Source organism: Pituophis catenifer, unplaced genomic scaffold (assembly GCF_029215685.1).
Source record: "Pituophis catenifer annectens isolate HBS135680 unplaced genomic scaffold, rPitCat1.0.hap2 SCAF_11, whole genome shotgun sequence".
Lineage (NCBI taxonomy): Eukaryota > Metazoa > Chordata > Lepidosauria > Squamata > Colubridae > Pituophis > Pituophis catenifer.
In genome coordinates, this window is record NW_027256891.1 from 23,980,786 (window position 1) to 24,243,535 (window position 262,750).

The 262,750-nt window shown below is 44.0% G+C and overlaps 14 protein-coding genes and 1 non-coding gene across 21 annotated transcripts; 10 read left to right on the top strand and 5 right to left on the bottom strand.

Moving 5' to 3' along the window:
• Positions 1-11,199: 11,199 nt before the first annotated feature.
• On the top strand, positions 11,200-17,019 carry C1GALT1C1 (C1GALT1 specific chaperone 1). The gene is made up of 2 exons (XM_070951911.1): positions 11,200-11,245; positions 15,761-17,019. The coding sequence occupies exon 2, from the start codon at positions 15,766-15,768 to the stop codon at positions 16,714-16,716; it is 951 nt and encodes a 316-aa protein (XP_070808012.1). The 5' UTR covers positions 11,200-11,245; positions 15,761-15,765; the 3' UTR covers positions 16,717-17,019.
• Positions 17,020-17,249: 230 nt separating this feature from the next.
• MCTS1 (MCTS1 re-initiation and release factor) lies at positions 17,250-25,730 on the bottom strand. The gene is made up of 6 exons (XM_070951718.1): positions 25,441-25,730; positions 21,795-21,947; positions 21,299-21,396; positions 20,615-20,748; positions 19,748-19,815; positions 17,250-17,463 (listed from the first exon to the last, which is right to left on the bottom strand). Exons 1-6 carry the CDS (start codon positions 25,449-25,451, stop codon positions 17,382-17,384), a joined length of 546 nt encoding a protein of 181 aa, XP_070807819.1. The 5' UTR covers positions 25,452-25,730; the 3' UTR covers positions 17,250-17,381.
• A 5,763-nt stretch (positions 25,731-31,493) lies between these two features.
• On the top strand, positions 31,494-57,281 carry CUL4B (cullin 4B). Its single transcript, XM_070952136.1, has 20 exons — positions 31,494-32,714; positions 35,012-35,127; positions 39,267-39,369; positions 39,722-39,792; positions 40,618-40,691; positions 42,193-42,355; positions 42,457-42,546; positions 43,482-43,564; positions 45,084-45,151; positions 46,251-46,369; positions 46,979-47,171; positions 48,547-48,651; positions 49,385-49,495; positions 50,648-50,733; positions 51,194-51,301; positions 52,026-52,139; positions 53,132-53,237; positions 53,356-53,528; positions 54,723-54,875; positions 56,011-57,281. The coding sequence occupies exons 1-20, from the start codon at positions 32,090-32,092 to the stop codon at positions 56,104-56,106; spliced, it is 2,757 nt and encodes a 918-aa protein (XP_070808237.1). The 5' UTR covers positions 31,494-32,089; the 3' UTR covers positions 56,107-57,281.
• Positions 57,282-62,941: 5,660 nt separating this feature from the next.
• On the top strand, positions 62,942-86,840 carry LAMP2 (lysosomal associated membrane protein 2). Of its 2 annotated transcripts, none has more exons than XM_070952007.1 (9): positions 62,942-63,116; positions 68,600-68,715; positions 69,885-70,095; positions 71,604-71,765; positions 73,313-73,524; positions 75,642-75,761; positions 77,250-77,319; positions 78,357-78,524; positions 80,642-82,213. In XM_070952007.1, exons 1-9 carry the CDS (start codon positions 62,942-62,944, stop codon positions 80,779-80,781), a joined length of 1,374 nt encoding a protein of 457 aa, XP_070808108.1. In that variant the 3' UTR covers positions 80,782-82,213. The 2 variants fall into 2 exon arrangements, with proteins under 2 accessions (XP_070808108.1, XP_070808109.1); XM_070952008.1 differs by lacking the exon at positions 80,642-82,213 and adding an exon at positions 84,574-86,840 and having other exon boundaries at positions 62,982-63,116.
• A 2,074-nt stretch (positions 86,841-88,914) lies between these two features.
• On the bottom strand, positions 88,915-151,507 carry ATP1B4 (ATPase Na+/K+ transporting family member beta 4). 3 transcript variants are annotated; one of them, XM_070951661.1, is made up of 9 exons: positions 105,405-105,814; positions 105,199-105,263; positions 101,716-101,878; positions 97,654-97,782; positions 96,322-96,429; positions 94,510-94,706; positions 92,959-93,015; positions 91,884-91,976; positions 88,915-90,330 (listed from the first exon to the last, which is right to left on the bottom strand). In XM_070951661.1, exons 2-9 carry the CDS (start codon positions 105,259-105,261, stop codon positions 90,169-90,171), a joined length of 972 nt encoding a protein of 323 aa, XP_070807762.1. In that variant the 5' UTR covers positions 105,262-105,263; positions 105,405-105,814; the 3' UTR covers positions 88,915-90,168. The 3 variants fall into 3 exon arrangements, with proteins under 3 accessions (XP_070807762.1, XP_070807764.1, XP_070807763.1); XM_070951663.1 differs by lacking the exons at positions 105,199-105,263; positions 105,405-105,814 and adding an exon at positions 151,435-151,507; XM_070951662.1 differs by lacking the exons at positions 105,199-105,263; positions 105,405-105,814 and adding an exon at positions 119,933-119,994.
• On the top strand, positions 109,817-128,629 carry TMEM255A (transmembrane protein 255A). The gene is made up of 9 exons (XM_070951664.1): positions 109,817-109,902; positions 113,553-113,695; positions 115,420-115,482; positions 122,733-122,822; positions 123,953-124,015; positions 125,398-125,486; positions 126,778-126,937; positions 127,432-127,572; positions 128,468-128,629. The coding sequence occupies exons 1-9, from the start codon at positions 109,845-109,847 to the stop codon at positions 128,627-128,629; spliced, it is 969 nt and encodes a 322-aa protein (XP_070807765.1). The 5' UTR covers positions 109,817-109,844.
• Positions 135,888-151,499, bottom strand: ZBTB33 (zinc finger and BTB domain containing 33). The gene is made up of 2 exons (XM_070951659.1): positions 151,435-151,499; positions 135,888-138,386 (listed from the first exon to the last, which is right to left on the bottom strand). Exons 1-2 carry the CDS (start codon positions 151,475-151,477, stop codon positions 136,345-136,347), a joined length of 2,085 nt encoding a protein of 694 aa, XP_070807760.1. The 5' UTR covers positions 151,478-151,499; the 3' UTR covers positions 135,888-136,344.
• Positions 151,508-152,110: 603 nt separating the features above from the next.
• Positions 152,111-161,510, top strand: NKAP (NFKB activating protein). The gene is made up of 9 exons (XM_070952000.1): positions 152,111-152,364; positions 154,457-154,537; positions 154,632-154,708; positions 155,415-155,465; positions 156,120-156,168; positions 157,034-157,149; positions 158,450-158,525; positions 158,694-158,843; positions 160,223-161,510. Exons 1-9 carry the CDS (start codon positions 152,150-152,152, stop codon positions 160,395-160,397), a joined length of 990 nt encoding a protein of 329 aa, XP_070808101.1. The 5' UTR covers positions 152,111-152,149; the 3' UTR covers positions 160,398-161,510.
• A 1,088-nt stretch (positions 161,511-162,598) lies between these two features.
• On the bottom strand, positions 162,599-167,189 carry AKAP14 (A-kinase anchoring protein 14). The gene is made up of 5 exons (XM_070952130.1): positions 167,036-167,189; positions 166,857-166,948; positions 164,682-164,861; positions 163,277-163,329; positions 162,599-162,683 (listed from the first exon to the last, which is right to left on the bottom strand). Exons 1-5 carry the CDS (start codon positions 167,187-167,189, stop codon positions 162,599-162,601), a joined length of 564 nt encoding a protein of 187 aa, XP_070808231.1.
• A 4,577-nt stretch (positions 167,190-171,766) lies between these two features.
• On the top strand, positions 171,767-174,561 carry LOC139322592 (putative defense protein 3). Its single transcript, XM_070951735.1, has 5 exons — positions 171,767-171,971; positions 172,933-173,045; positions 173,766-173,878; positions 174,317-174,381; positions 174,467-174,561. Exons 1-5 carry the CDS (start codon positions 171,767-171,769, stop codon positions 174,559-174,561), a joined length of 591 nt encoding a protein of 196 aa, XP_070807836.1.
• Positions 174,562-177,480: 2,919 nt separating this feature from the next.
• On the top strand, positions 177,481-187,720 carry UPF3B (UPF3B regulator of nonsense mediated mRNA decay). Of its 3 annotated transcripts, none has more exons than XM_070951798.1 (10): positions 177,481-177,830; positions 179,924-180,051; positions 180,210-180,316; positions 182,203-182,301; positions 182,827-182,937; positions 183,159-183,202; positions 183,601-183,789; positions 185,011-185,180; positions 186,062-186,368; positions 187,274-187,720. In XM_070951798.1, exons 1-10 carry the CDS (start codon positions 177,672-177,674, stop codon positions 187,418-187,420), a joined length of 1,461 nt encoding a protein of 486 aa, XP_070807899.1. In that variant the 5' UTR covers positions 177,481-177,671; the 3' UTR covers positions 187,421-187,720. The 3 variants fall into 3 exon arrangements, with proteins under 3 accessions (XP_070807899.1, XP_070807898.1, XP_070807900.1); XM_070951797.1 differs by having other exon boundaries at positions 177,482-177,830; positions 185,002-185,180; XM_070951799.1 differs by having other exon boundaries at positions 177,483-177,830; positions 179,945-180,051; positions 185,002-185,180.
• Positions 187,721-191,630: 3,910 nt separating this feature from the next.
• On the top strand, positions 191,631-195,694 carry RPL39 (ribosomal protein L39). The gene is made up of 3 exons (XM_070951754.1): positions 191,631-191,731; positions 193,597-193,700; positions 195,464-195,694. Exons 1-3 carry the CDS (start codon positions 191,729-191,731, stop codon positions 195,510-195,512), a joined length of 156 nt encoding a protein of 51 aa, XP_070807855.1. The 5' UTR covers positions 191,631-191,728; the 3' UTR covers positions 195,513-195,694.
• On the top strand, positions 194,558-194,687 carry LOC139322982 (small nucleolar RNA SNORA69). The gene has a single exon (XR_011600937.1). It is a non-coding gene; the product is annotated as a small nucleolar RNA SNORA69 (small nucleolar RNA).
• A 6,911-nt stretch (positions 195,695-202,605) lies between the features above and the next one.
• On the bottom strand, positions 202,606-203,673 carry SOWAHD (sosondowah ankyrin repeat domain family member D). The gene has a single exon (XM_070952131.1). The coding sequence runs from the start codon at positions 203,671-203,673 to the stop codon at positions 202,606-202,608; it is 1,068 nt and encodes a 355-aa protein (XP_070808232.1).
• Positions 203,674-216,336: 12,663 nt separating this feature from the next.
• Positions 216,337-261,378, top strand: SEPTIN6 (septin 6). 2 transcript variants are annotated; one of them, XM_070951685.1, is made up of 10 exons: positions 216,337-216,462; positions 231,242-231,356; positions 239,820-240,015; positions 242,224-242,410; positions 243,013-243,174; positions 244,442-244,538; positions 245,860-246,028; positions 247,133-247,265; positions 248,224-248,414; positions 261,232-261,378. In XM_070951685.1, exons 1-10 carry the CDS (start codon positions 216,433-216,435, stop codon positions 261,239-261,241), a joined length of 1,290 nt encoding a protein of 429 aa, XP_070807786.1. In that variant the 5' UTR covers positions 216,337-216,432; the 3' UTR covers positions 261,242-261,378. The 2 variants fall into 2 exon arrangements, with proteins under 2 accessions (XP_070807786.1, XP_070807787.1); XM_070951686.1 differs by lacking the exon at positions 261,232-261,378 and adding an exon at positions 250,814-251,117.
• Positions 261,379-262,750: the final 1,372 nt, after the last annotated feature.

A 262,750-nucleotide genomic window follows, 5' to 3' on the forward strand; every position in this document is an offset into this window, starting at 1 on the left:
GGTGGAACGATTTGCCACCAGAAGTTGTGAATGCTCCAACACTGGAAGTTTTTAAGATGATGTTGGATAACCATTTGTCTGAAGGAGTGTAGGGTTTCCTGCCTAAGCAGAAGATTGGACTAGAAGACCTCCAAAATCCCTTCCAACTATTCTATTCTATTCTATTCTATTCTATTCTATTCTATTCTATTCTATTCTATTCTATTCTATTCTCTGTTCTGTTCTGTTCTGTTCTGTTCTGTTCTGTTGTTGATCAACTCACTGCAGTTGTGAAGTTAGTCACACCGTTGTTAATCTGACTTCTCCGGTCACTTTGCTTGTCAGAAGGTCACAAAAAGCAGCTACGTAACCCGGGAACACTGCGACTGTCATAAATATGAGCCCATTGCCAAGCATCTGAATTTTGATCACATGACTGTGGGGAGGCTGCAACCGTTGTAAGTGTGAAAAATTGGTCATAAGTCACTTTTTTCGGCACTGCTGTCACTTCGAACCGTTACTGAACAAATGGCTGTAAGGTGGAGGATTACCTGCATATGTTTTGGATTGTGAAACATTCAGAGTTAGTTGCTGAGATGCGCAGCTATAGAAATCAGAAAGAGGGAGGGAGGGAGGGGGAGAGAAAGAAAGAAAAAAGAAAAAAGGAAGGAAGGAAAGAAAGAAAGATAGAAAGATAGAAAGATAGAAAAAAGAAAGAGAAAGAAGGAAGGAAGGAAGGAAGGAAGGAAGGAAGGAAGGAAGGAAGGAAGGAAGGAAGGAAGGATAGATAGATAGATAGATAGATAGATAGATAGATAGATAGATAGAAGAAAGAAGGAAGGAAGGAAGGAAGGAAGGAAAGAACGAAAGAAAGAAGGAAGGAAGGAAGGAAAGAAGGAAGGAAAGATAGATAGAAAAAAGAAAGAAGGAACAAAGGAAGAAGGAAGGAAGGAAGGAAAGAAGGAAGGAAGGAAGGAAGGAAGGAAGGAAGGAAAGAAAGAAAGAAGGAAGGAAGGAAGGAAGGAAGGAAGGAAGGAAGGATAGATAGATAGATAGATAGATAGATAGATAGATAGATAGAAGAAAGAAGGAAGGAAAGAAGGAAGGAGGGAGGGAGGGAAAGAAAGAAAGAAAGAAAGAAAGAAAGAAAGAAAGAAAGAAAGAAAGAAAGAAAGAAAGAAAGAAAGAAAGATGACCTGTCTAATAATGAAGAGGAGGAGAAGAAGCTGCTACTGGCCGCATCTTGCCAAGTTTCACATTCATACACAAACACAAACACAAACACAAACACACAAAGCCCTCCAAGGCTGCAGACCACCCACAAGCCCCCTAAAATCCCTTTAACAGTGACATCTTTCCCCCCACCACCACCAAAAAATGGGGAATACAAATTAGAAGACATGATAAATAGCTTGGCTTCCGCTTCGGTTCCCCTGATACATCAGCTTCTGCTTTGACACGTCAACCTTCTGACACAAAATAAATTAAATTCGTTCTGTGGTGAAAAGGGGGAAAATAATAATAATAATAATAATAATAATAATAATAATAATAATAATAATAATAATAATAATAATATCCACCGGTGTGAGGGCTCTTTGCAAGGGAAGCACTTTCTAAAAAGCATTGGGGGGGGGGTTTAAAAACGAAAACCAAAATACTCTTTGGAGAGAGGGAGGCTGTATTTCATCAGGCTATCGAGTCACTTTTATGACAACCTTTTAAGACTTAGTAATAACTTTCCCTAACTACCTTCCCAAGCAAAATGAAATCCATACCCTTTTTTTGCTGTACCTTTTTTTTTTTAAAGTCATCTTACAAAGAAAAACTACAGGTCATCCTCGACTTAATGGCCACAATTCGGTCCGTTGCTAAACAATACGGTTGTTAAGTGAATTTTGCCTCGTTTAATGACTTTTCTTGCCACCGCTGTTAAGTGAATCTCTGCAGTTGTTAAGTGAGTGACACGGTTGTTAAGTGAATCTGGCTTCCCCGTTGATTTTGCTCGCCAGAAGTTCACAAAACTTCTGAGTGACCCCGGCACTCTGCGACCATCATAAATACGAGTCTATTCTAGTCTACTCTACTCTACTCTACTCTACTCTATCTAGTCTAGTCTAGTCTAGTCTACTCTACTCTACTCTACTCTACTCTACTCTATATTCTCTACTCTACTCTATTCTACTCTACTCTCCTCTAGTCTATATTCTCTCCCCTCCTCTATTCTATATTCTCTACTGCTACTCTATTCTATATTCTCTATTCCTTACTCTATTCTATATTCTCTACTCTACTCTATTCTATATTCTCTTCTCTACTCTACTCTACTCTACTCTACTCTACTCTACTCTACTCTACTTCTGTTCTGTTCTGTTCTGTTCTGTTCTGTTCTGTTCTGTTCTGTTCTGTTCTGTTCTGTTCTGTTCTGTTGTTAAACAACTCACTGCAGTTGTTAAATTAGCAATGGGGAAACCAGATTAACTATTGTTAATCTGGCCTCCCCATTGACTTGGCTTATCAGAAGGTTGCAAAAGGGATCACGTGACTCTGGGACATGGCAACCGTCATAAATGCGATGGCAAGCGTCTGAATTTCAATCACCTGACCATGGGGGAAATGCTGCAACAGTCATAAGTATGAAAAGACGGTCGTAAGTCACTTTTTCCAGTGCTGTTGTAACTTTGAACGGTCACTAAACGAACTGTCATATGTTGAGGACTACCTGTACAAACCTACCCAGGTTTGCTGGGTTAATGTAAAAAAAAAAAAATGTCCTTCACTAAACCAAAACCTGTGAAGGCACAGATCAGTAATTGTGTTTTAGTAGATTTTTCCTGATTTGGGCGGGAGATTAAAAGCATATTCGGAGATGGATGGGTTCATTTTCAATCTTATTCTCTCTTCTTCTTCTTCTTTTTTTCCACTATGCCACTTTTGACAGTGATGAATGGCTTCCCGGGACGACAGTGTGGCTGGCAAGGATGGGTTTTGAATTTTTTCAAGTGTCAATAATATCCTCCGAGCAAGAAGCGATAGCTGCGGCTTCATTTAACCCAGAAAGAGATGGACAAGATGAAATCTTTTTCACTGATTTATTTTTTGGGGGAGGAGGTAAGAGAGCAAGGAAGCAGAACCAAGGAGCAAGCAAAGCAAAAAATGAGCTAAAAGGGTTTTATTTATTTTTTCAATTTATTTTCTATTAAATACATTTCTTTTTGTTGTTGTTAGTTGCGAAGTCGTGTCCGACCCACCGCGACCCCCATGGACAATGTTCCTCCAGGCCTTCCTGTCCTCTACCATCCTCTGGAGTCCATTTAAGCTCACGCCGACTGCTTCAGTGACTCCATCCAGCCACCTCGTTCTCTGTTACCATGTCTATTCCAGTCTATGAACATTCATACTCTGACAAAGCAGGAGACCCTATACCCGTGATGGTGAACCAGAGGTGGCACATAGAGCCCTCTTTGTGGGCACGTGGGCCATTGCCCCAGCTCAGCCAGCTGTTCACCAGGTTTCCGAGGCACAAATGCACACCGGCCAGCTGGTCGTCAGGTTCCTGAGGCACAAATGCATGCCAGCCAGCTGGTCGTTGGGTTCCTGAGGCACAAATGCATGCCAGCCAGCTGGTCATTGGGTTTCCGAGGCACAAATGCATGCCAGCCAGCTGGTTGTTGGGTTTCCAAGGCACAAATGCACGCCGGCCAGCTGGTCGTTGGGTTCCTGAGGCACAAATGCACGCCAGCCAGCTGGTCATCAGGTTCCTGAGGCACAAATGCATGCCAGCCAGCTGGTCATTGGGTTTCTGAGGCACAAATGCACGCCGGCCAGCTGGTCGTCAGGTTCCTGAGGCACAAATGCATGCCAGCCAGCTGGTCGTCAGGTTCCTGAGGCACAAATGCACGCCGGCCAGCTGGTCGTCAGGTTCCTGAGGCACAAATGCATGCCAGCCAGCTGGTCGTTGGGTTTCTGAGGCACAAATGCACGGCAGCCAGCTGGTCGTCAGGTTCCTGAGGCACAAATGCACGCCAGCCAGCTGGTTGTTGGGTTTCCGAGACACGAATGCACGCCAGCCAGCTGGTCATTGGGTTTCTGAGGCACAAATGCACGCCAGCCAGCTGGTCATCAGGTTTCCGGTACTATGGTGCGCACACGCATGCACATTCTGGTTTGGGCACTCTGTGCCTAAAAGGTTCGCCATCACCGCCCTATACCATTTCAGACAAATGGTTATCCAGTCTCTTTTTGAAAGCCTCCAAAGATGGACCAGCTACAACCCCTGAAGGCAAGCCAATTCCACTGGTTGATTCTTCTCAACCAGAAATGAGGAAATTTCTCCTTAATTCTAGGTTGTGTCAGGTTTTGAGGTCGTCTCAAATAAATTGCATTTCAAACAAAGTCTTTGATAAAAACTCCCATTTATTGACCACGACATTCTACTACTGACCTGGACCAGTTTTTCTCAGCCTTAACTACTTAAGTCTACTGAAACTCCCAGAATTCCCCAGCCAGCATAGGAAGCCAGGAATACTTGACCTTTTTTTCCCCTTCTCATCTCCCAAAAAGGTCAAACCTTGCCAAAGCGGTCAAATTAATGCATAAAATGAGCATGGAAATACAATCAGCCTCAGCACCTTCTAATATTTCCATTTGACCGTTGCGGCTAACTAGGCACAAGCTGGTGCTGAAATTCCCTATTTTGTGGTTTCTCCAGGGTGACTTTGACAACGGTGCACTCCGGTTTTAAATCAATGATGATGGATTCATCAAGGCTGGTGCAAATAGCCTGCACTTTGCCAAAGTCTTTAACTCTGCTCTTCACGCTGCAACGGTTCTCCATTTTAACCAATTCCGTCAGGGATGAAGCTCAAAAAAATACAACCTTGGCTGTTCTTTGCCCCGGGACAATTTGCACAAACCCTTGGAAGACTTTTGAGCAGTAACGGCAAAAGGAAGTTGAGTGAGAAGTGATAAACACAGGCCTTTGAATTTTTCAGCCACCCAGAAGGATCGTGGGCACGGCGACTCATGGGTGTTCATTAACCGATAGATTAACCGGCAATGTAGGTGTTGATCCTTTCTATATAATTGAAAGTTTGAACAATAATAGGAATTTAAAAAGAGACGTGGTGGCTCAGTGGCTAAGACGCTGAGCTTGTCGATCGAAAGGTTGGCAGTTCAGCGGTTCGAATCCTTAGTGCCGCGAAATGGGGTGAGTTCCTGTTACTTGTCCCAGCTTCTGCCAACCTGGCAGTTCGAAAGCAGGTAAAAAGTGCCAGTAGAAAAATAGGGACCACCTTTGGTGGGAAGGTAACAGCGTTCTGTGCACCTTTAGCGTTGAGTAATGCCGGCCACATGACCACGGAGACGTCTTCAGACAGCACTGGATGAGCACCGCCCCCTAGAGTCGGGAACGACTAGCACATATGTGCGAGGGGAACTTTTACCTTTACCTTTAATAGGAATTAAAGCAAACTAATGAAAAAGAAGAAAGAGTGAGTGAGTGAGTGAGTGAGGGAGGGAGGGAGGGAGGGAGGGAAGGAAGGAAGGAAGGAAGGAAGGAAGGAAGGAAGGAAGGAAGGAAGAACTAAAGGTGGAAAAAGGAAAAAAAAAAGGTAGAAGAGAATGCCATTTGGTACCAATCTTACAAAATAGAATGAATTCTAATTATATAAACTTTCCAAAATAGATAAATAAATAAAAATAATTTATACAGGGGAAAGATGCCAGATTTTGGAAAGAGGCTAACATTGCATTAATACCTAAAGAGGGACAAGATTTGGGTTGAAGGAGAAACTATTGGCCAATACTTTTATTGAACAATGACTGAAAATTAAATGCTCAGGCTGAATCTGGGGGGAAGGAAAGAAAGGACAGAGGGAGGGAGGGAGGGAAGAAGGAAGGAGGGAGGGACGGAGGGAGGGAGGGAGGGAGGAAGGAAGGAAGGAAAGAAGGAAGGAAAAGAGAAATGGGGAAGAGGGAGGGAGGAAGGAAAGAAAGGAGGAGGGAAGGAGGGAAGGAAAGAAGGAAGGAGGGAGGATAGGAAGGAAGGAAGGAAAGAAGGAAGGAAGAGGGAAATGGGGAAGAGGGAGGAAGGAAGGAAGGAAAGGAGGAGGGATGAGGGAGGGAAGAAGGAAAGACGGGACAGAAGGAGGGCCCTTGGCAGCTGACTCATATTTATGACGGTTGCAGTGTCCAGGAACTGGACAAGCAAAATCAATGGGGAAGTCAGATTCGCTTAACAACCCTGTCACTAATTTAATGCCTGCAGCGATTCACTTAACAACGGTGGCCAGAAAGGTCGTAAAACGGGGCAAAATTCACTCAAGAAATGTCTCACTTAGTAACAGAAACGTTGGGCTCAATTGTAGTCGTAAGTCAAGGACTTTTATTTCCTCGTCTGGTCTACCAGTGCCACATCTTCCTTTTAATCAAAACTGCACTACATAATCAAATCATCGGACGTATGTGACTGAATGAATATAGCACTCTTGGTTCAGGGGCCTCCATGTCTTAAATTCATCTGGCTCAACCCGTTTTATTGTTTTCCATGCGCTGAACCATAATTTTTCCAGCCAAACTCCGAGAGGGAGGCCGCCATTCATTTGAATGCTCTTTGTCAGCGTCTTTTTTTTCTCCTTTCTTTGTTTGATCCGCCAGAGTCATTGACAGCTGCGAGAAAGAGAGCCAGGAAAATCTAAAGGGTGAAATTACTCCTGCAATTATTTGAACTCATTTGTTTTTTCGGCCCCTGACTGGAAATATTGATCTATTCATTCATCTCAAACACTGGCCGTGTTTGGAATAGGAACTTGTCGATGTAGACAGAAGAGGAGGAGGAGGGGGGAGAGAAGGGGAGGAGGAAGGAGGAGGAGGAGAAGAAGGGGAGGAGTGGGAAGAGGAGGAGGAGGAGGGGGAGGAGGAAGAGGAATAAGAGAAGGAGGAGGGAGGAGGTGGAAGAGGAGGAGGAAAAGGAGGAGGAGGAAGAGGAGGAGGAGGAAGAGGAAGAAGAGGAGGAGGAGGAGGAAAAGGAAGGAGGAAGAGGAAGAAGAGGAGGAGGAGGAAAAAGAAGTAGAAGAAGAGGAGGAGGAGGAGGAAGAAGGAGGAGGAGGAGGAAAGTGCACAAGCATGAAGCCGAAGACACCAGCCTGAAGATGATGAGTGGGACTTTGTCGAAACATCGCCAAGATACTCTCAATCTTACACGGGAAAAGACCCGAATACACCAAAACTTGCATATATACATAGATACATACATACATACATACATAGATATAGATATAGATATAGATATAGATATAGATATAGATATAGATATAGATATAGATATAGATATAGATATAGATATAGATATATACATACATACATATAGGTAGATATAGATCTAGATAGATATATACATATTCTGGAGGAGGGAGGAGGTGGAAGAGGAGGAGGAAGAGGAGGAAGAAGAAGAAGAGGAGGAGGAAGAAGAAGTAGAAGAAGAGGAGGAGGAGGAAAGCGCACAAGCACGAAGCCGAAGACACCAGCCTGAAGATGACAAGTGGGACCTTGTCGAAACATCGCCAAGATACTCTCAATCTTACACGGGAAAAGACCCGAATACACCAAAACTTGCATGCATACATATATACATACATACATAGATATAGATATAGATATAGATATAGATATAGATATAGATATAGATATAGATATAGATATAGATATAGATATAGATATAGATATATACATACATATATATATATATATAGGTAGATATAGATCTAGATAGATATATACATATTCTGTATTTGTTTGGAAGAAAAAAAACAGGTTGAACAATAGACTCGGTTCTGAGTCAGCCAGGGTAGGATTTGCAAAAGTTCCTCTGTGATGTTTTTTTCAGAGAGGGTAGGGGGGGGGGAGAGAGAGAGAGAGAGAGAGAATCTATTGGACTGACACGGAGAATCTGTTGCTGAATTTATCATTCTGTCAAGGGCACGGAGGCTGGTTTTGAGCACCGGCAGGAAAAACAATTTGCTGAAGCAGTAAGTTGCAATTCATTGGCAGCCCCGTTCCCAGCGTCCTGTTCCACACTCAACAGCTGCTGATGTGGAACTTGAAAAATGGGATGTGGTGAGGCAGAGCGGGGGAAATGGATATAATGCACCCTTTCGGAGCTGACCCTGGTGCTAGCAGGATCGCATCCCTGCCCAATACTGGCAGCTCTTGGCAGCCATTTGTGGTATTTCGTGGGGGAAATGGTGTGCAGCCGGATGGGGCCACCCCTGCCCAAGTGCATTGCAAAATAGCCAGCAGGCCCCCTCGCGTGCAAAGAAGCAGGAGCGTGAAGAGAAGTGGGCGCAGGAGTGCCGTTTCTCTTTTTTACAACTGAGGAGGGAGCCCAAGCAAAATAAGCCTTTTGCTGCATGAAGCAGAAGTGAATTCAGACACACCACAATGTTATGGAATGATGAGACCAAACAACATTCCTGGGTCAGCCGGAGACAGTTTATTGCGCAATTTCAGAATTGCAGATTTGTATCTGCAATTCTGAACCCAGAAGAGCTCTCATACAACTGCTTTTATACATATCCAAGACAAAGGATTTTGTGAGCACAGCAGTTTTCCATATATGGTTAACATACATTTGTTACATGATAATTGATACTTTCTAAATTACTAAATTCCTACATTATTTTCTAGTTCATAAGATTATCTTAGCTAAACAGCCTTCCTCAGTTCTGTGATTGCTGATGCGTAGATTCATGGCTGCTTTGGATAATAAGTAACTTTTGTTTCATATGGATGTCCTCGCATCCTTGACAGCTAGGCCCCTCAGAAGATATATATATTACCAAGAATGGAATTTAGCTGTCTTAGTGTAATCCCTAAACAAGCACATTTCTTCCTTATAATAATGTGAATAAAGAGGGTCCTTCAGTGTTCATATAGCTGACCCTGTACAATTCCTACATCATTCACCTTAACAGAACACCACAGTTGCTCAAGCTCTTCTTTGCAGTGAGGAAAATCCTGCAAGGTCTTTTCTCTCGCCCACCCACCCTCCTCATATAGTCCAAAGGCAATAAGGAAGGCCTGTTTTTGGGTTAGTCTGGAAAAACAAAACAAAACCCAGGCGAGGTGCAGCTGGTTTCGTTGCATTTTACTGATTTTCTTTGGTGTTTATTTACCTTCCAAGTTTTGTTTTTTTTTTAATCTGGGTTTTTAGTCTGCAAACTTAGAAGGAAGGTTTATTACATTTGTTGCAATGACCATATGATGGCTTTTGGGATGGGGATGGGGAGGAGGAGAGGGAGAAGAAGAAGAGGGGGAGGAGGAGGAGAGGAGGAAAAGGAGGAGAAGAAGAGGAGGAGAAAGAGGAGAAGAAGAAGGAGAGGACGAGGAAGAGGACGAGAAGAAGAAGAGGAGGAAGAGAGGAGGAGGAGGAGGGAGAGGAGGAGGAGAGGAGGGAGAGGAGAAGAAGGAGAGGAGGAGGAGGAGGAGAGGAGGAAGAGGAGAAGAAGGAGAGGAGGAGGAGAAGGAGGAGAGGAGGGGGAGAAACCATCCTTGTTTGAAATAACAGATTCAACACCAAAAAAATAATTAAATACATAAAACAGTAATCTTCCATTTCTTTTTCTTTTTTTGCCACAAGGTGGCAGCCTGTCATTTCTTCTTTCATCCATTCTTTTTTCTCTCCTGTTAAAAACTCAGTACACAACCTTCTTCAAATCTCCAGGTGTGCCAGACTACAACTCCCATCATCCCCACACAGCAAAAAAAAACCAAAACAAAACGATTGCCGCCAGGTGTCGACCTTAGTATCCTTAGAAGATATTAAACCAGGCAACATTTTCCTTGGAAACTTTGGAAAGAAACCGTTTTTACCGCCCTCCTGACTTATGACCGCAATGAGAAAGGCTCCATTACGGTCATATGATGAGGACTACCTGTATAAAACCTATTCTGCCCAAGATGTGTTTATAAAATCTTTTTTTAATCGGCCGCTGGGAAGGAAGGGGTGACAGAAAAGTCATGCTATGAGCAATTGGAAAGAATGGGGGGGGGGGGAAACCTGGAACTTCAATTGCACCATCCTGTCTGCCATTCTCCTGCTTGGTGAGAACTTTAGACATGCTTAGAGATGCCCAACTTCATGCAAATTTAAATTTGGTTGGAAAGACTTCTGTACATGCTCAGAGATCCCCAGAAAGAGGTGAAGTTCTACTTAGGCGAAGATTTTTCTGTGCTAAGTGAATTGTTTTTTAAAAAATCCATTGTTGAGGGTTTTTTAAGGCAATAGGAGAGAGAGAGAGAGGGAGAGAGAGATGGAGAGAGGGAGGGGGTGAGAGAGGGAGAGAGAGGGGGGTGGGGGAGAGAGAGAGAGGAAGAGGGAGGGAGAGGGAGGGAGAGGGAGGTGAGAGAGAGAGGGAGGAAGAGAGGGAGGGGGAGAGGGAGGGAGGGAGAGGGAGAGAGAGGGAGGGGAGAGAGGGAGAGGGAGGGGTGAGAGGGGGAGAGAGGGGGGTGGGGGAGAGAGAGGAAGAGGGAGGGAGAGAGGGAGGGAGAGAGGGAGGGAGGGGGAGAGAGAGGGAGGTGAAAGAGAGAGGGAGGGGGAGAGGGAGAGGGAGAGATGGACTGCATTACTCCTAAGAGGAAGCAAATCTAAATAATTGTCTATAGACACTTCCGATGATCAATGGAGTGCCATGGATGCAAGTGGAGAGGGAGGGGGAGGGAGGGGGAGAGGGAGAGGGAGGGGTGAGAGAGGGAGAGAGAGAGAGGGGGGGTACTGCTGCGGTCGAGTGAGTGCCGGAGGTGTTAACTCCAGCTCCCTTAATTTTCCTCTTTGATTCCTAGAAGCTTCATCCTCTCCCTGCCCCGCCCTCAGGGTGGAGGAGGCGTGGCCGGAGGAGACGCGGCGTTTCTGCCTCTTCTGCCCCGCCCGCCAGCGGGAGGCGTGGCCAAGAGAGCGACGCTAACGCTTCTATCTCCCCCCTGCCCCGTCCGCCAGCAGGAGGCGTGGCCAAAAGTGACGTTTACGCTTCTGTCTCTCTTACCCCGCCCGCCAGCAGGAGGCGTGGCCAAAAGCGACGCTTACGCTTCTGTCTCTCTCTTACCCCGCCCGCCAGCAGGAGGCGTGGCCAAAAGCGACGCTTACGCTTCTGTCTCTCCCCTGCCCCGCCTTCCGGGAGGAGGCGTGTCCAAGAGGAGAGGGAGGTTCCGCCATAGAGAGCAAGGGGAGAGAGAGCGGAAGTAGATCCGGATTTCTCTTGCTGGCAGGCAGGTGAGTTGGTGGCGTTGTGGTTCGACTCCGGATTTGGGGGAGGTGGGAGTGAGGGGGGTGGGGTGGGGGGCCTGCTGCATCTGTTTGCCTCGACCCTTCCCCAGCTCTGCTGGTCTTAGGCAGCCCCGTCTCCCCTGAGCTTCCCCACCCCACCCTTGCCACCTCTGGGGTTCAGATAGACTGCCCTGGCAGCTGGAGGCTCTACTTCGATTTACAGGGTCAAAAAGCTTTTTTTTGAGGCCTTATGTGGGGGATTCCCTTCTGTGGTTCTCCATACCCGGGAGGAAAAGCTAGAGGTGGGATACCCTAAAAGAATATTCTGGGCTCAGCCTCCAGTGCTGTATCACCTTTTGCAGTAACATAGTTGGGAAGGGACCTTGGAGGTCATCTAGTCCAACCCCCTGCTCACGCAGGACACCTGTATTAGGGATTCGAACCGCCAAACTGCCAAATCTTTCTGATTGACGAGCTCAGTGTCTTAGCCATTGAGCCACCTAGCAGCTTGGGGAAGTAATTTTATTCAATTTGGTTCATTCAATAAATAACCAATCCTTTGGTTTTGAAAACTGTTACAGGTAGTCCTCGACTTACAACAGTTCCACTTAATGGCCGTTCAAAGTGACAGCGTGGGGGAGAAAGTGACTTACGGCCGTTTTTCAGACATACGACCGTTGCAGCGTCCCCGTGATCATGTGATCAACATTCAGACGCAGGGCAACTGGTTCATACTTAGGACGGTTGCAGTGCCCCGGGGTCACGTAATCTCCTTTTGTGACCTCCTGACAAGCAGAGTCGACGGGGAAGCCAGATTCACTTAACAACCGAGTTACTGACTTAACAACTGCAGGGGTTCACTTAACAACGGTGGCAAGAAGGGTCGTAAAATGGGGCGAAGCTCACTTAAGAAGTGTCTCACTTCATAGAAATTTGGGACTCAATTGTCGTAAGCCGAGGATTACTTGTATTTCTTAAATTAAGGACATAATGGGAGATAATAGATTCCCAAAAAAATATTCAAATTTCCCTGTTTTTAAAATTTCCCAGGCCTTTAAATCAGAGACTGTTTTTATATAGAGAAGCTCTTTATAAAAGAGCTTTATAAAAGAGCTTTTAAAAGGCCTCATTTCCTGCTACGAATGCAAAAAAAAGAAACACAATGTTTTTTCAACTTTAGCAACTTTTAAGATGTGTCAACTTCAATTCCCAGAATTCTCCATCCAGCATTGCTGGCTAGGGAATTCTGGGAGTTGAAGTTCACACTTCTTGAACTTACCTACATTGACAAATAGTGGCCTATTAGTTGATAGCAGTTTAAATTGCCTTCTGGCTGATCGGTGGCAGGTGTACTTTCTGAAACAAGCCTAATTTTTAGGGCTTTGGTCAAATAAGCCACTCTAAAACCATGATTTATTTATTTATTTTTTTGCAAAAGGGCTGCTTGTTTAAAACTTAGCTAACCACCGTTTGCTCTTTTTAGATTATATTAACAAGCTTGGCTTACTGGAAACAGAAATGATTTCATATTTCTTTTAGGTGTATTAGAGATGGGGGATAAAAAGCATGTCTAAAGAGTTGTGGTCTCCTAAGCTCCCTTTAAAAATTATTTTTCTCCACCAGAGTTCTGCATTGAAAATGACATATTTTCTCCTGGACCCCTCATTCTATACTCCGTTGTTTAGTTCACATAATGTGTTAGATTTATATTTGCTTTTGGCCCAGTTTGTTTTGCGATTACAGTCATAGTGTGTTTTACACACCCAGTGCATTTCAGTTTAATCAAGGAAATATTTACTTTGTCCAGTTTTGCCTGAGAGTAATGCAAATCCTTCGCTTGTTGTCTCTGCCATATACTGTAATATACTGCAAGAAGGACTTAAAGGCCCTGGGAATGGACATTAACAACTGGGAGACCTTAACCTCCGATCGTTCATCTTGGAGGCTAAAGACGCAACATGGCCTTCTCCAATTCGAAGAGACACTTGTTTGGCAGGCTGAGGCAAAGAGGCAGTCCCAGAACCAGCGAAATCTGGGAGACGTAGCTGCCCTCAATGTGGAAGGGATTGCCACTCTCTAGTCACACTAGATACCAGAGCACGATACCATAGTCTCTTGAGACTGAAGGATGCCAATACTGTAATCCATAACTAAGAAATCCACAATGGCTGTTATTTGCACAGTCCGCTTTAACCACAACGGTGTTAACTGAACCATGATTTATGAAATTAAGTCAACATTTTAGGCCTGGGTTTACAAAATTGTAGCTTTAGCATGCTGTGTGAACCCAGATCATTGCTTGCGGCGTTCAGAAATTATGCAGGTAGTTCTCCTCTTAAAAACAGTTTGTTTAGTAACCAAAGTCATAATTTTAGGCCTGGGTTTTACAAAATTATAGCTTAGTGTGCTGTGTAAATCAGAGGTGGGTTTCAGCAGGTTCTGACCAGTTCTGGAGAACCGGTAGCGGAAATTTTGAGTAGTTCGGAGAACCGGTAGTAAAAATTCTGACTGGCCCCGCCCCCATCTATTCTCTGCCTCCCAAGTCCCAGCTGATTGGGAAGAAATGGGGATTTTGCAGTATCCTTCCCCTGGAGTGGGGTGGGAATGGAGATTTTACAGTATCCTTCCCCTGGAGTGGGGTGGGAATGGAGATTTTACAGTATCCTTCTCTTGGAGTGGGGTGGGAATGGAGATTTTACAGTATCTTTCCCCTGGAGTGGGGTGGGAATGGAGATTTTACAGTATCCTTCCCCTGGAGTGGGGTAGGAATGGAGATTTTACAGTATCCTTCCCCTGGAGTGGGGTGGGAATGGAGATTTTACAGTATCCTTCCCCTGGAGTGGGGTGGGAATGGAGATTTTACAGTATCCTTCTCTTGGAGTGGGGTAGGAATGGAGATTTTACAGTATCCTTCCCCTGGAGTAGGGTGGGAATGGAGATTTTACAGTATCCTCTTGGAGTGGGGTGGGAATGGAGATTTTACAGTATCCTTCCCCTGGAGTGGGGTGGGAATGGAGATTTTACAGTATCCTTCCCCTGGAGTGGGGTGGGAATGGAGATTTTACAGTATCCTTCTCTTGGAGTGGGGTAGGAATGGAGATTTTACAGTATCCTTCCCCTGGAGTAGGGTGGGAATGGAGATTTTACAGTATCCTCTTGGAGTGGGGTGGGAATGGAGATTTTACAGTATCCTTCCCCTGGAGTGGGGTGGGAATGGAGATTTTACAGTATCCTTCCCCTGGAGTGGGGTGGGAATGGAGATTTTACAGTATCCTTCTCCTGGAGTGGGGTGGGAATGGAGATTTTACAGTATCCTTCCCCTGCCATGCCCACCAAGCCACGCCCACAGAACCGGTAGTAAAAAAAATTGAAACCCACCACTGATGTAAACCCACACCACTGCTTGTGGCGTTGAGAAATTATACAGGCCATCCTTGACTTACAGTAGTTTGTTTAGCGACCGTTCGAAGGCTGCATTGAAAAACGTGACTTATGATTATTCTACAGTTACGACTGTGGCAGCATCCCCCATCAAAATTCAGACAGTTGGCAACTGACTCATATTTATGACATTTGCAATGCCCCAGGGGTCATGCCATCACCATTTGCGACCTTCTGACAAACGAAGTCAAGATCCACTTTAAACGACCGTGTTAGTAACTTAGTTGCCGCCGTGATTCACTTAGCGACGGTGGCAAGAAAGGTCGTAAAATGGAGCAAAATGAACTTGTCTCGCTTGGCGACAAAAAAATTGAGCTCAGTTGTAGTCCTAAATTGAGGACGACTTGCAGTTTTTAGATTCTCAGTTCATCCAGATCCTGGTTGTCCCAAAGGTGTTTTTTTTCAAGAGGAAACTCGACTTTCTGGTTTTTATCTTTGAAGGCGTTTCGCTTCTCATCCAAGAAGCTTCTTCAGCTCTGACTGGATGGTGGGGGAACGGAAGGATTTACACTCCTTGCAGGCAGCTGGTATTCCTTTGCATCAGGGATGAAATCCAGCAGGTTCTGACAGGTTCTGGAGGACCAGTAGCGGCAATTTTGAGCAGTTCAGAGAACCGGCAAATACCACCTCTGGCTGGCCCCAGAAGTGGGATGGGAATGGAGATTTTGCAGTATCCTTCCCCTGCCACGCCCACCAAGCCACACCCACAGAACCGGTAGTAAAAAAAAAAATGGGATTTCACCACTGATTTGCATCCTTTGAGAGTCATTGAGGCCCCTTGGAGGTTTATCTGTATCACCCGAGTACTGCAAATGGGTATGGGGTGGGCTCAACAACTCTCTAAAAGGATGCGAATGACCAAGCTGTCTACAAGGAGTATAAATCCCTTCCATTCCCCACCAGTCAGAGCTGAAGAAGCTTCTTGGATGAGAAGGGAAACGTCTTCAAAGAAAAGCCCAAGAAACTCCAGTTGTCTCTTGAAAAAAAACAAACCTTTGAGATGCCCTCGGATGTGCAACCTGTTGAACCTTCATTCAATAATCCTGTATTTTTTCCCCCCCTGGTCCGTATAATATCTAGAAATCATGTTTCCCGAAAGCGCCTCCTTCGTCAAGGGCATGTTGCTTGGAGGAATTTGCTGCGTCTTGGTGACCCTTCTGGGACACATTAAAACGGGCCACACTACGAAATCTCATGAGCACCGACACCTCCAAGCGCCCAGGAAAGAGGACATTCTCAACCTCTCCGAAGAGAAACGCCTGGAGCTGGCCCAGAGCCTCCGTGTCTACTGCATCATCCTGGTCAAACCGAAAGATCTGGGACACTGGGCGGCGGTGAAGGAAACCTGGAGCAAACACTGCGACAAAGCCGAATTCTACAGCTCCGAGAACGTCAAAGTCTTCGACTCAGTCGTGCTGAACACGGACGACATGTGGACGATGATGCGCCAAGCGTACAAATACGCCTACGAGAATTACAGCGACGGGTACAACTGGTACTTCCTCGCCTACCCCACCACTTTCGCCATCGTGGAAAACCTCAAGTACTTCTTGTTGAAGCAAGACCCCGCCCAGCCGTTCTACACGGGCCAGACCCAATCCTCGGGAGATCTACAGTACGTGAACGGCGCGGGCGGGATCGTCTTGAGCGTGGAATCCTTACGGCGACTCTACCGGGTTTTCCAAGATCCGGATAAGTGTCCCGAACACGGAGGCGTGATTTGGAAACTTTCCGAAGATAAACAGTTGGCCTTGTGCTTGAAGTACGGCGGGGTGCACGCCGAAAACGCCGAAGATTCGGAGAAAAAGGACATTTTCAACACCAAGTCAGTGGGCGCCCTCATTAAGGAGGCCATGGCCAATCACCCGCAGGAGGTGGTGGAAGGATGCTGCTCAGATATGGCCATCACGTTCAGCGGCCTGTCGCCGAACCACATGCACGTCATGATGTACGGGGTCTACAGGCTCCGAGCCTACGGGCACGCTTTTGACGATGCCTTAACTTTCCTCCCTCCGCCAGACTCCGATAACGACTGAAAAGTGACCCACCACACACGTCGTCTTTTAACATGTGTGTGTGTGTGTCCCTCGGCAAGCAGCATGTATTGAGGGCAGCTCCAAATTTGAATTTTATTAGCAATTGGTGTTAGCTCTCTCTCTCTCTCTCTCTCTCTTTTTTTTTTTTTGGCACAATCTGGTTTTGTAATCTTTGCAAAAGGGGAGGGGGAGGTCCCGTTTTTTAAACCGACAAGCCCTTTTTATACACCTGTGAATGTCACCTGGAGAGAAGGGGGGGGGAGAAAAGACACTTCCGAAGATTTCTTTTGTTGACAATTGCGTAGCGGGTATGTAAATATTTAAAATCTACTGTAAATTAAATCTATTTTTGCAACGGGGGGCGTCCTGCGCCTTTCTTTAGCGCGGCGCTGGACACCGATGGCCATCACACCAGAGGGAAAAAAAAGAGAAGAGACAAGCTTCCCTTCTCGGCTTTACAATCGCTAAAGCCGCCTTTCGCATTCTTAAAATCGGCCGCAATGTATATTTTATTTGACAAAGCGAACGGGGACTTCAGCATTCACTTGATTTATTTCGCATTAGCCACAGAACAAAATAAATTTGTACATTCAGGTGCACATTTAAAAACAGAATTACAGAGTAGTCCACGCTGGCAAGCAAGTCGCGTACTTCCAGCCGATTTTTCACTTGTAGGTCTTCATATGCCAAAGGCCGTCATTTAAATAGTGAATATTTTCAATGCCAATCCCTTTGTTGACTTTCTCTCTGGGGAAGGGAAGAGGTGGAAAAGACAAGGAAAGATCAGTTTTCCCGCTCTGGATAAAATGCAAAACGGGCAAATGCTACTCCCTAATAAGTAGTCCTGGGCTTCAATCCGTTTAGTGACCGAAGTCACAACGGCACTGAAAAAAAGTGACTTATCACCGTTTTTCACACTTACGACCGTTGTAGCAGCTCCACAAATCACGTGATTTACATTCAGATGCTTGTCAACTGACTCAGAGTTATGACGGGGACAATGTCCCAGGGTCATGCGACCTTCTGACAAGCAAAGTCAAGAGGGAAGCCAGATTCGCTTAACAAACCGGGTTACTAACCTCTAACAACTGTTGTGGTTCACTTCATGTGGCAAGAACAGTTGCACAATGGGGCAGAGCTCACTTCACAACTGCCTCGCCTTTCTCACTTAACAACGTAAATTTGGGGCTTGATTGTGGCCATAAGTTGAGGACTACTAGTCTTTATAACCAAGCAGCTAAATGACTTTTGTGCCTTTTTTCAGTACATTTAATCAGCCTACTGATCTTGAAGTTACAAAAATCCTGGGCTTGTTTTCAGCCTTTTAAAAAATATATGCAAATACTGAAAGAGAAGAAAAAAAGGAAGAGGGAAGGTTTAATAGTGGCCTCCGGTCACATCTTATCTCTTGCCCTTTTAAAAGCTCGCATGGGCAGGAGAAAGGATCCAAAGGCTTCAAGACTACATATCTGTCACCAAGCTCAGAAAATTATTGGGAGAATGTCCCAAAGGTGCTTTTTTCAAGAGGCAACAGGACTTTCTGGTTTTTTTTCTTTGAAGATGTTTCGCTTCTCATCCAAGAAGCTGCTTCAGCTTCCGATAGAGCTGGAGAAGCTTCTTGGATGAGAAGCGAAACGTCTTCAAAGAAAAAAACCAGAAAGTCCTGTTGCCTTTTGAAAAAGTACCTTTGGGACAATCATGCCCTAGATCGGGGGTCTCCAAACTTGGCAACTTTTAAGACTTGTGGACTTCAACTCCCAGAATTCTTCGCTGGCTGAGGAATTCTGGGAGTTGAAGTCCACAAGTCTTAAAAAGTTGCCAAGTTTGGAGACCCCTGTCCTAGATGATGGAGAATTTCCATAGACATTTAGTGATTGACTCATTTGTTCAGTCCATTGAATACAGCAGGGTTAAATCCCGAATATACACAGGTGGCCTATAATGTAGTCGGTCCAGGGAGCAATTCTTTATAAATTATAGAGGAATTACTTTCCGAGCTTGGGTAGGTTTATGCCATTAAGACTTTTTTTTTAAAAAAAATATTAAACATTAAAAGCATTGGATATAGTGTGACCATCCCGGTCTTATCATATCTATACGTATTTTTAACATAACAAATATAATTACTATTTAACATACATTACTATTTTTCTCTTATATACATATTCCTTGTCCTCATTTACACATTTGTCTAAATATTATCCAGTATCCATTTTACAAACCCTAATTCTTTTTTGTTCCAACTCCTTTTCTCCTTTCCAACCATTGGTACACTTTGTTCCAAATTTTATAGTATCCTGTCTTGTCCTTGTTTTTGAGTTCTAGTGTCAGCTGGTCCATTAAGGCATTAATGGAATGAATTTTGCCGTGACCCTACACAGGTTTACGCTAAAGGAAGGTGTTTGAACAGAAATATCCCCATGTGGGCTTTTAAGTCTTAAGTTAATTCATCAGCTGACATTGTAGTTCAACGTTCTCTCAGTTAACATGGTCCTAGAAGTCCCAAAAGTGCGTTTTTTCAAGAGGCAACTGGATTTTCTGGTTTTTTTCTTTGAAGACGTTTCACTTCTCATCCAAGAAGCTTCTTCAGCTTCTCTCAAGCTGCTTCTGCTCTCAGAGCTGAAGAAGCTTCTCAAGGGAGAAGCGAAATGTCTTCAAAAAAAAAAAACCAAAGTCCAGTTGCCTCTTGAAAAAAGCACCTTTGGGACAACCATGACCTGGATGGCTGAGAATCTTCATAGGCATATTGGGAAGATAAAATGAGTTGAAAGAAAACAGCTGTTTCCATACGTTCTTAAGAAGGAAGTTGGAATAAAAATAGAGCCATTCCTTATAGCAATAGACTCTTTTTTTTTTGACTGCAGGCCAACCTCAACGGATAGACCTTTCTTTGTTACCTATTCGAACCGTTTGGAAAACATGCAGTCTGCAAAAACTGGCAGGCTCCGTTTAGAAACCTTGCAGTGCTAACCGCCTAGGAGCACCCAGTTAAAGAAAGATAACGGTTTTCCTTTTAAAATGTAAGACTCACATATCGTCTGCTGCCATCTTCATGACCCCAACGCATAGTGCATGTTGCTTTCCTTCCGCCATTATTGCCTGTTAAAAGTCTGCTAAGGAAAATGTCTTCTGGGTAGTCATTTAAAATCATTATCATGTCAGTAAGTAAAACTACCGAAGGAGCAGCCTTAAAAATGAAAATTGCTAGCCGGCTAAGCAAACCACGTTTGTATTTTATAAGAGCCGTTGTGGAGCAATGGTTAGAATCGGTATAGAATGAAGGCTAACTCTGCTCAACGCTGCCAGCAGTTCGATTCCTTGGATCCTGACCAGCTCAAGGTTGATTCAGCCTTCCATCCTTCCGAGGTCATGAATGGAGGACCCAGATTGTTGGCCGCAATAGGCTGACTCTGTAAACCACTTAGAACAGGGGTGTCAAACTCAAGGCTGGCAGGCCAGATCTGGCCCGCGATGTGGTCGGATCCGGCCCATGAGGCCGTCCTGGTCTACCCAGTGTGAAGGGGAAAGATCAGGCCAACATAGCTTCAGCCTGGTCTACCTAATGCAAAGAGCTTGGCCAGCAGCTTGGGGACTGGCGTCAAGCTTCCCATGCCCATCCAGTTGGCCACACCCACCTAATGGCCACACCCACCCAGCCCGCCGAGGTCAACCACAGCTCTGATGCGGCCCTCAATGAAATTGAGTTTTGACACCTCTGGCCTTCCAATCACAGCGCCACCACGGCTCTAGGTGTTAAGTCTTGGTGGTGAGGTCTTGAATTAAGTCAAAGGTATTTAAAGGGGGGTCGGTCCGTGGTGAAGAAAAGGTTGGGAACCACCGTTCTAGCACATTCTGAGAAAGCAATTGCGACCCACAGACAGCGCCTACTCAAGGATACCACAATCGTATCAGCAGCAGCAGGATAAAGTTTGGCTCCTGGGGACGTCAGGCCAGGGCACATGATATTTGCTCCACTAAGTACAAATTTAATGGCTCCTTTGTCGACTTGTTGATGCGGTAGAATGAAGGGATCTGCGGAGTGGAAAAAGGTTAACGGGGGAGATAAAACATCTGCAGGGTTGAATCGAGTATCAAGACATCTAAAACACTGTTCGCTTAGCCGAGACCAGCGGGAAAAGCCTTTCCAGAGATATGAGGTGGAAAAGAAAAATTATATCCCCCGACATGCTTTTCTCTCCAATTTTTCTCACAGACCTTCAAAACACAAACTTACAAAACTTCCTTCTTGAATGGGGCTCTGATTAGGGTTAGAGCAGGGGTCGGCAACCTTAAACACTCAAAAAGCCACAAAGGTCCTAACCGGAAGCCCCCCGTTTGATTCTGGAGCTGACCGGAAGTCCGGTTCCCCCACCATAGAGTCTCCTCCTAGCGTGGCATCCTTTTTCCTCTACCTGTCCTAACTGAAAGCCCTATCAATTGTGGAGCCGACCAGCAACAGGGAGCCGCAGCATAGGAATGAAAGAGCCACATGCGGCTCCAGAGCCACAGGTTGCTGACCCTTAGGCTGGCTGGCTGGCTGGATGGATAGATAATATCAGCCTTTTTCCTCCAAAATACTTACATTTATGTAGTAACCTCAGTGTGGGATAAAAGGGCCCTTCCCTTTGTCTGAAGAACAGCAGTTCACCATTTACGGTAAGTATTTCTATATGTTCATGACTGAAACATACAAAATTAACACGTGGGTTTTTTTGTTTTTTTTTAAGAAAGAGAAGTATTTCTAATAACCATTTAGAAATAATCACGAAAGATAAAAGTTTACATTTTTCAAATGGGGCACTGGATAATCTGTAACCCCCCCCCCCCCCCGAGTTGCCTTATAGGGGAAATGGGCATAATAAAAATTTAATAAATAAAATAACTCTCCAAAATTAATGTTTCCCACTAAACACAAATATCCTGGTAGCCTCCAATTCAGAAAACATCGTGTAAATATTTGCACAGCATTTGTTTTCACTTTGACCGGTGCAATTTCAATCTAGCAATCTATTTCTCACACCTAAAATTAACAATACAGAACAGCAACTTGTGGAAGGAGAAGAAAAGAACGAACTTACCATCGTACTATCTTAACGGGGTCTTTCTTTGGCATAATTTGGTTTAGCCATGGTTCAATACCCGGGAATTGATCTATCAGTTGGTTCTTAATGCCTTTAATCACCGAGGTTTTCAACTGGATGCAGTTTGATACATTCTCTTTTTCATCAAATCTGACCAACGAATAAAATAATGTTAGAAACAACCTTTGGTCCTTACGTCTTCATCCACTGACACTGCGGTTATGCATATATTTCTTTGCCAACAAAACTGCAGTGGCTAATCCAGATGAAGAAGCAACACAGATTTGAAAGCATTTTAAAAAAAAAACCCAAAAAACATATGCAGAAGTTCTATTTTTCTCACATTTGACTTCAGATCATCTGTTCAGGATTCCTTCTCAAAGACCGTGTTTATGAATACTAACGTGTATTATTAATATTGATAATAACAGTCCATTTTAAATGTTTTATCTTGTTTTTAATTGATTGTAATCGCCTAGAATCCCCTCTTGACAAGACGGGAGGCATATCACTTTTACAGATAAATATATTAAAGTAAGGTCTGCTGGATCTCGCCAAGTTTAGTACCACTATAATCCCCAACATGTCTTCCGGGTACGCTTCAAGGTGTTGGTGACAACCTTTAAAGCGCTCCATGGCTTAGGGCCGGGTTATCTGCGAGACCGCCTTCTGCCGCCAATAGCCTCCCACCGGCCGGTTCGCTCACACAGAGAGGGCCTCCTCAGGGTGCCGTCGGCCAGACAGTGTCGGCTGGCGACCCCCAGGGGGAGAGCCTTCTCTGTGGCAGCACCCGCCCTCTGGAATGACCTACCCCCTGAGATACGCACGATATCAGACCTCCGGACTTTTCATCGGGCCCTGAAAACACACTTATTCCATCTAGCTGGGCTGGCTTGATCCCATCCTCTCAGTTTTAATTGAATTCGGTTTAAATTGGGCTGTTTTTAATATTTTGGGGGCGAAATTATTTAATTGTTTTTTAAACTGTTTTTAAATTTTATATGCAATGTTTTATCTTGGCTGTACACCGCCCTGAGTCCCGCAGGAGAAGGGCGGTATAGAAATAAAATAATAATAATAATAATAATAATAATAATAATAATAATAATAATAATAATAATAATGTCCAAAATAGTCATGTGAACCCAACCTATCTGGGGAGACAAACTGAAGAGGTGGTAGCCTGTATTCAAGAGTGGATAAAAATCTATGATTAAAAAAAAAAAAAATTAAAAAAAAATCTTATTTTTTTTTTTATTTTTATCAAATTTATTTTAATGAAATGCTTTTGGAGTAAAAATCTACCCATAGATCGTTTTCTATTTAAGATACATTAATAATTTAGTTTATTCAGCATGAAACGGAGCTTAGCTATGTAGCATGAGGCTATATATTCTGCAATATTGGGACTGTCGATGAGTCAACAGCGGGACAGAGATGACAGTTGCTCGTTAAAAATTATTTTTACTAGTGATTTAAATCGTGTAAAATTAGCCTTTTTACTAGTTTCCTTACGTTGGATTACAAATCCACCCTGCCTGTATTACAGTGAACTCCCTAGAAAGGGGGACGGGGGATGATCAGAAGTTCTGCCAATGAAACGGATAGTTTATGGTCTGTATGGATGTGGGATTCCCCCCCCCCTTTCAACCAGCCAGGTAATCAGGTGTTATGTAAATATTTAATATATTAATATATCAATACTTGAAGGGCTGTCGCAGCTTGCCTCCTGAAGTTGTAGGTGCTCTAACACTGGAGGTTTTTTAAGAAGAGATCGGACAATCATTTGTCCGGGATGGTATAAGGTCTCCTGCCTTGGGCAAAGGGGTTGGATTAAATTCTAGAAGACCTCCAAGGTGCCTCCCAGCCCACTGGGATCCCACTACTATTCTGATTGCACTGATATTGTATCTCACTATGAATCTGAGAATCAGGATGAAATTTGATGAGAGTGGAGATGCCTTGGGCAAAGGGGCTGGATTAGAAGACCTCCAAGGTCCCACTTCTATGCTGATTGCACTGATATTTTGTCTCACTATGAATCTGAGAGTTGGGATGAAATCTGATGAGAGAGTGGAGATGCCTTGGGCAGGTGGGGGCTGGACTAGAAGACCTCCAAGGTCCCTCCCAGCCTTGTGATCCTACTTCTATTCCGATTGCACTGATACTGTCTCTCGGTATGGATCTGGGAGCTGGGATGACATTTAATGGTAGCGGATGGTGTTTTGGGGCAGGGGGCTGGACTAGATGACCTCAAAGGTCCCTTCCATCCCTCTGATCTTACTTCTATACTAATTGCACCCATATTGTATCTCAGTATGAATCTGAGAGTTAGGGTGAAATTTAGTGGGGGTGATTCCGATTTGCATTGATATTGAATCTCACTTATGAATCTGGGAGTCCGTGTGCCATTTGATGAGAGTGGGGGTTGGGTGGGGGGGGGGTAATTTGGGGGCAGGAGGAGGGCTGGACTAGATGGCCTCCAAGGTCCCTCCCAGCCTCGTGATCCTATTCCGATTTGCATTGATATTGAATCTCACTTATGAATCTGAGAGTCGGTGTGCCATTTATTGAGAGGGGGGTGGGGGGATAATTTGGGGGCAGGGGGCTGGTCTAGACGACCTCCAAGGTCCCTCCCAGCCTCGTGATCCTACTTGGATTTGCATTGATATTGAATCTCACTTATGAATCTGGGAGTCAGTGTGCCATTTGATGAGAGTGGGGGGTGGGGGTGGGGGTAATTTGGGAGCAGGAGGAGGGCTGGACTAGATGGCCTCCAAGTTCCCTCCCAGCCTCGTGATTCCTATTCCGATTTGCATTGATATTGAATCTCGCTTATGAATCTGAGAGCTGGGATGACATTTAATGGTAGCGGAGGGTGTTTTGGGGGCAGGGGGCTGGACTAGATGACCTCCAAGGTCCCTTCCACCCCTCTGATCTTACTTCTAATACTAACTGCACCCATATTGTCTCTCAGTATGAATCTGAGAGTTAGGGTGAAATTTAGCGGGGGTGACGGTGTGGGGGGGGGGTTTCCCTTGGGCAGGAGGAGGGCTGGACTAGAGGACCTCCAAGGTCCCTCCCAGCCTCGTGATCCCTATTCCGATTTGCATTGATATTGAATCTCGCTTATGAATCTGAGAGCTTGAGATGACGTTTAATGGTAGCGGATGGTGTTTTGGGGGCAGGGGGCTGGACTAGATGACCTCCAAGGTCCCTTCCACCCCTCTGATCTATCTTCTAATACTAACTGCACCCATATTGTCTCTCAGTATGAATCTGAGAGTTAGGGTGAAATTTAGCGGGGGTGACGGTGGGGGGGAGGGGGTCCCTTGGGCAGGAGGAGGGGCTGGACTAGAGGACCTCCAAGGGCCCCTTCCCACCCAGAGATTGCCTTTGTTCTCGCAATCAGGCAGAGGATTTCGGCTGGATTTGGCATTTCTGACCCCCCCCAACCCCACCCCACATCCCCTGAGGAGACCCTTATCGCAGTGTTGTTTCACGAAGCCACTTAAGGGGGGGGGGTGGGGGGGATTGGGCCTACTCCTCTCCTCCCAGCCAGGCGGGCAGGCCCTGGATGATGGGAGTTGTAGTCCCTCCCGTCTCTCTCCCCACCCCCCCCCCCCACCCTCGCCCCACTCACTTCTTGAACATCCTGGGGCGACGGGGCGCCGCTCCTCGCGAGGCCGGGCGGAGCGAGGGCTGGGGCGGGGGGAGGACTGGCAACCCCCGGGGGCTCCCGCGTCGTCCCTCCTCGCACGCTCACGCAAGGCCTCTCCGGCCCTCGCTGCTCGTCTGCCCTCCTCGCCGGAAAGGAAACCGCGCGGGCGGGCGGGCGGGGGAGGACGACGCGCTTTACGGCCGCCGTCGCAAAACCGCTGGCGCCCGAGCGGAGGAAAAAGGCAGCGCCCCGGCCTCCCGAAAGACACGAGAGAGAGTGAGGGAGATCCCCGGGGTTGGCCTCGAAACTACCGTTCCCGGCAGGCTGCGCGCGCCGCGAAGGGGAGGGGAGGGGGGGGGCCGAGCAGGCGCCTTGAGCCCGAGCGGCCGTTACTATGGAGACGCATCCGAGTCGGGCCTAAGCGGCCCGGCTCTAGTTTTTAAAGGGGCCGAGAGAGGTAAGTAGGTAGGTAGGTATATATATAGAGAGATCTATAGATATATTTAGATTAGGAGATACAGAGAGAGATACAGAGAGAGAGAGGATGGATAGATGATATAATGGATGGATAGATAACAGTAGATTAGGAGAGAGAGAGAGAGAGAGATACAGAGATAGAGAGAGGATGGATAGATAGTGGATGGATAGATGATACAGTAGATTAGGATAAAGAGAGAGAGATACAGAGAGAGATAGAAAGAGAGAGAGGATGGATAGATGATATAATGGATGGATAGATAACAGTAGATTAGGATAGAGAGAGAGATACAGAGATAGAGAGCATGGATAGATGATAGATAGTGGATGGATAGATAGATGATACAGTAGATTAGGATAAAGAGAGAGAGATAGAGATAGATAGATACAGAGGGAGAGAGGATAGATGATAGTGGATGGATAGATACAGTAGATTAGATAGATAAATATAGATAGATGATAGATAGATAGATAGATAGATAGATAGATAGATAGATAGATAGATAGAGGATGGATAGATGATAGTGGATGGATAGATAAATGATACAGTAGATTAGGAGAGAGAGAGAGATACAGAGATGGATAGAGAGAGAGGATGGATAGATGATAGATAGTGGATGGATAGATAGATGATACAGTAGATTAGGGGAGAGAGAGATACATAGATACAGAGATGGAGAGAGAGAGGATGGATAGATGATAGATAGTGGATGGATAGATAGATGATACAGTAGATTAGATAGATAAATACAGAGATAGATAGAGATAGGTAGAGAGATAGAGATCTATAGAGATAAACTTAAGAGAGAGAGAGATACAGAGGTAGGTAGGTAGAGATAAAAGACAGAGAGATAGATATATTTAGATTATATATATATAGAGAGAGAGGGAGGGAGGGAAAGAGAGAGAGGGAGGAAAAGAGAGAAAATAGATGAGGCTTGGGGCTTTAAATATCACCGGCATGATTTCATGACCTATGGATCTATACTGCCCTTTCACTGGGTCCCATTGTTCCTTTTAACAGGGGCGTCCGATGTAAAGTTCATCCAGTGGAATCTAAGCCCAACTGCAGCTTTTATTATTGGTGTTTCTCGACCTTAGCACCTCCTTGAAATTTATTTATGTATTCTGTCAAGGATCTTAGCAACTGCAAGATTTGTAGACTTCCAAGTCTCAGAATTTCCCACTCAGCATGTTTATTTGGGGATCTTTCGTTAAAACCATGGCTTAATGCACTGTGATATTAGTTGGTATAGATGGTACTAGGTAGCAATAGCAATAGCCCTTATATCTACCGCTTCATAGTGCTTTACAGCCCTCTCCTAAGCGGTTTAGAGTCAGCCTCTTTGCCCCCCAAAATCTGGGTCCTCATTTTACCCACCTCGGAAGGATGAATGGTCAAAAGTCAACCTTGAGCCTGGTGAGATTCTAGTTGCCATTTGCTTCCAATCACAAACATTTTCATGTCTAAATAGGTTGGGGCCTAGGGACAGGAAGCAGTGACATTAGCTCTGGAATCAGCCGTAAAGATCTTTATTTCTCATCCCACTAAGTTAATAGAGAATGCAAAGTTGGTTAACCTTAGAAGCTGATTTTATATCCCACTTTTCTTACTTCGATAAACAATTCAAGATGGTGGACATATTAAGACTCTTTCCCTTTATTTTACCCACAATAAACTTTTGAGGTGGATTGGACTGAGAGACAGGGACTGTCCCAAAGTCATCAGCCAGCTCTCATGCCTAAGGCAGGACTAGAACTCACCATCTCCTGGTTCTAGCCTGCTGCCTTAAACAGAATTGTCTTTAGGCATGTTATTACATTATTAAAATGCAATATAATTCATTTTTAAATGGGGGAAATGTGCTAAGTGGTAACAAAAATCTAGTCTGAAGTTAAGATTATCACTGTTGCATGAGATCATTGGGTTTTTTTCCATCTTAAAAAAAAGGTATTGCCAATGATGGATAAGTCAATATTTATGAATTAAAAATATTCAAATTTGAATCTGCAGTTTGAAGTTTTTATTTTTAAAGTAATGCATTGGATACACGGGTCCCAGAAACTTCAAAACCAACACAGATGAAAATATATTAGCTACCTTTAAGAAAATAAAATTAGAAAGAAATAAGGAAAACTGAAATCAAAATAAATCTTTTAATATATGAAGAACATCAAATACACAGATTACATGACAAAGGCATTCATTCCAAGCCATTAGACCAAGGGTTAATATAATTAATCGACATGACAGAGTCCAAAGACAAAATGTAGTTTTTGATAGTACATATTCACTCTTTTCCAAGCCACTTTCATAGTAAAATTGGATGAATCAGAATATAAACAACTAACAAAACTTCAGTACATAGAAGAACTTGAAAAGTGGACATTTTTTTTAATTTATATCCCCATTTCTGTTCTAGTGAACACACAGAACACCAAGAAAAACCCAGGTTAAACATTCACTTTATTAAAAAGATGAAAGAACAAAAAGTCTCCTACAATATCTTGAAATTGATGTCACTGTGTGAAAACTGAAACCATATTTTTTTACCTAAAACCAGATCAAGTAGTAGTCAAAAAGGCCACCCTTCAAGAACCCTAAAAATTAATCATTAGTCATTAATATTAAACTGCCCTTTTAAAAAAACAGTAAGTACCCACGGGTGCATTTTAGATGTGAATTTAAAACAAATCAGGAATTATTCTCCTCCATCTTGGTTAATTCCTGGCATCAAGAAGCCCATCTTAATAATAATAATAATAATAATAATAATAATAATAATAATAATAATAATAATAATCTTTTATTCATTAAACATGAAACTCAGTCAACTGAACATTTAAAAATGTGTCACAAATACCATTGACTGTTGCTACGGGTTGCTGCCAGCGTCCTAGGTATCAACCAAGTACCTTCTTAAAATATATGATGTTCCAAGTAGCTGAGTTTTTTGCAGTTCCACTGGAGTTATTGCAGGAATCTGCAATTTCTTGAAATGTTTTGTAAAATTCTTGGACATGGTGCCAAGTGCCCCGATGACAATGGGTATCACCGCTACACGTTACAAGCCATGTAGTTTCGATGGCCAGGTCGCAATGGCTAAGCCACAACCGATCCGAAGATTGGCAATCCCATAACCATAGGGACTGCACCCAATAGCTGTCCAGGCCCAGCCACAGGATGATGATGATGATGATGATTTATTTTATTCATTAAACATGAAACTCAGTATATAATTATTATTATTATTATTATTATTATTATTATTATTATTATTATTATTATTATTATTAATAATAATACTGAATGTTCAGTTGACTGAGTTTCATGTTTAATGTTTAATGAATAAAGTTAATAATAATAATTATTATTTTGACTCTACAAAAAAACCACCTTACTTGGAACAGCTTACATCCTCTGACGTTACCTTAACAGTTCCTAGGTCCTTGGTTAGGACTCGAGCTGCTGAGCTATTAACCAGCCTCAAAGGCTGTGAATCTCACTAAAGATTAAATAATAATAATAATAATAATAATAATAATAATAATAATAATAATAGATACTTGGTTGATACCTAGGATACCACCAAAATGTACAATTTATTGACATCGCAGTACCAGGAGATGCCAGAGTCGAAGAAAAAGAATTAGAAAAAATCATGAACTATCGCAACCTGGCCATCGAAATTACACAGCTATGGATTTAACCGTGATACCCATTGTCATCGGGCCACTAGGTACCATGTCCAAGAATTTTATAAGATACATCAGCAAATTGCAGCTTCCTGCAATAACACCAGTGGAACTGCAAAAAACTGAGCTACTTGGAACATCGTACATCTTAAGTACTTGGTTGATCCCTAGGACGCTGGCAGCAACCCGTATCAACCATTAGCACCAGTCAATGGTATTTGTGATGCATTTTTGAATGTTCAGTTGACTGAGTTTCATCTTTAATAAATAATATTTAAAAATGTATCCCAAATATTGACTGGCTCTGATGGTTGATACAGGTTGCTGCCAGCATCCTAGGTATCAACCAAGTATCATTATTATTATTATCATTATTATTATTATTATTATTATTATTATTATTATTATTATTCTTCATTAAACATGAAACTCAGTCAACTGAACATTCAAAAATGCATCACAAATACCATTGACTGGTGCTAATGGTTGATACGGGTTGCTGCCAGCGTCCTAGGGATCAACCAAGTACCTTCTTAAGATGTACGATGTTCCTGAATAGCGCAGTTTTTTGCAGTTCCGCTGGTGTTATTGCAGGAAGCTGAAATTTGTTGATGTATCTTATAAAATTCTTGGACATGGTACCAAGTGCCCCGATGACAATGGGTATCACTGTGACATGTTTCATCCATAGCCCGTGTAGATGAAACCTGTAACAGTGATACCCAGTCATCATCATCATCATTATTATCATTATCATTATCATTATTATTATTATTATTATTATTATTATTATTATTATTATTATTATTATTATTTCCTGTTCTTCCAAATGGAGTTTGCTCGAGCAGTTATGACTTTCCACCAGGTAGAACTGGGGAAGCAATGCATCCAGTTGCGGCAGCCCCTCGAAGCCCGGCCACCGATTTCACCGCCAGCCCACGGAGGCTTCCGAAAGGCAGTTAGCATGGGCCAAGGCAAAGGCGTCCGGCGTCCCCTGGAAGGAAGGGAAGAAAAAGAAAAGCGCGGGCGACCCCGACGGGCAAAACCCAGGAGAGCCTGGAGGCGGAGACCAAAGCCTTCCCCACCCCGTTTCCTCAGTCCCTTCCCGGCTGGGGAAGGAAAGGGCGGCGGACCCGCCTCTCTCCATCCTCGCCGCAAGGAGGGAAGGAAGGAAGGAAGGGGTAGCCGCTTTCCCACTCGGCTTCCGCTCTTCGTCACGTGGGAGGCCCCCAGCTACGGAAGCCGACGAGGCTCAAACCCGAAGGGGTTCGATTTCGCCCCCCTTCCTCCCTCCCGGCATCTAGATTACGCCGAGGGAAAAGAAGGCGAGAAAGCGCAGCTACGGGTGCCGGCGAGGCCCTCGGGGTCTCTCTCTCTCTCTTTCTTCCCCTCCCCCACCTTCTCCCGCCGAGCGAGAACGCGGCCGCCCCGCCTCCCCTCGGCATCCAAGAGGCAACCCGGTCGCCCCCCCTCCCCCCCTCGCGAGCGCGGCTCGGCGCGCCATGGCCAGCCGCTCGAGGGACCCGCCGCTTCAGCAGCCGCCCGGCGACACAATCACTTCCGGTAGGGCAGAGGGCAGAGGGGAAGTGGGTGCCAGGGAGCGGGGTGAGGCGAGTGGGGGGGGGAGGAAACCCCGGGCGGGCTGGAGGGGGAGGGGCGGGGGGAAAAAAAGGGAAGGCGCGGCAAACCGGTTCCTCGTCGGCTTCTCTTCCCTCCCCCTCCCTTCCCCCTCTTCCCGAGTGCGTCGCGAGCGTTGGCGGCGTCGCCGTCTTTCCCCTGCCTGCCGGTGGCGGCGGCGGCGGCGCTTCCGGTCGGGCCGCCTCCCGGCATGCCGCGCGGCCGGAAGTGCCGCCATCTTTAGGCCCCTTGCCTTTATTTTTACCTTTTTTTTTTCCCCTCCCTTGCTTCCTTTCCCCTTCTCCCAGTACTGACAATAACAAGCGGAGCTCCTCGCCCGGCGGCCCTCCTTCCCCCTCTGCGGGCCGCGAAAGAGGCGGGGAAGGGGGAAGCGGAGTCTACGACCTCCCTGCTCCCGGAGGCCGGCCGTGAGAGACAGAAAGAGAGAGAGAGAGAAGGGGGGCGGCCCCCGGGCGGGAGAGACCGAGAGGACCCTCTCTCCCCCCCCCCGCTCCCCCCTCTGCCCGTTTGAGGAAAAGGGGGGCAGAGTTAACGGGGTAGGGAAAAGAAGGCGACTAGGCCCGTCGACACAAGCCAGCGCCAGAGGGGAAACTTCCCCCCCTCCCCGAAAGGCGAAGGGGAGAGACGGCCGGTGGGCTTCTCTCCCAGAAGAGGAGGAGATAAAAAAAGGGGGGGCGAGGAAGAGGAGGAGAAGGCCTCGCCCGTCGTCGTCCCTTTGGGCTTCATACCCCCCTCCCCCCCTCCAGCCAGCAGCGACCTTCCGTGACACCAAGCTCTGCTCCCGCCCCTCTCTGCGTGCCTGTCACACCAGGAGGATTTGATGCCCTTCAGCCTGCTCACCTCTGTGGTGTTCATGTTTCCCACAGGTTTCTCTTCCCCCAACCCCCCAGCAGCAGCAGCAGCAGCGGCGGCGGCTCAGGAGGTCAGACCTGCCACGGATGGTAGCAGCAGCAGCAGCTCTTCCTCCTCCACCACCACCAAGAAGAGAAAGCTGAACAGCAATAGCAACAGCGGCGAAAGAGAAGACGTCGTCGACTCCATCTCCTCCTGTGCCTCCCTCCTGTCGCGCAACAGCGGCTCCTCCTTGCCCGCTCTCATTATCACCGCCTCCACGGCCTCCTGTTCTTCCTCCTCCTCCTCTTCCTCAGGGCTCGCTTCTTCTTCCAACCACCACCTGCAGAAGAAGCTGCGTTTCGAGGACTCCTTGGATTTTATCGGACTGGATGTAAAGATGGCCGAGGAGTCGTCCTCTTCGTCGTCGTCCTCGTCGCCGGCTGCGTCTTCGCAGCAGCACCAGCAGCTCAAAAACAAAAGCCTCTTAATCTCCTCAGTAGCGGTGGGACACCATGCCAACGGCCTGACCAAAGCTGCCTCCTCCACTGTCTCCAGTTTTGCAAACAGTAAACCTGGGTCAGCCAAGAAGTTAGTGATCAAGAACTTTAAAGGTAAAACCGGCTGCTGTCACACGTAATCTCTTTAACGTCTAATATCTGGAGGGGAAACCGCAGCTTAAGGCACATTTTTCACCGTAGCTCCTGCCACAGGATTTATTCCTCTACTACAGCTTTATTATTCCCAAGGGTAGCTGGTTTTCTGCCTACATACAGAAACCCAACTAGCTTTCTTAAAAGAAAGGAAGACATCTTCAGAGGTTATACTTAATCATTGTTTGAGGAAAGGTGCTTTCTTACCTGTATTGTAGCCTTTTTTGTTGAACCCTCATGACTTTGTTTGAGACCATGCGAACCATTGAGGAAGGAACTATAGCCTCCCTTCATTTGTACACCCTTGGATAGGAATTCTATCTTTTTTTTTCTGCAGTTGGAAAGTATGGCAAAATATTGAGCTTTTTTTTACAGGAGACAGATGGGTATATGTATTTTAAATATAAATAGATATTAATGGCAACTTGAAGAAAGTGCTTACTTAGGTGAACACAAATGTTTCTATAGGCAAATGGAAACTGTCCTGCATGCTTTGCCGAATCTGTGCAGTAGAGTTTTAGTTTGTATTAGAGCAGAATGGTACAAAATGAGATGCTACTTAACTGGGTTTTTCCTTTCTACAATAAGTTTGGGTCTCTTATAGGAGTTAATCAGGCAGATGTTCAAACTGGATGTGGCATTTTTATCTACCTGTCAAGCCCTTCCTAAGGACCTGAGATAAGCAGGTGTGGTTTAATAATACTAAAGGTATCCTGATAGGATGTAAGCTGTGTTCTGAATAAAGCTGTCTTTTGCAATTGACTGGTGGTGATTTTGTCAATGCTGCGGTTCAAGTGGTGCTCCAGTTGTTTTGCAATTAGTTTAGTTTAGTTTAGGATGATTTGCCATTGCTTACTTCCTAGGGCTGAGAAGTGAGTGACTGGCCCAGGGTCATCCAGTTGGTTTTGTGCCTAAGCAGTCATCCAAACCAGTGGAAGGGGGTGGGGGGAAGCAGGGGATTCTTTAAATGTCCTTCCGCAACAATTTGCCCCAACCAATCTGAAAAATCTTCTGGAATTGATAGGGAGTGGAGAGGATTTGATGTTCATTTTAAGTCTAGTTGAAACTAGATTATCCTGGCATAATTTTGAAATAATGGATAAAATAACACGTGGATATTCTGGTCCTCTAAGGTTGAAACAAATAAACACCTTTAAATTCTTTGATAATTTTGGGGGGCTGTGAAACTTGAAGAGAAAAGAGTTAGGGTACTTAACTATGCATAATCTAGGAGAAACTCATCCATTTCTAAGAGATTTAAACATGCTTTTCTTAATCAAAAAACACTATATTGTACATTATGTATAATAAACTGACATTTTAAATGTTTCTCGTACATTGTATCACTTCCTGCTTATATAGTTTTTGGTTCTTAAGAATTAAAGCTGTGTTTGTTTTGTAATTCTGTTTCAGGGTATAAACGCATCATATACTATACTGGCTGTCTCTGTTAAATAGCATTTGTATATTAACAAATTACTCAGACATGCCTTAGTTTTAGCCAAAGAAATACAATGAACTTTTTTTATCTGAAAACTTCAACATTAAGCTGTATAGATCAATTTCTGCCTTTGTAGACAATTTGTAAATTTCCTTGTTTTCACTCGATAAGGATAATTTTAATTTCATTTCATATACTAACTAGATCAATATTATGCTGACTGTTCGCTTGTTTCTTTTTTGGCTTATGTAATCTAAATTAAAATTATACATCATGTACAGTGTGTCATTCAAAGCCAAGGTGATCAGCTGTCCCTAGTTGATTTTCTTTATTTTAAGCTGGTACAAAATAACAATCAAGAAAAACTTGTGATTTTAAAGCTGAACAGATTAGGTACATAAGAAGGCATTCTGAAATGGATCTGACAGATTGTGACAAGACATAAGGAAGAAATATCCAAATAGATAAGCATTCCTCTTCAGTTTGCATTAAAAAGAAACTTGAATCAAAATCAGTATTTTGTACTAATATACTGATGCATCCTAAGAAACCTTACTGACTTGTTCATTGGTTTGAAACATTTGAGTTTTTACCAAGGGCCAAATCACCAAAATTACCACTTCTCCTTACAGAGCAAAAATTGGTATTCTTTTTTGTCTCAAAGTATAAAAATTATTTCTTTCTGGATTATGAGGTTGTCCCCTAAAAAAAAAGATATTGAAGTTACTGTTGGGAAGCACAAGCGCTATACCAAATCAGTTTTCTGTGATTTTAAATGGCAATAACATTTGCTGTAAAGAATTCTGTCTTCTTCCAGATAAACCTAAACTGCCTGAAAACTATACAGATGAAACCTGGCAAAAACTGAAAGAAGCTGTAGAAGCGATTCAGAACAGTACTTCAATTAAGTACAACTTAGAAGAGCTTTACCAGGTAAGCCTTCATGGATCCATGAGTAGACTTTGCAACAATTCCAAAGATTTTTCTCCACTTTCTAAGGTGTGGTTGAGATCCCATAGTCACGTTCTAGATGAGATGCCATCTCAGTTTAGACAGATGAGAAAATTAACAAGAACATCTTCAGCATTTATGATGAGCTGATCTTCATGCTTTCCCACTGTAGAAAGTGTCCAATATCAATTTGTTCTTGTGAAGTGTCTCCTTTGATTGTCCACACGCCAGCCACATTTTTGGGATGGAGTGCTGACCTGGGCCACAATTGCCTTGATAGACACAGAACACAATTCTCTATTTGGGGGATGATTGAAGCCCCCTTTGGTTTAGTTATTTTCCAGTTTGTGCCATTTTTTTTTTGTTCTTTGTTTTTTATCATGATATTCTTTCGTTCGGTGTGTGTTTATCTGTGAAGCATCCAGACCTTTGGGGAATTGGGTGGTGTGACATTTTTTTTTATTTTAATAAATAAAATCCACCAGTAAAAGTTCCACTATCAACTAGTTCCAAACCGAATAGTATCCAAATCGAATACGTGCATTCGTTTTATTGAAAAAAAGCAAAGAAAGAAAGGACACTATAGTCTCTCCAAAGGGAAGCTTTCCTAGGAAAATTCAGCCTTTTTGACTATCTATTTGAAAAATCAGAGAACAACATTACAATATTTCAGGCTCTGCCCTTAGTGTACACATCTGGTATCTTATTAGCTTTGTTAAGTACAAGAACCAAAACAAATTGATTTTATTATATAAATATTTTAAATACAGTTAAAATATTAAGACATGGATATGTAGCTTCCTATCATAACATTTAAATTTACGGTAATATTTTACTGCCTGAAAAATTATGGCAATCCTCTATTTTAAAAACTGTTTAAGTATTAAATTATACATACATTTCATGGATATTTAATAGGTTCATTCTCTGTTCTTCATGGTTTAATTATCAGTTCTTTTTTTTTCCATGTGTTGATTTTACTGATTGTCATTGTCATTAAAGTTCTGTACTAGTATTATGAAAAAAACAATGGTAGATAATTTTAGTTTAGATCTACTAGTTACACTGAGAATTAAATACAGCATTTAACTGAAGACTTGGTAAATCAGTGGGACTTAGTAGGTGTATGGCAAGCCTTATTGGTATATCCCAAAGAATCTCTTTGCAGTCGGTTTAACATACTTAGAAAACCCACTAAGACTTTACTTAAGTCTTCATAATATGATTATGCATGCTTCTATAAATTGCCCTCAAATCTTGTTCTGTTTATATCTTCCCTTTTAGTTTTACCTTCCAAGAATATCAGGTGCAGATTTTTGGTGTTAAAAGGTTTATTTGACAGGACGTTAACAGTGCGTTCCCAACCCACCAGGATCATTGTGTAACTGTGTGGGATTTTAGACCTTGAAAACTACTGTTTACTTCAAACAGATGCATTATTTCCTTGGGCCAGAAAACTCTTGATTTTTTTTTTTATATGAAGCACGACTATTTTTTTTTTAAAAAAAGGATTGCATTGGAGGATTTTTTTACGTTGAATATGTTAGAATTTTTTTTTAAAAGGGATTGAAATTTTATAAGAACATCAAATGGTATGAATCTTGTGTTCACTGTTGTGTGATCTAAATGCAAGAAAGTATAGCTTGTTAATATCCACCTTGTGAACCTCACAGCAATCCCCAGAGCGTGTTGAACCAAATTTGGACCAGTTTGTGGGTTATGGATTAAAATGTGGACTTTGCAGATAGGGGAGGCATCTTTTTCGTAGCTGAGTCTTGTTAGAGAAAGCCAGTTTACATACCAGCTTTGACAAGCCATATGATGCTGGAATAGTCTTTGAGTCACTAGTCCTATTAAGGGAGGCATTCAGTTTATCAGGAAAAGCATCTTTTAACTCTTAAAACAGTCTTTTAGCATTTTATCTCACTGAGGTGACCTAATGTGTTTGAAGGAAGTGTGGTAAATTATATTTGCTCTGTCTCTGTTTTGTTCAGGTTCTCTCTTTGTGTGTGTGTGTGTGTGTGTGTTACTGTGTACCATTACACACACACACACACACACACACACACACACATAAAATTCTGTCAAGGCCTTAGCAGACCCCTCTGATTTAGTATGTATTCAGAGTTAAATTTTGGAAGGCAAAGCAGCTGCATTTTCTGTCCATTTGTCTAGGTCTATTTTTAATGCCTTGAGTTAAAAATAGTCATTTGGTTGCTGGTAACTAACAACTAAAATAAAACCATTCACCCTAAGACCAGCAGAACTGGTAAATGGATCTATCTCTAGCTATGCTTTTTTTTAAATACCATTATCTAAATCACGGCAGGGTTTAGGTCCCTCTTTCCCTCCCTCCCTCTCTCTCTCATATCGAAGAATTGAGACATACTTCAATTCTTGACACATTGCTTCCTCTGCTGGCTAAATAAATAAATAAATGTAAAATTAAGATCTTTGCAGCCAATCCTGCTATGGGGATTATATGTAAAGTGGTAGAACTTTGGTCTGAAATAATAATTATTATTATAATTATATAATATAATTATTATATAATTATTATAATTATATAATAATAATAGGTGGCTCAGTGGCCAAAACGCTGAGCTTGTCGATCAAAAGATCGGCAGTTCGGCGGTTCGAATCCCTAGCGCCGCGTAACGGGGTGAGCTGTTACTTATCCCAGCTCCTGCCAACCTAGCAGTTCGAAAGCACATAAAAAATGCAAGTAGAAAAATAGGGACCATCTTTGGTGGGAAGGGAACAGCGTTCCATGAGCCTTTGGCGTTTAGTCATGCCGGCCACATGACCACGGAGACGTCTTCGGGCAGCGCTGGCTCTTCGGCTTTGAAATGGAGATGAGCACCGCCCCCTAGAGTCAGGAACAACTAGCACATATGTGGGAGGGGAACCTTTACCTTTACGTCTAGCGTGCTGATCCCTCTTTCCTTTCCATTTCTTTGTACTTGAAGTTAGTGCTCTGTGTCTTAAGACAGTAGAACAATCATTTTATGGACTGTCTCTCCTAAAACTTGGTATTTGAGAATTTAAAGCTTTTGTTTGTTTGTTTATTCAATTTCTATAGCCGCCCATCTCAGTCAATGACTCTGGGTAGCTTTCAATTAAAAAAACAAAAAATTACAAGTATATTACAAACTTTTGCTGATTCCGTCAAGCAGTTTTCAAGTGATTGGAACCAGACCTGTTGCTAAAGAGCAACCCGGACACTTTCTGAGGATCACATTTGTAAAAACATTTGCAGGTAGTCGTTGACTTAACAACCATAATTGAGCCTGGCATGGTCATAAGTCGTGGTAGTTGTTAAGCAGGTCACCAGATGACTTCATCCGATTTTATGACCTCTTTTGCGGTGGTCATTAATCAGCCGCCCACGGTGGTTAAGTAAATCCATTTTATCAATGAAACTGGCAAAAAAAAAAAACGATTGGAAAATCATAGTCACGTGAGTCATGCCTCAGGCAGCCTTAAATGCCAGCCAATTGCCAAGGGCCCAAAATTCAGTCACTTGGGGGATGGGGTGCTGCCAATGGGATTTTGAAATCAGGTTTGTAAGTATCCTTGGGGAGGGTTCACTGTAATTTCGAACAGTCACTAAATGACTGGTCTACCTGGATGGTCATGGTGAGAGCTATGGTGGCGCCAGGGGTTAGAATGCAGTATTGGAGGCTAATTCTGCTGACTGCCAGCAGTTCGATCCTGACCGGCTCAAGGTTGACTCAGCCTTCCATCCTTCTGAGGTGGGTAAAATGAGGATCCAGATTGTTGGGGGCAAGAGGCTGACTCTGTAAACCACTTAGAGAGGGCTATAAAGCACTGTAAAGCGGTATATAAGTCTAAGTGCTATTGCTATGATAACAACGGAATATATTGGAAAACAGCCTCATTGCTCTCGATGTGTCTGTTGGCAACACAGACTCCCTTGTAACATGCTGTTTTTTTAGGAAGCCTGCATTCGTTAGATTTGTGTTTATTTTGGCTTTTACACCACTCGTATACAGGACATAACAAACAGAAATTACATTTTCCGTTGCTAATGTCATAGGCAAAAGAAGGAGGAGAGTGACGTATGTAATTCTTGTGTTTTCTTTCTTTTTTTTTTTTAGGCTGTTGAAAACCTTTGCTCCTACAAAATTTCTGCAAATTTGTACAAGCAGTTAAGGCAGATTTGTGAAGACCATATCAAAGCACAGATCCATCAGTTCAGAGAATATCCTTTTATAATAAATATTTCACATAAATGGAAAGCATGTCGAGGCCTTGTTAACCGTTTTAGCAATTCTCGTGGATTAAGAAATGTGGCACTTGTAGATTCTTTTGGCAGCTACAAAATACCTTAAAAATATTTCAGCCGAAGAGAAATGTATGTTACCTGCCAACTAATCGGTTTAATCATTAAACTGAATATAAGCACATTCTTACTGGAACTTGCCATTTGTACATGGGTACTCACATTTAAACATTTGGGAGCGAAATATTAAACTACTAAGTAAACTTCCACTAAAGCGGTATCGATGATGCGTCAACCGTTTTAAAAAATATATTCTTAACTGCTTCCTCAAGGATTCGTTGGACAGTGTTCTTTTTCTTAAGAAAATAGACAAATGTTGGCAAGACCATTGCAGACAGATGGTAAGTCTTTTTTGTTTTCTAAATGTTTCTAAAAGCTTAGAACTAAAGATGGGTATCTTCTATGCCATTTGAAAACTTTTTTCCTGGAAGAAACTGAGACTGCACTGAAGGGGTAGATCAGGGTGTCTTACCTTGGCAACTTTAAGAGTTGTGGACTTCAACTCCCAGAATGACTTGACTAGGGAATTCTGAGAGTTGAAAGTCCACAACTCTTAAAAATTGCCAAGGTTGGACACCCCTGGATTAGATGGTTCCTCAGGAGAAGAGAACTGTACATTCCTAGACAGTTTATAACTAATCTTTTTGTATTGTTAACTATCTGGAAAAAAAAGATTCCAGTAATTTGTATTTAGGAACAATTTGGTGGGGGTCATATTGAGGGAAATTTAAGAATTAGATTCAGGTTTATCTCCACTGTATCAGTTCTTTCTGTTGAAAGTTAACCAAAAGCAGGAAGCTTTTAGAAGTTTTTTTTTTCCCCAGGGACAGGAAATGGGAGAATACCTGTGGAGAATACCTTTCACTCTCCTGAAATATTTATCTATGAGCCATTAAAAAAATCTGTGCCACCCACCATAAAGAATGATAAGAAATGAGAGCAGTTTCTAAATGCTTTGTGAAGTGTTTGACTTTTCACAGCGGCAGTCAGCAAGCATGGATATCTGGAAGTAAATTCCCTTAAATTAAGTGGCTCTCCCTTCCAAATTAATATACCTAGATGAAGGCAGTTGAATGATCTTACGTTCTATTCATCCGATAAATATTGTCCTTCAAATCGGTCAACACGTGACGCTTTGTTTTTCTTTCTCTCGTTCTTTCTTTCAGATAATGATTAGAAGTATCTTTTTGTTCCTGGATCGAACTTACGTTCTCCAAAATTCAATGCTGCCATCAATTTGGTGAGGGCGGAAAAATAGGAGTATTGATTTCCCGCTTCCGAACGCTTTGTCGAGCTATTGATTTGTTATTTTTCTCCCCTTCTATCCTGATGGAGCGATGGCCCGTCCACAGTCGATAGAGAACCTTGAACAAAACCAAGAAAATGTGTACTCTTTCCTTCGTATATATTTCCTCCTGCTCAGATCTTTATTAAAATGCATGAGGTTTGGGTTGTATTCAAAAGCCAGTTCAAATAAATAGCAAACTCTTTGAAAATATGTCATGATGAATGTGAGAGCGATATGATGGCTAGAATGTTACTTGGGTCTAACCCAGGGGTCAGCAACCTGTGGCTCTGGAGCCGCATTTGGCCCTCTGCTGCGGCTTCCTGTCACTCAAAATACGCAGCGCAGCCATCAATGTGCGACACCCGTCGGCACACGATTTATTGAGCTTTTCAACCCCCGATAGGCCAACCATGGATAAATCCAAGAAAAGAAAAGTTTCAGAAGAAAACAGAACGTTTCATTCAACTACATAGGCTAGTTTTGTGGCCGCTCAAGAAATAGTCAGGCACAAGAAGGGTTTTGTGGCTCCCGGTGTTTTCTTTTCTGTGGGAAATGGGTCCAAATGGCTCTTTGAGTGTTTAAGTTGCAGACCCCTAGTCAACTGGTAATGTCTGAGTTGGCTTACTGGCTTCCCTAAATTACAAATCTTTGTGGTTTACAAGCCACATTTTATAAATCAAAACATTCTGCCAACCCAGCTAATTCTTCATTAGAGGTAGTCCTCAACTTACGACCACAATTAAGCCCAAAACTTCTTTCACTAAGCAGGGATTATTTGTTAAGTGGGTTTTGCCCTGACTTTTCTTGCCATAGCGGTTAAGTGAATTACTGCTATTGTTAAATTAAGATCACAGTTGTTAAGTGAATCTGGCTTCCCCACTGATTTTGCTTGCCAGAAGGGGGATCACATGACCCCAGGACACTTTAACCGTCATAAATACGAATCAGTTGCCAAGCATCTAAAAATTTTGATCATGTGAAACGGAGATGCTGCAGCGGTCGTGAGTGTGAAAAAATGGTTCTGAGTCGCTTTTTTTCAGGACCGTTGTGACTTCAAACGGTCACTAAACAAAAGGCCGTAATTTGAGGACTACCTGTAATTGATTAAGTCATGTCTGTGGAGATTCTCAGTCCTCCAGGTTATGGTTGTCCGAAAGGTCCTTTTTTTTCAAGAGGCAACTAGACTTTGTGGTTTTTTTTCTTTGAAGACATTTCGCTTCTCATCTAAGAAGCTTCTTCAGTTCTGAAGAAGTTGAAGAAGCTTCTGAGAGAAGCTGAAGAAGCTTCTCGGATGAGAAGCGAAACCTCTTCAAAAAAAATAACCCAGAAAGCCCAGTTGCCTCTTGAAAAAAAGCACCTTTGGGATTAAATCTTGATTTACTGAAACCAGCAAACGCAACAACCGACTCTTATGTTCTTCCTTTTCTTCTTTTTTTCCCTTCCACCGTTTCAGGGATATGGGGCTGGAATTGTTTAGGACTCATATAATTAGCGATCAGAAAGTCCAGAACAAAACCATTGATGGCATTCTTCTCTTGATCGAAAGGGAAAGAAACGGAGAGGCTATTGACCGGAGTCTGCTCCGCAGCCTCCTAAGCATGCTTTCGGATTTGCAAGTAAGAGCCGTCCATCGTGGTAAAATCTGCCTTTAAAAATGAATTGAGACTTGAGCTGCTGGAGCATTCTGAAAGTAATGATCTATTTCTCTTCCTTTCAGATTTATCAGGATTCTTTCGAGCACAGATTCTTGGAAGAAACAAACCGTCTCTATGCTGCGGAAGGGCAGCGCCTTATGCAAGAAAGAGAGGTATTTTCTTGAGAACTCCAAAGCACCAGTTCTCTTAATTCCTTCTTTTTTTTGTGAGCAGATCGATGTCTTTCCCTGTTATCCACCCTTCCAAAGAAACCTCCGTTATTTATGTATTATTTCGTCAAGCATGTATTAGATAACAGATATAAGTATAGACACAATTATGAATACATGAGATGAATACAAATAAATGGGGACAGTAGGACAGGGACGGTAGGCGCGTTGATGCACTTATGCACACCCCTTACAGACCTCTTAGGATTGGGGTGAGGTCAATAGTAGACAGTCTAAGGTTAAAGTTTTTGAGGTTTGGGGAAGAAACCACAGAGTCAGGTAGTGCATTCCAGGCATTGACCACTCTGTGGCTGAAGTCGTATTTTCTGCAATCAAGTTTGGAGCGATTCACTTTAAGTTTGTATCTATTGTGTGCTCGTGTATTGTTGTGGTTGAAGCTGAAGTAGTCATTGACAGGTAGAACGTTGTAGCAGATAATTTTATGTACTACGCTTAGGTCAGACCGAAGGCAGCGTAGTTCTAGATTGTCTTAAGCCCAAAATTTCAAGCCTGGTGGCATAAGGTATTTTGTTGCGAGCAGAGGAGTGGAGGATTCTTCTTGTGAAATATCTCTGGACTCACTCGATTGTATTAATGTCTGATATGCAGTGCGGGTTCCAGACAGATGAGCTGTATTCAAGAATTGGTCGAGCAAATGTTTTGTATGCCCTAGTTAGTAGTACAATATTACCAGAGAAGAAGCTAGACAAGATTAGGTTAACAACTCTTAATGCCCTTTTGGCCATGCTGTTTCAGTGGGCTCTGGTGCTTAGTTCATTTGAGATGAGTACTCTGAGGTCCTTGACAGAGTGAGAGCCATCTACGAGATCGTATCCATTACCTTTATGATTTTTTCCATAACTTACTCAATCTTCCAGGTCCCAGAATATCTTCACCATGTCAATAAACGCTTGGAAGAAGAGGCAGACAGGATTATAACATACCTGGATCAAAGCACTCAGTAAGTTTTCGGCCTCTCTTGACCTGCTGCCTAAAAGCCTGGCAAGTGTGAGTTTCTCTGTGAGTTGTTGCTTTTGGCTAGCGTGAAATTATTAGGTTGGGGGGGTTTTTTGTCTTTACATGTCTTCCCTTATGGAATCTCTTAAATTCCGGGAGGCAAAACCCTTTTTCCCCCTCATCTTACCTGAGTCTTCACGCCGCCCAGTTTCGGGTTGACGTTCGGGGCTCATGACCCTGGACAGCACCCCGGTATTCGGGGAGCTGGTTGGATTTTAAAGCAGATTCGGGTTAATGTCAGGGTTCCAAGTAACAGCCCCAACGAAAGAAAACTCCGAGGCTAGAAGTTCCTCAAAGTTACATTTTATTAGAGATGTCATATTGGCACATCTGGGAAAACCCGAATCTGAAAGCTTCCAGCTTTTCCCCACCCAAAGGAAAGTCCAAGTCCCTGCCCAACACCCACAAGTCCATCACATGGTCTAGTCAAAGCACCATCCCAACTGGAGATGCCTCCCAGTTCCAGCCATCCAGATGCAGGGCAAGATGACCTTGACTTTCTGAGAAAGGAATGTTGTTATGACTACATATCACCCTGGCTCCATACAATCCCCCCTCCCAGTTTCCCACAGTAGTAATTGTGGCAGGTCTGAAGGCCCAACGAAAAACATGGCTTCCAGGCCTGACCCCCTATTTATTTTTGCTTTTCTTCCCAACCCTACAGCACCCTGTACAGATAGTCCTCAACTTAACAACAGTTCGTTTTAGTGACCGTTCAAAGTTACAGCGACCCTAAAGAAAAGTGACTTATGATCGTTTTTCACACTTACGACCGTTGTAGTATTCCCCCCCCCTTGGTCACGTGATCAGAATTCAGACACTTGGCAACTTGTCTCGTACTTACGACGATTCCAGTGACCCGGGGGTCACGTGATCATGTTTTGTGACATTTCTGACAAGCAAAGTCAAGGGGGAAATCAGGTTCACTTACCAACCCCATTGCTAATTTAACAACTGCATGGATTTGCTTAACAATTGTGGCACCAAAGTTCGTAAAACGGGACTAAACTACTTAAGTAACAAATGTTACACTTGACAAGAGAAACGTTGGGCTCCATTGTGGTCGTAAGTCGAAGGACAACCTGTATATCAGTGGTATTAATAATCAGGGATACCTTTGCATACCTGGAAAATTGTGTTTGAAATTAACTTCTTATTAATTCAGTTTGTAAGAAATTATATCCGTCCGCTTGCAAAGAAAACGAATAACGGTATATCCATTCAGTGGCTTTTTGCTTCAGGTCATTTTCTGCCTACTTAAAAGAAGGCGAGGAAGATTTAAAAAAAGAACCTAAAATAGCTTTTTTTTAAAAGAAAAATAAAATAGGATAGACCACAGTAATGTTGTTGGAGAATGTTGATGCTTAAACTGTGACAATTCTTGGTGTTCTGCTTAGATGAATAATTTGAACGGTTAAAGAGTGAGCCAAAAGGGTTGTAATTCTCAACGCTTTCTCCTGTAGGAAACCACTAATCGCCACTGTAGAAAAACAATTGCTAGGAGAACATTTAACATCCATCCTACAGAAAGGTAAACCCATCTATCTCTATAGAAATCTTTTGTTTACTGCTTCTTTGGGGCTTTTTGGTTCCCTGGGCTGGGTGGAAATGACCCAATCGGGTGCTGATTCTGACACACACACACACACACCCTTGTCTCTGTACACCATGACGTTATATTGGAGAGAGGCCTGCAGGTCACATTCTCCTTCTGGGAGGAAAGGAACCACAGGAATGCCATCGGTTTCACTTTGCAATACCAACTCGTGCTAAGAATAGCCATGGGGAGAAAATAAGAATAGAAGAATAGAATAGAATAGAATAGAATAGAATAGAATAGAATAGAATAGAATAGAATAGAATAGAATAGAATAGAATAGAATAGAATAGAATAGAATTCTTTATTGGCCGAGTGTGATTGGACACACAAGGAATTTGTCTTGGTGTATACGCTCTCGGTGTACATAAAAGAAAAGATACATCCGTCGAGAATCATATGGTACAACACTTAATGATAGTCATAGGGTATAAATAATTTTTTTTTTTTAATTTGATTTATATGCCGCCCTTCTCCGAAGACTCAGGGCGGCTTACAATGTGCTCAGCAATAGCCTTCATCCTTTTGTATATTTATACAAAGTCAGCTTATTGCCCCCACAAACTGGGTCCTCATTTCACCTACCTTAGAAAGGATGGAAGGCTGAGTCAACCTTGAGCCTTGGCGAGATTCGAACCCTGCAGTAATTGCAGGCAGCTGGTCTTAATAAGCTTAATAACAGGGTGCCTTAAACCCCTGTACTACCAAGGCTCTTTTAAATATTTATTTACTTTAAATATTCTTCCTCCAAGAAAGTCCAAGAAGCATAGTTATTTCCCTCTCAGAGTATTATTTTCTCCATTTTATTCTATTTTATTAGAATTGCAATCACCTTTTTAAAAAAAAAAAAAAAAACATGTCTTGGGCTTTTTGTAAAGCAAAATAAATCGTTTTAGTTGACAAATGCTCTGATTCCAAAATGGCTTTGGGGGAAAAATTGTTTTCTTGTTCTTGTGTTTCAAACTTAATTTTGAAATGTTTTGTCTCCATCAGCCTGCTTTTAACTTAGCATCATGATGCCTTCATTTTGCAGGTTTAAATCATCTCCTGGATGAAAATCGAATTCAAGATTTGTCACTGCTCTATCAGTTGTTTAGTCGGGTCAAAAATGGAGTGCAGGCTCTTTTGCAACAGTGGATTGAATACATAAAGGTAATTGTGCCCGGCTAATTTTCTTAAATTAAGTTTCAGGAATAAATTTAAAATCTGTTAAAAGCGAAGAAAAATACTTGCATAGTAATAATTGTAGACGTTAAAGAAAATTGCATATATATTTTTTTTTATCTTGCATAGCATGGAACATGCATAAACCATGGAATTTTGAAGTTTACAGATTAACAAAGTTGGAAGGGACCTTGTAGATCATCTAATCCAACCCCCCCCCCCAAAGCAGGAGACCCTACACCATTTCTGACAGATGGCAGTGCCGTCTCTTCTATAATCTAGCTTGTATTGATTTCTCCAAGAAATTTTGAAACTTTTGAATGGGAAGCTTTGATCTTTGTTGAATCATTTGGATTTTGTTGAATCATTTGGATTTTGCTCCCAAGTGGAACATTTTTGTTGCTTGTGTTTTTCAGAAAATCTTGTTGCGTTTGGGAAGCATTTCTACCCAAGTGCAAAGGGGTTTTCTAAACAGCATGAGGATGCTAGCCTATATAAACTTGATTTTCTAATTTTCCTTGCTGGGTTTTTATTAAACTTGCCATCGATTATATTAAGGAACAAATACCCTGTGATGTGTTTTGTGCTCCTTTTTAGGCATTTGGTAGCACCATTGTCATTAACCCCGAAAAGGACAAAACCATGGTACAGGAGCTGCTAGATTTCAAGGATAAAGTGGATCACATCATCGACATCTGCTTCTTGAAAAACGAGAAGTTTGTCAACGCCATGAAAGAAGCTTTTGAAACGTTCATCAACAAAAGACCCAATAAGCCAGCTGAACTCATAGGTACAGCATCATTCCTTCAGGAGCTGCCAAAATAGGACGTTAAAATGGATTTATAAGTCAAAATCCCTGAGGGTGTTTTTCAGGGGTAGAGAATTTCCCAGCTTCGGTATTCTTCATGCCCTTTTCTTCAAAAAAAGAGATGTAAAAAAATATGAGCCTAAATACAGGTTGCCTTCGATTTACGGCCACAATTGAACCCCAGATTTCTGTTGCTAAGTGAGACATTGTTAGGTGAATTTTGGCCCGTTTTAGCATCTTTCGTGCCGCAGTTTTTAAGCGAATCCCTGCAGTTCTTAAGTTAGTAACACAGGTTGTTAAGCGAATCTGGTGTCCCCATTGACATTGCTTGTCAGAAGGTCGCAAAAAGGGAATCACTTCAACCGTCATAAATATGAGTCAGTTGCCAAGCATCTGAATTTTGACCCCACCTGGCCATGGGGATGCTGCAACAGTCGTAAGTCATAGCGGTCCTAAGTCCCTTTTTTTCCCCCATGCCGTTGTAACTTTGAACAGTCGCTGAACGGACTGTCATAAGTCGAGAACTTCCTGTAAGGAATTTCACTTAACCTTTGGGGAGGAGGGCAAAGGCTTTTGTGAACACTGAAGTGATATGATATGAGTAGGGATATGTCTGGTGCAAAACTGAAGGCCAGTTTTCTCTGGTTTGGGAGAGAAAAAGACACTGGAGGTGACGTTTAGTCAATTAAAACTTTTCGAGCACTGCCGTTGTTATAATAATGTCAGGAAACTGATGGTGTTTAGCAGTTACAGTTGGAGAGAACTTTAGGAGCAGAAAAGAAAGATATTTCAGGCTGCAGGCTGCACTCCCTGCTTCACCCACCCACCCCTGGCCTAAACTTAAAAGAATTGGGCTTAAGTAGGTCAAATGATTGGGACGCAGTGGCTCAGTGGCTAAGACACTGAGCTTGTCGATCAGAAGGTCGGCAGTTCAGCGGTTCGAATCCCCAGAGCCGCGTAACGGAATGAGCTCCTGTTACTTGTCCCAGCTTCAGCCAACCTAGCAGTTCGAAAGCACGTAAAAAATGCAAGTAGAAAAATAGGGACCACCTTTGGTGGGAAGGTAACAGCGTTCCGTGCGCCTTTGGTGTTTAGTCATGCCAGCCACATGACCACGGAGACGTCTTCAGACAGCGCTGGCTCTTCAGGTTTGAAACGGAGATGAGCACCGTCCCCTAGAGTCAGGAACAACTAGCACATATGTGCAAGGGGAATCTTTACCTAGGGTAAATGATTGTTGGTTAGATGGACTGTTCCTTGGCTAAGATTAGTTCCCTATCTCTGATCTTGAATAAATATTTGGATCCATTATTCAAATCTGTACTATTATTGTTTTTTTCCTCTTCTTCCTCCTCAGCTAAATACGTGGATTCAAAACTTCGTGCGGGCAACAAAGAGGCAACCGATGAAGAGCTTGAAAAAATGCTGGATAAAATAATGATCATATTTAGATTCATCTATGGTAAGAGCTGGGCTTTGGTTTTAGCAGATTGTAGGTATTGCATACAAAATTATACATACTAATGTCTTACCTGTAAATGATTTTTTTTTTTTTTAGTTTTAACCATAACGTAACACCTGCAGACAACCACTTTAATCTTAATGTAAACTGCTTTAAACTTGATTGTAAAAACTTTGACTTTTGTAACAAAGTTGTCAAAGTCTGGAATATCCTGCCTGATTCTGTTGTCTCAGCTATTAACTTTCACCGCTTTAATTCCAACTCAACTTCTGTGGACCTCAACCCATTAAATTAAAGAGGCTGCTAAGGGGACGTGCGTAAGTGCGCTAACATGCCTATTGTCCTCGGCACGTTTTAATTTTTCTCATTTTGTTCATTTGAATTTGTGATTTTCGTTTGACAAATTGAAAAAAAATGAAAACTGTTAAGCCCACCCTTACCCATTTCTCAAAGCAAATTGGGTTGGGGCGAAGGCAAATTGGCTTTCCATGGTGATGTCTAAAAAAAAAATCCAAAACCAACAAGTTGCTGATGCCTAGAGGTCTATGAGAGGATTGCTTTAGAACAGGGATGCCCAGCATTGGTGACTTTTAAGACCTGTGGACTTCAATCCCCAGAATTCCCCAGCCAGCATGGCTGAATTCTGGGAGTTGAAGTCCAGAAATCTTAAAAGAGTTGGCTAAAATTGGACATCTCTGCTTTATGTGTCAAAACCAACTTTCCGTTTCTACAGGAAAAGATGTTTTTGAGGCCTTTTACAAAAAAGATCTCGCCAAGCGACTCTTGGTAGGCAAAAGTGCATCTGTAGATGCTGAAAAATCCATGCTGTCAAAACTCAAACATGGTAAGGTATTATTATTTTTTTATGCATCTTCCACAAATGTTGCTCGTATCACTTGTAACCTGACAATTTACCCATTTTAATACTGTGTCTTTTCCGACATAAAGTTAAACCTGTGTAAAAAAAAAAAAAAAAAAAACAATCCAGAATTGAAGAAGCATTTCTGCTTGCAAAATGGGTGCAGGTATTCATAAATTCTGTTCCTTTTCTGAGGGATTCATGCCTGATCCCAGTCAAGGCATGCTAATTATGTCACATTCTGCCTCCTAAAAATCTAAGATTGAATCTTCTGAAACTATTTTGTAACCTTCCATCCGATTCCTGTGCAATTAGTTTTCCTAGCTTCTAACCAAAGCACAGAATGAGTGAAATGCTTAGAAATATACTGCATTTTGTTTCATAAAACTATTTACAGCCTTTGCTCACCGTACCTCGTAACATAATAAATATGTCAGTCTTGTAAAACAAAGGTAGGAATTCATTTCCCCCTTGGGAGTTTGAGAGAATTGTTTATAATGGTAATTGAGCGGTTTACGCTTCAGGTTTTTATAATGCTTTCTGCCTCAGAATAGAGGGAACTTTGCCACAAATTTTCAGCCATCATGTCAAAGGATGCCCGGTCCATCTGATGCCACAGGTGGACAGGTTTCCCCGTCTCTCTTTTAGGATGCTTGCAAGATGCTATCCTATACTTTTGCAGTTTGGCCTACTACAGCTAGTCCTCAATATATGACCACAATTGAGCCCAAAATGTATGCTGCTCCAGAAGGCTCTGGAGCCTGGAGAGAGAGAAAAACAGGCCTATTGGGCATACCGGGCCATCGCATGCCAGGAGCGGAGGGTCGTGCGTGGGTGTGGGACGGATAGAATTATGGGTGTGGGCACACGTGTGCGACCCCCCCCCCGCCCCACTCCTGGCACATGATGGCAAAAAGCACTGTTAGCGTCATTCTGATGGCGATTATATTATATAGGTTAGTGATGGCTAACCTTTTTGTCCTCGTGGCCATAGTCTTCAGCTTCCGCTGAAAGAAAGCTTCTAAAAAAGCATCCGCTTGCAGGAGGATTTTTAAAGCATGGCATTAAGCAGGTGATAAATAATGGAAGACGAAATGCTTTTTAATAGTGCTTTTAATCTAAACTGCTCTCTTGCAGAATGTGGTGCTGCTTTCACCAGCAAACTTGAAGGAATGTTTAAAGACATGGAGCTCTCTAAAGATATTATGATACAGTTTAAGCAAGTAAGGAAGCAAAGTCTGCCATCGTAGTTTGTTTTTTTTTTTCCCTTTGGCAAGCCTCTCCTCCGTAGACCTCTTCTTTCTGTTTTTCCTACTATCTTCATTTTTTTTTGTAATGACCTTCCTTTATTACTATGGGGAAGTCATGCCTAAAAGAACTGAGTCACTGATTCATTACGTAATTCTCTAGTGACCTTGCCAGTTTCCCGGCACCCTTAAAAGTGCTGCAAGAATAAAATAGGAAAAAACTAAAGAATTCCTTTCTAAATCATCCTCCTCCTCCTCTTTTAATGACCCAATAATCCCTTGCAGGGTGGAGTCTGGGCAACTGAATCGAGGGAGTGTTTACTGGCCAGACGCCCTTCCTGTTGCCAATTCCTTTCTGAGTAGTTTGGAGAAAACAATGCGAATGTTTTCTTGTAGTTCTGAACAGCCATCCTTTGTGTCTTTGATTCTGTCGTAGTATATGCAAAATCAGAATGTACCTGGTAACATTGAACTCACCGTGAATATCTTGACTATGGGCTACTGGCCTACGTACGTGCCTATGGAGGTCCATCTACCATCCGAGGTAAGAAAATTGTACAGTAGCTTTGAAACAGAAGAACTCTGTAGCTGTCCTTCAAAGATCAGATAAGGAGAGTAATGCCATGGTTAATAATTAAAATATATCAGGAAGGTTATAATGAAGGGCTCAGTGGCTAAGACGCTAAGACGGTAAGGTTTGCTTTGGGGTATTTTTTTTCCCCCCATAGTTGGAAATCGATAGAAAGGTCGGCAGTTCAGCAGTTCGAATCCCTACCGAAAGCACGTAAAAAATGCAAGTAGAAAAATAGGGACCACCTTTGGTGGGAAGGTAACAGCGTTCCGTGCACCTTCGGCATTGAGTCATGCCGGCCACATGACCACAGAGATGTCTTCAGACAGCGCTGGCTCTTCGGCTTTGAAATGGAGATGAGCACCACTCCCTAGAGTCGGAAATGACTAGCACATATGTGCAAGGGGAACCTTTCCCTTTCCCTCTAACGTGGGTGCCTTAATATTTAATTCATCGATCAAGATTAAATATGCCCTGCTGAAACTAATAATCCCGAACTGAAGGTGACCACGTAAATCTCATCTGTTTTTGTTATCATATAAAACGCTGGCATGAAAGTCATTTTAGCTAAGTCAGCACTCGGATTTAAAAAGTGCAGTTATAGGTTCCTCTTGAGTCAGGAGTCAAGAAAGAAAGAAGAGAAGGGGGAAAAATAGGTTTATTTTATCTTTAAAATCTGTGTTTCCATTCTGTTCAGATGGTGAAGCTGCAGGAAATATTTAAGACTTTTTATCTGGGAAAACACAGTGGCAGGAAACTTCAGTGGCAATCAACATTGGGACACTGTGTACTGAAAGCTGAATTTAAAGAGGTAAGGTTTGCTTTGGGGTATTTTTTTCCCCCCATAGTTGGAAATCGTTTTGCAGATTTGAAGATGTCCCAGAATCTTTGAAGCAACTCTTGTATCCCTAAACTTGTGTTCAGCTGTCCTGAGCTTTAAATGCTTTACAGTTAGTCCTCCACTTATGACCTGTAATTATAATCCCGTAATTGGGATTAGAATTTGTATTGCTAAGCAAGGCAGCTGCAGTGGTCATAAGTGCGAGGACCGGATGTAAGTCACTTTTTCAGCACCAATGTAACTGTCATGGCCGGCTGGAGAATTCTAGGAGTTGAAGTCCACGCATCTTCAGGCTACCAAGGTTGAGAAATGCCGATGTAGATCATAAGACCTTTGTTGTTGTTAGTTGCAAGTCATGTCCGACCCAACGCAACCCCATGGACAACGTTCCTCCAGGCCTTTTTGTCCTCCACCATCCTCTGGAGTCCATTTAAGCTCATGCCAACTGCTTCAATGACTCCATCCAGCCACTTCATTCTCTGCCATCCCCTTCTTCTTTTACCCTCGATCTTTCCCAGCATTCAGCTCTTCTCCAGTGAGTCCTTCCTTCTCATTAGGTGGCCAAAGTATTTGAGTTTCACCTTCAGGATCTGGCCTTCTAAAGAGCAGTCAGGGTTGATCTCCTCTAGGAATGACCAGTTTGATCACCTTGCAGTCCAAGGGACTCGCAGGAGTCTTTTCCAGCACCATAGTTCAAAAGCCTCAATTCTTTGGCGCTCAGCCTTCCTTATGGTCCAACTTCCACAGCCATCCATTGCAACTGGGAAAACCATAGCCTTGACTGTACGCACTTTTGTTGGCAGTGTGATGTCATAAGACCTTTAGTGTCGTGATAACAGTGATAATTACAGATGTTATTTCTTCAAATGCTCTACAACGGATAACCTTAAAAGTAAGCATTTCACCATGACGTTCTCACCCATTCGGCTTTGTTCAATTCGTTTTTTTTTCTTTTCCGGCAGGGCAAGAAAGAGCTCCAGGTGTCTTTGTTCCAGACTTTAGTGCTACTTATGTTTAACGAAGGCGAAGAATTCAGTTTAGAAGAAATAAAACAAGCCACCGGAATAGGTTAGTATTTGAGGGCTGCTCGTAACGTCCGAGCGTGCACAGTTCAGATGCTGAAGCGTGCATTTCTCTCCCTCTCTCTTTGTGTGTTTGTCTTCTCTCTTTCTCTTCTCTGCCACAGAGGATGGAGAGCTAAGGAGAACCCTCCAGTCGTTAGCCTGCGGCAAGGCCCGAGTGCTCGCCAAAAGTCCCAAAGGCAAAGACGTAGAAGATGGAGACAAATTCACTTGCAATGATGACTTCAGGCATAAACTCTTCCGGATAAAAATCAACCAGATCCAGATGAAAGAAACGGTAATTTTTTTTCACTTTCAGACTTTCTTCAGAAATACCCTGGGCACCGGTTTAAAACGAGGGGTCTCCAACCCAGGCGCTTGTGGACTTTATGACTTGTGGACTACAACTCCCAGAATTCCTCACCTCAGCCATGCTGGCTGAGGAATTCTGGGAGTTGAAGTCCACAGGTCATAAAGTTGCCAAGATTGGAGATTCCCTGGTTTAAAAGAAATAGGTACCCTTAAAACCCAAACACTGATACTTTTGAACATCCCAAACGTAGCAATAGCAATACCACTTACTTATATACTGTTTTACAGCCCTCTCTAAGCGGTTTAGAGAGTCAGCCTATTGCCCCCAACAATCTGGATCCTCATTTTATCCACCTCGGAAGGATGGAAGGCTGAGTCAACCTTGATCCTAGTGAGATTCGAACTCCTGGCAGAGGGCAAAATTAGCCTGCAATCCTGCCTTTTAACCACTGTGCCACCATGGCTCCTAATTCAACATCCAATCAGCTATAGCAATAGTAATAGCACTTAGATTTATATACCACTTTACACTGCTTTTACAGTCCTCTCTAAGCGGTTTACAGAGTCAGCCTCTTGCCCCCAACAATCTGGATCCTCATTTTACCCACCTCGGAAGGATGGAAGGCTGAGTCAACCTTGAGCCTGGTGAGATTCGAACTCCTGGCAGAGGGCAAAATTAGCCTGCAATCCTGCCTTTTAACCACTGCGCTACCATGGCTCCTAATGCAACATCCAATCAGCTACAGCAATAGTAATAGCACTTAGATTTATATACCACTTTACACTGCTTTTACAGTCCTCTCTAAGCGGTTTACAGAGTCAGCCTCTTGCCCCCAACAATCTGGGTCCTCATTTTACCCACCTCGGAAGGAAGGAAGGCTGAGTCAACCGTGAGCCTGGTGAGGTTCGAACTGCCAAATTGCAGGCAGCCGGCAGTCAGCAGAAGCAGCCGGCAGTACCGCACTCCAACCCCTGCGCCACCGTGGCTCATAAACGAACCATAATTTAAATTAATTTATAAATGAATTCTAATTTAAATTAATCCTGACACCTTGTAGGATTTTTTTAATTACACCTCTTGGTGCCCGGCTGGGAAAGCCTGAATTAATGGATTAATCTCCTGTTCGCTTTTCAGAGGCCAAACTTTTTTTTTTTTGTTTATTTTGTTTTACTTCCACAGGTAGAAGAACAAGCGAGCACTACAGAGAGAGTCTTTCAGGATCGTCAGTACCAAATTGACGCGGCAATTGTGAGAATCATGAAAATGCGCAAGACACTTACCCACAATCTGCTTGTCTCTGAAGTATACAACCAGCTGAAATTCCCAGTAAAGGTCGGTCCCAGGGTTACTTCTGAAGTAGAGTGTATGTTTTAAGATAGAACTCTTCATAATTTTGGCTTGTTGTTCCCAGTGTTTGTTTTTATCCCGACTTCGTTATTTTTATAAATGGCTCAAGGCAGTGGAAGATGTCTAATATTCCTTCCTCTTCCCATTTATCTACAACAACAACCTCTGACTATGAGATGGAACTGGCCCAAAATCACCCAGCCGGCTTTCATGGCTAAAGCAGGACTAGAACTCTCCATCTCCTGGTGATTGCCCCAAAGTCACCCAGCCGGCTTTCATGGCTAAAGCAGGACTAGAACTCTCCATCTCCTGGTGATTGGCCCTAAGTGACCCAGCTGTCTTTTATGCCTAAGGCAGGACTAGAACTCACCGTCTCCCACTTTCTCACCTGGTTCTATTATATCCATTAGCTTCTCTTTATAAACGATGAAACAAAAATGACCCTGTCTTTCATTCAAGCAAGGAACTTTTGAGTTGTTGTTCTCAAGGCAGACGTTTTTGGCCTCCGTGCATTCCGTTTTCGGCCCGTTCCAGGTGGTGGCGGCAATACCCACAGCCTGGAACAGCTGATAGGTGGTATTCCGGGAGGCAGCTCCACCCGCCAATCAGCTGCTCGTGCTAAATCAGGCTGTGCTGAAACGGACCAGGCTGTTCGCTCTTTGCTGCAAGGAGGCAAATTGGCTGGGAGGCAGAGCCAGATTTTTTTTTTTCTTGTTTTCCTCCCCAAAAGCTAAGTGCGTCTTTTGCTTTTTTTTTTTTTTTTAATTTGATTTATATGCCACCCTTCTCTGGAGACTCAGGGCGGCTTACAGTGCGTTAAGCAATAGCCTTCATACTTTTGTATATTTATACAAAGTCAGCTTATTGCCCCCACAAACTGGGTCCTCATTTCACCTACCTTAGAAAGGATGGAAGGCTGAGTCAACCTTGAGCCTGGTGAGATTTGAACTTGCAGTAATTGCAGGCAGCAGATGTTAATAACAGTGCTTTAGTCCACTGTGCTACCAAGGCTCTTACAGTTCAGAGCGTCTTACAGTCCGAAAAACGGTACTTCATTAGTTCTTTTTTTTTTTTTCTCCTTACGCAGACAATGTTTCTGATTTCTCCTATTGCTTTTCAGCCCGCTGACCTTAAGAAGAGAATAGAATCGTTAATTGACAGAGACTACATGGAAAGAGACAAGGAGAATCCCAATCAGTACAACTACATTGCATAAACACAAAATGAGCCTTTTTTTTTTTTTTTTCCTTTTCTGCACACTGATGTTCTTGGTTACTGGTGGATAAACGAGCCTGTTGATCCCATTAAATTAACCTTTTTTCTACTACCAATGACTGAATGAAAGCAACCTCTAATGGGATTGTGGGCAGGGGGGGGAAAGAAATATAGTCGAGTGGTCTTTTTTTTTCAGTGGCTTTACATGCCCATTTAAAAGAGTAGTATTTACATTTTTACGAAGAATGCTGTTGAACTCTTTGCATGATATTTGGTATGAACTGCGGAAGATTGCAAGGAAGTATCCAGTCTCTGTAATTCTACCTTTTTCCTTAAGGGCTAGAGGGACAATCTCTCTCTAGCAACTTTGCTGTCATCCCATTTTGGGGAAAAAACAAAACTTAAAACTGTGTGGCGTTTTTTATTAAGAAAACAAAAACCCCGAGTTACAACCTTTTTTTTTTTAATTAAAAAAAAAGACGCTTAAACTGCATGCAAATTTCTAACTATAACGAAATTATTGGGTTTGTTTATTGGACAACAAAGCCTGTGTGGATTGGCAGTCTTCAGAATGGAAAAGCCGCTCTCGTTTTCCTAAACATAACAAAATTCTTCTGTAGGTGTTAGAAAGAAAAGCACGCCACTGGATTTTTCCCCCAAGGTTGAGGAAAAAAAGGACCTGCCATAAAATGCTTGGATTTGTGGTGCAAATATTACTGTGAAAAAGCTTAAGGGAATTAGGCTGCTGCTTACTTCCTTCGTCCTCAAGTGTAAGTACTTTTTTTAAAAAAAATAAAACAATTCATGATAACAAGAGTTAATTGTGAAGAGGGGGGAAAAAATTTAGAGGCTCATTAATTCAGAGACTCTGAATTAATGAACGTCAGGATGTAATGTGATAGCTGCACTGGGTGTTTATTTTTCCCCCTCCCTTCCCATGCAAAATTAGAGGTTTTATACTTCTTCTGAATTGCACATGTTTTATTATTAGACCAAGAATTTATAAAACAGGTATTTATGAAACGGCGCCTTCCATCCCCGTCCAGCCGCAGCCAAGAGGAGAGTTGTAGCTTCAATCAGTGTTTCTCAAACTTGTCAGCTTTAAGATGTGTAGACTTTGCTGGCTTTGGGAGTTCTGGAAGTCGAAATCCACATGTCTTAAAAGTTGCCAAGTTTTTTAAAAAAAACACTAGCCTAAATAATACCTCTGCTTTCTCTTCATTGAGTCATGCTGGATTCGGGGTGGGGAACGGGGGACCATTTCTGGACAGGCTGGATTTGCTGAACATGGTTCCCATCGTAATGGTACCCTTTCCTCACCTGGTCCTGTTAGTATGGGGGCTATAAATCCCAGACTTCCCTAGTCAGCTAGCATGGAAAGCCTTAAGAGAGCTGCTTATCAGCTCTTCCAGTGTCTATAGTGCTCTTCAGGAGGTACAATTCTAAGAGAGCATCAGGATGGTATTAAAAGACCATCCAAGCCTACCTTCATTGCTTTTAATTTATTACACCAAATATGTGGATAGCCTGAGTTGCTTTTTCCATCAGAAAGTCCTGCACTGTTACCCCGAATGCATGCATCCCATCCAAAATCCTGTTTTTAATCCGTGTTCAGTTGTCATCTCCTCTTTGAACAGCTGAATCCAGCGCTAATCATAATTGTGCAAAGCCTGAACTAGCAGAGTTTTTCTTCCATAACTTGTCCAATCCAGAAAATCTCTGGATTGAAACTTTATTCAGACGTTAAGCCACCTTCTCCCTTCCTGGCACAGACCTCCAGTGGAAATATTTAGCCATCCATGGCCTCCCTAACCCAGTCATCTTGAAAATGAATATTTCCTGCCTAAGAGTGACATTTAAGTACGAGCGTCTGTCTACCTTTCATGTAAGCTAGTTTAGCAAGCCATCTTGCTGGTACATCTGTGCCTGGGAACTCAGGGAGACAAGCATTCCTCACAGAAATTTGGTTTTTTTAAAAAAAAAACCTTTTCTCCAATCATCAAGTGATGCTGGGGTTTTTTTTCCCTCCCTTAAAGAGACTCTGTAAAAAGGAGAAATGTTCATAGTCAGTCCACCGAATCGTTTTCCCTAAGTGATGCTGAATAATACCTATTTTTTCAGCCATATCGGCCAGCAACTTTTCTTTCTGCTGGCATCATGTGCCTGCTTTATGGAGCCATAAAAATATTTATAATAGATATGTATATAAAAATCAACATTTCCCCCCGCCCCCAACTAGGGGCTAAAGCAGAGACCCACAGCTTGTATGGACATAAATTTTTAAAATCTTTTTTTTTTCCTGTTGCATGCAGTTTATAGCAGCCTCCTTTGTATGAAATCGGAATTTCTGTTGATTTTAGTTTGAAGGTTTTTTAACAACAAAAAAAAACTTTATAGCCAACAAAATGATTGTTTTTTTGCTGATTTACATTTAAGTGACCACATGGTTTCAAAATTAATGGCAAAGGTGTTGTACAAAATTATTTGTTCTATAGTATACACAAAGGTGCCAAAGTACGCAATAGTTAATTTAAAGAAAATAGACAATTGTTAACGTTACTTTAGCTGTGGTTTTATTTACCTTTATTCATCATTCAGATGCTCATTTTATCCGTCTAATGTGTGCCCCATTTCTGTGTGTTTAAACGTGTGCTCCTGTCTTCGATTTCTCCAAAACGCAAAACATTTTGTCTTTCTAATTTTCTTCAAAATAAAATGTAGTTTTGTTTGGGGGGGGGCGGGGTCTCTTTTTTTTTTGGTTTTGTGCATTGGAAAAATACCACTTTTACTTTTAGTGACTTCATATATATATATATATATATATATATATATATATATATATATATATATATATATATATATATATATGAATATATATATATATTCAAAAGAACATCTCCTCCACCTCCCAAAATGTTTAAAACTCTAAAAGAGTCCAGCAGCATTCAAAAATGTAATATACTTTTTTGTATAAACACATTCTTTGGAAAGAATAATCTTTGCAACGGGTGGAGGGAGGGAACAGACAGCAGTGGGAGGGGAAAAAGAAAATAATCCTGTTTCTTTGAAGAAGCCACTTCAGTAGGCTATTTAAGATTGTGCTTGTTTATTGCATAGAAGTGTTCTATTTACACAGGTCTGCAAAGAGGACATGTCCGCATTAATTCCTTCAATGCAAATAAAATACCAAAACCTGAAACAATTTTCAAAATGCTTCATAAGTAAAAGTGGATGGGGTACAGAGAGTCTCTTTGGTAAATAATGTAAATACATGTCCTTTAAAAAGAGTGAGTCTGTTATCTAGGTATTTTGTGTCATTTAATAAATAATAAACAGTTTTGTGTTGCTAAAGTCTTCCTCAGTCGTGTGTGGGATGGAAAGAGCTTATGACGATGATGCGTCTCTGGTTGACATCGAGTTACTTCCTCTCCTTAAAACAAAAAAAAAACCTCACAATAGGTAGTCCTCAGCTTACGACCGCAATTGAGCTCAAAACGTAAGTTGCTAAGTCAGGCCTTTGTCAAGTGAGCTTTGTCCCATTTTACGACTTTTCTTGCCACAGTTGTTGAGTTAGCAATCCGGTTGTTAAGTGAATCTGTCTTCCCCGTTGACTTCGCTTGTCGGAAGCTCAGAATTGATTGGTTAGAATAACCGAGTTGGAAGGGCCCTTGGAGGTCTTCTAGTCCAACCCCCCTCTCAAGCAGGAAACCCTATCCCATTTTGGACAGATGGTTGTCCAATCTCTTCATTAAAAACTTCCAGTGTTGGGAGTCGCAAAAAGGAGATCACGTGACCCCAGGACAGTACAACCGTCATAAATATGTTTCAATTTTTGATCACGTTGTTTTGACTTAGGCTTCCCCAACCGCACGAAGCTGAGTCCTCGTCCCGATAAATCCCTTTTATTTAATTTACGGTGAATTCCTTTCCAGCAGTCTTTCCCAGAGTTTTTCAAGATAGTTTACAATTACCGAGTGGCCAGGCCGATATCTTTCAGACGAGGCAATACTTGGCAAGAATGCAGTAATGAACTAACTTGTCTCCTTCAAACTCCACTCCCCTTTTGCTCCTCTTTTATTCCCTCTGGGAGGGGCCATTCATCGTTCACCTGTGGCCTTACTCCCAAGTCGACCCTTGTTCTTTAGCTGTTCCCTTCATCTGGCAACTCTGTGCATGCGCACACCGGGAACAGGCTCCAGCTGTTCATCTGCCTCCCTGATGTCTGACTCCAAAAGCAGCTGATAACTGGCCCCCCTCTCTGCCTCCATGTTCCTCCCCAACCTCCTCACTGTCCGAATCTGCTGCTGGATCCGCTGGCGGGCCACAACAAACGTAATCATGGGGACGTGGCAACGGTCCTAAGTGTGAAAAACAATCACAAGTCACTTGATCAGTGCCGTCGTAACTTTGAATGGTCACTAAAGCAAACTGTTGCAAGTCAAGAACTATTAGGCTGGTTAAGTGCTTTAGGAAGTTGGAATTTTGCCTTTCACTAACTGGGAAGGAAGTTGTGTTTTTTGGCACAAACGAAAAGACACAGGCAGTTTTTCCCTATGGCCTAATTTTCATCCCTTCTTCAATTGCATCATGTGGTTTTAACTTGGGTATAGGGTCCACCTGGAAAAAGAACATGGTGGCTCAGTGGATACGACGCTGAGCTTGTCAATCGAAAGATCGGCAGCTCAGCGGTTTGAATCCCTAGTGCCGCATGATGGGGTGAGCTCCTGTTACTTGTCCCAGCTTCTGCCAACCTAGCAGTTTGAAAGCACGGCATTGGTTGAGTTGCCATCTCAGCCTACGCAGAGCAATGCTGCCTGGCAAGGTTGCAAATAGGAGCCCTGGTAGCGCAGCAGACTAAAGCACTGTTATTAACATCAGCTGCCTGCAATTACTGCAAGTTCAAATCTCACCAGGCTCAAGGTTGACTCAGCCTTCCATCCTTTCTAAGGTAGGTAAAATGAGGACCCGGATTGTGGGGGCAATAAGCTGACTTTGTATAAATATATACAAAAGTATGAAGGCTATTGCTTAACGCATTATAAGCCGCCCTGAGTCTTTGGAGAAGGGTGGCATATAAATCAAATTTAAAAAAAAAAATAGCGAAGTCTCGTCATTAGAATCGTCTTGCAAATGGCCCTTCCTTGATCTCACACAATGGGAAACTCTCTGCAACTTGTAAATGCTGAAGGCTATTCCCGAGAAGAAGAAAAAAAACACCTGGCTCATTTAATAACTTTGATGCTTTGTTTTTGGCTGGTTTTTTTTGTTTGTTTGTTTTTGACTTCTGCTAAGACAGCTCATTGCAAACCTTTTTTTTTTTCCTGAATTTGCTATGAAAACAAGGGCTTCGGCATAGTGCAAAACAGACAGGGTGGGGGGAAATTGATTCAAAGTTGGCTTGGTTCAAAATAGGTGAGTTGGATCGATTCAAAGTTCCTATCTCCCCAAGATTATGGAGGGGGCAGAAAACCAGATACCTTTCTAAGCTGCAGCTCTCAAGTGGCACAATTAAAAAGGGGGGGCAACCTGGCCTGCTTTTCTGCGAACAACTTTTTTGTTGTCGCACAAACTCTGATGAAGTCCGTGCCTGGGTTAACATGCCGAGCCGTCATTTCTTGGTTGAATATGCTGCATATAAAGGCCGATTTGGGTGCTGGCGACACGCTGCTCCTCCACCTCTCCACTTTGATGTTACTTAGTTGGGTCAGGAAACATCTGCAAGAAAACAACCAAGCTCAGCAAGCACCAAGGACTCCGTTCTTTTCTTCTTCTTCTTCTTCTTCTTCTTCTTCTTCTTCTTCTTCTTCTTCTTCTTCTTCTTCTTCTTCTTCTTCTTCTTCTTCTTCTTCTTCCTTCTTTCCTTCTCTTCCTCCTCCTCTTCTTCTTCTTCTTCTATTTCTTCTTCTTCTTCTTTTCCTTCCTTCCTTCCTCCTCCTCCTCTTCCTCTTCCTCCTCTTCCTTTTCCTTTTCCTTCTCCCTTCCCCTTCCTCCTCCTCCTCCTCCTCTTCTTCTCCTCCTCCTCCTCCTCTTCTTCTTCTTCTTCCTCTTCCTCCTCCTCTTCCTTTTCCTTCTCCCTTCCTCCTCCTCCTCCTCTTCTTCTTCTTCTTCCTCTTCCTCCTCCTCTTCCTTTTCCTTCTCCCTTCCTCCTCCTCCTCCTCCTCCTTTTCTTCTCCTCCTCCTCCTCCTCCTCCTCTTCTCCTCCTCCTCTTCTTCTTCTTCTTCTTCTTCTCCTCCTCCTCCTCCTTCTTCCTTCTTCTTCTCCCCCCCCCCCCCGCTTCCGCTCCCTGCAAACCTCAGTCCCTGATGATGTTACCTACTTGGGTCATGAAACATCTGCAAGAAAATAACCAAGCTCAGCAAGCACCGAGGACTCCATAATCGTCGTCCTCCTCCTCCTTTCAAACCTCATTCCCTTCCAGCCCTGATGATGTTACCTAGTTGGGTCACGAAACGTCTGCAAAAAAAAAAAAAACACAAGCAAGCTCAGAAAGCACCCAGGACCCCTCCAGCCCACCCCGCTGACCTACAAATATTCTCCTTTTATTGGTATTTCAAATCATGGCTGATTGGGGTGGGTGGGGGGGTGTAAAGATTTCAAATTTGCAAGCGGGGCGAATTTAGGAGAAAGAAAACAACACAAATAAAAAGTTGACGGCTCCCCCACACCCTTCTTTTGTGATGAAAGCCTCACCGCCCCGCCCGCCTCTTATTACGGCAGAAAGCCCGGCCGTGAACCGCAAGGTCCACGCAAGGCGGAGCCGCGCCGCGATTGGTCGGCGCCGGCCGAGAGGCTCCTCCTTTATCCCCCGCGGGGCCACGCCCCCTGCCTTTGCCATATGACCGGCTTGAGCGGCTGGGTGAGTTTCTCGGCTCGTCTCGCTGCCTCGATCCGTTCTGTGGCTGCTGCTGCCGGTTCCCTTCGCCGCTTCGGCATGGAACCGCCTCGGCTTCGCTTCCGACCGCCCTTCTACGGCTGTCTTCTCCTCCTGCCCCTGCTGCTCGACGGCCTGGGTGAGAGCCTGGGGGGGGGGAAGGTTTTTTTGGGGGGTGGGCTGCCCTGGGAATACAATAAGAGGGGTGACACCCCCCCAAAAGGTGGAGGGAGCATTCGGGGAGGGGGGGTATCCAATGGGGAAGGGAGGGAAACGCCCGAGGGTCTCATGGAAGGAGTTTTTTTGGGGGGTGGGTTGCCCTGGGAATACAATAAGAGGGGTGACACCCCCCCCAAAAGGTAGAGGGAGCATTCGGGGAGGGGGGTATCCAATGGGGAAGGGGGGGGAAGCGGCCCGAGGGTCTCTTGGAAGGAGTTTTTGGGGGACTGGACTGCCCTGGGAATATGATAAGAGGGGTGACACCCCCCCAAAAGGTGGAGGGAGCATTCGGGGAGGGGGGTATCCAATGGGGAAGGGGGGGGAAACGCCCGAGGGTCTCATGGAAGGAGTTTTGTGGGGGGTGGGCTGCCCTGGGAATACAATAAGAGGGGTGACACCCCCCCAAAAGGTGGAGGGAGCATTCGGGGAGGGGGGTATCCAATGGGGAAGGGGGGAAAACGCCCGATGGTCTCATGGAAGGAGTTTTGTGGGGGGTGGGCTGCCCTGGGAATACAATAAGAGGGGTGACACCCCCCCAAAAGGTGGAGGGAGCATTCGGGGAGGGGGGTATCCAATGGGGAAGGGGGGGGGAAGCGGCCCGAGGGTCTCTTGGAAGGAGTTTTTTGGGGGGGCTGGACTGCCCTGGGAATAAGATAAGGGGGTGACACCCCCCCAAAAGGTGGAGGGAGCATTCGGGGAGGGGGGTATCCAATGGGGAAGGGGGGGGAAGCGGCGCGAGGGTCTCTTGGAAGGAGTTTTTGGGGGGCTGGACTGCCCTGGGAATATGATAAGAGGGGTGACACCCCCCCAAAGGTGGAGGGAGCATTCGGGGAGGGGGGTATCCAATGGGGAGGGGGGTGGTGGAAGCGGCTGAGGGTCTTTCTCTTGGAAGCACCCCCAAAAATAGGGGTCCTGCTTGGGGGTCTTCCATGGGAGGGGTGGTGGAAGCGGCCAAGGGTCTCTTGGAAGCAGTTTGGGGGGGGCTGGGCTTCCCTGGGAATGCGATAAGGGGGGTAACACCCCCCCAAAAGTGGAGGGAGCATTCAGGGAGGGGGAGTGGTGGGAGTGGCCCAGGGTCTCTTGGAAGCAGTTTTTGGGTGGTTGGGCTGCCCTGGGAATGCGATAAGTGGGTGACACCCCCCCAAAGGTGGAGGGAGCATTCATGGAGGGGCGTCTCCCATGAGAGGGAGGGTGGAAGTGGCTGAGGGTCTCTTGGGAGCACCCCCAAAAATAGGGGACCTGCTTGGGGGTACCCCAAAGGTGGAGAAAGGTTGCCTGGAAGGGGGGAAGGGAGATGGAGAATTCAGGCATCCCCCCAAAAAGTTTTGAGGATGGAAACAGAGAGCAAAGGAGGAGGGAGTCCCTTAAAAATGGGGGAGCTGAAGTTGCAAACAGGAGTAGGCACACTTTAAAAGTGGGGGTGAAGCTCTAAAAGGGATGGTGAAAGGCATTCCAAATTTGGAGGGTCGATGCGTGGAGTGGACGGTGGAGGCCCCCTCAAATTTGGGGGGTGGCGGTAGAAGGGGATGGAGGAGGGCTCTCCTGAAAGTGGGTTGGCACACTCTAAAAGCAGGGGTGCCGGGGAGCCCCCCAAATGTAGTGAGTGGATGCAACTGGAATAGGGCTGTAGAGGATTCATGGTTGCCCCTTTCCCTGAATTTGGGGTGGAGAAGTCAGAGGGCAACGCCTAGAAGAAAAGTCTAGTAAAATGCAACTTAGACACCCCAAATGTTGAGGGTGTTTGGACTTCATCTTCCAGATGAGTTGATGGTTGGAAGTGAAGAGGATGGAGGCTTCGGTGGTGCGTCCTTAAAAGTTCAGGAGAAGGGGAGGGGAGATCCCATGAAAAGCAGGGAAGCTTCTAAGATGCCTTCATAGCGAAAAGATTGGATGAAGTTGCATCTGAAGTGGGATGTTAGCAATTGCGTTGACCCCGCTTACAATGGAGGAGTTGAACAATGGATGTTAGAGGAGAAACCCCTCCAAAAAGCTTGGAAGAGAAGATTAAGAAGATCAAGGACACACAATATTCTTGGCCACAAGATGTTACAGAACGATAGTTTTCTTCTATTGAATGGTTGGTTCCACTTCCAAGCTACATTGAAGCCCTGGAATTTCTTATCTCCTTTCTAAACTCCAAATCTGATCCAACCTTGGGTAGTTTTTGGGGGATTAGCCAAGAGAAGTCAGGTGCTCTTACTCATCTGAATTATTACAAGCTCAGGGAAATTATACTGTACATACTAAGGCAGCCTTACTCAATCTGGCATCCTCCACTTAGGCTGAAAAGCAAGTATAGCTGCCAGCGAATGAAGAAAAAGATAGAGGTAGATTTCTGCTGACTTGCTCTTGTCTTCTTCTGGCTGATATTTTTCAGCTCCCCAGTTGAGCAGAGACTTTTCTTGTGGTCTCCCAGATCCAAATGTTGACTTGGTTGACTTTGCTAAGAGGTCTGCCCAGTAAATTGAGTGTGTCAAACTTTGGTGGTCTTCAAAAATCACAAGTAGGGAGAAAGCTGGAATGAGCCTTGTTAAAAAAGAGAAAAGAGGTATTTCTAGATTACTTCTCAGAGGTTGGAGAAGAAAAAAGGCAAAACTTGGATGGGAGTAAAGAGGCTCTTCTGTATCCAGCAGGGGTCAACTTTTGTGACTTGTTGTGTAAACAGGGCTGTTGTTTGTGACTAGTTGTGACATCATCAACAATTAAAATCCCTCAGTAGCTTACAATCTCTCCATGTTGTAGAAACTCAGCCTTTGATTTTTAGCTGGATTCTGGATCCTGCAGCCATTTATGATCCAGTTGTCAACCAGAAATCCAGAGAGGATTCCCTGTCCTCGAAGTGGGATCTGATCCATCCTTGGATGAGTTCTCACAAAGCTATTAAAACACGGAGGTTCCTGAAACTCATCCAGGTCTTTTGAAGTTTTAAGGGCATGGGAACCACAATTCTTCAGCCAGTGTTAGTGGGACGTGTTTCTGGGATTTCACCTCCCAACAGATTTTGAGCAGGCTAGATTAATGTAGACGGAAATCAGTTTTCTGGGCTTGTGGGTTCATGTATGACGATCATGGTGACATAATAAATGCGTTGCGTAGGGCTTGAGAGGCTCTTGGTGCAGTGATGGAGGCACCAGGCCACAGATGGAGATATCATAAATTTGAGTCCACTTTAGGCACAACGCCAGCTGGGCAACCTTGGGCCTGTCCTTTTCTCTCAGCCCTTGGAAGGAGGCAATGGCACAAACCACTTCTGAAAAACTTTGGCAAGAAAATTGTAGGGATTTGTCCTGGCAATCTCCAAGAATCAGAGATGAACGAGAGAGAGAGAGAGAGAGAGAGAGAGAGAGAGAGAGAGAGAGAGAGAGAGAGAAGGAAAGGAAAATGAATGAATGAATGAATGAATGAATGAATGAATGAATGAATGAAATAATAAATGGCTGATCTTTACATATAGAATAACTGTCTTGCTTGCGGTTTAGGGAAAGGGGTGTCGTGCCAGTTACATTTTTTGTTGTTGAGTTTTGTAGTAGAATTGGAAAGAATTTGGTCTCTGCATGAGTTCCTGTTCTGGCCTAGTTGTTTTCCCATTCAAACTCTGGCATCTTCATCCGTTTCTTGCAATTTCAGTGCTTCTAGCCTTCCGCACAGACACAGCTGTCATTTCTGTCTCAAACAAGCATTTTTTTTTAAAGTTGCTCTTATTATATTTGTGTGTTAGGTGGGGAAATGTAACTTGCAAGCTGCACATCACATCCAATTTGAAAGGGGGGGGAACCGCATCATTAAAAGATGAGCTTAATTAGGAGGGAAGGACATTCGGTTGCAGAGGTTTAACTGCTGTTAAACCAGCATTTAAACCTGTTTGTTCAGCGTTGTGTCAGGAGTTTTCTCTGGGAAAGACAAGCTGGGACACGTCTTGTGTGTTGCAATTACACCCAAAATTTACTACCATACTGGAGTGACATCCAGTTAATATTAAGTGTTGGGTGGCAGAAATAAAATGGGTTTGGGAGACTTCTAAAGTATGCACGTGCCCTTGGATTTTCCATCCCACCCTCCAAGAAATGGTGAGAATGCATATATTTGTTTCTATAATAGCATCTTCATCAGCAGTGTTTTTTTTCATAGTTAATGAAGCGTGGGTGTTTTATTCATCAGTCTAGATAAAAATCAGTTTTAAACCAGAATGACTGAAAAATAATTAAGGATGTGGAATTTTCTTTCTGAAGTTTTTTTTTTTTTTCATTAACAAGCAGCTAGTTTTACTCCTGTGTTCAAACATAATTATAATCTGAACACTAAGAGAAATGAATTTTAGGAAGAAAGATGATCACGACTCTGTAAAAACTCGGCTTTTATTCTTTCTTGCAATTCATACATAATCATGTAACACCTATATTTAAATGTAAATTAAAACATTCAGATTTTTTTTCCTCCCCACCACCAGAAATATCCTCAAAGATCGACTCTGATCTCAGATTTAAAATAGATTGGGTCTATGTTGTAAAATTTGCTTTTTGCACAATTAATCTCTGAGAAGCAGAAAAGCCCAGAAATTGTTTTCCTCTATAAATTCTGAGCTGTTTGTTGAATGTGAATCTTCTATGGGAATAAATAAAAATTGAATAATTGCTAAATATAAAAATGATCTGAATGAACAACAGAGTTGAAAGGAACCTTGGAGGTCTTCCAGTCCAACCCCCTATACCCGTGATGGTGAACCTATGGCACAAGTGCCACAGGTGGCATGTGGAGCCATTTCTGCGGGCATGCGAGCTGTTGCCATAGCTCAGCTCCAGCCCGCATGCGTGTGCCGGCCAACTGATTTTCAGCTGGCCCCACTCACGCTGCACCTTCCCTCCCAGGAGTTCCACACGGCCCGTTTTGGATGCCAGGGCTCATGTGGAGGTTCTGGGAGGCCGTTTGTGGCCTCCAGGGGGGCAGGAAAGGCCGTTTCTGCCCTCCCCAGGCTCCAGGAAAGCCTCTGGAGCCTGGGGAGGCTGAAAAACAGGCCTACCGGAAAGTCTGGAAACGGGCCGTTTCTGGCCTCCGGAGGCTTCCTGGTGGCCTGCTAGGCCCAAAACAGGATACTGGAGGCGGTGTCATGCACACATATGCAGGGGAGTGTGGGGGACACGCATGTGCAGGGTGATGGGGCGCGGGGGGCATTGAATTATGGGTGTGGGCAATTATGATTTCGGCACCCGAGGGGAAAAAGGTTCGCCATCACTGCCCTATAGCATTCTCTTCTTAAAAGCCTCCAGGTGATGGAGCAACCACAATTTCTGAAGGCAAACCATTCTACTGCTTAATTGTTCTCAAGTTAAATCGATTAAACTGCAGGGTGGCGGGACGTTCTGTCACGAATTGTATCACTGGCTTACTGGGCGAACCATATTCTAGTTGTTTTCCAGACCTACGCGGTAGATTTGGAGGTGAAAGATGACTCTAACGTGTCTTGCCTGTTTGCGAAATGGATGGTGAAATTCTCGATAACCTACGAAGGAACCGATGAATCTGTAAGCATGCCTGATTTATTTGTCTGTTTGTTTCCCGGTATTTAAGCTAGCGGTGGGCAATATGGAGGAGCCTCTGCATCCTGAAAACACAAGCATCTCCAACAAATCCTGTCTGAAATTTGTTTAAATAACCGAGAAGGATGAGAAGTCCTTTGGATTTAATTCCAAAAGGCCTCTGGGGGAGAGAGCAGGTGTGCGACAGCACCTGTCAGGCCGGCAGTTCTTTAAAGCAGCCGTATCTTCTTCTGGGTCCACGGTGCTTAAAAAGCAACAGCTGCTTTAAAGGGCTTCTAAGAAGTGCTCCCCGCGTGCTTGCAAAACACCTGTTCCACCCGTCCCTAAAAACCCACCAAGTAGGGAAAGGTTTGACTTTAAAATTCATGCCATATTTTTTTGTCATGTTAACAAAATGACAAGAGTTGGAAGGGACCCTTCTAGTCCAACCCCTTGCTCAAGCAGGAGACCCCCATACCATGTCAGACAAATGGTTGTCCAATCTCTTCTTAAAAGCCTCCAGTGATGGAGCAGTCACAATTTCAGAAGGCAAAGCTATTCCACTAATTTGTTGTTCCAACTGTCAAGAAATTTCTCCTGAGTTCTAGGTCACTTCTCTCCTTGGTTAGTTTCCACCCATTGCTTCTTGTCCTGCCTTCTGGCCCCTCAAATATTAGAAGACTGCTATCATCTCATGTCACCGCATAAGAGAGGCGGTGGTCGGTGGCTAAGACGCTGAGCTTGTTGATCAAAAGGTTGGCAGTTCAGCGGTTCGAATCCCTGGTGCCGCGTAATGGGGTGAGCTCCCGTGACTTGTCCCAGCTTCTGCCAACCTAACAGTTCAAAAGCACGTAAAAAATGCCAGTAGAAAAATAGGGACCACCTTTGGTGGGAAGGTAACAGCGTTCCATGCGCCTTTGGCGTTGAGTCATGCCGGCCACATGACCACGGAGACGTCTTCGGACAGCGCTGGCTCTTCGGCTTTGAAACGGAGATGAGCACCGCCCTCTAGAGTCGGGAACGACTAGTACGCATGTTTGAAGGGAACCTTTATTTTTATCATGTCGTCACCCAACTCAATGTTTGAACGTGGATACTTTCCAGCGAGAGTTCATCGGTGGTCTCGCGCACATTCGGCTTAAAAAGCTCCTGCTTAGTTTGAAATCTTTTTTCAGAAAACAGCTACGTTTATGCTCCCGGAAAACCTGAGCTACATCGGAACCTCTTGTGGGAATGAGACCTCGGGCCCCGTCCTTTCTATTGAGTTTGGGGACGGGAATTCTTGGACCATCCGTTTTACAAAGACCAAAGACACTTATCAAGGAGTCATCACCTTTGTCTATAACACCGGAGACTCGACGTTCTTTCCGGATGCTAAAAGGAAAGGTAGGTGTGGGGGGGACTTCAGGTTGCTTCGGTTCAGGGGTGGGCTGCTGGGGGTTCACAGGGATTTGGGAGAACCTAAGATTCTGTGCAGTTTGGGGAACCCCCAAATCCCACTCCTGACTGGTCCCATCTACCCCGCCCCTCCCAGGAGTCTCCACGTGGCCTGTTTTGGATACAGGTAAGTGCAGGGCACGTGCAGATACCCAGAGCCTCCGTGATGACGTCTGGGTGAGTGGGAGGAGCCTCCCGCCACTGCTGCTACCAGCTCGCTCAAACTGGTAGAAACCCACTACTGATTACTGAGGATTATGGACTGTCCCATAACAATCCCGAAAGGGGAGAATTGGGTGTCTTAATGTAGCACGAAGTGCTCAGTTTATGAGGAAGAGGTTTTGTCATGAGGGAAAAAAAAACAGGTGGTTGCATTTCCGCCCTCTTGAGCTTATTGCAAAAACCCGAACATGGCAAGATTCTCTTGCAAAACCCCCACTTCTTACTCTTCGACTTCCAGGTTGTTTTACTTATTGCTGTGGTTTGCCTCTCCCTGCAAATTTAAAGTGGCCTGCCCTGAAAGAGAATTTTCTCATTTTATATGCTATGAAGAGGGCAGAGCTCAGTTGAGCAAGACTGAGTGGGCACTTAATTCTTCTTGATCCTCATCTTATACGTAAGACGCCACTTTGGCTGTTTCTCCCGAGTGAGCTAAAAGCGCTTTCCTCCTTCCTTCCCTTAACAGTTCTTTGCCACGGATCTGGATAGAAAGTCATTTCCTCTGTCTGGATTGATCTTGTCACATTAATTGGAGTCTGATTTTGCAAGCCCTGATTGCTAGCTTGCTTCAAATGGGCACCATTGTCTTTCTCAGCCTCCGGGTATCCTGTAAGGAATTTTATCCTAAAGGGACACAGTGGCTCAGTGGCTAAGGCGCTGAGCTTGTCGATCAGAAGGTCGGCAGTTCGAATCCCGAGTGCCGCGTAACGGGGTGAGCTCCCGTAACTTGTCCCAGCTTCTGCCAACCTAGCAGTTCGAAAGCACGTAAAAAATGCAAGTAGAAAAATAGGGACCACCTTTGGTGGGAAGGTAACAGCGTTCCGTGCGCCTTTGGCATTGAGTCATGCCGGCCACATGACCATGGAGACATCTTCAGGCAGCGCTGGCTCTTTGGCTTTGAAATGGAGATGAGCACCGCCCCCTAGAGTCAGGAACGACTAGCACGCATGTGCGAGGGGAATCTTTACCTATACCTTAAACCAAAGGTGTTTTTCCAAAAGGCAACTGGACTTCCTTGGGGTTTTTTTTCCAAGGAGCTGCTTCAGTTCATAAGAAGTTCGCTGAAGTTCATTGGAGAAGCGAAACATTTTCAGAGGGGAAAAAAACAAGAAAATCCAGTTGCCTTTTGGAAAAGCGCTTTTGGGGCAACCACGAGCTGGATGGTTGAGAATCTCCATAGACATTTAAGGTTTCTATATTTGCAAGTTTTGGACCCAAACCTGTTGATTTCTTTACAGAACGAATAACCATTGTGGCCAATTTTCCTGCCAACCCAATTCCGCTAAACACGGCGTTTAGTTGTGGCACTGAGGACACGGTGAAAAGTGGTGATGTCACCCAGACGTTCCAGAGTGTAACTCTGCAAGCTTTCCTTCAAGATGGACGCTTGAGTAGCCAGAGTGAGTAGCTCAAGAGTACTCGACGGTTTTGCAAACTGGCCAGCGCCCACGTTTGAAAAAGTAAACAGTTCCTCTCCTGAGAATCAAGACTTTTGAGTTGGACACTCCTGAATAGGTTGTACTTTCTAGCCAGAAACGTGTTCCCATAAAGCAGGGGTGGGGAACGGTGGCCCTTTTATGACTTGTGGGCTTCAACTCCCAGAATTCCTGAGCCCAGCTATTCTGGTTTAGAAATTCTGGGAGTTGAAGTCCACAAGTCATAAAGGAGCCATCATTCCCCACTCTGCTTTGAAGGCTGCATTTATGGGACTGATATCAGTGACATGGGTTGGCCCCACCATGATCTACCTGAGACAGTCACCTTGAGCAGAAGAAGAGAGGAGATAGCAGCAAGGTGTCAGAGAAGAGAGCCACCTGTGACAAGACCTGTTTCTTCTAAACTAGGTTGTGATTTTGAGATACACGGAAGTTCCATTGATGTTATTAAAGAAATATTCAACTGCCGTCCTCTAGGGTGGCATGCAGAAGGGTCAACATCTTCTCACCCTAGAGGTCTTGGATTGGCCATGTCTATGGTGTTGGTTCCTGGGATGATGTTTTCACAATCCTTTTTTAGATGACTCGCTTGGTCTAGAGACGGGTGGGCTGCTGGGGGTTCGCAAGGGTTTGGGAGAACCTCTAGCTAAGATTCTGTGCAGTTCGGAGAACCCCCACATCCCACTCCTGGCTGGCCCCGCCCACCCCACCCCTCCCCTCCCAGGAATCCCCACGCGGCCCATTTTGGATGCAGGTAAGTGCAGGGCATATGAAGAGGCTTGGGGAGGGCGAAAAACGGGCCTACCGGAAGTTTAGGAAGGCTGGAAACGGGTCTGTTTCCGGCCTCGAGCCTGGGGAGGCTGTTTTTGCCCTCCCGGAGGCTCGAACAAAACCTCCCGACCCCGGGGAGGGCAAAAACACCGCCCCCGCCACCATTGTGCAGGAGTCCAACTAGGCCACGCCCACCCAGCAACCTGGCAGAGAACCCCTTGCTAAAATTTTTGAAGCCCACCCCTGTTTGTAGACACCCATGAAAACGTTGCAATATAATTCAACATCCAGAATTTGTAACTTTCCTGAACGTTTGACTTCAGTTCCCATAATCCCCAGCAGGTTTTTCCAAAGTTTGTAGAAACTACAGTAGGTTCAGGGCCTCCAATGGGAAAAATGCTGGGTTTGGTAGTATACAAGTAGGCCTCATCTTACAACTATTTGTTTAGTGACCACTCGAAGCTGTAATGGCAGTGAAAAAAGTGACCTACGACCAGATTCACTTAGCACCCGTATTGTTAATAAAATTGTAGTCATTCACTTAACAACTGTGGTAAGAAAAGGCCGTCACACGGGAGCGAAACTCGCTTAGCAGCTGTCTCACATAAGAACAGATATTTCGAGCTCAGTTGTGGTCGTAAGTTGAAGATTACCTGTACTGTGACGGATACAAATTTAAAGGCTCTCCAGAACTGGCTCCTGTTTCAAATTACTCTGTTTTTCCTCTCCCTCCCACCCAGAGACTCTGTGTGATAATGACATGACAGCTACTGCTCCTGGGGCCAGCAAATCCGGCAACACTGGCACCGTAGAGTTAAATGCCACAGAAACGCCATCTTCTCCCACCATCCAACCAGAGGAGAAACCTGCCTCAGGAAGCTACACGGTCAAAACTGGCCCGGTTACCTGCATTTTGGCAAACATGGGTTTGCAGCTGAACGTCACCCAACAGGTTTAACAGATAATACTGTCTTGGTTATTCCTTCGCCGTTGTGAAGTGTTGTGTCTCACAGCTGTTTTGACCCGGCTCCCCAAACACGACAAGCCCTCTGATGTGAACTCAAAAGATTCCTTTAATTAGAAGCAACCCCGGCAAAAAGTTTCTCTCACAGGCTAACAAGTCCATCCAGCCGGAAGATGAATAGTTCTCTGCCACATCTATTCGTCTCCGGCCCCTGCCTTTTATTCTGAGAGTTAGGATGGGGCCTCGTTAGCAGCAGTGGCTCTTCCTTCCCAAGGATCAGCCCATAGATTTCCACTGTTCTCCTCTCCTCTGCCTTCTGTGTAGCTGTGGGTCAGGCACTGGACCCAGCTGTTCCTCCTCCTCTCCATCAGCCACCTCCAGACCTGGGGGCTGTTGACTCTCCATCTGAGGGCTGACGGACGGCCCAGGCTCCGCCTCTCTCTCTCTCTCTCTCTCTCTCTCTCTCTCTCTCTCTCTCTCTCTCTCTCTGCCAGCTCCATTCCTTCTTCCCCCCCCCTCGGAGCTCCCAGGTTGCCCTGATGCTGTCCCTGATTCTCACACCTCCTTTTCTGATATGGCTGCTGGAGAGGGTGGCAGCCAACAGGCCACAACAACAGTGTTGATGCTAATGGTGTCTACCACAAGGAGACACAGAAGCTGGTAATGTCTGGGCTGATTTTAATTTTCATGAGGATGTGGCTGAAGTTGGGTGGTAAAAATGCTGAATATTGTTTTAGGGGCGTGTGGGCTTTTCTCCTTTTTATGCTAAAGTTAGAGAGAAAAGTTAGAGAGAAAAGGAATATGGAAAACTTTAGTTCTATGCCTAGGAAGCAACTCAAAAACTCATTTTAACCTAGCCTTGGATATCTGCACTAAAAGAAGACTTAAATGATAAAAACTCAGCATTCTCAGTTGCCAAGAGAATCCTTGCTCTGACTTGACCCTTAAGAAAAGAGATATAGATGTGTAAAAACAACTAAAAATTGGATTTTTCAAACCCTTTTTCCCTTCCGCTTACCATCCCTGCTTGGTTAAAAGACGATCAGGCCAGAGCAGGGAGTTAACTCGTAAAGGATTGCTAATGAATTCCCTTTTGTTTTAAATTACGCGTTTACCGATTGGTTTTGCTTATTGCACACAAGCCAGAGTTGCAGTTCAGGTTAAGCATGTAAAGTTATTAAACGCACAAATAAAAAGAGCTTTGGTAGTTTTTGGGTGTCCAGCTCTCCAGTAGAGGGAGCATAGATTCCCCAAATCTTGTCTGGAATGGCGGTGAATCCTGATTCCTTGAGACTATAAGGCGCCTTGCTGATTAATTATGGATTAATTATAGAAGAATAAATTTCTTTTAGATCAGTAAGCAAAAACAGCAGCGGCTTTGAGGAACACCCTCCTTTTAAAGATGACTTCTATATTTTTTTTCTCCAGGAAAAGGATTCTTTTTTTTTTTCCCTCAGCTAAATTTGAGTTCATTTTTTTTAAAAGTCGGCCGGGTTGATATTTTAATGAATCTTTACGTTGACATGCTTCGTTTCTTGGTTCTGATATTGTTCCTAACCATCGTTGCACCTTTTTAAATAAAGGTGGGATGTAAGTTTTGGAAGAGATTTTGAGTTCCCCAGATGTCTGTGGAGATTCTCAGTCATCCAAGATCATGGTTGTCCCGAAGGTGTTTTTTTTTTCCAAGAAGCAATTGGACTTTCTGGTTTTTGTTTGAGATGTTTTGCTTGTCATCCAAGAAGCTGAGTTCCCCAGAGCAAGGGTCTCCAACCTTGGCAACTTTAAGACTTATTGACTTCAACTCCCAGAATTCCTTTCCTGGGAGGAAAGCTGGCTGAAGAATTCTGGGAGTTGAAGTCCACAAGTCTTAAAGTTGTTAAGGTTGGGACCCCTGCCCCAGAGCCCAAATATTTTTGGTGGGGCTTCCCACCCGTGAGAGGTGTGTGCAGTGAGACACAATCATCCCGCTTCTGTTCGTCAACCAGGTTGAAGATAATTTTGTGAGCTTCAAAGCGTGAAGATATTTGTGGGTAGGGATAAAAGACGCAGAAGAAACTCAGCTTTGAAAGGGCGCTGAAATGCTTCTGGTTTTTTTTCCCCCCCAGATTCCCACGATAATCAACTTCAATCCAAACAGCACGGTGGCCTCTGGTAATTGTGGCAAGACAACTGCCGTGCTTCGGTTGAGTGACGGTAACACTAAGGTTGATTTCCTCTTTGCTGTGGTAAGTAGCAATAGCACTTGGACTTATATCCCGCTTCACAGTGCTTTACAGCCCTCTCTTAAGCGGTTTACAGAGTCAGCCTATTGCCCCCAACAATCTGGGTCCTCATTTTACCCACCTCGGAAGGATGGAAGGCTGAGTCAACCTTGAACTGGTCAGGATCGAACTCCTGGCAGTGGGTAGAGTTAGTCTGCAATTCTGCATTCTAACAAGGAAGGGAGGGAAGGGAAGGGAAGGAAAGGAAAGAAGGAAAGGAAAGGAAAGGAAAGGAAAGGAAAGGAAAGGAAAGGAAAGGAAAGGAAAGGAAAGGAAAGGAAAGGAAAGGAAAGGAAAGGAAAGGAAAGGAAAGGAAAATAGCCATAGCCCTTCGACTTATATACTGCTTTACAGTGCTTTACAGCCCTCTCTAATATTGTCCCCAACAATTTGGGTCCTCATTTTACCCACCTCGGAAGGATAGAAGGCTGAGTCAATCTTGAGCCTGGTGAGATTCGAACTGCCAAATTGCAGGGAGCCGGCAGTCAGCAGAAGTAGTCTGCAGTACTGCACTCTGACCACTGTGCCACCGGGGATCACCACCGGGGCATGTACCAATTGATGTGCCGACTTTATTTATTTAGTTGGTATTCCCCCCTGCGAGTTGATTCACCTTTTCCTGATAGAACAAGAAATCTCTGCAAGAGAAAGCAGGGAAACCTTTTCGGTTGTGTTGGGGGAAGCAAAGAGGTTCCAACTGGCTTCTTCCAGAATTATTGTTCCAGCCTTAAATGCAGCCACTGCGGGTTCATTTTACAGTCAGAAAAAGGGCCCGTCTCTCAAAATTGGATCGCTTTCATTAAGTCATGAATTAACAGCCTGTTGCAGTATCAGATTACACCCAGCAGCATGGAGATATCAACTTCAGTCTGTTAGGCATTCGTTACATGCTACTTCCATGCTAAAAGGCCCTTGAGTGAGTGACACCAAACTGTCATTTTTTCATGGAACAAAAGGGAGGAAAAATGATTTGGTGCATTCATTAAATTGCACTGAAACAAACATGCAATTGATTTTTTTTTTCCCCTGCTCTGCTGATACTTCCCAGAGATTTAAGGTTTCCATGATCCTCCCTCTCCCCCAGATTAAATAAAATAAAATTGTACGGTATGTTTGTGCTGTTAGGAGTGGTGCGGTGGTATAGAGGTGGAGCTCTCGCCTCACAATCAGGAGGCTGTGAGTTCGATCCTAGGTAGAGGCAGATATTTCTCTCTCTGGGCACCATGAGAATTTATCTGCTGAACAAAACTCCGCATCGGTGACAGGAAGGGCATCCGGCCAGTAAATGCTCTGCTAGTTCCATTCCGTTGCCCAGACTCCACCCCACAAGGGATTATGGGGTCGTTAAATGGGGATGGTGATATTCGTGCTGTTAGGTTTTCCCTGAAAAGTATTCTCGGTAAAATTATGTCCGTTGTATATGTGTTAACCGGGTTTCATTTTGTGAAACAGAAAAATTCTACCTCTTCGGAAAAATTCTATCTGAAAGGAGTGGATATCAGTATGACGGAATCGCTAAACGGTAAGTGAGGTGTCCTCAACTTACAACCGTTCATTTGGTGACCGAAGTTACAGCAGCATTGGAAAAAAGAAGGGACTTATGACCGTTTTTCACACTTATGACTGCTGCAGCATCTCCATGGTCGTGGGATCAAAATTCGGGCATTTGGCAAATGACTCGTATTTATGATGATCACCTGATCCCCTTTTAGGCGACCTTCTGACCAGCAGTGTCAACGGGGAAGTCAGATTCACTTAACAACCAGGTTCCTAACTTAACAACTACTTAATAAACCAGAAATGCATAATCCCCCTCTTGCAAAACAGGTGTATGGTAAAATATAGCTTCCGCTATTGTATAAAGAAAGCAGGTGGTTAAATTAGATATATAGAGAGCCACTTTGATCTAGAAGTTAAGGTACCAAGCTAGAGAGCCAGAGACTGTGAATTCTAGTCTCGCCTTAGACATGAAAGCCAGCTGGGTGACTTTGGGCCAATCACCAGGAGACAGTGAATTCTAGTCTCGCCTTAGACATGAAAGCTGGCTGGGTGAGTTTGGGACCAATCCAGGGGTGAAATCCAGCAGCTTCTGACAGGTTCTGGAGAACCGGTAGCAGAAATTTTGAGCAGTTCGGAGAACCGGTAGCGAAAATTTGGAGTAGTTCAGTGAACTGGCTGGCCCCAGAGTGGGGTGGGAATGGAGATTTTGCAATATCCTTCCCCCAGGAGTGGGGAGGGAATGGGGATTTTGCAGTATCCTTCCCCAGGTGTGGAGATTTGCAGTATCCTTCCCTTTCCACGCCCACCAAGCCACCCCCCACCAAGCCACGCCCACAGAACCGGTAGTAAAAAAAAATTTGGATTTCACCACTGGACCAATCCTCTCTCAGTCCAGCTCACCTGACAGGGTGGTTATGGTGGGGAAAACAGGAGGAAGGAGTATTTGATTTGATTTTGCTGCCTTTTAATTGTTTATTTAAAAAAAGACGGGATATAATTTTTAAAATAAATAAAAATAAACTGTCGTCCAAGCTCACCTACCATCTTGTTCCTCTTCAGCTACCTTTTTGGCCTCAAATCACACCCTCAACAACTGGGAAACCACCATGGGGAACTCATACCTGTGCCGAAAAGAAGAATCGATCTTTGTGAGCCCTGGCTATAAAGTCAACATCTTCGATTTAAAGATCCAGCCATTTGAAGTGGAAGAAGGGCAATTTTCAGCAGGTAAGAGAGAAAAGCCAAGGAAGATTTAGGACTCTTCTATCTAAAGATTCAAGGGACAAATGTCTATGGAGATTCTCAAGTCATCCAAGGTCATGGTTGTTCTAAAGGTCCTTTTTTTTTTTTTTTTCTTCAAGAGGCAACTGGATTTTCTGGTTTTTTTCTTTAAAGATGTTTCTCTTTCTCATCCAAGAAGCTTCTTGAGCTCTGGCCGGATGGTGAGGAATGGAAGGATTTATATTCCTTGCAAACAGCTGGTCATTTGCATTCTTTTATCAAATCGTTGAGGCCACTTGGAGGTTTATCTGTGTCCTCAGGGTCAACCTCAGTGGTGCAAATGGGTACGGAGCCTTCTTGCAACGGCTGAAAGGACTGTGTTGTAGAGTGGAGATAGATAATGCAGTATCCTTCCCCCTCTGTTGAGAGAGGGACTGTTCAATTTTGACCCCTCTTTCAAGCCAGCAGTCCTCTCTATCCAAAATGTGGACTTTGCTGTCTTCAAAAGAGCAGCCTTTGTCTTTTAAACGCAGAATCTTGTCCGGATAGTTGTTTGTTTGTTTGTTCTCCTCTGTTGTGCCATGCGTTTATTTCATTCTCCACCATCCGGTCAGAGCTGAAGACGCTTCTTGGATGAGAAGTGAAACGTCTTCAAAGAAAGACTAAAAAGTCCAGTTGCCTCTTGCAAAAAGCACCTTTGGAACATCGAAAGGACAATCAATTAAATGTGGAAACACCTAGTCCTCAGCTTACAACCAAAACTGGAGCCAGAATTTCTCTTGCTAAAGGAGGTTGTTAAAAGAGAGTCATGCCCGATTTTTGCCTCACTGACACTGCTTTGTCAGAAGCCTCCTCAGAAGGCCGCAAGTGGCCCTCACAAGACCCCAGGACGCTGCAACCCTCATAAATACGTGGCGGTTGCCAAGCCCCCATATTTTGATCACATTCTGGGGATTCTGTGACAATTATAAGTGCAGTTCTAAGCCACTATTTTCCAAAGCGTAGTTGTAACTTCAAAATGGCTGCTGAAATAATGGCTGTAAATTCAGGATAGCCTCCAATCCCTGAGCTGCATGACCCAGAATGCTAGAGAATAGATAAAAATCTAATGATAACAATAAGAGCTTATGCTGACAACAGCTTTGGAATATATCGAAAGAGGAGTGGATTCCATAAAAGGGGAGAGAAACTGATATATCTCATTAAAACCGAAGCCGGTTCCTTTAAAAATCAAGATTTCTGCTGCGAAAAATACTTGGGTCTATTTGCAAAGAACTTTCAAGCTGATAAATACACTTATGTCCCACTTCTCAAAACGATGTTGAATATCTTTTAAAAAAAAAAAAAAACACTTAAGAACTTCTGACTCTTGAGCCTCTTAAAACAAATTTATCTTAAGATAAATATACTTTGTAAACGCTATAAAAGTAGCTTTGTGTTGAATTAAGTTTATTCTGTGTGTTTCATAATCATCTTTTTTGGAGCCAAAATTTTTCAGGTGATGAACAGGACTGAGAGAAGATTGACCTGAAGCCTGGATTGACCTCTTAATCTAAATTTTTGATATATATATATATATATATATATATCAATATATATATATATATATATTAGTTGCATCACTTTTAAGCATCTATGTTAATTTTTAATCTAAAAGTTGGTAAATTGGCATGCAAGAAAGCCAGAATATCTCCAAGATTTGCGGACTTGCGGAAGCAACCCCGTAATTTAGAAAATGATGTCAGATTTCACGAGGTTTTGATGTCCTCATGATAAGAGCTTATAAAACTTCTAGCCAGAATGCCAACGTCTTAAGGGAGAAACCATGGTATTAAAAGAAAAGTTAATGAAGAATTCTGGTGGAATTTTAGCCATTTTGAGATTCTGGCCAGATTTCATTTCAGCCATTGGCAAAAGGCCATCTTGGCATCAAATTGGTCAGATGTTCTTTTTTTTTTTCTCTCAATTTCCACAGAAAATATTATGAAAGCAGCTCTTAAACTGGATTCTCTAACTTAGGTTTGCAATGTCTGCGTGAAGACTGACAACTCTAGATTTCTCTTTTCAGCCAACGTCTTTTGATTTTTATTCTTTCTTTTTGTCACCCCATTTCTCATTTACAGCGGGAGAATGTTCGCTGGATGATGACACTGTTCTAATCCCAATTGTAGTTGGAGCTGCCCTTGCAGGCTTGGTTGTCATAATAGTAACCACTTATTTAATTGGCCGGAGGAAAACGTACGCCGGCTATCAAACCCTGTAGAGTCTGGCGTGACGGTTCTTCAATCTTAAAAGCCCGTTTACCACGTAGAAGCCAACTGTAAAATTTGGGACTCTGTTTAAGAATGGGGGGACTCCTCCTCCCCTGAAACACAGCCAACAATTGATCTCTAATTGTAATAAGGACTTTGCAAACTGCATCGCAGTGCTTAGGAATGGCCAAACTCGACTCTGAAAAGAAACTTCAGCTTGAAATAGGGTTATGTCGAGCTGCACCCAGTCAGTCAATAAGTAATTTTTGAGAAGTGGCGTTGGTTTTAACCAGGCTCAATTTTAGGATGTTAAAGCAATAAGGGTGCAGAATCAAGGCATTTGCTAATGCTGTGTTGTGTGCAAACAGATGGTTAACCTGGGTGCTATAACGACTGTAACTTGGAAATCTAGGCCTACCTGCAAAGTTGTTTTCTTTCAGTTTATGATGCCAAACAAATATGTTGGGTTAACTACTTCAGCCTGAGTAAGTTTAATTAATGCATTCTTTTTTTCCTCTCTCTCTCCACCAATTTGGTAGCAGTTTACTAATTCCAAAACTCCTCTTGGCTCTTTGAGACTTAAAATAACACAACAGCAACATTGGAGGAGTGGGTATATTCCTCTCTTTTGTGAACCAGGCGAAAAGAGTTCATTGCTCTCTTTTTAAACCAAACCAAACAAAAATAGAACGAGAACATTGTCGTTTTAGGTAGCCTTAGTTTGTTTAGCAGATGTCCAAGGATTTTAATTCCTCTTTAGCTGAAGGTCTTACTTACTTACGAGCTGGGTGCAAATAGAAGACAGGCATTGTTAAAAATCTAGATTTTGCACTTTTTGTATTTGCAGCCATGTGTAAATGGAGCTGAGGATCTTAGTCTCAGAAAGTTCCTCCTTGAAGTGCCTGTAAAATTTTAGCGCATAAATCCCCATTGTAAGCCTTCTTAACCAAAACAATGTGCAAACGGCTACTGTTTAAAGTTTTATTTTTGCCCAGGTCATAATGCAAAGACCATGAAAGATTGTTAAGCCAACGTCATAGCAGTGAGCTTCTCTGCCACTTAAAACAATTCCAGAACTGGATCTTAAGGCACTTTTAATCTACTAAAACTCCCGAGTTTACAAACAATTAAGTGAGCAGTAGCCCTATAAGGATGCATATTCTAAAAAAACATAGTCCTGTCCTTCCTTCATTTAATATCTTGCTTTTCTCCTCAATGTGCAACCGTAAGTAAGGTTGCACTTAAATCGCTCTTGTATTACTCTTTTTGTGGATTCAACAGCTTTTTCTGTATTATTATACCAGTTAGTATATTTGTGAAATCATTATTTATATGCTACCGTAGATATTTAAAAAAACCGAACCAAGCATGTAGTTTCACTTGAAAATATATCAATGCCTCTGTTGGATTTGCACCCAACTAAAAGTATGAACAATAGAGTAACCGGCCTGTGTCAATTTTGATAAATGTCTGCTTTTAACTGTTGGAGCAACTATGGTCTTTACTATGTTTGTATTTCTGTGTAGGAATTTGACTGTTTACACATAGTTCTCTAATAAAAATTCTTCTGTTCATGAGGAAATTTGGTGATGCTTAATTGAAAACCTTTCTCCAGAAATGTAGTCTTTTGCCTGGGTTTCAACTGGAATCTGAAGCAAACTCCCAATCTTTTAGCGCTCTGCATCATAAAATTGTTTATTATTATTATTATTGATTCTTATCTGTCGTGAGCCTCAGTTTAGCTAAGGCATCTTTTAATGTAAACCATTGGGTTTTTTTTTCATACTTGGCAACTTTAAGAAGTGTGGACTTCAACTCCCAGAATCCTCCAGCCAACGTTCTGAATTCTGGAAGTTGAAGTACATCTTAAAGAATTCTGGGAGTTGAAGTCCGCACATCTTAAAGAATTCTGGGAGTTGAAGTCCACACATCTTAAAGGTTGCCCTGGTTGAGACACACCTGTATAGGGAGTTGGTTCTTGTCAGCTTCTTAACAAATTACACACAAATCTTCAACCAAGCACTGCCTCCTAATCAGGGAAGCCGCCAATACTGAAATTTAAACCATTGACAAGTCTGACTTCGTTAGAATTTCTGCTCCGTGATTGTAAGGTTGGAATTCACTAAACATCTGGCCTCATCATCACCCAGGTGGCCAGGAGGAGGCCTTGTTGCAGATGTGGATGTGAGCCAGCTGCCAGGTCATTCCTATCATTTTGGACAGTAGGGGGCAGATGTGTATCAGCTGATCTCCACTATTGATAGAACGAGATTAGATCCTAGGAAGCCTGCCTTTAAAAGTTGTGGTGTTTTGTTGTGATCAATTTGAGCAAAGACAGAAGCTAGCTTTAAGCCTTTCTCAAGGTAGACATTAATACAAGGAAATGCTTTTCCTCCTCCTTGGTTTGTTCTGCTGTGGACCCCAGTCATAGATTTATAAGCAAGCACTCATTGGATAGTAGATAGATCGATAGTAAGGGACGCAGTGGCTAAGACACTGAGCTTGTCGATCGAAAGGTCGGCAGTTCAACGGTTCGAATGCCGCATAATGGGGTGAGTTTCCGTTACTTGTCCCAGCTTCTGCCAACCTAGCAGTTTGAAAGCACATAAAAAAGGCAAGTAGAAAAATAGGGACCACCTTTGGTGGGAAGGTAACAGTGTTCCGTGCTTCTTTGGTGTTTAGTCATGCCGGCCACATGACCACGGAGACGTCTTCGGACAGCGCTGGCTCTTCGGCTTTGAAACGGAGATGAGCACCGCCCCCTAGAGTCAGGAACGACTAGCACATATGTGTGAGGAGAACCTTTACCTTTATTCATTGGCTATGAAAGGCCTGTGTTGTTGCACCCCCAATGAATTTTCAAACTCAATAAATTAAGATGTCTGGACTTCAGTTACCAGAATTTAGAATATACAGTTAATTTGGAGGTAAAAAAAAATCTTTGCTCCAATGAAACTTACATTAACCAAGTAGAGATGGTGCTTCCATGCAGTGAGTCATCATTGTCAGTTTAGTTGTAACTTAGTCTATTGGGTGAAGCCAATAATTGGAGCTTAGTCTGCTCCTCATGATGAGAGCCACAAGCTAGAATTTGTTACCAAAGCAAATGGTGCTGGTTATTCGCCTAAATGGCTAAATAAATGGAAATTAAATTAGCCAAAGAGGAGGAAGATGGATTCATCGGGATGTCTAGAGATTTCCTGGAGATTTTGCTTTATCGGTTATGCTGCACAATGATTTCTTGAAGAAACCGCAGTGGCCTAGTTTATAATTAAAGCCATGATTTGGTTTCCCGACCACTATGGCTGGAGAGTTCCTGCTGGTGGAGGCCCTTGGGGAAGAAATATTGCTTCCTGGTTCTGATTTCCAGGTCCCGAGGAACATTTGGAGCAATGCGGTGGACAAGAGAAGTTGGCCTTTCCTTACTGAGTCTTGACAACAGCTCTTCCCAATGTGGACATCCTCCAAATTATGGCTGTTGAGGACCCAGAATTCCAATCAGAAGTCATATTGGCTGGGAATTGAGTTTTATGTCTCTGGAGAGCATCTAGTTACCTTAACATGTCCCATAAACTTGGACTTTTGTTGAGGTCCCTAGGTTCTACAAGAAGCTCTCTCGGCCAAAGTGTCTCTGGGGGCTTTGCAAAGAGGGGAAGTCTGCTTTGCTTTGTTGTGTATGTTGTCAAAGCAACATGGGTGAGCTGCCTTTGGCATCTGCAGTTGGACCAGAGGCCAGGATGATGTTCTCTTCCAACAAGTCAACTCACCTGCTTAACTCTCTTTATCACCCTTTCTCCATCCAGCTGAAGATTGCATCCCAGCGGTCGACAACATCTTTGTGCCACTCCTGCTGGCAATAGCCTTGGTAGGCTTAGTTTGGCTGGTGGTGATGGCATATTGTACCAAAATTCGGCATCGTGCTGGCTATAGACAGATCTAGAGGCGGAAAAACCGATGCAGGGTGAAGCCTTTTCAAACCGCCAAGGAGGAAGGATTTGTGGCCTGAAAGGTGTCATTTCTCACACGTGTTTGTTCTTTTAAAAAAAAAAAAATTGCACAAAAGAGCTGTTCTACTGACAGAAAGACGTTGGGGTTGACGGTTGTTGGATTGGCATCTTCTTATGATAAGCTTAGAAGAGACGTCTTCTGAATTTGGATTTAAGCCAATAGAAGCATAGAAAAGGACCTGCCCATTTTAAGGGGTGATTTAAATGTGGCCAACACTGTATAACCTTAACATGTTCATAGCATCATTTTTTGTCGGGCTCCAAAAGGAAGAGAAAGAAGAATTACACTCAAGAAAAAAGAGATGCAGGGGGCATGCTTCTGAAATCTATTTTTTTTTCGTTCTGTATACTGGTGCTTTGCCACCCTTGTGAAAAAGCGTGTTGTTGAAACGGGGAGTTTTGTAAAATGCTGTTGATCTCGCTTCTCTACAACTAAAGCATTTTTGAGGGTGTTGAAATACTGTATCCTGCATTTGTTTTCTCCGCTGCTTCAGTTCAGCCACCTCGCAAAGAAGCCAAACCAGAATTGCAAAAGTTTGACCCTCTTGCTGTATATATATATATATATCAGTGGTGGGTTACTACCGGTTCAACCCGGATCCGACGAACCGGTGGCGGCAGCAGGAGGCTCGGCCCGGACGCCTCTGTGCATGCACAGAAGCATCGCGCATGTGCAACTGCGAGTGAACCAGTAGCAACCGAAATTGAAACCCACTACTGATGTATATATATATGTGTGTGTGTGTGTGTGTGTGTGTGTGTGTGTGTGTGTGGTGGGGGAGAGATGTTGACGGCTGGAACCAGAAAAGCATTGGCATTCCTAAATCAAGATCTTGACTCGGTGTAGACTTTGCCTGAAAAATGCGAACCCGATTTTTGAATCCAGCAGCTGGCTTCCCATGTGCGAAGCCACGGTTTATTGAAAAAGGCTACATGGTCATCGTCGTCATCATAAACCAGCAACTTGGTTTAGCCACGTAGATCAGGCTGGGATAGGTGATTACCGATTCTGGACCTTGTCTTATCTATCTATCTTCCCACAAGGACAGCTACCAAGAACTGCCAATTAGGAATTATGCAGGTTAAGAGCCTTGGTAGTACAGGGGTTTAAGGCACCCTGTTATTAAGCTGGTTATTAAGACCAGCTGCCTGCAATTACTGCAGGGTTCGAATCTCGCCAAGGCTCAAGGTTGACTCAGCCTTCCATCCTTTCTAAGGTAGGTAAATTGAGGACCCAGTTGTGGGGGCAATAAGCTGACTTTGTATAAATATACAAAAGGATGAAGGCTATTGCTTAGTGCATTGTAAGCCGCCCTGAGTCTCCGGAGAAGGGCGGCATATAAATCAAATAAAAAAAAAAAAAAGAGAAGACTCCTCTAAATTAGTCCCGCCTGATAAGTTTTCATTTGGGAAACTCTGCAAACCAGGAAGAAAACTTAAGAGCCAAGTGGTTAAGACCAGCCCACCGTAAATTAAATTTAAGAATATTACTACCGTGTTTCCCCCAAAATAAGACTGGGTCTTATAATAATTTTTTGCTCCAAAAGACGCACTATGGCTTATTTTCCTGTTAGGTCTTATTTTGGGGGGTAATACAGTACTAAACACCTCCGTCTGGTTGACGATCTTAACTGTGGCTTATATTTGGGGTAGGGCTTATATTAGGAGCATCCTGAAAAATCATGCTAGGCCTTATTTTCCGGTTGGGTCTTATTTTCAGGGAAACAGGGTATTTGCACTTTACCTGCCAATAGTTGCTTTGGTCACTAACTAACCCTCTGTCTCTTGTTTTGTTTTCTCCCATCTTTATCTCTGCAGCTGAAGAATGTAAAAGCTCTGACATTCTCTATGTCATCCCTATTGTGCTGGGTGTGCTAACTGGTGTCTTGGCTATTCTTGGCTTTATCTTTTTCATGATTTCCAAACGCAAGCGTCAAGGGGATTATAATCCTGTGTAAATCTCCCTTCCCTTTTTCCCTTTTTCCCCTTCCCTTCCCTTCCCTTCCCCTCCTTCCTCCTCAGTCCGTTTTCTTCCTTTTATTTCTCCCTCCGCATTTATGTGATACTCATGTTGTTTTTTGGAAAATTAAAAAAAAACCAAAAAAAAAACCTGTCCATGTTTCTGAGAGTATTTTGCACTTTGTGCTGTGGGATGAGCTACACAGGGTGTATCTATCTATCTATCTCGCATTGACACCTAAGGAAACATTTCGTTTGCAGTGGTGCCCGTAAATGAGAGCCACCCACCACCTCGGTGTACTTTTTGCAAGTCTTTCTCACGAGTTGGGAACTCTGATCCTACCACATCCAGAAGATCTAGATGTCAACTTGCAAAGCATCCCTGGCCTGCTCTCTAGTTGCCATAGGCAAGGGGGATGGGAAACTGATGAAACAGCCCAGCAGCCAAAGACAGATGCACATTCCAGACTTATCTCTCTCAAGGCTGTCTCCCAGGGTTACCCACAGCGGGCCGGAGGGGAGTGATCTCTACCACCCGTGAAATTGTTCTGTTGGCGAATGTGATTGATGACACACCCTGGAGGGAGGGGGGAAACAGGGTCATGATTGGGGCGTAAATTACATGGGGTCAGAGTTGGCTCCACTTGGGAACATGCCAACATGAAGCTTCTAATAACTGGATTTCTTTTGAAGCTTGGCTCGAGGCTCCTGATTTAATTAGGGCATCCGTCGGAACCCTGACACTGGGTTGAGAAAGCCCACTTTGAACAGATTGAATGTTAAATAGGAAGAGGAGATCACCTTGATAGCCTCCACAACCTCAGGTAGCTGTGAACTGGGGAAACCAGTCTTAGGAAGGCATCGCCGTTTTTTTTTACCAAGACTGGAAACTCCTGTATTGCTGCATTTTGTAATTCTGTTATCTTAGGTGGGTGGAAATCTCAAATCTTTACTGAAAGTAGACTCCAAAATGTTGATCATATCGGGACGAAGTTGTGCTAACTCTCCCACGAAGAGATCTGGGGAAAACTCTGAAAGCTTGTTGAGGGATTAAGTAAAGTTTTAAAAAAGCAGGAGTTCAAAAGAAACTTCCTAGTCCCTTGGATTTTCAAGGTGGGAATCCTAATCTTGGTATGACCCAAGAGCCAGTTTGGTCTAGTGGTTAAGACATTGGGCTAGAAACCAGGAGATGATGAGTTCTAGTCCTGCTTTAGCCATTAAAGCGAGTAACTTTGGCCCAATCGGCAGGAGACAATGAGTTCTAGTCCCACCTTAGGCCTCAAAGCTACTGGAGGACTTTGGGCCAATCACCAGGAGACTTAGAACTTAGAACTTAGTCCTTAATTCTAGTCCTGTTTAGGCATAAAAAGCCAATAGGGTGTCTTTGGGACTATCATTCTCTTTCGGCCCATCTCATCCCCTAGGATGGTGGTTGTGGGGAAGATGAGGAATTTTTATTGTGTGTGTTCACCATCTTCAGTTATTGATAAAAGTAAAAGTGGGGAATGTATAAATAAATAAAATGGAGTAGGGGCCCAACAGACCTCAAAAGAGCTTCTAGGTACCTTGGGTTCCAGGCCAAGGTGGAATCCTAACCTTGGTTGATTGTTTGCCCCAAGTCCTAAAACAGCCATGGTACAATCGGGTGGGATTCAGCCTGTTAGGGAAAAGTCGATGTTAATTTTAATCTGGTTCGCCGAACCGGTAGTTGCAAGGACTGACTGACCCCGCCCATCCGGCCCCCTCCCCTCCTAGGAGTCTCCATGCAGCCCATTTTGAATGCCAGGTAAGTGCAGGGCTTTGGGAGGGCAAAAAATGGGCCTACTGGAAGTCCGGAAACAGGCCCATTTCCAGCCTCCGGAGGGCCTCCAGAGCCTGGGGGAGACCATTTTCACCCTCCCGGAGGCTCAAAGAAAGCGTCTGGAGCCTGGGAAGGGCAAAAACGCCCCCCCCCCCACCGTGGAAGCCGACTACGCCATGCCCCCATGGCCATGCCCACCCAGCAACTGAGCAGAGAACGGTTGCTAAAATTTTTCAATCCCACCCCTGGGTACAATCCATCAAAGGCATTTAAGACCTCCCCCCCTCAACTGCCATCCTTCAAGCCTTTGTGAGCCCGCAGGCAGTATACAGAAAGAGGCTTTGTTAGGCTGTAAGTCAGTCCTTTTATTTCAGGGTACAAGCATCTGAGACCCCCCCACCTCTCCACCGCCTTCCCCAGCCATTTCCATCCCTCCAGTCTAAAATGGCACCTCAGGAACGTTGGGAGGCAAACGAGAAAGCAGTCCGTACACTCTCCCAATGCTGGTTCTCCTCGTTCACGCGGACGTCTTACCACCCTGTTCCAAGGACACGAGATCGGGTTGAAGTACGCGACTCACGAAAGTCCCAATTCTGATGTCACAACTGGGTGGCGGGCCTTCCGTGGAGGTCCTTGTTCCCCGTGGGATTTAAAACGGTGCGGGGGGTGAAGGCTTTCCAAGCAAACATCTTGAGATGATCAAGGCGGAAGAACACGAGGCCCCTCCCTAGACATCCCTCTTGCCTTATCTTTGCAAACCTGATTTAAGGCATTCAAGGCTGGTGAACATGAAAAAAACCCCACATTTTCCTCTCTATTTAAGGGAATATCTTGATTGAGAAGGCCTACGCTGCCTAGGAGGACATCACTGTCGCTAAATGGAGCCAGAAAAGCTATAGGACAAAAATAACTAGGGGGCAATGTTTGAAGGGGGCAGGAGGGGGGTCAAAGATTACGCTTAAGGCCAACTAACCATTTGTTCGGTGTTGTAAATCCTAAAGTGGTTAAATCACAAGTTTTAGAAGGCTCTTTTTAATTATGGCTTTAGGAATATCCATTGCAAAAATAGTCAGAAAAAAAGCTGCCTGGTTCTCCTTCAATACCTATCCCATACTGGCCCATGAAATTAAATACAGAAATCGACTTCCGTATTGACAGTGAAGGGATCTTTCACCAAAGGGAAATTAAAAAATAATTTAAAAAAAACCCAACAAACAATAAAACCAATTATTTGGCAAAACTCTGCATCTGACGCTAAATGCCATCCCTTCCGATACACCTGGGGCAAAGATCTAAAATGTTTTTTTTTATTTAAAATGCTTTTTTTAAAAAAAAAAAATCGTTGGGCTGATGGGTTTACTCGCAGGATGAATGTTTCGAGTGCTTGAACGTTGAGTTCTGTAGTCTTATCTTGGGAGCTATCTTTATTTTTATTTTTATTTGTTTATTCTTTTTTTTTTCCAGAGAAAATCAAAAACGATCCCTCAGAATAGGAGTTGGGAGTTTCCTGGTGCTGCTACGTCAATGGCCAATTGGATTTTTTTTTCTTTTTTTCCCCCCCTCCTCCCCGCGGCGAGGAAAAACGTTTGATTGCCATAAAAGGGTGATCACAAACGGAGAGAGATCTGGCCTTAGCTGTTGACGGTTAGTGTGAAAATGATCCGTCCCAGAAACCGATCGTTGTTAACGGTGTTGATAATCCCTTTCCCGTTCAGTTGGCATTGGAGGTCCAGGGTCTGGTTTCTTGTCATTCCTGTGAACTGAATGGCTACCAAGGGTTGTGTGTAGTTGACCTGGAAAAGGGGATCAAATCAATCGAGACCTTTTTATTTCAAAGTCGGAACAGCAATAAAACGGAAAGCAATGAAAAACAACGTAAGCGATCACCTTTACAGGTGGGCTGTAAGGAATAGGTCCGTCATGGCGAACCTATGGCACGCGTGCCACAGGTGGCACGTGTAGCCATATCGGTGGGCACGCGAGCTCACTGATTTTCGGGCCTTCTGGGCCCACCAGAAATAGGGAAACAGTCTGTTTCCTGCCTCCGGAGGACCTCGGGGGGTGGTGAGGAAGGCCCATTTTTCTCTCTCCCTAGCCTCCAGAGCCTTTCTAGGAGTCTGGGGAGGGCGAAAACGGCCTCCTCCCCCCTCCCCCCTGGAGGCCCTCTGGAGGCCGACAGGCTGTTTCTGGCCTCCAGAGAGCCTCCGGGGAGGGGGTGGAGGCCGTTTTTTGCCCTCCCCAGACTCCTAGAAAGGCTCTGGAGCCTGGGGAGAAGAAAAGATGGACCTACTGTGCCATCGCGTGCCAAGAGTGGGGGGAGCAGGGGCTGTCACGCCCACATACATGGGGGCAGGGTGCATAGAATTATGAGTGTGGGCACACACACGCACAACACACACACACACACACACTCCTGGCACACGATGGTAAAAAGGTTAGCCATCACTGGAATAGAGTATCCCTTCCAGTACTAACAATTGTTAAAACAGAGAAAGCATTGATGTAAAATGCAGGCAGGTAGTCCTCTACTTATGACAACACTTGGGACTGGAACTTCCATCAGCTAAGCCTCGTTACGTGAGTCACACCCAATTTTACGAATGGTTAGTAAGTGAACCACCAGAGGTGTTGAGCTTCCCCCATGGACTTTGTTTATCAGAAGCTCCTCGGTAAGATCACAAATAGTCACCACGTGATCCTGGGATGCTACAAATGCCATAAATACATGCCCAAGCACCCCAAATTTGATCCCATGACTACGGACACTGCAGTGGGTCATTAAGTGCAAGGAAGAATCACAAGTCCATTTTTCAGGGCCATCATAACTGAATGGACGTTCAACTAAGGTTTACATGTATTGGGGAAACAACTATCTGAATGAGTACCTGTATTGGACAAACATCTGCCTGAAGGACTACCTGTGTTGGGCAAATATCTGTCTGAAAGCCTAACTATTGGACAAACATCTGTCTAAAGGAGTACTGTATTGGACAAACATCTGTCTAAAGGAGTACTGTATTGGACAAACATCTGTCTGAAATGGTATGAGTCTCCTGCTTGAGCAGGAGGTGGAAGGCCTCCAAAGTATCCAAAATATGTTATTCTCTATGTGAGCTGATATTAGGTCATTCAAAACACAATTGTAACTTAGATACAAAATTGTAAAATAATTTTTCGAGCCCCAGTAGAGCAGGATAAGTGCTGGCAGAATTGTATAGACTGTATCTCCAGGAGTTCAAAACATCTGGAGATTGTCGATGTGGACTTAAACTCTCCAGAAAGCTCCTAAATATACCACAGGGGTTATTCACACAAACATTAATCCAACCGTTAAATTTCTACTTACATGCGTAAGTTTGCCGTAATAAGGGAAATACATGGGTTCAAATGTCTCACTTGGGAAGTAGTCTACTGACTGGAGGTGACTTTGATCGCCTCTCTGCAATTCAAAACAGAATAATTATGCCAACATACGCAACAAATCGACAACAGGCGACTCCGTTGATAGAAACCGGCTAGCCACTGTACCCAGGTATAAAAATTGTCCTTCCCTTCTCCAAATTTTGGATTACAAGCAGTCCTTCACTTAACGACCACAATTGTGGCCAACAGTTCTGTTGCTCAGACATTTCTTAAGCTGAGTTTTGCCTCATTTTACGACCTTTCTTCCACAGTTGCTAAGTGAATCACTCTGAGAGACTCTGTGCCAAGTTTTGTCTTGTACTGCAGTTGGAAACAAGTTACGTGGCAGCTTGCCAAACGAGATAAGGTGTGTTGAGAAAAACTGTTTGGACAAAACTTGCTGACTGTGAATGAACGTAATTCACAGTCGTGTAAATAAAAGAGGTTTTGCCGGGATCAGTTCCTGCCTCCTGCTTGTTAAGGGAGCCTAGGTCAGAACAGACCTGTAGACCTCCAAGGATGTCTCAGCTAAACCAGAGCTGTTCTTCACTTCATTTACAGAGTCCCCAAACTGGTAAAATCTGATTTAAATGGTAACCACCTCTTACTGCTCACATATTATGTCAAAATTGGTACCTTGGTAGTACAGTGGTCTAAAGCACCCTGTTATTAAGAACAGCTGCCTGCAATTACTGCAGGTTCGAATCTCGCCAAGGCTCAAGGTTGACTCAGCCTTCCATCCTTTCTAAGGTAGGTAAATTGAGGACCCAGTTGTGGGGGCAATAAGCTGACTTTGTATAAATATACAAAAAGGATGAAGGCTATTGCTGAGCACATTGTAAGCCGCCCTGAGTCTCCGGAGAAGGGCGGCATATAAATCAAATTTAAAAAAAAAAAATTGTGTCCCGTTAAAAAGAAAAAAAAATAGGGAGGTTGGATAGGTTTGCCTCAAGAGTTTGGCTGCCAAGAATATCTGGTGCAAATTTGCAAATGGAACCAATAAAATCAAGATAACTTACCTGGATTTTGCAACTCACAGTAATTGGAGTGCCATAGCCAGGCTGATACCCGATAATCTGCAAAAAAAAAAAACCCAAGAGCTTTTTAATTCCCTTTAAAAACACATTGATCTTCCAAACTCCATTTTGCTGCAGGTAAAATGAAAAAAACAAGAGATCAGAAGCTACAAGTGCTTTGAACTTCCTGTCTGCTTTGTTTTCGAGGGCCGCAGAACTGTTCACGCAGCCTTCCTCAATCTCTCCTTACCAAGTTTTAGTTTTATTTTCTTCATCAAATTTATAAAGCGGCCCATCCGAGCAGAATGCCCGATATCTAGAAGAAGCAAGTTTAAGACTGCCACCTGAGTTGAGATAATACAATATGTAAGTCAGTGTTTTTCAAATTTTGCAACGTTAAGACGGGTGGACTTCAACTCTCAGAATTGCTTCCCTAAGTCAAGCTATTTTCCAGGGGTTCGGGAGAACCTCTAGCTAAGATTCTGTGCAGTTCGGAGAACCCCCAAATCCCACACCTGGCTGGCCCCGCCCACCCCACCCCACCCCTCCCAGGAGTCCCCACATGGCCTGTTTTGGATCCAAGTAAGTGCAGGGCAGATGCGGAGGCTTAGGGAGGGCGAAAAACGGGCCTACCGGAAGTTCAGGAAGGCCAAAAACAGGCCCATTTCTCCGATTCATGCTCTGGAGAACCTCCAGAGCATGAGGGGCTGTTTTCGCCCTCCCGGAGGCTCGAGGAAAACCTCTGGATCCCGGGGAGGGCAAAAACGCCCCCTCTTGCTGTGGTGCAGAAGGCCAACTAGGCCATGCCCACTGTGGCCACGCCCACCCAGCAACCGGGCAGAGAACCCTTGCTAAAATTTTTGAAGCCCACCCCTGACCTGAAGGTAGGACAAGAAGCAATGGATGGAAACGAATCAAGGAGAGAAGCAACCTCGAACTAAAGAGACATTTCCTGGCAGAACAATTTGTCTCCAGAAGTTGTGGGTGCTCCCATCACTGGAGGCTTTTAAGAAGAGATTGGAGAATCATGTTGTCCGGAGTGGTATAGGACCTTCTGCCTGAGCCGTGGGTTGGACTAGAAGACCTCCCAAGATCCCTTCCAACTTTCTTATTCTACGTTCCAGTTGGACGGAACTGCCTGCTTTCTCTCTGTCTCCTGCGCCGATAAAGCATCAGAAGCAACGGATGGAAACTAATCAAGGAGAGAAGCAACCTAGAACCACGGAGAAATTTCTTGACAGTTGGAACAATTAACCAGTGGAATGGCTCCCCTCCAGAAGTTGTGGGTGCTCCATCACTGGAGGCTTTTAAGAAGAGATTGGACAACCATTTGTCTGGAACAGTATGGGGTCTCCTGGTTGAGTAGGACTAGAAAACCTCCAAGGTCCCTTCCAACTTTGTTATTCTGTAAAGCCACTGTTTCTTCTCCCTTGCTTCGTGTCCACCTACGTGCTTGACTTGACCCACTGCAAGCATCAGAGCTGCCAGTACTCAAACCTCTAAAATACACCCACCCACCCCCAAGAGGATGTAAGCAAGTATAAAATGACCTACACGATTCATCTTTAACAATATGCAAGGTTGGCCCTGTGAATATCCAAAGGTTTGATCCTGAACTCCGGAACACTTCATCAATTGGGACCTCTTGAATTGGCAAGCTTTCTTCACCACGGTTTCGTCGCTGTCTTGCACGAAATATGAGCCCGGGGTGCACGGGATGTTTCTGGCTTCTTGAACCTTGTCGTCGTACTCTAAAGAAAAACAGAGAAACCTTGAGGCACTATACTGTTTCAACGGGTTTTGTTGTTTGCTGGGCTTTTGTTCTGACCCAGCTCCCCAAACACGACAAACCCTCTGAAGTTAACTCAAAAATTCCTTTATTAGGAATGCCAGCAGCCCCAGCAAAAAGTTTCTCTCTCACCACAGGCTAATAAGTCCATCCAGCAGGGAGATGAATAGTTGTCTGCCACATCTATTCATCTCCGCCCCTGCCTTTTATCCCCAGAGCTAGGTTTCGCTAGCAGCAGTGGCTCTTCTGTCCCAAGGACCGGCCCATAGATTTCCACTGCTCTCCTCTCCTCTGCCTTCTGCCCATCTACACGTCAGGCACTGGACCCAGCTGTTCCTCCTCTTCCTCATCAGCCACCTCCAGACCTGGGGGCTGTTGATTCTCCATTTGAGGGCTGACGGATGTCCCAGACTCCACCTCTGTCTCTCTCTCTCTGCCAGCTCCATTCCCTCTTCCCCCTCGGAGCTCTCAGGTTGCCTTGATGCTGACCTTGACTCCCACGCCTCCTCCTCCTCTGCAGGTCCGGCGGCCAACAGGCCACAACAGCTTTTCAGGACAAAAAAAGCTCCTTCTCTTTTCAGAATCAGGCCCTTTGGTAGGGAAGATGTCCCTTGTGGATTTGGTTCTAAGACTTTGATATTTCTATGATAGTAGTGGACTATTCCAGAGAACCAGTCTGGCCTAGTCGTTAAGGCACCCAGCTAGAAATTAAGAGACCGGGAGTTCTAGATTCCCCCTTATGCATGAAAGCTGGATAGATGGCTTTGGACCAATCACACAGCTTACGCATACACTGTTTTTAAAACTACATATTTCTTTGTGGAAGGGGACAACTTTTGCTTTTCTTAAAGGCAGTCCCTTTATCCTTCGTCCGGAGCCCCAACCCAAATACCATTCAAAAGAGCAAATTATGCACATGTTTTTGGAGCTCTTAATAGCGGAAGTTGTCAGGCAAATTCAGGGGTGAAATCTACTTACTTTCCCTACCAGTTCGGAAGTGCATGCATCGCGCGCTGACCCTCTGTGCATGCACAAACCAGAGGTGAAATGCTCCCGGATTGGACCAGATTGCCTGATCCAGTAGCGATCTTGGCCGGTGGTTCGGCGATCCGGTAGCAACAGCCAAACATAGCTCCGCCCACCCAGCCGGGTGTCATTACTTCCTGGTTTCGGCGCATGCGCTTCCGAACAGGTAAGGAAGGTAAGTAGATTTCACCCCTAACACAAACCCTTCTGCACATGCGCAGAGGGTAAAAAAACAGGTTACTTCCTGGTTAAAACCAGGAAGTAACAATGACCGGGTGGGTGGATGAAGACTCGCGCTGCCGTCGCTACCGGTTCTCCGAACCACCCGCCGCCATCGCTACCAGTTCTGTCGAACCGATCTGAACCGGTAACATTTCACCCCTGGTCAAATTGGTTTTTCTTTAAGTATGGAATTTTGGGGTTTGAAATCAAAACAGGAATGGAGAAGGAAGGAAATGCTGCTGCAACTTTTTGGAGGCAAAGAAAAAAAAATATAAACCACCAGACAATGAATAGATAAAGAGTTACACGAAGGAAGAAAGGAAAGTCACCTTTTAAGAACTGTTCCAGGTTTTCCACATAAGGCTGCCATGAACTAGGCTGGGAAACTCTGAAGGCAATGTTGTAGGCTTGCTTTACGTATGGCCTAATCGTAACTCCTGCAAAAATAAATTTAAAAAGGTAAAACAAACAAACAAACACCAAAATAGGACTGACTTCTTAGATCTTAGACGTTAAGACTTGTGGACTTCAACCCCCAGAATTCCTCAGCTAGCAAAGCTGGCTGAGGAATTCTGGGAGTTGAAGTCCACAAGTCTTAACGTTGCCAAGTTTGGAGACCCCTGTCTTAGATCAACATCCCCAAAGCATCCTTTCCGATGATATTGGCCAACTCTTCCCCCAAAACATGGCAGATGCAAGGACGACGAATCCTACCCAATTGGTAAATCGATTATTTCATATCCACATCATAGTTGCCCCTAATTTTAGCCAGCATAGCCATAGCAATAATACTTAAGACTTATATACTGCTTTATAGCAGGGGTGAAATCTATTTACCTTCCTTACTGGTTCAGAAGCGCACGCACCCTATGTGCAAAACTTTCTGCGCATGCGCAGAAGGTGAAAAAAAACATTATTTCCTGGTTAAAACCAGGAAGTAATGACACCCGGGCAGCAATCACTACCGGATCGCCAAACCACAGGGAAAAATCACTACCGGATCGGGCAATCCGGTACAATCCGGGAGCATTTCACCCCTGCTTCATAGCACTTTACAAGCCTCTCTGAGTGGATTAAAGAATCAGCAATGTGCGCCTCCCCAAACAATCTGGGTCCTCATTTGACTGACCTCGGAAGGATGGAAAAGGCTGCGTCAAGCTTGAACTGCTCAGAATCGAACTCCTGGTGGTGGGCAAAGCTAGCAATAGCAATAGCACTTATATACCACTTTACAGCCCTCTCTGAGCAGTTTACATCTTGCCTCTCAACAATCTGGGTCCTCATTTGACTGACCTCGGAAGGATGGAAGGCTGAGTCAACTTGAATTGGTCAGGATCAAACTCCTGGCAGTGGGCAGATTTACCAATAGCACTTAGACTTATGTATCTCTTCACAATGCTTTACAGCACTCTCTAAGCAATTTACAGAGTCAGCATCTTGTCCCCCTCAACAATTTGCGTCCTCATTTGACCTCGGAAGGATGGAAGCCTGAGTCAACCTTGAGCCAGTGTGAATCGAACTGCAGGCAATGGGCAGAGTTAGCCTGCAATGCTGCATTCTAACCGCTGCGCCACCACGTATCCCCTCTGCTCTAAGTCCCTGCACACCCTTGAGGTCCTCCCCTCAAATGGACCCCTTACAGACCTCACTGGAACACTTACCTGGTGGGGCCACCCTGTCCCTGTACCTCGGCGTGTAGGGACTCAGCGTGATCAAGACTACGTACATACAGAATATGAACATGCCAGCCAGGAACGTGTACAGGGCAATGTAAAAAAGGAGTATCAGACCTGAGAGAAGGAGAAGAGCTGTTAACTGATGGCCTTGTGATGGGTGCTCCATTGCTGGAGGTTTTCAACAAGACACTGGACAGCCATTAGTCTGCAATAATGTTTGTTTGTTTGTTTATATTCGATTTATGTAGTGGTCCATCTTAGCTTTGTTGTTGTGGTTAGTTGCAAAGTCATGTCCGACCGATCGTGACCCCATGGACAACGTTCCTCCAGGCCAGGAGTCAGCAACCCGTGGCTCTGGAGCCGCATGTGGCTCTTTCATCCCTCTGCTGCAGCTCCCTGTCGCCAATCAGCTCCACAATTGATAGGGCTTTCAGTTAGGACAGGTAGAGGAAAAAGGATGCCGCGCTAGGAGGAGACTCTATGGTGGGGGAACCGGACTTCCGGTCGGCTCCAGAATTGAACAGGGGGGGGCTTCCGGTTAGGACCTTTGTGGCTCTATGAGTGTTTAAGGTTGCCGATCCCTGCTCCAGGCCTTCCTGTCCTCTACCATCCTCTGGAGTCCATTTTAAGTTCATCCAGCATCGTATCTTTTTAGTTCTTGTCCATGGGGTTTTCATGGCAAAGATACTGGAGTGGGTTGCCATTCCTTTCTCCAATGGATCACATTTTGTCAGAACTCTCTGCTATGACCTGTCCATCTTGGGTGGCCCTGGACGGCATAGCTCATAGCTTCATTGAGCTACGCAAGCCCCTTCGCCACGACAAGGCAGTAATCCATGAAGGGGTAATCCATCTCAGCTACAGAGATCAAATATAAATAAATATTTGGGCGGCTCATATAGAATCTCCAGCTCAAGCAGGGGTTGGTCGAGAAGACCTCCAAAGGTCCCATGTAACGTTCTTATTCTATGTTCCAGTTGGGCAGAGAATGGCCTGCTTCCTCCCTGTCTCCTGCACCAGAAGACAAGACAAGCAACGGATGGGAACTAACCAAGGAGAGAAGCAACTTAGAACTAAGGAGAAATTTCCTGACAGTGAGAACAATTCACCAGTGGAACAACTGGCCTCCAGAAGTTGTGAATGCTCCACCACTGGAGGTTTTTAAGAAGCGATTGTCCGGAATGGTATAAGATCTTCTGCTTGAGGAGAAGGTTGGACTAGAAGACCTCCAAGGTCCCTTCCAACTCTGTCATTCTGTTGTTCCATTAAAGGCTTCGTCTCGGGAGAATAAAGGCCTTTTTTTTTGCTTTAAAAATAATACTAATACTAATAATAATGCATGAAAGTAAATCCTGCGGAGGGTTCTTGGCGTGTTTTAATTTCCCAGCGGGGACCCAAATGCATTTTCCAGGACAGGCTTTGAGTGCAGCTGTGACTTCTGGCCTCTGCGTTCCTGAGGTGTTTACGTTATGGGGGAATTTGGAGTTCTGGGAACAAACCGGCCGGCCGTGGGCACAGGACATGGGGGGGGAGGGGGGAGCTGCTGAAAGACGGGGGGGGGGGAAAGAAACAAAACTTAATTTGGACCCGCGAGCTTCTTTGGCGTGGGGTCAAGAAGGGCCGGGAGGGAGCCTCTCTTTGAACGCAGCAAGGCAGAACCGGCATGGCAGGAGAAGCAGCGGGGATGCTGCTGGCAAGGCATGGAACGGCTCACACGGGCCCGTTGAATTGGGACACGGGGAGTCCTCGACTTACGACCACGACTGAGGGCCCCCCCCCCCCGATTTCTGTCGCTAACTGAAACATTTCTGGTGAATTTTGCTTCGTTTTACGAAACTTTCCTGCTCCGGTGGTTTGGTAAATCCCTGCCGTTGTGAATGCAGGCAATCCTCGTCTTACGACCACAACTGTGTCCCAAACGTCTGTCGAATTCTGTGAATTCCCTCCCCCCCGCCATTTTACCACAGTTCACATGTGAACCCCTGCAGTTGTGAATGCAGGTGATCCCCGTCTTACGACCACAACCGAGTCCCAAACGTCTGTCGATAAGCGAGACATTCGTTCCGTGAATTTTTTTTCCTCTCCGTTTTACCACAGTTCGCAAGTGAACCCACGCGGTTGTGAATGCAGGCAATCCTCGTCTTTTGAGCACAACTGAGTCCCAGACATCTGTCGCTAAACGAGACATTCAATTCCGTGAATTTTCCCCCCGTTTTACCAGAGTTCACAAGTGAACCCCTGCAGTTGGGAACTTATTCACACGGTTGTGAAGGGAATCTGGTTCCCCTTCCCCCATTTGGTTAGTCAACAGGTCGCAAAAGGGGAACACCTGACCCGGGACGCCGCACAACCGTCATAAATGCGAGACGCTTGCCAAGCGTCTGAATTTTGATCCCGCGACCATGGGAATGCTGCAACGGTCGTAAGTATGAAAAACGCTCCTAAGCCCCTTTTTTTGAGTGCCGTGGTCACTTTGAAATGTCACTCAGTGAATTGTTGTAAGTCGAGGACCACCTGTAACACGGTTGTTAAGTGAATCCGGCTTCCCCATTGACTTTGTGGCAAAAGGAGAATCCCATGAAACCCGGGATGCTACAACTGTCATAAATGTGAGACCGTTGCCCAGCATCTGAATTCTGATCCCACATCCATGGGGAAGCTGCGATGGTCATAAGAGTGAAAAATGGTCACGAGGGATTTTTTTTGTTGTTGTTGTAACTTCAAATGGCCACTCAATGAAGGGGTTGTAAATGTTCTTCCTGTAATTCTTTTTCCATCTCTGCTAACGGCTCCTACTTGTAGCAAAAGGCAGGGGTGGCTTAAAGACTCTGAATCAAATCCAAAATATTTGGAATACAAATTTTCGTCCTTCTGTTAATTTCACGGGAAGGAAAATGATTGGCGTATAGATAAATCCTCAACTTACAACTGTTACAATGGCGTTTTTAATGAACGGTTCGGTAGAACGGTTCAGTTCAGAAATACCGGCAGTCCTCGACTTTTGACGGAAAGTCACAAAGGCACTGAGAAAAAAGGGAGTTCTAAGTGATCTGAAGAAGCTCCTTGAATGAGAAGCGAAACGTCTTCAAAGAAAAACCAGTCCAGTTGCCTCGAAAAAAGCACCTTTGAGACAGCCATGATCTGGATGACTGAGAATCTCCATACCCACCTTAGTTTCTATCCTGATGCACTAAACTGTGCTTTTATTATATACATTTTAAGCTATATTTGGCTGCATTTTTACAGCACACTAGTAACAGAACAGAATAACGAAGGGACCTTGGAGATCTTCTAGTCCAACCCCCTACTCAAGCAGGAAACCTTATACCATTTCGGACAAATGAGTGTCCAATCTCTTCTTTAAAACTTCCAGTGTTGGAGCATTCACAACTTCTGGAGGCAAATTGTTCCACTGATTAATTGTTCCCACTGTCAGGAAATTTCTTCTTAGTTCTAAGTTGCTTCTCTCCTTGATGAGTTTCCACCCGTTGCTTCTTGTCCTGCCTTCAGGTGCTTTGGAGAATAGCTTGACTCCCTCTTCTTTGGGGCAGCCCCTGAGATATTGGGAGACTGCTCTCATGTCTCCCCTAGTCCTTCTTTTCATCATACCCAGTTCCAGCAACTGTTCTTTATATGTTTTAGCCTCCAGTCCGTGAATCGTCTTTGTTGCTTAAGCTATAAATGAAGGCTAGCATTGGCACTCAGTCTTAAATCAAAGTTGCAACCTACGAATGATGCTTTTAAAACTGTATGTGGACACGCTCACTTCATTAAGACAGATGAAGCAGACCAAAAAGATTGACCATAATAGATGTGCTGACCTATGCGGGTTTAGCAGGAACGAATTAATAATATCTTCGTAACCGAAATAAATGCAAATTTCACTCCATATTTATTCCTCCCCCGGTGTTAAACTGTAAATGTTAGGTTTCTCATCCACTTTATTTAAAAAAAAAAAAAAAAATCATGCACACGGATGCAATATTGATACAACTTTCATCCTTATCTCAAGAGGAAATTAAATGACGAGTGATCAATTTCACTTACTCCAGCTCCGAGCGGTCCGGCCCAAACATTCCCGGGTATCTGGATTCCAAATGAAAGTTTTAAATTCTTTCATCCTTTCGCCTCGCGTTTTCTTGCCCATCGCTCGTTCTTTCTTTTGTTCCTCTTCTGCATCCAGCTGATGTCTCTCTTCATCCTTATTTTCCTGGAATGATGACAAAGCAAACCCCACACGCACACACCATGAGTGAAATGTTCTGGCCTATTTTGCTTGTTGTTTTCATTTCTTCCTCCCTCCCCCCTCCCCTCCATCATTCCTTCCCACTAAAATAATCCCATTTGTCAGAAATAAGCACCGGAGTTGGTGGAAAGTTTCCATTGTGTCATCATTGCTCCTTATCAAATCTTTTCAAAGTGGCAAGAAGGAATAGGATAGGATAGGATAGGATAGGATAGGATAGGATAGGATAGGATAGGATAGGATAGGATAGGATAGGATAGGATAGAATTAGAATTAGAATTAGAATTAGAATTAGAATTAGAATTAGAATAAGAATAAGAATAAGAATAAGAATAAGAATAAGAAATAGGATAGGATAGGATAGGATAGGATAGGATAGGATAGGATAGGATAGAATAGAATAGAATAGAATAGAATAGAATAGAATAGAATAGAATAGAATAGAATAGAATAGAATAGAATAAGGAAAGAATAGAATAAGAATAGAATAGATTAAGAATAAGAATAAGAAAAGAATAGAATAAGAATAGAATAGAATAGAATAGAATAGAATAGAATAGAATAGAATAGAATAGAATAGAATAGAATAGAATAGAATAAGGAAAGAATAGAATAAGAATAAGAATAGAATAGAATAGAATAGAATAGAATAGAATAGAATAGAATAGAATAGAATAGAATAGAATAAGGAATGGGGATAGGATAGGATAGGATAGGATAGGATAGGATAGGATAGGATAGGATAGGATAGGATAGGATAGGATAGGATAGGATAGGATAGAATAACAGAGTTTGAAGGGACCTTGGAGATCTTCTAGTCCAACCCACTGCCTAAGCAGGAAACCCTACACCACTTCAGACAAATGGTTATCCAACCTCTTCTTAAAAACTTCCAGTGTTGGAGCATTGACAACTTCTGGAGGCAAGTTGTTCCACTGATTAATTGTTTTCACTGTCAGGAAATTTCTCCTTAGTTCTAAGTTGCTTCTCTCCTTGATTAGTTTCCACCCGTTGCTTCTTGTCCTGCCCTCAGGAGCTTTGGAGAATAGCTTGCCCCCCCCTCTCTGTGACAGCCCCTCAAATATTGGAAGACTGTTCGCCTGTCTCCCCTGGTCCTTCTCTTCACTAGACTAGCCAGGCCCAGTTCCTGCAACCGTTCATCATATGTTTTAGCCCAGTGGTCCCCAACCCCCGGTCCGCGGACCGGTGCCGGGCCGTGGAGTACCTGGCACCGGGCCGCGCAGCGGCCGGGGGACATGAACGCTGCAGCGCAAAGGCTCCTGGGCCGTGCGCAAAAGCTCCTGGGCCGTGCGCAAAGGCTCCAGGGAAGAGAGCCCCATGCAGGTACGCACGTGTGGCCCAAAGCCCCCACCCCTGCGCGCGCTCAGCGGGCCACGGTAAAATTATCAAAGGCTGATTGGTCCGCGGCGATAAAAAGGTTGGGGACCACTGTTTTAGCCTCCAGTCTCCTAATCATCCTGGTTGCTCTTCTCTGCACTCTTTCTAGAATCTCCACGTCTTTTTTACATCGTGGTGACCAGAACTGGATGCAGGATTCTAGGTGTGGTCTTACCAAAGAGAGAGAGAGAGAAAGAGTGAAAAGACTTGGGCAACTCAGGAGTTGCTGAATTACCCAAATAAATGAGGGCAGATGGACCTACCTAAAAGTTTGGGGTCAGATAATTGGATCCTTGTACCAAAGAATCCAACGGAGCAACATTTTTTTTTCATTCTTTGGTTTTGTTATTTCCAGCACTACTCAACCAGAAAAATAGTCTCTGAAAGGGGGAGGGGGAGGAAGAAGAGGAGGAGGAGAAAGACTCTGTGGTCCTTAGTGCTCTCTGAGGATTTTTGATTATTTGCCTGCAGAGCTTTTATTGCTCAACAAGGGAACACCGTCAAGGCTGAATGGTGATGGTGGCTAGCACCGATGAGACGACGTAGTAGGGTAATGAAACGTCTGCAAGCAAATAACTTGCATAAGTTATAAGAGCCTTGGTGGTGCAGCAGACTAAAGTGCTGTTAAGTAGCACCAGCTGCCTGCAATTACTGCAAGTTCAAATCTCACCAGGCTCAAAGTTGACTCAGCCTTCCATCCTTTCGAGGTAGGTAAAATGAGGACCCGGATTGTGGGGGCAATAAGTTGACTTTGTATAAAAAAGAACACCGCTTAGGGGGGCCCGAAAGCCCTACTAAGCAGGTATATACAAAAGTATGAAGGCGATTGCTTAACGCATTGTAAGCCGCCCTGAGTCTCCGCAGAAGGGCGGCATATAAATCGAACCAATAAATAAATAAACCAAGTTCAGAGAGCACCAAGGAGCCCACCTTCCTCCTCCTCCTCCTCCTCCTCCTCCTCCTCCCTGCAAACCCCATTTCTTTCTGTCACTGATGATACCTCATCCAATAATGAAATATCTGCAAGCAAAGAACCAAGCTCAAAAAACACAGAGGATTGCACGTTTTTCCTCCTTCATTTCTCCTCCTCCTCCTCCTCTTCCTCCTCCTCCCCCCCCTCCCCCACAAACCTCATTCCCTTCTAGCATTGATGATGTTAACTAGTTGGGTAATGAAACATCTGCAAGTAAACAAGCAAACTCAGCGAGCACCAAGGATCCTATAGTCCTCCTCCTCCTCCTCCTCTCCGCAAACTCCCTTCCAGCACTTCAATTAAATGTCCTTAAAATCTCTAAATGTGGCCCAGGGAGGGAAGGGTTAGTTTTAGCCACTTTGGTTTGCAAACCATGGTTTATGTCTTAACGTGCTATGCACAGCCCGGCAAACCATGTTTTATTCAATCATATGGTTAAACGAACTCCAGTTTAATGTGATGCATGAATCTAGCAAATGGGAGAGTCATTTGAGGTTCGTCGAAACAAGCCGGTAGTGCCCAAAAATACTTGGATGGCACATACCCTTCCAGGCAAGAATGCTTGAGTCAAAGCCATGTTCAAATCGTCTTCTTAAGTTCACGAAGGCCCAGTTTATTATATACCTCAATGAAATTGGCCATATTTTGGACACTGATTTCATTATTCCCCGTTGAAAACAACCTCAATCCACCACAGCTTTTCTATTCTTCAACAAACAACGATTCCATCTGCCTAATTACGCCCAACCATTCGTATTTTTTTTTTCTCTTTCGAAATATTCGAAACCAGGGGCATCTGCTAAGCCCAGATAAAGCTAGTTAGTGCAATTTGGGCACAGGTCTCCCATCTATTAAGTTTAGCAATGTGGAGACCCTGGAAGAAAATCAACAACACCCAGTAAGGTTAACTTACCGGTGTTTGAAGTTGGTTCATGTGATGATCTGTGGAAGCTCCAGAGGTGTCTTTGGTAGCCATTGCTTTGTAAAAAACGAAAACAAAACGAAAAACGCAAAACGGGGAATAGAATTAATATGAGAAGCCGGCTCTGGAATGAAAGCCACTTCTACTGGCTCCGCAAAGTTCAACCGAACTTCTTTAGGAAAACCATCCAGACTCACGTATAGAAAGCAGATTCGCCTCGTCTGCTGGGAATGTGGGGAGAATAACCCCAAAAACTGACGGTTGAAACTCGGGGACTTCTTTGCTGCCAGTCCCAGGTGACGACTGTTGCTCTTTCAATGTTGCCCAAGGCAGGGGAGAAATGCAGTTGGCCAGCCGTCAAGGTGGGGATTGCTTTCCTCTGGCAAGTGACGTCATGCAATTCAAGGCTAAATAAGAGTTCGGGGGCCTGTCCATCGAAGACCATTGAGGTACACTAAGGAGTTTGCTGGAGAAGAACTTTTCTAAGAGAGCAGAGACCCATCCTGATTCGGTCTAGGCAAGCCTGGGATCAGTTTTTAGACCGTTTGTGACACCGTCGGACTTGAATGGAGAGCAGAGACTGTACGAGCAAAGGTGTTCCTGTCAGTCACGGTTGGGTGGATGGGATCATGGAGACTTGATTTGATTGCTCTCAAAAGTTCAGGGAATCAGATTTGGCTATATTTATCCCTCTGTGCTCATTCAGGCTGAGCGGATGGGATTCTGCGGGGTCAGTTTCCCAGCTGTCTAAGGTTCCGCGAATCATCTGAAGAACCTCAGAGGCCTCGTGGCACAATGCCGAGGTTGGGTGTTCCCTGGAATGGGCGGGGTGAGCATCAAGCAGGTGGGTGGGGCAAGCATTGAGCAGGCAGGGCGAGTGAGCGGCGACCGGGCGACTAGGGCAGGGGCGTGGCCAGCCAGACGTCATTACCAGTTCAGCAAACCAGGTCAAATTTTCCCTACCGGTTCGCCTGAACCGGTGCGAACCAGCTGAATACCACCTCTGGTGCTCCGGATGGGTTCCTGGTGGCACAAAATGTGCCCTCATCTTCTCCCAGTTTGGGGGTATCCAATGCTAAGGTATGCATCTTGGTATCTCCCCTTGCTTTGGCTTTTTGGATAATAGCCTAACTAACAGCTGTTCTCCGAGCCAAGCTTTAGACCAGAGATGTCCAACCGTGGCAACTTTAATACCTGTGGACTTTTAACTCCCAGAATTCGTCTGCCAACCATGCTTGTTTCATTTTTCATGTTTCGTTTTTAGATCACAAATCCCTAAGGACTGAAACATCCATCCATCCTTCCTGAAATATCCTGAACATAGCCAACTGCTATGAAAATTAGAAACGCACCTGTTGTTTCAAAGGTTCTCTAATGTTATCTTACGGTTAATGTAATTTAAATTAATACCAGTTCAGTTGTTCTCACCCCATCCATGGCTGTCTGTCATGGTGCACATTTTGTCCCTTGCCCTCTGAAGTCATTGATATTAGAATTAAACTAGAATAACAGACTTGGAAGGGATCTTTGAGGTCTTCTAGTCCAACCCCCTGCTTAGGCAGGAAAGAGGAAACCCTCAAATGTTTGTCCAATCTCTTCTTAAAAACCTCCAGTGTTGGAGCATTCACAACTTCTGGAGGCAATTTGTTCCACTGGTTAATTGTTCTGACTGTCTGGAAATTTCTCCTTAGTTCTAGGTTGCTTCTCTCCTTGATGAGTTTCCACCCATTGCTTCTTGTCCTACCCTCAGGTGCTTTGGAGAATAGCTTGATTCCCTCTTCTTTTTGGCAGTCCCTGAGATAATGGAAGACTGCTATCATGTCTCCCCTGGTCCTTCTTTTCATTAAACTAGACATACCCAGTTCCTGCAACCGTTCTTCATATGTTTTAGCCTCCAGTCCCCTAATCCTCTTGTTTGCTCTTCTCTGCGCTCTTTCTAGAGTCTCAACATCTTTTTTACATCATGGCGACCAAAATTAGATGCAGCATTCCAAGCGTGGTCCCTACTCCCCCAATTTGACCTGTTGTACTTAATCTGCATCATGGATCTTTTCAGCCTGCTTCCTGGCAACCCCCAGGGAAAAGGGTGAACTGCTCTTAGCCTGAAAGAAAATTGTTCACTCTCCATCAATAGCCGCTAACTATGAGCCAAGAACGAGCAGAGTTTTCCCAGACTGCTCTACATAGTAGGCATTTCTCCAGAGCGGTGTCTCTTAATCTCTGCACCTTGAAGATTGTGTGGGCTTCAATTCCCAGAATTTCCCAATCCTTACATCTTCAAAGTCCAGAGGATGAAAAACACTGCTCCAAAGCATTCTGGGAAGTTTAAGCTGGTCATAAGGCTCAGAGAGTTTGAGTGGTGTGGTGGCCTAGAGATGGAGCTCTCGCCTCACAATCAGGAGGCTGTGAGTTCGATCCTAGGTAGAGACAGATATTTCTCTCTCTGGGCACAATGAGAATATATCTGCTGAAAAAAACTCCACATTGGCGATAGGAAGGGCATCCGGCCAGTAAACACTCAGCTCCATTCAGTTGCCTAAACTCCACCCCGCAAGGGATTATGGGGTCATTAAAAGAAGATGATAAGGCTCAGAGAGTTGAGTCGTTCTTTTTAAACAATTAAATCACCAGTTAAATGAGTGGAAATTGGCTAACTAATGACGCTATAGGGGGAAATGATTTATCACTTGTATTTTTAATGTACACTGAGAGCTTATGCACCGGAGACAAATTCCTTGCGTGTCCAATCACACTTGGCCAATAAAGAATTCTATTCTATTCTAAAACAACAACAACAATAACAACAACCTAAATCCATTGAAATCCAGATCTGAGATTTGGCAAAACGATCCAAATTATTTCGCTGACTTCCAGCTGGAACCTCCAGCCATCCAGCCACTCTCTCTTTCTCCCAGGTCTCCTGCAAATATGATTTATCTATTTTTCCCATCACTCCACCCCGACTCCATCCCACCTTAGAAGCAGGGCATTCTACAGATCATCTCAAATGAATTGTGCACCCCCACCCGCCCTACAGAAAGAGGCCACACTGAAAAGAGGAATAACACTCTCTACATAGCCAGATAGATGTGTTTTCCAAAGCTGCTTCTATTTTTGGCTCTGGGATGATCAGGTTACACCGACTAGATAGATGTCTGGTGTTTTCCCCTCTTTTTAAATTATCTTCTGCCCTCTCCTGGCTACGTCTGACCCTCAAGGAAAGGATTTAATCCTGAGAGAGATTCAACTTCACACAACTGACTTTTTATTTTTATTTTGAAAGGTTCCTTGAGCCTTCAAATAGGGCCAAGAAATCTCCTCCAGGAAATAGAGCCCCTGAATTTTAAAATTCTGAGCCCACAATCTTTTCGATCTCAATTCTGTATTCACGAGGAAGAATTCATATCAAAGGAACTTAAGGGACAAGCTATACTTTCAAATCTGCTTATTTTCAGATTTTATCAAGACAGTTTTCAACCAATACAGCTGCTTTATGAAAAAAAATGCTGGTTTTTTTTTTTCTTATTGGAAAATATTGGAATTTGTATTGAAAAATTGGATGTTCTTATCCCACTGAAGGCCTTTTTCCAACTACAATTACTGCAATACCTTTCCTTTGGCCTTACATGATGTCACTTTTTCCTTGTTTATGAAGAATTTTGTGTATTCCTTTAAAAAGATATTCCTTTTGCAAAGACCTGCAGCCTTGTGCATTCCTAATTGATTCCTCCTCTTCAAATTATTTGAGAAGTAGTTTAGGCTGGACCTTGAACCTCAACATCCATCAGTCATGTCAAAAACGAAGAGCTTTTTTTTTTTTTAAATCCTCTTTACATTAAACCTGCTCAATTATCCGAAAATATGCCAGAAGGACCATTTATTGCAAACCCCAAACCCTTTTTTTTAAAAAAAGATTAAAAGACAGCGAGGCAAATCTGTTTTTAAGATATTCCCTAGCGGAGGAAGCAGCCAAAATAGACGATCATCATCATCATCATCATCATCAATATGTTCTTAATGAAAGATTGGCCTGTCCCCTCTGCAAGGCCGGCGAATAAGGCAGATTGAAGGATCTTCTCAAAGCCGACCATCCTGGCTGAACGGAGAGTTTCAATCCAGGAAACGTGGCCACTGATGCATCATCTCAGAGACCATTTTCAATCGCCGGAGCCAAGATCTATTATGATCGTTGCCTTTTTGGGAATTGGGGCTTCTGTGCCTGCAGTTTGCGTTCCAGGCGCAATTCTGGCTCTTGGGAAGGTTCCCCCACCCGCTTGGCTTTGGATCTCCCACCGCTGCAGAATCCAAAAGGACCTGTCCCCCCTTTCCAAGCCCCCCACCCCACCCCACCCTGGATCGAAGGAGGCGCAAGGCTCTTCCAGGCTGGGAGTCCGGCGCATCTCAACCCCGCGGCCGCGAATCGGCGCAACAGCTGGGAAACCCGCCACCCACCCCTCGCCTCTGGATGCGCAGCTGCCTCCGTCAGGCTCTCTCTTCCCCGCCTCGCGCAAGCGCCACAAGCCGCCGGTTCCGACCGGGGAGAGGTGCTGGGAGGATGCTCCGCGCCCGGTAAAGCTGTGCGCCTTGCGGCTCTCCCCCCACCGGGCCGGGGGCGCAGGAGGCGCGCCGCCACCGCCATGCGCCAAGCTTTGGCTCCGCCGCGCTCCAGTGCGATCCCGCTCTCCACCTCGGTCGGTGAGTAGCTTGGCAGGGCGGTCAGAGGCAAGAAGGACGGCCGGGCAGGAGGACGGGGCGAGCCCCGCGGGGCCCTTTCCAAGCGAGCAAGAGCGCGCCCGGGAGCCGTGCGTAATTGGAGAGGTCCCGGCTGGGCGCAGCAGCCTTGGGGTCCCCCCAATCCCGGTCAGCTGGAGAGGTGGGGTGATGGCTGCAGGGCGAGGGAGGGCCCCAGTTCAGCCTCTCTCCTTTCCCTTCCTTCCTTCCCCCCCTCCCCCAATTTCCAAGAGACCCGCTTCCCTCCCCTCCTCCCCACTCCAAATAGGGAGAGGATTTGGAGCAGCCAGCCTGAACTTTGAAGGGGTTTCCTGGAGTAAGCGTGAGGCAATGGACCTCTTGCACAGTGGGGTGGGTGGGGGAGAGAAAATGATGGGGGGCAAGCCCCCTCTGCGCCCCTTGGAGCTTTCCTAGGAAATTCAGGATGGTACCAAACAAGATAAGCATTTCAAAGAAAGGGGGAGGGAGCTGGCCAGCCAAATTGAAAGCACCCGGATGAAAGGTGACTACCCCCCCCTTCAGAAACAGGGTTCTTCTTTCCTTTCCTCCCAGTTAGGATCCAGTTACTTCCAATGATCTCTCCTTCCTTGTTTTCCTTTTGGGATGGTAAAAGAAGAAAAGACCCTCCCCCCCTAGTTGGCCATTGCTTTTGGGTTCAGAGAGAATTCATGAGTTGGTCGTCTGGTCCCTTCGCTTTCTCACGCCCCTGTTCTGCGGTTTCTCCGGGGGATGAACCAGTGGTGGGATTCAAATAATTTAACAACCAGTTCTCTGCCCTAATGGCCAGATGGGTAGGCGTGGCTCGGTGGTCATGTGACCGTGTGGGTGGGACCAACTCAGCGTCACTCAGGTCGGTGGGTGCTTCGCCTTAGCTGTTTCAATGTAATAAGGATTAACCAGAGAGGCAGTTTCTATAAGCAGGGCAATGAAGATTAGGCTAGAAACACCGCCAGAATGTTTCCTTCCTGCCTTCCTTACAGGATTAGCCCTGTATAAAGTGGAAAAAAACAAAATAAGATTTCTTCCAACAACCGGTTCTCCGAACTGCTTAGAAAGTTAACAACCGGTTCTCCCGAATAGGTGCGAACTGGCTGAATCCCACCACTGGGATGAACCTAACCCGGTTGGCCACCTTGTGGGTCGGTGTCCTACAGTATGTGGCCACCATTCACCTTCTAGAGCTGTGATGGCGAACCTATGGCACATGTGCCAGAGGTGGCACACAGAGCCCTCTCTGTGGGCGCACAAGCCATCCCCAGCTGCTCTTCTGGTTTCTGGTGTGCGCATGCCAGCTGGTCTTTGCACGCGCAGGAGCGCCAGAAACCCACAAACCAACTGGCCAGCGCACACATGCCTGTTGTTTGGGTTTCCGGTGCACACATGCGCCCACTTGCTACCTGGTCTTCAGATCTCCGGCGCACGTGCGCGCTCGCACATGCGTTCCAGTTTGGGCACTCAGTGCCGAAAAGGTTCGCCATCACTGTTCTAGAGAAAGTCATCTCAAGCTCACAGCCCCTGCTTTGTAGGTGTGTGAATGAAGATTCGGTTCTCCAAACCTTTTGAGAACCACAATCTTCATTTTGGGGTAACATAAGTGGATTTTTTTCACCTACGAGCGGTGCGGTGGCCTAGAGGTGGAGCTCTCGCCTCATAATCAGCGGGCTGTGAGTTCGATCCTAGGTAGAGGTAGATATTTCTCTCTCTCGGGCCCGTTGAGAATATATCTTCTGAAACAAAACTCCACATTGGTGACAGGAAGGGCATCTGGCCAGTAAACACTCTGCTAGCTCCATTCAGTTGCCCAGACTCCACCCCGCAAGGGATTATGGGGTCGTTAAAAGGAGATGATGATGATGATGATGATGATGATGATGATGATGATGATGATGGATTTCCCTATGTCTACTCCAACTTTTTTGTTAAGAAAGTGACAAACTGGAATGCTGACAGTGTCAGATAGAAGCTTGGTGTGTGGCATGCAGTGTTTACTCATTTGCAATAATAGTCTGGAGCAGGGGCCCCCAATCCCCGGTCTGTGGACCAGAACTGGACCGTTGCATGGTAGTAACCAGGCCGTGCAAACAAGCGAAGCCCCCTCCCCGGGATGCAGGCAGCATGCAAAACCACGCCCTCTCCAGTCCATGGAAAAACTTTTCTCCATGGAACCGGACCGTGGTGCCAAAAAAGTTGGGGGCTGTTGGTCTGGAGAATTCCAGGTAACGGTTGCAACTAACCGACCAGGTTGAATATAAAAATTCAAATTCAGGTGGTTTTAAGGTGCATCTGAAAATGGGAAGAAAGCCAGGATGCCAGCACAGATCTGAATTGAAGAAGCTGGAGATGTACCTACTGTACTCTGTGATTTAATATTTACCGTAGATGTTCTGTCATTCATTAAATTTATTTATTAGATCGATGGCCAGCCTTTCCTTCAGGAGCTCAAGGTGACCTATATAGTTCCACAACCTACTCTTGTTTTTCCCCCACACCAACAACCTTGTGAGTTAAATTGGACGGAGAGAGAAGGTCTGGCCCAGAATCATCCAAAGAGCTTCCTCAAGGTTGAAGATAGATTTGAACTTTGATCTCCTTGGATCTGACAACTAAACCATCACGTGGTATAAAACAAGGATTCCTTCTGATCACCTCTAGGCTGTCCTTTTCAAAGAGGGGAAAAGAATAAAAGCATAAAAAGCACCTTTTGTTGGTAGAACATTGATTTTGGATGTTGAAGGTCTTTTGTTGGTAGAACATTGATTTTGGATGTTGAAGGTCTTTTGTTGGTAGAACATTGATTTTGGATGTTGAAGGTCTTTTGTTGGTAGAACATTGATTTTGGATGTCGAAGGTCTTTTGTTGGTAGAACATTGATTTTGGATGTCGAAGGTCTTTTGTTGGTAGAACGTTGATTTTCGATGTCGAAGGTCTTCCTTGTAATCCAGGTAAAAAATAGCAGGTGAACGTAAACTTCTCTCTCTGGCCCAAGATCTGAAGATGATCCTACTAACTAGAGTGGAGAACACTGGAAATCATTAATTGGATGTTAACATTGTGTACGAACATGTAATATGTTCAGAAGTCTTCCTTTATGACCCAGTTCCATGGCCTGGAACTGGCTGACCATCTCAGCCCACTGAGCCTCCAGGCGCCAGTACCTGGCCTTACAGGTCTTACCTCTGCTTGGAAAGCCTATGCTCGTAGTCCTCAGTGAGGTGCTTCTGCTGAACCTCCTTTTCAGTCAGATCCAATTTGAACTGAGTCAGCTATTTTGCCAACTCTTTTTCATGGTGGCTGCTTAGCTCCAGCAACTTCTTCCTGTTGAGGGCCTAAGGAGCCCAGGCAGGGAGGCGAGGATTGGGTGGGAGGGAAGGGGTGAGTAGAGGCTGGCGAGGCATCCCTCTACGTGAGTGACATCAAGTTGGCCATGCCCACCCAGTCACATGACCACCTAGCCATGCCCATCCAGCCAGTCATTAAGGAGTTCATATTAGTGGTCCGTGGGATTTAAAATTATGGATTTAGTGGTCCCTGAGGTCCGAAAGGTTGGGGACCCCTGGACTAGTTGACAGAACAGGCCTGTCCTTTTATTGTTATCCCTCTGTGTCTCTTTCTAGGGTCTTTCAACAGAAGGAAGCGAAATTCCGTCTATGTCACTGTGAGCCTCCTCATCGTCTCGCTCCTAATTCTCACCGTAGGCCTCGCGGCGACCACACGAACTCAAAACGTGACCGTTGGGGGTTACTACCCGGGAGCTATTGTAAGTATAGAATTCCTGGACGGGAGGGGAAAAAACCCGGAGTCTTTCTTTGAAACACTTACGAGCCATTAATGATGGTAACACAGTGGTGTAAGGGACACGGTGGCTCAGTGGCTAAGACGCTGAGCTTGTTGATCGAAAGGACAGCCGTTCAGCGGTTCGAATCCCTAGTGCTGCGTAATGGGGTGAGCTCCCGTTCCTTGTCCCAGCTTCTGCCAACCTAGCACTTCGAAAGCACGTAAAAACGCAAGTAGAAAAAAATAGGGACCACTTTGGTGGGAAGGTAACAGCATTCCGTGTGCCTTTGGCGTTGAGTCATGCCAGCCACAAGATCACGGAGACGTCTTGGGGAAGCGTTGGCTCTTCGATTTTGAAACGGAGATGAGCACTGCCCCCTAGAGTCGGGAACGACTAGCACATACTGTATGTGCAAGGGGAACCGTTACTGTTACCATTAACACAGCGGTGGGTTTCACATTATGTTACTACCAGTTCACCACACACATGCATGCTCGCTTTATGCAGATGCGTGGCTGGTTTGCGTGACACGTCTGCCTTCCGTACATGCACTCGGCCTTTCGTGCATGTGCTTTGCTCGCGCGTGCGCCCCTTCCGTGCATTTGATTTAGGCATCAAAAACATGCCTAAATAGGATGGCATAGAGCCGGAGTGGGTGGGTTTCTGCTTTCCCGATTTCCGCTACCGGTTCGGGCGAACCAGTCTGAACTGGCTGAATACCACCTCTGGAGTAACATGATGCCCAGAATAGCAACGTTTCTTTCAGGCAGAGAAAATGGCTGTGTTAATAGGACATCTGCTAATAGGACATTTCCTCCATTCTTTTGTAAGGATGAGCCATCTTCAACGTAAAATCAGGAAGGGAATGATTGAAGTTTTGGAACAGCCAAAGGACAAAGAAATTGGGATCATGGGAAGAGATTTACTATCAATTCTAATGCAGCTAGTCCTGGCCTTACGAGCCCAAAATTCATGTCGCTAAATGAGACTATTCTTAAGCAAACTCTTCCCGTGTTATGACCTTTCTTGCCACTGTTGTTAAGCGAATTCCTGCCGGTGTTCAATGAGTAACACGGTTGTAAAATGAAACTGGCTTCCCCATTGGGCGGAGGGGAAGGGTTGGTCTAGATGACTGACAAGGTTCCTTCCCACTCTGTTATTCTGTATTCGATTAGCGTTGCTTGTCAAAAGGTCGCAAAATGACCCCAGGGCACTGTAACCATCATAAATGTGAGTCATTTGTTGAGCGTCTGAATTTGGATCACGTGACCACGGGGATGCTGCAATGGTCGTAAGTGTGAAAAACGGTCGTATGTCAGTGTTTTCAGTGCCGTTGTAACTTCAGTCACTAAATGAACTTGTAAATTGAGGACTACCTGTATACATATTTAGCTCTTTGATTCCCCATAATTGTTAATCGATCCCCATTTTTTCCCCCCTAAGACTGACTCAACTGGCTGAGTCTTAGCTGACCAGGAGAAAACTAGTAAGGTCAAATATTTATAATTATATATTGTATATTGCCTGATCTGTCCGTGTTCCCGTAGATGTTGGCATAAAGGCATAGAAATATTTTCTTTGCGTGAGTTTATGCTCCTCCTTCCTACTCTTGTTTCCAAATTTGACTATGCAGGGGGGGAAAAAAGCCATTGACTTCCAGGCCAGAATGTAAAAAAAAAATTTGAAAAATCTTTTTCCCTTTTCAGCTGGGCTTTGGATCGTTTCTTGGCATTATCGGATCCAATTTGATAGAAAATAAAAGACAAATGGTAAGTCGCACCGCTGGTGAAGTTATTTCTCTCTGTTCATGTAATAGAATTTTTTAAACAGAATTTTCTTTCGCTTCCCTCGCTCTCGAAGCTGACAATTCTGCCTGGTTGTTCTTTCTTTCTTTTTTATCGCTTAATTTGACGAGCAGGAAGTTCAGTAGTGTGGAGAGAAGCTTTTTTTTCCCCCCCTTCCACTTAATCAAAGGAATTTATAATTCAGCGGTAGACATCTGTCACAAGCCAGGATTACAACTTAATCCGCTTGAAAATTAGAATCGTGACCTGCCTGACCATCTCAAAACTGAATTATGTGTGTTGAGGGAAGGTCCTGAACTAATCCAGCCTTCACTGGAGACTAAAACATACGATGGAATGGTTGCAGGAACTAGGACTGGCTAGTCTAGTGAAGAGAAGGACCAGGGGAGACAGGATAGCAGTCTTCCAGTATTTGAGGGGCTGCTACAGAGAGGAGTGGGGGGTCAAGCTATTTTCCAAAGCACCCAAAGGCCAGACAAGGAATAATGGATGGAAACTGATCAAGGAGAGATTCAACCTAGAAATAAGGAGAAATTTTCTGACAGTGAGAGCAATCTATCGATGGAACAGAAGTTGCCTTCAGAAGTTGTGAGAGCTTCATCACTGGAGGCTTTCAAGAAGAGACTGGACACTATAAAAAAAGATGTTGAGACTCTAGAAAAAGTGCAGAGAAGAGCCACCAGGATGATTAGGGGACTGGAGGATAAAACATACGAAGAACGGTTGCGGGAACTGGGCATGGCTAATCTAGTGAAGAGAAGGACCAGGGGAGACATGATACCAGTCTTCCAATATTTGAGGGGCTGCCACAGAGAGGAGGGGGTCAAGCTATTTTCCAAGGCACCTGAAGGCCAGATAAGGAAGAATGGATGGAAAGTGATCAAGGGGAGATTTAACCTGGAAATAAAGGAGAAATTTTCTGACAGTGAGAACAATCAACCGATGGAACAGAAGTTGCCTTCGGACGTTGTGGGAGCTTCATCACTGGAGGCTTTCAACAGGAGATTGGACTGCCATTTGTCGGGGATGGTGGGGTTGGACTAGATGACCTGCAAGGTCCCTTCCAACTCTTTTCATCTATGAATCACGTGAACTCCAACGCACCTAGTGTCGGCCCAATATTTCAGCTACAGCTCAGTGTTTGCCCCTGTTCTTGCAGAACCCAGAAGCTAGCTTGAGGCAGGAGCAAGGAAGTTAAGCAGTTAAGTTAAGCAGGAAGTAAGATTGGGTTACAACCCCTCCTTGTTCCATCAGAGTGCTCATCTCAGTTGACCAGTGAGCTCAGAATGACTCCTTCTCTGTCCTTTTTTTTTTTAAAGTCAAAACAGAGATTGAGACGTTAGCCCAATTAAGCCACCATGCATTAATATACACCCGTGGATTAAAACTGTATTTTTAACAAACCGGAAGCTAATGAGGGCTGTTGAACTAGTTAATGAACTGGCATTCGTGACTTCTTCCAACTATTTCTGATTTCTCCTCTATAAACGGACGGTGGGCCTTCTTGGCTGAGATCAACCGTGGCCAGATATTTCAAACTGTGCCTATTTTTGAAAGGATGTTCTTATGAAGAATGCCACTTGATTCCTGATAGAGGAGGGGATGAGTCAGAGAGTTAACCCTAAGTCTTCAGAGAACTTTTCGGCTTAATTGTCTTCGCTGGGAATTGAAGGGGAAGTCAAACTCAGACCTCCTGGAGAAAGGATTGTGTAGGGCAGGGGTCTGCAACCTTAAACACTCAAAGAGCCATTTGGACCCGTTTCCCACAGAAAAGAAAACACCGGGAGCCACAAAAACCCTTCCCGTGCCTGGCTATTTCTTGAGCGGCCACAAAACTAGCATATGTAGTTGAATTAAATATTTTGTTTCCTTCTGAAACTTTTCTTGGATTTATCCATGGTTGGCCTACCGGGGTTGAAAAGCTCAATAAATCACGTGCCGGCGGGTTTCGCACATTGGCGGTTGTAACACATATTTTGAGTGACAGGGAGCCACAGCAGATTGGTGAAAGAGCCACATGCGGCTCCAGAGCCACAGATTGCTGATCCCTGGTGTAGGGTATGAAAAGATACACGTGGAGGGTGAAATAGTTGGGTCCTTGGTCTGATCCAGCCACCAGACTTTTTTGTCTCAATTTTACTTGGGGATAGGTTGCATTCAGAATATTTTTGCATGCGGCAGTGCCAGAAACTGGAAGAGCTGGTCTTATGTTTTCCTACGTGAGCATGCGCGCCCGCCAGCTGATCGCTATGTGCGCATGCACCCCAGAAACCCGGAAAAGTAGCTGGCTGAAACCGGAAGTTCAGTAGTTGAAACCGGAAGTTCGTTTTCGGGCTCGCGCATGCATCCTGGGCAGCTCCTCTTCCGGGTTGTGGCCCAGATGTGCGTGCATGCTCCCTTTTTGGCACTTGGGGCCGAAACAGTTCGCCATCATTGCCCCATACTATTATAGACAAATGGTTGTCCAATTCCTTCTTAAAAGCCTCCAGTGTGGAGCATCCACAACTTCTGGAGGCAACTTGTTCCACTGGTTAATTGTTCTGTCAGATAGTATAACCTCTGTCATTAAGTCTTGTAGTAGAGAGCTTAGGAAGTGTCTTATCTACTAAATCAGAGCATTAGTACATCTGACTTGGTACCTGTTAACTCAGGTGGGCAACAGCTTTCTGGTCTCTTAAATCGAGATCTTTCTACCACTTGATTGACTCAACTGGAAGACGAGGAAGTTGGATCTGGCTCTTGTGCCATGTACAGTACTTCCATTATTTATTTGATTTTTATTTATTAAATTTATTAGCCGCCCATCTTACCACAGGATAACGCTGTGCTTCTTCCTAACCTCTTTAAAATTTCCTCCCCAAAAACTAAAGTGCGTCTTATACTCCGGTGCGTCTTATACTCCGAAAAATACGGTAGATGTAGAGGCAGATGAAACACTTAGATCCGTGATGGTGAATCTATGGCATGTGTGCCGGAAGTGGCGTGCAGAGTCATCTCTCCAGGCACGCGAGCCATCACCCGTTGCTTTTTCGGGTTCCAGTGCGCCAGCCAGCTGGTTTTCCGGTTACTGGCATATATGCGCACACACGCAAAGACCAGCTGACAGGTGTGCATCTGCGCACTGGAAACTGGAAAATCATCCCCTCACATGTGCACTGGTTTCCGGCACGCATGCACTCCTGTTTTGGCACTCAGTGCCGAAAAGGTTCGCCAACACTGACTTAGATTAAACATGAGTGATGTAAAAGGACGTAAGGTTCCAGCCAGGGGAAGAGCAGGTGAGATTTGCTAAAAGGTCAGTAAGAGTTGAAATACTAAAAAGGGCAAGAGATGATGGATAGATTAACAGAATACTTTTTTAATATGGGACTTGTTTTATTCATGATTAGAAAATAGAGATAGAAATTAGAAATCGGGAAAATATTACTGAGCATACTGATATAATACATTATTAATAATAAGTATATGTAAACATTAGAAATTGATAGATTATTATTATTATTATTATTATTATTATTATGCATGTGCAAATAGTATTATTAGTATCTTTATTATGTGTAAAATAATTTGACCCGGACAATACTTTGTTCACTAAGCACTTATGGATGTTATAGAAAAAAAGTATTTTAAAAAATTAAGAAAAGAAAAGAAATCTATGGGCCAGAGAAGTTCATCCAGATGATCAGTGAGGAGCTGGATGTTATGTCTTCTCTGGGGGTTGGGAGTAGATTTCTTCATCTGAAGAAGGGAAATTCTGGCATCCCAGATCTTGAGCTCAATTGTATCTGAAGTCTGCATCTCTTGGCTGGAACCATTTAGGCCATTTCCCATGGCTACTCTCCCGGGTCCAGTTTAGGGAGGAAGGCGGTGCAGGTAGGATCTTTATCTATTGGTTCATCAACTCAAGAGTTGCTTCTGTGGATTGACCTCTTTTTAATCAGCCGAGTCCTCAATCTACCCATTGACACCCCATCCCCCCACCGGAAGGAAGAACCTAGAATCTGAATTATGTCATCAACTGCCGTGAACGTAGAGAAGACGGCCTGTAGTTTTTACCCTGAGAGAAAAAAAAGAAAGCAGATCCATCTAACCTAGATAGGCTCCATCTTTGGGCTTCATTCGAATGGCCAAAGCTACTTTGAGGGGGGGGCTCCCCCTTGAGCTGAAAAACGGAGCGCCAGGAGTCAACCCCAAACAATTACGTGGCTTTTTTTGCCCTCTCTGGACTGTCTCAAAACAGTGCTATGGGATAAAATACCACGATATCTAATAAACCACCATGAAACAACAAACCCACTTCAACAGCTTTCACTTTCTCCCTCTCTTCTCTCTTTCTGAACGCAATTCTAAGACGTCGTTTAAACCATGTTTCATCACGGAAAAAGGGGGAAAATAAAAATGGAAACAGAAATACCTTGGGTTGGACCATCGGGGTAGTAAGACAGGTGGAACAGCAATTGTCCAGGAGGCCAATGAGGTGTGGCCAGGCAGCCGGATTCCCTAAGTGACCAGTTGACCAGGAAGTGATGTTGGGATGAACACATCTCTATTGTTCCGTTCCGTGTTGCATTCTCAGCTGTTCTTCCAGCGTTCTACTCCTTTGTGTTCTGTCTCCATGTCTCAGAACAGGTTGGTAGTACCTGGTAAGTACAAGGATAGTAGGAACCGTGGTAGCAGGAACTAAGGAAGTGGTGAGGCTCTTCGAATTGTTAGTAGATGCTTCCTTGCGGTAAACTAATTGCCTTTTCACCCAAATGATAAGAGACCGTAGGCAAGCAAGACATGAAGTCCACAAAGCTTGACAATTCCAGAAGATAGGTAGGATGAGAAAAAGCCAACAAAAGATGAGACAAGAACTTTTCATAGAAAGCCATGCCTAAGGTATTTAAGGTATTAAATAAATAAAGCCAGGCCTAAGGTATTTAAGCAGGGGTGAGCTGCTGGGGGTTTGTAGGGGTTCGGGAGAACCTCTAGCTAAGATTTTGTGCAGTTTAGAGAACCCCCAATTCCCACTCTTGGCTGGCCCTTCGCACCCCGCTGCGCCCCTCCCGGGAGTCCCCATACTGCCTGTTTTAGATGCAGGTAAGTGCAGGGTGTGCGCGGAGGCTCGGAGTGGGCGAAAAATGGGCCTACCAGAAGTTCAGAAGGCCTCCGAAGCCTGGAGAGGCCATTTTTGCCCTCCTGGAGGCTCGAGGAAAGCTGCTGGAGCCCAGGGAGGGCAAAAACAACCCCCTCCCCCATCCTGGTGCAGGAGGCCGACCATGGCCACACCCATCCAGCAACCGGGCAGACAACCCCTTGCTAAAATTTTTGAAGCCCACCACCCAGAATTGAGGTGTTTTATATCCATCAGCAGGGACGCGGTGGCTTAGTGGCTGAGATGCTGAGCTTGTCGATCGAAAGGTCGGCAGCTCGGCGGTTCGAATCCCTAGTGCCGCGTAATGGGGTGAGCTCCCGTGACTTGTCCCAGCTTCTGCTAACCGAGCAGTTTGAAAGCACGTAAAAAATGCAAGTAGAAAAATAGGGACCACCTTTGGCGGGAAGGGAACAGTGTTCCGTGCGCCTTTGGCATTGAGTCATGCCGGCCACATGACCACAGAGACGTCTTTGGACAGCGCTGGCTCTTCGGCTTTGAAATGGAGATGAGCACCGCCCCCTAGAGTCGGGAACGACTAGCACATATGTGCGAGGGGAACCTTTACCTATATCCATCAGCAACCAGAGAACGTCTGTCTAGGGACAGATTGGGTCCATGGTGAAACCACCTCTGTTATTATCATCTTTAGATGATTGAAGGTCCTTCATATTACAGTCAGTTATACCACTCTGTTCTCCAAGCAGCTTGTTCCAGTTGGCTGACATTGCTGGCCTCCAGAGAGGGTCTCCCCCAACCACATCCTCCCAGTTAATCCTATTTGTGTGTTGGGCGTGTGTCCGTGCGTGTATTCCTTGCTTCTGCGCATGCGCAGATCACTGAAGACGAAATCTGGGGTGGTGGGCGGGGCCTCTCGCCAGTTTTACTACCGGTTCTTGCGAACCGGTCTGAACCGGGGGCAACCCACGACTGAAGGGACCGAGTCAAGAATCTTTTGCAAGCTTTGTATATCTTCTACCACCGCGGAAGGTTATTGCATTTCAGAATAGGTCAGCCTTAAAATACAGCTAGTCCTCGACATATGACCACAAAAAGTGAGCCCAACATTTCTGTTGTTAAGTGAGACATTCGTTCATTGGGTTTTGCCCCGTTTTACGACCTTTCTTGCCTCTGTTGTTAAGTGAATCACTGCAGTTGTTAAGTTAGTAACCTAGTTGTTAAGTGAAACCGGGCTTCCCCATCGACTCTGCTTATCAGAAGGTCGCAAAAGATGATCATGTGACCTTGGGACACAGCAACGGTCATAAGTATGAGTCAACTGCCAAGCATCTGAATTTGATACGAGTTTATGTTCAGTGCAGTTATAACTGAATGGTCACTAAATGAACCATTGTAAATCCAGGACTACCTGTATACATATTTAGCTCTGAGCTTCCCCATAATTCTTGATCCCTATTTTTTTTTTTCCCTAAAACTGACTCAACTCAGCTGACCAGGAGAAAACTTCAATATTTTGTAATGATTGCATCGTATGTGGCCCAGAAATACAGATTAACAGAGTTGGACGGGACCTTGTAGGTCATCTAGTCCAACCCTCCCCACCCCCACCTAAGCAGGAGACCCTATACCATTTTTGACAAATGGCAGACCAAACTGATCTTTCGTTGTTCCCGTAGATCAGAAGTCTTCAAACTTGGCAGCTTTAAGATTTGTGGACTTCAACTCCCAGAATTCTCCAGCCAGCCAGCTGGCTGGCTGGAGAATTCTGGGAGTTGAAGTCCACAAGTCTTAAAGCTGCCAAGTTTGAAGACCTCTGCAGTAGATGCTGGGATAAAAGTTATCGAAATATTTGTTGGCGCTGAGTTTATGCTCTGTCGCTCTGAATGGTCACTAAATGAACTGTTGTAAGTCTAGGCGTACCTACGTACGCGTTACCCTCGATGTGTGTAAACAGAGCGGTGTTCCAAATATCTTGCTGGCGTCCTGCAGAAGGGAATGCTGGTGGGTGCTTAAAATAGCTCTCGGGGTGTTGCCAGGAGGCAGAAGAAAGGCTGCCCGCTTGAAATGACGCACCAGCCAGCCCCTTTGAAATTGACCACTTTCTCCTTGTCCTCCCCAGCTGGTCGCCTCCATCGTCTTCATCAGTTTCGGGGTCATCGCTGCCTTCTGCTGCGCGATTGTGGACGGCGTCTTTGCTGCCAGGCATATCGTGAGTACTAGGGATCCAGAGGGCGGGAAGTTGGCAAACGCCCAGCCTTGCCTGCACGGAGTCGGGCGCGGGGAGTCCTCGGCTTCACGACGGCCGGTTTTCGCAGTGTTCCTCCCCCCCTCCCCCCAAGGTCTCGTGATCCGAATTCGGGTGCTCGGGCACCGGCACAGATTGATGGATGATAGTTGCGTTGTCCCAGGGTTACTTCAGAGGTGGGCTGCTGGGGGTTCGCAGGGGTTCGGGAGAACTTCTAGCTAAGATTCTGTGCAGTTCGGAGAACCCCCAAATCCCACTCCTGGCTGGCCCCACCCACCCTGCCCCTCCCAGGAGTCCCCACGCGGTCTGGTGCTTGGATGCAGGTAAGTGCAGGGCGCACGCGGAGGCTGAGGGAGGGCGAAAAACAGGCCTACTGGAAGTTTGGGAAGGCCTCTGGTGCCTGGGGAGGCCATTTTCGCCCTCCTGGAGGCTTGAGGAAAGCCTCCGGAGCCCGGGGAGGGCAAAAACACTCCTCCCGCCATAGTGCAGGAGGCCGACTAGGCCACGCCCACCATGGCCACACCCACCCAGCAACCAGACAGAGAACCTCTTGCTAAAGTTTTTGAAGTCCACCCCGTTACCTGATCGCCGTTTGTGACCTCCTGACAAGTAAAGTTAATGGTGGGGAGGGGGGAGCCAGACTCACTTAACAAATGTGTGATTCACCAGCCCAAAATTTCTGTTGCTAAGCAAGGCAGTTTTCTTTACGACCTTTCTTGCAACGGTTGTTAAGTGAATCACTGCCGTTCTTAGTCACAAGGTCATTAAGTGAATTGTGACTTCCCCGTTGACTTTGCTTGTCAGAAGGTCGCGAAAGGGAATCGCGTGACCGCAGGATACTACAACTGTCGTAAGTACATGCCAGTTTCCAAGCGCCCAAATTTTAACCATGTGACCATGGGGGTACCGCAATGGTCGTTAAGTGTGAAAACTGGTCGTAAGTCACTCTTTTCACTGCCGCTGTAACTTTGAACGGTCGCTAAATGTAATTGTTGTAAATCAAGGACGACCTGTATTGGTTACTACTTTTAATTTTACACTATGGCCGTTTGAACTGTTTTAAAAAGCTGGGGGTTAAACTTTTCTTTTTACAGGACTTGAGGCCACTTTATGCAGGACGTTGTCACTACTATGCCAAAAGTACCACGCAGCCCAAAGTAAGTCAGACTGATTTCTTTTCCCTTCCAGAGCCAAATCTTCCTCTTCCTTTAGAAATGTAGCTGTGATTTGATTTGATTTTTTTTAATTTTATTATTTTATTTTATTTTATTTTATTTTATTTTATTATTTTATTCTATTCTATTCTATTCTATTCTATTCTTTTATTTTATTCTTTTATTTTATTATTTTATTTTATTTTATTTTATTATTTTATTTTATTTTATTTTATTTTATTTTATTTTATTTTATTATTTTATTTTATTTTATTTTATTATTTTATTTTATTATTTTATTTTATTTTATTTTATTTTATTTTATTTTATTTTATTTTATTATTTTATTTTATTTTATTTTATTTATTTTATTTTATTTTATTTTATTTTATTTTATTTTATTTTATTTTATTATTTTATTTTATTTTATTTTATTATTTTATTTTATTTTATTTTATTATTTTATTTTATTATTTTATTTTATTTTATTTTATTTTATTTTATTTTATTTTATTATTTTATTTTATTTTATTTTATTTTATTTTATTTATTTTATTTTATTTTATTTTATTTTATTTTATTATTTTATTTTATTTTATTATTTTATTTTATTTTATTTTATTTTATTTTATTTTATTCCATTCCATTCCATTCCATTCCATTCCATTCCATTCCATTCCAAACTCATCAAGGAGAGAAGCAACCTAGAACTAAGGAGAAATTTCCTGACAGTCAGAACAATTAACCAGTGCAACATCTCCAGAAGTTGTGGATGCTCCATCATTAAAGGTTTTCAAGAAAAATTGGTCTGAAATGGTATAGCGTCCCCTGCTTTGAGCAGAGTGTTGGAATAGAAATCTCCAAAGTCTCTTCCAACTCTGTTATTTTATAATCCTATCCTTATAATATTATCTTAGAAAGAGTGCAGAGAAGAGGAACAAAGACTATTAGAGGACTGGAGGCTAAAATAGTATATGAAGAACGGTTGCAGGAACTGGGTATGTCTAGTTTAATGAAAAGAAGGACTAGGGGAGACATGATAGCAATATTCCAATATCTCAGGGGCTTCCACAAAGAAGAGGGAGTCAAGCTATTCTCCAAAGCACCTGAGGGCAGGAGAAGAAGCAATGGGTGGAAACTCATCAAGGAGAGAAGCAACCTAGAACTAAGGAGAAATTTCCTGACAGGGAGAACAATTAACCAGTGGAACATCTCCAGAAGTTGTGGGTGCTCCATCACTGGAGGTTTTTAAGAAGAGACTAGACAGCCACTTGTCTGAAATGGTAGAGGATCTCCTGCTAGAAGGGAGTCCAATGTCTCTTCCAACTCTTGTTATTCTGCATGCCCCAAGAAGGGCCTCTTCACTGCTTCTGTCTTTCCCGCAGACCGTTTGCCACCCGCAGCCTCGGAGTTCCTGCGTTCCAAAAATCAGAACCAACACCTGCTTTTGTTGCGACTTGTACCACTGCGGAAGGTGAGTGGCGCAGACGGCTCTGTAACATCACCAATAACTTGTCATGGCGGCTCTCAAGCTGAGACAGTTTTGTAGTCTCTCAAGGAGAGAAAGGCCATTTCTGATTGGGTTTCATGCTGGAAAATCAGGGATTGTATCCTCCACTGCATGTCTCTCTCTTGTCCTTTCAGATCTGGTTTTGATAGCCAAAGTGTTTTGACCGAGCTCCCCAAACACGACAAAACCTCTGTAGTTGAAGCAATGATTCCTTTATTAGGAGCGCTGGCAGCCCCGGCAAAAAGTTTATCTCATTGCAGGCTAAGAAGTCCATCTGGCGGGAAGATGAATAGTTGTCTGCCACATCTATTCATCTCCGCCCTCTGCCTTTTATCCCCAGAGCTAGGAGTGGGGTTTTGCTAGCAGTGGTGGCTCTTCCAACACAAGGATCTGCCCATAGATTTCCACTGCTCTCCTCTCCTCTGCCTTCTGTACATCCGTGTGTGTCAGGCACTGGACCCAGCTGTTCCTCCTCTTCCTCATCAGCCTCCTCCAGATCTGGGAGCTGTTGATTCTCCATCTGAGGGCTGATGGACAGTCCAGGCTCCGCCTCTGTCTCTCCCTCTCTGCCAGCTCCACTCCCTCTTCCCTCTCAGAGCTCTCAGGTTGCCTTGATGCTGACCCAGACTCCCACGCCTCCTCCACCTCCTCCGATTCGGCTTCTGGAGGGGCTGGCAGCCGACAGGCCACAACCAAATCATAAATGCCAGGTCCTCCTCCACAAGCAAACTTGGTTAGCTGATGCCCCCAAAATGGTCATTTGGGCCCTCTTGAAGTCTTATTATTATTTTTTTTTAATTTGATTTATATGCCGCCCTTCTCCGGAGACTCAGGGCGGCTTACAATGCGTTAAGCAATAGCCTTCATCCTTTTGTATATTTTACAAAGTCAACTTATTGCCCCCACAAACTGGGTCCTCAATTTACCTACCTTAGAAAGGATGGAAGGCTGAGTCAACCTTGAGCCTTGGCGAGATTCGAACTTACTAATTGCAGACAGCTGGAGTTAAATTACAATGCATTAGTCTGCTGAGCTATCCAGGCTCCTAGATATTCATCTAGATTCCCAATCTTACACATATCGTTCTCGAGTTACGACCGTGATGGGGCCTTCCCCTCACAGTTGTAAATCAAGTCACCCATGTCACTGGCTCGATTTTATAATCTTTTCTGTCATAGTTTTTTTTTTAAATCTAGGAGGCTGGGAAGTTTAGCTTTGATACCGTTGAGAACATTTGCTTCTTTCTGTCCAAAAGGAAGGAGATTTCCGGTGGCTATTATGAATTCATCGATGTCAACAGTTGCCAAGATATCGTCCATCTCTATCATTTGTTGTGGTCGGCAACAGTGTTGAATATCTTGGGTTTGGTTTTAGGCATCATCACGGCGGCCGTCCTGGGTGGTTTTAAAGATATGGTAAGTCCGAATGCTGTTAAGGTGGACAGATGGTCCTCGACTTATGATCACAATTTAGTCCAACATTTCTGTTGCTAAGGAAGACAGTTGTTAAGTGAGCTGTGCCTCATTTTATGACCTTTTTTGGCCACAGTTGTTAAGCCAATTGTTGCAGTTTTGAAGGGAAGCATGCAGCTAAGGGGGGAGGGTGACCAGTCTTTAGGATCTGGAGGACTTACTCCGAGCATAAACTCCAATGAAATGAAGTAAGGAGTGATGAAAAGAAAGAACATGTGGACTTCAACTCCCAAAATTCCCCAGCCAGCATAATTCTCAAGCATGAACCCGAAGACAAGCCATCAAACGAGGTAGGAAGTGATGGAAAGGAAGCAAAACTCAAATACGAAGTAGGAGATGTAGGAAGCAGATCAAGGGTCTGCCATAATATGGCTGGGGAATTCTGGCCTTCCAATCTTCCGATCAGATCATATAGTTTTCTCCGCTCTTGTTTTCAGATTCCCGCTCACCCGACTCTTACCTGCACGGTTGAAAACACCCGGCCCGCTGTGTCCTATTACTCACGACCCCAGGTGACCTCGTATAACACCTATCACAGCACGCCTCACCTGCCGCCGTATTCAGCGTACGACTTCCAGGTACGGTACCCCGGGCAACCTTGGTCTTCAGCCCCATCCATCAGGGAGCAAATTCTCTTCCAGTGAAAGCTCTTTTTCTTTCAAGGAAACCCTTGAAGTTACAACGGCCCTGGAAAAGGTGCCCACTGGCTGCTGTTGACTTTGTTGCAACATCCCCATGGTCGCGTGATCAACATTCAGAAGTTTGGCAACTGACATGTACTTATGACAGTTGCAATGGCCTGGGGCGGTGGTGTGACGTGATTCCGATTCGGATGAGCAAAGTCAGTGGGGAAGACAAATTCACTTAACATTATATTTTATTTTATTCCAATAGAAATAGAAATAATAGAAATAATAGAAATAGAACAGAACAGAACAGAACAGAACAGGAGCAGAGCAGAACAGAGCAGGGCAGGGCAGGGCAGGGCAGGGCAGGGCAGGGCAGGGCAGGGCAGGACAGGACAGGACAGGACAGGACAGGACAGGAGCAGAGAAGAACCAAACAGAACTGAACAGAACCACAGCAGAACAGAACAGAACAGAACAGAGCAGAACCAGAGCAGTACAGAACAGTAGCAGAGCAGAGCAGAACAGAACAGAACAGAACAGAACAGGAGCAGGGAAGAGAAGAACCAAACTAAACCAGAGCAGAACAGAACAGAACCAGAGCAGAGAAGAACCAAACCAGAGCAGAGCAGAGCAGAGCAGAGCAGAGCAGAAGAGAACATGATTCTTTATTGACCAAGTATGATTGGACAAACAAGGAATTTGTCTCCGGTGCATAAGCTCTCAGTGTACATATAAATGGTATGAGGTTTCCTGCTTGAGCAGGCGGTTGGACTAGAAAACTTCAAAGGTCCCTTCTATCTCTGTTATTTAATTTTTTTCTCTCTCTCTTCTGTTCCCCTTGTAGCATTCCAGCCTCTTTGCAACCTCCAGCCCATCCGGCCTGCCGGAGGATCTGCTCTCGTTACCGCCCTCGCCGAGCTTGGTCTGGTCCCCAACTGGTGCCCCACCTCGTTACTCCCCACCGTATTTTCCACCTTCCGAAAAGCCGCCCCCTTATTCACCGTGAAGACCAAGGAGAAGGGGGAAGAGGATGCAGCCACCTTGAACTACCCACAAATCTTTGGAAGAAGCAAACCGGCACACCGGACCTTTCCTCAGTTTCCCTTCTGTACCGGGAGCCTTGCGTCCATCACTCTTGAGCTGGGGGGGGCTCAAAATTTGACCACTTTTAAAACATGTGGACTTCCGACGCCCATGGCTGACTGGGGCATTCTGGGAGTTGAAGTCCACACGTCTTAAAAGTTGTTGCCGAGTTTGGAGAGATCCCTGCTGAAGGGTGATCAAAAGTGCCCTGGATCCTCGCTTGTTTTTGAAATGATGGTGGGAGATTTAACCGTGGCCTATTTTTTTTAAAGAAGAAATAGCTTTCTTCTCATGCTCTCTTTGAGCGAATTGCTTGTTAAAAATAGCCTTTTGGTGATCTGGGAATTAACTTCAGCTCCTCAAAAATTGGACGCCTTGGTCAAACTGTCGGATGGACGGCGCCGTGCATTTCCCAAACCGGCAAATTTATTTATTTGACCCAAATGACTCTGCGAATTGGAATCCCTACAAAGCCCATCATTGTTCATCGCTAGAGATGATGGAAAGTTCAGCCCTGTAGCCGAAGCAAAATTTCTCTGCTGTTCGTTTCGAGAAAGTCGGAGTGCATGAAATTAATTCTTTAAAACAGGGTGTGGAGAACGGAGAGACAGCCAAACGACAAATCTGCAAAATGGCCAAGAATGAATGCAGGGTGGTTTATGGATTTCAGTCCTGCTGATTGAAGAGGCAGCCCTATCCTGACACCCAGTGGGAGATTCATCGGAGTTGTGCTGGGAAATAAAAAAAAACAGATTTCTTTTCTTTGAAATAAGAGAAAAGCTATCCCGGTGTTATTCAACCTTGGCACCTTTAAGATTTGTAGACTTCAACTCCCAAGAACTCCCCAGCCATTGGGAAAACTATATGCTACTGAAACTCTTATTGTGGTGGTCTTTAACTGGATGAAACAGTGCCTCATAGGGTACCTGTTTTTGAACCAAGGTACCTCAAATGGACTAATTTACAGAAATGTGTCCAAAATCCAGGACCCATCACTTCTTTAGGGAATGAAATTTGGGGAGATTATGACTGCTTCGGTTTTATCAATTGCTGCGGTCCTGCAGGGATGCTGCTGCGGTGATGAGATCTTCCTTTTCAATGTTCCGTGACAGTTTCCCAGGCAGTCTAGCAATCCCTTGCTGCCTCCTCCACCTAACAGCAGCCTGGTACGGGGAGGAAAAAAAAAAAAGAATTGGTCCCATCAACAGCTATAGCCATTACATCTAAATTTGAGGTTTCTTTAAAAAGAAAAGAAAAAAGACTTGGAACAGGTGCCTCTTTTATACGTGTGTGAGTGTGCATGTGCACACCTGGAAACTTTGCATGAATAAATGAATATTTCTACCGCTTTGCACATTCGGTTTACTTGCTTCACACCCAAGAGGTGCTTTGTTGAAAATTTGGAAGCACAAATTGTGACGTCAGGACGAAAAGATCGTGCACCTCAAAAACAGGGTGTTTTTTTTTACTTGTAGCATTTCTGGATTAAACGCTCTCGCTCAACATGCATTAAAGGCATTGGGGCTGACAGGAGCCATGGCTCAATCTAGAGAGTGGGCAAGGGCAGATATGTGTCTGATTAATACCACGATACAATGCTATAAATAAACGACCCTTTTTGTTATAAGACCACACATGGTAAGTTTCATGAGCGTGCCGCTTTCCAAACTTCTCATCTTAAAGCTGTGTTGGCGAACATTTTCGGCACCAAGTGCTGAAACGGGAGCACGCGTGCGTGCGCCCACACATGCCAGAAAATGGAAGAGCAGCCACCCAGTGGGCATGCATGCACCGGAAAGATTATCGTCCGATGCACGCATGCACACTGACCACCTGGTCTTCCAGTTTCTAGCACGCATGCGCACACAAAGAGCCTTGATAGTACAGTGGTCTAAGGCACTCTGTTATTAAAGCTGGTTATTAAGAACAGCTGCCTGCAGGTTCGAATCTCACCAAGGCTCAAGGTTGACTCAGCCTTCCATCCTTTCTAAGGTAGGTAAAATGAGGGCCCAGATTGTGGGGGCAATAAGCTGACTTTGTATAAATATACAAAAGGATGAAGGCTATTGCTGAGCACATTGTAAGCCGCCCTGAGTCTCCGGAGAAGGGCGGCATATAAATCAAATTAAAAAAAAAAAAAAAGACCAGCTGACCAGCACGCCGGAACCCGGAAGACCAATGGGCGACAGCTTGCGTGGCCGGAGAGATGGTTCTGTGTGCCACTTTCAGCACGCGTGCCATAGGTTCGCCATCACGGTCTTAACGACTTTGAAAACCGAGCTGTATAATTTTAACCGATGTGCCCCAAAATCGGTAAACGTAAATGGGTTCCAGAATCTTTGGGGGCATCACCTCAAGTTGATGCTTTGATATCATTGCAAACTCAAAAAGTATGTGTCATCCTTGGCCTGTGACCGTTAACATTGCTCGTCCGTTGTGGATATATATATTGTAACAGCTGTAAAACGGATGGGATGTTAAGCAAATTTGCAGTCGCGAATTTAAACCTCGCAGTCATCAAACCAACCGGTGATTTTCTCTGGGTGCAGTTTTGCTGAAAACAACAGTGCCAGTTTTGGGCCAAAGCATCGTGAAACATGATCGCGTGACTATGGAATCCTGAAAACGGCTTTACAATGCACCCGTGTTGCTGCCGGGGACCCAAAATTAGGTCACGTGACTGCAGAGGGAGCCTGACTGTTGCAACTTCAAATCTGGTCATAAGGGACCTTGGAGGTTCTTCTAGTCCACCCCCCTGCTGAAGCAGGAGAACCGATACCATTTCAGATAAGTGACCGTCTAGCCTCTTCTTAAAAACCTCCAATGACGGAGCGCCCACGATTTCTGGTGGCAAGCAGTTCCACTGGTTAATTGTCCTCACTGTTAGGAAGTTTCTCCTTCATTCCAGGTTGCTTCTCTCTTGGATTAGTTTCCAACCATTGCTTCTTGTCCTGCCTTCAGGTGCTTTGGAGAATAATTTGACCCCCTCTTCTTTGAGGCAGCCCCTCAAATACTGGAATACGCTTTATCATGTTGCCCCTAATTCTTCTTATCTTTAGACTAGCCAGACCTGCAGCCGTTTTTATTGGATTGTTTGCAACTTCGGTGGCTAAGCAACATAGTTGTTAAGTCGAGGACTACCTGGTACAGGCAAGCCTCGATGTACGACCACAATCGAGCCCAAAATTCCATGTTGCTAAAGCGAGACAGTTAATTGAGTTTCGCCGCATTTTACAACTTTTCTTGCCACAGTTAAGTGAATTTTGCTTAGCCAGGTCGCAAAAGGGGATCGTGTGCCTCCCCAGGACACTGCAACCGTCGTAAAGAGGAGCCCATTGCCAAGGGTGTGAATTTTGATCACGGGACCGTGAGGACGCTGCAACAGTCATAAGTGTGAAAAGCAGTCATAAGTCAAACTGTTTTCAGTGCCGTTGCTACCGTGTTTTCCCGAAAGTAAGACTTATATTAATTTTTGCTCCAAAAGACGCATTAGGGCTTATTTTCTGATTAGGTTTTATTTTGGGGGAAATACGGTACCAAATGCATCCATCTGGCTCACAATCTTATCTGGGGCTTATTTTGGGAGTAGGGCTTATATTACGAGCATCCTGCAAAATCATGCTAGGACTTATTTTCCGGTTAGGTCTTATTTTTGGGAAAACAGGTTATTTTTGAATGATCACTAAATGAACCATTATAAGTCGAGGACTAGCTCTATACATAAAGCCACCAGTGAGCAGACTGGATAAGGATCCTGAACCACGTATCCCGACCAGCACAGTCGACTTAAAGCAACGATGCCTTTCATTTTAGCCCGCAGGTCTGTGCAAAAGGACAAGAGATTTGATTCCAAATTACAGGGATGTAGAAAATAGAATAACAAAGAGTTGGGAAGGGACCTTGGAGGTTTTCTAGCCCAACCCCTTGCTTGGGCAGGAAACCTTGTTGTAAAAAGAAAAATAAGAAACGTTTGCACCTCCGCAGAATTGAAAGGGTTTTATTTATTTATTTATTTTGCCATACAAAGCTCTAAGGACTAAAAGTCAAGTATTGGTTAATGAAAAGCAGAACAACAAATTCCCAGAAAAAGGTATGTTAAGGAAAAAAGCTGTACAACTATATACATTACAGTACTGTATTGATAAAATAATAAAAAATAATAATACCGCTCTGTAAAAACTGCCGTTGAAATAAAACCACTGCCCCGTTTTCTTTTCTTTTCTTTTTTTTTTTTTTTTGCATCTTTTGTTTTGCTAATAAGTGATAACGCTTCGGTAGGAAATAAATTAAACCAACTACTGATTTTTTTTTTCCTTATTAATCTCGTCATATACAGAAACGCACAAACGCATATTCGGCGCAAAGCCACTCTCGAAGGGGAGTCGAGCTCTCTCTCGCTCTCTCCTGCCCCCAATATAAACAAATTCCTAACTCAGAAATATCTGCGCAAACCCCCCCCCCAGGTGGTAAAATATTGGATTTATACAAACTTCAGGCATACACAGCCACATCTGAATTCTATCAGATGCCCTCAAAATATCTTCTCTGCAACGATTCAGCAAATGCTGAATTTTTTCATCCTGTTATACGGCATGCAACAGTTTCTGAAACGAGGGGGAAAACCTAAAAGAAATTTAAAAAATTAGGGGTTCTTGCAGTTGTGTCTCTGTTTAGGATGGGGAAATGTATAACATTGGTACAGCTGAACTCAAGCGGAACTATTGAAATCAAGCATCGTTGCTCCAAGAAAGAACATACTTAGAATGATTTCACCTGCTGTGATCATTTTTGCTTTAGATTTTGAGGCTGTACTTCACATTAATCTCTTTAGTAAATGTGATTTTTGGGAGGTGGGGAGGAAGCAAGGGGAATCTTTCTCATTTAGTAATGTCATTTAGACGTGTTCTTTCCAGAGCTGATGCCGTGACCCTTTTTTACAAAATGGAAAACAGAGAAACTGAAAAAAGGAGGTGGTCTATTTCTTAAATCGGTAACCACCAGATGGTGTTTTTTTTTTAAACTATAGATAGCGTCAATCAAAAAGGAAACCAGCATTCTTCCAACGCTCCGTAAAGCAAAAAAAAAAAAAAGACTTTACGGCAACGTAATAAAGAACCCTTTAACTTTGGATATTGAGACTTTCCTTCCTAGGAAAACCAAAATACATATATTTGGAAAACCAAAGAGACAGCGTGTCTTCCTAACAAGATAAACAGCTTTGAAACTTCGTCTTTTCAGTTTGGAAATTAAAAAAAAAAGACACTTTCAACAGGCACTGATTTAATTACTGGTTATCAGGATTTTTTGGGAGGGGGAAATAGCACGGTCAAGATGGAAGTTTGATTGATCTACAGCAACACGGTGGGTTTAACTTAGGAAACAACGTAACATCCTTTGCTACGGGCAGCTGAATGAAGTTAAGTTTCAGTTTATAAAATGCTACGGACACCGGTGTCTCCGGAAGAGGACAAATATACTGGAGATCGACTAAATTATTTATTTTAATAAAGTCCCACAAATTATTTCATTTAAGTACGCAACGCCAATTTTAAAAGATCGTTTCCATTTATAAAAAAAACAAAAAAAAAACCCAACCTCCTAGCCATAATCAAACGCCATCTCAACTCTACAGAAAAAAACATCATACAGAGTCACTTCGCTTTCTTCCCGTTATTAGAAACACGAGCTGCTCTTTTTCGTCGTGATTTCCGTACATGATTTTTTTTCTCTCTCTTTTACTCCACAGCAGAATTTCATTCACTTTCCTGGCTGAAAACACAACGTTAAAGAAAAAGAGAAACAAACAAACAAAAAAAAATGACACAAAATTAAGGACTAGGAATGACTACTCCGAATACAAAATAGAGACTTCAGAAAAGGGGGAAAAGAAGAAGAAGAAAAAATAGTTAAAAAGTGATGAGGACAGTAGATTTTCATGACAAAGCACCAATCGCTAACTAGTTTTTATTCATCATGGTCCTTTTCGACCTTCTATAACACCCACTCCAAATATTGTAATTTACAAAAAAAGGGCAAGAGGTTATTTGACAAAAAAAAAATACCCCAAAGCTAAATGGCTCTTGACCACTTCTGTTATTTGCTCAAATCGAGATCCTGCTTATCGCCCAGCAATGGAAAAGGATATTCCCAATTTGCAACGAAAGGGAAAGCATGACCACAAAAGGAAACCTCGAGACTAGCACATCTGCCCCCCCACCTCCCGCCAAAAAAGCCAAACCCCTTTTTCCGTGTGGCTGCTGTTAAAAAAAAAAAACCACGAACTAACTAGTAGTTTCTCTTTTAAAAGCTACCAACTCAGTTACAGAGCAAAAAAACAACATCATCATTTGCCAAAGCTGCTTTGGTAGGAAGCTTCTGAACTGTTCAGGGCAAAAATCTACAAAATTAGATTTCTAGTTTTTTTTTTCCTCCTCCCAGGGAATAAGACGGGGGGGGGGGGGGGGAGAGAGAAAATTAAGGTTCATTACATTACATTAACCTGCTTCTCCTGTAGAAAAAAAAATCCTGATCTTATATTGTCTTCCATCTACCCTACCGAGTCAAAAAATAATAATAACAATGGAGAAATACAATGGTCCAGCCACTGAGTTAAGCTTAATCCCCGGGATAATAAGAACGAGTGTTAACGTTTTTCCTTGGAGAAACCTTCTCTTTAAGGATGGCCCACGTGCATTACCAACAATGTATAATTGTTTATTTCAAAAAGCCAATGAGAAATGGCTATGCCTCTTTCGCATGGTTTCGTGCAGAGGTGGTATTCAGCCGGTTCGGATCGGTTCGCCCGTACCGGTAGCAGAAATCGCCGGTGGCCCCGGCTCTATGCCATCCTATTTAGCCACATTTTTGAGGCCTGGTGCATGCGCGGAAGGCATGGGCACCAGCATAGCGGATACGCGGAAGGCCGCGCGCGCCAGCATAGCGCATACACGGAGGACCCCGTGCGCGCATTCACCTTTGCAAACCGATAGGGAAAGTAACTGAATACCACCCATTTTTCGTGAGAGCAAGCATGATTTGGACCCTTATAACGTTCAGTTGCAGGAACGCACTGATTTCAATTTAAACAAAAAAGATTCCCCCCCCCTCCCAGCCCTCCCACATCAGCAAGAAAATCTAGCTGCGTGCCTGTTTTGTAGTCACAATGGAACCCTTTTCAGCATTAAAGTGCTAACATGAAAATAGAAGTAAGTGGTTCAAGGAAGAGAGATATATATTCCTGTTATTCTACACCTAACCCGGGGGGGAGGGGCAGGGGAGTCTCCGAACGGGTAACTTTTTATATTTTGATCCGTACGAATAAACGTCGAAACGCCTAACTTCCTAAGCGTCTTTTCACCTGTATTCAAGTATCGTTTTATTTCCTGACCAATTTTTTGTTCACAAGTTCAAAGGTTATTACACATATTATCTAATTTTAAAACACTACCGTAGGCTAAAGGTCGAAGAAGAAGCACGTGGACGTGTTCCGTAATAGGAGAGGCTCTGCAGATGCTTCCAAGCACCCCGTTGAGAAAGAGCTCTGATTTTTTTTTTCTTTAAAACAACCAACAACCACAAAAACTTTCCTCCCCCTTTTGATAACAAAACAGAACATTTTTTCCCATTTTCGCAACACCTTCAGTAAGATTCTGGTATCACGAACTCAAATTCGGAGGTGCCGTCCGATGGGTTTTGTTTAAAGAGGGATTCGTTTGCTTGCGGGACGAAGATGTCGTCCCAAGTCATTGGCTTCACAGGTTGGTTCGGGACCGGTTCCTGAGGGGTCTCTTTTGAAGGACTGCCAGAATAAACCAGGGCATTGTCATTGGCAACCGGGATATTGTTGGAATTCCCCGAAATGTATGCGTAATTTCTGATCTGCAAAGACCGGCAGGGATGCAAACGGTACAGCTTGGATTCCCCTGAAGGATCTTGGCTGTGAACCGATCGAAGATGAGTGGCCATCACCTGATAATTGATAAAACATTGGCCGCACGCCAAACATTGGTACCGCCGCTCCCCGGTATGATGGATTTCGTGTTTGGTGCGGTATTCCGCCAGAGGGAAAACCTTCTCGCAGTAACGACAAGGGTATTTCTTCTCCCAGGAATGAACGTTGAAGTGTCTCCGCAAACTGGTGAGGCAGACATAGGACCTACGACATACAATGCAGATGTAGTAGACTTTTCCGTCCATAATCAGCTCGTAGTGATCGTCGTGCTTGACTTTCAAGCGCTTGCGGTTGGCGGAATCGTTGCCCGAGGTACGTGGCACGTCGTCCAGCCGAACTTCTCCGTCGGCCTCATTTTTCACCGGGATGACGATGTCGTAGGTGTCTTCACCAATGTTTGCATAAACTTTGCAGCCGGTGGACAAGCTTTCTATCTCTGACGCTTTGTCTAACGTGATGGTCTTCTGCCCTTCAGTGATATGCTTCGGTGCAACATTTGGGGGAGCATCCTTCAGGCCTCCAGAAAGAACATCAGAAATCTGGATCTTGAATTCGTTGGGTTGGGAGACGGGTTCCGGCGGGAAGTTTACAACTTGCTTCTTCTGGGCTGCTGTGCTGTCAGCCGCAACGGTAGGTTTCGGAGTCGTGGGCTGCTGGACCAGAGAACTGCTGCTTGCCGAACCGGGACTGGATAAACCCAGGATGTCGTCATCATCTTCCACATCTTCCTCTTCCTCTTCTTCCTCATCGATGACGTTGGTTTCCATGTCGGTTAAGGAATCGTTGGTGGATGGCTGCTGATTCTCTTCGGGAATAGGCAACACCTCTATTTCGTGGGAAGAACCAACCCCTGGAGCAACATCAACCTGCGATGAATTGAGCACAAGGACATTTGGAGTCGTGGTCTTTGGAGCCGGGGGAGGAAGGGGGTCAATAAGCTTTTGGTTTTCGGCGGGATTTGGAAGAACAGTTGATGAGTCAAGCCTTGGAGGTGCAGTTGCCACCGGTTGAGGGAGAGAATGACTGCTGGTAGAGCTGGCTACCTCAGAAGACCCAGAGGCATTCGGGCAAGGCGGGATCTGGGTTATGACTTTGGTCTCCACAGCACGCTCCTTAGAAGGGACCAGCTCTGAGCAGAAAATGACATCGTCGTCATCATCATCATCGGAATCACTAATGGTGATCTTGGTGGAGTCACACGGCTCCCTGTATAGGGAAAAGGATTCCGTAATGATAGGCTTCCCGAGTTTGATGAGTTGAGGCTCAGGTGCGGTTGTGGGCTTCTGGACTTTGGGCCCGTTTGCCTCCAGGATGGGCAACTCCGAAGCACTGGGTATGGCCTCCGAAGACATGCTCTTCACCTGTTGCAGAGGAACGCCCAGGTCGGCGAGAAATTTGACCCCTAGCAGCTCCCCCGATTTAATCAGTTCATCGAGCAGATCCGATCGCACCCGGACAATTTTGGAACTGTAGATGTAGTTCAGGATTTCCGCGAAAACCTCCCCCCGGATGAAGTTCAGCTCGACGACTTGTCCTGCCACGGCAAAGAGTTGGTGAAAGTAAGTGCTGGAAGCCGAAAGGATATTCCGGTGGGCTCGAAACTTGCGGTCCTCCACGATCACAGTGACGTCGCAGAAAAGCCCGAGGCCTCGCTGCTCGTCCAGCGCTTTCAAAAGCATGCCAGAATATTGGTTGTCAGTAGCGGTGATGAGCTTCCTGGTCTCCATCCCTGGAACAAAGAAATAGAATCAAAATTCCTTTCTGTTGTACAAAGTTAGCACCCACCCCGCTCCTAGAAGAATGAAATATTTTGAGAAATATTAAAAAGGCAGAATATTATATTTTCCTGGATGAGAAACGGAGAAACATGTTTTTTTTTTTTAGAGGCAGGAAGTAGACTCACTCTTAATAGCTCCTACCTTTCTTAACAGCCCTCAGCAGATGTCAGAACTTAAGAGAAAGATAGATAGATAGATAGATAGATAGATAGATAGATAGATAGATAGATAGATAGATAGATCTATTCATAAGCAAATTCCCTGCAGCAAGGTCTGAACAAAGGTAGCGTTAGCCCTCAGCCACAATAGGAATTGCCCAATAAACCCCTTCATTGCATCAGCCCAAACCTCAACCAAACCTAGCTCAGACAAACATGACCCCTACATGGGCCCATGGGAGTGTGACAACAGCCAATAGAATACATGCTCTTGCACAGGAACAGGAAGCTCAAATTCAAAGCCCAAAGGAAGGTATAAACCCCCCCCCAACTCCATTTTTGTCAGTTGCACCAGAACCATAAACCCGTGTGATTTTGCTTCATCATTAAACCATCTTTCCAATTGGCCTCCATGTTTTCAGTATCTTTCTCCCAGCTTGGAACTGAACCAGATGGATATTCCTTCCAACACGACTAAGGAAAAATTCCTTTTGAACTAAAATAAAAAAGCTTGGAACCCGGAACATCAAGACAGATAAGTCCTCGACCTACAACAGTTCCTTTAGGGACCATCCAAAGTTACAACGGCACTGGAAAAAATGTGACTGACGACCGTTTTTCACAGTTACGGCCTTTGAAGCCTTTCCATGATCATGGGATCAAATTTCATAGGCTTGGCAACTAGTTCATATTTATGACCGTCACATTGTCACAGGGCCACATAACCCCAATAAACAAAGTCAACGGGGAAGCTAGATTCTCTCAACAACCAGGTTACTAACTTATCAGCTGCAGTGATTCACTTAACAGCTGCGGCAAGAAAGATCATGAATTGGAGCAAGATTCATTTAACAAACGTCTTACTTAACAACAGAAATTTTGCGGCTCAATGATGGTCGTAAGCCAGGGACTGCCTGTAACTTAATTTTAGGCAGGGTTATCTGGCTTGGAATTGACGGACAACTCTCACCCTGGGTTTAGGTACTCCAACGAAGCCATGATGGGTTAAATCTTGGTTTGGCTGAATAAACTACATTAGGCTGCATTCGCGTTACCTGCTAAAGCAACAGCCAGAGTCACATGAGGGCCTAGCACGGATGGCTCAGGAACTCTGGGAGTTGAAGTCCACGAGTTGTAAACTCGCCAGAGTCGCTCACCCGTGATTTCAGCTAATCCCAAACTCACAAGTTTCTTAACCAGAACTAAAATCTCAAAAGATTACTAAGAATATGTTTTGCAAATACTGAATGGCTCTCTTATTTTCGTATTAGCCTGCCAGCCATATTGACACTAGAATATCAGTAAAACAAAATCTAGCAAGAATAAAGGCAGGTTACTTTTTCCAAACAGTGCATCAGAGAGGCACAACATTTTTAGGCAGTTGGTTCTAGATATTCACTGATCCAAATTCTTAATTCAAAAATCCCAAAACAATGAATATTGGCATCACCGGTGAATTTATTAAAATGCCGCAGATCATATAAAGGCTAGCCTCCTCTGGTTAGCGATCAAGGAAGTGCTTCAGTAAAAAAATATATTGAGCTCTACTTTAAACAAAACTATTAAATATTTCCCTGTTCTGTTGTAATGTTACTTACTGTGCAATTAGAAAGGAACCTGGCTGTTTAAGAGGTGGCACAGTGGTTAGAGTGCAGTACTGCAGGCTACTTCAGCTGACTGCTAGCTGCAGTTCGGCAGTTCAAATCTCACCGGCTCAAGGCTGACTCAGCCTTCCATCCTTCCGAGGTGGGTAAAATGAGGAGCCAGATTGTTGGGGGCAAGAAGCTGACTCTGTAAGCCCCTTAGAAAGGGCTGTAAAGGCACTATGAAATGGTATATACATTGCTATTATTGCCACTCTAGGATAAAAATGCAATGTCTTTATTTAGCCCATTAAAAGTAGGGATTCCTGATGGAGCTGAGGGAGGAGATAAAATGAGAAACGCAACTTGCAGAACCTGAAGGTTAGAAAGGGAATTCGACAAGCAACGTTAAGGCGTGATGAAACACATCCACGGATTAACACACTCAAAACAGGAGCTGGAAACAGGCTGCATATATTTCTTCACTGTTATTTCTCAACAGTTGCTAATGTGTCGGCCTTACTAGGGGTACATGAGATGGGCCAAAAAGTACCAGGCTCTGAACTACCACACCAGCGGTGGACAATCCTGAATAGGGTTCGCATCTCGTGTCAGTCTTTGAGGGGCTGCTTCAAGGTTTTGGTTACCACCTTTAAAGCACTCCATGGCTCAGGACCTGGGTACTTGCGGGACCGCCTACTACCACCAATAGCCTCCCACCGGCCGGTATGCTCCCATAGAAAGGGGCTCCTCCGGGTGCTGTCGGCCAAACAATGCCGACTGGCAGCCCCCAGAGGGAGAGCCTTCTCTGTGGGGACACCAACTATCTAGAACGAGCTCCCCCCGAAGATACGGAGGATCCTGGATCTGTACACCTTCCGCCGCGCCTTAAAGACCTTTTTATTTCACCAGGCGAGCCTGGCCTAATTTTCTCCCTCTTTTATAAAAGATTTTTAATTTTTAATATCTTTTAGTATTTTATATATTCAAATTTTAAAATTGGTTTTAAAATTGATTGGGGTTTTAATTTGTCTGGGCCAATATTATTTAATTTGATTTTAATTCTACTTTTAAATTTTGTATGTATGTATTTTATTGTTTGGCTGTGCACCGCCCTGAGTCCTTCGGGAGTAGGGCGGTATAGAAATCAAATAAATAAAATAAAATAAATAAAAAGAAGAGGGTGGGGGTGTCAGATTATTCTCCAAAGCACCGGAGGGCAGGACAAAAAAATAATGGTTGGAAATTGATCAACAAGGGAAGCAACTTAGAACTAAGGAAAAAGTTCCTAACGATGAGGACAATTAACCAGTGGAACAGCTTGCCACCAGAAATTGTGGGTGCTAAAACACTGGAGGTTTTTAAGAAGAGACTGGACAGTCGCTTGTCTGAAATGGTATAGGATCACCTGCTTGAACAGGGGGCTAGACTAGAAGACCTCCAAGGTCCCTTCCAGTTCTATTCTATACTCACACAGCGTCTGCCCTATGAATGGGGTACAGCATAATCTCAATTGTAACCGTGGGGCCCTACATGAAACTGTAGAACACTGTGATTATCTGTAAACTGAGGGCATTTATCGGTCCAGTATCTGATATTTTTCATATATAGGTAGTCCTCAACTTACAACTGAGCCCAAAATATCACTTAAGTGAAACGGTTGTAAAGTGAGTTTTGCCCCGTTTTATCACCTTTCTTGCCAGAGAAAGTGAAATCACTGCAGTTGTTAAGTTAGTCACACGGTTGTTAAGTGAATCTGGCTTCCCCATTGACTTCGCTTGTCAGGAGGTCGCAAATTTCCTCTTCTTCCTCAAGAGAAAACATGTCAGATGGCACTTTATGCTTGCTATGCAGTGACAGACTGTGGGCAGAGGGAATGAAAGGGGCGGAATGCTTGGGAAACCGAAAGTAGCTGGTGTACCACCTTGAGAAGCTGCCTCAAGGTCACCCAGCTGGAAAGAGGAGGGACCCACAATTTATGAAAACATCTTGCATGGACTTGATGGGTTACACTGGGGTGGGCAATGAGGGCCAGTTAAAGGGGGTGAAGTAGAATTTAAGGGATTTTGGCCCGCAATTCTCAGTTCTGGCTTTGCAATGCGGCAATTCAGGTAGTCCAAAATTGAGCCTGGAAGTTACGTTGCTAAGTGAGAAATTTGTTACATGAGTTTTGCCGTTTCATGATTTTTCTTGCCGCATTTGTTAAGCAAACCACGGCAGGGTCTGTTTTGTGCCTCTGATTCCACCGTCTTTTGATTTTAACTTTTTGGAAAACGCTAGTAAGCCGGGAAGATGGCGAGTTTACAAACTGAAAAAAGAGAGAGAGAGAAAAACCTGTTGAGTAAATTACAAGGTGTGAAAGGAAACCTACAGTTTCAAAATGAGATTTAAAATAATAATAATAATTTAGGAATTTTATGAAAAATTATACGACGAGGAAAAAATTCCAGCGGAAAAGAGAAATACAATGCTTGGAAAAAGCTAAACTACCAAAAAGTGCCTGAAAACTGTTAAAATTGTGTTCAATGATTCTACCCGCTATCCAGCTGCTACTAGGATGCCTCTTATCTGAGAGTTCCCTTGGGAGCATCCCTTGGCCGTCTTCCAAGGTCATTCCCATATAGATCATTAGATGATGCAAGAGTTGGTGCCTACTCTTTCTGCTTCTGCTCCTTTCGGGACCGCAAAAGCTTGGGAAAAAAAAATTTTTTTTTTTATCACGTCAAGAGATAGCTCCTTAAGGATTCTTCACAGGCAGACGAAATTGTTCTGACCTAGGCTTCCTTAAAAAGCAGGAAGCAGAGTCTTGGTCCCGGCAAAACCTCTTTTATTTACACGACTGTGAATTCCTTTCATTCACAGTCAGCAAGGCCTGTCCAAACAGTTTTTCAAAGGAATATTTATCAACACAGACCTTATCTCGCTTGGCAAGCTGACACGTAACTAGTTTTCCAACGCAGTACAAGGCAAAACTTGGCACAGAGTCACGGAACGAAAGAATTGTCTCCTGCAAAAGCCCACTCCCCTTTTGCTCCTCTTTTGTTTCCTATGGGAGGGGCCAATCACCTCCAAGGTGTAGCTTTACTCCCAAGTCAACCCTGCTTTCTTAGTTGTTCTTGTTTTCTGGCAGCTCTGCACATGGGAACAGGCTCCAGCTGTTCCTCTGCCTCACTGCTGTCTATCTCCCTCTCTGCCTCTGACACAGAGCCCTCATCCGAGCTTTCCCCAGCCCCCAGGACTGGCCCAAGTTCCTCCCCAACCTCCTCACTGTCCGACTCTGCTGCCAGCTCTGCTGGCCACTGGCGGGCCACAACAGAAATGTGGTTTTAAGGGAGGGAAAAAGCTAAGCCCTGGTTTGTAGAATGCACCGCAAACGGCTGGATTCGTTCATCGTGCTAAGCAAGGGAACCATCACGGTTTGCAAAGCACAATGCTTGCGTTTTTCCGCCATCCACTCAAGTCAAAAATCACTACGAATCACCTTTAAGGCGATGGGACAATATGAAAATCCAGTCGCTATTAAGCGTCCTTATGTTTTGGGGGTTACATTGATTGGACAAAGTTTTCTAGCCAATCGCAGTGTCAACAGGGTTAACCTACAGGTTAAGTCAACTTATGACCACAACTGAGAGCCAAATTTCTGTCGTTAAGTGAGCTCTGCCCCATTTTAACGAGCTTTCTCACCGCAAAAAGAAGTTGTGAATCCTCTAACACTGGAAGTTTTTAAGAAGAGATTAGATAACCATTTGTCTGAAATGGTGTAGGGTTTCCTGCCTGAGCAGGTTGGACTAGAAATCTCCAAGGTCCCTTCCAACTATTCTGTTCTGTTCTGTTCTCTACTCTACACTCTAATTTCTATTGTTAAGTGAATCACTGCAATTGAGACGTTAGTAATCCAGGTTGTTAAGTGAATTGGGCTTCCCCGTTGACTTTCCTTGTCCGAAGGTCGCAAAAGGGGATCACATGACCTCGGGACACGGCAATGGTCACAAATACGAACCAATTCCCAAGCACCTGAATTTCGATCACATGATCGCAGGGGTGCCGCAAAGGCCGTAACCAGTGGTGGGTTGCTCCCGGTTCGGCCCAGTTCAGGGGAGCCGGTAGTGGTGATGACGTGACGTCAGCGAACTGGTTCTCTATGACTGTGACCTGGGCCCTCCCGCCCACCTCCGCGTTATACCTACCTTTATTTGTTGTTGTTTTTTAGCCCAGCTGATAGGCACGGCAGAATGGATTGCTGCGCCTCAGCTGGGCAGAAATCTAATGCGCTTGTGCGGAGCGCACAAATGCGCAAAGCACGTGCGCGAAGAGAACCGGTGGTAACATCGGTTGGAACCCACCACTGGCCGTTAACTATAAAAGTCTTGGTAGTACAGTGGTCTAAGGCACCCTGTTATTAAGCTGGTTATTAAGACCAGCTGCCTGCAATTACTGCAGGTTCGAATCTCGCCAAGGCTCAAGGTTGACTCAGCCTTCCATCCTTTCTAAGGTAGGTGAAATGAGGACCCAGTTTGTGGGGGCAATAAGCTGACTTTGTATAAATATACAAAAGGATGAAGGCTATTGCTGAGCACATTGTAAGCCGCCCTGAGTCTCCGGAGAAGGGCGGCATATAAATCAAATTTAAAAAAAAAAAAAAAAGTCGTAAGTCACATTTTATAACTTTGAATGGTCACTAAACGAGCTGTTGTAAAGTCGGGGACTATCTGTATTAGGGTAATAATAGCAGACCCGGCTGCTCTAGCAGAGAAATACGAAAAGAGGAACCATAAAAGAAGAAATATGGCATTTATAGGTACTGTCTACCAAGAAGAAGAGCCTAGCACCCATGGCTTTTCACAAGCTCACAATGAAGGTTCTTAATTATGCTAAAATATACACTAATTTCTGTTTCTTAGACAAGGAACTCAAGTGAATAGTCAGGCCCCAGGTGGCTGAATTTAGTCACGCCGTGGGGCTTTCACCACCAGACAGAAAGAGCCACGAAGCGTAATTGTGTTGGTTTTTTTTCCTCGAGTTCTGCAAATTCAGGTTATTTCTGCTTGAAATTCCCTGTCCTTGTGGAAAGTTCCAGACGCCCTGATTGCATTGCAAAAGGAGACTAGGAAGCAGGCGTTGAGTGCCGTCTGAGTTTTCAGAGGTGTTTTTTTGTTTTCTTCTTTTCCTGGAGCTCTTTGAAGCAGCCCCAAAACACAGGCCAGGTTCTGATATAAATATCAGTTTGATCAGCCCAGAAGCAAGCTGCAGACGTGTTTGGTCCTCAAACCTTCACAGGACCAGCTTCAAGAAAAAGTGCTTGGTCGTGTCTAAACAAGCGGGTTATTCTCTGACTCGTCTGTCAGCCCCACCAGCTTTCCCGGTCGGGATGGACTCCAAATCCCATCATTGGCTGCAGAGGATAAAAATTGTAAACCCAAAAGGATTGGAAGGGTTGCAGAGTTTTAAAAAATTTCCCGAGGGCCACGGACGTCGGCTCTAATTGAACCAAGTTACCTTGGCTGTCCAATAAAGCACCTTCCATTGTTTTAGGATTACACTTCCTTCATCCCCTGGCTGGGGATGATGGGAGCAGCAATCTATCCAGAAATCAGCCAATGGGGGCTGGGGGGGAGGGTGGAGATCAAAAGAGCAAGGGGAAAGGAGTTGCCAATTCATTTCCTCAACTTTTAAAATGCCAACTTTCCTCCTCTCTCTATCCCCGAGCTAGCCCTTAAAAGAATTCTCTGGCCCTGCTGGCAGGGGGCGATGGTTATTGTAGTCACAACGCACCAAGTTGTCAAACTGATAAGCTGGGAAGAGAAGGGAAAACAGGAGAGGCATTTCAGAGCTCCTCCTTAAGTAAGCTTGCCACTCCTCCAATCCTTCCCTTGCCAGGAAACATGGGAGTCAGAATTCAGGCTGATAAGTTTTGGAAAGAGGAAGAGAGAGAGAGAGAGAAGAGAAAGAGATTGAGAAAAGGAGAGAAAAGAGAGGGAGAAGATAGAGAGAAAAGAAAAAGTGAGAGAAAAAGAAAAAGAGAGGAGAGAGGAGAAGAGAGAAAAGAGAAGAAAGAGTGAAAGGAGAGAAAAGAGAAAAAAGGAAGAAAGAGAAGAGAGAGAAAAAAGAGAAGAGAGAGAGAAAAGAGAGGGTGAAGAAAGAAAAGAGAGAGGAGAGAGAAAAAAGAAAGAAGAGAGAAGAGAGAAAGCAGGGGAAAGGGAAGAAAGGAAGAGAAAGAAAAGAGAAGAGAGAGAAAATAAAGAGAAGAGAGAAAAAGAAGAAACAGGGTAAAGAGAGAGAAAAGAGAGAAAGGGGGAGAGGAGAAAAGAGAGAAAGAAAAAGTGAGAGGAGAGAAGAGGAGAGAGAAAAGGGAAAAGGGGAAGAGCGAGAAAGACTGAGATAGAGGAGAGAAAAGAGAAGAGAGAAAGAAAATAAAGAGAAGAGAGAAAAAGAAGAAAGAGGGTGAAGAGAGAGAAAAGAGAGGAGAAAATAGAGAAAGAAAAAGTGAGAGGAGAGAAGAGAGAAAAGGGAAAAGAGAGAAAGAGTGAGAGAGGAGAGAAAAGAAAAGAGGGAGAAAATAAAGAGAAGAGAGAAAAAGAAGAAAGAGGGTGAAGAGAGAGAAGAGAGAGGGAGAGGAGAAAATAGAGAAAGAAAGAGTGAGAGGAGAGAAAAGAAAAGAGAAAATAAAGAGAAGAGAGAAAAAGAAGAAAGAGGGTGAAGAGAGAGAAGAGAAAAGAGAAAGAAAAAGTGAGAGAAGAGGAGAGAGAAAAGGGAAAATAGAGAAAGAGTGAGAGAGGAGAGAAAAGAAAAGAGGGAGAAAATAAAGAGAAGAGAGAAAAAGAAGAAAGAGGGTGAAGAGAGAGAAGAGAGAGAGGGAGAGGAGAAAACAGAGAAAGAAAGAGTGAGAGGAGAGAAAAGAAAAGAGAAAATAAAGAGAAGAGAGAAAAAGAAGAAAGAGGGTGAAGAGAGAGGAGAAGAGAAAAGAGAAAGAAAAAGTGAGAGAAGAGGAGAGAGAAAAGGGAAAAGGGCAAGAGAGAAAGAGTGAGAGAAAGAGAGAGAAGAAAAAAGAGGGAAAGAGAGAAAAGGAGAAAGTGCCTCTGGTGGCAACCACAGAAGCAGCTGAACTCATTCCGTGTCGACGGGAGGGGAGGAGGATTCAATAAAAATGTGGGGGGGGGGGGCTTCTTCCAAGAGGCTAAGCCACCCCCGAGTTCAGAAGATGGGTATTGTAGTCCCCATCATGCACCTGCCAGGAGCAGCTAACCCACCGGAGACCGGGGGGGGGGGGGGGCTTCAGGAGGGAGGGGGGGCGGCTGGCCCAAAGCAAAACCTGCCCTTCTCCTCCGCTGCCGGACCCCCCCAAAAAAAAGGGGGGGGGGAGGAAAGACCTGCTCTCCGTTACCTCCGCTCCGCCCCGCGTCTTCGGCTCTCTCCGCCCGCAGCCCCGCGTCCCTCCACCCGGACGCTCGCTCGCAAGTCGCGACGCTCGGCTCTTTCCGGAGCCGCTCGGCCGCCCTCGTGCTCCCGCCCGAACGCCGCACGGAGGGTCTTCGCGCCTGCCCGAACGCCGCTCGGCCCCGCCCGGCGAGAAGCCGAAGAGGGAGGAGTCGTTAGCCGAAGGCGCTCGGGCTCCGGGAGAAGCAAAAAAAAAGAAAAAAAAAGAGGCTTCGGGGATTTTCGGCTCCCGGGCTAAAATCCGAGCGGGCGGTAAAGCCTTTTTTTTTTTTTCCTTCTTCCCCTTCTCTCTCTCTCTCTCGGCTGCGGCTGGGAGGCATCCCGTGCAAAAAGCGTCCACGTGCAAATGCTCCAGACACGTGCAAATGCTCCAGGGGCTGGCTGGGATCCAGGCCGACCTTCTGGGTCTCTTTTGTGGGGGGGGGATGCAATAACATTGCCACGAGCTGCCCGTTGCAAAATCTGCAAAACTCTCTTGCAAGAGTTCGCAGCCCTGCAGCCCAACAAATATATCTATTATATTGGTTTTATTTGTTTTCTCGTACGATTTGATAGTAACCTCGACTCTCACAAAGGCTTGTATCTTTTTATTCTTGAAAAATGTATTTTATTCTCCTTATGTACACTGAGAGCGTATGCACCAAAGACAAATTCCTTGTGTGTCCAATCACACTTGGCCAATAAAGAATTGAATTCAATTCTATTCTATTCTATTCTATTCTATTCTATTCTATTCTATTCTATTCTATTCTATTCTATTCTATTCAATGGGAGATTGGACATCCGTTCCTTGCTCTAAGCGCCTGAATAATCAGAGGAAATTCCTTTTAAGATCCAGGCTGAAAGGAGATTTTAGCTCCTTAATGAGATCCAACGGAACACAATTTCTGAATCTATAATCTTTAGAGATCCCCCCAAAAATATACTGCTCCAAAAAATAAAGGGAACACAAGCAGAAGACACCCGAGATCTGAATGAATGAAACATCCTTATTAAATACTTTGTTCTTTATATACAGTAGTTTATATACTGCTCAAACAACTAAAGGGAACACAAAACTACTGTATGTAACGAACAAAGTATTTAATAAAGCTATTTCATTCATTCAGATCTCGGGTGTCTTCTGCTTGTGTTCCCTTTATTTTTTTGAGCAGTGTATATCTTTTAATTTAACTCAACAGTCTGGATTTGCACCCTCTGAACCTTAAACTTAAAAAATGGCTACAGGTTTCTTGGAGCAAATCAACATCCTTCGGTTGTGTCTTAAGGGCAAAGTGTCTTTGCAGCAGGGAAAAAAAAGGAAAGTTCATTAAGGCCGTTTGTGTGAATTGCTTTTGATAGTCTTAAGGCCCAGGGGGATTAGCATATCAAAAACAACTAACTAATCTTTAAAAGCAGCTCCTGTTAAAGGACTTTCTTACCTCCCTATCGTGATCTACAGTAGTTTTATCAGCCTGGGAAGATGGGCATTTCCCCCATTTGAATAGAAATGTGAATTGTGTGGCCAATTCACTTTTTCAGCTTTTAAATCTTAACTTCGCCACTAAAATTGTGATCCTTTCCCCAGAATGCATAAGCAATGTATTCTCCCACCTCCCAAAAAAAGCCGTTTTTAACAGTTATTCTCAACCACAAACCAGCCAAGCCCTCTGTTGTATACCAGCCCAGCCTATGCGGACTACAACCTCAAAGAATTAGGCTAAATAATTCTACTCATATAGAGAGCTTGTGCTCTGACTTGCATTATATTTCATATCTTCCCTCTGGTGATCTGGCTTTTAATTCATGCCCCTTGCTTTTTATTGCTATATTTAATGGTTTTTATTGCTAGTTATATCATGCCCAGTGACTCCTTTGGGGGGGAAGATGGGCAGTTGTAGAAATCTGACCAATAAATAAAAGGATAAGGTAAGTCCCCTTTTATCTACAGGTAGTCCTCGACCTACGACCACAATTGAGTCCAAAGTGTCTGTTGTTAAGTGAGACTTAACGTTAAAGCGAGTTTTGCCCCACTTTACGACCTTTTTTAATAACCACTGTTATTAAGTGAATCGTTGCAGTTGATAAATTTTGCAACCTGGTGGTTTAGGTGAATCTGGCTTCCTCGTTGGTTTCACTTTTCAAAATTTCATTTTTCACTTGTCAAAAATTTATTGTGGCCAATAAAGAATTCAATTCAATTCATTCAATTCAATTCTGTCGCAAAAGGGGATTGCATGACCTTGGGACACAGCAATGGTCCTTAAGTATGATGCCAAGAATCTGAATATTGATCACAATATAGGGATGTTATCAAGGTTGCAAATATGAAGTCGCTTTTTATAACTTCAAACAGTCATTAAAGAAAACATTGTAAACAGTCATTGTAAGTTGAGGACTATGTGTATTACAGCAAAGTTTCTATCCACTAATAACGATTTTAGGTTAGCATCCTGCGCTCTTCTTTTGCAAAATAAAAGGCCAAATCCACTCCCCACAAGGTCAACCTTCTCCATGGCTCCAGCAGGTGTCAAAAGTGGAATTTCATCCCTGCTGCAGATCTCCAAACCAAAGTTGATAGGATCCATCCTCTTAAGTCTGCCGAGATTCTCAAGTCATCCAAATCATGGTTGTCCCAAAGGTGCTTGTTTTTCAGGAGGCAACTGGACTTTCTGGTTTTTTCTTTTGAAGATGTTTCGCTTCTCATCCAAGAAGCTTCTTCAGCTCTGACAGGATAGTGGGGAATGGAAGGATTTATACCTTACAGACAGCTGGTCATTTGCATTCTTGGAGAGCGTTGTTGAAGCACTTGGATGTGTATCTGTGTCTTCAGGGTCAGGGACCTTCAAAAAGGATGCAAATGTCCCGCTGTCTGCAAGGACTGTAACTCCTTCCATTCCCTACCATCCTGTCAGAGCTGAAGAAGCTTCTTGGATGAGAAGAGAAACGTTCTTCAAAAGAAAAAAACAAAGTCCAGTTGCCTCTCGGGGGAAAAAAAAAAAAAGAGCACCTTTGGGACAACCACGACTGAGGGGACTGAGAATCTCCATACACATTTGTCCCAAAGGTGCTTTTTATTTTTTATTTTTTTTTCAGGAGGCCACTGGACTTTCTTGTCTTTTTCTTCGAAGGTCCCCATCCAAAAAAAGGCTGCCAAATGTCCAGCTCCGTCTGCCAGGAGGAATTATTCATCAAACCTTTCCATTATTCCCCATGCGAGAACTGAAGAAGCTTCTTGGATGGGGAGGCGAAACGTCTTCAAAAGACAAGAAAAGTCCAGTTGCTTTTTGGGAAAGAAAGAAAAAAAAGGGGGGGGGAGGGGAAAGCACTTTTGTGAGACGCATCCCATAGGATCCTATTGGGACCCATAGGATCCTATTGGGATCCTATTCTTCTCCCTGGGGAGAGGGGGGGGGGGTTTGCGGGTGTCAAAACAAAGCAACTGGGCCCGATATACTCCCAAGGCTTCTTGGGGGTCGACCCAGCCTTTCTTCCCCCCGAGGAGGCTCAGCAGCACCGGGGAAACCGTAACCACCGCATCCACCCGGGCTGGCTGGGCAGGGAGAAGGGAAAAAGGCCTCAAAGCGAGCAGCTTCTTGGGCCCGGCCGCCTTTTCGCTCTCTTAGCAGCATGGAGGAGCCAAGCAAGCTCGGGGCTGAGCGGGAAGCCCGAGCCAAGCCCGGGCCCGGCCATGCGTCCGCCTCCGCCGCCCTACCGCGAACAAGGCCGGGCGGGCATCGCTTGCCTAGATGAATCTCCCCTCCTTCCCCCCCCCCTCACACCTTTCCCGGCTCCCGTGCTCCGGCCTGGTTTTTCCGAGGGAGGCCGAAGACGGCGGTTCTTACCCGGAGTCATGCCGCCCGCTTCGCTCATGGCGCCCGGCTCCATCCTCGCGTCTCACCGGCGGCAGCCCATCCGACAGCACAAAGGAACCGCCTTGCGGAACTCCAGCGGAGGGGCCGCGGCACCCGGGCGGACGGAATAGAGGGAGCGCACCGACCGGAAGTGGATCGGGGAAACGGTGTTTCGTTGTTGTTTTTTTTCCCTTCTCCCGCGGACGGAGGGTCCGAGAGACCGCCCAGGAGTCTGGATGGCTTTGTTAGGAAGAAAGAGGGAAAGGGGCTGAGGGGAAGGTCGAGCGGCCCGGCGCGGATCACGGGGCCGGAAGTGAGGTATGGGGGAAGGAGAAACGGACGGACCGTTTAGTTTTTTTTTTCAATAGTGCCCGTCGGCGGGCTGTGTTGTGAAGGAAAGGGCCCGAAGTGCTCTGGACGCCCTTGTAAAGAGATCCAGGCTACTGGCTAAGTAAACCGGGTCTCTCTCAGAAAAGCTGCCCGACAGCACTTAGCCAGATCCCAAAATCGGATTGAAGCGGCGCCGGAAGTGAAGCCTTGCGCGCACCTCTTGAACTTTCGTGCCTCTAAGGCCCTAAGTGACTCTTCCTAAAAGAAAAAGGGCGAAGGCGGCGCCATGGTGCTTAGCGGATGTGACGTCAGAAAAAACGGAAGTCGCGATGTTGGGGCCTAGAGAAGCCGCCGAGGCCTGGTCGCCTGAGCAGCCATGGGGCCGGTGTCGCGTTCGCGGAGCCCTCTGGACTCCCCGGGGTCACGTCGGGGACGAGAAAACGGCTCGGCCAGCCCTTCTCCGTCCAGGCACAGCCGCAGCCGCCGGTCTCGCTCTCGGGAGCGCAACGGCTTCCGGCGCCCGCATCACTTCGGTTACCGGCACGACCCGGAGCACTACGGCAAGGAGCAGGAGGAGTCGCTGCGGCAGAGGCGAGTGGCGGCCCGCCCGGTGGTCTGGCTCGGCTTCGGGGGTTGAAAAACTGCGGTTATTCTTGTTTTATGGTTGGCCTCGCTGTCAGCCAGATGTTGACTTTGGGTTTTGGGTCCTTCTGTGATATTTATTATTATTATTATTATTATTATTATTATTATTATTATTATTATTATTATTATTATTAATTTATTTATTATTATTATTATTATTAAATCTTTGGTGAGATTTACAGCCTTTGAGGCTGGTTAATAGCTCAGCAGCTCGAATCCTAACCAAGGACCTAGGAACTGTTAAGGTATAGTTGGTGGTTATTATTATTATTATTATTACTATTATTACTATTACTATTATTATTTACTTTATTCATTAAGCATGAAACTCAGTTAAGTGAACATTTAGGAATGCATCACAAATACCATTGACTGGTGCTAATGGTTGATATTACTATTATTTATTATATTACTATTACGGTATTACAATTACTATTACTGTCATTACAATTAATAGTAATAATAGTAATATAATAACAACAATAATAATAATAGATAACAAAGTCAACATCAAGAGCCTTGGTGGTGCAGCGGACTAAAGCACTTAAGTAGCACCAGCTGCCTGCAATTATTGCGAGTTCAATTCTCACCAGGCTCAAGGTGGACTCAGCCTTCCATCCTTCCGAGGTAGGTAAAATGAGGACCCGGATTGTGGGGGCAATAAGATGACTTTGTATAAAAAAAGAACAACGCTTAGGGGGTCCGAAAGCCCTACTAAGCAGGTATATACAAAAGTATGAAGGCTATTGCTTAACGCATTGTAAGCCGCCCTGAGTCTCCGGAGAAGGACAGCATATAAATCGAACCAATAAATAAATAAATAAATATCTGGCAGACAACTATTAATAGTAATAATAGTAATGATTATAATAAGCATCAAGGACTCCTCAATATTATTATTATTATTATTATTATTATTATTATTATTATTATTATTATTTTATTTTTATTATTATTATTATTATTATTATTAATCCCCTCCATGGTTACCCTTGTTGGGTAATAACAGTAAAATAACAATAATACCATGATAGTAATACTAGTAATAAGTAATTATTGGTGGTATTGCTACTACTACTACATTATTATTTATTACATTATTATTTTATTTTACTGTTATTACTAATACCCCACAACAAGGGTAACCATGGAGGGGGTTAATCATAATATTGAGTTGTCCTTGGTACTCTCTGAGCTTGGTTGTTTTCTTGCAAACGTTTCATGACCCAAATAGGTAACATCATCAGTGCTAGAAATGAGTGGAGTTCGCTCTCATTTTATTAGTCAGAGCAAGAATATAAACAGAGAGCCAACTCCACGCTCTACTAGCACTGATGACGTTACCTAGTTGCATAATGAAAAATCTATAAGAAAACACCCAAGTTCAGAGACCATCCAGGACCCCATAGCTACAAATATTCTCTTTCAATATTATTATTATTGGGCATGTGGTCTTTCATAGCTGCTGGAAGGGAAGGGTGATCGCTCCATTTGGGAAAAGAAGCAATATTGATCCAAAGATGCAGCAACATATGTTACTGCAGCAAAGGATTCTGTGATCCTTTGTAACTGTTTTGTATGTATGGTATTGTAGGAGTCTATTGATTAATAAAGGGGGAGGGATGTTTGATAAGTATAAAACACAAGGCAGATTTTTTAATACATATATTTTTAGTGTGTTTTGAGGTTTTATTGATTTGATCAAATTTTTGCTCATCTCCCTAAAAGAGGGAATCTGGACAGGGATCAAATAAAATACTAAAACTCAAAAATAGGATATAAAATTTAAGACGACAATCCTATTGATTTAATTTATCGATTAAAATTCAGTGTTAAAAGTTATTTAAAAGCTGGGCAGACGGCTTTCAGAATGCTAACCAGCCCCAGGAGGATAATTGGAGGATTTGCAGTTCTTTTCTTGAAAATCGGAGGGCTTTGTCCACCATCTTTTTGATTATGTGTTAACATTTAGATTTGAGGTGAAGATGATTTCATTTTCCTGCAGTTCTGACTATAAAAATATATGTTTTTTTTACAGAAGACTAAATGAGAGGGAACGAATAGGCGAACTAGGAGCACCTGAAATCTGGGGACTCTCACCAAAGCTTCCTGAGCCAGAGTAAAACTTGCATTTAATTTAAGTTACATTTGTATTTCACCTTGGGCACTTTAGTTGATAGATCTTTAAGACAATATTCTGCTTTTAAATCTAGCTCTGATGAACATACTCCCGCAGAAGACGAAGATGGATCATCTAAAAAAAGCAGCACCTCCGAGTCCAGTTCAGAAGGTACACTGACATGTTTAAGATGAAGCTTGACTGCATCAGTAATATCTGTGGGGAACTCTTTCTACTTTCAGTTGTAAATGGCATTTCCAAAATTGTCCAAAATAATTGGACAATTATTTTATTAAAAAATAAAAAACGGATAGAGAAAAATTATCACCTGAAGTGTTAATACCACTTTATAATGCCTTGGAAAGGCCACACTTGAATGCTGCATCCAGTTTTTGTTGCCACAATGTAAAAAAGATGTTGAGACTCTAGAAAGAGTGCAGAGAAGAGCAACAAAGAACCTCTAGAACTGGCAATCGGATTATATTTCAGGAGGAAGCACAGAATGAATTGCTTGGAAATTGAGTCATGGCAACTAGATTTATATAGAATAGAATAGGAACAGGAATAGAACAGGAACAGAACAGAACAGAGTAGAATTTTGTATTGGCCAAGTGTGATTGGACACACAAGGAATTTGTCTTGGTGCATATGCTCTCAGTGTACATAAAAGAAAAGATACGTTCATCAAGAATCATAAGGTAAAAATAAATAATAACAAAAATAATAATAATAATGTAAAAATAAATTTATCCATTTTATTAAAAACCCATTTAACTTCTAGATAATTCTGTCTGAATGACTAAGAATCTTCATTGGCATATTAGGATGAATTGTTTATCTGATTATAAAACAGACAATTTTCAAATAATTTTTTTAGAGGAAGAGAAGAAAAGGAAGAAAAAGAAAAAGAAGAAAAAGGCTGCAGCACGTAAGTATCAAATTACGTGATACTTGGGAATAACGTTCTTCCTTGATTTGGATTACATACAGAAAAAATATCCACATTTTTTGCTGAAATGAAAAAGGAATATGATGAGTTTGGTTCAGTTGAACGCTTAAGTGTCTTTTTACCATTCTGTTTGGCTCAAAGAATATGACACTTGTACTTTCAAGAGTTTTACTTAATAGAGAAGCAGTATATAGTGCCAGCAATTCTTTATCATTAAACTAATGGGGAATTAAATATTAAAAAATTATCAGATAGTACAGTATATGTATCTGGAACAGGCATTCAGCCTTGGCAATTTTAAGACTTGTGGACCTCACCTCCTAAAATTCCCTAGCCAGCAGCTCATGTTTACTTACACAGCATGTCCATGTGATTCACTGACTACTGGAACAGTATTAACTGCTCCAGGGCTCCCTCTGCTTTATCAGACCAAGAGAAAGAGATTGATTAAGGTCATCCTTTAAGATTCACAACAAGATTAGAGATTTGCATCTTAATCTTTTTCATTCAGTCCTCGTAGTCTGATTACTCCCATTGCTAATTTTGATCTCTCTTGGAAACATAATCAGGTTTTAATATTTCCTTCTTGTGTCTCCCCCCCCCTTTTTTTTTTCCTTCTATTTAATACTTCAGGTGAGGAGGAGAAAAAAAGAGCCAAGAAGAAGAGAAAGAAGCATAGAAAGTAAGAACGCTCTTTAAAATAATCTGCATACTTCCTGTATTGAATACTATATAATTCTTCCCTTAACTGCCTAAGGACAAGCCAAAATCTGTCTTGTTAATGAGCTAACTCCTAAAACATTGGTTTGACTTTCAACTTTTGTTATTGTTTAAAGAAAACCAATTCTTTAAATTGGTTTTCTTTCCTTTCTTGACTCCTTATGAATTTTCAATTTATTCCCTTCAGTTCTTGAATTCTTTCAGTTCTTGAAATTGTTAATATCAGCAGTTAATATTTTGGGGAAAGCTGTAAAGAGAAGGAATGTGGTCTTTTGTTTCAGCCTAATCCCTAAAATTAAGTTCCTTTTAAATATCAGGGTGGTTTACTTCCAAATATCTCCAGGGCTGCACAATTATGAGATTGCAAAACAGAGAAATCACGTTGATTTTGTTTGGGCTGCATGCCACATTATGCGTTCTATACTGGTATTTTTATATTGGTACTAAGGACAAATTCCTTATGTGTCTAATCACACTTGGCCCAAATAAAGTATTTAGTTCCATTTTTCAGACTTGGCACCTTTAAGATGTGTGGGTTTCTTAACCCTCAGAATTCCCCAGCCATCATGTTGGAAGTCCACTCATCCTAAAATTGCCAATTTTCAAAAAAAAAAAAAAAAAACATTCTATATGAGCAAATAAAATGCAAAACCATATTTATATCAGCTAGAAAGAAAAAAGAATGAAAAACTTGAGATCCTAACTTGCTGTTGCCCATTTGCAGACGGTGCTGTAACCAAAGTATTTTATTCTTGTTCGTAATTGTTGTTTTTTCTCTCCCTGACAATGGCCCTCCAAATTGATCCTCTCTCTCTTTTAATGACCAGGAAAAAGAGCAAGAAAAAGAAGAGTAAGAAGAGCAGGAAGGATTCTAGTGACTCGAGCAGCGAAGATTCTGACGAGGGAGTGCTACATGGGGACGATCTCTGGATTGAGAGATCAAGTACGTGGTTGCCACTGAGGATAGGATAACTAAAATCAAGTGATGTGCACCCCTTTGGTTAAGACAGATGCACTCTCATCTCAGAATGTTTTAAAACTCAAGCTCATTTCATTGGGAGATTACTAGCTGCTTTAAGGATATTCTTGTTGTCTTTACATCCTTTTTTTCCAGTCTGGATTGTATTTTTTTATGCTTTTGTCTCGTAAAAGGGGCTTTATCATTACCATTTATTAATGATGTACAGGACATACGACCACAATTGAGCCCACAGTTTTGGTTGTTAAGTCAGACATTTGTTAAGTGAGTCTGACCCCCATTTTACGACTTTCCTTGCCACAGCTGTTAAGTGATTCACTGCAGTCAATAAGTTAGTAACCCGGTTGTTAAGTGAACCTGGCTTCCCCATAGACTTTGCTTGTCAGAAGGTCACAAAAGGGATCACATGACCCCGGGACACTGCAATGGTCATAAGTATGAACCCGTTGCCAAACGCCTGAATTTTTATCACGCGATCATGGGGAGGCTGTAAAGTAGCTGTGAAAAACGTTCATAAATCACATTTTCCACTGCCGTTGTAGCTTTGAACAGTCACTAAACGAACTGGTGTTAAATCAAGGATCACCTGTATACTGTCTGACCTGCCACGACTTAAAACCTCTAAGTAAAAATAGTCCTCCGCTCCATTTGTTGGGAAAGGTACGGCTTTATTAGAGTTCAAGTTGCATTGTGGTCAAGCCTAGCCAGAACTGTGAATCGCAAGCCAAAATCCCTATGTTGTACATTCCCCTCCCTTCTCCTGACTGCACTGACTGCACTTCAATAACCAAACAAGTCTATGCAAGATGCAGTCTAAGTCAGTATGCAGCTCCCTCCTTCTCCCAGCTGGATGACCTTGAGTCGTGACTCAGGCTGGTGCAGCATTTACTTTCAATTTCCCCAAGTATTCCCCCTCCCCACCCCTCTCTCTCCACCATTCATGGCAGTCTGTCGCCCCCTAATGGCGAAGCACAGCAAAGCAGGAGGTGGCCGCTGAGGATATTCTTGCTGTATATACCGTATTTTTCAGAGTATAAGACACCCCAGAGTATAAGACGTACCCAAATTTTCACCCTCTTTTAGGGGGGAAAAAGTGTGTCTTATACTCCGAAAAATACGGTACATCCTCTTTATATTTTTTTCACAGTCGTCTGGATTGTAATTTGTATGCTTGCTCTTGTAAAACCGGGCTTAATCATGATTGTTCATTAACGATGCATACTGCCTCAGCCTTCATGGGTTTTTTTTCTCCCGTTTATTGCAGAAATCACGGATGCCATTGATTTTATTGGCCCAGAAGCTCCCATCACTCACGCTTCTCAAGACGACCGCCCTTTGAAGTGAGTGGTGTCCTCTGTGGCTGATAAGAGACCATGGTTGTAGATACAAATCCCACACAGAGGGCGAGCTGTAACACCAGAGAGGGAGAGAGCGAGCAACCCATATTCTTTTCTCTCTTTTTTTGTTCTTACTGTGGTTTACATCGGCATTCTCTTTCTCCCCTGAAGCTACGGTCACGCGTTGCTGCCCGGTGAAGGTGCCGCCATGGCCGAGTACGTCAAGGCGGGCAAGCGGATCCCCAGGAGAGGTGAGATCGGCCTTACCAGCGAAGAAATCGCTTCGTTTGAGAAATCCGGCTATGTTATGAGTGGCAGCAGGTAAGCGACCTGGTTATTTATTAAGTTTGCACTAGTATTAATCTTCTCATCGTTCCCATCACCCATCTCCCCCCACTTATGACTATATGACTGTAACCTTGTTGCTGGTATCCTTACGATTTATATTGATATTGTTTCCTGATTGCTTATTTGTAACCTATGACTATCATTAAGTGTTGTACCTTATGATTCCTGATGAATGTATCTTTTATTTTGTGTACACTGAGAGCATATGCACCAAGACAAATTCCTTGTGTGTCCAATCACACTTGGCCAATAAAAAAATTCTATTCTATTCTATTCTAAAAATGGCTGCGAGGGCCAAGAGCTAACCTTGCCTTTGATTGGCCTTCCCAAAAGTCCCAGGGCAATATCGGAACAAAGAATACATTGGATCCTGCCTCTATTTTATACCTCATTGTAGTGAAGAATACTGAATTATATTGGATTGTGCTTCATCATGATTATACCTTCGTCTATTGAATGCCTTTGTTTCTATCCAATCAAAAATGAAGGTTTGGCAGTAACATGTCATCCAGGAATTTCAGTCTGTGCGTCTGTGCTGTAAGCTCCAAGACTTAGAATAACTTTATTGCCACGTTGAACATACGCTAATCGGCATACATTAAAATGCAATTTCGTGGCATACAGCTCTCAAAGCTGTCTGTACCTCCAATATACACTACATATACCTGACAAAATAAATACAAAAATATGCATATGCACCAGTGGTGGGATTCATAAATTTTTACTACCAGTTCTGTGGGTGTGGCTTGGTGGGCGTGGCAGGGGAAGGATACTGTAAAATCTCCATTCCCACCCCACTCCAGCGGAAAGGTTACTCCCGATCAGCTGGGACTCAGGAGGCAGAGAATAGATGGGGGTGGGGCCGGAGAGAAGTGGTATTTACCGGTTCTCCAAACTACTCAAAATTTCCGCTGCCGGTTCTCCAGAACCTGTCAGAACCTGCTGAAACCCACCTCTGATATAACATATATATGACTACGGAGAAATAACACAATCTAGTTCGGCTGTATACATGCACATGGGGAGAAAAACGAATCTTGCCAGTTTTATTTATTACTCTTATCTCAGTGTTTTGCAACCTTGGCAGCTTTGAAATGGGTGGGCTTCAACTCGCAGAATTCCCCAGCCGGTCAGCGAATTCTGGGAGTTGAAGTCCACACACATCTCAAAGTAGCCACCGATGAGAAACTCTGCTCTAGGTGAGATATCTTTTCCACACCATTCTTACAGTTCCCATACGCTGGTGAGATTGGAGGGAATGGAAATGGCTGAAATGTAATGAAAATTCTCTTGTCGCCCGTTGACGCCTTGAGTGTTGGCATTTGACTGATGGGCACCTTCTCTGTCCTTAGGCATCGGCGAATGGAAGCGGTACGTCTGCGGAAAGAGAACCAGATCTACAGCGCGGATGAGAAGAGAGCCCTGGCCTCTTTCAACCAGGAAGAAAGGCGAAAGAGAGAAAACAAGATCCTAGCCAGCTTCCGGGAAATGGTCTACCGAAAAACTAAGGGCAAAGATGAGAAATGAACGACGTGTTCTCCCTACTGATGAGCAAATGGGTGGGGCCCTGACACTGGCATGTGCTCCAGGAATTTGGGGAAACAGTCCATAGATATCCAGTTTAAGAATCCTAATTGGTCTGGTGAGGCCTTGGAACTAACTTGCAGGGTCTTTTCCAACTTGCAATCCAAGTCAGATTTAACCAAAGCGGGCCAATCGGTACCACCATAATGCCAAGAAGCCACCGAGAATACTCTTGCTTCTTTGCGATTGAGAAAGTAGCACTTTAAAAAAAAATAAAATCAGTTGGAGCAAAAATTTGCATTTATGGGGGTTCAGTGAAGACTGTTTTCTATCGACTTTGACAAGAAGAAAATGTTAAGCCCTGAATGGAACAATAAGATCTCTTATAGGATGAGTGTGTTTTGTGAAAAATGGCCAGAACATACCCTGGGTCTAACACTTTTGTACCCAAAAGTCAGAAATAGCTTTAATGTTGACAGTTGCCTTTATACGCTTCCTGCCTCGAGCAGACCCACAAATATGAGCGGATTGTTAAAACAGAGAAAAATTTGTTTAAATCTTGTTTTCTGGATCAAACCGTCAAACGTGGGTTGTCTCCTACAGACTCCTTGTAAATAGGAACACAAAATATTCTTTTCATTTTGAGATTTTTTTTTTGCAGATTTAATACTGTGTTAAATCTGGCTCTCATCGTTTTGCAAGCAACAATGCTTTGAAGATCGGTAAATATATTTCCTGCTCGACTAAGTGTAAATAGTTTTTTTTTTTTTTTAGCAACGTTGAGATGAATATCCATCTGAATAAGTTTTTTAACCCTTTAGTTCCTTCAGTGGCTTTATCGATAGATAAAATATGTGGGTTGGAATTCAAAGTTCATGTACCAACTGCCACGTGTTGGGATCCCTTTTGTAAATTTTGAGTGCACCCTAAACTTTAGAAGCAAAGCTGAAGCCACATTTTGAAACAAGAAAGAAAGGAAATCCCAGTGTAAATACACCCCAGTATCAAGGACAACTTTATTGAATGCATTCTGGACATTACTTTCTTGCACAGTTCCAGTATGATACACCACTTCTAAACTGTATTTTTAAAATTAAAATGCCCTCCCTAAGTACAGACGGCTGTGTGTTATTTTTTGAGGTTTGCCAGTTTCTTATTTGTTCAGTAGATGTCTATCCATCTTTTCTTGGAGCTCGAAGATACGTACAGAGCCCACCGTTCTCCATTGGTATCCTCACAATAGCCACGAGAGGTAGATCCAGGCCGAGAGAATGACAAAGTCACCCTGTGGCTTTCCATAAACTTTAGAGGTGGATTCGAACATGAGTTTTCTCAGACTTAACTTCAACTCTCAAAACTTCTAAACTATAATGAGTCTCAACTCTTTGAAGTCAAAAGATTATTCTTTGAAATACCTTTGAGCAGAAGCCGAATTCTCTCCCCCCCCCACCCCCATTTTGCTGTCCCCAAATTCAGTCCAGTTGATTTAATACATTTGAGATAGGGACCCGCAATAGATGCTGATCTTGAATCAAAGTCCAATATTCATGAGATCTGTATAAAGAAAAACTTGAAGAATCGAGGTCATGGCTTCTATAGACCAGTCTGCCTTTCTCATCTTGTTTTCACCCACATGAAGTGAAATTTCAAGACTCACATTCCCACACCTTAGGAGGATCTCTGGTTGGTAAAAGTCAGTTTATTTATATTGCATTAAATAAGAACATTCGACTGGTGTAATCTCCCAACTTCTGCAAATGTCCAACTCAAGCTTTAAAACTGCTTATGTGTTCAACTTGGTTAAACCCAAAGATGCTTTTCCAAAAGGCAAGTGGACTTTGTTTTTCCTTGAAGACATTTCGCTTCTTATCCAAGAAGCCGCTTCAGTTCTGCAGTCAGATGGAAGGATTCATATTCCACCATTCAGAACTGAAGAAGCTTCTTGGATGAGAAGCGAAACGTCTTCAAGGAAAAATAGTCCAGTTGCTTTTTGAAAAAGCATCTTTGGGACAACCATGACCTGGATGACTGCGAAACTCCATAAATAATTTGGTTAAAAGTTTTTCTTCCTGCCTTCATTGACATGAATGGCACAAAGAAATAAAAACAAGGGTTTGATTCGGCAACTCTTGATTTTTATTACCAAAAAATAAAACAAGCAGGGTACCTATAGAGATTTTAATTTCTTAACCATTCCAGCAAAATTAAAAATCCACAGTCTCCATCATGACAACTTTACTTTCAATTACATCTTTGAGCCACTTCTCCTTAAAGCGAGTTTTTCCTGGCCTGTCAAATAGAAAACAGCTCTCAGTATTTTACACTCACATTTTTCGTTTTATCCAAAAGGTTACCTAATACAAATAATTCTTAGGGCAAAGTGGGAATTATTAGGAATTGACTTTTACCTAACTTGTTGGGTTGGCAATATACAATATAAACCATCACTGTAGCTTTAAGACTGCTGTATTGCATCATACTGTGTCCTGATTGGTTAGCTCTGTAGCCAATCTTAAGAGGGAGCTAGAAACATGGTTTGTTCTCTTTGCTGTTCTTGCTCTCTGATATCTCTGTATGCTACTGTTTGCAAATCCGGAAGAACTGTTTATTGTGAATAACTACGACGACTGGTAAGAAGACTTCGTTATCCCTGGATTATCCCTGGACTGTCGTTTTGGCTATCTCCTGCTTTATATGTGTATGACCTGGACTGTTTATTGGACTGTGCCTTACTGAAAGTAAACACAACTCAGTGTGTTGACTGTGTTTATTTGTAACTACTCTCAATCGCTTTCATGTGCACACCCTTGCTACTCTGCAAATTCCTTAACAGGAACCGAGACCTTTAAACCAGTTGATCAGGGTGTGGGGTATGAACATACCTGTGAATGAGCTTATTGGTTTCCACTACAAAAAATACTTCAATTGGCAGCGACTGTATCAGATAGAAAACCAAAAGTTAGTTTTATGATAGGTAGTGGCCTACCTACTTAATGGTTCTCATGAATGTGAAGATGTTCCAGGAAAAATATATATATAGCAAGTATTCCAAAGAATTAAACCTAACGATAACATTCAGCTATCTTAACAGGAATCCCAGATAGAATTCCATTAAATTAGAACTCTTGTATCCATCGTCCAATCCTCCCAAATTTCTAAATTTACAGTTCGCTGGTTCCTTCCAAGTTTTCTCATTTCGCTTCCCAAATGAGTTTTGGGGGAACGGGCAGTTAAGTCGAGTTATGATTATAAAATATATAAATGGCTGTCAAGCACCAGGGAAACCAGGAGATTCAGGCAGTTCAAACGAGTATGAAGATTTATTGCAAGCTTAAGTTCACTACAAGAATCTGACCAACTAACAGTCAAGGGAAATGAGCGGGGGATAAGAGAGGCATTCAAGCTGGGCTGGACTTAGCTCTCTTGCGGGCACGCAGGGACTTGTGACTTATGACACGTTTGACCCCTCCTTACAGCTCAGCCTGTTCATCTACAATGGGTAAGTCTTCAGGATGCTAACAGACTATATTTTATGTATATTAGTTACACCTAAAATCAATAGCGAGCATTTCCTTCTTATTCTTAAGCAAAGACGCAACCATTGAGAAATAGCCAGTTTTTCCTCTTGAATAATTTTTTTTTTTTAAAAAATGGAGCTCATCTCCATTTCAAAACCAAAGAGCCAGCGCTGTCCAAAGACGTCTCCATGGTCATGTGGCCGGCATGATTCAACACCAAAGGCCCACGGAATGCTGTTCCCTTCCCACCAAAGGTGGCCCCTATTTTTCTACTTGCATTTTTTACGTGCTTTCAAACTGCTAGGTTGGCAGAAGCTGAGACAAGTAACGGGAACTCACCCCGTTACGCGGCACTAGGGATTCGAACCGCTGAACTGCCGACCTTTCGATCGACAAGCTCAGCGTCTTCGCCACTGAGCCACCGCGTCCCCTACCTGTACAGAAGGCCAGTCGTTTCCCTTCTCTGTGTGTGATCAGATTCTGAGAAGCCACTGATAACAACAGATCAAAAGAGAATATTTGGAGCTCTGGAGGGATTGCTGGTAGTCTCCAAGCCTGGTGGTTTTCTTGCAGAAGTTTCATTACCGTTACGTTCCTAAAAAGGGTGTGGGGTTTGGTCACACAGTTTCTATCCTAGCAGCTTGCTCTGTCTGTGTTGGTGGGAGCGGTCTTGGTGGAACCATCGTTCGTGGGTTTTAGAGAACATCCCTAACATAATTTCATCACAATTGGGCTTCATGATCTCCCAAGAGGACCTCAAAATACTCACTCTGGGTTTGATTTTGGAAATCTCAATGACAAAATAGACACAGGCCGTGGCTCGAGGGATGGGCTTCCTGCATGTCGGGATGCTCCAGCGGACTCGGTAATAGTACCGGGTGCTATACTGGAGTTCCTCGTTGTTGAGATAGTTGCTCCAGTGTAGCCAACTTTCGTGAAGCTCCCATGTCTGCAAGGATAAATATACTGCAAATCAGAGAGCAGTCCCGTTACAAGCATCTCTTTGAAAAAAAGCAGGCTGTTTTATTTTGTTTTACTATTCTGGAGCTTAGGTAAAGGTAAAGGTAGTCGTTCCCAACTCTAGGGGGCGGTGCTCACCTCCGTTTCAAAGCCGAAGAGCCAGCACTGTCCGAAGACGTCTCTGTGGTCATGTGGCTGGCATGACTCAATGCCAAAGGCGCACGGAACGCTGTTACCTTCCCACCAAAGGTGGTCCCTATTTTTCTACTTGCATTTTTTTACTTGCTTTCGAACTGCTAGGTTGGCAGAAGCTGGGACAAGTAACGGGAGCTCACCCCATTACGCGGCACTAGGGATTCGAACCGCTGAACTGCCAACCTTTTGATCGACAAGCTCAGCATCTTAGCCACTGAGCCACCGCATCCCTCTTTTTAAGGATAGAAATTGTTGAAAGATGTGCTTTATGGTTAAAAAAAACCCTTCAAGACACGGCCATGACAGCACAATGAAAGCATGGCTTTTGAGGTGCGAGAAAGGTGATGCGGATAAAAACCAGGTACCGCTTCAATTGCATCGTTTATGACCATGCCCTGAGGACACTCCTTCTATGCTGAAGATCGGTGCCTCCATAAGAATTCCAGTTCTTGGGAATTTTCTCCCCCAGCTCCTAGGAGGAAGTTAGGTTTTAGAGCCTACTGACGTTGGCCAAATGAGCATGGCAAGAAAGTTATCAGAAGTTGTTCCAGGTCAGTTAGTTTTTAAATTGTGTGATGCTATCTTTCGATCGACAAGCTCAGCGTCTTAGCCACTGAGCCACCGCATCCCATTCTGGATTTACAGGTAGCCTTTAACAGAATAAAAAAATAACAGAATGAGTTGGGAGGGACCTTGGAGGTCTTCTAGTCCAACCCTCTCTATGCATTCCACTCTTAAAATAAGATTTGTCTCGTTACTTAAATGATGGAGAAATGAATAAAAAGGAAAAATGGGGGGCGGGGGGCGGGGAAGGGTTTGACAAAGATATTAACTTGAAATATATTGGTAGTTATACCCAAAGGTGCTTTTTTCAAGAGGCAACGGGACTTCCTTGTTTTTTTCTTTAAAAGACGTTTTGCTTCTCATCCAAGAAGCTTCTTCAGCTCTGACAGGATGGAAGTGGGGAATGGAAGTCAAAGCTGAAGAAGCTTCTTGGATGATCAGCTGGGACTCGGGAGGCAGAGAATAGATGGGGGCGGGGCCAGCCAGAGGTGGTATTTACAGGTTCTCCGAACTACTCAAAACATCCGCTACCAGTTCTCCAGAACTGTTGTGACCTCAGCTTCCTGAGTCATTAAAACACATTAAGTCCCAAAAACCTCTTTTATTGCAACAGCTGTGAATTACGTTCATTCACAGCTGAGTCCCAATTAGCTGCAAAAAGTCCTTCGGGAGAAGTCCTTCGGGATTACCCACCTTTATCTCTTTTGACACGCTGCCAAAGACCTACTTGGCAAAGCCACACGGAGTCCAGAATCAAATAGAGATGCCGACTTGGAACAGAATTAACAAAGTTGCTTTCCTGCAAAGGGCCCACGTGCCTTTGCTCCTCTTTTAAGCCTTATGGCAGGGGCCATTCATCTCCAGGCCTTACTCCTAAGTCGTCCCTTTTAACTGTTCTTGCCTTCTGGCAGCTCTGGGCATGTGCGCACTAGGTACAGGCTCCTCCTGTTTCTCTGCCTCTCTGAGATCCGACTCTGGAGGCTCCGGAGTCCATGCATAATTCCCAGATGGCCCAGGCCCTATCTCTGCCTCCGATGCACAGCCCTCATCCGAGCCTTCCCCAGACTCCAGGCCCATGTTCCTCTCCAGCCTCCTCACCGTCCGACTCCGCTGCCAGCTTGGCAGGTTGCTGGCAGACCACAACAAGAACTGGTCAGAACCTGCTGAAACCCACCTCTGACCTAGTTGACTGATGAGCTCCATAGACATTGAACATGCAACTTACTTTCATATAGTCCTCAATCTGCAACAGACCTTTTCCAATGGAGAAATCTGTGCACCTCATCCAAGCAATATTTCGTATTTTGTATATGGCACCTAAAGTTGATGAGAAGAATACAAATCAGAGCCTAATCGAAGTCGGACACCAAAGCCCTGACACCTTCACGTCCACCTTGGAGTTACCTGCCTCTTCCTTCTTCAGGGCTATGACTTTGTCCACGGCATCTTTGATCACCCCATCAACAATCGAGGCCGCTGCCTCCTGAATGTCTTCCTCCTTTTCCTTCTCCTCTTCCTCCTCTTCCCTAATCGCTATGTATTTCTCATCCAATGACATGGTCCTTTATGTCTTCAGCTTGTAGAAGATGGGGTTGTGGGGGGGAGAAAGAGATTGGACAGAATCTAAAGAAACAGTCTGGGAAAAAGTTATATCTGGGTTGTAGGCAAATCCTTGACCCGTGTGCCTGATTCAACTCTAATGCACATCACAGGAGATCATCTAATAAAAACTTAGGTCAGGGGTCAACAACCTGCAGCTCTGGAGCCGCATGTGGCTCTTTCGCCCCTCTGCTGCGGCTCCCTGTCACTCAAAATATGCATTGCAACCGCCAATATGCGACATCCGCCGGCACATAATTTATTGAGCTTTTCAACCCCCGGTAGGCCAACCATGGATAAATCCAAGAAAAGAAAAGTTTCAGAAGAAAACAGAATGTTTAATTCAACTACATATGCTAGTTTTGTGGCTGCTCAAGAAATAGTCAGGCACGGGAAGGGTTTTGTGGCTCCCGGTGTTTTCTTTTCTGTGGGAAACGGGTTCAAATGGCTCTTTGAGTGTTTAAGGTTGCAGACCCCTAGCTTAGGTGATGACACATCTGGTAGTTTGTAAGGTAACAGAAGACCTTCTGACCTTTTCGTCATGGAAAGCTAATTTAGCTGCTAGTAGTCTAATTAGGGTAATTACAACAATGAATTAGTCTCATGGGTCTAATTCTTCCTGATTATGGGAATTATAGTAACAGCACTTAGACTTACATACAGCTTCATAATGCTTTACAGTCCTTTGCAATGCCCACCAAGCAACGCCCACAGAACCGGTAGTAAAAAAAATTGAATTTCACCACTGGGTCAACCTATTCTGCAAAGCACCTGAGGGCAGGACAAGAAGCAATGGATGGAAACTAATCAAGGAGAGAAGCAACCTAGAACTAAGGAGAAATTTCCTGACAGTTAGAACAATTCTTCAGTGGAACAACTTGCCTCCGGAAGTTGTGAATGCTCCAACACTGGAAGTTTTTAAGAAGATGTTGCATTTGTCTGAAGTGGTGTAGGGTTTCCTGCCTAAGCAGGGGGTTGGACTAGAAGACCTCCAAGGTCCCTTCCAACTCTTGTCATTTTGCATGCAAGTCACGTCTTGTATCACTCTTCCATACTTCCTACATGACAGCAGTGCTGCAAAAAAAACCCACCCCTTCCTTATTCCCTCCCACCTTCCATCTTGCAATACGTGCCTGGCCACTTTTTGCGTTGTCCTTGAGAAATATCCCATGTGGAAGGAAAATGCAACATGTGAATGTTGTATTCCTATAGTAGACCTCCCTATTTCCTGCTTTGCTCCACCACTATGAAAAAAGCAAGCCGCTGTTTGTAAGAAATTACTCAGGAACGTCAAAAGAATGTGGCAGCCAGCCAAGGGGCTTTGGAATTTGGCTACCTGCTAAAAAAAAATAATATACACTTTCTGGTTGCTTTGCTCTTGTGGCGAAACCAAGCCTTCTTTTTCTCTGGGATGCAAGTTTTTGAAAGTTGATCAAGTTTCCGGCTACGGACTTGCAAAGTGTTTGCTCACAAGCATCACTTAGGCAACCAATGTCCAGCCAATAATTCCGTGGCATTGATGTTCAAGACATTCCATCAGGCTTAAAGGAAAAGTGCCAGGAGCTCTTTGGGATCGATCATGCGTGTGTGTTCTGCCCCAGCTCCGGATTCCTGAGGATATTGACACACACCAACGGTCCTTATTAAATTTATTAAGTAGCAAGAATAAACCAAAGTCCGGCAAAGGTTGGCAACCAACCCAGAAAGCAAGATAAGACTTTTCCAAAAATGCTCTGTTGATAATTACAAGTTGTTTCTAGCAAGAAACTTACTAACGGCGTGTGACTTAAACAGGCTAAGGGAGTGGCCAATTATCCTCAAGCCTTACACTCGAGGAGACCTCCTCATCCTGAGTAGCCACTCCTGCCTTTTGGCAGCCCTGCGTGCTCGAGCATTGAGAAGAGGCTCCTCCACTTCGCTCTCTCCACTTGAAGGAGCCTCTGGAGGTTCTGAAGGCCCTGGCTGAGTCTCTGCCTCTGGCACCAGATCCTCTTCAGCCTCCTCGCTGTCTGACGCGAGCGCCGGCTGCGCAGGCTGCTGGAGTGACACCACACCAGCCTCCTCGTCGTCGGGATCAGCCACGATCCGTGCAGGCCGCTGGCAGGCCACAACAGTGTGGGAATGTTCAATAGACGAGATTTAAGTGATGAATGAGGGTTGTGTTTTCCACAAGACCGAGCCAGCAGCCCCCCTTGGGGCTTTCTCAACCTTCTGATAAAAATCAGGGAACATTCGACAACGGAAACTGTTTGGATGCTTTGAGTTGCTCCTAGTTCTAGCTGCAAAATCCGTGGGGTTATTTCCCTGTTTCCTAGGGGTTTTCATATTCCGTATGAATATTCCATATGTACAGTATAGAACGCTTTGGCCTTCCAATCTTCCGATGAGTGGATGGCCCTATTTTTCAGACTGGGGTGAATGAAATTCAGTATGTAGCCATGTGGACACGGTGGCTTAGTGGCTAAGATGCTGAGCTTGTCGATCAAAAGGTCGGCAGTTCAGCGGTTCGAATCCCTAGTGCCGCGTAACGGGGTGAGCTCCCGTGACTTGTCCCAGCTTCTGCCAACCTAGCAATTCGAAAGCAGGTAAAAAAGGCAAGTAGAAAAATAGGGACCACCTCTGGTGGGAAGGGAACAGAGTTCCGTGCGCCTTTGGCATTTAGTCATGGCGGCCACATGACCACGGAGATGTCTTCGGACAGCGCTGGCTCTCCGGCTTTGAAATGGAGATGAGCACCGCCCCCTAGAGTCGGGAACGGCTAGCACATAAGTGCGAGGAGAACCTTTACCTTTACCTTATCCATGTGGATACTGATCAACTGTTCCCTGAGTTGTCTCTAAGGAGCAATTTCCTGACAGTGAGAACAATTATTCAAGGAAACAGCTTGCCTTCAGAAGTTGTGGGTGCTCCATCACTGAAGTTTTTAAGAAGCGATTGGACAGCTATTTGTCTGAAATGTTGTAGGGTCCCCTGATTGGGGTTGGACTAGAAGACATCCAAGATCCCTTCCAACTCTGTTATTCTGCTATTTATTTACTGTCTTGGTTAGATTTGGCAACAGGATGATCTGCTGTATCTCTCATCTCCTCAGAGATCTTCCAACAATAGAAGGGAAGTGGAGAAAAAAAGTCTTAGGACAAATTGAAAGATAAAGCCAAAGGTAGTTTTTCAAGAGGCAATTGGACTTTCTTTGAAGACGTTTCGCTTCTCATCCAAGAAGCTTCTTCAGCTTTGAAGAAGCTCCTTGGATGAGAAGCGAAACGTCTTCAAAAAAAACCAGAAAGTCCAGTTGCCTCTTGAAAAAAGCACTTTTGGGACAACCACGACCTGGATGACTGAGAATCTCCATCGATTAAAAAGTTTTGTGGGATGGGCTGACGATGAGGGAAAAGTATAACCCAATAAATATGGAAGTCATCAGATTCTCAAGAAAGTAGCTAGCAAGTTCTTTTCTGTATGAAAGGACATATCTCGCATCAAATCCGAAAATAAGATGTTACCTCAGAAATTTTGGGAAATACAATGCCGTCTCTTTTTCCAGACCATTCTCTGGTCAATTAAATGTAGGGACCTGCACATTTTATTGGAGGTGTGTTGTTTAATTTTTTATATTTTTGTTGGCTGTTTTCTTCTACGTTGCCCTGAGTCACATTGAATAGGACAACTATAAAAATAATTAAAAAAATAGAATACTCATTTACCACCACCACACTGCCTCTTCTGACAGGAAATCCAACTTTCAGATTTAATCGATTTCCAAGCTTAACTTTGTTTTGTACTGGTTGACTTTCTAGACTGACTTTTGAAAAAAGAAATTCTTTCTTCCTCTTGATTCATGCAAAAAAATATATGAAAAGATGGTTCATGCTTCCCAACAACCAGAAAATTGTCTTTGGGAGACAAGCCAGCTTTTAAACAATGTGACTATTTCCACAGTTTTGTTAAAAGCCATATCTCCTATAATTTCTAGCTGAAACACTGCATGAATCTACACCCCTCAGTTAATCTACTAGTGATTTTTTTTTTTACATCTTAGTTTATTCAGCTATATCTCCTATTAACACAGTGCATGAATCACCCTAAGCTATAGTGGCAATTTTTAAAATTATGAATTACATTGATAAGTGAAATAAAAATGCACTTTTGTCCACCGGTAACATATATTGCAACTGGGAAAACCATCGCCTTGCTTAAGTCTAAATTTACATTTACATTTATTTATTGACTAGCCCACATCAAAGTGCAGAGTTCCAGAAACTAATTATTACTAAAATTGGATAAAAAGCCATTTAAAATGGAATTGGAATAAAATACAAATTTAAGTCTAGATAAAAACTCAAGAGATCTTCTCAGCAGACAGAGGCATGTGAGTTTTTCATCCCTCATGGGTAGAAAATGAATCTGTTCTGGAATTAAATGACTCACCCAAAACTCTCTTTTTTTTCCTCCCCTTTTTAAAACTTTCTTTCTGAGCTTGGAGAATTCATACTTGCTTTTGGAGGCAAGAGATTAAGCAAGCCTTTCCCCCCCGTACACATGACTAATTGGAATCACTTTTGGGGGGCCGTTATTGCTTTCTGGACAATACTCGGTTCAAATCACGCCTTTCCAGATGGAGCCCCCGAATCTGCCTGTGAGAATATGTTGCCTGTCCATACTGGGGTACAGGCTCAAACGGTTCCTAGTCCTTATGAAGTTTCTGTTAGTATGCCTTCCTTCCAAAATAGACAGCTGGTTAATGGTAAGTTTTTATTTTGTTTATTTCAATGGAAAGGAAGGTACTGTTAAAGCCGCTAGACTCTAAATCTTCATTTTCTCTCTCTCTCTCTCCTCTTTTCCAAGTAGAGTTAATAAGTCCTTATGTTTTCTCAGCATCAGTAACAACTGGGTTGTTACATTAGCAACAATCAGCAGTAGCCGAATTTTGGACAATCTCAGAAGCACTAAACTGAGCCAGATTAGATGAGATTATCATCAAGAAATTTCAGGATTGTAGGCAGGGGTGAAATTCAGCAGGTTCTGACAGGTTCTGGAGAACTGGTAGCGGAAATTTTGAGTAGATCGGAGAACTGGCAAATACCACCTCTGGCTGGCCCCAGAGTGGGGTGGGAATGGAGATTTTGCAATATCCTTCCCCCAGGAGTGGGGAGGGAATGGAGATTTTGCAGTATCCTTCCACTGGAGTGGGGAGGGAATGGAGATTTTGCAATATCCATCCTCTGGAATTGGGTGGGAATGGAGATTTTGCAGTATCCTTCCCCTGCCACGCCCACCAAGTCACGCCCACAGAACAGGTAGGGGAAAATTTTAGATTTCACCCCTGATTGTAGGCCATGAGAAGTGGCTAAGTTCCTGGAAACAAAAGATAATAATCTACTTCTACATTATTGCTAAAAAAAACCCGAAAGGCATGTTTCATTGAAGTCAGCAGTTGTCTTGATCATCCAAAACCCGTTTTCTCTCGTTTTGGATAAATGGGTTGTGTGAATCCACTTTTGAGTTTCATAGCTGAATGCTTAGCAAAATGGGTGAATCCAGCCAATTTTGGTTAATCCATTCACCCGTGGTTAAGCCATTCATTCTTAACGCAATACATAAATTCATTTTCTTTTTAATGCTTGAGAAACAAGGTTTGCTGATTTACAGGAAAGGAAAAGAAACACCGTTAAGAGGGTTCCCAAAAAGCAGTTTATTTTCTCCAGTTCAGATCCTAGGAGCTGCCTATCGGGGATTGTTGTTGGAGGCGCGTTCGTTTCACTCGGCCGCTGCCCTGGGATTTTGGCAAACTCCCCCAAACAATACCAGACTTTTACAGGTAAGCACAAATAGTTAAAAGTCTGGAGTGTGATGTGGCGGGTATTTGTCCATTTGGATTCTAAAAGCCTCAGCGCTCTTCAGATAAGCCGCCTGGAAAGCCAAAGGAAATCATCAAAAACCATTAAAAAACCCACAAAAATTAGAATATTTTGGACCAGTGATGTGACACCCGGAAAAATACGGCATACGTCACTTAATCCTCCAAGGAAAAATTGAAGGCAAACGAGGTCCAGGAAGATGATGATTCATGGCTTCAAAATCTAAGGGACTGGTTTGGACAAAACTCAGCAGCACTTTTTCATGCAGCTGTTGATAAAAATAGAATCGCCAATATGATCGCCAACGTCCTATGACTGGCCGGCATGACTCAACGCCAAAGGCGCACGGAACGCTGTTCCCTTCCCACCAAAGGTGGTCCCTATTTTTCTACTTGCATTTTTTTTACGTGCTTTCGAACTGCTAGGTTGGCAGAAGCTGGGACAAGTAACAGGAGCTCACCCCGTTACGCGGCACTAGGGATTTGAACCGCTGGCCTTTTGATCAACAAGCTCAGCATCTTAGCCACTGAGCCATCGCGTCCCTTATAAGGGTGTGGTAGAAATACAATTAATTCTGTTTTAAACAGAATTAACTTGAAGTAGCGTTGGCTGCTTATTTATTTATTTACTTACTTTGGTACTTATTTATTTACTTACTTCCTTGTTTATTTATTTGGCAGTGCTCTGGAAATCCTCAAGGGGCCATTACTCATTCCAACACCAACTTAAAAATGAATCAGATCTACTCCTGGCTGCCACCTCCCTTACACTGTCCCTCAGTAGTTTACTTTGTGTAAGTAATTATGGGTGTTTCGAACTCTGGCTGCTTTTCTTTAAAAATGGTGATATTTCATGAGAACAGAGAGCTGTGATTCCTGGAAAATATTCTCCCAATGTGCATGCTTTCCAATTAATCCTGCAAGGGGAGAGGGTGGGATTTTAAAAGCATTTTGGAAAATTATTGATTTCAATTCCCTTGGAAGTAAATCATGGCCTCCTCTAACCTGAAACCCTCTAGTTGTGTAAACTGGAACTGTTTTATAACCTTTAGCGGGATATTACACCATCAAGGAATTAACGTGCTGGCTGGGGAATTCTGGGAGATGAAGTCCACACATCTTAAAATGGCCCTAGTTGAGAAACACTGGATTAAACACAATGGGAGATCTAAGCCTTGCTGGGACATCCTCAGAAATTCTAATTGTATTTATTTCTCTTCCTGCTAAATCAGGGCGACCGTGGCCCAATCACATGACATCTACTGGACTAAGGTCAAATCCAAAGTGATCTGGAGAAGTGAGTATCACCAGATTCCCTCTCTGAAGCCATGGGTCCCTTCCCAGGCATTCCTGCAAGATTAACTCTCTTTCTATCACTACAGGTCCTCAAGCCACATGTGGAGTGGGAACATCTGGGAGACAATTTTCCTCTGCTGTAGGAATTGCCTGCTTGGTACTGATGATTTTGCTTATATAATTGTTTTTAAAAAGGTGTAACCAAAGCAATTGTGTTATCTATTTTTACTGCCTTGAGTAGCTTTTCTCAGAATCCTATTTTTCTGCTCCCAACTTTGTAACACATTCACGGCAATGCTTGTTTTAAATATTGTTTTATTTATATTAAATGCTTTGCTAAAATAAAGAATATCATGTCATGGCTTTAGTCGATGTTCTCCAGACCCTGAAAAATAAAACACAAGGAAAAACAAAGTCAGAGGCGTCTATGTCACGATCAAACAAAATCAAAACTCCATCGGGTTTATTAAATAAGAGTTATCTCACTCCATAATCCTATCAGGAAAATTGTTTCTGAATTAAGGCAAATCGTACAATTTTTATTCTCCCAGGCACTTTTAGGATTACAAGCCTCTTTACAACTACAATTTTTTTTTTTAAAAAAAAAATAGAGTTTATTATTGGCTTTGCTGGTAACACAGGGGGTAATTGTACATCTAGGATCACGCAAGTCCTTTGAAGGAAGTCATAACTTTGAATTCTGGGTCTAATTATCAATTTTTTAAAAAAATAAAACACCCCCCCCCCCCAGGAAAGGAGGGGGCAGATATGAGCTCCTTCAGGATTTACCCCTTTTTATAAAGATGATGCCATGACTTTGCAATTGGGTTGCTTCTCCCAGAGAAGTTTCCTTCAAACTAACCTTAGGTCCCGTTCCGCAAACGTATTTTTCTCTTAGCAATGCTCTGTAGTCGTTATTAGTCTTTATAATCCTTCTATCCTGAGCACCCAAAAATAAGGCAGAAGTCACGTGGAGAACAATGGGGAGTGGGAAAAGAAAGAGATTATTTTTTTTTTTTTAAAAAAAAGATACGGTCAGACATAAGGCAAAATTGTCACAAAGAGACATTGAATAAACATCACCTATTCTGGTTCAGCCTCTACTATTCCCCAAATCAGAAACACAATGTTTGGCCTAAAATATAAGCACAGCCTAAAGCTGTAATCCCAGTCTGCAATTTCTCAAAGTCTGATCTGCGAACTCCTGGAGATCCCCCCCAATGATCTTTCAGGGGGTTCATGAAATCAAATAGATATTTTTTTCAATATCTTTTTGAAATTCTTAATACAGTAATGCACATGCCTTTTGGAACATCCTTCCCCGATATCAGATTAGCCAGTAGGTTCTATTTGAGCCTTAGGCATGACGGTCGGCTGGGTGATTTTGGGCCAATCACCAGGAGACATTGAGTTCTAGTCCTATCTTGGGCACGAAAGCTGGCTGGGTGACTTTGGGCCAATCACCAGGAGACATTGAGTTCTAGTCCCACTTTAGAGATGACACCCAGCTGGGTGACTTTGGGCCAATCACCAGGAGACATTGAGTTCTAGTCCTATCTTGGGCATGAAAGCTGGCTGGGTGACTTTGGGCCAATCACCAGGAGACGGTGAGTTCTAGTCCTATCTTGGGCACGAAAGCTGGTTGGGTGACTATGGGCCAATCACCAGGTGAGTGGGAACTCTAGACTCACCTTTGCCATGAAAAACCACCTGAGTGACGTTGGGCCACTCCCTCTTTCTCAGCCCAGCCTAAATGCATATTTATATACACACACACACACATATATTTATATATACACAGACACATATTTATATAGACACACATATATTTATACACACACACATATTTACACACACATTTATACACACACACACACATTTATACACACATACAATATACACACACATATATTTATATACACATACAAATATATATTTATACACACACATATATTTACAATGTATATATATTTATACACACACATTTATACACACACAATATATACGCAGAGACATTTATATACACACATATATATTTATACACACACATATTTATATACACATTCACGTGTGTATGTATATATATATGTGTGTGTGTAGTGGCATGTATCACACACACATATTTGTTTGTATGCATTGGCATGGATTTGTGTGTGTGTGTGTTTTATATATTTTTATATTATATTATATTATATTATATATATACATACATACATACATACATACATACACACACACACACACACACACACACACACACATATATATATATATATATATATATATATATTATGCCATCAACCCTACCCCACCGGCTCAGGCGGATGGGGACTGTAGTCCAGAGGGGATGGGATTTGTAGTCCCAACCCCTCCGCACCGCGTCCACAGCTCCTCACCTTGCCGTTGTTGACATATCGCTGTAGGTAGTAGGTGCCGAGTCCCGGGAGGATGAGTCCCACGTACATAATAGCCGCCGAGGGAATAATTTCGTACCACATCCCGACGAATCCCCGATTCTATGGAACTTTTGCAGCAAGACTCACCGCGCATGCGCCACGGCTCCCCCCCCTCCGCATGGGCCATTCTGACCTTCCCGTCCTCGGGCCCCCAGGATGCACCGCGCGGCCGGCCACTTCCGCTTGCCGTTGCTTTGGCAACGGCGGAAAGGGGAGTGCCTTTCTTTTAAAAAAAAAAAAAGAGAAAGACGAAGCGTTTTTTTAAAAAATTATTATTATTTCTTTTATTCTTTGAGCCGAGGTGTCCATGTGAGCTGGAGAGTTATTTACATAGAGGTAATGCCGGTGTAGGCCGCGGATATTTTGGTAAGGCTTAACCAAAAATATCCCCGGGCCTACACCGACGTTACCTCTATTACGCGCCGCGTCACGTGACGCTTCGCGACGTCTTTCTGCCGCCCCCCCTCCCCTTCGCGGAGCTTGCCTTGGCCTGCGCGTGACACATCCGCCCCTCCGTAGGTGGGCGTGGCCTGCGCGTGACGCACCCGCCAGTTTGACACCCCCTTGTAAGGGAAAGGGTGGTGGTTGTTTTTCTTCCCCTCTGGCCCCCGAAGTCGCAAAGCATGCTGGGGAGTGGAATCCCCGCCCGCCTTGGCTGGTCGCCGTGGCAACGCGCGGCCTGTCGGAGTCGCGCCGCCTGCCTGGTCGTGAGGAGGGCGCTGTGGCGTCGCGGCTTCCCTTCGGCTCTTCCCGCGAGAGGAGCGGGCCGACTCCGCGGCCCAGGAGGCAGGGAGTCCCGCGTACGCTCCCCCGACTCCCCACCGCGGCCTCTACCATGAAGGAGGACAAGGAGAACGCCAGGCCGAAGGAGAAGCGCGGAGGGCCCCTCGCTCCCACCGGCCTCGGAGCAGCCATGGCCGGGGCGGACGCCAAGGCGGGCGGGGAGCCTGACCGCCTCGAGAGGCCCAAAGACAAGAAAGAGACGCTCAGTAAGGTGCGCCCGCGGGCCGGGAGGGGAGGGGGGAGGAGAGATTCAGGCGCCCCACCCCCACCCAGACCCCCGCAGGAGGGGCCAGGACTACAACTCCCATCACCCCCAGCTCGCTGATGTCAATGGATGGAGGGGGAGATTTTCGACAAGACGTTATTCCCTTGGCCAGAGTAGCACCTCTAAGGCTGCTATGCTTGTTAGGGTTGCTGTTCTGTATATTAATAATTATAATAAGCGATAATGCTGATAATAATGATAATTAATAATAATCCTGTCCCGTATAATGATAATGTTAATAATAAGAGATAATATATAATAATTAGTAGTAATAATAGTAATAAGTGATAATAATATTGATAATAATGATAATAGTAATACCGTGTTTCCCCGAAAATAAGGCCCTGTCTTATATATTTTTTGAACCCTAAAATAAGTGCTTGGCCTTATTGCCATGCACTCACAAGCCCGATTGGGCTTATTATCAAGGGATGCCTTATTTTGGGGGAAACAGGGTAGATAGAGCCTTGGTGGTACAGGGGTTTAAGGCACCCTGTTATTAAGCTTATTAAGACCAGCTGCCTGCAATTACTGCAGGGTTCGAATCTCGCCAAGGCTCAAGGTTGACTCAGCCTTCCATCCTTTCTAAGGTAGGTGAAATGAGGACCCAGTTTGTGGGGGCAATAAGCTGACTTTGTATAAATATACAAAAGGATGAAGGCTATTGCTGAGCACATTGTAAGCCGCCCTGAGTCTTCGGAGAAGGGCGGCATATAAATCAAATTAAAAAAAAAAAAAAGATAGATAGATATAAATGATAGATAGATAGATGATAGAAAAATGGATAGATGGATGGATAGATGGATATCTAATCCATATGGATTAGATAGATAGATATAAACAGACATGATAGATAAATAAGGGAATGGATAGATATAGATATAGATGATAGATAGATAGATAGATAGATAGATAGATAGATAGATAGATAGATTGATAGACACTGTGTTTCCCCGAAAAAAAGACCCTGTGATATATATTTTTCAACCCTGAAATAAGCGCTTGGCCTTATTGCCATGCACTCAAAAGCCGGATTGGGCTTATTATCAGGGGGGGATGTCTTATTTTGGGGGAAACGGTAATAATAATAATACCCTTTCCCCCCCAAAATAAGACATCCCCTGATAATAAGCCTAATCGGGCTTTTTAGAATAGAATAGAATTCTTTATTGGCCAAGTGTGATTGGACACACAAGGAATTTGTCTTGGTGCATACGCTCTCGGTGTACATAAAAGAAAAGATACGTTCATCAAGAATCATAAGGTACAACTTTATGCAACCTTATTGCATGGCAATAAGGCCAAGCGCTTATTTCAGGGTTCAAAAAAATATATAAAACAAGGTCTTATTTTCAGAGAAACACGGGTAAGTAATAATATTGATGATAATAAATAGTAATAAGTGATAATATTGATAACGATAAATGATAAGAGAATAGTAATGATAATAGTAATAAATGATAATAATGTAATTGATAATAAATAATAGTAATGATAGTAATAGTACTAAATAATATTGATAATGATAAATGATAACAACAATGGTAGCTGTTATTCTATTATGGTTGGGTCATGGAGCCTAAATCCTCTTGCTCTCCCCCATCCTGAAATGATATAACCCTTTATGGGATTATATCACCCACTTTTAGTGAGCTGAGGATGTCAACATTGAGGGTTCCTTGGTGCTCTCTGAGCTTGGTAGTTGTCTTGCAGATGTTTCATGACCCGACTAGGTAACATTATCAGTGAGGGAAGGAAGGGTTATACATAAAATATACATAGATTCAGCTATTAGATCCTGGAAGGATTCCACAGTCTCATGCTAAATAAAATGAAGAACACAACACCTCTGTGGATGAATATTTTTATTCAGTGGCCTGTTGGCATCTGAAGTTAATTTTTATTATAAATAATAGGGGAGAGGAAATAATGTTTTAATTAAACTACTTGATAGTTCGCTTTAATGTTTTTATTTTATTTTTTTATAAAAAAGTTGCGTTTTTTAAAAAATGCTTTCTGATGTTTCACCTGTTGTAAAGGATGAAACATTTTTCTTTAAGGTAGTGATTCGACGCCTTCCTCCGAGCTTGACCAAGGAACAACTTGAAGAACATCTCCAGCCGTTGCCAGAGCACGATTATTTTGAATTCTTTTCAAATGACTCTAGGTAAAAAAAAAGGGGGGGGGATTTTTTTGACTGTGTTGCACGTAACGATGGCATGTCACGTCTGTCTTTCAGTTTTTACACCCTTCTGTGTTGTGTATATTTATAATCACCACTCAGCAACGTTTTCTTAAACATTGCCATTTTTTGTCCTTCTGCAGTTTGTATCCTCACATGTTTTCCAGAGCATACATCAACTTTAAAAACCAAGAAGACATAGTTCTGTTCAGGGATCGCTTTGATGGTTATGTTTTTATTGATCACAAAGGCAAGTAAGCCTACAATTATCCTATCTCTGTTGTTCATTATATATTGGCAAACTTTTGTACAATAAGTATACTGTAATTCTGGAACCACCTTTTTGCTTCCATGCCATAACCGAGTTAAGGCTTTTAACATGTAGTTCAGAATGTGCATAGTTACACATCCACAACCTTACTAATCTGAGGTGGTAGAGGTTTATTAGCAGGGAAGAGCCCTTAGGATCATTAATACCTCAGTGCTCAGCACAGTTTTTCTGAAACTATTGTGTCGGATTTGGTTTCAAATAAGTAATTTTAGAATTGTAGCGTAAACTAAAATTAGATGCTTGGTTGTATAATGTCAATTCTAATTTGGATTAATTGTACTCTTTGGAACATACAAGCTGCACAAGGGAATATGGATTTTAGGAAGAGGTTTAAGTTGTGCCAACTTCTTATTAGGGATCCAGACTAGCCTAAAATCCCATCTGTTTAGGGGTGATTTGAGCATTAATAGAGAAGTTTACAGAATCAAATGAGTGCCTCAATTTCCTTGCTCGGGATTCTATTTTAGCTTCTTTTGGTTTTAAAAGTAGATCAAGCTGGCTGGCTTTGCCAATCCAGATCCAGATGCAAAAAATAAAAAAAAAAATTAAGGCATCGGTTCAAGAATTTTTTTTGAGATCCATACTCTATGGTACTCGTAGCCTTTCTGCACCTAATATAATGAAATTGGCATAGTGGGAATATTTTTTCCTGCTATAGTTACACACTTGAATGTCAGAAACATTTTAGGGATCTTGAAGAAATTCTGGTGGGAGAGGCACTTCAGTAGCCACTGACTGGCCCTGTAGGATCATGCTACTTATTTTGTTTGTTTGTTTTATTTATTTATTTTTTTTGCTTATTTATCATTTTTCATGCAGCCAAAATTACTTTACGAATCATTTATGTTAGGTTATAGTCATTGTTGTTCAAAAGCATTTTATTCAGTAAGCCCAAACACCCATCTATTATAAATGTATGCATTTGTATTATCTCACCACTGGCCCGTATATTATGAAATTGTCATAAAATAACGGGAAACATACTGTGGTTTTAAAGCTGGTTTTCTACCCCTCTGAATTTAAGCAATCGTGCTCGTACGATGCATTTCAGCTAGTTGATGAGCATGGTGGACAAGGCCGCTCACACGATAAGGAATGTCTTGTGTGAAGTCATCTTTTATTCAACTTACTTTGTAGTCTTCAATTCATGACCAAATTGGCGCAGCAACCATTCAAAGTTAACAGCAGTTCTGAATGAACGGGTACTTAACGCCTAGTTCTCAAAGTTAGCAGCTGTTGCAACGCCCTTGCGGTCATGCAATCAAAATTCAGACTCTTGGCCTTTCGCACACATGACCACAGGGGTGTTTCCTCTGTCTCCCCTCCATTTCTGCCCTTTTGCCACCCTGCACAGTGGCACTCCTTAGTGGTGGCAAAGCCAGCGTCGCTGGAACTGAAGAAGAGACCCAAGGCATTCAGCAGTCTCAACCAGCAACCATCACACCCAGCTCTGGTCTTGCAAAAGACTTCCATTTCAAGCCCTGCACCGCAGCTTGTACCCCAGCGCAAAGGCCCAGCCGTCCCTGCCACACTGCTGTGCTCCACAGGCCCTGCTACACTCTCCGCCCCCCCCAGCTGACATTCACCATCATCTTCCTCCTATTGCTGACAAGGTGTGTCCGGCCTGGCCCTATGAGAGGCAGCTGCTGTCTGTGCCAGCCCTTCTTCCCAAGGCCACACGTGCGCGTCTCTCCAAATCGCATGCTGTACTTCGGAAATCTGCTCGATGCAACTAACAGCCACTGTTTTCCCTTCCTAACGCAGTTCTTTTTTTAAAAAAAAATATATTTGTACATATAAAACAGGTCTCGAATATTCCGCCATCGTGGAATTTGCTCCGTTTCAAAAAGCTGCCAAAAAGAAGAGTAAGAAAAAGGATGCCAAAGCTGGAACCATTGATGATGGTTAGTAGCGATAGTGCCGGGTGGTTCCTTTCCCTTAAAATTAATTTCAACCAAGGGGAGTTTGAGAATTTCTGGTTGCAGTTCCTGGTATAGCCAGGTTCAAAATTTCCAGATCAGGGAATTCTCACCATCCGTTCATGACCATGATTACTTTGATTATGTTGGTGTAATAATCTGCTGGAAACCATCCAGCAAGACTGTGCCCCTTTTACTGTCTGCAACGTTCAGTCTCTTTCATTAACCAGCAAATAAATAAATATTCTCCTTCTGAATTGTCTGCTGCGTGACTGATCTGGTTTAAGGAAAAGGACATTTTATCATTGAACGTGAATGTGGTAATGGAAGCTTTGCCACATAAATTGTTGCTGTGGATCATAGAACCTGAAATTGTCTGACCCAAAAACAATAGAGGTCATATATCTAACACCACTGCAGGCTGGCTATTATCATAGGCTTTATAATTTTCAAATTATTTTTTAAAAAAACCTGTTTATTTATTATCTATCTGTGATGATCGTTTCTTAGATCCAGAATATAAGAAGTTTTTAGAAAGCTACAGTGCTGATGATGAAAAATTAACATCTACTCCCGAGACTTTATTAGAAGAAATAGAGGCAAGAAATAAAGAATTAATAGGTATGTTCTTAACATATTCAATACATCTATAACCGCTGTTTGTCTCACATTAGTGGCAGTTAATCTAATATGGAAAATAAAGTTTCTAAAATCCTCTTTGTAGCCACATTATAGAGACAAATGCCTTACATGTATTTATTTTGATAATATTTTTGCAGTAATTTCAGTTGATGCCTTTTAAAAATACAAACACCAACACTTTATTTTTCTTAACTCCTTAGCCAAAAAGACAACTCCGCTGTTGAACTTCCTGAAGAATAAGCAGGTGATGATAATTCCTTAGTTATAACTGCTTTATGATCTACTGCTCAGTGTGTACATGTATTTAAAGAAATGGTGTCAAACCTTAACTCAGTCATGAGTAAATACTAATAATATTGGGCTTTCTAATCTTGTTCTGGGGAGTTATACTCAAGTTTTCTTTGGATAGAAAATCCACCTTCCCCCCCAAAAAATATGTTTGGAAATTATCTTTCCTACCCATGTCCTGGTTTAATCCCTCCAAATTCCTCCTTGTGCATGCATGTTTTTAAAGAAAGATTTTGATGTTTAGATATTTTAGCTTCATAACTTAATAATGTTTCTTAATTTAGAAACAAAATACTTTTGATTAACAGCAAATGCTTTGGGTTGGAAAAACCTAACTTCGTGGTTCTCTTGCAGAGGCTTAGAGAAGAGAAACGAGAGGAAAGGAGGAGGCGGGAACTAGAGAGGAAAAGACAAAGAGAAGAAGAAAGAAGGAAGTGGAAAGAAGAAGAAAGAAGGAAGCGAAAAGAAGCTGAAAAAACAAAGAAAGTGGAAAGGTGTCCAGAGAAGGAAAGGGACAAATCGAAGGATGAACCAAAGATTAAGGTATAACTTCTTTCCTGTAGGATGAATAACTTATAAACACCATGTGCCTCGTGTATATCTGTAGAATATGATAGCTAATCCTATATAATTTAGGAGCACTATGGAACTCAATGGAAAATATCTGAAGTTAAAAGGCATAAGGTGTGTTATACAGGTAAAAATTAACAGAATTGGAAGGGACATTGTAGGTCATCTAGTCCAACCCCCTACCCAAGCAGGAGACCCTATACCATTTCTGACCAATGGCAGTCCAGTCTCTTTTTGAAAGCTTCCAGTGATGAAGCTCCCACAACTTCCAAAGGCAACTTCTGTTCCATCGGTTGATTGTTCTCACTCTCAGAAAATTTCTCCTTATTTCCAGGTTGAATCTCTCCTTGATCACTTTCCATCCATTCTTCCTTGTCTCGCCTTCGGATGCTTTGGAGAATAGCTTGACCCCCTTCCTCCTCTCTGTGGCAGCCCCTCAAATATTGGAAGACTGCTATCCTTTCTCCCCTGGTCCTTCTCTTCACTAGACTAGCCATGCCCAGTTCCTGTAACAGTTACATTTAAGTCCTTTGTAATTCATTGATATAGAAATGTCATTAAGATGGCTGTACTACATAGTGCAGAGCACTATCCAATATATTTTTTTATTTCGAGCAGGATCCGCTCTTGATCCTGAAATCCTGAATCCACTAAATTTTAGTGCGGTCCATTGGGTTTTGGCTTAAAATGATCCGTTAGCCGGTTATTCTAGCTGATTTTAACAAAAAAGGATGAAGGAAACCGTAGTTTAGCATCGTGTACATGTCCAGCCATTGCCTTGTGGACATAAGTAATTTAGAACGGGGCCCTCCAACCTTGGCAACTTTAAGACTTGTGGACTTCAACTCCCAGAGTTCTGGCTGAAGAATTCTGGGAGTTGAAGTCCACAAGTCTTAAAGTTGCCAAGGTTGGAGACCACTGATTTTAGAAGATGAGTATAAAGTGGCTCAGTTAAAGTCTTAAACCCCTCACACTGGCTTGACTCAAGGAAACAAATGTAAGAATTTACACTTTCCATTGTTTTAAGACCTCACATATGTTCGTCAGGAAGAACTAATCTATTATGGAAATAACTCTCAATGTTCATGTTACATTGAATCCTGTCGGTTAGTGGGCCAAATCGCTAGCCTAGCTTAGCGTAGAAAATCCATTTAGTAAGGAGGACTAAATTTGTTTTTTTCCTAGCTACTTAAGAAGCCAGAAAGAGAGGAAAGAGATTTTGAAAAAAAGGAAAAGGCCAAGAGACCGGAGAAAGAAAATCTGAGGGAGGACAAGACCGCCAGCCCAATTGGCAGCGTGCCAGCCAAGCGCTCCGATGGCGAAGCTAAAGAGGAAAAGATAAAAAAATCCATCTACCCACTGCAGTACGTATTCTCGTTTCTCAGACCAGCCTGATTATTTTGGGGCCTTTTCCCCCCGAATTCACCTCCTGGAGTTTGTACTAAAATGTAATCGCTATTTGATCTGCCTCACCAAAGTAACTTTGAAGATTGTCAAGTTAACTTACAGTGTCTGTGGAGATTCTGAGTCTCTCCAGGTCATGGTTTCCCCACTAAATATCAATCCTTCCATTCCCCACCATCCAGTCAGAGCTGAAGAAGCTTCTTGGATGAGAAGCAAAACGTCTTCAAAGAAAAACCAGAAAGTCCAGTTGCCTCTTGAAAAAAGCACCTTTGGGTTAACTTACAATGTGAACTATAAATTCCAAAATGTAACCTCTGGATAGGAAATACATAAACCCCATACATCATTTTACAGGACTTTAATTTGGAAACCTACACTGGGGGGGAACTATATAATATTTGAAACTTTCAATTTCTAATGTCTTTTTTGTATTATTCATATACATTATCAATATTTGTTGCAAGCCCCCTTTTTTAAAATGAAAAAATAGAAACCGTATTTTTCGGACTATAAGACGCACTTTTTTGTCTCCCAAAAGGGGGTGAAAATGTCTGCGCGTCTTATAGACTGAATATTGCCAAAGCCCCGCCTACCCACCAGCCATTTTTTTGGTCTCTGCATGCCCCTTTTTGGGGCCCATTTTTGAGACTTTTTTCAGCCGTTTTTGAGGCTTTTTTTGGCCCGTTTTCGAGGCTTTTCCTCTTCTAAATTTAGGTGCACCTTATAGTCTGAAAAATACGGTAAATATTCCATTAGGAGTTCCATGCAAAATCCAGGCTGTTCAATGAGCAAACGAGGAGAATGTCCCTCTTAATCTTCCCTCTTTACGTCTTTGTGTCAGTTTTGAAGACGAGTGCGGGAAAGACTACCGAGAAAGAGACTACGACCGCGATAGAGACTACGAGAGAATCCAGCGGGATAAACTCCGGCGCCAAGAGGAAGACCGGCGGCGGCAGAAAGAACGCTTCGAGAAAGAGAAAGTGTTCCGGAGGAAAGAGGACGACGTAAAAAGGGAACGAGACTCCTTGCGAGAAAAAGGGAAAAGAGCCGACTTCATAGAATACGTGGGCAACCCAGAGAAAACTGAGAAGGGGACCAAGGAGGACAAAAGAGACGATGTGTCCAAGAAAGACCGGATTCGGAACAAGGTGCTAGTCCTCATTGTTGTTGTTTTTAATGTATTTATTCAATTTCTTTTAGCTGTCCGTCTCAGGCAGACAATCGATAACGCCTCATTACTCCCCTGATACAACAACAGAGGTAGAAACAGCAGATAGGTCATATTTTTTGTTTTTAATCATGGGCAAAGACATGCAGGGGTGTTGGTTCATCATGGTTCATTAGGAAGGAACCATGGTTCGTTCAGAAGGAAATTTGAATTTGACACTATAAAAGGTCCGTTTCATATGACCTTTTGGTGAGGATGCTAAAACTTCGTATTGGCCATAGGGATTTCTGACTGGATTGCTGAGTACTGCGGCGTACTTCCCTACTTTTTCCAAAGCATTCCAGGCCTGATTTGTAGGATCATTCCTCCTGAAAGACACAGGCATTAATTGAATCCAAGTTCACCCAGCCTACTTCATGGCTAGGTTGAGCTGGTTGAATTCATGAACTCACTAGCACTGACGATGTTTCCCTAGTTTGGGTAATGAATCTTCTGCGAGAAAAGAATCAATCTTAGAGAGCACCAAGAACTCCACAGTTGTCCTCCTCCTCCCACTGCACAAACCCTCCCTCCCTTTAGTACTGATAATGTTACCTAGTTTGAGTAATGAAACGTTTTCAAGAAAAGAACCAATCTTAGAGAGTACCAAGAACCCCACAGTTCTCCTCTTCCTCCTCCTCCCATTACACAAACCCTCCCTCCCTTTAGCACTGATCAGGTTACCTTGTTTGAGTAATGAAACATCTGCAAGAAAACCCCCAAGCTCAGAACATTGAGCTACAAACATCCTCCTTTATCGAACTCTAGCAATTAATTCTTAACTGTTGCCTCATCCCCTCAGCTGGAAGCAGGCCATCCGGTCCAAATTTCTTCTTGTCATTTCAGGACCGGCCAGCCATGCAACTCTACCAACCCGGAGCCCGGAGCCGAAGCCGTTTATCCGCGTACGACGAAAGCTCTCCCAAGTCCTGCGACCAAGGAGCAGATAAAAAGCCGGAGTGTGAGGCTACTAACTTGAAAGAAGAGGTGTGACAGCCTCACCTTGTTCTCACCAAACTAGCAGCCAAAGAGGATGAACTGTACAGTCCAGAAGTGCCTTGGGGGAAGAAGAAGAAGAGGAGGAGAGAGAGCAGAGAAAACTATGCTTTGGGACGTATCTGATTTCCAAGCCATGTGCAGAGTCAAAACCCAACCTTGCGTTCGTTCGGCCGGCTCATTCTCCGTTAAAGAGACCGCAGCAGCAGCAGTAGTAGCCTCAGAAAAGGAAGGTGGGCTCCCCCGCAGCCCGGTAACAAGCGCTGTCTTTGAAATAATAAAAAGCCACCAAAAACATTGTTTGCACTTCAAATCCAGTCCTTGGGATCCGCACCAGGGTTATTAAGGTTGGATCAGAAGGCGGTCCCAGAATCCGCATGATTGACTGGAGCGGGAACAAAAACGCTGTCATAAACATTTTAAGTCGTGAGCGAGCCGGTCTTTTTTCTTTTTTTTTTCCTTGCGCTTCTAAAAATTCTAAACGAATTTTTTTCCAGAGGGTAGCTTTGCATTTGCACTGTTTCGCGGGAGGTTCGTGCAGCCTGAACGAAAGCGCTGATATTAGTCACGGATTTTTATATATATATATATATATATATATATATATATATATATATATATATATATATATATATATATATATATATATATATACACATACATACATGCATACATGTATGTGTATATATATATATATATATATATATATATATATATATAATCTTTTGTTTTAAAGGCAGCCGTGCCCATCTTTAATTCACCCTCTGCTTTTCTGAACGCCACCTAAGAAAACATTTTTCTTTCTTTTTTTCGGTCCAGACTTTCTTCTTCAGTGCACTAAGGGAAGCCATCCCGGCCTTTCCCCATCCGTCTCTCTCGGATTGCTTTTCCTGGCTTTCCAGGGAATCTGGGGAGAATGGGGTGGACAGGGGGAAACTGAGGAAGAACTCCTAGCAACAGACAGGGGTTCTCCTTTATGCTAATCCGACACAACTATTTTATATTTAATAAAACCCTGTCCATTTACACATGTTTTAAAAGTATCGTTTTGTATGTAATGACTTGGGGAAAGTGCAGTCTTGCATAGAAGCATCCCAGCATAATGTTGCCGTCTGGCTCAATCACCAGGATCGGAAGTTTAGTCTTCTGAGCTTTCGGATTTGTGCTGGAGCCCATCCTCAGGGAACTTCTCTCTACCGGAATGTGTGCTTTGGGCTATTCCAAAGCTTCGTATTTATGTGGTGCCTTCCTATTGGTTGTTTGGTGTGTTGCGGGCCGGCGATTGGCTGTCGTTTTCCTCGCGCTGCCACGCCCTCGGTTCCTAAGTACTTGATAGGCTGGTGGTATATCAGCACTACTCTTGATTGACAAGGGGCCCGTTTCCCAGGCTTCACTCACTTCCCTGGCTGTTTTTGTCCCTTCTCGTCCAACAAGCTTAGTAGCTGCAAAACTGAATGCATGTATGTCCTTGTTCTTCGTTACCAAGTGCAGTCTGTTTTTCTCTGGAAATGGGTTGTGAAAGGAAAAGGGGAAGTGCCTGATCTTTTTCGCCAAGGATGGTGCCTACGAAATCTTGCCTGGCTGTTGGCATTTTTCAACTTAACTAACTTCGTGTTTTGTTTCTCCCGCCTGCTAGAAGTCATTGCTCCCATCCTGTATTTTTGCACTTTGCATACAAAAGACCATTTGTTTCGAAAACGGTTACCACAAATCCCTTGGTCCATCTAGGAAGTCAAGAATCCTAGGTCCAAAGGTCAACCAAGGGTCAAACGATCACACATCCTAAGTCAAAAGGCCAGAACCCCAAGGTCAAATGTCATGTCCCAGCTCCTAAGGTCATGAACTTAGCCCCATTGTAGTCACATGACTTGGGGGTGTGCTGGGATGTCCAGATCTTCAAGAACTGGTCGTACCACTCGCTCAACATTGTAACTTCAAACAGTCACTAAATGAGTGGTGGTTAACTGAGGACTATCTGTATTAGGCTTCACTGTTCAGAATATATCATACATCTTGCTGGTGAGAGAGAAAGAGATGCAATTGTGACTTATTGTCTATTTATTCACTAGTCCATATTAGCCCAAAGCAGAAAATACACATTTTGTATTGTCTATATGCCCGTTTTCCTTCTCCCACCCACTAGAGGTTACTGCTCCCACCCTGTATTTTTATTCTTTGTACAAAAAAGACAGTTTCTGTGTTAAAAATGGTCACCTCCCATCCCTTGATCCACCAAGCCCAAGGGTCGGCAACCTTAAACACTCAGAGCCACAAAGATCCTACCCAGAAGCCTCCATTCAATTCTGGAGCCAACCGGAAGTCCGGTTCCCCCATCATAGTCTCCTCCTAGCACGGCGTCCTTTTTCCTCTGCTGACCGGAAGTCCCGTTCCCCCACCATAGAGTTTCTTCCTAGCGTGGCATCCTTTTTCCTCTACCTGTCCTAACCGAAAGGCCTATCAATTGTGGAGTCAACCAGCAACAGGGAGCTGCAGCAAAGGCATAAAAGAGCCACATGCGGCTCCAGAGCCGCAGGTTGCTGACCTCTGACCTAGCCTACGATTATCCACTTTGGCTGGTACTGAATGCTTTTAACAGGCAGTATCAGGAATTAAATGGGGGGGGGGAAGGGGCTTCTCCTTGGAAAATATGTGGCTATATATTCCACCAGACATGGCATAGAACAGGATTGCCAGCCCAGAATTACTTTACAAACTCAAAAATAAAAGTATTTTTTAAAAAAATCTGCAGATCCTTTGGCATCTTGGGAGAAAGATAGCTGCTTTCTTCCAAGGAATCTGTTGGATCTCCAGGCAGCCTTTGTGTGGCTGTTCCAGCCAAAGCACACTTTGGAATAAACAGGAAATGATCCTGTTTTTTTTTTTTTTATAATCTAATAGGAACTAACAAGAAAACAGAACCAACGAAATCTTGCTCAAGCAAAGATCTACTTCAAAGACATTCTCTTGCTTAATTGTCCTGCGGACAAAAAATAAAGGCTTAACATTTTCACCGTTAACATTTGATCGCACTCCTTTGATCATGAGATGAGCAATCATATAATATGGTACATAAATATGGCACAAGATGGACGGACATGACCTTGTAGATGACTCTCACTCTGTCAAGGACCTTGGAGTACTCATCTCTAATGATCTAAGTGCCAGAGCTCACTGTAATAACATTGCTAGAAAGGCAGAGTTGTTAACCTAATCTTGCATAGCTTCTCTGGTAACATTGTACTGCTAACTAGAGCGTACAAAACCTTTGCTAGACCAATTCTCGAATACAGCTCATCTGTCTGGAACCTGCACTGCATATCGGACATTAATACAATTGATAAGAGTCCAGAGGTATTTCACAAGAAGAGTCCTCCACTCCTCTGCTCGCAACAGAATACCTTAGGCCACCAGGCTTGAAATTTTGGGCTGAAGACAACTTAGAACTACGCCGCCTTCGGTCCGATCTAAGTGTAGTACACAAAATTATCTGCTACAACATCCTACCTGTCAATGACTAATTCAGCTTCAACCACAACAATACAGGAGCACACAATAGATACAAACTTAAAGTGAACCGCTCCAAACTCAATTGCAGAAAATATGACTTCAGCAACAGAGTGGTCGATGCCTGGAATGCTCTACCTGACTCTGGTCTCTTCCCCAAACCCCCAAAACTTTAACTTTAGATTGGCTACTGTCGACCTGACCCCATTCCTAAGAGGTCTGTAAGAGGCGTGCATAAGTGCACCAACCTGCCTTCCGTCCCTGTCCTACTGTCCCTTTTTATTCGTATCCATTTCATGTATTCATAATCACGTTTATACTTATATCTGTTATCATTGTTTGACAAAATAAACAAAATCCCTAGGGAATTTTAGGAATCGAAGCCTGCCAAATCTTTTAATTTGCAATGAATTACTGCATGGCTGCAAATTACACCTGATGAGCACATCCAAACGGGCAGCATGCACATTGAATCAAATAAAATAAAAATCCATGAACACGCCAGGATCCCGGCTTAATTCAATCCTTTTTTTTTTTTTACTATTATTATTTGTTTAAAAAAAAAATTCCTGCTGTAAACCGTTTTGACCTTCGCGGCGTTACCTGCTTGACAATCTTGCAATACCACCTTGGAGACGCTGAGCGGGCGGCGCTGTCGCCACCGAGTCGACTTTCTAGCCCTCACGGGAAAAAAAAAAAAAACACTCGCCTGCTTTTTTTTCCCCATCATCCCACGCGCCGCTTCCTTTGGCCTTTCTCTTCTTCTGCTGCCGTGGTGATAGCCGGTGGCCGCATTGGACGATGGTGAGTCTATCCGTCGCAATCCTCCTTCGGGGAGTTGTTTGGGAACCCGTTTCCCCGGGCCGGTTCTTCTGGGGGGGCCTCCCGCGAAAAGCCCCCAGTTCAATTTCGAAAATTGGGAACCGTGGATAAAAGCTTGGGGGGGTTCCCGGTTAGAGGCCTGCCCGCCACCCGGCGCTTGAATGGGGGACTTGTTTGTAGGCCTCTCTTTAACCATAGAGTTGCCCTTCTCGGTGGAAAAGGCGAGTCGAGGCCCATTAAAGGAAGGGACTGAATGGGATTTACCAAGGTTGGCTGGATTCCGCCGCCCCCCGACCCAATTTTACGTATAAAGAGCCAGTTTGGGGTCCTAAGGAAGGTGCTGGCTTGGGGGGGGGAAAGGGGGGGGGGTCCAAAATTGGCAACTTTTAAGATTAGAGGACTTCAACTCCCAGAATTGAAGAATTTGCTGGCTGGGGAATTCTGGGAGTTGAAGTCCACCAGCCTTATATTTGCCTTCGAAGAAGACATTGAGTTTTGCCTAAAAAGGTTCTTGAGTTCTCAGATAAACTCCTGAGATTGGATTTGGGAGTCCAACTGGGTTAGACTAGCAGACCTCCAAGGTCCCTTCCAACTCTCGTTATTAAAAGGGGAAGGAGAGGAGGAAAGAAAGAAGTAGAAAAGGGATAGAAGAAGGGAGGGAAGGGAAAGGGGGGAGAAGGAGAGGAAGGGTTGTTGGGAAATAAGGGAGATGGAATGGTAGAAGAGCAACCTCGAGTCTAATGAACTAATATGAAGGTTAAAAGATAATATGTTTGATAAGAGACTGTACATTTATATATGTTTATGAGAAATAAAAATGAAAAACTTATTTTAAAAAAAGCCAAAAAATATTTAAAAAATAACCAACTCTTGTTATTCTGTATTCTGAATACCCTGTGGCTATGAGTTCTAGTCTCTCTCCCCCTCCTCTCTCTCTCCCCCCCTCAAACCCACCTCACAGCTAAATGCAGTAGCGAGGTGTGTATTTGTGTAACACACTTCAGTGCCAAGCAAATAACGTTGGGAGTTTTAAAAAACTGGAGTGACCATTAAGTAAATGGCAGTTAGAAATATACATTCTAAATTTATATTTCTACGTAACTTTATTTGTTGGTTTGTGTATCTTTCGTAGGTATGGCCCACCCGCCTCAAAACACAACTCTGGTCAGCTCACAAAAATAATAACCTGAACAATGTTTTGTTTTGCTGCTTCTTTGATGTTGCAGTGTGTATGGAGGGAGGCGAGTCTTCCCTGTGGGGGAAACCAGTGTGCCCAGTTTACTTTCCTCTTTCAGCTGGGAATCTATATGATGCTTCCCTGTTGTGCATACTCCAGCCACATAGCTGCAGGTTAGATGGGTTGCATCTAACCCGCTCCTAAGTGGGCCAGCAATTCACAAGATCACAAATTGGAAAGGGATCGAGTGGTGTGGTGGCCTACAGGTGGAGCTCTCACCTCAGAATCAGCAGGGTGTGAGTTCGATCCTAGGTAGGAGGCAGATATTTCTCTCTGGGCACAATGAGAATATATCTGCTGAGAAAAAAACCTGCATTGGTGACAGGAAGGGCATCCTGCCAGTAAACACTCAGCTCCATTCAGTTGCCCAGATTCCACCCCCATGAGGGATTACAGGGTGGAATCTGGGCAAATTACCGTTAAAAGAAGATGATGAGTTGGAAAGGGATCTTGGAGATCCTCTAGTCCACTTCCTTGCCCAGCAGAGGGATCCCCCTCATTTGCATCCACAAAAAATGAGTCAATCAGCTATTGTTGATATTTTTGAACCGCTTATCTTGACCACCACTTAAATTGTTTTCGAATGTTCCTTCTCTTCCCCGATCTCCAGTCGTCCCACAAGACTTTCAAGATCAAGCGGTTCCTCGCTAAGAAGCAGAAGCAGAACCGACCCATTCCACAGTGGATTCGCATGAAAACTGGCAATAAGATCAGGTAAAGCTCTCGCGAGAGCGGACTTCAGATCCCTTTGATAGTTGCCTGCCCGCTGTCAGATCCCACCAGCGATTCCGTTGGGATTGTTATATTTTGGAAGAAAACTGGACTTGAGCTCAGTTGCATCCTTCTTTTAAATCAGGGGTCCCCAAACTCTTCAGCCCCTTCATGAAGTTTCAGATGGTTCGTTGTCCCCCAAATATTATGTGAAGATTTAAGAAATCTTACCACCAAGAGCCTTGGTAGTACAGTAGTCTAAAGCACCCTGTTATTAAGACCAGCTGCCTGCAATTACTGCAGGTTCGAATCTCGCCAGTCTCAAGGTTGACTCAGCCTTCCATCCTTTCTAAGGTAGGTAAATTGAGGACCCAGTTTGTGGGGGCAATAAACTGACTTTGTATAAATATACAAAAGGATGAAGGCTATTGCTGAGCGCATTGTAAGACGCCCTGAGTCTCCGGAGAAGGGCGGCATATAAATCAAAATAAAAAAAAACTATTTAACCAATTCCACTACAAATAACATTGACCTGACTTTTTATGAGCCCATGTTTATAATTGGCCTAACTGTACTACGCTGCATGTGTCTCTGAGTGTCAAACGACTTTCTAACAAATCCTCTTAAATTTTTTTCCCCATTTCATCCTGTTTTGTTTTCCTGATTTTTCTTGCCGCACTCTTCTCACCCTTCTGCTTCTTTTCACATAAATACCCTTCTCTGCAAAACAAAGCACATTTCGACATTTGGGTTCATCCAGTATTTTGTTTCTTTCTGGCAATGAAATTTTGAGATCTGTTGCCAGGTCAGATGAGTGAAGATTTACTTTCTTAAAGGAAATTCTATTTTCTTAAAGGAAAATAGCAGGTAGCAATTGCAGGGTTCCTTTACATGGAAACACTGCCATATTCCTGCTGAGAGCAATTCTGTTATATGGGTTTTGATTTCTCCTGCATCCTGGTGAAATTAGCCTCCTTTTAACAGTGACAAGCGTTACGAGGAAAACACATAAGAGTTTTCATCTTCTCTGAGAGGAAACTCAAATGTAACTCTTGGGGTAATATCTAAGGAAGGCTTTCTGTGATGTAACATGAGAATTTAGATTTATTTATCGCTTTATCTGTCAGGGCCTCCAGTCTCTTAACAAAGTTTGCAGATAATACAGCATGAATAAAAAAAAAATATCTACATGTTGGGGGGAAAAAGAATTGTTTAAGGAGGTAGCCGAATAATTGAGAAGCCTGTTAAATGTGCATCTTCACCACTAAATGAAATTAGTACATAGATGTACTTTTTTTTAAAAAAAAGCAATCATCTGTTCGAATAAATCACTAAATTTTAATCTGAAAGATTGATGAGTTAATCTGGTCCACTCAAGTTGGATGATTGCCTTGTAACATCCCCATCTCTTCATGCTTTAATGGTGGGCTTAATGTATTTTTTAGGGGGTAGGAGACTTTTTGGAATGCTAGACCTTGCAATGGGCCCTGTCCCTGTCCTTACATTTCATAAGGCTATTCATATTTGTGTCTCGAAAAACAAACACACAAGGGTTTTTGTGTATGTGTATGTGTGTGTGCATTTAAATGAGGAAAGGGGTTTAGAAATTGACGTGGGAAAACTATTCCCCTGCTTTGTAAAAGAGCCCCTCCAGATTAAAGCCCTTCGTTTAGCTGCTTGCTATTGGCTTCTTGCGATTCAGGTTTTAGTCCGTTAGACGGTCAGAGCTGTGTCTCGCTTACTAATTACTTACTCTTTTGTTCCAGGTACAATTCCAAAAGGCGTCATTGGAGAAGGACCAAGCTGGGCCTGTAAAGGGAAAGAACTGCAACCCTTACCATGTCTGTCTGACAGCCATCTCTTGTGCCCCAGGATGGCTCCCTTCTTAACAAAGCCGTATTTTCAAGACTGAATCTCCATATAGATTTTTTTCCCCACTTTTCAAATTTTTATTTCCACAAAGAGCTTTCCAAAGGAATTAAAACCAATTAATGAGGTGGGTTTTTTTGTGTATCTGTTTTGTATTCTTTGACTCTCAGGGTAGCTACGTTGGCTGAATTCTTGCTGCCAGAGAAGAGATGCTCATTAATAATCAGGAGACTAGTTAATTTCAAATTCCATTTGGATTTACTGCTTGTGCCCACTTAGTCCTCAAGGGAAGCGTTGTCAGAATATAAAAGATTGTAGCTGCCAGAGTCACTAACTTGAAACAAGCAAGCAGGAAACCATAATTCCAAGCAAACGTGAGAATATTTGTCAGCTGCCCAGAGTCGTTTGCTGAGAGGGCCAACCATAGAAATCAAATAACTTTCAGAATTTGGAGATAACATTGTTTCAAACAATGGATTAACTAAGAAAACTAGCCAGAAACTGAGAAAGGGAAAAAATAACGAGATGAGGTAGAAAATTTAAACAGCAAAGCATAAAGAATTACAGAAGAAAGAGGGAGAAAAGTGAACGATGCATGCAAAATATCTTTGGAGTGTTCCTTTTTTCTTTTTAATTCTATTCAGTAAATACAATTTTTACAAAGTCTGCAAACTCTTAATGGGAGGCGAAAATTGTTTTTTTGTGTGTGTTTAAAGAAAGAAAATGCTTCTTAATCTCAGACTAAATCTTTAAACTTAATGCAGGTTTAACCAGAATCATTGACAAAGCTGTTACGAAATAATTTCCTGAAGAGTTGCATTTAATAGGGATTAACCATATTAAGAAAGCAATAATTTACAAAATACCAGAACTGTGTAAGAAAGTAGCAAGCAATAGACTTGAACTCTGCGAGCTGATGGGCGAATAATGATTTAGAGGACTTAACTACATACAGTGAAGATGCTTGCAGAGATGGAAAGTCATGATTGATTGATTCAGATTTATTTCAAAGAGGAAAAAAAAACTGCGTGTTTTAACCAGGTATATTCGTGGGATAAATGCCTTGTCCCTCCAAGAGACTGTACATGTTAAGACATGATTTGATTAACCATTTGTACTGAAGGATTAACATGAGTTAGGTCTAAAAAATGTAATGCAGCTGATCCAGGCACTTTTTAGGAATTCCTTTACAAAAAATTCTCTGAATCATTTCTCTCCCGGTGGTTTCTAGACTGCCTTTACGTTGGAAAACAACATTTGAAATCATTTTTCCTGACTTCATCCAGGAGGATTCTCTGCCCCTCTTACTAATATAGTCCGTTTTAAAATGTCTCCGGTTTTTAAAGCAGCCACGTTTTACACAAAAGCTTTTTGCTTTTGTTTACCAACTTCAGCCTTTACCTGCCTTGAGAATTAGCTGGCTCCACCTCTCCTGTAGGGAGAGCTAGATTGGATCAGATAAAGGACTATCTGGTTTGTTTGTTTCCACAGATACCTTTGAGAAACTTACAAATAGGAGCTAAGTACAGGTGCAGCCTCCTATGTGTGTTTCCTGGTAACTGGTTTTGAAAAATGTTAAGAGGCAACTGTTGGTAACTGTTAAGTCTGTTACCTTTAAATCGGTAGATCATGGTAGCAAGGTTGCACCTGGTTGAGGGCAAGTTGGTTCTTCTGATCTTACAGGATCTTGGTGACTTGCGATTCCAGGATCCAATCTGGGTCGGTCATGGGGACCAAAGGTTTTGCCTTCTGAGCTTTCAAACTTGTGCTGGAGCCCATCCTCTGGGAACTCGTGTGTGTTGGATCCCAATTGGATCCTGCAACATCCTGGAACACATATATTCACCTTCACTTGTGATACCGTTGACCATAAAGTCTTAAGCCAGGGGTGTCCCTGGCAACGTTAAGACTTCAACCTTGGCAGCTTTTAAGACTTGTGGACTTCAATTCTCGTGCATGTCTGGCTGGAGAATTCTGGGAGTTGGAGTCCACAAGTTGCCAAGGTTGGACACCCCTAGTCTGCACCTTGGAGTAGGAGAAGCAGCAGTCCTACCGTCTCTTCAGCGTGCTGGTCCAATCAATAGTAACTGAGATACCAAAACCCTGAGCATCCCTATTAACCCTCTAGATCAGGGGTCTGCAACTCGCAGCTTTGGAGCTGTGCGTGGCTCTTTCATCCCTCTGCTGTGGCTCCCTGTCACTCAAAATATGTGTCACAACCGCCAATGTGTGACACACGCTGGCACGCGACTTATTGAGCTTTTTGAGAGTTCAAAATGTTTTTGTTGCATGCAGAAATAAAACTAGCAGTTCATTGATTTAATAAGGGCAGCACACTATAGTTTTTTCTAATACATAGCATAAAGATAAAAAAATGATACAAGCAGTGTTATCGTCATTTTAGATGTCAAAAGGGTTTTGTGGCTCCCGGTGTTTTCTGTAGGAAACAGGTCCGAATGGCTCTTTTTGAGTGTTTTAAGGTTGCCGACCCCTGCTCTAGATCAGGGGTCTCCAACCATGGCAACTTTGCTGACTGGGGAATTCTGGGAATTGAAGTCCGCCAGGCTTAAAGTTGCCAAGGTTGGAGACCCCTGATCTAGATCAAGGCACTGAAAGGTCATTCATCATTTCTGGATAAGGTATCTGTATTCTGATACAATCCTGGGGTGAACAAGAGATGGGAATGACGTGAGCTGGTCTATGAAGACTGAGTTAAAAGCTTGAATCCTTGCCAGAATGGCGAAGTTGCTTGGGCAAACGACGGATTGCTTGAAGATTCCACGATGAGGCAGACACGGTCCGTCCTCACGAATCTATTATCTTCGTGGGGTTGAAGACTGTGTATCCCCCTTCCTTTTTTTATTATTTCTGAATTCCTTCTTGGAACCCTTTCTGCTTCAAGAGAGAGACGGTAGCCCTCACAATCAACCAGGCTTTGCAAACATCAGATGACGCTCAAAAATTGTTTTTTTTTTCTTCTGCCCGCCTATTTCCTGAAGATATGCCCCCTCTTTCCGATTATGAACCTTGTGGTTCCTCAAAGTGCCAGTGCCAACGATATCAACAAACTCCCAAGATTTGAGTCTGCCTGCCTTGATCCCCATAGCACAGGGGTGAGCCCTTCATTGTCCCCAGTGATGAAATCCAATTTTTTTTACTACCGGTTCTGTGGGCGTGGTGTGGCTCAGTGGGCGTGGCAGAGGAAGGATACTGCAAAATTCCCATTCCCTCCCCACTCCTGGGGGAAGGATACTGCAAAATCTCCATTCCCTCCCCACTCCTGGGGGAAGGATACTGCAAAATCTCCATTCCCTCCCCATTCTGGGGCCAGCCAGAGGTGGCATTTGCCGGTTCTCTGAACTGCTCAAAATTTCCGCTACCGGTTCTCCAGAACCTGCTGGATTTCACCCCCAATTGTCCCCCAATCCTCTTCCAACCATTTAGTATCAACATGGTTCTCTTGGTACAACTCATAATTAGCTTATCCAAAGCTTTCTCGATTCACCCAGTTCGGGGCGGGGCATACATGAATCCGCGATTCTCATTGCTGTTACAAGGTTCAAAGACTGTCCCTGCCCATCAAGAGGTGGCCCATTCACACAAGTGTAAAACAAAAACGACACTCTCCACATTCGTGTTGAAACATCCTTTATTTAAAACAGAGAATATCCCTGAAGCTCTCACAATTCTAGACCCCGAAAACAGGTGAAGGTAAGTTCTCCTTTGAGGTGAGCTCAGCTCCTGCTCTGGGTAGCTTTCTTGGCGACTGTAAAGGAGGCGACTACCCATTGCTGTGGAGTGTGGTTTTGGCCACCAGTCTAGATCACAGGGATCTGATGGATCTCTTATAAATATGAACAAGATCCCTGATCAGGGGTGGTAGTCACTTACTTTCCCTACCGGTTCGCAAATGTGAGTGTGTGTACGCTTCGTTCACACACGGCCATCCACACACGTGCTTTGCTCTCGCGCATGCCTTCTGCGCATCCACCTGACCTCAAAAACGTGCCTAAATAGGACAGCATAGAGCTGGAGGGGGACAATTTGCGCTACCGGTTCAGGCAAACCGGTCTGAACCTGTGGTCTGAATATCACCTCTGAATCTGATCCTGCAGGATCTAATTTGGATCGGTCACTAGGACCCAGAGGTTTAGCCTTCAGAGCTTTTTGAAAGAGAGAGAGAGAGAGAGAGACATTCCGGTGAGAGAGAAGTTCTCCAAGGATGATGGGTTCCAGCACGAGTCCAAAAGCTTAGAAAACCAAACCTGTGGTCCCGTGTGACCAACCCAAATTGGATCCTGCAACATTATCCTGGGACACATAAGATTTGCCTTCAATTTGTAAGATCTGATCCTCCGTAGCTGAAAATGACCTGCTATGAAAAGATGAGTGTAGATGGGGACTACAGCCAAGAAATTAAAAGGCGCTTGCTCCTGGGAAGGAAAGCTATGGCAAATCTAGACAGCATTCTAAAAAGCAGAGACATCACCCTGCCAACAAAAGTGTGATGGTTTTCCCAGTTGCAATGGATGGCTGTGAAAGTTGGACCATAAGGAAGGCTGAGCGCCAAAGAATGGAGGCCTTTGCTCTCTGGTGCTGGAGAAGACTCCTGCGAGTCCCTCGGACTGCAAGGCCATCCAACCGGTCAGTCCTAGAGGAGATCAACCCTGACTGCTCTTTAGAAGGCCAGATCCTGAAGAGGAAACTCGAATATTTTGGCCACCTAATGAGAAGGAAGGACTCCCTGGAGAAGAGCCTAATGCTGGAGAAGATTGAGGGCAAAAGAAGAAGGGGACGACAGAGAACGAGATGGCTGGATGGAGTCCCTAAAGCAGTCGGCGTGAGTTTAAATGGACTCCAGAGGATGGTAGAGGACAGGAAGGCCTGGAGGAACTTGGTCGGACACGACTTCGCAATTAACAACAACAACCCTACTGCTGATGGCTTCGTAGAATATCATACAACCGTTCAAAAGTAGACCAAGTAGATTTTGGGGCGGTGGCTGGTTTTTTGGGTTTTTTTTTTAATCTCACAATTTAGCTTAAAGTCTCAGGAAATCCTAGCATCTCTCGTCCAAATATAAACCAAATCTAATCTATTTAGCTTTCTGAGAAGACTTTAAAATCCTGAGTAACTCAGTGTTGGGTAAAAGTGTTTTTTCTTTCCAGATCATGTTATAGGTAGTTCTTGATTTAGGACCATTCATTTAGCGACCGCTTGAAGTTACAATTGCGCTATGAGGACCAGTCCTCGCATTTACAACGGTAGCAGCTTCTCCCGACGGTCACGTGGGAAGAACGCACCTGATTTTGGAATGTTGCAACCAGCTCACAATTATGGTTGCGGTATCCTGGAATCACACACTTCTGACAAGCAAAGTCAATGAGGGAAGCTGGATTCATTTAAGGACCACGTGATTCATTTAACAGCCACAGCAATTTGCTTAACAACCATGACTAAAAAAAAAAAGAGTAAAATCGGGCAAGACTCACTTAATATCCGCCTCGTTTACCGAGGGAATTTCTGGTGCCAATTATGATCCAAAGCAGAGAATTATCTGTACATTTTTGCCTGAACTCTTTCAAACTGGAGATCCTCCAGATTATAATTTAAGCTTTCTGTTCTATTCTTGGTTTCTTTTGATCAGGAGAAGCAGGAATGACAAATTAAACCAGGTAGACAAAAAAATATATTTTTTTTACTGATCAAACAAGGCGACTATCAAACAATATCCTAGAGCAGAGGTGTCCAACCTTGGTAGGTTTTAAGACTTGTGGATTTCAACTCCCAGAATTCCCCAGCCAGCCATGCTGGCTGGGGAATTCTGGGAGTCGAAGTCCACACAAGTCTTGAAATTGCCAAATTTGGAGATCCCCCTCATTTGAGGCTTGCTGCTGAGATTTTTCTTTTTTTTTTTTGCAAAGATTGCAACATTAACAGGAAGGGCTTGGTCTAACTGAAGTGCACTTCCTTATGTTCTTTCGAAACGCACAAAAAAATATGCCTTTGCAGAGCATTCCAACTCTTATCTTCTTCTCTTAAAATGCCAGATCTGTGCAGACGAATCCAAGTATTTGGTATTCCTCGTAAATAAAAATGATGTTAGCTCAGCCCTGAATGACACTGCTGGATAAGACTGACAAAATCCGATTTTGAAAATATTATTTCTAAAACAATTAGTCCCCTTTAATAATTTAAACAAGCAGTACAATTAAAAGACGAACAGCAGTAGACGCAAGCATTTCGTTTTGACTCATCAGGACCAAACCTACAATAACCCGATTAAAATCGGAATAAAGCATAGGTTCTTAATATATTATTAATATAAGATCCTATATTTTATTCCAATTTTAACCGGGTTATTGTACGTTTGGTACTGGTGAGTCAATACGAAATGCCTGCATCTACCACTGTGCATCTTTTCATTGTACTGTTTAAAATATTATTTCTGACTCTTTTCCACCCCATTCTGCCAAAAGAGCAGGCAGCCGGTATTACATTCTGCTTCCTTTAAGCATTTCACCTCTGATTTTAAAAAGCCAGTTGTCTGCCAAATTGTATTGTTGAGCTGTCAGAAGCAAGCTGATTTAGAGGGTTTTTTTTTCCAGTGGCCAAAGGTGAGGCCGTCCACCCTCAACATAAGATAGTTCTTTGCTGGTCCTTCGGCCTAGCATAATCTGAATATGTTATGCAAAGATATGCGCATATCTTTGCATAATGTGACGTCCTGCATTCTCGGGCTAAGGTGAGACATTTTTTCCAGAGGCAGAATTTCAAGTTCTTTTTAACATCATACATTCACCCACAACACTTTAGAGATGAAATGCGAAGGACATCCCCCCCAGTTTCATTCCTACTTCCTCCCTGTATCCATTTCCTTGAGCCAAAAAAAAAAAATTCCTATCCTGAGATTTGCTAAAACGCGACAGATGAAACACCTTATCACTTCCCTCTGCCTTCTTAACTGCCGTTTCTCTAATGGCTACGAGGATCAATCCAAGCCAAGAAATCAAACGGTTCTTAACCGTCCAGGAGACCACTAATGATCTTGGAAGTATGCAACAGCTTGCCTGAAGATGTTTCTGAAATAAGAACCCATTGGACTGTTCCTCTGGCCCACCCTTGCAGCCTCAGGAATTTGGTATTCCGTCCTAAAGACCCCGATCCAACCCCATCTTGAAGGAGCGCAGTTATTGTTGGTGTTCCCTGCTCCGGGGACGGCCAAGTCTTCTTCCGTTGCTCCCAGGAGTTCCTTCAACTCTCTGGGAGCATCGGCGTGGAGGTACTGCCAAGCTTTGCGGCCATTGTGATCCCTGAGGCTGGTGTTGGCGCCGAAGGCTCCTACTAGGATCTTGATGGTCATTGCGTGGCCCTGAAGAGCAGCCAAGTGGAGAGGGGTCAGTCTCCCACTGGCCGTGAGTACGTTGACGTTGGTTGGATAGCCGTTCCTCTCTGCAAAAGACATCACCCGGATCAAATCTTCGTGACGGCCGTGTTTGGCCAACCAGTGGAGGACAGTAAAACCAGTCACAAAATCTCTCCTGGAAAGCAGGCTGGGCTCCTTGGCTAAGAGGTTGAGGATGCTTTCGGCGTCCCCTTGGGCCACCGTCAACATCCATTCGTGTTCCAAGGGGTCCAGAGCTAAGCACAACTCTTCAGAATTCGCCTCCGAGAACGGATCCTCTACCCGTTGGGTCTCCATCGAGATGGACTCTTTGAGGGAAGGTGTAAGCCAGGTGGGGCTGGCTTGACTGCTCTGCAGGAGAAGCTCCTTCAACCCTTTCCTCCTGGTGCTGCTCCAAGATATGGAAAGGCGGGATGGGTTCATTTCGGCCACCCACTTTGCCGAATTCCTCTTCACCCAGCTCCTGTTGGTCGGTTGACCCCGGAGAAGGCTCAAGGATTCAGCCCGGCTGATAGGACGAGGGGACTGGGTGCCATCAGAAACTCGTCTTTGTTCCTGGAGGTTGCTTGGCAGGATGGGCCTCTCTCCTCCTCCTCCTCCTCCTCCTCCTCCTCCTCCTCCTCCTCCTCCTCCTCCTCCTCCTCCTTTCTGGTTCCTCTCCTTTTGCTTCTCCATCACGTCCCTTCCTTCAGGGTCTTGCATCTCCTCAAAGTTCCGGTACTTTCCCCACCTCTATCCAGAAGTCTTGGTTACTGTTGTGTGCAGCTGCTTCTTGAAGTCATCGTTTTCCTGCTCAGAAGAGGAAGTGAGGAAGGTCTTTTCTTGCTCTCCTCAACGTTGCCTGCATAGAAAGAGGGAACCAACATGGGCCATCAACACTTAGTAAGAGGAACTGATCACTCGCCGAGAAAGAGACCATGAGTAGCAAAACTCTACCGAGAAGGTGTCCATTTGCAGCCCTTCCAAATTGGGGTCCTTGGTGTTCTCTGAGCTTCAAAGTACAGTCCTTGATGCTTCTATAAGCTCAGAGAGCGTCAAGGACCCCACCGTTCGACTCTGAGCTGCAAATATTTTTCTTCTCTTCAAAGTTTTGGAGAAACTCAAAAGAGCCTTCATGGTTGATCAATGCTCTGGACTTCACAAGAACAAAACAACAACCTTCTATTTGCAACCTTCTCTTTTTCCTTACGCATCAATTCATTTTCCAAAAATAACCCCAAAACACACTTAGAAGAACAGCCATGGATAGGCAACTTTGAGACCCCTTCATCTTAAAGGGCTCCACCTCTCTAATATTTTAATAGTTCAAAAACAACAAGGTTGGGATATATCTGCTTGCTAAGATCAGTTAAACCTTAAAGCTGTAGCAAGTCCCTCCCATGTTAACCACCGTTACTTTTAATCTTGGTTGGGCTGGCATGCTCATATGAAGCTTAGCATGTAGTTGAAATGCAGACCATTTGAGAAAGTTTATTATTCATTATGGTCTGAATCCAGAAAACTAATTCATTCATTCAGGGACCAGGTTAAGTGCATTAGATTGTTGGGGGCAAGAGGCTGACTTTGTAATTCACTTAGAGAGGGCTGTAAAGCACTGTGAAGAGGTATATATGTCTAAGGGCTATTGCTATCTTCTTCCCTCCCTCCCTCCCCTCCTTCCTTCCTTCCTTCTTCCCTCCCCCTCTCCTTTCTTCCTTCTTTCCTCCCTCCCTCCCTCCCTTTCTTCCTTCCTTCTTTCCCAGTGGTTAGAAAGCAGTATTGCAGGCTGACTCTGCCGACTGCCAGGAGTTCAATCCTGACAAGTTGACTCAGCCTTCTGAGGTCGGTAAAATGAGGACCCAGATGGTTTGGGGGTGGGGCAAGATGCTGACTCTGTAAACCGCTTAGAGAGGGCTGTAAAGCACTGTGAAGCGGTATATAAGCAGGGGTGGACTGCTGTGGGTTCGGGAGAACCTCTAGCTAAGATTCTGTGCAGTTTGGAGAACCCCCAAATCCCACTCCTGGCTGGCCCTGCCCACCCCACCCCTCCCCTCCCTGGAGTCCCCACACGACCCGTTTTGGATGCAGGTAAGTGCAGGGTGTGCGCGGAGGCTCGGGGAGAGCAAAAAACTGGCCTACCGGAAGTTTGGGAAGGCCAGGGGGCTGCCGGAGCCTGAGGAGGCTGTTTTTGCCCTCCCGGAGGCTCAAGGAAAGCCTTTGGAGCCCGGGGAGGGCAAGGATGCCTCCGGCTCACCATGGTGCAGGAGGCAGACTAGGCCACGCCCATCATGGCCACGCCCATCCAGCAACCAGGCAGAGAACCCCTTGCTAAAATTTTTGAAGGCCCCCCCCCTATATAAGTCTAGACTTAACACTGGTGCGGAAACTTATTTTGATTCTTTGGACACTGCTCCTTCTGCCAGGCAGGTTTTAAATAACACTCCTGAAACCATCATCCCTGATTCTTGCTCGTCCCTCCTCCCACCCAGACCAGAGATGGGTTTCAGCAGGTCCTGACCAGTTCTGGAGAACCGGTAGTGGAAATTTTGAGTAGTTCAGAGAACCGGTAGTAAAAATTCTGACTGGCCCCGCCCCCCCATCTATTCTCTGCCTCCTCCCAAGTCCCAGCTGATCGGGAGGAAATGGGGATTTTGCAGTATCCTTCCCCTGGAATGGGGTGGGAATGGAGATTTTACAGTATCCTTCCCCTGGAGTGGGGTGGGGAATGGAGATTTTACAGTATCCTTCCCCTGGAATGGGGTGGGAATGGAGATTTTACAGTATCCTTCCCCTGGAATGGGGTGGGAATGGAGATTTTACAGTATCCTTCCCCTGGAATGGGGTGGGAATGGAGATTTTACAGTATCCTTCCCCTGGAGTGGGGTGGGAATGGAGATTTTACAGTATCCTTCCCCTGGAGTGGGGTGGGAATGGAGATTTTACAGGATTCCTTCCCCTGGAATGGGGTGGGAATGGAGATTTTACAGTATCCTTCCCCTGGAGTGGGGTGGGAATGGAGATTTTACAGTATCCTTCCCCTGAAATGGGGTGGGAATGGAGATTTTACAGTATCCTTCTCCTGCCATGCCCACCAAGCCACGCCCACCAAGCCATGCCATGCCACACCCACCAAGCCACGCCCACAGAACCAGTAGTAAAAAGATTCGAAACCCACCACTGCGCCCAAGCGGTATAAAACGGGATATTTTGGGGCTCTGCTTCCTTTCATCTAATAATACCACACCAACAGATGTTTCAAGGGAGAGAGAAAAAGAAAACGCCGGAGGGAAGCTGTTCCTAGAAATACAATACATTCCACCCCATTTTTTTCCCCTTTACCTAACAGATTCCAAGATAATCCAGGGCGAAAGTGAGCCAGTTTTCCCGATTCCTCCTTTACCTGGGGACACACCCCGTCAGCTTAGATTTTGTTATTTCTTTGCGGTTGCAAAACAGAAACTGAGCAAGCTTCTTTATTGCTCCAAATAAACAAATAGCGGCACCATTCCTGTGAAGTTGTAAAGCGTGGCCATCCAACCTTGGCAATCTTTAAGATCTGTGGATTTCAGCTCCCAGAATGACTTGCCTGGGGAATTCTGGGAGTTGAAGTCCACAAGTCTTAAAGTTGCCAAGGTCAGACACACCTGGTCTAAGGGAGCAGCCGCCGCCAAGCAAACAATGTAGAATATTTTTTTTAAAAAAATTCTATTCACAAATGACAAAGGCGTTCATTTATTTAATGGATTCAGTGTATATGCTGACCATCTCGCTACCCAAAGCGACTCTGGGGGCTTTTGATTTGAGGAGGGGGGTTTATTTTATTTTATTTTATTTTATTATTTTATTTTATTTTATTTTATTTTATTTTATTATTTTATTGCACCTTGCTTACTCCCTTGGTGCACAGGTAGGGGCAGCAAGAGAGAAGGCATTTTAAAATTTCAAGCTCTTAAATGGAATATGTCTTTTTAATATTATTATGCGTGTTTTCCCGAAAATAAGACCTTGCCTTATATTTTTTTGAACCCTGAAATAAATGATTGGCCTTATTGCCAAGCCCGATTGGGCTTATTATCAGGGGATGTCTTATTTTAGGGGAAACAGGGTATTTACTTCCTATTGCCCATAGTTTTTGTAAAATTTTATCTTTTTTTTTTTATTTTAATATTGTAAGCCGGCCAGAGTTACCTTTTGGTAAGACAGGCAGTCAATACATTTAATAAATAAATAAAAAGGGGCAGGTAGGTTGAGCTGGGAATGACCACCTGTCCCACTGACATTTATTCTTTTTTTCTTTTTTTTCTTTTTGGAATATATATATTTTATTGGTACATTTTTCTTTTAAAAACATAAAAAAAAATCCATGTCTATCTGAACAGCGTATTGTCTGGACATGATTAATTTTGAGTTTAAAAAAACCCAACCATAACCATAATCATACTCGTGATTTTAATAAACATATCAGTATTAACCACAATTAACATTTACTTTTTTTCCCCCTGATGATTAATAAAAATAAATATTTCCTCCACCTTACAAAAGAGCCTTGGTGGCGCAGCAGACTAAAGTGCTGTTAAGTAGCACCAGCTGCCTGCAATTACTACAAGTTCAAATCTCACCAGGCTCAAGGTTGACTCAGCCTTCCATCCTTTTGAGGTAGGTAAAATGAGGACCCGGATTGGGGGGGCAATAAGCTGACTTTGTATAAAAAAGAACACCGCTTGGGGGGGGGGGGCGAAAGCCCTACTAAGCAGGTATATACAAAAGTATGAAGGCGATTGCTTAACGCATTGTAAGCCGCCTTGAGTCTCCGGAGAAGGGCGGCATATAAATCGAATCAATCAATCAATCAATCAATCAATCAATACATGGGTGCAGGATGGATAGGCTGCCCATGACCAACCTGGGCTGTCCAAGTTTTTTTTTTTTTCCCAACAGCTCCTGAGACAGTTCCAGTCAATGCCAAAACAACCCTGCGAGGTAGGCTGTTGCCCACAAAATCCCGATTGTGGGCCTGGGAAGCAAGCAAGCAAGCTGCCGGCTGCAGGCTGGCTCCATTCCTAGCTCGACCCTACCGACTTCTACCCAACTCCTCGATGCTCAGAATAAACCACAATGCCCAAACCACCACCAGACCGGTGATGACTGCGCGCAAGGAGAAAGTGGTTACCTATCCGGGTTAAAAAAATAAAATAAACCACCTTCTGAACTCACCTCCGGCTTGATCCGAATGACAATGCCTTCTTCTGTCTCAAAGTTTTTCCTCCTCGCTGGGTTTAGGATCACTCCTTCCTTCCCCCCCCCTTTCTGGATCGTAAATCCCAGGATCGCGCGCAAAAGAACCCAGAACGGGGCCCTTGCGCGCCTTCCTAAGCAGGGGATCGCGCGCGTTTCGCCTCTTTTCTCTCCAAGGTGGATAGGGAAGGGGGCTGTTACTCCGGTTTGTGGAGAGGGATGGATGGGTGGAGGGGGGGTCCCTCTACCCCGGTTTCTACCCGGTCTGGAGCTTGCTTACTCCGGCCAGCCTTGCAAATCCGGAGCAGCTGGAGTGAATCCGAAGCAACCCGCCCCAGATCTATTTTTTCCCCATTTGGAGCCGGGTCTCCTCTCGCTTCCGCGTCTTCTTGAGCCAACCTCCCGGTGCAAAGTTTGCTCTCTCTCTCTCTTGCCCTGCTTTGGAAGGGAGCCAAAAAAAAAAAAAGGAAGGAAGGGAGGGAGGGAGGGGGCGAAGAAAGGAAGAAAAAAAGAAGAAAAGGAAGAAAAGAGCCCGCGCTGCGATCTTTGCTCTCCCCGAGGTGCTTCAGCCCGCCGCCTGGCGTGAGGTTGCGCGAACGCCTTCTTGGGAAGAGACAAGGGAGCCCACCCACCCAAGCCCACCCACCCAATTCCTCAACCCACCCATTTCTCTCCCCCCCCCCACCCTGCGAGAAAAGAAAAGCAGCCCCCTCCTCCGTTGCCAAGGAAAGGCTGGTGAAAGACTCAGGTTGATGGGCGTGACTGAGACCCCTCTTCCCCCCCTCTGTTCAGAAGACCCTCTACCCAAGCTTGGCGAGCCCCCCCCTTCCAGGTAAGCAGCTTGCACAGGTGGGAAGCCTCCTTCCTCCCTCTGGCAGTCTTCTCATTTGGATTGACTAAATGGGGAGACATCAAATGGACTTCGGAGCTGTGGGTGGGAGGAGGATGGATACTACAAGGTGGGCTTGGCAGCCTATGTAAAATCCCGAGCCAACCAAAATTGGCTTGGGGGGGGGGTGGACTCGAGTCAGGCAGGTTAAGGAGCTTTGGGAGCTGCTCCTTGGTTCCACCTGTCGGCAAGGTGAGCAAATTGTCCTTGAAAAAAAATAAGAGGCGTTGATATAGGGTAGCTAAAAAGATTTTTTCTACTGGAGTGGGACTCTCGTGGGACTGGGTCCAAGCAGTTTTCGGGGCAATAATATGGATCTATTGTTACTATTATTTCTTTGTCAAGTGTTTTTATTGTATATAAAATGCCAACATTCAAAGAAAAGGGAAAATAATAAGAAAAGAGGGGAGGGAAAGAGGAGGAGGAGGGGGGAGGAAGGAAAGAAGGAGAAAGGGAAGGAAGGAGGAAGGAGTTTTGTTCAGCAGATCTATTCTCAGGGTGCCCAGAGAGAGAAATATCTGCCTTTACCTAGGATTGAACTAACAGCCTCCTGATTGTGAGGCCAGAGCTCCACCTCTAGGCCGCCGCACCAGTCCTTGGAGGTATCTTGATATTGGTAAGAAAAGGATGTTGGGCAGGAAAAGTTCTCTGTCTCTGTCTCTGTGTCTCTGTCTCTCTTTCTGTTTTTCTGTCTCTGTCTCTCTCTCTCTCTGTCTCTCTCTCTCTGTCTCTGTCTCTTTCACTCACTTCTCTGTCTCTGTCTCTCTGTCTCTCTTTCTGTTTCTCTCTCTCTCTCTCTCTCTCTCTCTCTGTCTCTCTGTCTCTGTCTCTCTGTCTCTTTCACTCACTTCTCTGTCTCTGTCTCTCTTTCTGTTTTTCTGTCTCTCTCTCTCTGTCTCTCTCTCTGTCTCTGTCTCTTTCACTCACTTCTCTGTCTCTGTCTCTCTGTCTCTGTCTCTGTCTGTCTTTCTGTCTCTGTCTCTCCCTCTCTCTCTCTTCTCTCTCTCTCTCTCCCTCTCTCAGATGTCACCTCCTTTGTACAATCTAAAGATCTGTTGTTTAGGAGAATATGACAGAAATAACATTACGGCCCTGAGGATGGCAGGAATGATGTAGAGATAATCCTCGCCTTACGACAGTTCATTTAGTGACCGTTCAAAGTTACCACGGCACTGAAAAAAAGTGGGTTGTGACTTTTTTTCACACTTACAACCGTCGCAGTGTCACGTAATCAAATTTCAACTGGCTCATATTTATGACGGTCGCAGTGTCAAACCCTTTTTGCAAATTTATGATAAGCAAAGTCAACGGGGGAAAACCAGATTTCCCCGTGTTGCTAACTTAACAACTGCAGCGGTTTGCTTAGCAACGAGGACGAGAAAGGTCGTAAAATGAGGCAAAACTCACTTTTTTAAAAAAAATTGATTTATATGCCACCCTTCTCCGAAGACTCAGGGCGGCTTACAATGCGTTAACTTAGCCGACGTCTCGCTTAGCAACAGAAATGTTGGGCTCCACTGCGGTCGTAAGGTGAGGACGAAGTGGTATTCATCTGGAATTTTGCTTTTCTGCAGCCGAGTCTTCTCACGCACCAATTCACATCCTCAAAGACTCTCTCTGTGTGTGTGTGTGTGTGTGTGTGTGTGTGTGTGTAGATATATATTTCCTCCATCTGTCAATTTCATATACGCTTCCCAGAATACATTTCCGGATAATTACAAGGAACGGAGTCATTTCCCCTGAAATTTATAATTAGTTAATCATTAGCCACAGTTTCTGGGCTTCACGGGAATAAATTCTCCAGGCTGAAAAAAAAAAACTAATTGGAGAGGGAGGGGTGAAAGAGAAAAATAAAAACAATTGCCCCCCCACCACTCTTTTTCCAGAATGCTTTTATGCCGAGAAGATGCTCATTTCGTGGTTCCTTTACTCTTGGAAGGGTAGAATAAGCCACGTTCGACTGGATTCACACACTGGCTTGAGTTAAATTTTAAATTGATTTAAATTGGGTTGTTTTAATTTACGGCCAAAACATTTAATTATTTTAAACCGTTTTTAAATTTTGTATGTTCTGTTTTTTACTTTGGCTGTTCACCGCCCTGAGTCCTATTGGAGAAGGGCGGTATAGAAATGGAAACAAATAAATAAAAATAAAATTGCACTAAGCCACAAGGACCGCAGGTTTCACCAGCGCAACACAGTGCCTGAGTTGTGAACCAGACAATGTGTGTGTGTACACACAAAGTAAAGATGAGGAGGAGGCTGAACTGTCTGTGTTTCGCTCGGCTCCATCCATAGTGCGCTCTAGCGGCTGAGCCCGTTCACGAAAGAAACAAGATTTCCCGTGGTGAAAACACGGGAAAACAGAGCCTGTAGTACAGTGGACCGAGCACTGTTATTAAGAACTGCTGCTTGCAATTACTGCAAGTTCGAATCTCACCAGGCTCAAGGTTGACTCAGCCTTCCATCCTTTCTAAGGTAGGTGAAATAAGGACCCAGTTTGTGGGGGCAATAAGCTGACTTTGTATAAATATACAAGAGTATGAAGGCTATTGCTTAGCGCATTGTAAGCCGCCCTGAGTCTCCGGAGAAGAGCGGCATATAAATTAAAGTAAAAAAAAAGAAAAGAAAAGAAAAGGCATGAAAAAATATTTGACAAACACACCCGATGGATGGAAAAGAGGGAGAGTTGCATCTCTTCTGCTGGCGTCCTCATTCCACTCCACAGATGGGTGCACAATTAATGCTTGTAGGTCTCCAAAAGCAACCTCAGAGCTGCATTCGAAGAGCTGCTGTGGCTGCTCGAAATGAAACCAGTGCCAAAGAGAGAGAGAGAGAAAAGAGAAACTAACAGGGCAAGCCACTTATGTATAAACAGACAGCAAACCCCAAGTCTCTTCTGTAGCACTGATCATGTTACCTAGTTGGGTAATGAGATGTCTGAAAGGAAAAAAACCAAGCTCAGAGAGCACCAAGGATCCCACAGGCCTTCTCCTCCTGCTCTTCCTTCTCCTTCCTCTCCTTCTCTTCCTGTCCCCTCCTCCTCTTCTACACACTCCCTTCTAGCACTGATGATGTTATTTAGTTGGGTAATGAAACATCTGCAAGAAAACAAGGAAGCTCAGGGAGCACCAAGGACTAACCCCGTAGTAGTAGTAGTAGTAGTAGTAGTAGTAGTAGTAGTAGTAGTTCTTCTTCTTTTCCTCCTCCTCCTCCCTCCTTCCCTTTCCCTTCCTTCCTTCTTTCTCCTTTCTTCCCCTTCTCCTTTCCTCCTTCCTTCCTTCCTTCCTTCCCCTTCTTCCTTCCTTCCTTTCTTCCCCTTCTCCTTCCTTCCTTCCTTCCTTCCCCTTCCCCTTCCTTCCCCTTCCCCTTCCTTCCTTCCCCTTCTCCTTCCTTCCTTCCCCTTCTCTTTCCTCCTTCCTTCCTTCCTTCCTTCCTTCCCCTTCTCCTTCCTTCCTTCCTTCCTTCCTCTTCCTCCTCTTCCTCCTCCTCCTCTTCTTCCTCCTCTTCCTCCTCCTCCTCTTCCTCCTCCTCTTCCTCTTCCTCCTCTTTTTCCTCCTCCTCCTCTTCCTCCTCCTCTTCTTCCTCCTCTTCCTCTTCCTCCTTTTCCTCCTCCTCCTCTTCCTCCTCCTCCTCCTCTTCTTCCTCCTCTTCCTCTTCCTCCTCTTTTTCCTCCTCCTCCTCTTCCTCCTCCTCCTCTTCTTCCTCCTCTTCCTCTTCCTCCTCTTCTTCCTCCTCCTCTTCCTCCTCTTCTTCCTCCTCCTCCTCTCCTCCTCCTTCTCCTCCTCCTCCCCCCCCCCCACAAACCCATCTCCCTTCTACCACTGATGACGTTACCTAGTTGGGTCATGAAACCAAGCTCAAAGAGCACTAAGGACCCCACAGGAAAATGTCCATCTCAATACCGGGCCCCAGCTAAGCAATGACTGGTGGGTCTGCGCACACTTTTAGTCAAAATGTACCACGAACAATCAGGCACGCTCTCCCAGCTTCCACACCCACAGCCCATCTTGCTCACAGCTCTCTTAACAACGCCGAGGGTGCGAGGCGTCCTCCGAACCGAAAGCGATTGCAATTTTGAATATGCATCAACTCCCTCGAAACCAGGTGTTTGCGGTTGCTTCTTAAATGCCGTGTTAACATAAATCCAAGGTTTTGGGCTCTTGTAAGGAACACAAGAGAGCCTTGGTAGTACAGGGGCTTAAGGCACCCTGTTATTAAGCTGGTTATTAAGACCAGCTGCCTGCAATTACTGCAGGGTTCGAATCTCGCCAAGGCTCAAGGTTGACTCAGCCTTCCATCCTTTCTAAGGCAGGTAAATTGAGGACCCAGTTTGTGGGGGGCAATAAGCTGACTTTGTATAAAATATACAAAAGGATGAAGGCTATTGCTGAGCACATTGTAAGCCGCCCTGAGTCTCCAGAGAAGGGCGGCATATAAATCAAATTAAAAAACAAACAAACAAGCATCTCCAGGCTGAGGGACTGATGAAAATAAGAGAGATGATGAGAGCGGACAGGTGTGGAAAAGATGCTGGAAGCCTCCCAGTGGCTCTATAGCTAGATTGGTATTCACAGTCCATTAAAAATAGCCACGGTGTTGCTTCTCATAAATGAGAAACAAAAGGAAGAATAAATTATTATTTTTTTTAAAAAAAATGTTTTTCTAAAAAAACAAACACCAAACAACTTCTCACACGGGCTATTTTGTTTCTCTTTCTCACAAACGCACTAGCTGCATTCTCCTAAAAATAATTTGGTTTGGTCAGTTTGGTCTAAACCAGTGGTGGGTTGCTCCCGGCTCAGTCCGGTTCTTGCGAACCGGTAGTAATGGCGGCGGGAAGCTCCGCCCACCCGCCCTGACATCATCACTGACAATCTGCACATGTGCAGAAGCGCGCACTCCCATTGCAAACCGGTAGTATAGGTAACCCACCCCTGGGCTGAACCTACGGTGTGAATCTCAGCTGGGTTCAGCCACTGAGCCACCACGTCACCAAAGGGACCCGGTGGCTCAGTGGCTAAGATGCTGAGCTTGTCCATCGAAAGGTCGGCAGTTCGGCGGTTCGAATCCCTAGCGCCGCGTAACAGAGTGAGCTCCCGTGACTTGTCCCAGATTCTGCTAACCTAGCAGTTCAAAAGCACGTAAAAAAATAATGCAAGTAGAAAAATAGGGAAATACGTTTCGCTTCTCCTCCAAGAAGCTTCTTCACCTCTGACTGGATGGCGGGGAATGGAAGGATTTATATTCCTTGCAGACAGATGGTCATTTGTATCCTTTTAGAAGGTCATCGAAGCACTTGGAGGTTTATCTGTGTGTGTCTTCAGGGTCAGGGACCCTCAAAAACAATGCAAATGACCAGCTGTGTCTCCCACCATCCAGTCAGAGCTGAAGAAGCTTCTTGGAGGAGAAGCGAAACGTCTTCAAAGAAAAAAAAAAAACGAAGTCCAATTGCTTCCTGAAATAGCACCTTTGGGACAACCTGGATGACTGAGAATCTCTACAGAGTTTTATCTATACAATTTGGGGTGAAGACCCTTGGAATGGGGTGGGAGTAGGACTGGATTTCCAGAGGAAAAAAAAATTCAGGCTGCAGGAACCAGGAGCACCATTCAGGTGGCCCCGAGGACACAGCTAAACCTCCAAGTGGCCTCAACGACCCTCTAAAAGGATGCAAAGGACCAGCTGCCTGCAAGGAAGATAAATCCTTCCATTCCCCACCATCCGGTCAGAACTGAAGAAGCTTCTTGGAGGAGAAGCGAAACGTCTTCAAAGAAAAAAAAAAACCAAGTCCAATTGCTTCCTGAAATAGCACCTTTGGGACAACCTGGATGACTGAGAATCTCTACAGAGTTTTATCTATACAATTTGGGGTGAAGACCCTTGGAATGGGGTGGGAGTAGGACTGGATTTCCAGAGGAAAAAAAATGCAGACTACAGGAAACAGGAGCACCACTCAGGTGATCCACAGATAAACCTCCAAGTGCTTCAATGACCCTCTAAAAGGATGCAAAGGACCAGCTGCCTGCAAGGAAGATAAATCCTTCCATTCCCCACCATCCAGTCAGAACTGAAGAAGCTTCTTGGAGGAGAAGCGAAACGTCTTCACAGAAAAACCAAGAAAGTCCAATTGCCTCCTGAAAAAAAAAAAACCTTTGGGACAACCGTGATGACCTGGAGGATGGAGAATCTCTACAGACTTTTCGCTGGAAGGAACTGCCCGTTTCAGCACCGATCTGCGGTCCAGCCCTTCTCTGCCGGATCCGATTGATAGAAAGCCAGCCACCGCGAGGGTTTGAGTCCCGAATCAGGACCGCACCGTTCCTACCTCTGGGTGACCGAAACGCGTGTCAGTGGGTATGGGGGGGGCAGCTGAGATCCGGGGGGGCCTTGTAGGGCTGGGGAGACCCCTCGGAGGAAGCCAGCCGGCGCAGGGGCGCGCCAGGACCCCACTCCATCCCCTGGGTGTCCCCTCCCCCTCCCCTGGACCTCCCCCCTCCCCTCCCCCACCCCCAAAGCACCCAAGGTCGGTGCTTCGCAGCGCAGCCGGGTGGATTCCTGCCTGCTCGGCCTGCACCACCGCGGGCGGGGAGAGGGGGCGCCAGAAGCAAGCGTGGAGGGTGGGGGGTGGGGGGTGGGGAGAGAAAGAGCCGGCTAGCCCATTCCCGCCCCCACGGGGGGGGGAGGGGAGGGGAGAGGAGGTGAAGAGCCAGCCAGCGGAGGAGGAAGAGGAGGAGGAGGAAGAAGAGGGGGGAGCAGCGGTCCGCGGGGCTTGAGAGCGGGGTTGGTGGGAGGTGGGCGCGGGGGGGGGGGTCTCCGCGCCTTATCCACGCCCCGCTCGGCTCCCCCCCTCCTGCCGCAGTGGCCGCGTCCTGCCAGCTCCCCGCCCCGCCTTTGCCAGGCTCCCCTCGGCGCGTCGGGGCTGAGCCAGCCGGAGGTGGCGGCGCTCTCGTCGGCTGCTGCTACTCTTGCCGGGGCTGAGGAGGAGGAAGAGGAGGAGGAAGAAAAAGAAGAAGAAAAAAAAGAGGAAGAGGAGGAGGAGGAGGAGGAGGAGGAGGAGGAGGAGGAGGAAGAAGAAGAGAAAGAAGAAAAAGAGAAGGAGAAAGAAGAAGAGGAGGAAGAAGAAGAGGAAAAAAAGGAGGAGGAGGAGGAAGAAGAAGAAGAAGAAAAAGAGGAGAAGGAGAAGGAGAAAGAAGAAGAGGAGGAAGAAGAAGAGGAAAAAAAGGAGGAGGAGGAGGAAGAAGAAGAAGAAGAAAAAGAGGAGAAGGAAGAAGAAGAGGAGGAGGAAGAAGAAGAAGAAGAGGAAGGAAAAAAAAGAGGAGGAGGAAGAAGAGGAAGAGGAGGAGGCCGGGGGGGGCATGGCGGCCACGGAGCTCGCGCGCCAGGTGGTGAGTGCGGGGAGCAGGCAGGCTGGGGAGGGGTGGGCGTGGGGGGGGGGGTCCCGGGGGTCTCTTCTCTTAGCCCCTGCTCGTCTCCGAGGGGTTGCTCCGGCCCTGGCTGGCCGAGGGGGCGCGCCGGGGCTGCCTTGCTGCAGGGGCCGGCCGAGGCAAAGGAGGCAGGGATGCTGGGCGGAGGGGACTGGGTTGGAGCGGTCCGGCCGGAGTTGCTGCTGCTGCCGCCCCTTGTGCGGCTCCGGAGCGGCTCCGGAGCGACACGGGGCAGGGAAAGGGAAGGGAAGCAGAAGGAGGGAGGGAGGAACGGCTGCAGCTGCGGCTTCCTGCGGAGAAAAGCGGGGCGGTGGGCTACAGCGGAGCAGCCCGGCTGGATCTGAGTGCCTTTTTTTGTGGGGTGGGGGGCTTAGGGAGGGAAGGGCGCGATGCAGGACCGCGGGGTGTGGAAGGGGATGCCTCCCCCATCCACACCCAGCCTCGGGGCTGGTTTGGGGGGGGTGGGGAAGGGTCCGGCGGGGCGTGGGAAGGGGCTGCTCGGGCCTGGAAGGCAGGTTTGGCTTCCGGAGGGAGGGGCGGGGAGGAGAAGGGACGAAGCCGGACCAAGCACGGCTCGGTCTTGGTTTGGGCCCAAAGGGAGATTGCAAGCTGATGGGAAACGGAACCGGGCCAGCTCGCAGCCATTGATCGCCCTTGGGTGGGTGGGTGGGTGTGGGGTGAGGGGAGAGACGAGGAAGGCTTCCCCCTTCCCTTCCTTTCCCTTCCCACCCCCCACTCAGGCCATTAGACCCATCATTCCCTTTCTAGCTCCCATCATCCCCAGCCGGTTGCAACACAGGGGGGTTTGCGTAATTTGCCTGCCACTGTTGAGCCACTGGCAAAGACAAAGAGGAAGGTGGGCTGCTCCCCACGTGCCTCCCCCCCAGCCCAAAAATAATAGTGGAGAGATGGGAGCTCTTGTCTCCCCGCAGGAGGATAGGTTGGGATTAAGACACCTGCGCCAAATCCTGAGTGTCTCCTTCGGCCGGGCTGGTCAAATAAAAACCCCAACCCAGCGTGCCAATCTTTTTGCTTGTCCTTTGTGTTCCGGAAGGAAACGAACCTGGGACTGGTGGCAGAGTCGTTTGAATTCATTCCTTCAAGGGCTCTGGGTCTTTTCCCACCGAGGAAAATGGATGATGGGCAGCTGACGGCAGAGGCTGTCTTGGAAATGGGCTTTTTATTTTAGTTTTCTTTGAGAGTCAGGGGTCTCTATGGGCGCATCTTTGTGCTGGATAACCTGGATCGCTTTACATGGGAAGTGGGGAGTGGGGGGCAGGGGCTCTGCTGGGCTGAGGCTACCCCGGTTGAGGGGAGAACGAAGCAGATGCTTCCCCCCCACCCACCAAACCCCCAGCAGCAAGGGCCAAGCGTCACAAAAAAGGACAGCCTTGTTGAATTATTATTTTTTTAAAATTTTGCTCTGTGGGTCTTTAGGGCCTTGTAACTCTGCCTCGGTTAGCAACCTTGATTGTTGGTTTAATTTGCCCCTTGGCCTGGTGGCTTTCAAGACCGGAAAAATACTGGTTTGTTCCATTTTGGAATGTTTGGGACATGGGGAGAGGACCGACTGCTTCATTGATTTTAGTTATTAGGTGTTTTTTTAAAAAAATCTCGTCTTGGTTACTTTTTAAGTAACTCAAGGGAATTGAATATACCTAATTACTCCTTTCTATTTTCCCCACAACGGCAACCTTGTGAGGTGGGCTGGGCTGAGAGAGGGAGGGACTGGCCCAAAGTCACCCAATTGGTTTTCATGCCTAAAGTGGGACTAGAACTCACCATCTCCTGGTGATTGGCCCAAAGTTACACAGCTGCCTTTCATGCTTAAGGCAGGACTAGAACTCACAGTCTCCTGGTAATTGGCCCAAAGTCACCCAATTAGCTTCCATGCTTAAGGTGGGACTAGAATTTACCATCTCCTGGTGATTGGCCCAAAATCACCCAGATAGCTTTCCTACCTAAGGTGGGACTAGAACTTACCATATCCTGGTGATTGGCCCAAAGTTACACAACTGCCTTTCATGCTTAAGGCAGGACTAGAACTCCCAGTCTCCTGGTAATTGGCCCAAAGTTACCCAATTGGCTTTCATGCCTAAGGTGGGACTAGAACTTACCATCTCCTGGTGATTGGCCCAAAATCACCCAGATAGCTTTCCTACCTAAGTTGGGGCTAGAATTTACTGTCTCCTGGTGATTGGCCAAGTCACCTAGCCAGCTTTCCATGCCTAAAATGGGACTAGAACTCACCATTTCCTGGTGATTAGCCCAAAGTTACACAACTGTTTTTCATGCTTAAGGCAGGACTAGAATTCCCAGTCTCCTGGTAATTGGCCCAAAGTCACCCAATTGGCTTTCATGCCTAAGGTGGGACTAGAACTCACCATCTCCTGGTGATTGGCCCAAAGTCATTCCTCCCCATAAAGCCCAGATGGCTTTCCTGCCCAAGGTGGAAACTAGAACTCACAGTCTCCTGGTTTCTAGGCCAGCATCTTAACCACTAAGACCAAACTGGCTGTAGGAATATGCAGCACTCATTCTCTCCCATTCCAGAGGACCATAGAAAACCAATACTGGTCCCTGCAGTATTGAAGTTCTACCAGTTAGCAGAAGACAGGATGGGCTTTGACTGGCAGATAGGTTGAGCTCACAGTGTACTAAAAATGGCGATTCGTACATTTGTGACTTCTCTTGATGTAGACACGTGGCTCCCCTCTGGCTTGTGTCATCTCCAGACCTCTCCATGATGGCTTGCTCAACAAACTTGGATTTAGAAACCTTGCTCGGAAACTCAGTCCAACCCATTGGATTCACAGCAAATTTGGAACACAGAAAGCTGGTTGGTTTCACAACAGCTTCTGGAGTTATCTGGCTATTTACCACAAGGGAAGGAAAGAAGAAGGCACAAAGTTTCTCTTTGCTTCCCGTTGTAGCCTGTGAGGATATTCTCTCCTATTGTAAGGGAACCTTTGTCCATTTTTCTGGGTAGGTAGATACCACTCGGTGGGGGGGGGGTCGGATCTCAAAGACTCCATTGTTGTTTGTTTACGAAAGCCTCTGGAATCACTCTACAGATTCTTTTCTTAACGTTCTTTACATATCATTTTTTTAATTCCCACCCCCCCAGATTCATACTTTAATTCTTTAAAGAATGTCGTTCTTTAATTCACACTTTAATTAACACAAATCAAGATCACGTGAAGTGTTAATACCACTTTATAAGGCCTTGGTAAGGCCACACTTGGAATCCTGCATCCAGTTTTGGTCAACACGATGTAAAAAAGATGTGGAGGCTCTAGAAAGAGTGCAGAGAAGAGCAACAAAGATGATTAGGGGACTGGAGGCTGAAACATATGAAGAACAGTTGCTGGAATTGTGTGTGTCTAGTTTAATGGAAAGAAGGACTAGGGGAGACATGATAGCAGTGTTCCAATATCTCAGGGGCTTCCACAAAGAAGAGGGAGTCAAGCTATTCTCCAAAGCACCTGAAGGCAGGACAAGAAGCAATGGGTGGAAACTCATCAAGGAGAAAAGCAGCTTAGAACTAAGGAGAAATTTCCTGACCGTGAGAACAATTAATCAGTGGAACTACTTGCCTCCAGAAGTTGTGAATGCTCCACCACTGGAAGTTTTTAAGAAGAGGTTGGATAACCATTTGTCTGAAGTGGTGTAGGGTTTCCTATTTAGGCAGTGTTGTGGTCCAGTTCCCCAGTTTAGATGGCAGCGCTTAACTGACTTATTCTGATTTTTGAAAAGTTAGCAGGATTGGTAGTTGAATAAGAGACCACCACTAAATCCTTGGCTCGGAAACTAGGCAGGGAAGTCAAATCAATGTAGAAGATAATAATAATAATAATAAAAAATTTAAAAACCCTGCATGAATGTGTCCGTTAAGATTAGCAGGAGTTGAGCTGAGTTTGAATTGAAGGTTGTTGTTGTTGTTTTTTTTACTAGAATTTAAATCTGGAGGGTTGGAATTCATATTTCTGGATGATGGCAAGGGATGTAACACATTTAAGATTGCGGAAGGGTGTTAGAATTGGATGCAAATCTGAATTCAGTCATTGGGTTCACGAAGACTCCTTGGGTTAAAAAAAAAAGTTTGGCAGGCCGAACATCGCCCGTAATGCCAAAAATGGCATCACCCGAGTATGCACTTTCTGTAGCATGCCAGCCTTCCATCAAGATGCTTATGTAACGTTCTAAAGTTTAGCAGCCAACAAGAGATAATTATGAGGTTTGGGGCTCTGCCTGCAGGCAGAGAAGCCTCCATCTACTGCCTTGATTGATGTCGCTTTTTTGACAGGCGACAAACAGATGCATCGCACATAGAGAAGGTTTTCATTCTTGAACGTGACTCATGGAAGTCCAGGACTGGGAAGGTTTTTGCATGGGGGAAAAGCAACCAGCAAAGAAGGGACTTCATTACCATCCAGAAGGGTCTCTCCTGAGTGGCAAACCATCGTGGTCTTACCTGTCATGGAGAAGAAGGAGAAGAACAGACTTGGAAGGGACTTTGGAGGTCTTCTGGTCTAACCTCTGCTCAAGCAGGAGATCCTGTACTCTTCCGGACAACTGGGTTGTCCAATCCCTTCTTAAAAACTTCCAGTGTTGGAGCATCCACAACTTCTGAAGGCAAGTCCTTTCCAAACAGTTCTCACTGTTAGGAAATTTCTCCTAGGTTGCTTCTCTCCTTGATAAGTTTCCATCCATGGCTTCTTGTTCATCCTTCAGGTGCTTTGGAGAATAGGTTGACCACCTCTTCTTTGGGGCAGCTCCTCAAATATTGGAACACTGTTAACATGTCACCCCCTAGTCCTTCTTCTCAGTAGACTTGTTGTTGTTGTTAGATGCAAAGTCATGTCCGATCCATCGCAACCCCATGGACCACATTCCTCCAGGCCTTCCTGTCCTCTACCATCTTCTGGAATCCATTTAAGCTGACACCTACTGCTTCAATGACTCCATCCAGCCACCTCGTTCTCTGCCGTCCCCTTCTTCTTTTGCCCTCAATCGTTCCCAGCATTAGGCTCTTCTCCAGTGAGTCCTTCCTTCTCATTAGGTGGCCAAAGTATCTGAGTTCCATCTTCAGGATCTGGTCTTCTAAAGAGCAGTCAGGGTTGATCTCCTCTAGGACCGACCGGTTTGATTGCCTTGCAGTCCAAGGGACTTGCAGGAGTCTTCTCCAGCACCAGAGTTCAAAGGTCTCAATTCCTTGGTGCTCAGCCTTTCTTATGGTCCAACTTTCACAGCCATCCATTGCAACTGGGAAAATCATCGCCTTGACTACACACACTTTTGTTGACTAGACACACCCAATTCCTGCAATTGTTCTTCATATGTTTTAGCCTCCAGCAGCCTGTTAATCATCTCTGTTGCTCTTGTCTGCATTTTTTTCTAGAGTGTCAACATCTTTGGGCCATTCCATTGAGTTGGCCTCTTGCATGTCCTTGGTCAAAGAGAGACCTGGGCAATAGTTTTATGACTCACCCGTGGGTTAAGAGGGAGGACACATTGACACGTTATTGGTGTATCCTTGGCCATCAGTAGCTGATTTATTGTGGGTGTTGGCAGAGGTGACAAATTGGAAAAAAACCTACTTGGGATTCTGGTTTCATCATCCTATGGGCAGCTTGCCCCTTGTTGGAAAGCAGTCTTTGAGTCTTTCTGGTGGACTTCTCAAGTCTCTGGTTACTCATAGTACAAACCCAGGAGTTTAAATGTTGGTTTCAGGAGCGCTCCTAATAAGCAAGGAAAACTAGGTCAGCCCAGTAGACACACCGTGGTTTCTCTGAGTCATAAATTAAGTACACAACATGTGTGCAGCGTCTTTGTGCTAAGAAGCAGCCTGGGATGTTGTAGGCTGCTGTTGGTTGCACTCGGAGAAGAACCCTGGGTTTGATTGATCCTTGAAGTAGCGGGACCACCGCAGGGGTGAAATCCAGCAGGTTCTGGAGAACCGCTAGCGGAAATTTTGAGCAGTTCGGAGAACCAATAGCAGAAATTTTGAGTAGTTCAGAGAACCGGCAAATACCATCTCTGGTTGGTCCCAGAGTGGGGTAGGAATGGAGATTTTGCAATATCCTTCCCCCAGGAGTGGGGAGGGAATGGGGATTTTGCAGTATCCTTCCCCTGCCACGCCCACCAAGCCACGCCATGCCCCCCCAAGCCACACCCACAGAACCGGTAGTAAGAAAATTTGGATTTCACCACTGGTCCACCGGTCCATTTTACAGCCTTTGCCACTAAAAATTTGAACGCGGATGGATGGTACGATTTTGGAAGAATTAAGTGAGTCAACGGAGAGCGGTAGATCCTGTTTTGGAAAAAGGACCTTATTCTGTCGTTGAGACTTCTTAGGGTACCGGTTTTCCAGCCATTTACAAAGTCTTGATAACACCCCTTGCCTTTTGAAGATAGCTAGCAAAATTATTGACCTACCCAAGGTTTTTGTGGGGTTTTTTTTAAGGGTTACCTTGGTGAAAGCGATAAGAACATTTAGTTTCCTTTTAACCCGGTCAAATAAGTCATTTATGATTTGGCAGAGGAGAGGGGGGAAAAGCACCCTGACTCATGTCATGTTTGTAGTTGGTCATTAAAAAAATGGAGGGGGGGAGGGGCTCACTTAGTAGCAGAAGACAAACAACACCGGTGGATTTTTTTTCCTCACGTTTGTGGGGGTTTCTGCATTCCAAGGAGAAGGTTCATAGCTACTACAGTCGTGGCCAAAATTGTGGAAACCTTTTGGGGAAAGTGTATGTTCTAAAACTAGCTTATAACATCACTATTTTTGGGAGTAATACCATGAAATTTATTGGTTCAATTTTATTTATTGGTTCGATTTATATGCCGCCCTTCTCCGGAGACTTAGGGCGTTTTACAATGCGTTAAGCAAATAGCCTTCATACTTTTGTCTATACCTGCTTAGTAGAGCTTTCGCCCCCCCCCCAAGCTGTGTTCTTTTTAATATAAAGTCAGCTTATTGCCCCCACAATCTGGGTCCTCATTTTATCTACCTCGAAAGGATGGAAGGCTGAGTCAACCTTGAGCCTGGTGAGATTTGAACTTGCAGTAATTGCAGGCAGCTGGTGCTATTTAACAGCACTTTAGTCTGCTGCGCCACCAAGGCTCTCTTCAATTGGGTGAAGGCAGTGGTGGGTTACCCCTGGTTCGCACCGGTTCTATAGAACCGGTAGTAAAACCGGTGGGAGGCTCTGCCCACTGACCCTGATATCATCAAAATGTTTCTGCGCAAACCTCGCGCGCTCACATGACCCCGTTGAGAACCAGTAGTAAAGGTAAGTAGAACCCACCATTGGGTGAAGGTCTGGGCTATTCCCAGGCCATTCCAGCAGTGGAATATGATTATCTTGAAACTCCAAGAAAAAGTGGTTTTATTAGCCATCAAACCTTACAAATACGCTTTTCCCAAAAGGTTTCCACAATTTTGGCCACTACTGTAGGTTATTCTCCAACGTAGTGTTTACAGACCTGTGTAAGAAAACCAGATTCTCTTTTGCAAAGATTGGTGCAAGAGTTTGTTCATCCTTGTTGACATCCAATAAGATGATCTTTGAGCAACACAATGGGCCCTTCCATAACAGTGTTTCTCCACCTTGTTGAGTTGGAAGAGGTGTGGACTTCAGCTCCCAGAATTCCCCATGGAAATTGAAGTCCACATATCTTAACCTTGCCAAGGTTGAAAAATACTGTTGTAAAAAAAGGGGGATTCTTTCTCAATTTCCCTACGCACCAGTTTTATGTTGAAGCAACATTAAGCACACTTAAATTGGGAATGTGCATCAAAGGGCAGCAGAAATGGCGGTGCTGATGAAACTTTCCCATGGTACGAAATGCACTCCTTTCCTTGATGCCCAAGGAAATGTTTTTTCATGCCGGCTGGGGAATTCTGGGAGTTGAAGGCCTCCCGTCTTAAAGTCCCCAAGGGTGAGAATTGAGAAATACTGATCTGTTGCCAAGACATGTATCCCTCAAGCTATATCAGTGATCTGATTCGTTCTCTAAGCAAAATTAGCAAAATAAAGTCCGTTTTCCGGCAGAACTGGGAAAGCCTGCCCCGAGTATCTTAGCCATGCTAGCTGACTCCTGAGGATCAAATTCTGATCCTCAACTATCCAATGCTTTTTCTTGGTTATAAAGCAGTTTTCTTTGGTTTTTCTCATTTTCTTTATTCCACAAAGTGCATGCCTAGAAAAGCAAAGGTCATATTTTTCCCCTCCCTTTCCCCATCTCTAATTTGATGTACCTTGGGTTATGACCAAGGTTCCCACCATCGAAACTACAAGTTCTTTTTATTTTTTGGAAAACCGAAGATTTGTACAAAGGAGCCGAGGAGGGGAAGCATTTTTTTACTTTTGTAGCCACGCTGCCAAATTAAAAAAAAAAAAACGTATTCATGGAAGAATTTATTATGATCCGCTTCTTTTTTCTCTCTAAGGTAATTTTTATTGAAAAAAAAGTTAACAAGGTGAAAGGAAGACAACGATAAGGAAGAGCAGTGAGTAAGAAATAGAAACAGAAATAGAATCGTTGTGACAATGGTGATGAATGTATTTGTAAATTCATAAAACTACATCATAATTCTCTTTCCACAAGTTACATTTTCTAATCATCAGCCCCAAATGATCCACTCATAAGTTCTTTTTCTTCTTTTTCTTTTTTTTTCCCCAGCAAAAAGTCGATAAGGAGTTTCCACTCCGGTCACCAATAAATGTAACAGAGATCATTGTAATTGATCCTTCTCTAAACAAACTAGATAGATCTGCTAGTTCTGTCATCATCTTCATCAAATCCTAATGCTATAGTATTTTTCAAACTTGTGGAGTTGAAGAGGTGTGGTCTTTAATTCCCTGGCTGGGGAATCGAAGGCCACACCTCTTAATCTTGCTGCCATAGATAATAAAATATGCAACATTGCAAAACATGCCATAAAAACAATAACAGAGAATAAAAATGCAGTACCTAAAAATTAAAAAATAACCCAGCAAAATTAACCAGCCTATTAAAAAGATCCAAGAATAGGTCGAGATTTCAACAATATACTGGGGTAAACAAGAAGGAGAATTTGATTTAATATGTTTTGCAAAAAAGATGACAGTAACCCTTTCCCAAATTGAAAGAAAGGTTTCTGGCATATCTCGCCATCTCCCATGTTTTATACATCAATTCTCCCATAGCAACCATCTCATCATAGACTTAGTGATGGATTAATTTTTTCCGATATTGCGCAATAGCCAACGTTGCAGCAGCCATCATAAATTGAACAGTTATGTTTTCAATTCTTTGTGTTGTCTCACTAAATAATGACATATAAATATATCCTGGGTCCATAACTAAATTTTATGATATCCTTGGAAACTGTCTGGGGCAAAGCACATGTTCTAGTGAATGATGGCTCTTTTCCAGGCTGAAGCCTGCTGAGGAATATTGCCAAAGCAGAAGGTGACTCAGTTATGGCTTTAAATTATGGAAACAAAATCAGATTCTCCTTGCGATGGCTGGACCTTTGCTGTGTCTTAGAATCAAAAAGTTGGAAAGGATCTTGGAGGTCTTCTAGTTCAACCTCCCTGCCCAAGGCAAGGAGTCCTTATTGCGATCCAGAGAAATGGATGTCCTATCTTTTCTTGAAGGCCTCCAGCAATGGAGCACTCACAACTTCTGGAGGCAAGCTATTCTGCTGATTAATTCTTCTCCATTTGTCCTTCCTTCTCAGTTGGATCTCTCTTTATAAGGAGCTTCCACTCTTTACTTCTTGTCCCACCCTCAGGTGATTTGGAGAATCAACTCCAGACCCATCTTCATTCTCCCTGGATTTAGCTAACTGGGCCTTACCAGATTGACTCTCAAGAGAATAACAGATTTGGAAGGGACCTTGGAGGTCTTCTAAGCCAACCTCCCTGCTCAAGCAGGAGATCCTATATCATTCCGGACAAATGCTTGTCCAATCTCTTCTTGAAAACCTCTCGTGATTGGGCACCCACAACTTCTGAAGGCAAGCTGTTCCACTGGTTAATTCTTCTCACCGTCTAAAAAAAAATTCTTCCTTCCTTCTCGATTGGATCTCTCTTTTAAGGAGCTTCCACTCTTGACTTCTTGTCCTGCCTCTCAGGTGATTTGGAGAACTTGCTTGTGGTCTACTTGGATTCTGGAAGACCACGCTAGTCCAACAGTAGTTGAAATGGTCAAACTGCTCCTGACCATTCCAGCTACTCCTTTCTGTTGCAATTATTAATGTCTATATTGCTCTTGAATAGAATAGAATAGAATAGAATAGAATAGAATAGAATAGAATAGAATAGAATAGAATAGAATAGAATAGAATAGAATAGAATAGAATTCTTTATTGGCCAAGTGTGATTGGACACACAAGAAATTTGTCTTTGGTGCATATGCTCTTGGGGTACATAAAAAGACAAGATACATTCGTCAAGAATCATAAAGTACGATACTTAATGATAGTCATAGGGAACAAATAAGCAATCAAATCATACTAGGAAACGATCAATATAAATCGTAAGGATACCAGCAACAAAGTTACAGTCATACAGTCATAAGTGGGAGGAGATGGGTGATAGGAACGATGAGAAGACTAATAATAATAGTAATGCAGACTTAGTGAATAGTGTTAAGAGAATTATTTGTTTAGCAGAGTGATGGCGTTCGGGAAAAAACTGTCCTTGTTGTTCTGGTGTGCAGTGCTCTATAGCATCAGTTGAAACAATTTATGTCCAGGATGCGAGGGGTTTGTAAATATTTTCACAGCCCTTTTTTTGACTCGTGCAGTATACAGGTCCTCAGTGGAAGGCAGGTTGGTAGCCATGGTTTTTACTCTTTCTATGAACCTCCGTTCTTTCTTGCAAGGGCCTCAAAGAGTTTGGGTGAGTGATTTTTCTATATTCGCTGATGGTTAGATTTTACTGCAAGCGCTAACTGTATTTTTGAAGGGAGGCAGCCACCACACACAAACAGGAAACCTCACTCAGAGGAAGTGAGTTTCATGCCTGCTCTACTCAAAACGAATCCCTGCAGGTTTTCAGCAGCTTCCTATACCAAAGGCAACCATCCCTCACACCTGCCCCTCGCCAGATGTGTGGGTGTTAACATCCTCCCAACCCCAGATTTCCTAGTCTACTACACAGATACAGTGGAGGTTGCAAAACCAACTTGTTTGTGAGGTTCCAGGCTTTGGAGACGGTTGAGATACAGGATCCCCTTACTTAGAAGTTACTCAGAGGTGAAGCATTCACTGCAAAAAAAAAAAAAAACGTTTTTCTGGTGCACCGCTTATTTGCTTTCTCGAGCTTCAAGGGGTGATTTTTGAATCTGCTGTGTTTCTGTGTGTGGACAAAAAACCAGTTTATTTGGCGGTGCTCTGAAGATTGAAAAATGCAGAGAGGTGCTAATTACCTCAGCAGGAACCTTTGTAATTGGACTGCTATAATTGGATATATTTTTCCAGTAACTGCACCTTACAGCAAGCTTCCTGGCTAGCAGGGAAAACCATACCAGCTTTTTCTTTCTCTCTCTCCCCCCCCCCCCATCAGTTACTTCTACAGCTCTTTTTTTGCCTTTTTTTTTAATTTTAAAAACAAACTTTATTAAACTTAAAAAGGTAAAATACAGTATATACAGAAAACATTTATATTAATCCAAACATCATTACTTACTCACAGCAAAAGATAGAAAAACAAAACAAAACAAAATTAAAAAGAAAAAGAAGAAAAGAAGAGAGAAGAAAAAAAAAGAAAGAAAAGGGAAAAACGAAAAACAAAATATAGAAAGTGACTTTGTCACTTTATCACATCCTTTATCTTGTTGAAGGTGCCTGTTTGTTAATTTTGTTGTCTTAGCTAATTTTACATTTACTCTCCTTTCTTTTGATTTATCCAATCGTACCATCTATTCCACGCCGTGTAGTATTTTGAGTCTACCTTATCTTTTAACTCAAATGTTAATTTATCCATTTCAGCACAATTGTAAATTTTTGGGATTATTAGGTGATCTGTTGGCAATTGATCCGTTTTCCAATATTGAGCTAATGCCAATCTAGCTGCCGTAATTATATGTAATATTAAATATTTTATTTCTTTCCTATAGTTTTCTTTGATCATACCTAATAGAAAAATTTCTGGTTTAAACTCTATTTTCTCTGCTGTTATTTCTGTTAGCCATGTTTTTATGTAGAAGTAACCCATCAGTTACTTCTACAGCTCTTTTTTTGTATTGTTGTTGTTTTGTTTTGATTTTCCCTGCAGAATTGAATGATGAACTTTTGGCAGACAGAAAGGGAAGGAATTTAGGGTTGGGCGTTGGGAGAGCCAATACTCTAAAGCCATGTTTCCCAACCTGGGTGACTGGAAGATGGGTGGACTTCAATTTCCAGAATTCTCCAGCCAGCTTGGCTGGGGGATTCTGGGAGTTGAAGTCGAACCATTTTAAAAAACATGCCAAGTTTGAAAAACAATGCTGATTCATTCTGAATTTCCTGTGCATCAGTTTTAACGTTGCAGCAACCTGCGCAGTTCAATTGTGAATCTCTTTCGTAGGGCAGTGGAAATCGCGGCGGGCTGATAGAACTTTTCCATGGCAAGACGCGCATCCCTTTCCTTGATGCTTGAGGCAATGTTTTGTTTCGTAGCCGCCTCACTGTATCTGTGATTGATGAATGCAAAAAGAGCAAAATAAGGGAATGAAACAGTTATCCTTGCTAACAAATGGCTTAGCTCGTTCACATTTCTGATCAGGTCCTTTCACAGAAGGACTTTAGCCTGGCTCGATCCTAACTCCCAACAGTGACCCATAAAATGGCAAACTCCTTTTGCATCCTGCTGCCCAGTTTGATGGGCTGAAACCTGATGGTTGGATGGATTTTTATAAGGATAGGTAAAGGTAAAGGTTCTCCTTGCACATACTTGCTAGTCGTTCCCGACTCTAGGGAGCAGTGCTCATCTCCGGTTCAAAGCCGAAGAGCCAGCGCTGTCCGAAGACATCTCCGTGGTCATGTGGCCGGCATGACTGAATGCCAAAGGCGCATGGAATGCTATTACCTCCCCACCAAAAGTGGTCCCTATTTTTTCTACTTGCATTTTTTACGCGCTTTCGAACTGCTAGGTTGGCAGAAGCTGGGACAAGGAACGGGAGCTCACCCCGTTACGCGGCACTGGGAATTCGAACCACTGAACTGCCGACTTTTCATTCAACAAGCTCATTGTCTTAGCCACTGACCCACCGCGTCACTCTTTTTAAGGATAGAAATTGTTGAAAGATGTGCTTTATGGTGTAAAAAAACTTCAAGATATCCACGACAGCACGATGAAAGCATGGCTTTTGAGGTGTGAAAAAGGCGATGCACATAAAAACCAGGCATTGCTTTGATTGCATCGTTTATTTATTTATTTATTTATTTATTTATTTATTTATTTATTTATTTATTTATTTTTCATATTTGTATACCGCCCTACTCCCGAAGGACTCAGGGCGGTGAACAGCCATAATAAATACAAATACATATAGAAGTTAAAAACTATTAAGAAACAGATTAAGTAATTAATTAAGTTTATGACCATGCCCTGTGGACACTCCTGCTATGCTGAAGATCAGTGTCTCCATAAGAGTTCCTGTTCTTGGGAATTTTCTCCCCTCCAGCTTCTAGGAGGAAGTTAGGTTTTGGAGCCTACTGACATTGGCCAAATGAGCATAGAATAGAATATAGAATAGAATAGAATTTTTTATTGGCCAAGTGTGATTGGACACACAAGGAATTTGTCTTGGTGCATACGCTCTTGGTGTACATAAAAAGAAAAGATACGTTCATCAAGAATCATAAGGTACAACACTTAATGATAGTCATGGGGAAAAAATAAGCAATCAGGAACAATATCAATATAAATCGTAAGGATACCAGCAACAAAGTTACAGTCATACAGTCATAAGTGGGAGGAGATGGGTGATAGGAACAATGAGAAGATTAATAGTAATGCAGACTTAGTAACTAGTTCGACAGTGTTGAGGGAATTATTTGTTTAGCAGAGTGATGGCATTCGGGAAAAAACTGTCCTTGTGTCTAGTTGTTCTGGTGTGCAGTGCTCTATAGTGTAGTTTTGAGGGTAGGAGTTGAAACAATTTATGTCCAGGATGCGAGGGGTCTGTAAATATTTTCACAGCCCTCTTTTTGACTCGTGCAGTAGACAGGTCCTCCATGGAAGGCAGGTTGGTAGCAATTGTCTTTTCTGCAGTTCTAATTCTCCTCTGAAGTCTGTGTCTGTCTTGTTGGGTTGCAGAACCAAACCAGACAGTTATAGAGGTGCAGATGACAGACTCAATCATTCCTCTGTAGAACTGGATCAGCAGCTCCTTGGGCAGTTTCTTACATGGCAAGAAAGTTATCAGAAGTTGCTCCAGGTCAGTTAGTTGTTAAATTGAGGTGATGCTATTGCTCTTGTGGTGTTTGTCTCAACTCTGGTTCCTACTTTTGCCCCAAGGCAATTTTTCCCACAGCTTTTCTCCTCTGTTCTTCTGTCAGAACATAAAATAATTCTTGCAGGGACACGTCCAGCCTGTACGTGTAATTCAGGAAGAGCAAAAGAGCCCAGCAATATGTTCTTGGAAGGAGACGACGTCTACTCCAAACCCCAAAATTCAGACTGTATCTAAAAGTCTATCCCAAAGGTTGAGCCTTTGAGACTTAATATTAACATGCATCTTTTTGTGACCGTCTTAGGGCGAAGGTTGCCGGACCGTTCCTCTTTCGGGCCATGTCGGATTCGATAGCTTGCCTGACCAGCTGGTTAACAAATCAGTTAACCATGGTTTCTGTTTCAACATCCTCTGTGTGGGTGAGTAATACTTTCGTTTTATTCTCTTCACTCTTCCGCCCAGCCTTCTCTGGGCCCGCCATTTCCATTTTGGGGAAATTCCATGCTAAATGTAAATTCCTCTGCAGCTCCCTGTAGATAAACAGGGCTGAGACAATGCTCCTTTGATCTACCTCGGACATGGGTTTGATGTTGGCTTCTGATCCTGTTTTACAAGATTGTTAAAATTCACTGCATGGAGTGGACGGGAGAAGGAACAGGGTTTCATAGAGTTGGTCAAAGAGAGAAGAAACTACAAAGAGGCAGAGATTGATTGTGTCTAGCTCTGATGGCAACTTCTATTATTCCTTTGTTTCAGGGGTGGAATCTACTTACCTTCCCTACTGGTTCGGAAGCAAACCCTTCTGTGCATGTGCAGAGAGTAAAAAACAGTTTACTTCCTGGTTAAAACCAGGAAGTAATGACGACCGGGCGGGTGGGTGGAGCTTCACGCAGCAGTCGCTACCAGTTCTCTGAATCACCCACTGCCATCGCTACCGGTTTGGCCGAACTGGTCCGAACCGGTAGCATTTCTTCTGCCCCACTGATGTCTGACTCTGAAGGCAGCTGACAACTGTCAGACAGCCTTGGCCTCATCTCTGCCTCTGACGCAGAGCCCTTGTCAGAACCTTCCCCAGACTCCAGGACTGGACCATGTTCCTCCCTAACCTCCTCACTGTCCGAATCTGCTGCCAGATCTGCTGGCCGCTGGTGGGCCACAACACCATGGACCATAGCACATCCCCCCTGTTCACCATGGTCTCCCAGACTTTGCCCAAATTCATGTTCATTGCGCCAATGTCCATTTTTCTAGTAGGGTTCATATTAAGCAAAGAGCTAAAGAATTGTGAGGTCCTTGGTGCTCTCTGAGCTTGGTTACTTTCTCGCAGACGTTTCACCACCCAATTAGGTAACACCATCAGTGCTAGAAGGGAGTAAGGGATTCCTCTCTGTTTATATTCTTGTAGTTTACCCTGTCACTGTTGATGGGAATGATCTTGGTGGTCCCTTAATTAGGGTATTGTTTCCTGTTTGACTGAGTTGGTAGTTCCTTGATTTGAGGAAGATGAACAATTAAATAAGTTATGCCACGGGTGTACCCTGTTTCCCCCAAAATAAGACATCCCCTGATAATAAGTCCAATCGGGCTTTTGAGCGCATGGCAATAAGGCCAAGCTCTTATTTCAGGGTTCAAGAAAATATGACAGGGTCTTATTTTCAGGAAAACATGGTAACACAACTTTAATTGGGGTGAAGACACTAAACTAAACTTCCCATTAAAGAAATTGTGAATTCTGCCTGGGTTCCTTCTATAAAGTTGATGTAAATGATGAATTGTCTTTCTATTGCTTGAGTTATTCACATAGACATTTTATTCATTTCCGTGTTGGGTAGTGTCTTGCCAATCTTGTGTAGGATATTTTGAAAGAGGACAAACGGTGTTGGCAACTCTCTTTCAGTTATGACCTCTGGTGCCCTGATGGTGCATTAATTTTGCTGTAGATTGAGAGTTATGCCCCTGCAGGAAATTTAATACAAAAAAAAACCTCTGTCCGTGTGGATAGTGCTATATTAAGAACAAAGAGAACTCGTCACAGCATTCAAAACATTAACTTGGTCTTATGAATCATCTATTTATAAGACTCTCCACCCAAACCTCCGCACTTTTAATATTCGTGCTTTACATTTATTGAGTATTTGGGCATTCCAACCACTTGGCATTTATGATTGTTATAATAAAACAGCAGGCCTGATATGGAGGGTAGAGCTACCTATTTCAGGTGAAAGATTAAGGTTGAAGATAGATGAGCTGAGCAGCAGAGATGATGAGAGACAACACAATATGTTGTTGGAAACAGCACTAAAGGAACCCAGTTTTCAATTTCCATTTCACCACGAAGCTGATGAATGAAGAGCAGGCAGAGCTGGGGACGGAGTTAAGCATGTCATCAGCTTAGAATCGTTACGTTCCCACAAACAGTTCAAGTCCAATCCAACTTGAATTCCATTAACCCTTATCTGGCACCAATTTACTGTCGAATTTTAGTTGCCAATAAAGGAGAATATTTGTAGCGTAGGGTTAAAAAGAAAAGAGGGCTCCTTGATGCTCTCTGATCTTGGTTGTTTTCTTGCAAACATTTCATGACCTGTCTAGGTAACATCATCAGTGCTAGAAGAATGTGGGGTGTGTGTGGAGAAGGAGGAGGAGGACTGTGTGGTCCTTGATATTCTCTGAGCTTGGTTGTTGTTTTTTTTTGAAGACTTTCATTACCCAAATTAGGTAACATCATCAGAGCACTGATAATGTTACTCAGTTGGTTAATGAAAACGTCTCCAAGAAAACAATCAAGCTCAGAACTTTAGTTGACTAGATTTCTTGAATAAATCTTCTGTGCTGCAGTCTAACGGATAGTCCCGACTCTTTGTGCCTGACAGTAAGATAGTTTCCACACCAGTAACTTACAAAATCGTCACAGCCACCTTCAGCCTTTGTTGACATGACCTAGTAAAGACTGTCTACATGCATTGAAATTTTGACACAAGAAAGGACTGCATGATGCTCGAAGATGCTGGAGGTCACCGGTGGGGGTGGGGGTGGAGGGAATGACTTAGGACCCACGTTCCTTTTGCCCTTGTTGAGGGAAAAACCCTTTTAAATTGTTCGGGTGGAAGATGAAGTATAAAGAAAGAATGAAATAAAGGTTCTCAGCAGATGAAAAAAAAAATCAGCGAATGAACAAATGGAAGTAAAGTCAATAAATCTGTAGAAATCAAATAGAGAAATAGGCTGTATATATTTAATTTAAGATCTTTTTTGTTTTAATACGTTTCTAATGTTTTAACTGTTTTTAATATTTTTAGAACTGGGAGCCCCTCTGAGTGTCATTGATCGACAGGGGTGGCAATAGAAATTGAATGAATGAATGAATGAATGAATGAATGAATGAATGAATGAATGGAAATGGAAAGAACAAATAAACAAATAAATAAAGGAGATAAACAATTAATTGATTTGAGTGAGATTTATCCCAGGGACAACTTCTCTCTCTCTCCCTCTCCCTCTCCCTCTCTCCCACCCTCTCCCACCCTCTCCCTCCCTCTCCCTCCCTCCCTCTCCCTCCCTCTCCTCTCCCACTCTCGCTCTTTCAGCTGCTTTCTCATTTCTTCCCCAGAAAAAAAAAACCCAGATTTTTTGCAAACTAACTGCTTTTATTTCAAAGAAAAGGAAATAGTGACATCAGTTCTCGATGTATTTTGCAATCCAATTTGGCTGCTTTGGGTATTTGAGTGGAGTTCGTAATGTTCCAGAGACAGGAATTCTTGCCACCCGTTTGTTTATTTATTTATTTATTTATTTATTATAAATAAACAATTTTTATGTCTATTAAAAAAAAACCTTATTTCTTATCTCCTGTATTTCTACGGCCTCCCTTAAACAACCAAAAGCAACTTTTAAAAATTTGATTCTGGCAAAAGTTTGCTCAGCTTTGGTCAGCTGTGTAGGATGACAGATTTATCCTGGTTGACCTGTCTGTCAGGAAGCTTCCATCCCAGGATGAACTTACACCGAAGCGGAGGTCTGTCTCCGCTGTTTTGGTTCCAGGAAACTTTTCAATTTGGAAGTGATGATTATGGCTGTTTCCTCAGGCGACTTAATGTTTTCTGCGTCTTCCCCAATGCCTAATTTCTGGATCGGGTTGCAGGAAATCCGTAGCTCATTAAAGAGCCATTCCCTTTTCCTGGCCATAAACCCAGATATAACATGTCTTGATGAGAGCATACATATATATATTATTCCACCCAACTCTTCCTCTTGGTTCAGTCCATGAATTGTATGCTTTTTACTGCAGCACCTCTTAAGTGTTGCAGCGCAAAATATTGATGTTATATTTTCCAGAGCCTTAAAAAAAATATGCACACTCCTGAATCATTTTTTTCTTTTTCTTTTTTTAAAAAAAGGCTGTTTTAGGTGTCCCTTAAACGACATCACTCTAGCACAGTTGCATAGCTTTTGGAGAGAAAGAAGAAAATAAAGAATAAAAATAACGATTTATAGTCTATATTTTTCCCCTCCATGAAGAATAGAATAGAATAGAATTTTTTATTGGCCAAGTGCAATTGGACACACGAGGCATTTGTCTTGGTGCATATTTTTTTTTCTCCTATCGTGGAGATAGAAAACTAAAACTGGAAGAATTTTTTTTTTCCCCTTAAGAGAAAAAAAAAACTCAGAATATTCTGTGGGAAAGTAACTCTGGATCGGCTGATGGGTTTCCGTAAAAAGCAACAAAGAAATTCTAATTTGGGATCGGCGGTGACGCCTCGTGTAAAATGCACTACTTTGTAAGGGGGTTGATGCAGATTTGAATGTCAACAAAATCTCTGGTGTTTTGGTTCTTTTGATGCAAGGAGATTTTGCAAGGAAAAAAAAAATTCTCCTTGGAAAGGAAGCAAAAAACCTGTTTATTTTATCAACTGATTGTCTCGACTTGTCCAATATAGTCATCTGTTCAGCATCTGAGATAGAAATCTTTGCCAACCCATGCTAGCAGACACCCCAAGATAGCCTGTTTCAGAGGATAAATCGGTAACAGAACAAACAACTGGACGGTTTACGGGAATCAAACTTTCTGGGAAGGCTTAGAATAAGGACAGGATTGGACAGAGGAACTGTTGACATTTCTCGGGCAAAATATAGGTTGTCTAGAACTAGAGCCACGATGGCGAACCTATGGCACGCGTGCCACAGGTGGCACGTGGAGCCGTATCGATGGGCACATGAACTCAGCTCCGCCAGCTGATTTTCGGACCTTCTGGGCCCACCAGAAGTTAGGAAACACTCAGTTCCCAGCCTCCGGAGGGCCTCCGGGGCAGGGGAGGCCTGTTTTTCACTCTCCCCAGATTCCAGAGCCTTTTGAGGAACCTGGGGAGGGCAAAAACTGCCTTCCCCACCCCTCCACCCCATCCCAGAGGCCCTCCAGAGGCTGGAAATGGCCTGTTTCCCAACTGGGGAGAGCAAAAAACGGGCCTACCGGGCCCACCTTGCCATCGTGTGCCAAAGGCGGGGGGACCGCTGTGGGGGGGGTCACTCACGGGGGGCGGCAGGCATAGAATTATGGGTGTGGGCACGTGCATGTGCGACCCCCCCCCCCGCACTCCCTCTGCGTTTGGCCCGCGATGGCAAAAAGGTTAGCCATCACTGAACCAGAGTTGCCGATAAAAAAGAATGTTTGTAGCTCTGAGTTGATCTTTGAGGTTGGTGCTCTCTGGTGGTTTTCTTGCAGACGTTTCATAACCCAAGTAGGTAACACCATCAGTCCTAGAAGGGAATGGGGTTAAGGAGTGGGGGGGAGAAGGAGGAGGATTGTGTAGTCCTTGGTGCTGTTTGAGCTTGGTTGGGGGGTTTTTTTGGCAAACATTTCGTGACCCAACTAGGTAACATCATCAGTGCTAGAAGTGAGGGAGGAGGAGGAGCAGGATCCTTAGTGCTGTCAATTTTTGATGATTTTCTTGCAGACGTTCCATGACCCAGCTCAGTAACATCATCAGTTCTAGAACCTCACTTCCTTCTAGCTTCCATCTGTTCCCTACTTTGGTAATGAAGTTCAGTTCAGAACTGAAGAAGCTTCTTGGATGGGAAGCCAAACATTTTCAAAAAGAAAAAAGAAAAAAACCCCAAGAAAATCCAGTTGCCTTTTGGAAAAAGGACAACCACGTTCTGGATGATTGAGCACCTCCCCAGACATTTTTCGGAAATTCTTCCGAAAAGCTACGGATTATCCAGATGGAGGATTATCATTTTTTTTATTATTATTATATACCTGCACTCTGCCTCCTCCTGTGTTGCCTTGGCGTTTTTGCTTTTATCAATTAGATGTTTATGAGTGCCACTTTATTTCTCTATAGCCAGGTTAAAAAAAAAATCATTTTTAGAACCTGCTGGATGGAAGGATGGCTTTTAACTGCTGAATCGCTAATGACGGCAATCATATGGTGTAATGTTTAATCTAATAGGGTTTTGCAAAAGGCTTCGAGCTCACACAGGGGCTGAGAGAGGCGATGGTGTCTTAAAAACCAAATACGAAAAATTGCATTTTCTTTGGTTAAATTCAAACTCATTAACTGCATCCCTGAGGCCGGATACAAACAAGATATTGAATAAAAGAAGCATTGCATCTTTCTCTCTCTATTTGTATACCGTGTTTCCCCGAAAATAAGACCCTGTCTTATATTTTTTTGAACCCTGAAATAAGCGCTTGGCCTTATTTTCAGGGAGGTCTTATTATTTTGGGGCGCGTGGAGCAAGACAGGACTCCTCTTGCCATCTTACCTGATTTCCAGCTCTGTCTCCCTAACCCTAACCAGAGGAAATGGCAGGGACCAGTTGTGCATGCATTTAAAGATTTTCGGGGAGGTCTTATTTTTGGGGGAGGTCTTTTTTTCAGGGAAACACGGTATGTGCATAAGAGAAAAACAGCAAGTGTAATGAATCTAAAAATAATGAATAACATCGTTACTAAAAAAACCAAAATCCAAATAAATTCCCGGGCGGGAATGCTTCTATCGCAATTTTAAAACTCCTTTTCCAAAATCCATACATCGGTGTTTCCTTTTCTGCCCTTCCTTCCTTTTTGCTCTGATTTGAGGTGTGTATGTGTGTGTGTGTGGTTTTGTGTCTGTGTGTGTGTCTCCATGCTTGGAAATACCACTTCTATTTTGAATAGCTTAGGTCTCCTACTTTCCCCCACGTCTTGAGGGCAAATTTTGCCGTGTTCTGTGATGCAGAAAATGGATGTCAGTGAATTATTATCCTAACATTAAAAAAAAAAAAAAGAGTAGTGTGTGGGGGGGAACCAGGGGTGGGCTTCAAAATTTTTAACAAGGGGTTCTCTGCCTGGTTGCTGGGTGGGCGTGGCCATGGTGGGCATGGCCTAGTCGGGCTCCTGCACCACGGTGGGGAGGGGGGGCATTTTTGACCTCCCCAGGCTCTGGAGGCTTTTCTTGAGCCTCCGGGAGGGCGAAAAACAGCCTCCCCAGGCTCCGGAGGCCCTCTGGAGGCCAGAAATGAACTTCCGGTAGGCCCGTTTTTTGCCCTCCCGGAGGCTCCATCGCACCCTGCACTTACCTGCATCCAAAACGGGCCCCGTGGGGACTTCTGGGAGGGGCGGGGCCAGCCAGGAGTGGGATTTGGGGGTTCTCCAAACTGCACAGAATCTTGGCTAGAGGTTCTCCCGAACCCCCAGCGGCCCACCCCTGGGGGAAACCCACAACGTGCTACTATACTTTATTTCGTTTGAGCTTCAAACTACACAAAAGGGTTGGATTCTAAAAATTAGGGAGTAGGAAGAAGGTAACCATTTATTTTTCAAACAGAAGTGGATTTAAATTTTTTAAGAATCCTCACATTATCCTTCACTCCGTTTGCGGTTTTGGATATTATTAAGACATAGATAGAAGAAAATATTTGTAGCTCAGGGTTGAACTGTTAGTCCTTAATCAATGGAACGACTTCCCTCCAGAAGTTGTGGGTTCTCCAACACTGGAGATTTTTAAGAAGGGATTGGACAACCATTTGTCTGAAATGGTGCAGGGTTTCCTGCTTGAATAGAAGGTTGGACTAGAAGACCTCCAGGGTCCCTTCCAACTCTGTTATTCTATTATTCTCTGGTTGTTTTCTTGCAGACATTTCATTACCAAAATAAGTAACATCATCAGTGTTAAGAGGATCACATTATTATTATTATTATTTAATCTTTAGTGAGATTCACAGCCTTTGAGGCTGGTTAATAGCTCAGCAGCTCGAGTCCTAACCAAGGACCTAGGAATTGTTAAGGTATTGTCGGAGGATGTTATTATTATTATTATTATTATTATTATTATTATTATTATTATTATTTAATCTTTAGTGAGATTCACAGCCTTTGAGGCTGGTTAATAGCTCAGCAGCTCGAGTCCTAACCAAGGACCTAGGAATTGTTAAGGTATTGTCGGAGGATGTTATTATTATTATTATTATTATTATTATTATTATTATTTAATCTTTAGTGAGATTCACAGCCTTTGAGGCTGGTTAATAGCTCAGCAGCTCGAGTCCTAACCAAGGACCTAGGCACTGTTAAGGTATCATCGGAGGATGTAAGCTGTTCCGAGTAAGGTGGTTTTTTGTAGAGTCAAAATATTATTATTATTATTATTATTATTATTATTATTATTATTATTATTATTTGTTTATTGGGGTGGAAACTCCTCAGAATTCCTTCCTTAAAACCGATCAATAAGTTCTCATCACATATTTAGCCAATGTAAATATCGGAAAGGAAAAACAATTCCCATCCGCTCTTGGTTCACTCTGCGTTTGCTTTTATTTCTTAGATGTCGTCGTACGTTTTAGAGTCCTTTTTAAATAAAATCTCTATGTGTGTGTGTTTTTTTCACCTCCCAAAGGAGAAACAGGTCTCGGGAAGTCGACGTTGATGGATACGCTCTTCAACACCAAGTTTGAAGGAGACCCAGCTTCTCACTCCCAGCCGGGAGTTCAGCTGAAATCCAGTTCCTACGACTTGCAGGAAAGCAACGTTCATCTGAAGCTGACTATTGTCAGCACGGTGGGCTTTGGCGATCAGATTAACAAAGAGGACAGGTAAGTAGGACTTGTCCTTGGTGAAATAGAAATCAGGAGTGATTTTCTGGCTAGATTCATCTTGATGGGAGTGACGTATGTCTAGTCTAACCCTAACCCTAACCCTAACCCTAACCCTAACCCTAACCCTAACCCTAACCCTAACCCTAACCCTAACCCTAACCCTAACCCTAACCCTAACCCTAACCCTAGGGAGCGAGCCTTCTCTGTGGGTGCACCTACCTGTCAACTTGCAAAGCTTTCAAGTTGCCATGAGCAGGAGGGAGGGAGAACTGATAGAGCTGATTGATTTCCCTAACTGAAGTGCATTCCATACATTCTTCCTGACCGCAATCAGAAGGAGGGTGTTGGATTTCACAGCCAGCCAAAGTGGTTTAATTGGAGAATGTGATTTATGACATGGCCAGGGAGGAGGGGAGAGACAGGGTCATAGGGGGAACGTAAATCTACGTGGGATTAGTTCTAACTGCATCCGAATATTGCCGAAATGGTGCTCCTAATAAATGACTGTATTTCTTTTGAAGTTCGGCTCATGGCTCATGAATTAATTAGGGCATCGTTTGGAAACTTCACACTACCCTCTGGAATCAGCTCCCCTTGGAGCTCCGGGTAGCCCCCGACCTTCGCTTCTTCCGCCGTGACCTTAAAACATGGCTGTTTCGCCAAGCTGGCCTGGACTGAATGGCGTTTTAATGGGAATGTTAGTTTTTATTGTTGAATTTTAATTGGACTTCTTGTTGTTTATTGCTGTGAGCCGCCCTGAGTCCTTGTGGAGAAAGGGCGGCATATAAGTCCAATAATAAATAAATAAATAAAATAAATAAAATAAATAAACCTAACCCTAACCCTATCACTTCTCGGCCTTTTGGCTAAGATCAAGTGTAGTATGTCTAGTAGTCTAATGAAGAAAAGGACTAAGGGTAGCATGATAGCAGTCTTCCAATATTTGTGGAGCTGCCACAAAGAGGAAAGAGTCGAACTATTCTCCAAAGCACCTGAGGGCAGGAGAAGAAGCAATGGGTGGAAACTCATCAAGGAGAGAAGCAACCTAGAACTAAGGAGAAATTTCCTGACAGAACAATTAATCTATGGAACAACTTGCCTTCAGAAGTTGTAGGTGCTCCATCACTGGAGGTTTCTAAGAAGAAACTATTACTATTTGCTCCATAATAGTAACTGTGAGAGGGATCTTGGAGTCCTAGTGGACAACCATTTAAATGTGAGTCAGCAGTGTGCAGCAGCAGCTGCCAAAAAAGCCAACACAGTTCTAGGCTGCATAAACAGAGGAATAGAATCAAGATCACGTGTAGTGTTAATACCACTTTGTAAGGCCTTGGTAAGGCCACACTTGGAATCCTGCATCCAGTTTTGGTCACCACGATGTAAAAAAAGATGTGGAGACTCTAAAAAGAGTGCAGAGAAGAGCAACAAAGATGATTGGGGACTGGAGGCTAAAATATATGAAGAACGGTTGCAGGAACTGGGTATGTCTACTCTAATGAAAATAAGGTCTAGGGGAGACATGAGAGCAGTCTTCCAATATCTCAGGGGCTGCCACAAAGAAGATGGAACCAAGCTATTCTCCAAAGCACCTGAGGGCAGGACAAGAAGCAACAGGTGGAAACTAATCAAGGAGAGAAGCAACTTAGAACTAAGGAGGAATATCCTGATAGTTAGAACAATTAATTAGTGGAACAACTTGCCTCCAGAAGTTGTGGATACTCCAACACTGGAAGTTTTGAAGAAGAAATTGGACAGCCATTTGTCTGAAACGGTAGAGGATTTCCTGCCTGAGCAGGGGGTTGAACTAGAAGACCTCCAAGGTCTCATCCAGCTCTGTTATTTCATTATATTGTTGAGAGCCAAATCTGTTAGTGCCTTGTTGGCTAAATCCAGACAGGACCCTTCGATCAGTTCAGATGAACCGCTGAACAGGAAAGGGAGTGGACCTGTAGTGTGTTTCACTTACCTTCACTACCGGTTTGGAACTGTGAGCACGCACAGAACCTTCTGCACATGTGCAGAGTGTCCGTGATGATGTCTGGGTGGGTGGGCGGAGCCTCCTGCCACCGCCGCTACTGGTTTGCCCAAACCAGGGCGAACTGTTAGAAACCCACCACTGGAGTGAAGCTTTTCTTCTATGTAGGAAGCACCGAAAAAAGAATTAACATGTTTTCTGTCTTCCCATATATATATATTTTTATGAAGCTATAAACCCATTGTGGAATTCATCGATACCCAATTTGAAGCCTACCTTCAAGAGGAGTTGAAAATTAAGCGGGTGCTGCATAATTACCACGATTCCAGGGTCCACGCTTGCTTGTACTTCATCGCTCCCACGGGACATTCTTTGAAATCCTTGGACTTGGTCACCATGAAGAAACTGGACAGTAAGGTAGGACGTGCAGGGTCAGCCGATGAGAAGGTCTTGTCCATGATCTTGGTTCATGTGACCCGCAAGGTCCACTTCTGTGGTGCCTCCTATACTTTGATAAGTGGGATATAATTCATTTGGGGATTATTGTCAACTCGCAAAGTGTCCCTGGCCTGCTCTCAATTTGCCATAGGCAAGGGGGATGGGAAAATGGCGAAGCAGCACAGCAGCCAAAAACTAAAGCACATTCCAGACATCTTTCTCTCAAGGCTGTCTCCCAGGGTTACCCACAGCAGCCGGAGAGGAGTGATCTCTACAACCTGTGAAATTGCTCCGTTGGCAAATGTGACTGATGACACACCCTGGGGGGGAGGGGGGAAACAGGGTCAAGTCTAGGTCATAAATTATGTGGGGTCAGAACTGGCTTTTAAACTCTGACTCCACATAAACTCCAAAAAGAATGTAAAAGAGAATGCCAGCTGCTTTTGCCTGCTCTGGAACATCCCTTCTTTTGCTGTCCTGCCTTTTAGGCAAAATGGAAACTCTGGAAATTTTCATGCAATCAAATTTTATGTGGTTTAAATGTTCAGAATCTTTCTTTTCTTCTTTGGGATTCCTTGTAGGTGAATATCATTCCTATTATTGCCAAATCCGACGCCATCTCCAAGAGCGAGCTGACCAAATTCAAAATTAAGATCACCAGTGAACTCGTGAGCAACGGAGTGCAAATCTACCAATTCCCTACCGACGATGAGTCCGTGTCAGAAATCAACGGAACCATGAACGTAAGATAATACCACAATAACCATAATCGCTTCTGGAATTAAATATTGCATTTGGAAAAAGTCTATGGAGATTCTCCATCATCCAGGTCATGGTTGTCCCAAAGGTGTTTTTTTTCAAGAGGCAACTGGACTTTCTGGTTTTTCCTTTGAAGAGGTTTTGCTTCTCGCCCAAGAAGCTTCTTCAGTTCTGAGAGAAGCTTCTTCAGCTCTGAGAGAAGCTGAAGAAGCTTCTGAGAGAAGCTGAAGAAGCTTCTTGGATGAGAAGCGAAACCTCTTCAAGAAAAATCAGAAAGTCCAGTTGCCTCTTGAAAAAAACACCTTTGGGACATTGGAAAAAAGATTCACACCTGATCTCTGTTCCAGACTTTCAGGCAGGACTTCATTGTCCTCTATGGTTCCTTCCTTCATGCACAACATTGAAAAAAGCATATTTTGATTATAGTTTGTTTTTTTAATTGAACTATCGTTAGCAAACATTATCAGATAACTAAATTAACATAGATATAACATGAATAGAGGAGGGGTGGAGAAATAAAAACACCAACAAATCTACTAAAGTTTTCTAGATGCTTTTACTGGTTTATTGTTTTTGTTTTAATTGTTCTTTAATTTTTGAACTGTAAGCCACCAGAGGCACTTGGTTAAATTGGGTGACTGTAGAAATCGAATGAATAAATAAATGAATAACAATTAATAAATAAAATGCAAGTAGAGAGGTACGATTTAGAGGGATGTAGTGGCTCAGTGGCTAAGATGCTGAGTTTGTCGATAGAAAGGTCGACAGTTCAGCGGTTCGAATCCCTAGTGCCGTGTAACGGGGTGAGCTCCCGTGACTTGTCCCAGCTTCTGCCAACCTAGCAGTTCGAAAGCACGTAAAAAATGCAAGTAGAAAAATAGGGACCACCTTTGGTGGGAAGGTACCAGCGTTCCGTGCGCCTTTGGCATTGAGTCATGCAGGCCACATGACCACGGAGATATTTTGGGACAGCGCTGGCTCTTCGGCTTTGAACCGGAGATGCGCACTGCCCCTAGAGTCAGGAACGACCAGCACATATATGCAATGGGAACTTTTACCTTTACTTTAGAAAGGTACGATTTCTAGATTTAACCATGTATGTAAAGTATTACCTTATTGTACCCTTATTATTGGGATAAACCGTGAAATCCACCCAAGTTTGATAAAATTGTGGCTCCTGCCTGTAATGTCAGATATATCAACTAATATTGAAGGTGCATTTTCTGTTTTTTTTTTGGGGGGGTGCTCCAGGCTCATTTACCTTTTGCCATCATTGGCAGCACAGAAGAAATCAAGATAGGAAATAAAATGATGAAGGCACGTCAATATCCATGGGGGATAGTGCAAGGTAAGTCAAGTGGCTACTTCAAGAGACCTTGGTGGCTTCTTGACCAAAATATTCTTCCTTGCTGGGTTAACATGACCATGTGCAGCTGATCCTGAACAAGATAGGTTCCTATACAATAGAAGGCCCCATAAAAGTTCCCACCTGTGTAATAACTTTTAGAGTTATGTTTCTGTTCAATAAGAAGCAATGGATGGAAACTCATCAAGGAGAGAAGCAACCTAGAACTCAGGAGAAATTTCCTGATAGCTACAGTAGAACAATTCATCAGTGGAACGACTTGCCACTAGAAGTTGTGGGTGCTCCAACACTGGAGGTTTCCAAGAAGAGATTGGTCGACCATTTGTCTGAAATGGTAGAGAGTTTCCTGCAAGAGCCGGGGGTTCGACTAGAAGACCTCCAAAGGTCCCTTCCAATGCTGTTATTCTGTTATTCTTTGAGCTTGGTTGTTTTCTTGCGGATGTTTCATTACCAAAATAAGAAACATCATCAGTGTTAAGAGGACCGCATCATTAAAATATTTATTTATTTTGGGGGGTTTTTGGGGTGGAAACGCCTCAAAATTCCTTCCTTAAATATTCTGCTGCTTATGTTAATTGTACTGAGCGAGTAAATACTGTTCTCGTCACATATTTAGCCTGTATTAATATTGGAAAGGGGGGGGAAAAATCATATCAGCTCTTTGGTTCACTCTGTGTTTGCTTTTATTTCTTAGATGTCATTGTAAATTTGTTATTCTGTTTTCAACCATGGCAGCTTGAAGATAGACGGACTTCAACTCCCAGAATTCCCCCCGACCAGCCAGACCGGCTGGGGAATTCTGGGAGTTGAAGTCCCCACATAGGGGTGGGCTTCAAAAATTTTAGCAAGGGGTTCTCTGCCCGGTTGCTGGGTGGGCGTGGCCTCCTGAACCATGATGGGGAGGTATTTTTGCCCTCCCCAGGCTCTGGAGGCTTTTTTTGAGCCTCCGGGAGGGCAAAAATGGCCTCCCCAGGCTCCAGAGGCCCTCTGGAGGCTGGAAACAAACTTCCGGTAGGCCTGTTTTTTGTCCTCCCCGAGCCTCCGCACACACCCTGCATTTACCTGCATTCAAAATGGGCCAGGTGGGGACTCCTGGGAGGGGAGGGGTGTGGTGGGAAGGGCCAGCCAGGAGTGGGATTTGGGGGTTCTCCGAACTGCACTAGAATCTTAGCTAGAGGTTCTCCCGAACCCCTGCAAACCCCCTGTCCCCACAGTTCAAAGTCACTAAGACAGAGGAACAATGTTGTAGTAGAGCAATATTGTTTAACTTTATCGGTTGCCCTCTTTTTATCGACCCACACAGTGGAAAACGAAACTCACTGTGACTTTGTGAAACTGAGAGAGATGCTGATCCGGGTAAACATGGAAGATCTTCGCGAACAAACCCACACGCGCCATTATGAGTTATACCGACGGTGTAAACTGGAAGAAATGGGATTTAAGGACACGGATCCTGACAGCAAGCCTTTCAGGTACGGGTTTACTAGATTAGGGGCACCCATTGAAGGAAAGGGCTGTCCAAAAAATAAGCCATCATGATGGTGGTTGCTACTGCATGAGTAAAATTTTGTCACTTGCCTTAACAGTTATCCCTGCACTACAGCACTACTTAATACAACATTGGTAGGAGAAAAAAATCCGCTTAGAGGAAAAAAAACACGACCAAACTTGTTTTTAAAAACATAAACATTGGTCTAAGAGTCCTTCATGGCACTATTGTATAACAGCCAAGAGATATTTCAAACATTGATTGTCTGGTCAGTTGTATATGATCTATCACTTTTTTGTTTGTATGTACACTGAGAGCACCAGAGACAAATTCCTTGTGTGTCCAATAACACTTGCCCAATAAAGAATATTCTGTTCTGTGTCCTGTCCTGTTCTATTCTATCCTACTTCTACTCTACTCTCTTCCTCTTCCTCTTCTGCTCTGCTCTGCTCTGCTCTATTCTACTCTACTGTACTCTACTGTACTCTACTCTACTCTATTCTACTCTACTCTACTCTACTCTCTTCTTCTTCTTCCTTTTCTGGTCTATTCTACTCTACTCTACTCTACTCTATTCTTTTCTCCTTCTTCCTCTTCTGGTCTACTCTACTCTACTCTACTCTACTCTACTCTACTCTACTCTACTCTCTTCCTCTTCCTCTTCCTCTTCCTCTTCCTCTTCCTCTTCTGGTCTATTTATTCTATTCTATTCTATTCTATTCTATTCTATTCTATTCTATTCTCATGTGATTCCCCTTTTGAGACCTTCTGATGAGCAAAGTCAATGGCAGAAGCCAGCTTCACTTAACAACCGGGTTACTAACTTATCAACTGCAGGCATTCACTTTAACAACAGTGGCCAGACAGGTCATAAAATGGAGCAAAACTCACTTAACCAAAGTCTCAGCAAAAGAAATGTTGTGTCCGTCAGCTGAGGACTACCTAATATAATCTTGATTCTGCGGATGTACAAGACCAAGACTTTAATAGGCTTTGTATGATATGAGCTGTAAGGTGACTCAAGCTGAATTGGCTGGTTGTTTCCCCCTCTTTTCAAATATTGCCTTCTTCCACCGTCTTGCTGTAGTTTACAAGAAACCTATGAGGCCAAAAGGAATGAATTTCTTGGAGAACTTCAGAAGAAAGAAGAGGAAATGAGACAGATGTTTGTCCAGAGGGTGAAAGAGAAGGAAGCAGAGCTGAAAGAGGCTGAAAAAGAGGTGAATTGATTGATTGATTGATTAATTGATTGATTGATTATATTTATTTGCTGCCCCTCTCATGTTGAAGTGACTCTTGAATTGACGAGGGTCTGCAGAGAGGCTGAGATGGTATCGCACCAATTATGGCCAGGATGACTAAACGTTTTAGAGCTGAACGACGTTTCTGCTTTTAAATGCATTCTTTCCATCACAACAAGATAGCTTTTGTTGAATCAAAAACCTCTCTCCGATGTGTTGGAAATGTAAAGCAACGCCAGGAACTTTTTACCATATGTGGTGGGGATGCCCGAAAGCTAGAGGCTTTTGGAAGCAGATAAAACGATGGCTGGAAGAGATATTAAATCAAAACATAGTTTTAAAGCTAGAACATTTTCTATTGGGTATTACAAAAGATAAATATAATAAAGGAACAATATATTTAATGTTGCATATACTAACGGCAGTAAGATTGGCCTTTGCGCAAAATTGCAAAGCAAAGAGAGAAGTATCTGTGAAGATAATGGCAGCCGGAGAAAGGTTTCTCAAAATGCCGCAGAATTGTGAGAAATTTAAGGCAACTTATGCTACCTTGGAGAGGCATTTAAATTAAATCAAAGTCCTCTCTTGATCTTTGGTATTATCACTTCTGTGTTTCTGTCCCAGCTACTTTGTTCAGCAGGCTCTTAACACGTCAAATGTGCTCCAACCTACACTACAGATTTTTGATTCAAGCTTCTGTATCTCTCACATGTAATCCCTTCACAAAAGAAGTGGGTTATGGGATGGTGGAGCCCCATAACTGTCTTCCTTGAGAGTTTTGAGACGGTCTGTATTTAGATCACTTTGTTCCAGGATGTTAATAAGTTTCTGAGGAACCTCACGGTCCTGGACGAGTTCTAGATGTCCCTTGATTATGTCAAGGATCTCCCCTTTGAGAATTGGTATCGACGTGTGTGCCTTGGTACCCTTATTCCAGCTCCACGAGAAATTCGATCGTCTGAAGAAGCTGCACCAGGATGAGAAGAAGAAGCTGGAGGACAAGAAGAAATCCTTGGACGATGAAGTCAATGCGTTTAAGCAGAGGAAGACAGCAGCTGAATTGCTTCAGTCTCAGGCTCAGCAGGCAGGAGGTTCACAGACACTGAAAAGGGAAAAGGAGAGAAAAAAGTAAGTGGGCATCTCTGGCCTTTTCCTCCTTCTTTTCTCCGTAGTTGAGGTCTTTTGACCATCCTTGGGGTACCACCAACATGCCTTACCTCTTTTTTGAAATCCTGTTTGGGAGCTGGGCTGTTTGGGGTATGGATAGGTAGAGTGATAGGATCTCTTGGGTTGTTCCTCAATCGGTTTAATCAACATCTGGTGATTTCCCATCTGTTCGTAGCAATGTTTCTTGGGCTTTGCTACTTGAAAGATGGTGGATGGTCTCTGAACCCACCTTGGAAGTCCAAAAGATTGGTTTCCCATCATAAAAACTGGCCATATCTAACTTATAGAACTGCCTGACCAGAAAGACACTGTTCTGACCTAGGCTTCCTGAGACATTAAAAACCACACAATTAGACCCCAAAACCATCTTTTTATTTCAACGGCTGTGAATTCTGTTCATTCACAGCCCGTGATGAGTCACGAATAGTTTGTAAAGAGTTCGACAGACGTCTGCCACAGTACTTCGGGATAAGACTGATAAGCACCCACCTTTTATCTCCCTTGACACGCTGCCGAAGACCTAATTGGCAATTAGCTTTGCAAGGCCAAACGGAGCACAGAGTCAAAACGGAGCTTCAGAATTTAAACCGACCAGCACGAACAAAGTTGCTTCCTGCAAAGGCTCACGTGCCTTTGCTCCTCCTTTATGTCTTATGGGAGGGGCCAATCATCTCCAAGCCTTACTCCGGAGTCGCCCCTTTTGTCTTAACTGTTCTTGCCTTCTGGCAGCTCTGCGCATGCGCGCACTGGGAACAGGCTCCCCATTCCTCTGCCTCACTGAGGTCCAACTCTGGAGGCTCCGGAGTCAGCACATAACTCCCAGATGGCCCTGGCCCTATCTCTGCCTCTGACGCAGAGCTCTTGTCTGAGCCTTCCCCAGACTCCAGGACTGGCCCATGGTCCTCCCCAGCCTTCTCACTGTCCGATTCTGATGCCAGCTCCACCGGCTGCCGGCGGACCACAACAGACACAATATGGTTTCTACAGGGTGGCTAGAGTGAGAAGATGGAGTTAGATCATGTCATCTGGTCACACTGTTGATTCCATCTTACTTACCTCACCTCCTGAAAGAAAATCTGTCCTTGAGGCCATGTGCTCCTCACTCTTCTTAGACCATTGACTTCTGTTATCTCAAAGAGTCACTCCTTTAGGGATACAGGTGACATTTTACCTCAGGCATATAGGAAGAAAATAACCCTCTCTTGTTTGCATTATTTGAAGAGTTGAAAAAATGGCGTTCTTCAGTCTGAGGTTGAAGCTTTAAGATAGTTTCCACCGTAGCAACTTTAAGATGTATGGACTTCAACCTTCAGAATTCCCTAATGCTAGCAACGCATTAACACATCTTATTGTTATTAATGTTATTAATATTAATGTTGTTAGGGTGGACCCAATCTTTTTAACTTTACTTTATTGTCATTGCACCTCGTGCAACGAAATTAAACGCCATCTTCAGTGTACATTATACATGAGGAAAACTATAAAAATAAAACAAAAACACACATCCTTCACATTCTATACAATTGAATTAAAAAACCCTGTTAATTGCATTTTTGACTTCAAGGGTGGGCTCAGAGAGCATCCACCATCTTCCACCCTCGGGTTTTTTTTATTTATTTATTTTTGTACCTGATTCTGCTTTATAGAAGGCAGTAAATAATTGAGGTTCATAAAAGGACATTTTTCATTTTTTTCCCCTCATGAGATATGGAAAGGAGAACCGAGCAGGTCAGATAAAAATCCATCGTTCCTCCTAACTTTATCATGTTGCAAAACGATAAGTAAGTAGGCCTTCTCAAAAATAAAAGAGGCTGTAATCTGCCCACTTTCTCCATTTTCATCCTTTCACTAAGTCTTCCCCAGATTGACCGTTTCCTGGCTCCCTGCAAACATTATTTTAAGTTTTTTTTCCCGCTGCTGAAATAATACAAGAAAATATATATATATATATTTGTTTTCTGAGGTTTTTCGGGTTTTCTCCCGCATAAAATTGGAGGTTTCTTGGCAATATATATATATATATGAGCCACGGTGGTGGAGTGGTTAGAGTGCAGTATTGCAGTCTACTTCTGCTGATCACCGGCTGCCAGTAAGTTTGGCAGTTCGATTCTCACCAGGCTCAAGATTGACTCAGCCTTCCATCCTTCTGAGGTTGGTAAAATGAGGACCCAGATTGTTGGGGGGCAAGAGGTTGACTCTGTAAACCGCTTAGAAAGGGCTGTAAAAGCACTACGAAGCGGTATATAAGTCTAAGTGCTATTACTAAGTGCTATTTCTATATATACATTCTTTTAGTTCTTTTTCCTTTACTGCGCTACATTTGCCTTCCTCTTAGTTGTTATTTGTGTGCTATTTTTCAGTTAATCCCTGCTGTTTGCTGCATGGTGCATGCACGATGCATGATGGCACCTTGTGTTGGTAAGCTGTGACTAAACCGAGAAGCCAAGGCAGTGGGATCCACACCTTGTGCCAGACCAGACACAATCCTACTGAATCGTCCAACTCCTAGTATTTTTGGCCATTCCCAACATAACAGAATTTCCAGTTACGCATCCTTCCTTCTAAGTAAGGTGAAGGCAGGTAGAAGATCTTTTCCCTTCTACGTCGGCTATTTGAACCGCCGCAAACATTTTTTTAAGTGTTACGTGTTTTTTTTAAAGTATTAAAAATCTTTCTTCCGAAATGCATCACAGTTTCTTCCCCCTTCCCGCCATGTTTTTTTGTGTGCCTGTTACTGGTTTACATGAGGTTTACATAGGTAAACATAAGTTTACATAAGTAACTGAGGTTGATAAAGGACATTTTTTTTCATTCCCCCCTCCCCCTTCCAGATAGTAGTGGTGCAGTGGCCTAGAGGTGGAGCTCTCGCCTCACAATCAGGAGGCTGTGAGTTCGATCCTAAGTAGAGGCAGATATTTCTCTCTCTCTGGGCACAATGAGAATATATCTGCTGAACAAAACTCCTCATTGGCGACAGGAAAGGCATACGGCCATTAAACACTCCGCTAGCTCCATTCAGTTGCCCCGACTCCACCCCGCAAGCGATTATGCGGTCGTAAAAAGATAATGATGATTCTGGATAGGATGAGTTTAAAAGCCTTTTTGCTCAATTCACATTGTGCAGAAATAAAGGCCGGCCTCAACTTACCACATTCTATGAGTCACCAAAGACAAAATGGCGCTAAAAAAGTGACTTACGATCGGTCCTTGTGCTTACGACAGTCATAGGATCCCTACAGTCGGGAGACCAAAATTTGGCTGCTTGGCATTTACGATGGTTGCGGAATTCTGCAAGAGCCATTTTTCAACTTCCCAACTGACTTCTGACAAGCGAAGTCGATGGGGAAGCCAGATCTGCTTAACAATCTCAAGATTCACTTAACCACCGTGGCCAAAACAGGTCATAAAATTGGGGCCCGGCTCACTTAACAACCATCTTGCTTAGCGATGAAAATTCTAGTCCCAATTGTAGTCATAAGCCAAGGACTATCTATAGTGTTATTGGCCTTTAGTTACTAAGCTGGTTAGATCCAAACAATAACTCAACCTTCCTCTACTGAAATATATCTTCCAACTGTTTATAGGATGAAATCTTACTTGAATCAACCGGGAATCTTTTTACAATAGTCGATGGGTGGGTCTGATACATAATTTAATTTAAACAAGTTTTTCTTGGGTTAAAGGATCCTTCCAGAATAATTTGTGCCCGGAATGAAAGGCAAGCTAAGAACAGAAAAGAGAAAAACCAACAGTTTGCCTTTAGAACGACATCAGCAATATGAAAAACGAGCCCAAACAATAGATTTGTTTATCCTGGTCTCCGAATATACATAACCCAAGGCTAGAGAGCAACTGGGATAAACATTGTGAGTCCTTGTTAGCTTTTGAATGGCTTCTGGCAAGTTGCCACTTCTAACTCTGAAGCTGTGTGGGTCAAAGAAGCCTCTTTTTTTGGTCCCTCAGATTATAGGTGAAAAACAAAGAGTCGGAGAACAAGGCAAGTGGTTCTTCCGTTTGCAAGGTCCTTCCCAACCATTCCCGAATCTTTCCAGTTTTGATTTGGGCTGGGGAATTTTGCATGGCGCATGCGTTTCCCTGCATCCACCTAAACTTCCAGCTGCAATCTGCTAGCACCAAAAAAAAATGCGGCGAACATAACGCTGAAGAATCCAAGCATGTTTAAACATTAAAAAAAAAAAAAACTAACACATTTTTCTCCCTTTCTTCTTATAATTTAGACATCAGGGATGGGCAAGTAGATTGTGGTGATGCCAGAATTGTGTTGACACTTGTCTGCATTTCTTTCTTGGCCAGTATTACAAGAGCTTAAATTGGAAGCATTCCAGGGGTGAAATCCAGCAGGTTCTGACAGGTTCTGGAGAACTGGTAGCGGAAATTTTGAGCAGTTCGGAGAACTGGTAGCGGAAATTTTGAGTAGTTCAGAGAACTGGTAGCGGACATTTTGAGTAATTCGGAGAACCAGCAAATACCACCTCTGGCTGGTCCCAGAGTGAAGTGGGAATGGAGATTTTGCAGTATCCTTCCCCTGCCACGCCCACCAAGCCACGCCCACAGAACCGGTAGTAAAAAAAATTGGATTTCACCACTGAAGCATCCCCTTTTTAAAATTTTAGGTGGTTTATATAAGATTAAGGGCTGAAGAAGTTGAAAAGACAGATAAATATTGCTTCTAATTCATTGTGGTCATTTTATTCCTCCATTAAGAGTGTTCTTAAGCCTTAAAGTCAGTTTTTTAATCAACTATTTATATTTTGTTCCAGGATAGGAAGTTGATAGTTGATAAATACTGTATGTTTATTTTCAATCAAACAGTGTCTGCCATAAAACACACACTTTTGAATGTCATATATAGAAAATGGTCTTTGTGATACTGAATTCAAAAATTATGTTGCCCATCTCTGGTTCAAACCTTATTTAGCTTAAATTAATTGAGAGAAACATTAATCCTTTGTGGCTGTTGTTTGTTTTCAGTGCAAGCTTCCTGCAGACCTTTCCCCAGGGAAAAAAAAATCCACATTTTGAATTAATACGCATTTCATCCCTGTACCTTTTCTTTCTAATGCATTTGCTTCTTCTGTTCTGTGTTTTTTTAATTTTCTGTTTTGTTTGGTTTTCCTGAATGCAAAAAAGAGCCTGTATTCTCTTGACTGTTTTGGCAAATATTTTTTTGGCAATTCTTTCTTGGAACTGATGAGCTAAGCTCCAAATACCATTCTGTTTTTATTCTGTCGACAGGCAGTTTGTGTCAGGATTGATGTCCCCAAAATGTTTAGCATCAGCATTTCAGTAAGCCACAGATTGTGCATATGTGGGTGTGTTTGTGCGCAAGCTGCATGTCTGGTTAACAGCTGAGTTTTTTCTCTCAGAGAGAGAGAGAGAGAAGGAGGGAGAGCAAGAGAGAGGGGAGAGGGAGGGAGAGGGAGAGGAGGGAGGGAAAGGGAGGGGGAGAGAAAGGGAAGGAGGGGGAGAGAGGGAGAGAGTGGGGAGAGAGGGGGAGAGAGAGAAGAATGGAGGGAGAAAGAGAGGAGGGAGGGAGTGGGAGAGAGAGAGGGAGGGAGAGAGAAAGGGAGGGAGAGAGGAGAGAGGGGGAGGGAGAGAGAAAGGGAAGGAGGGAGAGAGGGAGGGAGACAGAGGGAGAGAGGGGGAAAGAGGGAGAGAGAGGAGGAGAGAGAAGAATGGAGGGAGGGAGGGAGAGAGGAGGGAGGGAATGGGAGAGAGAAAGGGAGGGAGAGAGAGAGAAAGGGAGGGAGGGAGAGAGAAAGGAAAGGAGGGAGAGAGAGGGAGAGAGGAAGGTGGGAGAGAGGGAGAGAGTGGGGAGAGAGAGGGGGAGAGAGAGAGAAGAATGGAGGGAGGGAGGGAGAGAGGAGGGAGGGAGTGGGAGAGAGAGAGGGAGGGAGAGAAAAGAATGGAGGGAGGGAGAGGGAGGGGGGGGAGAGAGAGAGAGAGAGAGAGAGAAAATTCATTTTTCTCTCTTTTTTTTTTTTGGAAGAACTTTTTAGGATATTTTTAAGGAGGGTTTTGTTCATCCGATTGTTGATTTTCTCTGCGTCTCTTGACTGTTACAAACACAACAAAATGAGGGCAACAATAGGAATTTGAAGATGTAACCGGAGCTGTTTTCAGCTTTTCCCATCCTGACTGTTGAATCTTGGATCTTCAACATATAAGCAAGAATTTTACCATTGAGCTACACCTGGCTAGAGTCTATCTATAGCCAATCTATAATCAATGCCATCATCCATATTTAATGGGCTTTGCTTCCCTGTTAGTATTGCTATGTTCTCCTTCTAATACTTCATCCCTCGGGGATAGATAAGCAAAAGCAGTTGTTTAAAAAAAAAAATAGGAAGTTCCATCTGTTTTAAAAAATGGACTTTTTTTCTGCCCCAAAGCTGGGAAAGGAATAAGTAAAGAATTCGAAGGCGTCCTTCATTCCTACCTTTAATCATGGAAAGCTTGATTGAAGAGCAAGGAATTTGGGGCAGGCTTATAAAGTAACATTTCCCATGTGGCATGAGAGAAGCTAAGTCAGTTCAATAGTGCAGATTTTATTCATTTTCCTGGCAGGAAATGAATGTATAACAATGAAGGCTCATACTGAGGCAAGGAAACATTCAATATATGAGGTATGTGAGGTACAAACCAGGGGAGAAATCCAGCAGGTTCTGGAGAACCGGTGGCGGAAATTTTGAGCAGTTCGGAGAATTGGCAAATGCTACCTCTGGCTGGCCCCAGCGTGGGGTGGGAATGGAGATTTTGCAATATCTTTCCCCCAGGAGTGGGGAGGAAATGGGGATTTTGCAATATCCTTCCCTCAGGAATGGGGAGGGAATGGGGATTTTGCAATATCCTTCCCCCAGGAGTGGGGTGGAAATGGAGACTTTGCAATATCTTTCCCCCAGGAGTGGGGTGGAAATGGGGATTTTGCAGTATGCTTCCCCTGTCATGCCCAAGCCACGCCCACCAAGCCACACCATGCCCACCAAGCCCCACCCACAGAACCGATAGAAAAAAAAATTGGATTTCATCACTGGTACAAATATACACACACCAACCAAGCAATTAATCAACTCACTTTTGATCATCCAGAAAGAGCTAGTAAATTATTTGGCAATCATTTTTTCTGGAACGGTCATTCTCGTTTCGAACGGACTTTGACTCTTGAAGTTTCTCAGATCGTATGAGAATTTATGGAGCTACTTATGTTTGTAGGCTCTCCAAATTGAGGAAAGTTGCTTTAGAGTTGGTTATTCCCCCGTTCTTGGCCAGAGTTGCACCATTGGTCTTGATATGTGCCAGGGGTGAAATTTACATACCTTCGCTGCCGGTTCGCAAATATGAGCATGCGCGCCTCCTCCACACATGCGAGGAGCCTTCTGTGCATGCGCAGAGGGTCAAAAACAGGACGTGATGACGTCCGGGTGGGTAGGCAGAGCCTCCCGCTTCCGGCGCTACCAGTTCGCCTGATAGAACCAGCTGAATTTCACCACTGATCTGTGTTCTTCGCGAAAGGCAGCTCTGAAATTTGGGCAATCTAAAAAGTGTGAAGACATTGGCGTTGAAAAGCCCAGATGTTGACTTGAGAAATGCCCTTGATAGAAAGGGAGGGAGCTTTTAGAATTAGAATTAGAATTTTTTATTAGCCAAGTGTGATTGGACACACAAGGAATTTGTCTTGGTGCATATGCTCTCATAAAAGAAAAGATACATTCATCAAGAATCATAATTTCCACAGGAAATCTAAGAGAGAGACCATTGACATATTCCAGATTTCTCCTAAGCTGTTCTGTCCATTAGCTTTGACTTCAGTTGAAATATTGCTTAAAAGAGAAAGTTCTACGACATTACTAGCAAGGAACCGGATATATTTGCCTCTACAAGTATATGTGAGGGAAAATCACTTCCCTCTTAAATGTCTTCCTGTCTTTTGGATTTAGTATCCTGTCCTCGCATTTGTTCCTGAGGCCACCACATCTTCCGTAATTGTAAAATATTTCCTACTTGGTAGTGCCAGCTATAAAGATGATGGACAGGCCGTCCAACTATTGTCCTGTTCTCTAGAGCGCGAATTTCCAAATATGGCAACTTCTAAGACTGATGGACTTCAATGCCCAGAATTCCCCAGAGCCAGCCTGAAATCCACAAGCATGGCTGGCTGGGGAATTCTGGGAGTTGAAGTCCACAAGTCTTACAATTGCCAACTTGGGAGACCCTTGCTCTACATAAAACGTCCTCTATCCTCAGTTGCAGAACTAGCCAGCTCGATGAATACCGTAGCTTAGGCAGGTATCTTTCTCAGCCCCATCGCCAAATGGCCGTTTATATTTTCAATATCCTTGGAAAAACATCCTTCAAATCCGAAAGCTTGGTTTTCTTGGAAGTAAACTCATTGTACTGAAATTGTTCTGAATCAACGCAATCCCCTTGCAGGTTTTCTCCTACGTTATTTCCATTTTGGGGGGCTTTGTCCCAGGGGTGGGTTGCTGAGGGTTCACAGGGTTCGGGAGAACCTCTAGCTAAGATTCTGTGAAGTTCGGAGAACCCCCAAATCCCACTCCTAGCTGGCCCCATCCCACCCACCCCTCCCCTCCCAGGAGTCCCTAGGCGGCCCATTTTGGATGCAGGTAAGTGCAGGGCGCACACAGAGGCTTGGGGAGGGCAAAAAACCGGCCTACTGGAAGTTTGTTTCTGGCCTCCAGAGGGCCTCCGGAGCCTGGGGAGGCTGTTTTTGCTCTCCCAGAGGTTCAAGGAAAGCCTCCGGAGCCCGGGGAGGTCAGAAACGCACCCCGCACTCCTCTGTGGTGCAGGTGGCTGACTAGGCCACACCCACCATGGCCACGCCCACCCAGCACAGGGCAGAGAACCCCTTGCTAAAATTTTTGAAGCCCACCCCTGCTTTGTCCTTATCTTGATGGGAAGCTTTTTTTTAAAAAAATAAGAAAAATAAACATCAAAACAATTCTGGTTAATGCTTTGTTTTTATTCTTTTTTTTTTTTTTTTGGCTTTCTTTTGTTGTTGTTACCCTTCTTTTACAGTAATCCTTGGCTATGTACTGAGTAGTTCCCCCCTGAATATACTGAGCTGGGATGTCGACCTTCACTTATTTATTGCTCTCTCGTTCAGCCATGGTCATCTCACGGGCTTTCCAGAACGCCATTTTATACTCTACGGCGCAAACAGTTTACATGATCTTTATTTGCTGTTTCGGCTGTATCGTGGAGCGTGCCTGATGTAAAAGACCGATATTGCAGCTTTTTTTTTTTTTGTACATTGTGGATTGTTTAGGATGCCCACTGTAGGTCGCCTTGCAAACCAGCCCACCTATCGTCAGCAAAAGTCTTTGCTAGGTTGATGTTGTATTTTGAAATGCCCATCTGCAGGGAATGGGGTGATGAATATGTGGTGCTATTGACATAGGCCTATCATCAAAATATAAATATTTTGATTTATAAATAAATAAAAAATATAGGGACGCAGGGGCTAAAATGCTGAGCTTGTCGATCGAAAAGTCAGCAGTTCAGCGGTTCGAATCCCTAGTGCCACGTAATGGAGTGAGCTCCCGTTACTTGTCCCAGTTTCTGCCAACCTAGCAGTTCGAAAGCAGGTAAAAAAATGCAAGTAGAAAAATAGGGACCACCTTTGGTGGGAAGGGAACAGCGTTCCGTGCGCCTTTGGCATTGAGTCATGTCGGCCACATGACCACGGAGACGTCTTCGGACAGCGCCGGCTCTTCGGCTTTGAAAGGGAGATGAGCACCGCCCCCTAGAGTCAGGAACGACTAGCACATATGTGCGAAGGGAACCTTTTACCTTTACTATCATCAAAATCTCGCTGAGTGGCAAAAAATTGTTTGCAGTATCTGGGTACACATGCCCTTTATAGTAAAAGTTGTGTTATTTCCCACTGCTGCCCTTTATTCGTTTATTTGTAGGTGGGAGTAGGAATCACATAAATAAAACCATTTTAATGAGTCACGGGGGTTTATAAACAGTTTTTAATTAGATGATGGGCATACATTCCTTTAGGGGCAGTGTGGTTGCTCAACAGTTAAGACACTGAGCTTGTCAGCTGAAGAGCTGTCAGACCGGGTTCGAGACCCCAGCACCACACCATGGGGTGAGCTCCCGTCCTCATCCCAGCTTCTCCCAACCTAGCAGTTCGAAAGCATGCAAATGCGAGTAGATAAATAGGTACCACTTCGGTAGGAAAGTAACAGCGCTCCGTGATGTCATGCTGGCCACATCACCACAGAAACGTCTTCAGACAGTGCTGGCTTGAAAGGGAGATGAGCACCCTAAAGTCAGTCAACGACTAGCGGAGTAAAATCCACAAGGGACTCCGTACACCTCTTTGCTCAGAGCTCTTCCATTGCCCCAAACATCAAAACGAGGAGGAGATGAGACCAACGATATTTAAGATCCAATTCTGGATTTCTAAGTTAACATGTAAAATAAAATCGTTCATGTTCCTGAACTTTTTCCAGCAGCAAGCACAAGATGAGTTGCCTGTAGCTTCTTCGCCGTTGGGAAGAAAGCCATGCTCTAAATATATTACAGATTGTGATTTTGTTTTAGATGATGACCAATTTAAGAACAGGGAAAATAGTTAAGTCTTGCTTATATTTCTGACTCTGCTACTCACACCACGGGGTAAAAATAACATGGAAGAATCATATATATTGTAGGGTCCTTGGTGCTCTCTGAGATTGGGGGGGGGTTTGTGCAGATGTTTCATGACCAAACATCATCTGATGATGTTACCTCGTTGGGTCATGAAAAGCCTGCAAGAAAACTGCCAAGCTCAGAGACCACCAAGGACCCCTCACTCAACCCTGAGCTCCAAATATCCTCTTCTATTGATATCTCATATACTGATACAACTTTTTCCCCAGGTTGAATGTTGACGGTCGAGATTTTTTTATTAGTTTTATTTATAAATTAATTGAGGTTCAGTTTGAACTGTGCCCATATCCTCTGGGTTTTTTTTTTGTTTTTTTAAATGATCCTTTAGCCTACTCCAACTTGCTTCTCTGTTAACGTGAAAGATTTCAGGCCCCATCATTGCCAGCTATAAGGGCCTTTTCCCACAGGGATGTGAAGTATGGGTTGTAAGAGTGGTGCGGTGGCCTAGAGGTGGAGCTCTCGCCTCACAATCAGGCGGCTGTGAGTTCGATCCTAGGTAGAGGCAGATATTTCTCTCTCTGGGCACCGTGAGAATATTATCTGCTGAACAAAACTCCGCATTGGTGACAGGCAAGGCATCCGGCCAGTAAACACTCTGCTAGCTCCATTCAGTGGCCCAGACTTCACCCCGCAAGGGATTATGGGGTCGTTAAACAAAAATGATGATGTGGAGTATGGATTTTGAAGTTTAGAATGACTGAAAGATACCAGCTTAAAGATGGATGGTATCGAATATCAATTAACTGAAGTTCTGAATGATTTCCTACCTTGCTTAACCTCCTGTAATCACTGCAGGGAGTTTATTATCCTACCTTATATTCATAGAGTTTAAATTGGGGTTGCCCCTTCTAAATTTTTGTTCCTTTTCCAAAAAGCACATAATGCAAGGAGGAGATATTTTAGAAAGGGGCGGGGAGCCAAATTTGAATCTTTTTCCTGCAGAACTAGGGTAAAGCTTCCATCCCCGAGGGGCAAAATATCCCCAAATTTCCAAATGTTGGGTATCAACCACAGAGAGCTCATTCAGCGAGTCTTCCTCTGTAATTCTGCCTCGCTTTTCTTCGGAATGTTTGCATTTGATTTGAAATCTATATGTGTTTGTATTGTGCCTTCCTGCGTTTTTTTCCACCCCCCAAGAACCGTCTGCAGTCTTAACTACTAAAATGTGCACTCTACCAGGTAGTCCTCCTTTAGCGGCTGCCTCATTTAAGCAACCGCAGTGACAACGGTGAAGAGAAAATACCTTTGCAACCCATCTTCGCGTTTACGACTTTCGCAGATCTGAAACGGGTGGGCTGCTGGGGGTTCGCAGGGGTTCGGGAGAACCTTTAGTAAGATTCTGTGCAGTTTGGAGAACCCCCAAATCCCACTCCTGTCTGGCCCCACCCACCCCTCCCCTCCCAGGAGTCCCCACGCGGCCTGTTTTGGATGCAGGTAAGTACAGGGTGTGCGTGGAGGCTCCGGGAGGGCGAAAAATAGGCCTACCGGAAGTTCGGGAAGTCCGGAAACGGGCCCATTTCTGGCCTCCAGAGGGCCTCCGGAGCCTGGGGAGGCCGTTTTCACCCTCCCAGAAGCTCGAGAAAAGCCTTCGGAGCCCAGGGAGGGCAACCCCCACCCCCACCCCCGCCATGGTGCAGGAGGCCGACTAGGCCACGTCCACCATCGCCACGCCCACCCAGCAACCAGGCAAAGAACCCCTTGCTAAAATGTTTGAAGCCCACCCCTGTATGCAAAGCAAAAGAAATCTGATCATCAGCATCGTCGCGGTTTTCACTTAGCCCTCGCTTCGTTTAATGACCGAGTCGCTGGTCCCAATTTTGGTCGCTAAACGAGGACTATCTGATATTTAATGTGGGTGTCCTCTTTTGACGGTGTTTTGCTGCTTGAGTTCCTAACAGGGCAGCGAAAAACAGATTTCCTGGCCTGTTGTGGTTTTTTTTCTCCTTTCCATTCAATTGTGTTCCTCAGTTGTCCATCATCTGCTTTGCCTTCGATTGCCTCTTTTTATCCCTCTGCCGTTGAACTGACAAAATCTTTCTTTCTTTTTTTCTCTTTTCTCTCTTTCCCTCTGTAGCTTTTTCTAACCTGTCTCCACCTGCTGCATTTTCTCTGAGAAGACGTCTACTTGAGCGAACGTAGGGATACCCATCCTGCTTGGGAAGGGAGGGGCAGACCGGAATAAATAAAAAGAAATTTTAGCCTGGAACAAAAAATGAAAAACATTTGGGTTTGTTGTTCTCCCACTCCTGTTTTTCCATGTTTGTGTGTGGGGGTGGGGTGGGGTGTTTGGGATTTTATTTTCTTTTTTTTGTCCAGCTGGGGTATCTTGTGCTTTGTGAGACAAGATGGAAAAATAATGGGAAAGACGAGACATTTTCTACAGCCTCCCCCAAATATTGCAGTCCAAATTCATGAGGTGGCTACTTCACACTGAGACAGGACTTATTGTGGTTTATGGTTATTGTTAATCCCTTCCTAGTTTTGCCTGTCATAGTCATGTTTTTTTGAGTAGTGGAGGTCGGGGGGGGGGATAAAAATTGTCCTATTCCTTCATGGGTTAGTGTGGATAAAAAAATTATGCAACGAACAACACACAGGAAAAAACAAAAAAAAAAAAGACTTTTGCTACCTCTGAGGAATATTTACTTTGAACGCTGAGTAAAAGGACAGCCGAGGAGTTAAAGAGGGGGAATTCTATTTTTCATTGGGGATGTGGGGGGGGAAAGCCTTAGCTAACGTGCCATTTCAGTTTTAAAAAGTAACGAATATTTCCTAATTAAAACAAATAAATAAATTTGCTAAATGTTGTTTCTATTCAGCCTATTGCATTTGAGAACGGAAAAGTTCATGGTTTAAAAATCTCTCCTCCTGGATCCAGCTTCCTGTCCTGTAGAAACGATTCCTTCTGCTGTCTTTGCAAGAATTCTTAAAATGCACAAAGAAGCCTTAAGCATTTGAAGGAGAGAAAGAGAGATGTATTGTATAAAGGCCTAAGTAGTATTATTGTTGTAGAATTAATTAATCCCCAAAGTTCTAACCCCTTTAAAACCTTTCCGAAGGGAGGGGGAAAAAAAACAGATGCTTCTATATTAAAGGTGGCGAGGGAAAAATAAATTGTAAATGCATCCTCTTGTTTTTCAAAGTTATCGTTGCAAGTCACGTGTCACGGCCCTTAAAAATGTACCTTAACGGAGAATTTTTGGGATTGTGTTTGGAACCATTCACTGCATGGCGTGGTTCCCAAGTATTCGTTTTTTCCTGTCTCTTCTTTTTTTTAAAAGACCTTTTGTTATGAACAGTTGTGATTGGACAGCTGCACTCGATATATATATATATATATATTTACATGATCCACGTGAGCGAACCAGCACTGTTGGACTTAATACCTTTCTAATGTTGTCAATTTTCAATAAAAACTTACCCTCCCGAAAGAAAGTGTTTTCCTGGTCGTTATTTCCTTCCGTGGGTTTCTCCAATGGTCACGTTTGGATAGAATGACAAACAATCACATTCGCCTACACTTTGCAGTTGGCAAGCACCAGGTGAAGTTATAATATGGATTTGGAAGAATGGATCTTTCAGGTATCTAATGC

Bases quoted from the DNA above. Each gene is read 5' to 3' on its own strand.
- C1GALT1C1 (XM_070951911.1), top strand. From the start codon at position 15,766: ATGTTTCCCGAAAGCGCCTCCTTCGTCAAGGGCATGTTGCTTGGAGGA.
- MCTS1 (XM_070951718.1), bottom strand. The intron at 21,397-21,794 runs GTAAGTTCGTTC...TGTATGTTTCAG, and splicing joins CCCGTTAAGATAGTACGATG to TCATGAACATATAGAAATAC. The intron at 17,464-19,747 runs GTGAGTCTTACA...TCCCTTCCCCAG, and splicing joins AAGATGGCAGCAGACGATAT to AGAGAAAGTCAACAAAGGGA.
- CUL4B (XM_070952136.1), top strand. From the start codon at position 32,090: ATGCCCTTCAGCCTGCTCACCTCTGTGGTGTTCATGTTTCCCACAGGT. The intron at 49,496-50,647 runs GTAAGGTATTAT...GCTCTCTTGCAG, and splicing joins GCTGTCAAAACTCAAACATG to AATGTGGTGCTGCTTTCACC. The intron at 54,876-56,010 runs GTCGGTCCCAGG...ATTGCTTTTCAG, and splicing joins AGCTGAAATTCCCAGTAAAG to CCCGCTGACCTTAAGAAGAG.
- LAMP2 (XM_070952007.1), top strand. From the start codon at position 62,942: ATGACCGGCTTGAGCGGCTGGGTGAGTTTCTCGGCTCGTCTCGCTGCC. The intron at 73,525-75,641 runs GTTTAACAGATA...TTTCCCCCCCAG, and splicing joins AGCTGAACGTCACCCAACAG to ATTCCCACGATAATCAACTT. The intron at 77,320-78,356 runs GTAAGTGAGGTG...GTTCCTCTTCAG, and splicing joins TATGACGGAATCGCTAAACG to CTACCTTTTTGGCCTCAAAT.
- ATP1B4 (XM_070951661.1), bottom strand. From the start codon at position 105,261: ATGGCTACCAAAGACACCTCTGGAGCTTCCACAGATCATCACATGAAC. The intron at 101,879-105,198 runs GTAAGTTAACCT...TCATCATTCCAG, and splicing joins TGAACCAACTTCAAACACCG to GAAAATAAGGATGAAGAGAG. The intron at 94,707-96,321 runs GTGACTTTCCTT...GTTTTTCTTTAG, and splicing joins CCTGGAACAGTTCTTAAAAG to AGTACGACGACAAGGTTCAA.
- TMEM255A (XM_070951664.1), top strand. From the start codon at position 109,845: ATGCGCCAAGCTTTGGCTCCGCCGCGCTCCAGTGCGATCCCGCTCTCC. The intron at 124,016-125,397 runs GTAAGTCAGACT...TCTTTCCCGCAG, and splicing joins AAAGTACCACGCAGCCCAAA to ACCGTTTGCCACCCGCAGCC. The intron at 126,938-127,431 runs GTAAGTCCGAAT...TCTTGTTTTCAG, and splicing joins TGGGTGGTTTTAAAGATATG to ATTCCCGCTCACCCGACTCT.
- ZBTB33 (XM_070951659.1), bottom strand. From the start codon at position 151,477: ATGGAGCCGGGCGCCATGAGCGAAGCGGGCGGCATGACTCCGG. The intron at 138,387-151,434 runs GTAAGAACCGCC...TCTTTGTTCCAG, and splicing joins AGCGGGCGGCATGACTCCGG to GGATGGAGACCAGGAAGCTC.
- NKAP (XM_070952000.1), top strand. From the start codon at position 152,150: ATGGGGCCGGTGTCGCGTTCGCGGAGCCCTCTGGACTCCCCGGGGTCA. The intron at 154,709-155,414 runs GTACACTGACAT...TAATTTTTTTAG, and splicing joins CTCCGAGTCCAGTTCAGAAG to AGGAAGAGAAGAAAAGGAAG. The intron at 157,150-158,449 runs GTACGTGGTTGC...CGTTTATTGCAG, and splicing joins TCTCTGGATTGAGAGATCAA to AAATCACGGATGCCATTGAT.
- AKAP14 (XM_070952130.1), bottom strand. From the start codon at position 167,189: ATGTCATTGGATGAGAAATACATAGCGATTAGGGAAGAGGAGGAAGAG. The intron at 166,949-167,035 runs GTAACTCCAAGG...CATCAACTTTAG, and splicing joins CCTGAAGAAGGAAGAGGCAG to GTGCCATATACAAAATACGA. The intron at 162,684-163,276 runs GTATGTTCATAC...TCTATTTGACAG, and splicing joins ACCAATAAGCTCATTCACAG to GCCAGGAAAAACTCGCTTTA.
- LOC139322592 (XM_070951735.1), top strand. From the start codon at position 171,767: ATGACTAATTGGAATCACTTTTGGGGGGCCGTTATTGCTTTCTGGACA. The intron at 171,972-172,932 runs GTAAGTTTTTAT...TATTTTCTCCAG, and splicing joins AAATAGACAGCTGGTTAATG to TTCAGATCCTAGGAGCTGCC. The intron at 173,879-174,316 runs GTAAGTAATTAT...CTGCTAAATCAG, and splicing joins CCCTCAGTAGTTTACTTTGT to GGCGACCGTGGCCCAATCAC.
- UPF3B (XM_070951797.1), top strand. From the start codon at position 177,672: ATGAAGGAGGACAAGGAGAACGCCAGGCCGAAGGAGAAGCGCGGAGGG. The intron at 180,052-180,209 runs GTAAAAAAAAAG...GTCCTTCTGCAG, and splicing joins TTCTTTTCAAATGACTCTAG to TTTGTATCCTCACATGTTTT. The intron at 180,317-182,202 runs GCAAGTAAGCCT...CATATAAAACAG, and splicing joins TGTTTTTATTGATCACAAAG to GTCTCGAATATTCCGCCATC.
- RPL39 (XM_070951754.1), top strand. The intron at 193,701-195,463 runs GTAAAGCTCTCG...CTTTTGTTCCAG, and splicing joins AAAACTGGCAATAAGATCAG to GTACAATTCCAAAAGGCGTC.
- SOWAHD (XM_070952131.1), bottom strand. From the start codon at position 203,673: ATGCAAGACCCTGAAGGAAGGGACGTGATGGAGAAGCAAAAGGAGAGG.
- SEPTIN6 (XM_070951685.1), top strand. From the start codon at position 216,433: ATGGCGGCCACGGAGCTCGCGCGCCAGGTG. The intron at 216,463-231,241 runs GTGAGTGCGGGG...TGACCGTCTTAG, and splicing joins CGGAGCTCGCGCGCCAGGTG to GGCGAAGGTTGCCGGACCGT. The intron at 247,266-248,223 runs GTGAATTGATTG...CCCTTATTCCAG, and splicing joins TGAAAGAGGCTGAAAAAGAG to CTCCACGAGAAATTCGATCG.